The sequence below is a fragment of the Siphateles boraxobius genome, unplaced genomic scaffold (assembly GCF_051911475.1).
Source record: "Siphateles boraxobius isolate OS27281-9 unplaced genomic scaffold, OSU_SipBor_1 3, whole genome shotgun sequence".
In the NCBI taxonomy this organism is placed as follows: Eukaryota; Metazoa; Chordata; class Actinopteri; order Cypriniformes; family Leuciscidae; genus Siphateles; species Siphateles boraxobius.
In genome coordinates, this window is record NW_027508919.1 from 7648177 (window position 1) to 7936534 (window position 288358).

General features: G+C 39.7%; 4 protein-coding genes across 30 annotated transcripts; 2 read left to right on the top strand and 2 right to left on the bottom strand.

The window, feature by feature from the left end:
• The first annotated feature begins 605 nt into the window (after nt 1-605).
• etfdh (electron transfer flavoprotein dehydrogenase) lies at nt 606-11275 on the top strand. The gene is made up of 13 exons (XM_077247703.1): nt 606-798; nt 1535-1681; nt 3576-3805; nt 4059-4140; nt 4333-4451; nt 5225-5302; nt 5629-5775; nt 7051-7191; nt 8219-8362; nt 8442-8610; nt 8714-8896; nt 9249-9470; nt 9630-11275. The coding sequence occupies exons 1-13, from the start codon at nt 768-770 to the stop codon at nt 9791-9793; spliced, it is 1857 nt and encodes a 618-aa protein (XP_077103818.1). The 5' UTR covers nt 606-767; the 3' UTR covers nt 9794-11275.
• ppid (peptidylprolyl isomerase D) lies at nt 9794-16758 on the bottom strand. Its single transcript, XM_077247711.1, has 10 exons — nt 16569-16758; nt 15664-15804; nt 15306-15412; nt 13957-14145; nt 13474-13596; nt 13140-13246; nt 12706-12850; nt 11679-11765; nt 10797-10839; nt 9794-10693 (listed from the first exon to the last, which is right to left on the bottom strand). Exons 1-10 carry the CDS (start codon nt 16651-16653, stop codon nt 10605-10607), a joined length of 1116 nt encoding a protein of 371 aa, XP_077103826.1. The 5' UTR covers nt 16654-16758; the 3' UTR covers nt 9794-10604.
• A 2064-nt stretch (nt 16759-18822) lies between these two features.
• On the bottom strand, nt 18823-20571 carry spmip2 (sperm microtubule inner protein 2). Its single transcript, XM_077248075.1, has 3 exons — nt 20381-20571; nt 20045-20277; nt 18823-18954 (listed from the first exon to the last, which is right to left on the bottom strand). Exons 1-3 carry the CDS (start codon nt 20445-20447, stop codon nt 18883-18885), a joined length of 372 nt encoding a protein of 123 aa, XP_077104190.1. The 5' UTR covers nt 20448-20571; the 3' UTR covers nt 18823-18882.
• A 2510-nt stretch (nt 20572-23081) lies between these two features.
• On the top strand, nt 23082-140239 carry rapgef2b (Rap guanine nucleotide exchange factor 2b). 27 transcript variants are annotated; one of them, XM_077247661.1, is made up of 32 exons: nt 23091-23697; nt 58664-58734; nt 60118-60174; nt 67809-67892; nt 78362-78437; nt 81141-81308; nt 85957-85974; nt 104815-104946; nt 106132-106167; nt 111133-111310; nt 114690-114826; nt 115509-115667; nt 115995-116147; nt 119575-119739; nt 119821-119928; nt 120029-120232; nt 121006-121114; nt 121401-121677; nt 121757-121914; nt 122664-122904; nt 123049-123435; nt 123531-123742; nt 124710-124833; nt 125242-125265; nt 126206-126429; nt 126856-127026; nt 127120-127269; nt 127735-127800; nt 129199-129400; nt 133537-133988; nt 134746-135094; nt 137923-140239. In XM_077247661.1, exons 1-31 carry the CDS (start codon nt 23629-23631, stop codon nt 135066-135068), a joined length of 4935 nt encoding a protein of 1644 aa, XP_077103776.1. In that variant the 5' UTR covers nt 23091-23628; the 3' UTR covers nt 135069-135094; nt 137923-140239. The 27 variants fall into 27 exon arrangements, with proteins under 27 accessions (XP_077103793.1, XP_077103800.1, XP_077103776.1 ...); XM_077247666.1 differs by having other exon boundaries at nt 134746-134994; XM_077247679.1 differs by lacking the exon at nt 134746-135094.
• Nucleotides 140240-288358: the final 148119 nt, after the last annotated feature.

The following is a 288358-nucleotide window of genomic DNA, read 5'->3' on the forward strand; positions in this document are numbered from 1 at the left end:
GAATAAGCGGAAATAAGGTGGATTTCACAGTGAATAAAGTGGAAACAAAACTCCACTGACTGCCAACTTGATGATTATGAGTGATTCTTAAATAAAACCTGTTAAGAACATTACATGTGATACACAATCAAATGAAAGAAAGTGCGATTTTTTTTTCTTTCCCATTGAAACGCATATCTGCAAGGAGGACGATGATGACATGATTTTAAATTTATTTATTTTTTACTTATGATGTGCACGGATAAATCATTTATAATAAATATATATTTTTTAAATAAACACTACAATATTCAATAGAAACAAGGTAAGGTTCATTTTCATTAAAGTATTTGGTCACAATGCAAAAAACAAAAACAAATCTGTAATGGTCCCCAAAATAGGGGAACCTATTTTTTTATTTTTTTTTTTATTTTTTTTATTATTTGTTCCACTCTTTCTGATATCAGATTGTAGAGCGCCTCCTGCGGTCGAAATTAAATATTTGCTTGAAAGCTAAACAGAAATACAGTAATTTCACGCTATCCTGAACACGTTGTAACTCTTATCCATATGAGCTCTTGATCAGCAGTCATTCCCGTTTTTTTTTCCGGCGCGTTTTTTCTGACGTCATTCTGACCTGCGCAAGAGACGCGCTGCTCAACTTACGTTTGTTATGACACCTATTTTGTAACAGCGTAAACAGGGTTGATATTTGTTTGTCCACATTTAGCCTGGAAAAGCACGGGAAGCACTTGTCCAGAGCCACAGCTGCACTTTCAGCTGCGTAAATGTTTCCAGCCTGTAGATATTCCCTCCAAGGTAACGTTATTGTTACACTTACCCTAACAGTTACCATGTAGCCTGAACGCTAGCTGAGCTTTGTAAACCTTTTGATTCTGTAAACCCGAAAACATGTTTACTGTCTTGTTAAGTTGTTATTCCCCATGCATGAACGGGGCATGACATGTTTCGTGTTTTAAACTATAGGTTTATTCGTCTAGCTAGCTAAAACAACCCTGTTCGGTACACAGGGAAAGTAGGGCAAAGGTCACTCGAATATTGGTCAGATATGTGTCCTTGTGTTTGAAGTGAACCGTTTGATATCGCGGTCCTGCATTAAACATATGCATGAAACAGAATTTTGTGAGCAAAAAAAATACAGCTTACAAATCTGTCTGCTTCTTTTAGATGAGTAAGTTACCTTAGTTGGCCTGTTACTTAAGAGTGGATTTTGTAACAGCTTATCCTGTTATACAAAGTTTATCCATTTATTTTGAATGGGCAATATACAGTATACACAGTGTGTTTGTAAAACTATACCATGGTGTAATTCAATATGTAAAGTCACCATGAAATCAAAATTGAATTTTTTTTATGGAATATTGCAGTATTTATTATAAATGATTTATCCGTGCACATTTTCACATGCCCTTGTAATCTTTAGTGAAAATAACTAACTCCCTCTCTCAGCGACATGTCTTCTCCTCTGATGACGTGTTTATTGGCGTGAGGGCAGAACAATATGTCACAGAACAACCTGTTTTTTTCTTTGCAGCACGGAGGTGTATACATGCACTAAAGGCGGTTCAAGCGGAGCATGTCGCGCCTCATTTGTACTCCTTACGGTGTTCCTCCTCATCTGTGCCACGAATTACCACTCATTACACTGTCTACCCCAGAGATAAGGACCCACGATGGGAAGGTCAGTTCTGTGATATGTTATCTCATCAATGTATGACCCCCTTTAGAGGTGAGAGTGAACACAGAGGCTGGAGAAGTTTTGAATTATTTTTGGATGGATCATAAAGAAATTCAGAATGCATTTTATGTACTTGTCGGAAAAACCTTGGAATTTATGAGAGAATTAAAACATTGGTCACTGTATATTAGGTGACCTTAACTACTATGTGCTAATATTAAATACCTAAAAGACTATGAATTTAAATTCCCACATTTACTGCTGAGTTTGAGGTATGTTTAGGGTAAGGATTAGGGGTAGATTTATTTAGGGTAGAATTAGGCTCAGGGGTAAGGGTTTGGGTTACGGTTAGGGCTAAAGTTTACAATGTAAGTACACATATTAATTAAATGAAAGTATTTTAAATGTAATTACAATGCACCAACATAATGTACTTAATATGTATATTGTATCAAATGGTAAGTGCATATTAGTTAACCCCACCTAATGTAAAGTGTTACCAAAACGTTTTTAGGCCTTCACACCGTATTCACACCAATTCACACCGTACCGACAGACGGCAACAGACACTTTGTCTGGTTATGTCGGATCAGTGTGTTACCCCCTGTCAGAGTCTGTTGCCGTCTTGTCGGAGCTGGGTTTCGCCGATTAAACATGCTGATTTGGGAATTGAATGTTGGAGTAGTGACGTGCTGTGATCTGGTGACTCTCTGTGTTGTCTGTGTCTGTCGTGTCGGTGCAGTGTGAATTGTCCTTAAAAGACAGAAATAAATGGCATAAAAAGATTTTCATTATATAGTTATAGATAGTTATTGGTATTTGTGAGTCATTGTGTAAAGTAAAATTGCCCACAAGCCGGCATTATATCAGTTAAAGGACAATTCCGGCCAAAAATGAACCTAGGGGTAAATAACACATGGGTACCAAGTCGACCGTTCTCTTGGATTCGTTTTCATGATAATTGAATGTACCCAGTTTTATCGTTAGTTTTAGTTTTACCACAGATTACCTTATAATGCTAGTATATAGGGCATAGAATAAGTAATAATAAAAATCGCTAGTTAATACAACTAACAAAGCTCAAAATAGCCCCACACTAACACACGATAGCGTAATTAGGGTCTCTACCGCCAAACTGAAGCATTTAGAACTTTGTAAGTGTACAGACAGTTTAATAAGGAGATACTTTATAAAGACAGTACACTTCACGTATACAAGCAGGATCCATCTTTGAAAAACAGTCTCGACCAGTCGAACCACGAACGCCGTGCTACGTGAGCTGAACTGTGACTATCGACCAGCACGTAGCACGGCGTTTGTGGTTCGACTGGTCGAGACTGTTTTCGGCCGGAATTGTCCTTTAAGTGCCAAACTTAAGACATTTCTAAACTATAATATTTTAATACAATTACTTTGTACTTAACACAGTGTCTACACCAGATGCAAGAGGTGCAACAAAAACAAACAGAGCCCATCATAATCCATTATAATCAGTGATGCTGTCTACACTGGATGCGGCGCCCCGTTCTATTTCTGATTTACTTCAAGCACCTGTGCTACCTCTGATACAAAAGACAAATTTGCAATAGTCGCTTTGTTCGTGTCCGGTGTGAACAGCTTCTAGCTGTTGTGGCACGACGGTGAGGTGTTGCGGTGAGGCCGGTGTAGATACGGTGTAATAATAAGCTTTTGACAGTAAAGAATCTTTACTAGAATTCGTGACTTAATGCATACACACTGATAAAATAAAGTTTTTTGCCTTGGAAGTCAGTATGAGAGTAATAATATTGAGTATATAGTAAATAATAAACAATTCTCTATGTGAGTTTTGTATTAAAAAGAGGCTCAGATGATTGTGATTGACACTGTGATTGTCTGTTTGTTTTCATATTTACAGGGGTGGAAATGGAACGGTTTGCTGATGAAGCAGACGTTGTCATTGTTGGTGGTGGTCCAGCAGGCCTGTCAGCAGCCATTCGGCTGAAGCAGCTGGCCAATCAGCATGAGAAAGAGCTGCGGGTTTGTGTAGTGGAGAAGGCATCTCAGCTTGGAGCGCACACGTTGTCTGGAGCCTGTCTAGAGGTCACTTCACTCAATGAGCTTATTCCAGACTGGAAGGAGAGAGGGGTAAAAACAAACACATACATACTGTCCCAATTGGGATCTGTTAACTTAACACAAAGAATTGTAAATGCTATATTGCTTTTTTAAATGAAAAATAAACAAGTTTTAAAATTACTTTCTTAAAATATGGAAAATATGTTGGCATTCTGGTTTACTATGATGTATTATGTGTTTTTATATGCATTTTCTGATTCTCTTGACACAAAAAATAATGTCCATGAAGGCCAAGACACTGATTTTGATTCATGTCTAACAGGCGCCACTGAACACTCCAGTTACAGAAGACAAATTTTCCATTTTGACAGAAAAATACCGCATTCCTGTTCCAATATTACCAGGTAGGAGATTGCCATTCTTGCATCTGGCCCAATTTAGAGAGTTATACAACTTCACTCAATGAGACTTTCAAAATGTCAAAACTAATATATAAATGTTCTTCATGTGTCACAGTCTCCTAAATGGTAAACTATTAGAGCTTTTAGTAGTGGTTCAGTCATATGGATGCAATTAAATGCAATTTGTGAATGCAGGACTTCCAATGAATAACCATGGAAACTACTTAGTTCGTCTGGGGCATTTTGTACGCTGGCTTGGGGAGCAGGCAGAGGAGCTGGGAGTGGAGCTGTATCCAGGCTATGCGGCATCTGAGGTCAGAATGCCTTCCTTATCTGAATGCTAATTTGTATTGTGAGTTATGTGCTTTACTTTTTAAAGATCTGGATTGGTAATTGAAATTTTGTAGGTTTAAACCCCACAAGATGATCCATTCACTATAATCACTAGCCCTGGAATACGTTACTTAACTTCAGTACTGTTGTTCCTGTATTAAGCAGGTTTTCCATGGTCATGGAAAACTTGGAATTATCAGGAAATTTTAAAATGGTGGTTTACAAATGTCATGGAAAAGTCTGTGACGTACATTTGTGTAGTTATTCTCAGATTGTCTTGAAATACACTCTGTGACTGCAGTCTCTCATAAATATAGGACGTTTATTAGTTAAAAGCAGAGGTAACACTTAACAGGGGTTCTGTAAGTTGCTGTAGATAAAAGTAATGATTTAAAACAATGTTTTCGCTGCTGCACAATAAAAAAGATGAAAAAAAGATAGTCACTGTGGGACAGAAAGTCTCTGAGATATTTGCAGTTATGAGATATGAAGTCAAATTGTGAGAGATTAAAATTCTCATTGAGAGATCAAAAGTTGCATTGTAAGACAAAGTTATGATAGTCACATTATGCCATATAAAGTTGCATCTGTGAGTTATAGTCACTATTATAATTAATAAAATCAGAATTACCTTTTTATCCATTTTACCCGGAGGTGGGAACGTTTATAGAAAACGCTAAACAAGTGAATTGATTTCTTATTGTAACATCCTGTTGACTTCTGTAAACTCTTGTAAATTTATCTTTTACACCAGGTGCTGTTTCATGAGGATGGAAGTGTGAAAGGAATTGCAACCAATGATGTTGGCATTTCTAAAGATGGGTCTCCAAAGGTTTGTCATCATCCCCATAAGGTTATATATATATCAATATACCTTCCAGAAGAATATGCAATGGAAGATGGATGAAACTGTTTCTTTTTTTCCTAAATACACATTTCAAACAAACCTTTTTGATTTATGTGATTTATATTCATAAGAAAAATGCTATAAAAGTCTTCTGAATGTCCACGTCAAGGGTAAATTACTTTCTGAACCACAGCGGAAGATGCAGTGTAAGAAAAAATAAAAGGGTAATTCTGGTTAAAGTGATTCTGATGTGCAAGTAGCATATTCGTGTGCTATTACCACCCCATTTTACGCTCTGTTGAACTCTCCAGGATGTGTTTGAGAGAGGCATGGAGCTCCACGCTAAGGTCACTCTGTTTGGGGAAGGCTGCCACGGGCACCTGGCCAAGCAACTCTACAAGCAGTTCAATCTCAGGGAGAACTGTGAGCCGCAGACATACGCTATTGGACTCAAAGAGGTACAAGAACTTGCTTGCTTGGGTGATGCTTTAAACTTGCATACGGTACATAATGTCCCCTTTCACTGACAATTGTAGTGATATCAGCTAGTTAATATTTGCACAAGGGGTCATTGCTTTCATTTGAAAGCTTGATCTCATAAGTCTCATCAGCATGTAGTGTTAATATTATTAATATTTTGTATAGATATATAATACAGGGTTACGTTATAGGGATGCACTGATGTATTGACCAATAATCAGTATTGGTTAATAAAAGCAATTATTTTTACAATTGGCCATCGTACGATTGATTAAAAACAGCCGATGATCCTGTCAATCAAAAAGGGGTGGAAAAACACCTTAGACTACAACTTTGGCTCTATTTGACCCTATTTGCTAGGTCTGTGGTTTCTCACTACACCAAACTTTATTTGTAGCGTCCCTCCGATTCAATGATCACAAAGAGCTTTGTGCTTTATTTCTGATTAAAGTCTCAGCTTTCAAATTCTTTCAATTTCAAAAAATAAATGGCGTTTCGGTCTTAAATGCGACTGGACAGATCTCAGTGAGCGCAACTTATAGCACAAAAAAAGCATGAATGAACATCAGAAGGTATGTTGAAAGATTTAGTACAACTTACAGAAATGTATCATGTCTTATGTAATCGCTCAATCAGTTTTTAACCGCAGAAAGATGTATGTCAATAAAACAGCTTGTGAACAATGTCACTTAAAGTTGCATTTAATTAAAGAAAGCTATCCAATGTTCACAGTTTGTTAGTTAGCTATAAAAACACTATAGAGGAGCATATGTACTGTTAATTATATGTATTATTGAATAAATTTTTCATGGAGACAATTGTTAATTAAAACTAACTTATGTGCAACTGAGTTGTATACAATATTTCAGTTTTTATTTGAATGTAATGTTTAAGTCTGAAAATAAATAGCAGTTGAATATAAAAGTTTGGGCTTTGTTGTTAATTTGAACCTCTAGTATTATAGTAATGTACCAACTGAGATAGTTATCTGTGTAGTTTACAGCATTAGTTGGGAGTGTTTTTTTCTTTCTTTAAGAAAATCAAACTATCGATATCGTCAGATATAATTTTGAGTAATCGGCTCTCGCTATTGGCCTATAAACTTAGTACTGGTGCATCTCTATTATGTTATTATATTTAAATTGTTAATATGAAATAATATCATCAATATAATAATAGTAATAAATACATTTTGGTTAATATATTATACACATTAAATACATAATTAAAATCAACACCACTGCTTTTTCTAGCTTTGGGTTATCGATGAGAAGAAGTGGCACCCAGGACGGACGGAGCACACGGTTGGCTGGCCTCTGAACAGGAACACATATGGAGGCTCCTTCCTGTACCACCTCAATGAGGGAGAACCACTGGTGGCCCTGGGCTTTGTTGTAAGTCATCTTGTTCTTGAACCTTATGGGTCAAACCCTGATTGAAGTATTTCAATGGACTTGCAAGTGTCCTCTTTGAAGCCTTAATCTGAAAACTAAATGTTCTGGATTGATGTCTTTGTCAGAATGCATTGATCTGTAGATATATTATTGACCTCATTCATCATGTTCTTTCATGAGCTAAAATGATGCGCAAGAGTGTGAAAGGCTTTGAAGTTTGAAATTGTTCCTGGTTATGAGGACATTTCCTCATCCTGCTGATAATATAGCATATCAAAATGACTTTATTTTTTTCAATCGCTTTTTAAAGAGGCATTTCATGGAATGCTTGTGATTCATAGAAACTAGTCTCAATTCCAGAAGTCTTGAGGAGTTCTGCAGTGATGACGGATACTCAGGATAGTACTAGTCTGATTGGTCACAGTTGTCTGGAGATACAGTTCAGCGTTTGATTGACAGAACTGTCAAATCTCATGATTGCTCTGAATTATTTTCCCTTAAGTATATTTCGCTTGCTGAGCTGTTAGTAGTACTAGAGCAGTTTTGAGATATAACGTGTTGAAGATACACTACCGTTCAGAAGTCTGTGATTAGTAGTTTATATTTATTTTTATTAATAATTGTATTAATCAAGGATGCATTCAATTGATCACCACTGGCAAAAAGATATTCATAATTTTGCATATTTCAATTTCAAACTGCTGTACTGTAAGTTTCCATAAGCTTGATAATAAAAGGAAATGTTTTAAATTAAAATATTTTAATTGATTTAAATTGTAATAAAATTGTACTATTTTTACTGTATTTACTATCAAATAAATTCAGCTAGTGAGCATAAGACTTTCAAAAACAGTGGTGTGTATGTTAGTCGATATTTAATTGTGCATTCTCACTTCAGTTTTTAATATTGCTGTAACCTCAAAGCCCGTTGTCCAGCTGCAACTGTAACCGAGGTGTGCGGAGTTTTTGAAGGGTCAGTGCAGTTATTCTGCTATGGTAAACTGCAAATGTTTGTTTGTCTCCTCAGGTAGGTTTGGACTACACTAATCCCTACCTGAGCCCGTTCAGGGAATTCCAGCGTTGGAAACATCACCCCTGGATAATGTCTACCCTGGAGGGTGGCAACAGGATAGCATATGGAGCCAGAGCCCTTAATGAAGGAGGTTTCCAGGCATGTCGGCGACTTGAAATTCTCAATATAAATTCTTCTTCTTTTGTTTAACTTCTCACATCCATGATCTCCCCTCCAGTCGATTCCTAAACTGACCTTCCCAGGCGGCATGCTGATAGGGTGCAGTCCGGGCTTCATGAACGTCCCCAAGATCAAAGGCACACACACGGCCATGAAGAGTGGCATGTTGGCAGCCGAGACAGCCTTCAGGAAAATCACAGATGAGAATCTGCAGTCGGAAACAGCAGGTAGCCAACCCAGACATCGTTTCAAATTAGCTGAGGTGTAACTCAGAATATTAAAGGTGTTCTAGAACTAGAGTATTTTTGTGTGTACATTTTTCTCTGCTAGGTCTCTATATTCCTGAATATGAAGAAGCTCTTAAAAAGTCCTGGATCTGGAAGGAGTTGTATTCTGTGAGGAACATCAGACCGTCTTTCCATAATTACTTTGGACTCTACGGAGGGATGGTATACACCGGAATCTTCTACTGGATTTTTAGAGGAAAAGAACCATGGACTCTGAAGCATAATGGTAAGAACTGAGAAGCTGGTTGTAAACTGGTTGCTTGTTGATAACAAAAGCTTTTCCTTCAGATCACTGTATCAAAGACAACATTGCAAATAGATGCAAATCCAGTATTCTGAGCTATAAGGTCATTGAACAAAAGATTACGGTAAAAAAATAAATTTCGAAAAGTTTAATTATGAACTAATTATTTTGCTAATCATTGAATGGAATTATGGATATGAATGTGTTTGCATTATTAATGTAAACTATGTAAATGTGAATGTATTTGTTTAAGTTAACTGATTGTATATATTTGTGCACAAAGTGGGGAAAAGTGCATTTTATTTCTAATGGTCAACTAATGATTGTCCTGTAGGTCTGGATTGTGCACAGCTGAAGCCGGCGAAGAACTGTACACCCATTGAGTACCCAAAGCCTGATGGGAAGATCAGCTTTGATCTGTTGTCATCTGTAGCTTTGAGTGGGACTAATCATGAGCATGACCAGCCAGCCCATCTGACGCTCAAAGACGACAGTGTTCCTGTGGCCCAAAATCTTGCGATTTACGACGGTCCTGAGCAAAGGTTCTGTCCGGCTGGTATGTAACTGTTTCTAGAACACTTAGCAATGGAAACTAAATGATAACCTCCTTTTTTGACTTTTGGTTGCACACAATAATACAATATCAACATGCTCCACAAGTTGATGGAAACATCTGGTGAACAAGCTGCCACATTTTATCCCTCCTGTTTCACAGGTGTGTACGAGTATGTTCCTCTTGAGACGGGCGATGGCATGAGATTACAGATTAACGCACAGAACTGTGTCCACTGCAAGACCTGTGATATAAAAGACCCAAGCCAGAACATCAACTGGGTTGTGCCTGAGGGCAGTGGGGGACCAGCATACAATGGCATGTGATTTCAGCATTACATATTTTTATTATTATCATCTGGGGAACATTGCACAGGTTCATAATCAGTGCTTGTAAAGACTCGAGTCCTTCTGATGTGCCTAAGGGAAAGAATGTCCTAATATCTTGTGATATGAGCTTGAAGTGTAATTACATAAAGTGGCTTTGCGTATTTTAGGTTTTATCAAATTGTATGAATTGAAAGAATTTTACATATAACATCTTTCTAAGGAATGTGTCATAAACGTCAAAGGATCGTGTTAGATTGACAACCAGTGGACGTTTTAGCTCACCATGATGCGGTTAACTGTAAATTGACAGTTTTGTATATATTGTCAAAGTTGGAAAACTAACTGGTAGTAATAAATTTGTCACAATCTGTTGATTTGTTTTCTATAACTACAAACACAAAAATCTTAAACGAATCTTTGAACATATTAATTGTTTTAATCCACACAACTAACATGGCTAATTCCTATTTCACAAATAAACAAATGTTTCTGTTTTAGTCAGTGATCTATAGAATGAATGAACAGCAGTTAAGACAAATGAACCCAGGAAGTTTTCTTTTTGCAAAGTCACTCTTTAGGGTCAGCAATCTTGGTCGGCTCACTAAAAATGCACTGAAACATTGTTTCTTAACTCATCTCACACACGGTACAGATCATATGAAGCTCTTTCCAAACCTTTTATTTTTTTTACCTTAAATTAGAGACTTCAATGCTTTTTTTTACCCATCTATACACTTACTAAGACAAGTGCAACGTAAGTGAACATATGCAGGTAGGACTGTGTGGAGTGAGGTCACTGCAGTTTCCTTTACGCAAACATTTTGGCATAAATCTTCTTTTCTTTCTCCTTCTCTTCTTTCACTTGCTGCTTCACTTTCAGCATTTCATTTCCAATTGCTAGAATTGGGAAAAGGAAAATGTTAAAAAAAGAAAACTATTCACACATCATAATCGAAGTTATTTTTAAAAACTAAATTTGACAAATAGATTTGTAAAGAACCTTTGTCATCTGGTGCAATTTCCTGTGCTTTCTTCAGATCGATCTGCGTTTAAAAAGACAAAAGATAAGTGCTTTGAAAGTCTTTACCCAGAAACAAATTGTCATGTAAATGAGAGCAATTTTCAAATATTGAAAGACTGATTATACAGTACTTATTAAAACGTTCTGACATTTGACCTCGGGTCTTTGTGCTGAGTTGAGTAATTGGAGTGATTCTGTCTAACAGAATGTTATATTAGTATCATTGTGCTACTATTATAGTTTTTACTAATAGTTTGAAATGGTTTTTATTTCTAAGGTTGTTTGTAATGCCTGTAGTTATTAATCATTTTTGTTTTAGTCATCATTTTAGTACATCAAGTTTAACTGAATTAAAATGAGAAATGTTTCCTTGGTAATTAGCTGAATTAGTCTTTCCTATTGAATTTTCTGATTAACAAGTCCTGTTTACTAGTTCTAAATAAAACTGTCAAAGATAACTAATAATGCATAATTTTTTGAAGCCTGAAAGCTCCAATCTATTTTCCACCTGCATGGATAGAAAGAAATACCACATCCTTCATAATTTCTTCTTTTATGTTCCATGGAAGAAAGTCATACATGGTTTGGAACGACATGAGGGTGAGTAAGTGATGCCAGAATTTCATTGTTTTCTTTAAGGTTATTTGGATAGTGGTTCTCAAACTATATATCAGAGAAGTCAAATAAAATAACTCTAATTGACCAAAAGCACCAAGATCCATAAACCAAAGAGCACTAGAACTGTAAGAAACTATTTCCCCAGATTTGCGATCTATTCATTTTTTTGCTTGCCACCCTAAAAAGTTTGAGAACCACCGATTTAGAGTGAAATGTGTATTTCACTCAGTGTAATGTTTGTACCATGGCCTTGTTGAATTCTTTAAGCCCCTGCCAGGCCTGAGCTCTCCTGAACAACGCTTTAGTGTTTGACTGGTTCAGCTCCAGAGCCTGAGGAAAAGAAATATTACCATGTTATAATAAAACATCACGATCACAACACAAACCAGTAGAATAGAGTCTTCTCACACTTTGCAGGTTTGGTTTGATTAAAACAAATGCTGGGTGTGATCCCTCTTTTATTTCAGTTCATTTGAAGTGTAAATAGAATTGTGAACGCAGTTTTCCAACCCTTTTCAATGGGACTTGGCCCGCTTCCAAACCAACTCTGGTGCGGTCCGACTGAAATAGGAACGCAACACGTACCAAAGACATCTAAATGAACCAAAAACAGGATGTAATGTCACAAGATGTGACCCTTAAAAGGACCTGGTTCTTCTTGTCATAGGATCTACACTGCCCACTACAGTTCAGAACAGGTGCCATAACCGTGGTCTCCTTGCAGCATATCTTTGGTGTGTGACTCCTTTACACATTTTATAAGTTCTCAGCTAGTAAATATACCACCATATGCTTTTACACATACAACAAGCGCATTTAACCCAGAACACAGCATTATTTTAAATGTTCGGTCTTTAAAATATACATCTAAAAGCTGTTCAATTAACTTGTAACCTTATTTTTCTACCTTTTATTCTGTATCTTTAGATTCTGTGTTAAAACAGTGTTAACGCTAAGCGAACCAGGACAAAATGTGTTTTTCTTTTCAGGTCCAGACCTAAAGAACTGAACTACAAGTGTGAACACACCCTTACAGGCCCTTTCGAGAAATTAGTCAACTTATTCCATTTCAACTGTTCCCTAAATAGAGAGACAGCGCATCTGGTGATCTAAAAATGTCAGCGACCATGACAGGGTTATTTCTAGTATGGTGAATGGCTGAGATGTGTTGTTATAAAAAATCTCGAGGTCCTTTGCTTCTTATATCCTCTAAACCCAATGCAACTGGACACCGTTCAGACGGCTCAAATGTCAGAAGATCCCATGTTACCTCATCACAGCTCTCGAGTGCTTCTTGCCAGAGTTTGAGTTTGAGTTTGCAGGCGGCCGTGTTGAGAATGCAGCTCAGGGCCGTGGGCTCCAGCTTCTTTTGGGCACTGTCATCGTCTAAGATGTTGCCACAAAACTCTAGATACCTGTGGACCAAAGTAACCTTTAGTGACACTGTTGGTTTACAATGATGCATGCATACAGACATGTCACATTCACAAATGTTATAAGCAACGTTTACATAAGATTAAACAGTGAGAGATCTTACATATCAAGCAGGTACTTACAGGAATGTCATCATGACATGAGAGTAAATTTGAGAAAAGAAAACTCCGCTATAACAGCATTTTTTAAAAGGTTTGACGCATTGAAATCAAGTCTAGAAAGCTGGATGTAATGAAATAATGGAGCTTAATGGCAGACTCGAGTGTTTACCTGAGAGCTTTTGAATATTTCAATATGGCTGACTGCCAGTTTTGAGCCTTGAAGAAATTATTCCCGATGTTTTTCACATCCTCTGCCACAGAAAAGACTTTGTTTGTCTAGAAAGAGAACAGATTAAGTTGATTGATTGATTGATTTGACAAATGTATTTTTTTAGCATGTGAAATTTCAGCTTTTATACTGGGTAATACAAGATATATATATATAGTGTGTGTGATACTTTGAGTTGCAAATCGCAAAGGGCCATGCCTACAAACACAATATTAACTTGTCATTTAAAGTTTATAAGTTTGTATATGCATATTTTGAAATATAATATATATACATCTTTAAAGTCCACGTCCGAGTCCTCAGGGAAGTCTGGGTATGCATCTCCTGAGCCGTCGTTAGGTGCGATGCCCCAGTCATCTCCCGCTTTATGTTCTCCACATTCAGCAATGACGCAGGGCTGAGAGAGAAACCGCACAATCAATCTAAATATTCATATTCAATTGCTCACTGGAAAAAGGAAAATGCATTTTCGGTTTCCTTCCTTACTGGAGAGAGAAATGGTCACACACAATGTCAACTCCTTTCAAAAAGCTAATTTATCACACTAGCTAGTTCACCTGTGCAGAACAGGTGACGGACTAAATTTCAAGACAATTAAATCTTGATAATGGTGACTAAATGCCTGTAAAAGATCTCAGACACACCTGTCCTTCAGGACCAGTAAAGATCTCGGTCACGTCATATTTCTAAGCATGGTAGCAGATGTCACAATGCGTTTAAAGAGTAAAAAATGTTTGCATGCATTTAACATGGTCACCTTCACAGGATTGTCTTCCTTTGTTTCCAGCCCCTCCAGCTTCTTCACCACCCCCATTCCTTTCACCACCTGGCCAAAGACAACATGTTTGTCGTCCAGATGCGGCGTGGGAACCGTGGTTATAAAGAACTGTGAGCCGTTGGTGTTGGGGCCGGCGTTGGCCATGCTGAGCAGCCCCTCTCGGTCATGCTGGGGGGAGAGACAACCATATTAATGAAGCACCACTTAATTTAAGAGAAACACAAGGTGTGTCTACTGCATGTCTCATTTATTCCTCAGAGCAGACACCAGGAAATTAGCGGATGCCTCAGGGAGATGAATCAAGTGCTGTGTTTGGTATATTTAATCTCAGAGCAATTACGCAGACTGATGGATTTGGTTAATTAAGCGAAAGGTCCACTAAAAATAAAAATTCTGTCACTGAATATGTGCATCGAACAAGGTTCGATGTTCATTAGAGATGGGTTGGTGGTGGGACTAGAATCCTATATCATGATTTCCACTGTGAACATTCTGCTAAACTACTTCTGTGTTACAGCATATGAACAGCATGAGGGTGAGTAAACGAAAATACTTTTTATTCTTTGTAGCAAAGGTCAGCCGGAACCAGGCCCACTTCTCATAACAGCTGATGTACTCGTTATATCATAAGAAGAATGGCAGGTACACTAATATTAGTCTCTGTTTATCTGGAGGTTTACCGTACTCAGCCTGATCCGGTCCGTATCCAGATCAGATGAAGGACCTGCGCCTAGACACGACCACAACACAGCCTTGTCAGCAGAGACCGTGTCAACTAGACTATCCCCTGCGAAGGCCTCAGACACGAAACAGTTCGTTTTTTTTATGACAAAAGTTTCCTCTGTACAGATGAAAACTTTATCAAAACGATCAAAATGACACGCGCATCTGCGGAAACGACTTAAAACGCTGTATTATGCATCCCAGACAAGTAATTGGCAATGTCACTTTGTAAAGAAAGACTACGCGCCCACACACAAACGCATTCAAACGCGCATGCCTACAGAATAAACAGTAAACACATATGTGCATGCCATTTTCAAAAACTTGCACTTTGAAACCTACTTCGAAGTTTTCATTCTTTAAAAGTTTGCATTAAAAGTTCTGTTTTCAGTTGAAATTTCTGTCTAATTTGTAGTTATCGATTTTTACAACGGAAATGAATCAATTAAAAACGTACTTAAGCTAGACAATGACTTTCTTCTAGAGCTGCTGTACAAAAACTTTGTAACAATAATTTCCGATTATCACTGTAAAGCTGCTTTGAAACTATCTGTATTGTAAAAAGAATTATATAAAGCTGACTTGACAAAGCAGCTCGGTGGTACCTTGTAGTGAAAGTTTTCATCCTCAAACTTGTCCCCGTAGATGCTCTCTCCTCCAGTTCCATTCAGATTAGAAAAATCTCCACCCTGGACCATAAACTTTTTGATGACTGAAGGGTACAATAAGAAATACAAAGTTGAATAATTGTTTTATAGAGGGTCAATTTTCAGGTTATCCTTTTAAATGATCATACTTAATATATAAATGTGACTAATAAGACTATTTTGCAAGAATGACATGAGCAATTTACAAAAAAAAAAGCTTATTCACAATAGTAATTTTCATGACTTTCACAGGCCTAACCCTGCACATTAGATCATTATACTAGTCTCCATGGAAACGGGAGGTCAGGACACTCACTGCGGTGGAATGGACAGCCCTTGAAGTGCAGTGGTTTTCCGGTGCTTTTACCGATCCCTTTCTCACCGGTACAAAGAGCACGGAAATTCTCTGCCGTTTTAGGGACCACATCTGCAAAGACCTCAAACACTATACGGCCAACTGCAAACAGAAACAAAAACATCAGGAATGATCTTTAGTCATCAGGTGATATGTGGCTACATATTATGACCACTATTATTTATTTTTTAAGCATTTTATCTGATTATATTGAATTTGCTTTACAGATATCAATAAACCTCAAAATCTACAGTTTACCTTCCCAAAGAGTTACTCACTACAACTGAAGAGTAGAAATGAGAAGTGCTGTCATCTTTTCTTCTTATTTAGTTATATATATATATATATATATATATATATATATATATATATATATATATATAATATATATATAAATATATATTATTTTTTTATTTATTTATTTAATACTACTACTGATAAAAATAGTAATTTTGCAAAACATTTTGGTTTGAGAAAGAGGGAAAATTAATCTTCATATGTTAAAAAGAAAATCATCCATATCTACACTCAATTGTGATATCATAATACACAATTAGAATCTTTAAAAGTGCGGCTTTAATATCGTATCCCATATATTACGATATATGAGGAAGAGGACATAAATGTACTGCACAACAGCAATGACTCGTGTATATAATAGAGAAAACACTCACTAACATAGTTCAATGGCAACGGGAAAATTCATGCTGCTTTTCTAAATAGTAGTGTCCCTGGTTGAGTTCAGTGCATTTATTTCTTAATTCCCTTTCTTTCTTTCTTCTAAGCAGCAGTTAAGAGGCATGTGGCAGCAGACAGAGGCATGGAGTCATTCAGCTTCTTTCTAAAGAAAAACAAAAGATTCTGACCTCTTTCACCATCGATATCTACGTCAAAGAATACCAGAGGGTTGTCTGCGTTTCCAGGCTTGGCATCAGGAGTTGGGTTTGACATGTTCTTGGATTTTTATAGGGAAAAGGATCCAACTCTGACTGGACGGTGTAACTGGAATATTCTGTGAAAAGGAAGCACTGGTGAGCTTGTAACTGAAGCATAAATGAGCGTGTAGCGCCCTCTGCTGCTCCGGAGTCTACGCGCAGAGGCGCTGTTGCTACTGCTTTATTTGAATGAGCCTACTGCCTACTCTACAACTACCGTAATGATTCTTGACACATGAAACAAAACGCATAGGCCTCCTATCCAACAACTTTACATGCCATTAGTTTTTAAAATAGCAAAAGTTTGCTTTGAATTTAATCAAGAGATGATTACTAGGAAGTTCTTAAAGGGGTTCACAAGATGTAAAATAGGCCTACATCTCTGACATCCCCAGGTTGTGTTCAAAATGTCACTTTTTAAGGGTGAGCAAAACGCACCGTTTTATGTAAATTTGAGGGTTCATCAGGAATGTCATGTAATACTCACCAGCCGTTTGTTTTAGTCCTTAAAAAGTGGTTTCTGTAAAAGTAATATCTCCCTTTACCTTTGAACTTTGAGCGTTGTAACTTTGCAGATGTTGTTTATGCTCAAACAGCAACATCACACACTAACTAAAGTTAGAAAAGTGAAATCAACCACCCCTTTGATACAACTGTAACATTGATAGTCACTTTTTAATAAAAATTACCTTTATAATATGCCATAACAGAAGGATGAAAGTTTATTTGTTTCAAATAAACTTTTTATATAGGGGTTTATAGTCACAATCAGAAATTTATGAAAACATTTTCAAAATCAGGCAAACGAGTCAACCTTTTTTAAAGTCATCTTTCCATATTTCATCTGTGTCTTACTTCGGCAACATCACAGTATCTGGTGCATTTTATAGTTTTATAAACAAGCACAAATGCTTTATATCATTAGTTAAACTAAATGAAAATGTGAACTGATGTCTTGGCATAGGCTACCTGAAAAAATAAGTTCATTTTTAAATACGTTTATAAGTTAACTTTATTTCAGTTCATGTTTAATTTAAGTGACATGGTTTTTGTTTTAGTTAACTAATAACCCTAGCAAATTTTAAAAAAACATAACAAAATTGCTTCTGAGAACCCCCCCCCCCCCCTTATGCAAAGGCCTAGTCTCATAACAAATTAATCAATTTATGCCACAATATATATATATATATCTTCTTTTTTTTTTTTTTTTTTTTTACAAAATAGTAACCAAATATGGAACCTTAAGTCTCAGACCTTTCCGACGATGTGTTTTTTTTTAAGATTAGAAAAAAATGTTTGATTATAATAAAATTAGTAATATGAAGACAAGCCCATAAGGGGAGGAGCCCGCTAAAAGGATTTAAAGTAGGCTACTAGTCCATTCCCAACGCAGTGTCCGATTTCAAAACGGTTTTCACAGGATGAATTTTGGGTTTTTAAGCTTTCAAATGAAATCCAATTTATGATGATTGCTAAAATATGTAAAAGGGGGAAAAAAGACAATAAAAAAAAAAAGAGCGAAGCCAAGCGTCCTACTGGGACAGTGACAGTTAGAAGGGGCTGATTTTTCTGTTTAGAAAAGCCTCATCTGGCAATGACACTATTGTACCTAATCATTTCCGAAACACTGGGCACTTTAGCTCAAACCACACAATCTAAAAAAATATTGCTGACATGAAATGAAAAAGTGAGAAAAACAATACTAATGTCACGTATAAAAGCCCTTGCAAAATAATACAATATAAAATAACAATCATAGAAATGGCATGTCTCCATATCTGATATCTGACCTACAGTATGTTTGAAAAAGAAAAATATGATCTCTACTTTGTGAAATCACAGAAATGTAGGCTACTTTACCATTTCATATCAGGTATAATGAACCAAGACGTGAACAGCACAGCAAAGAAAGATGCATTTAATGTGGTTTTACAATAGAGTTGAGTAAATAAATTATTCAATGATCACTTTCAAGAATCATTCGCCATATGTCAATTTAGAGAAAAAGTAATGCGTCTGCTTTCTCCGTATGCATTGACTGTCTTTACTGCAGTCCTGAAAGAAGAACAATAAGAGAATGATTAGTAAAGTACTTTGAGATTCAGACACAAAATTTCAGTTTATTCTTAATATAACAATGGGCAACCCAGCAGTGGGTTTATACAGGGTGCAGAGAGTGTATCATTATCTCTTATTTCTCACTTCATTAAGCGGGAACTGTTCTTTGTCATCCTTGCTGTAAGAATCATGTGCGCTGTGGTTTCATGCAAGCCTCCTGCAGGTTGTTTGCTTGTCCCGAAACCAGGGCTGAGTGTGCCTGTGTGCAAGCATTGAATTATTGATTACCAGAGGAGAACAGCTTCCTCTCATCCACTCTACCCATTTCCTGCCAGTGAAACCCATCACCGTCTAGAGTCTAATAAGGGGAGCTGGAGGTAATCTAACCCTTTCCTACGTGGTTACTGGTGTGTGTTTAGCTCACCATGGCACCGTCCTGCACAGATGATTAAAAGTATTGTATTTATTTACACACATACAGTAAGGCAATACTATCGATACTAGTCTTTAGATTTGTTATAAAAAATTTGTTAAAAAATACATACAAATCTGTATAATGTAAAATCTGATTCTGAGAGACAACGAGATATGATGTTTATACGCAGCAAGTTCTATTTTTGAGGCAGGTTAGTTAACGGTAACTATAGTTATTTACTATAATTATTTACACTACTGTTCAAATGTTTGGGGTGAATAAGATTTTTTTGTGTTTTTGAAATAAGTCACTTATGCTTGCAGGCTTCATTTATGTGATAAAAAAAAGTATCAAAACAGCAATATTGTGAAATATTATGACAATTTTAAAAACATGTTTTTTAATGTAATATATTTTAAAATATAATTTATTCCTGTGATGCAGAGCTGAATCCAGTCTTTAGTGTCACGTGATCCTTCAGAAATCATTTATTATCAATGCTGGAAACAGTTGTGCTGCTTACCATTTTTTTAGGAATCCGCGATAAAAAAAAAAGCAGGATTCTTTGAAAGTTTAAAATAACTTTTCTTTAACAACATACAAGTTTTAATGCTTTAATTTAATTCAATTACATTTTTTTTCAAACCTCAAACAATAACATCAAAATTTTACTGACCCCAAACTTTTGAAAGGTAGGCTATAGTGTTTATTTTTATATTTACATGTTTAGAAATGGTGCTAGTTGTCTCACTTTTTATGCCAATGTTTCTCAGGTTTACTTAGAAAGTCAATTTCTATGTTTTCGCTGCCCATGCAAGGAAAAATATGCAATTAAATGAACACACACTGGCCAAAAAAATTAAAATATAATACAATATAATATAAGCTAATATACTATACTATAAAATAATATAGGCTAATATAATATAATAACCTGATATAGTTTGTGGTTGATGACAGTAGTCCGCCTGTTGAGTACAGTGCAGTACTGTAGACCCCAGCCCACTTCTCCGGTGCAGCGGTGTTTCGGTAACGGCGGGGCCGCGTGCACTGCAGGCCGGAAGAGGTAGTTGAGGTCACTCGTGGCATCTGGAGATAACGGGCCAATTCCAATGCAGCGGGGGAAATAGTCCAATTTGGGACGGAAATCTCCAATGCCGTCTGGTCCTTGATGACAACAAAAGTAACACTTGATTCAAACTCGTGAACTTACTAATGATTAAATAAAGTGTCATACTAAAAATAAATTCATAAATAGGCCTATATTTACCTGTGAACAGTATTCTCTGTCCAGACCCTGCATTAGAAGGTGTCGTGTCCTGTTGTACACTCTTCATCCCCCTTACTTTGTTTACTTTTTGTATTAAAACTGCTGCCAGATCTTTGAAATAGCAGTAAGTGCATCTGAGTGACTGTAAACTAAGCCCTGGGCAGGAGGTCACTGACTCACTCACTCACTCGCTCACTCACTCACTCACTCACTCGCGCGCTGTTGACACGGAGCGTTTGGTCTCCACGGAACCTGTGTTTAGTCGTGATGCATTAAACTTATGGATTATTTATTAAAAAAGCATCCAACACTAAAATAAGCCCACACTGATTGTGCATTGTGCATGCAGTACACCGTAACTTACACTTGCTGTATATGTATTTCTTGACATAAACAATAAACAAATTGATAATATGAAATAGGCCTAAATATTGGCAAACAAAAATAAATGAATAGGCTAAATTGCTTATTTAAATGAATAAATAAAATTGACAATAAAAAATAGCCTACAGACAAAGAAACAAACATAATAATGCTTGATTGAATTAATAAATGATTACATTTGAAATCTATAGGCTAATTGACATTGAGAAAATGGCTCATAGGTCATGGCTCATGGTTCAATTCCTTCAATAGGCATACCTTCAATGCAAGTCACTTTGGATAAAAGTGTCTGCAAAGAGCATAAATCTGACCCTGGATCACAAAACCAGTCTTAAGTAGCACGGGTATATTTGTGGGAATAGCCAACAATACATTGTATGGGTCAAAATTATCAAATTTTATTTTATGCCAAAAATCATTAGGATATTAAGTAAAGATCATGTTCCATGAAGATATTTTGTAAATTTCCTACCGTAAATGTATAAAAAGTTTATATTTGTGAGTGAATGCAGCACAATTGTTTAAGGAAAACTGTTTTCTCATAGTTTGCTAATTGAATCTTTGATATTCAAACACGGTCTTTAAACCGGTTTGCTTTTGTTGATATAATAATAAGGCTTCACTTTAGTGTCAGATAACTGATTTCCAGCATCATGGGTTGTCTTGACAAAATCTCATTATGAGGTTTGTTTACTGAAATTATTTCTGAAACAGAAAGGCACTATTTTTCCTCAGTGCTGACTGTTCTTTTGTTCCATCCAAACCCGCAACTAACCGGCATCAATCCCACTGGTGACATCTGATGTGTTAAGGGTCTAAAGGAATTGTTGGTTTATTGTTATTATGCTATTTATATGAGCCGTCAACAGTGCAGAATGTCTTGATATCATATTACATGGCTGGTATAGTCACATGATCAGAGGTGTTGAATTCCAAGGTGCCCATCTGTGTCAAACCTGTCAGTTAGGCCTATACTCATGTCCTCCTGGAACCCGTGAATAGACCTTTGTTCACTGTAGTGGACATTATATTTTAGTGAATTTCTCTGACACCATACGTGGTTTTAGGGCTGGATGTCCTGTAAAGAGCACATTTGGGGCTTTTCAGAGATACCAAATGTTTGGAGGTTTCACAATGACAGCAACTTCTGCTTGGTCTTTAAAAATGACTGACATTAATTTAGTGATCAAGTATAGCACTCTTATGGAAATATATATAATACAATAATAATAAAAGATAATATTTGTAATTATCATTTAAATATGACTAATTTTCAAATTGTTTGTCATAAATCAACATGCCAATGTTATGGGGTTTTTAATCAAAATATGACTTTATCTGTTACAAAACAGGGCATTGATTTCATAGATGTCCACTGTAGAGGATACCAAATCATGTTTATCAGGCATTTTGAGAGACACAACATTTGAATGGGGAAAGAAATATTCCTATGAAATATTCGATATTATTACGAAAATGTTGCCACTTATTACTCCCGTTATTATGTTATTACTCCCGTCTTTTTTATTACATGTTGCCCCAAGAACACATTAAAATGCAAATTAGATATAGATACATTGTATTGAATGGCAGTACTCATTTATGGCCATTTTACCCACATTGTATAAATTAAAATGGCATATAAATTAATTTAATTAGATCTTTCATAACATAATTAAGAAAATAATCTTTATACAAAGTTTGGTTTAAAAAAATCCTGAAACCTAAATATGTATTGGTAAATTAAAAAAACAACAAGTCCCATTGTTTTGCCAATACAATCTTTTTATGAGTCTTGGTGTCTTTATCTTTTTTCAAAAATGTGTTTTCCATTTGTTTCTTATGCTCTAAACAATGTAATGACATACAAATATTAAATTCAAAAATATTTTTTTTTCTGGGTCTGGGGAAGATATTTGGTGCATCTAATTTGATCAGTTTTAACTATGAAGATTACTCTATATCAATCATAATCACGTGTAGGCCTAAACATGAAAGTGGGCATATTTTTCCCAGAGGGAAGACACACTCGTATATTTTTTATATAAGAAACAGATTCACGTTATAAAATCGAACTTTTAAAAATAATGATGTATTAAATTAAAGAATATAAACGTTAAAAGAAATATAAGTTTCATTTTGGAATCATTATCATTGGCTTTCCCCCTGCGCTCCCCACCCTTACCTGAAAATTTGTGGCGTACGATTAAAAGCTTGTAATTCTTCCTTCAGCCAGTGGGTGGCGACAGAGTACTGTACGTTCTTCGCATTGGATTGTTCTGTGGGCGCATTATTGTGCTGAATGGACTCGCCCATCAACCCTCTTGAGGCTGTCGGTCACCATGGTGGTGGCTTACAACAGCGAGCCCAGACGGCAGACCCTCCGTCGCGTTTAGCCATTAAAACACTATTTATAAATGCTGCCTTTGACCCTCCGCTGCTTTGCAAATGGCTTAAAATGGACAATCACCAAACGCACGGATTGCACGTTGTTTTCAAGATGGAAAACTGAAGAAGATGGAATAGCGAACAGGGGACAAACGGAATGGTGAAAATGCACTCGTCTGCGTAAAGCATAGACGTACCGCTTCCCTGCAAAAACCTTTCATTAAAACGAAAATCTCCTGTCAACTCACAACCGAAGCTCCAGCGGCTGGAATAGTAAAAACAGACTGTCTGGTCTTGTTGGATCGGGACGTGGGACAGTAAGAAAGATCCTGGCTTAGGCTGTGGCCTGGGGACAGGCTCTCCTCGGAAGCTGCTGCTATATAAAAACGTTATTGTAACTTACCGTTTAAAAACTACTTGTGAGATTCGCGTTGGAATATTTGACTTAATTGATTCGCGCGATTGTTTTGAAAACCATGGCGTCTTACGTGGATAACAGTTTTCGGCAGGCGGTGATGGTGAATCCTTCAGACAGGACGCAACAGGTCAGAAGACATGTCTTTTAAATCATTTATTATGTGCACTAGTGGATGTTAAATGTTACAGTATGCTGCATTTCTGCAGTTACTAGTATCACGTGCATGAACTGTTTCTTTTATGACAACGCAACAATGTTGTTAGTTTAAATAGAAAGTGCAATGAAATGAAATGGCATGAATTGATGTCAAGTCACCTTCATTTGTATAGCGCTTTTTACAATACAGATAGTTTCAAAGCAGCTTTACAGTGATAAAAGATTGTTTTGGCTACAGGCTACAGCAGCTCTAGAAGAAAGTCATTTAAGTAAGATAGCTTAACATATAGGCCTGCATACAATTGTCCCCAATCTTCTTAAAATGCAGGCACGTGGATTTTGTCTTTCACTGTTCACTGCAGTCCATTGCATAAACATAAAGCAAACGTTTGTAAACTTTAAGTCTTTCACCTCTACACAACCCTTGTCAGCTCAGCTTTGCGTCGGAAACAGTTTAACATTATAGCTACGCAATGGTTTTGTGTGATGTGAGACCGAATTACGTTTCGTTATAGGCTTTATGTGAAAATATTGACCTGTTATGCTTGCAAGGACTTGTGATGACATTTAGCTTGCTTGGCTCGTTGTATATCTGCAGCCTTTTACGTGGCCACCGAAAAAAAATCATACTTTTTACGTGGCCACCGAAAAAAAATGCATTATTAATTTTCAGCAGGGCTGTCGATGTATGTAAAAGTGTATTTGCAGTTTTTGTAATTTTCCTTTAGAAGTGCTTTGGTCGTCTTTAGTGATTTGGACAAACTACGAATAAGAACCGATACCGTCGAGTTGGGCACTTAAAGTGACAGGGTGCTTTTTCAGACATAAAATAAACCATAGTCTTCTACCGCACATGCACATCTGTTTAATTTGATTTTGCCCTCTGTTTTATCTTAGGTTACAATAATTGTTATACTGATTTTGTTTTTTATTTATTTATTTACTGGGGGGAAAAATCAACCGTGGACGTTGTTCTTGAATGAATGGGTGTTTGAATGAATCATTCAAGTAAACGAGACATTAAGGCTTTTACATCAGACTGAGCCCCAAGACGTAACAAACTAATTGGGAAATAACTGATTTTGTTCACTGGGGAAAAATCACATGTTCATGAACCGATTTGTTTGTACCTGGATTTAAGCATTACAGACAATAGAGGCACTTCAGGGTCAGTATGGTTTTCATTAGCGAATGCAATTCTGTACAGCTGCACTTCCTAGAGATTACGTGATATTCCATGTCTGCTCTCATTGAGTGATCTTTCTCAGAGTTGGCCTTTATTCAGCAATCGCAGTATTTCGGCCTGAGTGATCAGCACGTGTGTGGGTTGGGGAATACTGACCCAAAAATCAGAACGCATCACACCTCAAGTTCACAGCTGAGGTGGTCGCTTGTTGCAATAGAATCAAGGTCCATGTGAAATCCATGATGTAATCTCGGTCATGTCATGTGGGCTAAAAAAGGCTGTTCCGTGAAATGGGCTTTAAGACACCCTTAATGTGTAAAGACTTCTTTTTAGGGAATGACACATAAGCTCATTATGGCTTTACAGCAACAACCTCAGCGCTTTGCATCAACATGCTGAATGTATGGCCTGTACAGGCTTTGGTACACTATTTTCGATAGCAGACGGGTATTTCCGATTCCGATTTCCGCCAAACGATTCCGGAGTTGCGGAGAATGGGATCCGGTTTCCGGATCCCATTCAATAAAAAATATTAAAACAACTAAAAAAAATAGTAGTAAGGGGAAAATGCACAATGAGTTTTGTGTTTATTTCTTATACTTGTCAAATGAGTTTAAAAGACTGGTAATGTCAACAAATGCAACATATTATTTTGCAATTTTTCTGAAGGAAAATAAACATTTCTGTATTCTCTAGGATAATTTGGGACCTCTCCTATAGCTTATTGTATCTCCAGCAGTGGAGAATACCCTCTCAGAAGGGGTAGAATATGCTTGGACACATATGTAAGATCCAGACAGGTGAAACATTGTATTTTTAAAATCAGTTTGAATGATTGATTCATAAAGACTTCACTTGTTTCATTACTGGATGAATCAGCGCTCTAGCCAAATGACATGCACTGTTTGGAACAGTAGCCTACAAATATTTTGAGTGTCCCTAATTCTGCACATCGCACCAGAACCGTTTTCCGGTTCCGGTATTTTTCAGAAACACTGATTTTCGGTTCCCAACCCTAATGCAGGGGTCAAAGAGACCATAAAAAGGCTGATGGTACTTTGTGCTTTGACCTCTGTGAGTCAGTAGATCAAAGTGCAAGAGGGCACACCTCTTTGGCTGCTTTCACATCTGTATGTTCGGTTCATTTGGTCCGGACCAAGGGCGAAAAATTATACTAGCATTTTTCAGGCATTTTGGTTCCTTTTCACATCACACTGATTGCTCTGGTCCGAATCAGTTGATGAGTTGATGAAACGAACCAAAATGCAGTCACGTGACAACCACACCACTCTTTGCCCCGATGTGTCTTGATCGTATTTCCATCAGAATGGTCACCTCTTTGAGGAGGTCTCGGTACACTTGTTTGGTCCGCTTTTGGTGCGCACCCGAGTGCGATTGCTGCTTTGACACCTGCCCAAACAAACCGCACCAATGGGGACAACGAACTCTAGTGCGATTCAACCAAACTAAATGAGGCAGGTGTGAAAGCACCCTTATTTTTCCTAAGAGGTGCATCTTGAGTATTAGGTAATTGAACAAGCTAAATCCTCTGTATCTCTGTATTCGTCAGAATACAATATTTGGCTGTTGTTTTTGTGTTTTTTTTTTTTTTTGGATGCCCACAGAGATATGAGCCTGGTCATCCTGGACTGATGGTTTCCTTCCAAGCAGCTTCCTTCCTTTCTTTCACAGTGAGAGGAAGTGCATCAGAGGGGTGTCAGAGATTGACACATCTTAAGAAAGCCCTTTTCTTGCTTGTCTTAAAAAATCCTTCATTTTTTTTATGCTTCACTGATGAAGCTTTGTTTACACTCATATGCCAGTCAGTGAGATGCAGGAGACATCTGAATTTTTAAGAGCTGTGGCATATGGATGAATCTGACAAAATCTGTCAAGAAATTGTCTGTTGGATTTCAGCTATAAAATAAATAAATATATGAATTGAAAGAAAATTAAGCCTTTAAAAAAAACACTCTCATACTGTAATGCCAAAGTTATGATGTAATATTTAAACTTTATGAATGCATAATTCCATATTATAGTATTTTATTGTACTGTTTTATGCTGATTTAAATTTAAAAAATCATTGTGTTAAGGTCTGTTCAGTGTTAAGATAACTATATTAGTGTCCACACCAGCAGATGATATTGTTCTGTTTATTCTAAGCACGTGCCTGCCTGGTGCTTTGAATACTCGAGCTTGTTACAGCCGGTTGTATTCTGATTGGCTGTAAATGTTTTTATCATTCATCAGCTGGATAAAATCGTTCTGAACGTGATTCCAATGATATCGTTTCTCTGTGCCATTATCGTTATAGCTCTGGTGTGAACTCTGCTGTTCTTTAATAATGAGAAAGATTTTTAGAACTGTCTTCATCATTATCTTTATAGTTATCGCCCTTGGTCTAGGGCTGCACGATTTGGGGAAAATGTCATATTGCGATTATTGAGGTCAATATTGCGATTGCGATTGAGATATAATAAACAAATGGTTCTATGAGTCAACTTGCTTGGTTCTGAAGCTAAATGCACACACAGATTAGTGATCATTCTGAAATGTGTATTTCTCAACTCAAACTATACAACAACTAAATGATTGATACCACTTATAATGATCAATAAGCCAATGATGTCTGGATAAAAATGACCCCCTCTCCCCCATTTTAAACATTAATTTGAGCCATCCAACATTAAAGTGATTCCGTCATTAAAATTAAAAACTATACATTTTGTAAACATTTATTAGGCTTCAAAAAATATAACGGCTTTTAATTTAAGTGAACTTAAAACAATCCTCACATAAACCCATAATAAATGTCATATTTACCTGTGCCCTTCCTGTCTAGCAGGTAGGACATACAGAAATTTGAATAGAAATTGAAGTTATCAAACAGTCTGCACTGCATAAATTATAAATTATATATAGACTATTCCTCATTAAACACAAGTTCTTTAGTCAAGAGCAGTGAGTATTTTTCTCTGTTCCTTTGGTTATTTGATTAACTTTACTGACAGAAAGTTTTATTGGCTGCTTGCCCTTTAAGAGCAGCCGTTGCTGACAGAGACCATCATCATAAGACTGCTCTTATGAAGATACTCGACAAACGACATTTTGGCATAATTGTGTGTGTTTTTGTTCGTTCAAGCGCGAAAGAGAACTGTATTCTGGCGCACAGTCTGTGCATGTGCATGATACTGGCGCGCATCTTTCTGTGAGTCACAGTCAGAACATTCACAGGCAGCGCTCTCTTTTGACTTGTCGTGCATTAATGGTTTAAACTAGCATTCGCACGAATAAGAACGGGATCATGGAACACTAGCCAAAGGATGACAAAAAATAACAGATGCCACGTTATTCGTTAACAGCCCTAAATTGTTTATTTCATATAAAATCGCAGCATTTTGCGTCATATAATCGCATAGGCTTGACATCGTGATTGCGATATGATTGATCGTGCAGCACTAGTGTGAACAGGTCTTTAGTCATTTTTACAGTATACTGTACTGCAGAAATGTGAATCTTTTGAAATTTAAATGTGAATCTTAATAAGCATTAACAAAAACATATTTAGGCAGTAAGAATGGCCAGGCAACCGTCTACAGATTCGGAATGGGTTGAATCATGTTTAACAAATTTTTATGTAAAAAAACAAAAAAAAAACTAAAATTTTTATGGGTGTGATAAAATGTCTTTTTTATACTGTATTGATGTTTTATATATTTTTTTGTATTATATGTTAGATCTTTCTTTTTATTTTGGAATGAAATGTGACTTGGATATGTTTTACCACACCCATAAATCATACAAATGTTAGGCTAGTTTTTTTTTATTTATTTTTTTTATAAAATTTTTTTAGAAACATGATTCAACCCATTCCAAATCTGTAGACGGTTGTCTGGCCATTCTTACTGTCTAAACATGTTTTTGTTGTTAATGCTTAAACTACTAGCAGTAAGAACTGCTATTCTTATGGCGTCTGGAAAAATCTGAATTTTTACATAGTTGTCTTGTTCTTAGTCTTTCTGCCAAGTGAAGTCACGTTATGAATGGCAGTCATTGCCTTGACTGAAATGGTTGGACACATACTGTACACACAAGCGTGCGTGAAGAAAGAGCGGTTTCAATGACAGCTCCCATCTCAGTTTACACAGGAAGAATAGACTGACCGGTTGGAGAACATAAACAAATGATGACAACTGTCGCGTTAATACCAGAACATGTGGCACTTCTTTTAATTATAAGATATTATTCTTTCATAGCCTGTAATGGACACCAAACCCTGCCTGTCGAAATGATTATAGAATTGCATTGGTCTCATTGGGCTATTTTCAATATGAGGTCATTTGACTTTTTGGTTTCATGTCAAATGGTGCTTTGTGAATGTTATAGTTGACCAGCCACAGGTTTCATTTGTTTATTTAAAAGCAAAAGTTGAGGAATGGCTAATGACCCAAAAGGTATTTCACTAGGATTTGGAAGGTAAATTGAATGATTTTTTTTGGGCATTCCAATCCAGTTATTGCCGGACCAACAGCATTTGATTGTTCATCTGTTTTACTTTTGGTAGTATAATTTAATAAGTTCATCCAATGAAGTGGAATGCAATATTTGAATGCACCAGTGATCATCACATGCTTAATTTACTCACAAACTTGGTCACATTACTGTGTATTTTACCTGCTGTGCACAAGTGTTCTGCTTATAGATAAATCTAGTAGTGCTGGGCGGTTTGACCAAAAATTTATATCACGTTTTTTTCCAAAATTATGCCGGTTTCCGGTTTATGACAGGTTTTTTTTTCATGCATAGTCAGGTGTTCAATGCATTTTTTTACTGGTTGAGAGAGGAATTACTGCAGTAAATTGACTTAGGATGGTCTATTTTACTGTCATTAGTGAATATTGTAGAATAATTCCACACTAGTAATAAAGGTTTGCATGGCCCCAGAAAATTATGCTGTTGTTTACAAATAAGGGCCATTCATGATTCTAATGAAGTGAGGAATCAGAATGCAAAGACAATTGCAGTCAAAATACAGAACTTTTATTTTAAACAACACAATTAGAACAACTTGGAATACTTTTGCTAGTTCAAGTACAAGTCCAGGAACATTACGTGCATTCAAGTAAATATAAAAAGAAAACTTAAACTTATCTTGCATTGCTTTTGAGGTCTATAAAAAAAATAGTAAAACAAAATTATGCAACTTGCATTAGTTATTCCTTCAAAAGTATTGCTTCGAAACCAGAACAAACATAAAATAAATATAAAGTGCAACTTGGCACACAGGATTATCCTGTATAATGGATGTTTGTGTTGCCGCCTTTGGCGAGAATTTTAGCCCGACAGCACTTACATAAAATGGTTGTTTGGTCGATGTCGGATGTTTGGAAACCAAAAAACCTCCAAACAACAGACATGGCTCCTCTTTTTGGCACAAGTTGTTCTTCTGTGTCATGTTCAACTAATTCTTTAGCATCCATCGTCCATGTAACGAAGAGCACTGCTGTTTGTTTACCCTCACTCGTCGCTGCTTAGAAGTGCAACATTGTAAAGGGTCCATCTGAAACAGTGTCGCGCAGCGTGACGTTTGTTCCGGACGTTGTGTAATTAAACACACTGGTATGGCGGTTTATTCAAAATCAATATCGTGACGAAAATATAAACCGGTTTTCGGTTTGAACCGGTTTACCGCCCAGCACTAAAATCCAACGATAGCTTTCTAAAATTCTACCATTCAAAGGTAAGAGTAACTTCTGCTTATGCTTCAAGGATTTTGCAGAGAAAAATAGATTTAGCCTATAACATGACCATTAGCGCTTGTGGAATATTGATACTTAATGCTGTAACATTATTTTGTTTTCCTAGTACGGATGGGAATCAAAGAATTGTTTCAATTCTGATTCTAATGATTCTAGTTTCTCAACATTACACATTTAACATGTATGCATTTAGAAGATGCTTCTATCCAAAAAGACTTCCAAGAGAGGAACAAAGTAATTTGACAATTAGCCAATGTTATATAATATACCATTCCATTAACAGTTTTGGTTCATTTCTGGCTGAAGAACAGCTCTGACTGGATAGCATTGAATTTCTGGACAGATTCAAACTAATAACTTGTGTTCAAAGAATGATTGAGTCATTTTGACTGATTCATTAAAATAACCAATTTATTAGATCCATTAGTGTGTGATTCTGTATGTTTGTTGTTGTGTGCAATCAGCAAGGACAATGGTTTTCCTCTCTCATCAAATCCAAGTCATACTGCAAGCTCACAACTTAAACAAAACTAAATCTTTGGCGTTAATTCAGTAGAGGCATAGGAATAACAGTGCAGGAAAACACATGTTAACAGTAGAATGCAGATGTTTAAGAACTGTTAAAATCATATCATGAAGACTGTTCCAGAGTCCTGTTTTTTTTTAATATGTGAAAAAACAGTTTCTCCAACCCTATTTCTAACACCCTTAATACAAGCTCATCAAAACAAGAGTGAAATGGGGTCATCACTGAATATGAATGGGTGTCTTGGGGTGAAGGGACTGATAAATATGCTAGTTGGGCATCAGTATTTGGCGGCCCATGTCGCTTCCGGTGCTTCTTTTGATCCTCGCATTGGGCTGCTTGTCAGAGGAGACTCATCCTCATCCTCGCTTTGATCTGAAGCTCTGTGCTCTGCTGATCCATTTGTTTCCATTTTTCTCTGTGATCTTCCTCTAAAGGGAAACTTCTCGCTCAGAAGCTACAGACAAAATGCACAGAGATGTCTGAAGCATGATATAGCTTTTCCCAAAGCATGATTATGCAGATTGTGCTTTAGTTAGGTGTTAGTTAAGTATGATTATTGCTCAAACTTGAGTTAAGGGTTTTTCCAAACTCTTAATTTTTAAACTTATCTCAAGTGCTTGTACACGGTCAACGGAATGTTTTTAGTTGTAAGCTGGTTGTAATATTTTTGAGCTTCTCTGAGGTATGGCAGTTCATAATGCTCAGTGAGGCGGTGGTCGTGCATTGTGTTTTTCCATTGCTTGTTTCCGGCCCAAACAAACCTTCAGTTGCATTACAGAAATGTCAAAGCTGCAGAAATGTAAGCGCATCTGAATTCATCTCTCCGACACACAACAGCAGAGGAGCTAAAAGACATTCTTTCTGACGGAAAGAAGAAAAACATGCAGACAGATTTCTGCAAGTTCTCTGATGGTACAGTGCCACGATTTATTAAAATAGCTGCTCTGCTCTGGCTAGAAGTGGCCTGATCGCAACTAATCTGGGACTGGCTCCTCTAAATGAAATCCTGGCGATGGGTATTAGGGGAGAAACTCCAAAACTGGTCTGAGGTCAGTATTTAAAGGTAGTGTTAACTGTAGTAATCCCGCCTGTACCTTACCATGTTAGCGTCTGTGAGACCAGCGCATTAGCTGATTAATTATCTGATTATCTGCAGTGGGTTAAGGATTGTTTACAAAAGCTTCCTTCATTCCTTCCTTCATATTAGGGGTGTAATGGTTCACATTGCACAGTTTTTTTTGTCACTGTTTCGGTACGGTTCGGTATGTGCTATGTTCAAAGAAAAAAGGACTACTGCCAAATAACAATAAAGAAAATAAGAACAAATAAGCAAACTAAAAGCAACAGCACAAATAAATAAAATAGAGAAAAGATACAAATAAAATAAACAGTGCTTTTCTGGTTATTTGGGTATCTAACAGTAGTTTTCAGGTACCAAAATATAAAGAAATTAATTGTAAAACAACATTGCATATAATCTTCACTATGAATTAGATAAAGATCAATCATTATTAAAGTTACAAAATCTATTCATTCAAGAGCAGTGAGTGATTTATTTGTCTTTTGTTATTTGATTAATATTAAAAACACATACTGACAGCAGACTATTAGGCTGCTGTCACTCTAAGACAATGGATTAATCCAGTACACTTGATACAGAACACGTGTTCTTTCTCGATGGTTTACGTTCACTTTCTTAAGAACCTACTATGTTTGGTAGAATACTCGCCAAGACAGGTATATTGACCTAAGCGACATAAGCACAAGACTTGAAAGATAACTCAATATTTGCCGCTGCGCATGAGTGCACAAATCTTCTCACACACCCTGCACGAGTTCTCTTTCACATATTCTTGCTCTCGAATGTTTAAATTGCCAATGCTTAAATGAGTTTTGTTTAAACACAGTTAGCAACTTGTGCTGTTCAGGTGCTACCTGACTGATCATGTTCGAGCATACAGCACTTGCATTGAACAAAGGTTTGGGGAAGCCAGAATGCGTATCCATCAACAAAACATATGCCTAATTCTGTCTGTCTGTTTTATTTTTTTTAACAAACCATATTATAGACACGTAGGCCTATGCGTCATCAGATTTGAGATGAACCGCGTTACAAGTGCGTGCTGAACTGTGGGTGGAGAACGGCACAATGCAAATTTTTTTTTTACCGAGAACAAATACACCCCTAGTGTATATATGGGTGTAACGGTTCTCTAAAATGACCTGGAGTTGTTCTTGACAGATTTGTGATATTTACCCTTATGGTCTCTCTTTCTTTTAATACTTTATCTTAATAAAGTAAGCAGACATTATTTGTGAAAGCCAGTACAAATTTTATGATTACACTTGAATGGTCTTTAAATGTTTTCCCCTACAATACGTCTGTGTTTGTGTACACTTGGCTCTGTGAAGGAGCAGCTCAGACACATGAGCCTGGTATTGTATTCCCCCTCGATCATGAACAATGGCATGTCTCCATAGAAAGCTCTAGTCATGAGGTCATATTCCCTACTGCTCTTTATGGCTACATAGACCCCTTCACATTACCATGTTTATGAGGGTTCAGCACAGGTTTTATAATAATGAGGATTTAGGTCAGGTGATACCCTGGTCTAAAAAGTCTCTCTTAGCCCAGACTGATGCCTCGTACTCTTGCCCTTATTGTTGTGAAAAAGCATGTCAGTAGTGCAAAGGCAAATGTTCATAATTATACAAAAACGGTCTATTGCAAAACATAATGAGCTACCTTGTCTCAATGCGTAATACAAATAGTCTACTGATATATCGCAATGGCCAATATTATAAGCTGATATTTTTTAATTTTCTGCATTGACTGATATGTTTTTCTGCTTGGCCATTAAGTGTCGTGAGCGGAACTTTTATTTTGACAGCGCTGAGAACCCAGCGCCTGTGCAGACACGCCACTTTTATTTTATGGCCTTTGTTTAAATGTTCTGTCTAATATTTGAAATGCAAATTATATACTTTTTGTCATATACTGTTAGCAATCCTGGCATTGAGTAAATGCACATTTTAAACAAGTCTTTAAATATCTTATAAACATTTAATGCTATAAACCTCACAAACTTAGAGAAATCCAGCTGTTAGCATCTTGTGTGCATAGCCTGCATAAAAAACGTGTACTCTCTGTGTGACAGTTCGAGTTCGTCCCTAAAGGAAATATTAACTAAAATAAATATATATTTGATTGCTGAAATTGCAAGTGTTATTAACTATATTTAAATTCAATTAGTGTGATATCATATAGGGATCTCCCAGTCACGTGACCCCTAGCCGCGTGTCAGCCATTTTGACGGAATACATCCGTCAGCTACTCAGTGGCAATGGATCTATTATTAGGGGCAAAGAGTATAGAAGTTGTTCTTCTATACTCTTTGTTAGGGGTGGGCCATCCCTATTAATAGATCCATTGCCGTGGGTAATATATATTATTAGTATATTATTATACTAATGATATAATTACATAAAAACGTTTTGACATTGGGCTACTGTGTGTTAGGTAAATGCATTTACCAGTAACGTTACTGACTCTGAAGCCAACTGAGCAGTTCCACGGCTCTCTTCTCTACTCTTTACTACTACTTTAATACTGTTTCTAGTCAATGTTGTTATTTTTTTTTTCACTGCTACAATTTTTTTTTTAGAAAAATGTAGTCAACCCATACACAGTTAGAACCGTGAAAAAATGCACAATAGTTCTATCATAAAGGGCGATAGCTAAACGTTTGATTAACAAATGATTTTCTGTTTAAAACAACATCAAAAAATGTATATATATATATATATATATATATATATATATATATATATATTATCGTCGCTGCCAGATGAAACTCACGTATGTCCAAAACCGTTACTTTTCAGGATGTGAAAAAAAAAACACTGTATTTTCAAAAGCAGTTAAACGTAGCGTTGCATACTTGGTACGTCATCTTTACATGTAACCATATTCTTGCCAGTGTAATGATATAATCCACATTTGACCAAAATCGAGTTTAAATGGACATACGCTCAATAGCCTACGTCTCAGTTTATTAAATACGCTCAGTTTATTAAATGTCTCTTGCAAACTATGAAGGGACAATGAATCAATACACTGACGTGGCAATGCTAGACTGATACTTTGTTTGCACAGTCCTATCGTAATTTTGTGAATATATAATAAACTTGAGAACAGTTGTCAAAAACAAACGTTTGCTGATACTTTACCTCACAGTGTTATTCGGCTATCCAATGCTGAGCTTCCAGAGTTATTCGGCTATCCAATGCTGGGCTTCCAAATGAAACTTCACAAAACCGGCGAGATGCCTCCACAGGGTGGGAGATACGCGGCGTGATTGACAGCTTTGACGCTCTAGCGGCAGGTACACAGCACCAGAGAGTAACCTTGATGGCAATGGCAAGAAAATGGATAAGCAGGCTACATAATCAAATTCACAAATATTACTCCATTTAAACATTATTCAAATACAGAGGCTACTGAGTTGCTAAAACAATCTTTGTAAAATAATACACTTGTTTGTTCACAGTTTGAACGTTCTTGTTTCCATTTGTTTAATTTCAAGATCTGAGGTGAATTATCCATTGTTGCTTTTACAGCTACAAAGCTGGGAGCACTAAATTATATTCAGTCACATTACACGCTTTTAACATTAAATAAAGCACATAAGCAGTACCTGAGATTATCATTGTCACACTTTGTGTTCGTTGTTCCAGCGCGACGTCGCAGAAAAACGTTTCTAAAATAGAATCGTCGCACACAAACTCTGATTAACATGGAAAAGATACCTTTTATCGCGTCACGGCGTCCCGGCGCTAGGGGTGGAACGGTACATGTATTCGTATTGAACCGAATCGGTACGGGCGTCACGGTTTGGTGCACGAATTTACACGTAGAATACACGGTATAAAAATAAATAAAACTCTAAATAGCGATAAAATTCGCTCAATTTGTGTTTGGTCTTAACGCAGCATATTGAACAGACTGCGATGTCAATATTGCAATGCTGGACTGTGTGTGTACACGCGCGAGAGAGGGAAAGGCGCGATCGAACTGTGTGTGTGTGTGTGTGTGTGCGCGCGCGCGCGCGAGAGAGAGAGAGAGAGATAGAGAGAGAGAGAGGGGGGCGCGATTGAACAGTGGAAACAAAAACATACTCCGTAAACATATAATTCAAACTGCAAAGTGTTTACATTTGTGTACACTCGGAATAAAATACAACATTGTGCTTTTGTCACACTCTCTTGTCAAACTGTAACCTACAACTATCACCCAACCAAAATCGCACCCACGGACACACACACACACACACACACACACACACACACACACACACACACACACACACACACACACACACACACACACACACACACACACACAGTAGTACTTTTAAATTACACATTCTACATTGATTAAAAAAAGAAAATCAAATGTGGTTTTTAATGGTAGCCTAGTATTATTTTATACGGAAATCAATTATTTATAAATCAGATGAGAATAAAGTTAGGGTTAATTAAAATTAAGAAAAACAAATATATTGATCTGAAATATGGCAAATTAATTTTAAATTCATTCAAACATACCAAACATATCGCAAGGTCTTTGTCTTTTTCTTAATTTAATTAATAAACTAATTAAATTATATAAAACTATTGTCAGTGCACTACAAATAAACTGGTTCTATGCCTTTATTAATAAAACTTATTAAAAAAATACAAGGCTTAAGACATTTATAAAAATGCCTTCTGCATTTTTGTTTTGCTTTTCACACCATTGTACCGAAATCGTACCGAACCGTGGTGTCTGAACCGAGGTATGAACCGAACCGTGACTTCTGTGTACCGTTCCACCCCTACCCGGCGCGTGTAGTTAGGACAACGTGTAAAACTGAAAAATCCATTGCAGTCGACAACTAGAGATAGCAGTTCGCCGGTTGCTAATGCTAAGCTAGTGATATTTGTAATAAGCCTGAAAATGCACAGCACAAATTGTATAATAGAGACGATAATAATTTGTTTATATAACGTTTCATTAAGTTTTTGACTATTTTGTACTGGCCTATTTAGAACATTATAAATCTTATAATGAGCTTTTTCTTTCCCCTCCCTTTTTCTGAACTGATCTGTATTGCATGTGTTGGGTAACCATCTCAATCTCTATTTTCTCGCTTGACTGAAATGTGGCTAGTTACATTTTCAGTGTCTTTACAAGTGCCAAGAACTAACAATAACACACCAGTGGTGCTTACTAATCCAGACTAATCGAATTCACACTGGAATTTCTGACAGTTTGACTTTTGTTCTGCTCTCCTACTTTTGCACAAGGATGGAAGAGCTTTGTTGTCCTCCGGGAGAGCGTTAACCTGGGCTGAACCTACGGATTGATACCCCATGCCATTCTGCTAGTATCCAGATTAGACCGGCTGCTCTTTCCAGATGTATCTCTTAGATTGGTGAAATAAAGCCTCACCTCAGTTTACCAGGTTTAGAGAGGCTTCCTCTCAGTCCTGCTCTCCATTTCTGTGAGCTGAGGTAATGTGTACTTTTGTCTGCCTCATGGACACTGATGGCAGAATCTGTTACAGATGAGTTTCAAACAGTTCAACAATCTCAGTGAAACAGTACAGTATTCACCTTTGACCTTCACTAATGGGAAACAATTGAAACATCCTTTGCCATTACGTTAATGAAATATCATTACAAAAAATTGAGTTTGTACTGTATTTAGGTGTAGTTCACATTGCTCAACCTCAACATTTGGCAAAAAGTTAGTGTTTTCTATTATCGTTCTAATTTTCTCAGTATACATTTACAGTACAGTATTTGGGTAAGGCTTTTTTTAAGTGTGGCTATTGTCCAAAAGACACAAATTTCTAGACTTTTCTACTGAGGAAAAATTTGGTCTCAGATCTTGTTTGGTAAGCTTTGCCCTGTCACACTAAGCACAATTGTGTGACTATTTTTGTCCTAATCCCCAATGTCTAATAAAACCAATTAGCTTAAGCCTGTCTTCACTGGCCTGTTTGTATTTGATTAGTAGAAGGCTTTGAACTAGGTTAGGAACAGGTGAACAGGAAAGCCCTCCTGTTGGCCTGATCACATACCTCTTGCTGTGTACGTAACCCAGATTTTCTTTTACAATAGTGGCTCATAATAATTATCCATACAGTGACAAGGTCCACTGCAAATTTCAGAAACACTTTTATGATACTTCAAAGCCTTCAGTAGCAGCTGATAAATCCCTGAAATTAGTGTTTATGGCATGTGGTTAAGTAGTAAAGTCTCAATGATTGTTAAAAGAAGTAGCTTCATTTGTTTGTTTAATTCATGCGGTCCGTAATATCATCTTGCGCTATTATATTACATATCTGTGATTATCTTGTGATTGTCTTTTCTGCACATGACGGCCATCTCTGCTTCTTGATACCTGGGGGTCCGAGTGCAATTGTCTCACTGCGGTTTTGTGTCAAGAACATATTGTTCATTAGCATAATTACCAGTGATGTCTAATGGTTAGCTTTTATAATCTGCATCACCAGTGTCCGTTTAGCATTATGCAAATGAGAGCGGCATATGTGATTGTAGTAAGAGCGAATGAGGGCAGCCATTCATCAGGATGGACCCCTCTTCACGTGGGCCCCTTCAGCTTTGTGTCACCAGTGTGGTCTCAGTACAGTGGACCCCTGTGGAAATCAACCAGCACTTGTAACAAATAATCAGCATCACTCTAATTATTCTGTCATGTAGAGGAGTCACTAACTCCATTGGACTCGTTCAGTCGGTAAAATGAAAATTTAATTTTTAATTTTGCTATTTTTTTTTTTTTAGCTTGGCAATCCCTGGTCGTGGTGTTTTCATTGTGTGGTTGGAATTAAGGCTGCACTATATATATATATATATATATATATATATATATATATATTGTGATGTGATATGATGATATACATATATATATATATATATATATATATATATATATATATATATATATATATATTGTGATATGATAACAATTGATCTTCCAAAAAATGTATCATTCTAGAAAGATTGGGGTGATTCTGTATGGAAGTGAATCTGCATAGAAAATAAATTAATTGCAATCATAGATAAATACAATAGAACAAAGATACAAGTGAAATAAACAGTGCTTTAGCCTATGTTTTTCAGGTAAGTTTAACAGTATTGGGAAACTGAATAATCATACGTAAAATAAAGCTGCATAGGATTAATGTAATTAATCTTTGTTAAAGCTACAAAAGTAATTGTCTTTGTAATTTGTTGTTTGATTAACATTAATTACTCAGACAGCAGCAGGAATATTAGGCTGCTCTCACTTTAAGAGCTAATGCACGAATCTAATATAATGATACACATCCATTTTTCTTTCTTAATTGTTTGTTCATTTAAACCATAAGCAAAACATTTTTTAACATAATTTTGTGTCTATGTGTCTGTTCAAGCTCAAATAGATGTGAATTTGGTGTCTGTGCGCAACAAAAAACAGCACACTAGTTCAGAATCTCTTTTGCGCCTTTGTGAGCTCAAATGGATTAAAATCGTTTGAATGTGTGAACTGACAGGACCTAAATTGGTTGCAAATGAAAATCTTTCACTCTATGATGGTTAAAGTATGCAATTAATCCGAGAATCGCATGCGTTTCGAACTGTGGCGCCTGGTCTGTGTGGATCACAGTATCAACTAGTTGACGTTGCATATTCTGCGATGTGTTTATCGTGGATGCGCACATCGCAATATCAATGCTAAAATGATATATCTTGCAGCCCTAGTTGGAATAAATAGTGTGAATGTCCTTCAAAATTTCTCCTATAGTGTTACATTAAAGAGAATGGTCCTACACAATTGAAAGAACATGAGTAAATTTGTGAGCGAACTCCTTTAAATGTTAGTGATTTATTAATTAGCATATTGATCAACAATAAATATTGGTTTTATACCTTGACTGTTCCCATAACCCAGACATGTCTTTAAAAAAAGCTCCAGAGAAACTCTGACATCAGCTTCCTTTTTTTAATTCAATTGTGGGCCAACATCCTGAGGATGGAGCCCGAAATAGCATGATGATTTCTTCTGAAGCCTTCATTGCGAGCTTTCAGGGTGGTATCACACAATTACTATGTAAACAGGAAAGTGAGCACTGCGTTGACCAATTAGGTGAACAATTGGAAATGGTAGAAACGACTCTCTCTCAACAACAACCTTTGTTTTGCTCAGTTCTTCGAAACAGTTTTATGTAGTAAATGGTCTTGGACAAGGACACGATTACAAATTACAATTCCTAATGTAGTTCATGAGTTGATACTAAAAACTGAAATAAAAGAAGTAGTCAATGTGCATTAGAAATTATACTGCTTAAGAAGTAAATCAATAGGACAATTCAGAATTATTTTAATGAATCAATTCATCTATAAATTGTTGTATCCCTACTTTTTATTTTTATGTTGTGGAAAGATATTTAAACACTGTTGTAAATAATTTTGTATTCAAACATTGCGTCATGTGTTCTCTGTTAGATTCCAGTTAGATTCCAGTAGATTCCAGATTTTAGCTTTAGATTCAACCAAATTATACCATTTTAAAAACACTTTTGTGAGTTGGTTTGATTTAAAAACAATTCATCTCTTCATTTGAGTCGGTTCATAGAAATACTTATTTTACATTACTCCTTTATTTAGTGATGTATTTAGTTGAACTGTCATTTATCACTATGCATTCAAATGTTGCTTAGATTTTGTCCGATTTTTTCCAATAGAGTTGGGTTTTTAACACCCAATTTTAACTGAATTAGCAAAAAGATTAATTTTAGAAAACAATGTTTGTGAATCGTACATCATATACATAAGAGGTGAATGCAAATGTCCCATTGTTATAACATCTGGCAGTACCACCACAGGCTTGTTTTACACAAAAATAAAATAGCCATACCTCATAAGCTAATTTTTCTCATAGACTGGACAAGGCTAGTTGACCCAAGCTAAATGTATTAGCTGTATGAACTGTGATCTATTTGAATGCAGGCATTCCTGTAAATGTCTGCGCACTGCTTTTTTAGGATACACTATACCAGGGCCAGGGTTTTCCTTTGCAAATATTCCTCATCCAATTTATATTCTGTGCCTCACATTGTCTTCAAAGGAGGAGCACTATGGACCCCACAGGCCTAAAATATGCAGCCAAATACTCTGAATGCTCCGAAAAGAAGCTCTTTGTCTTGGAGTTCCCTAGCAACCAAGTGAACTAGAATGGCTGGAATAGAATCGCCCTACAGAGGGAGAGACTTCAATTGATCCGCTATTGTCACTCGCCTAAACACCGGCCAGTAGCGGTGGAGGTGTTTTTTCTTCTTCTTTTCTTTGAGAGGTTGAGGGAGTAGGGTGGGGGGAAAAGATTGGCTCAGACACGGGCTGCAGACGCAACACTGTATGTAGCCCTTGGCTTTTAACTAAGACTCGCTCCCCCTCCGCTGACCGGGATATGCGACATCATCACAACTCAGCCAAGTAACGTTATTCCGCCTGTGTCAGCATCGGTGGTTGTTCATTTAATTGTCGGGGGAGAGAAAGAACAGTGTGCCCTTCCGTATCTCAAGCTTGTTTTATCCAATTAGTCCATCTGCTATTTGTTGATGAAGTTATGTGTCAGAAGAGCACAGCGATGATGGTGTCTGAAACGAAGGACCTTACAGCGCCCTTCCTGTTGTGGTTTATTTTGTGCCAAATCTTATTCTTTAGGGTCATGTTGATTGTTGTAGGATTGTAGAATTGCAGGATTGTTTTGCTGACATCTTAAGAGCTAGTGGACTATAGGAATAGCCAAAATTGAAAATGTTATGTCATTTAGGCCTACTCGCACTCATTTTGCTCCCAGTGTTGTTATCGTTAACAAAAAAATAAATAAAAAAGAGTTTTCAATAATTGAAATGAATCTGAAATAAAAAATACATTTGAAAAAAATATATATATATATATTTTAAAAATAAAATACGTATATACTAGCAAAGCTCCAAAAATGCTAGAAATAATTCATAACAGTAATTAAAATAGTTCATATGACTCGCACAAAGCTATTGAATTCATACAATAGCTTTATGTGAAGAAGCATTATCAGTGAATACCGGCTTAAAATTTGCTCTTTTTCTCAAACAAAGCTATGAGATAACATGGAAAATAGTCATATAGATTGCTTTTATGGTACTTTTATATTATTTTATTGTCTTCTTTGGAGCTTGGATACATTTAATGCACTCTAGAAAGAAAATGATACGGGGTCAGAACAACATAAGGGTTCTTTGGGTTCAAAAATGGTTTTTCTTCGCTGAATGTTTGAGTACCATTATGTAATACAACAGGGATCGGAACAGAAATTTTTGAGTTTGACACTGAGAGAGCATGTGCAATTCTGCCTGGATGTTTGGCACTGATCCCAGTCAAGGCGTGCTTTTCATGTGGTTGAGTGTTGGTTTTTAGAGGACATCGTTGTTTAAACTATTATGGACCATCTATCCGTGTGGTTTCAGGGTGATTTGTGGTTTCGGGCCATTGGGAAATATCTCACTTTGTATTGCAGTGCCTTATCACTGATGAAAGAGCATAGATAAAGTCTGTCTTGCGTTATCTGGTCACAAGTTTTCCAGCATCAATTCAATCCTTGTATTGCAGCAGAGAAATAAGTGTCTGCTTTAGTGAACAGAAATGTGACCTCATGACGTTTTCATTGTCATGACATTTGATTGCCCATCGAACAGCTAACACACAACACAGAACAAGGCTAAAGTTATCTTAACATATCGGACTGTGACATCAATTTTAAGTTTTCTTTTTATTCTTATACCAGGTTTGTGTGCTGAAACGGTTTCTTCTCTCACTGCATGACATTTATTAAAATATCCTCATTTAATTATTCTCTTCATCTTTCGCATTTCATCTGATACAGCAATGCTCCTGGAAACCGTGAAATAATGATGAAGGCAGCTAACCACTGATGTAGTTCAAAAGAATGCTGGAAGCAGGAAGGATTGTTTTTGGAAGGAACTGTTTTAACGGCTCATCTCGTCCTCGTTGGCTGCCGCCTCCTTGTTCTGCATTATTTAACACGCATGTTCTGCTGTGTGATGATGGTGATGCTCACAGATGTCGGGCCTGTTAATGAGACACTTTCTCTGCTGTTCTGTCAAAGTTCAATATGGTTTTGGTAGTTTATTGGCAGAGGAACACTTTCATTGTTTTTTAAAAATTCAACAACTAATGGTTTACATTTGAATAACCATGTGGTAGTGCATATTTTAGTTGAATCAATGAATTAAATGTTTTTTTTAGTGGAAGTTACTTTTGAATTACATTATTTTCTCTCTCATTCGTAACTCTAAGGCCTTACAAACCAAAATGATTAGTTATAATAAGGCATGAATGGTAAGTTTTTCAGTCAGGGACTAAAATGGTTGCAAATGTGGAGAAAAAAGACATTGCAACAACAAATTAAAATCAAGTTGTCAATGGTGAGAGTTAGCTAAATATCCCAGAGGTTGTTGGAATGGTTTACTCAAACTAAAACTTTTAAAAAGTATGTTTGTTTGTTGAAATAAAGCTGAACATTAAATGAAAACTTAACTTAAAACAAATGAAAATTAAAAATGTGTACATGGCAACTTGGCAAGTTTAAGTTGAAGTAGTAAAACTACTAACTGAAATAAAACAAACTAAATTAAAAATAAATGTAAATTACTTAGGTTTTTTCAATTATGCAAATCTCATATGACTAATATGAGTAGTAAAATTACTAACTTTAGAGTAAATTCTTCTTTTTGTTGAAATTTCAGTTGCATAGCGCTCACTGCAGTGCATGTCCAATTTGATCAAATGACTCTTATGAACTGGTTCTTTTTAATGAGTCAGATAAAAAAGATTCACAAAACGGTCTATAACTTGCTTGCTCATGTTTTGAAGCAGACTGCTGTGACTTGTACACCAATTTAACTCCGTATTAATGCGTTAAGTACATTCCCTTCTTGTTATACCTTTAAACAAGTTCTCCTTTATCTTGACTTGTTTGGGTCACATCCTGCTCTGTATTTTTCCTTTAACCCATTTTTTATTTGCAGCTTTCACATGCATGTGTAATATAAAACAGCCTCATGTGCAGTGATTGAAAAACGTTCTGTCTACAAGCTGATTCGCCTGTCCTTTGTGTGTCGTCTTACAGAGGCGGGTTGATTAAGCTCACTGAGGTTTACAATTTTGGACACTGATTCCATAATTTCTTCCCTTTGCAGCTACATCTGTATGAATAATGCTGAAGCATGACTGACCGTGTTTCATCACAGCTGTACAATAGTGAGGCGTCTCAGAATAGTGTTTTTTTTAGCAGAAATAGCATCTAGAGATTGCAGCTGCTTCAACTCTATCTCAGATCAACTCTTGACTCGACAACAGTGAAGTGTTGTTAATTATTCACACTTATTTGCAGCATGAATAATGCAGCCTCTGGCAGGAATAAGGGCTCCAGTCGCTAGCTCTGCACTAACAGCGCGTGAACAAACAGCTCGAAAGGTGTTGACTCGACAGCAGGAGGTGTTGGAGTAGAACTGAGACCCAGAATCGTCTGCCTTGTCATCACTTCCTGTTTTTGTCTTTCTAATTGGTCCTTCGCGAATAAATTGGCTTCTTCGATTTAGTTTTTCTATTTGCTTTCAATAATTAGTGCATGCTTCCAAAAGAATCATGTCCTACCGGTAACGGCTATTTACATCTAATGTAAGGGGATGGATGCAAGCTAGATGAGTTACAGCATGTGATGTGTCAGTGTGCCAGCTGCTCGGCTGTCAGAAAAAAGGCCTGTAGACTGCTGCAAAAGCACCTGCAGTTTAATCACACATGCTACTCAGGAAAGATGGTCTGTTGGCTGGTCTCCTGCTGATTTACTTTCACATTGACTGACAAGACTGGTGGGTTTATTCCCCTGTGAATTACACATTGGGACACAGATGAGAATAGTTGTAAGTTAAAGGGTATTTCTACATGAAATAGGATAGAGTGTGCAGTGGATCTTTTGAAATTATAATTTTTTTTGACTACTCCTCGATGTGCCAACTCTATCTCACGACCAATTCGTACGAATTTGTACGAGGGATTAAAAAGTGGCTAATTTGTACGACCTCACTCATACGAATTTGTACGATTTGTCTAAACCCACGTGATGGGTAGGTTTAGGAGCAGGGTCAGGGGTAGGTCATTCGTACAAATTCATACGAATTGGGCAAAAATCGTACTAATTCTTACGAGTGAGGTCATATGAATTCGTATGAATTAGCCACCTCGTAAAATTCGCACGAATTGCCGTGAAATCGGGCTGGATGTGCTGTGAAGGCAATTTTCATAAAATGTGTTTTTTTATACTGTTGCATAGAAACTGCTAATTTTGGTCTGAAAATGTAAATTATAAATAGTGGTTCTCAACCAAGTCTTAAAATGATGATTTGCAACATTAAACTAACATAATGTTTTTGAGTTTATTACATACCAGAGGTACATATTGTAATGAGGTATGATGTTATGGCAAGAAGGAGGAATTATTAATAAAATAAATAAACACAAAACGAAAGTAAAGGTGGCAGCCCCTCACGGATTTACTGACATTTGTTAGGAAATCCGTTTCAAACATTACAATGGAAATGCTAACTTTTGTTAACTCCACAATAAGTAAATACACCAGCTTATTACTCCTCAACAGCGATGCTCAAAAAATTTGTCATTGAATCATTCATTCAAACTGATTTTTTAAAAGTTATTCATTCAAATTAATTAAACATTTTTAAATAGACTTCAGCAATTAACATTTTGTCAGAACCTCTAGTAAAGTACATGTTATTTTGTTTAGTTGTCTGTTCAGAATCGTGTTTCTCAATTTATCCAATTGTGCAGCTCTAATGAATAGGCATGCTAACTGATAATGTTCTACAACTATTATTGAGCCCCTTGGACTGAACAATTTACACACATCTCCTAAGGGGTGAACCTCTGGCGGTTTGGTTGTTTTAAGCGTATTTTATCCACACCAATGAACACGAATCATTAGACCTCTCCAAACTTAAGCTTTACAGTTTTGCCACTTTAAAGCTGAAGTCATTCATCATAACAATCTGTCTTTAAGGCAGCAGGGGAGTCTGGCGTGCGTCCATCTTTTTTTGTGCGCTTGATGCGACTCTCTGTGCTTTTGTTCTTATAGGATTAGAGCTGCTAGTTAAAGACATGATGCTAAGCCATTCACATGCTCCAAGCCTTCCTTTTTCTGAGCTGCGTTTGACTACATGCATTTATGTTGGGCTATTACAATAACAATTTAAGCTGTTTGGCATCGGATGCACTCTGGGGACCGTATTGAGGAAATATTAAATGTCACCGGATCAATGAACCGTTGCCTGGCTCAAGCATTCTTGAATAAAAAAAAAAAAGCAGTACAATAGGTTTGTTGACACCGTTACGAAGTGCTTCATACAGTCTTAATGTTTTTATATTTTGAAAGTTTAGCTGACAGTGGGCCCTAACTGTTTCCAATACTGTTGGGACTGAGCCGGCTGTCGACGACTGTGTATTCAGTTGCTAATGCTAGTGAGTGACCTTGTTTTTCTTTGCAAAGACTCCACCTGGTGCTATGTGCTGTTCTATGGATAAAAATACCCTTAAGGGCCGCACTGTCAATAGGGTCTCAAGGACAGTGCGGAGAGAGCACAGTTGGCACGAGGAACACAATGACACGCGCTTTTAAATGCCACAGTGAGTGATCTATAGATTGGCACGTGCCCTTGTGGTAGTTATACTGCTGACCTGGCTTAACAATGCATGCTGGAGACCTTACATTAACATAGCCGTCTGATCATGAAGATGTGCCACATACTGTATGCAGTACCTTTGTTCTAATTCTTTGTGGTATATTTTTGCAATGCTGACCAATTATTTCTCTTTTGGATGCAGTACAGGGAATGTTGGCACACTTCTTGAGATAGACGAATAGCAGTAACACACCCTCTTTAGAGAGCCATGCATGACCTCACGGGTCTCTTTGGCTGTCGAGTTGACGAATCACTTGAGGCTAATTAAAATGTGCAGACACCTTTTTTTGTGGTCTGCCTGAATTTGTTTGCTTCTCTTGCTAATTGTTTGGCATTTTTGTCTCGGTGTGCTTCAATTCACCCGTATAAGCTTTTATTTATTTATTTATTTAAACACATTTTGTACTTTAACATAATTTTCTAAAATGGAAAGGTTGCAATAAGGAATGTATGCGGTTCCTTTGCTTAAAAAAATATCTATCTATCTATCTATCTATCTATCTATCTATCTATCTATCTATCTATCTATCTATCTATCTATCTATCTATCTATCTATCTATCTATACACTGACATATTTATCTATCTATCTAAAATGTGTGTGTGTGTGTGTGTGTGTGTGAGAGAGAGAGAGAGGGAGAGATAAAATATGGTTTACAATAATTTAATAATGAATACATGCAATTTATTTAAATAATTAAGCAACACTGCAGACAGGGTATTAAAATAAATAATATTAAATATTTTACGATTATAATGTGAATATTTAAACAATAAACACATACTATAATTTCTTGAATAATATTAATAACAATAACAAATAAATATAATTTAGTCAAATAGATAATATAATTTTTATATATGATAAATAGTGCTGAGTGATCATCTTTTATCTATAGATAAATAAATATATTTTGCTTTCATAAGACAGACCCTCAATTCATCATGTGTGTATAATTCCAGGAATCTCGATCACTCCTCACGGCCACAAGCTCTGTCATGGGATCTGTGTCCAATGGGCACCACTGCCTCCATTTACTAGATCCATGACAGAAAGAGGTCAGTTTTAGTGCTCAGCACGGGTCAAGGCTGACCTTCAGGACAGGCACCATGTGTCCTCCTTAAACTGTATGTGCATTGTTGAAGTGATTGTTAAACACCTCATGTCATGGCACATGAAAATAGCTGATCTCCTTAAAGGGCCGGTTACAGAGCTGACAACAGAAGAGCAACGTGTAGGGTGAGCAGATTGGTTTGCTGACAGAAAAGCCCATTTCTGTGTCTCATGTTGCATTATATGGACAAATCCATGTTATTTATACAGGAAGTTACATGTATAATTTGCTGCAATAAGCTGGCTTTGCAACCTGTTTTCCAACAACACTAATGGGATGGGATGTAATGTGACTTGGAAATCTATAAATAAAATGGTTGTTTTTTCTTGACTGTTTTCAACATTGATAATGGTAATAATGTGAATTGAGTATATTAGAATGATTTCTGAAGGATCACGTGACACTGAAGTCTGGAGTAATGATGCTGATAATTCAACTTTGCCATCACAGGAATAAATAACATTTTAAAATATATTCAAAAAGGGGAAAACAATTATTCAGGGTTCCCACGGGTCCTTGAAATACTTGAAAGTTTGTGAATATGAAAAAAAGATTTCAAGGCCCTGGAAAGTTTTTGAAAATAAACAGACATAGATTCAGGTCCTTGAAGGTGCTTGAATTTATTTTGTGCAAGAGGTTTTCTGTAAAATATTCCATATTATTCCCTCCGGTCCGCTAATGTGTTATCTCGTCAACACTTCATGGCTTATGCTTACTAGCTTGCTTGATTTACATTAGTTTTTAACGCATTTACGCGTTACCTTAAGTGTTTCCTGCGTGAGGTACTTTCTGTTGTACGTTGCCATGACGTTGACGCACGCAAAACTGTAGCAATGTATCTTACAAGGTAACACAATGTAACCTTGCTCTCACGTGAAATGTGTCCCCACATTAAGTCCTTGAATTTGAGGGTATTGGACCTGGAAAGTCCTTGAAAGGTCCTTGAATTTGAAGTTTACCAAGGTGTGGGAACCTTGATTATTGTAAATTGTAATAATACTTCACTATTACTGTTTTACTGTATTTTTGATCAAATAAATGAAGCCCTGGTGAGCAGAAGAGACTCTTTTCGAAACTTCAAGCTCCCTGATAAAGCTGATGTGTCATTTCTTGTGTTTTAAATGTCTTTTAAGCACATTTTTACATTTATCGAGGAAACAACCAAACACACTGGCTGTGTTTCAAAACGTATGTACATAGATAGAATTTGAAGACATCGTAGGCGTGCTTCTGACACGAAGACTGTTCCAAAATGTAGGCGGCATAGATGCCCTCTTTTCCTCAAAATCTAAGGCAGAGAAGGCAATACCAGAATGTTCTATAGCAAACTGAGTGAAAAAAACCCAAGTTGGCTGACAAATCGAGAGAAATGTGGATTATAAATGTTAAATTCATCACTATAAAGTGTTGATAAAAACAAATCTGTCTAATTAAAAATACACTAATTGTCCAGTATTTGAGTGTGCTGCATTTTTATGCACATTAGAGTATTTGTACACAAATGTTTTTTTTTTTTTTTTAAATAAGCCTCTTCTACTCTCTAAGGCTGCATTTATATGATCAAAATACAGTGAAACAATAATATTGTGAAATGTTATTACAATTTAAAATAACTGTTTTCTATTTGAGTATATTTTAAAATGTGATTTTTTTTTTCTTATTTAGCATTCAGTCGTCAGTTTCACAGGATCCTTCAGAAATCATTCTGATATGCTGATTTGATGCTCAAGAAACATTTCTCAGTATCATCAATGTTGAAAACAGTTGAGCTGCTTAATATTTTTGTGGAAACAGTGCTACTTTTTTCAGGATTCTTTGATGAATAGAAAGTTCAAGAGAACAGCAATAATTGGAAATAGAAATCTTTTGTAACATAAGTGTCATTACTGTGACTTCTGATCAATTTAATGGATTGTTGATTAATAAATATATACATTTTTGATTAAACAAATTCATGCCGACCCCACGTATTTGAACGGTAGTTTGTCATTTTAAGGTATAGATCATTGTGTTCGCTTAGAAACATGCTAATAGCAAACTCATTTTTAGTTGTTATGAGGTGATGTTATTTTAAAATCAATTATCATGCAGTTTTAAAAGTGTCTTGTGCATTTTAGGATTTATATCAATATAGGCTTTTTGTCGACAACACCACTGTGATGGACCAATACTCCATTTAAGTGTCCATATTTATGGTCATTATACATGAAGGACATTGCATTAAGAAGACGCTGATTATGTCTGCATGGTCACTCCTCTCTCTTTGGCTGTGGTGTCTAGATTTTGATTGAACCATTGAGATACTCGACAAACCACTTTTCTGCTCTGTTTGGGGACTCTTAAGGCTAGTTACCCTGCCAACAGTGCAATTCAGCCTAAAGTTGGGATGACTGTCCTCCTCGGACTGATGGTTTTTAGATACCACCTGCTCAGACAGCTGTTTCCAGCACGGTTTATTGCTATAGAGGGAAATCATTGGCTCTGATCATGTAGATACTTGTACTATAGTTGCCATGGTCACAGTGATGCCTTCAGTGGAATGTGAAGAGCCTCTTGACCCATTCAAGATGCATCGTAATGGGTTTCATTCAAGATGTTGGGCTACAAAGCTGAGAAGAGGCATTTTATATAGCAAAAGCTGCAAAACACTTCAGTTTATTTCTGCAGTCACTGTCTTGAAAAGCCAGCATACAGGCTATAACAGAATATATGTACAAAGTACAAACATCTGCATCAGATCGCACATGTAAAATATTACCAATACCATATTAAAATAAAACTGTGCTTTTTTACAGGGAGTTCCTTATATAATTTGCTGCGTTTAGCTGGTTTTGCTGATCTCTTGATTTTCACTTGGAACATTAAAAAAGTAGTTCACCCAAAAATGGAAATGATTTAATCATTATTGTCGTGTTGTTATATATTCATGTTGTTCCAAACCAGCAAGACTTTCTTCCAAAAACAGAAATGTTGAATAATGTGATGATTTTCTGAAGCAATATATATATATATATATATATATATATATATATATATATATATATATATATATATGTATATATATGTGTACAGTGCTTGAAGTGGGGGGAAAAAGGTGCCGGTACTCTCTTGCACTGGCAAATCATAACATTTTTCTACAGTGAAAAACAAAACTTGGAGATATTGCTGGTACAACAACAATTTATTGTTATTTATTAACATAAATGTATTTAAACAAGTGTGTGTGTGTGTGTGTGTGTGTGTGTGTGTGTGTGTGTGTGTGTGTGTGTGTGTGTGTGTGTGTGTGTGTGTGTGTGTGTGTGTGTGTGTGTGTGTGTGTGTGTGTGTGTGTGTGTGTGTGCGTGCGTGCGTTTGCGCGCGTGTGTGTCTGTGTGTCTGTGTGTGCGTGCGTTTGCGCGCGTGTGTGTCTATGTGTCTATGTGTCTGTGTGTCTGTGTGTCTGTGTGTGTGTGTGTGTGTGTGTGTGTGTGTGTGTGTGTGTGTGTGTGTGTGTGTGTGTGTTTGTGTGTGAGAAAACGGAACTCCTTCAAGTATGCAAGTCCAAAAATACATTTATGGTGAGATACTATACATTTTATTTAATTAAATGCATTTATGGTAAGATTATTATATTTTCATGTCAATCTGTGTTCATTTTGACCACGAACCATGCGCTGTAACTTTAATTCAGCACGTGCAGCACAGCAGACCCGGTGTGGAAACGATCTCTGCACTGCTGTATAGGCTACACACCGCTCCTGGAACGGATCGCCGGAGCGCATCCGCGTGCAGTGTGAACGCTCTAACCTGTTAATACGGGTGCGGAAAAAATATGCACCACATACGCACTGCAACAGTGTATATGTGAAACGGGCTTGACACTGACGCTTTTTCTGTTAGTGGTAGAGTACCGGCTACATGCGAGAAGTAGCGGTACGCAAGAAAAAGTGCAGGTACGCTTAAGAGTAAAATGTAGAAGTGCCGGTACTGCGTACCGGTGAGTACCGCCCCACTTCGAGCCCTGTATGTATATATATATAAATAAATAAAATATTTTTTTCTTCTTCTGAAGTTATACAGTATAATTTACTATACTTGATTTATTGGCATTTTCTCTTTTATATTAATACATTAATGCAATAATTAAATTTTTATAAATAATACAAATATTTTTTTTTATAAAATTTACATTCTTATTTTGTCATTGTGGTCTTCATTCACCAGTTTTCAGTCTAATGAAAAAGAGTGGCCAGGATATTCTTCAAAAATAGTTTTGTCATACAGTTTTTGAATGACATTAAATGTGTATTATATATATATATATATATATATATATATATATATATATATATATATATATATTAACATGTTTCCAGTGCAAGAAAACATAAAAAAAAAATTTCCACCCTAAAAGTAAAAATGACCCTAAGCAACCAATCAGAATATATGATAATTAATAAAGAATTATATCAAGTGTTATATTGAAGCAATTATTTTGGTTGGACTATCCAGACAGACAAAATGTCCTGTCGATTGTCATGGTCGGAAAGGGCAAAACTCTTATGGAAAAGCTATACGCTCTCTAGGCTACGTTAACATTGTCATTTTTTTTTATATATTGACAAGCGCATTAACTCACAGGTGTGTGTCTCGAAATGTCCCGTTCAAAACAGCAACTTTCAGTAGCGTCTCAAAATCCGTCTGTATGAACATGCAACAGGAGTCAAGCCTGTTTTCTCTTAATTAGCAACAGTGACCTAAGTAATATCAAAGATGGCAGACACCCGCAACGCAATGCAGAAGCAGCTCCGGTGGAGAACAGTGACTGGATGTAAAACCTTCAGATTATGTGCAGTTAATTTCTCCGTCACTGTAAATGACCTAAAGCAAAACCCCACGTAACACGGTAGAGCAGAGCGGCTCTCTCGCACTGTTTGTCGTAAAAGAGAAAAGGCTGACCAGTCTGGTTACGTTTACACAGCTTGGGTTTTCCGAGAATGTGGTTGTGAGTCCTGAAAATGTACTGGTGTGTGTTCGGTTACAGAATGCGGTTGTCACTCAAGCAAATAACTGAACTGTGTGTACGTAACTGTATTAAGGACTCAAATACAGGACCGACAACTGTAATCTCCTGCTGTGAACAAGGCCATAATCTTTCTTTTGTAGTCTCTTTTGTTGTACATCTCAAATTTGCTGTATCATAGCTGAGCTTCTTTTGTGGAGTGTGCAGAACACTTTTTAAATAGGCTGCCGCTGTACAGGTACAGTCTCATGGCTTTGTTCATTGAGTTTCACTAAGGCTTTAGTCAAGGCTGCTGTTAAATAACTACTGTTGTTTGCTTAACTTGCCAGTTTCATCATTAATACTGTACCTGGTCTCAGCGGTGTTTGTCGCTCAGCTTGTTACCACGGCACCCACTGACTCCCACGAGAGTTGCGCAACCAGCGAAGGCTGAGTGCCCTGCGCTTCACATATTGTGTTTGACCAATCACAAAACACAATGGTCCCTTTGTCACTAAGTACTCTGGGAGGAAGCAGTCACAATGCAGAAAGAGAGTACAAAGTGAGCGTGCAAACCTATTGGCGTTTTACTGTGAACCTGGCATCTGTTGGAAAACAGTGCCAGAGGCTCAGCCTTTTGTAAAATGAAAACATTTTTTTTTTTAAATAAGTGGTGGTTATTGTAGTAGTAATTTCTTCAGATTCACCCTTTTTCTTTGTGTAAACAGTGCCCACGATGTGTTAATGATTCAGACCCAGAATCAAGATGGTTTGATTATTATGGCAATAGTGAAATTTATGCTTTTTTTTTCATGTCAATATTGTTTGAGCTAACTAATAAAATTCATAATCGTTAAAATATGATGCAACTGAAAAATAACCACAAGCATTTGACTTTTTAATGTTTTTTATAATGTTTTACAAACTCCCATTTTTTTGAATGTAAAACTCATAAAATACCAATGTTATATTAGTATTATTTAAATACTATTATAGTGTTTCTAAATATTTTAAATTGGGTTTTATTTTAACATTTTCAATTTAGATTTTAGCTTGCCTTTTTTGTGCTTTTACATTTTTAATTTTTTACTTAAACTTATTTTAGCAACATTTTTAATTTTCATTTCAGATAGAAAGTTGATGGTAGCCATTGGCTTCCATAGTACTTATGTAAACTCATACAGGTTTTGGAACCACATGATGATGAGTAAATGATATCAACATTTTATTTTATTTTTTTGGTTGAACTATCCCTTTAACAATAAAGACAGTAAAATAATTTTCATTCAGAAATCAGTTGCAGCAGTCAGGTGTTATAAGTCCGAGCTTGTAAGTCGTTTACGGTAATTATTTTTGTCATGTTATATGTTGTTTAATGGTGTGTTCACACCGAACGCGAATAGAGCGTCAAATACGTGTCTATTGCGTCTAGTTGTAGACGTTTGAACATTTGCTCGAGTTCGAAATTTTCAACTTGCACGGAAGACGTTCGCGGCAAACGCGTCGCACAATTCACGTCATTCGCGTCTTTGCACTGACTTTGTATGTAATCTACTCTCGCAAATAATTAAATTCGCGTTCGGTGTGAACACACCATAAAGGTCCTTTCACACTGGACGTGATTTTGACGCACGAATAATTTGTGCGATGGTTTTATTTTTTGATCAGCTGTTTGTGTAACAACAGAACGCCACGCCAAACGCGAATGCTGCGGCGAATAAACGACTTTTACTTTTTTATTCGCTTCGATGTCTATTTTTTTCTTATTTTTACATTTGCGGCGACAGAAAAGGCTTCAGCCAATCACATAAAAGGAAACAAAGCTGACATCACAGCAACAATGACGGATCTTCTGATTGCTTGTGTGTCGACGAATCCCGTTTTGTTTGAGAAACTAACAAAAACTACAACGATTTGAAAGACAATGTGTGGCGTAGCATTGCCAACCAGCTCGGTTATCACTACTGTGAGTATGTGTGAAAAAAATTAAGTTTTAGCTCCTGTGCAAGATTAGCATACTCCCCTTCATACTCTTCATACTCTTCTTTAGATTGGGGGCACCCAAAACCTTCTTTTCTGTCTTTTAAAGAAAAGGAAAAGCTCGTCTTCACTGGATGATGATGATGAAGTGTCCATGTTTTCTCAGCTGTCGGCGCGAAAGTTTTGGAATTGAAGCTCTGAACGTCACAGACGTCGCAAATTCACGTCACGGCTGATGTCAATGGTTTTGACGTGAACTATTTGCATTTTCGTTACGCGTCCAGTGTGAAAGGGCCTTAAAGGCTGATTTATACTTCTGGGTCGGACCTACGCCGGAACCTCTACGCTATAGACTACGTGTAGGTTTTCATTTATACTTCTCTGTCGTTGTGCGCGTTGACGCGCAATTACACATGTAGAGGGAACATGTGAAACCCGAGGGAGGGGTTCTAGCAGACCAATCACAGCGATTGCGTCCGCATAGAATTGACGCGTTGTTACATTTTTGGAGAGGTGCACGTCAGGGTACCCTGAAGGGTACGCGCGCTACACAAAGCCTACGACGTAGCTACGCCATGAGTTCGACGCAGAAGTATAAATTGGGCTTAAGACATGAGTTAATTTAACGCCGTCTCTCGTGATGCTTTGCCGACTCTGCTGTGTGTTTATGTGTTTAGAAGGAGGCGTGGCTTTGGAGACGCTCTGAAGGGAGGGTGGGATCTTAAGGCTGATTTATACTTCTGCGTCGGACCTATGCCGGAGCCTCTACGCCGTAGACTACGCATTGGTTTTAATTCATACTTCTGCGTCATTGTCCGCGTTGACGCACGCAGATGGAGCATGTGAAACCCGAGGGAGCGGTTTGAGCAGACCAATCACAGCATTTGCGTCCGCGTAGAATTGACGCGTTGTTACATTTTTGGAGAGGTGCACGTCAGGGTACGCCGAAGGGTACGCGCGCTACACACAGCCTACGACGTAGTTCGACGCAGAAGTATAAATTGGGCTTTATGCTTTCAAAGCTAGCTTTCTATTGCTAGCCTCTCCGAAATTACCTACCCTACAATACATTTAACTTACAGTATTGTTCTTTCAGTTTTTGAGTAAACTTAACTAAATGATTATTTCAGCTAAATTTTTATAAGTGACCAAAAATAGTAAAGATCTGCTTTGTCAAAGCTCATCGTTTCAACACTGTTCATTCTCAGTGTGTGTTTAGAGCAAAGTTGTAGTGGACTCATTATGAACTTCTGGCAGAGTGATAAATAAAGGAGTGAAAACTCCTCATGAGGACACTGGGGCTGAAAAAATGGGGTTCTGCACATTCTTTCCATGTTGAATTTAGAAGTAATATTTGAGGGGGGGAAAGAAATCCACAGTGTTCTGGTAGAGCTTCATTCCAGCCAGTTGTGGCGCTGCCGCTGAGAGGTGCAGAAAGAGCTGGACATGAGTCAGTGAAATCTTACACCGGTATGACATCTAGTGGAGGATTTGTGTAGTGCACACCAGCTAAAAGGTCCTTTGTCATTGTCTCAGCCTTATTGTTCTTTTTTTTGCTTGCTAAAGCAAGCATCATTGTTCCTATTGCTCATATTTTGGTTTATAGGTTTGAACAAACCTCTAGGCATTAAATCGTATGTGTAACGTCCCACACTGTTTGTGCTTCTGCTTAGATGCCTCCAGTCATTTGGCTTGTTAAAGTGAGGTGAGGTGTGCCCATTTTTCCAAGCAATCGGACTTAGTGCACCCCAGCAGTCACCCAGATGACCTATAGTGTGCTTGAATCCACTCACAAAACCTTAGCAACCATAACACCGCATAAAAAAATTAAGGTAAAAAAAAAAAACAGGCACTAAAATGAAAATAAAATGACTAAATCAATTCAACAAATCTAGCAAGCATGGTAGTGCTTTTATTTTTTTTTACTTTCTTAAATTGCATTCTTATTTTATATAGCCTTATAATACTTTAATATGCGATTGTGAATTGTGGAAAATTATAAATTGACTATTTAAAAAAAATATGTCCTTTGTTTTTTTGTTATTTGTTTGTGTTTTATTTTATTTTGTTTATTACTTTTTATTGTTTTTCCTGTTAATATACCCTTTCCCAGTACCATGCAATGTACTGCTAGTAACAGCAGGGGGTGACAAATAATCACTTAATCGATTTTCTTATCATCAGCCTCTTTTGACACTGCAAAAGATGGAGGTTACCATTATATTCCAGTACAGTTTGTCCATGTGACCTTGCATAACCCTTGTATAAGAGTAAATTTACCTCCCACAAACATAGGGCCAACAAGATGGAATTTAAAAGGATAGTTCACCAAAAAAAGAAGATTCTGTAATTTTTTTTACTCACCCTTCAAGTTTTTCTAAACCTGTATGAGATTCTTTATTCTGTTGCAGACAAAAAAAGAATATATATATATATATATATATATATATATATATATATATATATATATATTGAAGGATGTGGGTAATTAAATAGTTGAACTTCCATATAATAACAAAAGAATACTGATAAACTCAATGGGGACCAGCAACTGTTTTGTTATCCCTTTAAGATGCCTTGTGGTTTATCCTTATGGCCAGTAGTCCGTTTTCATCTTGTCTGAAACCTCACCCCCTGTATCTCGTCATATTTAAAAACAAATGACCAATAAAAAACATCTTTCCTTTTCTGGCCCACAGTCTCACCTGACCAGTACAGTTTTCTCTTATTCTTTCTTATTTATCTATCAATCACATAAGTCTTAATAGAAAAACAAGGGGGCGGAGGTTTACTTGTGCTATATCAGAAGGCAAATGTTTGGTGAGCTGTGTGTTTGCATTTGTGTTCTATGTCATACAGGGTCTCTCAGTTCATAATCAAGTGAGTCTATGTGCGAGCACAGAACCTCTTTTGTCCTCTTTGCTATCCTAGCATGCCTTTGTGAGCACAAAGGCGGCCCAGTTCTGGCGTCAGTGCTCTTTTGCATGTGGAAGGGGACAGGACGCGCTGTGTGCTCAGCTACATGGACACTGTGACCAATTTGTCTGAAGAGCCACTTGTAGATATAGCAAGACTCTCTCTAGTGAAAGGACCTGTTTAGGGACCCGAGACTATTTGTTTAGAAGTGTTTGCACTGTACACCTATAAATGAGATTTAGTTGATATCAAAAACAGAATGAGCTTCAGAATGAGCCATAGAAACGAATACATTAAATGTTAAACTGATGAGATTACTCTAATCACAAATGAGTGTTAACTACTGACAATTTGAGATTGAGATAGGAGAGATTGGCTTCATGTCATTTATTTTTACAATCACTGTGACTAATCTATATTTTTGTAGAGAAATGTCATGTTGTGTAGCTGCATTTCTCCATGTGTTTTAAGGCCATTTTCTCTACCACACATTTCCTATTGAAATAAATATGCTCTTCCCGTGCTGAGAATTCTGGGACAGTGTGTGCTTTTACAGATGAATAGACTTTGATCTTTTCTCTTTCTCTCTCAATTTACCTGCAGGACCTGGAGATTGTTTATTCCTACTTGCATGGAATGGAGGCGCTGTCCAATCTCCGGGAGCACCAACTGAGGTAAAACTGAAGGAAGGATTTGATAAATGGGTTGGAGAAAAATGCACAAATGTTTTTTCAGGTCAAGCAGGTGGTGGATGGTGAGTTATAAATACAGATGTGTAAATGATAGACAGATGTGCTGTGAGATTATATGTATGTATGTGTGTGTATAGTCAAGTCAAGTCACCTTTATTTATATAGCGCTTTTTACAATACAGATTGTATCAAAGCAGCTTCACAGTGATAACATGAAAATAATATAACAGAGTTTGTTTCTAAAAGAAAATTGCGTCAACGTCCACCTTAAGTAAGGCAGATCAATAATATTATTGAATATTAAATGTCCCCAACTAAGCAAGCCAAAAGCCAAGGCAACAGCAGCAAGGAACCAAAACTCCATCAGGTGACAGAATGGAGAAAAAAACCTATCAAAAAAACATATGAGAAAAACATATATATATATATATATATATATATATATATATATATATATATATATATATATGTATATGTATATGTATATGTATGTATGTATGTATATATATATATATATATATATATATATATATATATATATATATATAAAAAATTTTCAACAAAAAACTACAATTACAAACCAAATTAAGTCTGAAGTGTTCTCTTAATCTCTTTAATTACTATTTAAGTATATTTGTTATTCAGCAATGTTAGCTTTTCAATAACAGTTTTGGACTATATTCGATTTAGCTAACTTATATGTCAGCAACTGCTGCTGGGCAGTTTTCTTGTATTGTTGTCTGAACTCTTAAATTGCTTTAACTACCTTCCAGCTTCTCACGTATGCACAAGTGGACATACATATTTTGGGGTAAAATACTTTGCTACGTGACCATGCAGTTCTAGAACATTCCTAACCCTACCTGACACCACCAACACCCCTTCAGGGGTCCGTACACATCTTCGGGAATGTGTCAGATGGACTTGGTTGACTTTCTACTCTCCAACTGAGCTGAACTTTATGGAATATCTTTTGAAGAATGTTTTTGTCCTCTGGAATGTTTTGCTCTGTGGCAATACATCCGAGTTTGCTTAAACAGCACTCCTAGCATAAACCAACATCGAAATATGTCATTCACAAACAAAGTATGTTTTTGTCCTTGCACTGTTCTTAACACAAGGCAGCCTGTTTGTTTTTCTTTTCAAACACAATGCCAACCATTCCTGAATACCCACAAGGGTTTTGGTCCTAAAATCCATTTCGATTTTGGTTTCACAACATGAACTGAGGGATTTTTCATAATCGCAGACAAAAATATGAGGGTACATTTGTTTCTTTTGGAGCTGTGTTGTTTGGATATGTCACTGATTACATGTTTCTCTCTCTCCCATCCCTTTTTTTCTGTTTTTTTATTTTATTTTTAGGATAATGTGTGAAACCGTACGCTACGAAAGACACGAAGCCAACGAAGTGCTCTATTAGTGAGTAACAACCTTGTTTTCCATCCAATTCCTTTGTTTAAAGCCATTATGTTTCTGTAAGCCTTTGTAGGATGTGCAATGCATTACCACAAATAGTCTTCAAAAATCGTCACTCCAGAAGCGGTGATAAATATAACCCGCTTTTCAAAAGTCTTATCAAATTACATAGGTGAGATGTGAAAGCGCTGAAGCAAAAGTGTTATATTCAGTGCTGCATGAGCCTTCTGTCATGTTATAATGAGTATCCTAGTAGCTGAAAATGGCATTTTGAGGAATACAGGGTTTCTGGGTGATACACAAACGGCTATTGATCTACAACATCTAAGATACTGACCCACTTTAGATTCGCCCTTCATCTGAAGAGCATGGCATGTGTGTTTTTAAAAAAGTCCCCACTTGTATCCTCTCAGCACCGTTTGAAGTTAGTGTTGGCATTGTCTGACACCCATCGCTTCTTGCTTTTTTGGTCCTGGAGTCCAACACACATAAACGCACACGCCCAAACACATATATATATTCCCTCGGGTGGATCCAGACACTCCCCTCCAATTTCACACTTCATTTTTCTTTTCTCTTGAAGGAGGATGAAGTGTGGGCGCTTCCTTCCGCGGGGTCACTACCCCCTGTTCATAAAGGGGAACATCTCATTTACTCATCATCTCTGATAGCATCTTGTCTATTGTGCCTGTGTAAGAGTGGAAAGTTGCTGCACTGAACTGTTAATTACTGCTGCTGAATTAGGTATTCTCAGGTCAATTGATTACATGTAATATGTGCTTCTGTTCAATAGATTTGGGCATATCAGATTAAATAGTCCCGTCCAGCCCCAAAAGACCCAAGTTAATTCTGTAAAAAAAAAAAAAAACACATGACAAAACATATCCTATATTTTAACAAAATAAATTATACAATAATAATAATAAATAATATAATAAAATATATGTATTTAATAAAATAAAATATATATTCTGCATTTTGCAGAATATTCTAGCTGTTGTTTTTTCAAATAATAAAAATGAAAAGGTCAAATGCTGTTTAGCACTAAAATGACCAAAAAGGATTAATAAATTAGTTTATTATACATTATTTTATTCCAGGTTTTCTAAAGCCACATGACTGTATGAGGACTACAAATTTAAGTTATTATTCACTGAATTTTTTTCTGTCTCAAATATGGCAACATTATATGTTTTAGCAATTTTGACACCAGTGTCAACAAATGACGTTTCATGCATGTTTTATGACGTCTGACGTCAAACCTTATACTTGAATGAAAAAAAAAAAAAATTAATGTACACCCGGGCAAGAATATACAGTTAAAAAACATAAATGACCTCTTTAATGTTAAATTTTTTTTGAGATCAGAGTGATATTGCAGCAGGTTTCTCTGTGTGACTTAAGTGTTGCTGTGTATGGGTTTGTGTCTTGAATTAGACAGCAATTTGGCAAAACAAATGCAGATTACATGTTCATTTTGAAGGCTGTATCTGATTGGCTGTAGCAAGTTGCACACAACTAAAAGTGTGTGAGTGTTTGGAAACAACAGGAGTCAGACTTTGTCCGACATCCTGCTGTTTATTGTCTGCAGGGTGTAGATGACATAAAAACTTTCTTTCGGAATGCTTGTCTAGAAGGCAAATGCATATAATGCAGCATATATTTTTGGTTCATCTTTAAGTTGTGGGTTTGTATAACAATGTGAGTCAGTCCTCTGTTTAATGTGGTTGTTTTCATCCACACACTCTCAAAACTCCCAGTGGCAGACTATTTAAGTTCTAACACTCCACTGTGGCTGTTACACCAGCCTTGACGCTGTACCTCAGCGACTCACTCCACTGTTTTTTTATTAGACAGCTCACAGCTTTAAAGCTACGCACTAATAATAATCTTCAGACTTGTGTGTGCTGCTGCTGATTTCCCTCAGGAACAAACCACTCCCACCGAAACAGCCTCTGAACCGCTAGTGCCAAATACACAAACACGCTTTCCGAGATGCTGCTGCTTATACTTTATTTTTGAGCGGGTTGGGACGGGAGGACAATAATATCACTCTAGGGCTTCTAAAAATATTTGTGATAAAAGTTTTAATGTCGTTACTGAGGCATATTGATTTCTGCTTTTTGTAAATAATGTTTAAGCAATGTTTAAATTTGTTAAACAAACCTCAGGGGGATTTGCTCTGACACTTTTTGCCTATTCATGCTAATTATGCTCTTAAATAAAGTCATTTTTTACATCATAAATGAATTAGTCTATTTTAGTCAACAATTGATATAGATTTTTCCGTGAGTGATCAATTTATAGTACCAATTTTGTCTTTTTAAAAAAAATACAATACTTTTTTTTTTATTATTACAAATTAGATAAAACCACAGATTGTGTGAAAGACCAGAAATTTCTGGTTAGCATTAGGACTATCTCACAATAAAATACACAATTGCGATACATATGTTATCATACATTATAGTATAATTGGATTGAATTGAAATCTTACCTTTTGTACAAAGGAGTTCACATGCTTGGAGTCACAAATTAAATTTGGTACTTAGTACACAATCTTAAAGGAATAGTTCACCCAAAAATAAAAATTCTGTCATTAATTAATCACCCTCATGTCTTTCCAAACCCGTAAGACTTTCGTTCATCTTTGGAACACAAATGAAGATCTTTTTGATAAAATCTGAGCAATTTCTGTCCCTCCTCCATTGGCAGCTATGCACTTTGACGCTTAAAGTTAATTAAGAGATCCTAATACGAATCCATTTGAATTGAGCGGTTTAGTCCATATTTTCTGAAGAGACAAGATCACTTTATGATGAACAGAACAATTTAGGCTTTTATTTACATATAAACATTTATCAACGCACACATCAGTTGTGGTAAACAGAAGCTCAAGCATGTTTGCTTGACGTGAGAGAACCATTGAGGTTCATTCTCGCGTGTTACGCAGCACATTTCAGCTTCTGCAAGAACCAAGGAGGTTCATTCTCACGCGTCAAGCAGGTTTGTATAAAATATATGTCTAAATTTGGGTTTTTAAATTAAATTAAATTTTTGATTTTAAAAAGAGGGGAAAAAAAGGTTCCATTTAACTAATGTTTCTTGTTGTAGAATTGCAAAGTGGCAGTGAGACTTATTGTAGAATCACTTTGAGCTCCTCTGTGCTGTCACACTCCAGTAAGCTGCCATCATCCTGCCATCTTTGCACTGAGGAGCCTCAATAGAAATAAAACCAAACAAAAGCCTTTATGTGTAAGAATAGCTGTTGACTTTGAGTACTCATGCAGCATTCACACAAAACTGTGTCTGTATGTGATCTGTGAGTGTGTGCATGCAGGAGTGGTGCTCTGGAGTGGCATGGGTGATCCATCTTTCTGTACCAGCACCCCCCCCCCCCCCCCCCACCCCCCCAGTCATGGCCACCAGCTGGTGTAGAGAAGGTTTCCCTCTCCCCATCACTCTCTCTTTATTCCTGCTGGGAATCCCATCAGCCCAAGAGCCGACGCTGGGTACAAACGCACAGCTCTGACAAGAAATATGGGCACATCGACACAGATTATAAACACACTTTTGTCTATACTTGATTTGAATGTGCATTTAAGTCAATTATTTTATTTTGGTAATCTTTTACAATAACACTTTTATAATGTCACTGGTTAAATACTACAGGAGTTAATGTAATGATAACAGTAACTTATGCCTGCTATAGACTGTTCGATTTCGGCAATCCTATAAGGTAATTACAAATCACACTGTACGACATGGATCTAATAAACTTGGGTACAACATGTATAGACTACGATGATGAATCTACAGTTCGATTTTTTGAATTGTAGGCTATGACACTATAATACAGAAGAATAAAATGTCATCAGTATGCGCTAGTGGTAAGCTAATAGAGCAAGATCAAAGTGCATTAATTGTGGTTTTTATGTCAGCTGAAAACAAAAGGAGGAAGCGAAAGAGGAGAATATGGATTCGGTCATGACCTGGCATGCCAATTTTGTAAGTTGAGCTTGAGGTAAATAGTTTTAAGTTTTAGCACCATGTCGTGTTGATCGATACGCCATTTCATGTTGCAGTTTTATTGGCTAGTCAGTAGACGTGGCAGCAAACAAACTGTGAGATGATCATGTTAAATTTCTGACACTGTCAGAAAATGATCGCAGGCTGTCTTTGGTCGCATGGGTGGGACAATGCCGTCTTTTGAACCTCTCTCACTGAACGACGTAGGACCACATTTGGGAGTCACGACCACAGAAATCACCACGATTGGTCATCTTTCCTCTGGGACAGCCCAAAATCATACAATGTACCAGGCATTAGTTACTTACTCTAAAATAGTATAGACAACTTAAAGTGAACTAGTGTTAGAATATATTTATGGCTTTCAAAGTTAACTGATTTAATTTAAATGTTTTACTTTTCTTCTTAATTTATATTTAAAGAAGTTGGTTGTAAAGGTTTACAACTTTTTAATATACTGAGAATCAATTTCATTTTGGTATTTTTTTTTGTATAGTTAGCTTTTTATAGTTTTCCAGTTAACTAGACATTTTCATTGACATTTCCTTTTCATTTTTTGCTAATATCTAGTGACACCCTCACAAACTTTACCACGGTAACCAAAAATGTTTTATTAAAATGCCAGTAATAACCGCTGCTGCCATTATTGTTTGTTCTGTAAAATTTTAATAAATCAACATTGACATTGTTCCAGTTTTACTATAGCAGTAATACCTGGAGAAACTAATACATTAAAATGTGGGTTGCTATGATACAGATTTGTAAAGGCGTGAACACTTCGTCAACAATATTAATTGTTCGTCAGCACTGTTTTTGTCTGTGGATGTTAACCTTTAAATAAGAATTTCTTTTTTTAGGTGTACTGAAGATTAGCAGATAAATAACCCTTAAGGATGAATGCATGAAGTCCATATTCCTCCAACCATTGCCTGACTTCCTGCTCTGGTTTCTGCTGCTCCCCAGTCGTTCCTGAGGGGCTGAGGCTGTGTGCTTGATGAGCATTTGATGAGCGCTGGAAGAGTGTTTCAGTGAACCAGTTCAGTCAGCGCTGCTCCGTTGATGGTGCAGAACATCCTCACGCTCTCCGTCTCTCGCCCTCCATCATTCCCGCTCTCTCCTTCTCCCTCTTTGCATTCTGCTGATTAATAATTGAGTGCTTCATTTTTGTCTGCGCGCGCTCGGGAAAAACGATTAAAAGAGGGAGCAGAAGCTGCAATGATAAAGGGAGCGATGCATAATGAGAACGAAAAAAGCAATCCGTGCTCGTGCTGCGTTTTAGAGCAGTCAGGAGCTGCCTCATTAGTCCTATAGAGATGCTGGAGCGAGTATTTATGCGCGCGCGTGTGTGTGTGTGTGTGTGTGTGTGTGTGTGTTTGTTTAGGATTTTCGTTTAAAGACAAACATCAAGAAGTTTGGAGAACTGTTTGTTGTACTCAAAGTTAAGGAAAGCATTCTGTTGATCGATATGGACTTTTCAATGGGTGAAATAATCAAATAAGGGATCGTGTACGTGGCTACTTACTAAATACATAAATACAAGGATGGGAAATATTAATTTCATTTGAGTTCAAATTATCTTAAAGTTTTACCTGTATATTATTGTGAAGCTTTTGCTAAAAAAATGTGCATTACAACATACTGAAAGGTTGACGGCACAACAAGACAAACACTGCAACAATTATAGAAATATTAATACTGAAGTTCTTGGATGTTATTTTTACTGCAGCCAATTACAGAGACACAGGATGATGCTGGTTGCATTTGTATGAAATGAAAGTATGCATTTGTATGAAATGAAAGACATAAATAACTCTTCTTTAAAGAGTTATATGCAATGAACCAAACCAATCATATACAAAGAGAATAAAAACATTACAAACTTTGATTTGAAGAAAAAAGCTATATGAAAATAGGACAAAAATGAATGACAAAACCATTGATTTCAAGTTGTTGATTGTGAAAATTAATAGTTTGAGAATGTAGGGAGGTTGAATCTATTGACCCTATTTGATTGATGTCATTTGCTGAGCTTCATGGGAGTGGGTGAGCAGCACTTATGAGTTTTTTTGGTGCTATTTGGCTTTTTCCATTCTCTTGATTGGTGGACATTTTTTGCATAATCCTGGTTGATGTTGCTTCCTTCAGGAATTCCATTGTTAACCATAATTATAAAATAGGGTTGTGGACTGATGCTCACTGTAGGTCTATATTCTATAAGTTATTGTTAAAAATTCATTCCTCTATGATGGAAAGTTATAGGGTTTTTACTTCCTGGACCCAACTGTTGTACTCTATATGACTGACCATAAATGGTGCGTTCAAGTCCTCCTGGGAAACTTGTATTTATGAGGTGGGAAGTCATGTTTACAATGTCACTTTCACCAGAGCAAGATGGCTGTTTACCATTTCTTAATTAACTACACAAAAATACAGCAAGGTTTTAAATTCTACTTCCAGAAAATGGAGAACAAAGAACGTGCATCAGGTGTGTTTTGCTTTTTAATGTTTTTAAATATTTTTTTGAAGCCACTGTGAAATTTATTGTTACATATTATATTGTTATATTACAATGTCATTATATTTTGTGCAGGGAATTAGCTTATTTTGTTCTAAATAAAAAAGCCTGGCAATGTCACTGCTAAAAATACCTATACATATTGTGGTATTCCGTCACGTTTCTCACAGACTCGCCCCCAAACTCATTAACATCGGGGCTTAAAAAGAAAATCCCGAGCTTTCCACTCGTATTTACAACTTTGTGGTGCCGTTCATACGCGTTCAGCTTGTAAATGCAGTCTTCGCAACATAACTTGAATGCACCATTAGAACCGAGAATTCCTGTGAACATGATAAGATGAAGATATACAAGGAATTTCATCACAGACAAAACATATTAAATCACATAAAAAACCAAGTCATATTAAAATATGCAATAATAAAGAGTGCAGTGTAGCATGAAAGCTGGATTATTTGCTTCATGTTTGGACTGTCTATCAGCTCATAAACCCCAGCACTGCTTTGGGCATGTTACACACTGGAGTGTGTATGTGCTGTTTTGACTCAGTGATCAAGATGTCCGCTGCTCATTGGATTGTTCATCTTCTCACATTCCCACTTTTAACACTTACTGGAGATGCAGACATGGAGCGGTGCTCGCCGGGAGCTGGAAGGATGTCTCTGGCGTCGACCCAGCATGCCTCAGAAGATGTCTAACGTTCCTGACTGCTCTGTGACCTGAAAAAAAAGGAGTGGGGATTGTGTGTCAGTGTGTTATTTCCTACACACACATAAATCAAGCAGTCATATTTCACTGGCATCACTTACAGGAGGAAGAAAGATGGTTTGTTGGCCGTTTGATAGCTCTGTTCACGGTTTTCCTCTGGGAATCTCCTAATGTCATCTTTTGTCTGCACACAGGAGTGTATCACAGGACAAGAATGATGACAGTGTTTACATTAGGCATTGATGTTATGTGTGTCTGTGTCAGCTGCTTTTTCTCTAACCATACAGCAAACCAGACCATATGTTAGACACAAGCATGTTATGTTTCCTGTTAGACTCTAAATTACACTTTTTTCCGTCTTTCTCTCTTTTTCTCTCTCTTTCAGTCCCGATGACATTGGCACATGCTGGTACATTCTGCTCTCTGGATCCGTCTTCATCAAAGAGTCCATGTTCTTGCCTCGCTCAAGGTATGTCCCCGAATGTCATCAAAACATTCACACTTCATCACAAAAAAAAACCCCAAATACCCTTTCCATTAACCTCTCATGCATATTAACCTTGTACCTTCCTTCTCCCTTTCTTTAAAAGTTCTAAAATTTAATCGGGACAAATAAATGTGAAGCATTCTGAATAAACAAAATATGTAAAGCTTAAAAAGAGTAAATATGTTTCCCAGTTTGCCACTGAAATGGCCCGTGGAGGAGTGTACATCAAAATGTGACTGTGACCAGATTAGTAAAATTAAATTAGCATTTAATGAAAATACCTTTAAAAAGAGACTTTATCTCTATCAGGCTCCCAATTTTTTCTTGGGCATTTTTACATTTCTCGTATTTTTTTATTACATAGAAATGCTGTCATAGTTTGACAAATACTTTAAAACTTATCAATTCATTAAATAATTAGATTAGTGAGAGGAGTTTTAAAATTTTAAGAAATAAGTTACAAATAATAAAAATAATCTGTAAAAAAACAAATATATATCAGGTTACAACTATTTTTTTTTTTGTAAATTCATTATGGGAATGTTTTTTTTTTTTGTCTCGACTTCTAAATATCTGTGGCATTTTGGTCACTTTTGGTGTTTTTTTTTTCTTGTGTAAATGAATAGTTAACCAAAAATTTAAATTTTCAACATTTACTCAAACAAATCATGTTGTTCTTATAATTTTCTTTCTTCTGTGAAACATAAAAGGAGACATTTGGAAAGTTCTTAGTTGTTGTTTTCAGTAGTAGTAGTAATGGGTATTGTCTACAAGCTTCAAAAAGTACCATAAACATTTTTTTTTGTCTTGCTTCAGAAGATTCGAATATATGGCACAAATCACATGGGCTACTTTTATTATGTTTATGCTGCTCTTTTAATCAGAACATCTCCTTTTGTGTTCCACTGGAGGATGTCATGCAGGTTTGGAATAAATTAAGGGTGAGTAAATGATGACAGAATTCTGGGTGTCCTATTTTTTAATTTCTGACCCTGACATTTAATCAGTAACCTAATCCAAACATCATAACTTAGCATAATATGACTACTTTAGAAAGGCCACATATGCAAATAAAGACTGAGCATTATCAAGAATCAGCATTTTGTTTGGTGCAATATAACCTAGCTCTAGCATAAAACTTGATATGACAGAAATGAAGCAGCGAGCTGTAGCAAGGACATGCATAAAGAAACATTTTGACTGGGTGTAATTTAAAAGCATAGCAAGCTTTACAAAAGCACTTGACAGAGATGCTTTAGATTTGGCTTGCAGTGGGAATATGTCATTTTATCACCATGACAACGAAAGAAGCTGGTCTCTCCCTCCCTTGCTGTTTCATTTGGCTTCACGGAGAGAGCTGTGATGTGTTTCTCCTGTAATAGACTGTGACTCAGGCATCCAGTGAATGAAAACCAACAGGACAGCGGTGCACTTCTTAAACAATGTCTTGATAGCACTTACAAACAGCCCCTTCAAGAGAATTCACCGCTACCTTGTGTACCAATTCTTGTCTGAGACCGACCAGATCTGAAATAACATCTTATCAGCTTCCTTTAGCACATGACGTGCGTCATTTTTTCCCCATTTCTTTGTTTTCTTCAAACAAAATCACTCTCTTTTTAAAAAAAAAAGCAATTTGCGTAACACTTCTGTTTCATTGCACCTGGAACTCTCACTTACTGCAAATGCTGCATGCAAGTGTTTAATTGCACCGCGATTGCCATCATTAAAAGCCTAATGGTGTGCAAAGTTCTGGCAGAAGTCAGATTTGAGTTTGAGGTGGCATTTGAAAATGTCAGCGCCGGTACCACCTGGTACTCATGCCAGTGCTTATGCAACAAGTCTGAGCCCTTATTGCAGGCTTAACCATCAACAAGAGTTTCTATTGTTATAAACTCTGTTAAATCTGATCCTTCAGTACGTCCATTGTTTTCTTACCTATTCCTGACCACAAGACTTAGAAAACATTGTTAACTACAGTTTCCTTGAAATATGGCTTTTATCCTTACAAAAAAGTACTGTGGTTTTGCCATGGTACAGATATGTTGTTAGGAAGTAGTACTATGATTCTTTGATAGGTTCCATGGTACCGAATGTTTATCATACTCATGTACCAAGGTATTTACATGTGCTTCAAGGTGCAAGGTGCTTCAAATTATTTTATTTGCTCTGTGGCTAAACAAAACCAATAATTGTATATATAATGTTTCCATTCCTATAGTGTTTGGGATGTACTTAGAAGTTATGGTTGCAACGTCCCTGCATTTTGGTAAAAAAAGTTTAAAATGGTTGTTGTAGTTAAAATGGCAACTAAGATACTGATACTAAGTACATTTGCACTCTATACAGTGTTCCTTTGCTTTGTGCTATTTCATCTCTTATACAAGCAACATAACTTTTGATTACATCAGGCTTTCCCAAACTGGGGTTATGTGAGGAACTGGGTTTGTGAGTTGATGAAAAGCTAATAATTATTTAAATTTATAGAAATGTAAAAATAAAATAATGTTGAATTAAAAAATCACAATTAAACACTAAATAAAATATTTAATTTGTTTACCTGCATGGTCAGACAACTGTGAACTTGCAAATGTGTTTTTTAAATTATCAAAATATTCACTTAAAATATTCACTTTGTAACCAGATGTTTAGAATCATTTTAAATTCAGTTTGAATTTAGTAACATGCTCAGATTGTCCATAGCTATTTTTATTTTTATTCATCAACAGATAAAACAAGTTACTAAAAAAAGTACTTAAAGGCAAGTTTTTAAATTCTTAGTTTCAGTAAGATTTTTACTTTTATTACATCTACCTCTTATGTTTGTATGTTCACCACATGCAAACAAACTCTAGGTTGAGTTTCCCATGGAAGTGCTTTCAGAGCTTTACCATTCTTCCCTGAAATGATATGCATTTACTTCATGAGAATATTATCTGTGACATCTGATAGCTTCCCTGCATGCATCAACATGCCTCATTTGTTGTTCAGCCACAATATCTAAACTTTGCATACCAATCCCCAGCTACAGTCCCCTAGCTGCACAAACCAAGTTTGGTTTGTAGTTGGTGGCTTGTTTGTGCAGTTTAGCTTTTTGTCATTATTTATAAGTTTTTGGATTATGAATAGTCCTTTTTGTTTGGTTTACCTATACAAATTTCAGTATGAACCCAAATTTCTTTTCCTTTACAATCTCCCAGGTAGTGTTGGGAATTGAAAATCGATTCCAATTCTGGAATCGGATACTTGTATAAAATTTATTTCGATTCCTCTTATCAATTAATTGTGTACATTTTCATATGATTTCAAACCATTCAAGGGCATGAAGACTCACACACTGTTTTCTGTGTTGCACACACACCCAAAACGGGCGCACAGAAAGCCACCTCTCATAATACGCAATGCTGAACTGCACTATAATGGACAAATATACACAAAAATGTCAAAATATCCTCGTAAACATAGTCGGTTATGTTAAAGTGAACGAACGCAGATGACAAAGAAAAAGCAAAACAATATATTAGATCTGTGTGTTTTTTTAAAGTGACAACAGCCTATTTCTGATGCTGTCTCTATAATAACCTTAATCAAACAACAAAAGACACAGAGAAAATTCTCTTGTTGTTCTTGACTGAATAATTTTTTTAACTATAGCCTATTTGTAATGTATATTTTATTAATAAAGTGCAGGGTTATTTTACATTTGAATACAGTTTCTGTACCTGAAAATCTTAAAACAGTGTTTATTTCCATCTTTGTTCAGTTGTATTTATTTGTGCAATTGCAATTGCAATTTTTTTTTTTATTACCGAGTGTTTACTTGTCTTTAATAATGCTTGAAATGTATATTAGTTAGGTTAATATCCCTCTGGGGTCGACAATTGTGTCGGCACGTTTTGCTGGATTTTCTTCACATAGCAGCAAAATAGACTTAAAATACTCCATCATTTATGGTCATACAAGCATAAGAAATATGAAAAAATTAACTGTAAAATGTCTACGATTTTATGTGTCAACTTACAATTGAAACAAAACAGTGTGCTTTTGTAAAATAAAGTAAATAAACAGGGTATGCTTTCTGCCTCTCCGTCTCCGTGAACTTTTTTTCTGGACCACGTCTCTAAACTTAAACATTTATGTGAATGAGTAGGCAAGATGATTTTCAGATCATTTTGAAGCAACAACCATCAGTCAAATGTCAGGGCATGTATAAACATCTCAAGGACCTCAAAAACACGTTGGACCCCTAAGGGTTAATTGTTTTTGCTATGGTGTTTTTAAACCATGGACAAAAGTTCCTGGTGTAAGTGTTCTTTGACCTGTTGATTTTTGTTCATGGTATTCAGCTAAAATGAAACGTTTTGCAACAAGACTTAGAATAAATGTGAATGATATCCAAGTTTTTTTTTTTTACTTTATTGGAAATGAAATTAGGTATCGATAAGAATCAAAATCCATTAGCAGAATTGGAATCGGAATCATTAAAATTCAAACAATACCCAACTCTTTTTCCCAGGTTGCCTTTGATTTGTAGTCTCACAAGTCTTATAAGTCGCTACAGGTTTTGAGTTTAGGTTGAGAGGTCATGATGTTTGTGGGTAGAGGTCAACCACTCCCTCTTGGCTCCACAGGAAGTAAGAGGCAGGCAGGAATGTTGGCTTCAGTCGATCACCACTAACTCTCTCAAGAGCGCACATTCCCCAACACACACGCTCTTGTAAGATGAAGGCGGTAGACGGAGCTGTCAGAACAGAGTTCTCGCAGCGCAGCATATGTGAAGTTGGATTATCATGTGGCGCTCACGAAATCACATTTGTGTTTAGTGTGGTAGCAGTGTATGTGTTTGGATATTAAGCAAGAACATTAAAACACATTTGAGGTAGAAGTATGGGATTGAATGCATGATTTTAAAGTAGTCTGGATTGTTTATGGATTTCATTGGACCTATTTTGTAACAGCTCTCTCATCTTCAGGTACAGTACAGTTTTTTTTTTTACATATTGTGCTTTATGCTGTATATTAAATGCATTATTAGATCACTTAAATACATGTCTGTAAATATGTTCTATAAACCTACTTTCCATCAAATAATATTTCTAAAGGAATGTTTTATTAAATTGCATGCTGTTTTCTATTTATGTTGTTTAATTTTTGTTTATATTTTATTGAATTTTTAAATTGATTTTATTATAGTTTATTTTATTTTTACTAATGCAAAATGCAAGGAATCATGCCTCAAGTGTCAAACTTTGCTAATCATGCCTCAAGTGTTTCGGTCCCAGAATTGTTCAGGGTTGCTCGTGAAATGCTGTGTTTGCACTGCTTTATGTTGCCATGTGTCTGCAAGCGCAGATCTGAGAGGCGGCACAGCTGTTTAGCACTCACTGAAGCGTTGCAGTAGAATCCTGTTATTGAATTATCCATTCTACTGTACTTCAGCAGTCCTTAAACCTTCCAATGTACCCCCTTCTCCCCGCTTACTTGCCCACTGACAGCACTTGGATAACAGCTCTTTAATCTTTGCTCGGCTTAATATGGAAAGATGAAAAAGGGGCTTATTTACTTTGGAGACCCCTATGTTCTTTGCTGGGTGTGAGTGCCTGCCGCGTTCGTCACAATCACATTCCAGACACCCGGAATGTTGTGTAATATGGAGTGTAGGGGCCGACTGGGTGGGCATCACGTCTCACCATGAGTTAAATTCCCAAAGAATGTGGCATGAAGGCTGACGTTAATGATTTATTAACAAATGTTTGGTGTTTGTCTTTTTTTGGCTTCTGAGAATAATGATTTATTTTAGAATTTGGAATTTTACAAGTCAGAGTTTTTTTCCACCCTTCCCCTTTCATATGGTTCTGCTCAAGGCAAATATTTTTCCTATATTTATCTAGAAACATCTAGAAATGCTTCTGTATTCCATTTTTCTGTTCATGTCGTATTTTGCGGTTTAAGTTAGACTTGGAATCCCTGAATCTCTCTGTGGTTTCAGATTATAGCCACTGTATATCATGAACAATGAATGAAAACACCAAATCTTGAGGTTTTGTATTTGGATAGGAGCCTGCAAGGGAAGTCAAACAGCATTACAACACAGAGGGCTCATTGTGTGTGGTCTTAAGCTAAGAAACAATGAATGTAAAGGGAATCCCACCTGTTAGTCAAACTATATTAGCTAGTTACTATATCTGCCAGCTGCACCTCTACAGTAACCAGTATACAATTAGCTATTCAACAGTAAGTGTAGTGCATTACCCAAAGGCTTCTTGTGACATAAATGCTGGTTCAAGTGTTCACATGTGTTGAAATTTTGACATAATTAATTAAATGTAATTATAATGTGTCATGCTGTTCACCCGGTTCTGTTCAGTCATTTTAAACACATTTAACTTTTAACCATTTAAATACAAAACATGGTCTTGATACGATAAGTCTAAGTGGTTGAATAAAAAGGCAAAATTTAATCGACCCTTGTAAATACATCAGACTACAAAACAGACTCTACTAAATACATAGTCAAATAAAATCAACTAATCAGGCACAATACAGAACACATCCGAAAATGAATGATGCTATAACACATGGCATTGTTGTTGTTTTAAATTGTCAATAAAAATCTGATTTATTTAAGTGGTGTTCACTGCAGAGCCATTTGACATCCAGCTCCACCTGTCTGGGCGGCATGGGTTAAGGGATAGAGTCAAGGGTAAGGTTAGGGTGTGATTGGACCTTCTAGCTCCAACCATTATGCCCAAATTATATCCTGATAGCAACACATTTATACTGTAAGTGCCGTATTGCAGTATGGAGTAGTGGAATACTATAGAAAATATTGAGTGAGTGCTGTGTTTGATTATACTATAAACAGATTTAAAGGAACATACACATTGTCTTTGTAAGGTTTTATAATTCATATAGTGGAGTGTTCCCACAGTAAAATCAGCCTTGCTTTGTCAGTCACAGTTTTCTGAAGTATATGTAGAGGTTTTGCTGACCTCTTACACAGCTGAACCGCTGTTTCTCTTTCTACTATGTTTATGTGTAAGTGTGTGTCAGCTTTGGACCAGAGTGTCACCTGGCAGCTCATTCAGCTGCAAAAAGTGTCTCGCAAGCAGCATTGATGTTAAATTAACAAACCACATGAAAGGTGGAGTATGTAATAGAACAAACAGCATCTAACAGAATTGAAAATATATATATATAGTGTATATAGATTTCAAGTATCCCACCTGTCTTCTATTGTTTAGCCAAAAAGCTTGACCCATCCTATGGGATGTGAGTTTTTTTTTTTTTTTTTTAATTACCTTTCATGTAGTGTGCAATATAGCTGTTTGTAAAATGTAAAGGTCTGCAACGTTTTAAAGATCTAAGTGCACGATAAATAAAGTCTCTTTAAAGAAATAATGGATTCTGACCTGCCAAGATGAGTTTTCTGCAATTTCAGTCTCACTTCCTGTTACATACCTATGTAACAATGTAATATTTGCATAAAGCTAGCCTATGATCTTCATTGGCTGCCTGCGAAAAACTTCTACTTTTACCCCTCCCCTCAAACACTGTAGTTGCAGCCGAGGCCTAGAAGTGTTTGGTTCGTGTTGTCGACATGTCTTCAGCAGTGCAAATCCACATTGCATGAACTTTAAAAGGATGATGACTTGCACTGGACTTGATAAGTGTATCAAGTGCTGAGGAAGCCTCCGGTGCTGAAATTCAAATATGTTAAAAGACATTTCGTTTCCGATGCGCTGTAAGCAGTTGACCAAACAGACTGAGCCATTATCACCAATCAGAGCAGAGTAGGCTCTCAAAAAGGAGGGGTTTAGGGAGACTAAAGGGGTTTGAGTCATTAATTATCAGTTTCTAACCTGACAAAAGTATATTTATTCAATGTTATCCACATTATATTTCATCTACAACAGCATTGTAAACTTTTGTAAAGATATGTTTGTTAAATAACTTTTAAATGCATCATTATGTAAATTAGGAGTCTCAGCACGAAAGACCCACGACTGGCAGATCAACGTGCTACTATATTTTTCTCAGAGCTTTCTGTTAAAGACGCAATTATGATGAAGTAGTATGTCCCAAAGCTTGCCTGCTATTCTGCTACACACTCTAAAGCAGGTGTCGGCAAGTAAGTTGGGCATCGGACCAAAAATTATTTTCCCACTAGATGGCGGGCCAGAAAAATCCAACTAGAATTGCCTGTGTCAGACTGTTACAGTGTCTATTGTAACTGGTAGTGAGCTGTTACTCTGTGCTAAATCCTGTAGTAGGACAGTCATTAACAAAAAGCCACATTTGTGTTGTGGTGTGCGGGTTTTACACTGGATAAATTAATAAAGCAGTAGTGACTAGGGATGAGTCACGATTTTCGATTAGTTGATTTAATTATAGAATATCGAATAGGTTGTGCGATTATTGTCTAAAAAAATCCCCATGTTTACGGTGCTGATTCGGTGTGTTCATGTAACCAGAGGGTAACGCTGCCAATAATGCAAAAGCTGTCACAAGGAACCAGCAAAAGTAATGATTGTGAATGTTTAAAATTAGACATTTCAAGCTTTCTATATATATATAGTCTGTGAGGCAGCTTAAACGCTGAGTTTCGGTTCACGAGCAATGCAATTGCGCCACTGCCTCAATGTCCTGATTATATTGTCTGCTATATTTACTTCTTATTTATTAAATCCAGGCAATTGGTTGATGAAACATTGATTAAAATTAAGATACAATTGATACAAAACAAAATTCACTTTTTATAACTTTTTCTCCAAAACAAAACTTAATGAAGTGGACAAAATCATGTCTGACCCACATGTCTCCCGATATATTGCGGCATCTTGCGACACATCCCGCCTTGCTAAAACACACGTGGGATGCGGAATGGATAAAAATAACTAAAAAAATGAAAGAGGACTTGAATAAGCCCATTAATGGCATTTTTGAGTCATGCTCTTAACAAAATATGTTTTATTTCCTCTTTCCAAATTGCGACTAATAAATGTGTATCGTTTTAATTTGCTTGTTACACAATGGAGCCTAACTTATTGTAATAATTATTTGACGTAGCCTACTTTTAAATTTAGGATTATTCCTTGGCATTATCAAAATTATCCTTGGCAGAGAAAATGGCATTATCAAAGAGTCTAAAGAGGAAAGGTGACAGCAAAAATAGAAAAAGAAGAATGAAAAGACAATTATGCATTCATCCTAGCTAGTTTTGTAAACCCAAAGCCGGTGTGTCTTATCTGCAACGAAGTTGTCATTTCATGGCGGCTATTTTAGGGGTGCGGCTAGCGATCCACAGACTCTTTTGAATGTCTTTTCAAATTATTATTACAGAAATTTTCAAATTAAAAGCTCTTAATTCATCTCAAAATAAAACATTGCTGCATAAACTTTCTCGTACTTTTATTTTGAAGGCAAAATCATTAAAGACAAAGTGAGTGTGAGTAACTCTTGCTGTCATGACAGATCTGTTTCAGAACCAGCCGCTATCAAAATAATCTGGCTGTGGCGCGGCCAGATATTATTGCTGGCGGGCCAGTTTTGGCCCGCGGGCCGCCTATTGCCAACCCCTGCTCTAAAGTATGTACTTTGTCTTGACAAAAACAGTACATACTTTTAGGGCATTGTATAAATCGAAATGGGATGCAGCGTGAATCTTGGAAAGAACCGCTTTCTAAGAAATGAGGTCATGTGCCGTGCATATTATGAGATAATTTAGTTTTTTGATGTTGGATGCATGTAAACCTGTTGTTGGAGACCTCCAAAACAAAACCTTTAAATGGCATAATAGGGGCACTTTAAACAAACAGATTAGTTTTGTTTGGTGCCACTAGTGGCACGTTACCTTCATTAAATTTTACAAATTATTAATTTAACCTAATAAAACATTTTTTTGTTGCCTTTTTCCTATTTATTTTAGTTTTGCTTTCCCCCCCTATTTATTCTATTTTTTTTTTTTAAATAATTTTTGCCTTTTTTCATAATTTAGTGTATTGATGAGAGGAAATTATTCTGTGAAGAAGAGGGATAGGGAAATTTTACTCTCTGAATTTGCATTTTAACCCAACAGAGGTTCAGTGCAGATGATTTAAAAAAATCTGCGTATTTACCTTTATCCTGCATGGAACTCCACCTCACGTTTCCATGGTCCCCTTCTTAAATTTTCAATAGAGTTTTTTGTGTTGCTACTCACACACTCCATCACTTTGCACTGTACTTCTTTTATTTGGCCATGATGTCATCCTGTGGACTTTTCCAGTTTGGTCGTACTTTCTTTCCCAGTGGAGTCTCACTGCCTAGGCCAGGAACACTGCCACAAGTGTTTGGATATGTGTTCCTCTGGCTCGGATTCTAAGCACGCTTTCATTCCCACAGAATCTTAGGATTCCATAATTGGTTGAGCGGTATATAAACTTTCTGTCTCTCCTGTTCTTCTCCTCTAGCTTTGGGAAGAGGTCTGCTGGGAGTTTACGTCGTGGATGCGAGTGCATTGTGCTGGAGCCATCCGAGATGATTGTGGTGAGTAATCATGGACCAGATAATCATCTTAACCTAATACTCTTACTAATCACACTGTATAATTGCAGTTTTGTGGTGCAGTTTCATTCCTCTTCCCCAGTGGTTCACACAGTGTGCTACGCTTACCCCCAGGGGTACATACAAGGTCAGATTTGACATTACACAGGCTGATAACAATTGGCTAAAAACAATTTTCCAAAGAAAATGTGCTGGTTCTAATTAGGAATGGGTCACAATGGTCGACCAGCTGTCCAAGATGGTCTCTTTTTTTGATGCTAGATATTTTTAGGATGTTGACACTTTAATTAGCATATTGCTTGATCTTTGAGACAGATTGCACACTAAAACATTCTGAAAACATTCTTGTGTATGTGTCCCCTTCAAGGGATAGGTTAACCTAAAATTAGACTGATTTCACAAGGTTTTGTGACAATAAGTACTTTAATTCAGTGTATTTTGTCATCATTAGCTATAAATATTATTTACACTATTAATGAATTCAAATTCTTAGTATTCAATATTTAAAGTTTGGGGAAAATAAAATGGCTGTCTGACACAAGCTACAACTCTTAGTGTAGACTTTTTAGGGACAACTATGTTATACAGTATTTGTTTATATATAATATTTGTATAAGGGGAGCAATTTAGTTTTGTGTGGTCTAGTTTTATTTTGCATCAGGTGAGTCGAATTAAGGATAAGTTTGGGAACCACTGCTCTAATCAGAAATGTCATATACAAGTTGGTTGGTTTGAATTTGGCATTTGGTTTACATTTTACCATAAGCAAATTGCCCACTTCAGATAATTTTCAACATGGCCTCCATTTGATGCTCTTGCCATGCCAAAAAAATTAGAATATTTAGGAACCCGAGCACTTCCATGCACTCTAATATATTCCATATTCACATCATGATGTAGGTTCACAAGTACAAAAAGACCCTCTTTATCTGCATTTGCAGCCTCGGATTTGGTTAAGCTCATGGAAATGCGCCTACATGTGACTACAACTCAATAGGCTTCTGTGTGTTTCTTCATGTTGAGTGCACTACTGTTCAAAAGTTTGGAGTCAGTAAGATTTTTTTAAAGAAATTAATACTTTAATTTAGCAAAGATGCATTCATTTGATCAAAAGGGGACAGTAAAGACATTGATAATGCTGTTCTCTTGAACTTTCTTTCATCAAAGAATCCCAAAAATAGTATCACAATATTTTTCCAGACAGCACGCGAACACCTATTTTGTTCTCCTCCGCGTCTATTTGTGCTTGAATGGAAACATACACACCAAAATTATGTCAAAATGCCCACCTCGGTGACTATACTCATAAACACAGTTGCTTATGTGAATGTAAACAATTGAGAAAGAAAATGGATTGTATGATCATATTGGATCTGTGCATTCTGTCTTAAAGTGACAGCAGCCTAATATTCCTGCTGCTATCTGTGTCATTAATCTTAATTAAAAAACAAAATACAAAGAGAAAATCACTTTTGTAGCTTTAACAAAGATTAATTAAATTTAATTTATACAGTGAAGACTATGCAGCGTTATTTTCTGTGCCTTACTGTTAGAATTACCTAAAAATGTAAGGCACTGTTTATTTCATTTTTATCTTTGTTCCATTGTATTTACCCATGATTGTAATTTGTTTATTATTTTCTATGCAGCGTCACTCCCCTGCAAAATCACCCCAATCATTCTAGAATGATGCTTTCCAAATAGAGCTATTCAAGTCATCTGGTGAAATTGTATTTATATCGCAGAAAAACAAAACATTTTTTCAATATCGTGCAGCCCTAGTAGAGTGTGTATATATGTAGCTCAACCCATAGACCATGATGGTAGCAACATCAAGGTCACAGGTTACATTCCCAGGGATTGCATGTACTGTAGACGTTTAAAAGCATCTGCCAAATGCATAAGCATAAACTTCAGTTTGGGCGATGGCAACTGTCCTCGACAGTTGATTGTGCCCTCGTTGGGTATCTCATCTGTTATTACCGGCCAATGCTGCCCTGTAATTACGGGCTGAGGCAGGATATAGATACTGCACTCTCACTTGCTCACACCGCCCAATATATTCCCACTGCTTCGCGCTCTCCGGCAGTTGCCATAGCAGCGGTTGGTACGGTAGCGAGAGATTTGATGTGTAATCCCAAAGGCAGAGTGGGTGTGAAATCTGAGGCTGCAGCAAAATAAGGCAGAGGGATAATCATGTCACTTTTCATGGCATAATGTCACAGTGGCTGGCCAGTTTTACATGCAACTTATATCCTTAATGTGTATGGTGATGCCACACTCATTTACTGTCGTTCAAAGACCTGCCATGGACAGTTTACACCCCTTCTATGACATTTCCTGGTGCCACAGCAAAGAAGGTGAATAAACAGTGATCCGGAATATGCATTGTTTAATTATTGCCATTTGAACTAATTTCTAGTTTAATGCCATAGAAAACGCATAACATGCACAATTCACCACTGAAAGACCCTTGCAAGCTGCTGCTTTGAAACTACATCTCCCTTTTTCTACCTTTCTGTCTGTTGTACGCCTCTCTTTGACGTGGGCGTTTGAGGCTCAGCCCACACATACACACACACCCACTGCTATTTTTACACAGCGCCAGTAAGAGGGGCGGGAGGGGATGGGGGGGGTGGGGGGAGGAGAGAGAGAGTCTCACTCAAATCTCTCTTCCGTTTGCAGGTGGACTATATGGATGAGAATGAGGAGTATTTCCAGCGGCAGGCATCGCACCGACAGTCCCGCCGAAGGTTTCGCAAGATCAACCAGAAGGGCGAGCGACAGACCATCATTGACACTGTAGACCCCTATCCTGCCGGCAAGCCGCCCGTAGCACGGGGATACCATACGGTCAGTCGTAAGCTTTAACTTTACCTGTACAGCCTCTACTTTGCCCCTCCCCCTGTATGACTGTTGGCGTTCCTGTTCCTCTCCTGTCTGACTTAGCTTTCGTGTTTGTTTACATGCTGGTAAATGTGTCATTACAAACGCTTGTTTTTTCTCCATACATAGGGATGGGCGGTATAATCAAAATCAGTTTCAATATCAGTGATTTTAGATTGTGGTAATGGTATATATCTATATCTATATATAATGGCATATGGTTTTTTTGTTGTTGAAAAAAATGGTTTATATTTATTAAGTAATTATGCTGTCATGCTTTTTTTTCTTCTTTTTTTTTTAATAATCCAGTGAATTAAGTTTTATGGGAAAAAAGTGTTTTTATTGGGATGCAGACAATCACAAGTGCTTATGAACTACATTTCAAAACTAATATTATCAAACATACATTTTACAGTCTCAATTATGGCTGATTGAGTCACATTCGAAGCTGTAAAATAGCTGATTTGTGTATGTTCATCTTTTTTTGTGAAATAATGCAAATATGCTAATATATATATATATATATATATATATATATATATATATATATATATATATATATGGTGCTGGATAATCTCTACTGTATACCACACGCTCTATACCATAGCCAGTTCAGTGCGTCAGGTACACACCAATGTTCCTCTCACAAAAGTAACACTACAGGGATATTATGTAAAGCTTTAGGTTTTTGGTAACAATAACCACTTCTCTTTCCTCATATTACAAATGTGGAAGTAGCAAGGTTTATGTCTCCTTCCAATGAACTTCTCTCTGCTAATATATTTGCATTTGATCTGCTGTTACTGTAAGAATCTGTTAATTTAGCTAGAGCTGCTGCCCCATCCTCATGGGGTTGTTAAATTATTTGTTTTATCTTCTGCCTTAAAGAAATATTTTGGGTTAAAAACAACTTAAGTTCTATGACAGTTTTACCACCCTCAGTTTGCAAAAAGGAACGGATAATGTTTTTACTTGCAATGCACTTACAATGGAAGCTAACAAGTGTGCAGAACTGATATTACTCTTTTCACATGGTGTTTATTACCATATACACTTGGCATAGTATGCATTTCGGATGCAGCCAATGACAGGCTCTAAACTGGTTTACCAGAAACTCTCTCGTCTGCCATTATTTGGTCAAACTCATAGCTCCACCCCCAGAACATTGGTTGAGCCAATGTTGCTGTGTTAGACTGGTCAGGATTCTCAAACAAACAGTGTAACAGAGACAAAGTAATATTTATACTTTTCTGGGAAAATAACCTATAAACGGCTTACATATAGTTGCCTATACATACAGTATTAGGCAGTGAAGGAGAAGTTATTGTAGCATAGAGAAAATGAATGCTTAAAACCAAAGCTAAAGCAAACTCGTACATTATCTTAAGAGGCCATGGTGAGAGGCTAGTTTCAGATCGAATAAACAGAGTTCAGGTTTAAAATGGGTGCTAGCTCATTATAACGTAAAAATAGGCAGTGCAATTTCCAGAAGCTTTCTTCTGCTCATTACTGCTGCTTTGAGCTGTAAAATAGGAATAGCATCTTTCTTCAAATGTGTTTTAAATCTCACCTTTCTATTCTCTCTTACTTTTGGACCATTCCCTCCCTTTCTTAAATGTTTTTTGCAGCAACTCACATTGTTTGTGCCTGTATGTGCAAGATGCTTTACTTTTTTTGTAGTTTCCATTATAATCTCTAATTTTACGTGTGCCGTTGTGGCTGTTATATGGTCTCTCTGTAGGTGTTCTGCCTATGTGTCCACTGTCAGTATGTTTGTGTTGGCTTAAGATGTGCTGGTGTTTTATGCTCTCAATCCCCACTGTGCTCTGGGCAGACTGAAGTGAGAATCCACTGCACTGCTACCATCTGGATGTGTGATATACAACATCATCAAGCCCCAGCCGAGTAGAGGAAAGAGAAAGCGCAGAGAGAAAGGGGGAAAAAAATGTATATACTGTATATGTATTTACATTTGTTTAGATCAGATATCCAATAAATTGTTGTCAACTGTAATGGGTCTTTCAGTAGATGAATCTTAAAATGATCACATATGCAAGATTATGGAGAACAAATGTAACTACATCTTTGGCTGGCACACATTTGTGAGGCTTTTTTTAAGCAGAAGGACAGGTTTACCCTCAAAAGCATGTCATTATATATCAATGCTACCACTTCTTTTTGCAAATTTATCATTATTTGCTGTTACATTACATTAATCAGCATTACATTAAATATTGGCAATATATTTTGCTTTATATTATTTTATTTTGATGACATGACAGATTACAAAGGCGTACATGTATTCTATTTAAAATGTTATATTCATTTATTTATTCATTAATTATTTTTTTTCTTTCGAGTAATATAGGAAGTTATTCAGGTCAGTTTTGGTTTCGTGGTCATTTTAAAGGATGGATGCCACGTCGATAGCAGGTTTTAAGGAGAACAGGGCATTTTTTTAATGTCTTTTCTTCGGCACCCTAAAGAGGGTTGTATTTTATTCTACTAAATCTCCAGCAGATTTGAGAGTAACGCTCTGCTTTCATAACGCTTTGGGTATTAATCTTGGGAATTTTTGACACCGATGTTTCATGGAGGTTCAAAGCTGGACCATCACGTAGAAACATTCCTGATTTCTCTCCCCCAATTCTGCTGCAGTTCATTCCCAGCATTCCTCCAATTCCCCTAGGAGAGAAGCCAGTGTTCCCTCAGCTTGTTTGAAAATTCTTGTTTTGTTTGGTACAACAAAATACGTCAAGCATCATTGAGCTACATTGTTTTTCCCTTGAGATGCATTAGAACGGGACACCAAAATGATTCCCACCATTGTATCTACTCAGCTGCACAGTTTTCCCCAAACAGCTCACTTTTTGTTGTTATGGTCCGTGGGAAGAGATTTGGACCGTGTTTTTGTTCTCAGATCAGTGGTAGCAGGCTAAGAAAGTTCACAGTAGTCTTCAAGAAGGACCACAATCCATGGGATGTTAAGCTGACGGGTGTTCCAGCTAATCTGTGAGTTTTTGAGAGTGCCTCCACAGTGGGATTTCCATACTCAGACATAGCCGAAGGTGAAAATTCACTTCCCAAACATTACATCATGCATCAGCTTTGAGTATCTCACATAACCTTGTAGAGACTCTCTGACTGGCATTAATTTGATTCAATTTCTGGTACCAGAGTGAAATAATTGTACTCTGTGCTGCCCGCCTCACACAGTTGAACTCGTCTCTAAGATTCTCTGCCCTAGACATAATTCAGATTTGTCATACTGTATTTGGAGGCATCTTGTAGATGCGTAATTATTCCAAAACTGGTTGGAGCCGCATGATGAGGTACAGTTCATTGATCTCAGTGATGTTAGTGGACGTACCACACTCCTTCTCCAGTTATTTAAGCAACATCATCATTAGTCTATTCCACACCTAAACTGGAAAGTCGCTGATGTTTAAGATGTTTTTTACTATTAAACTATATAATATACACTATTATAATATAGCTTATTAAACAGTCCCAATTAAAATTTGCATTGCATTGCATTTCGTTTTTCATAATTTATTGTAGTGATGATAATGATTTCATGAAAAAGAGGGATTGATAAATGTAATTTGATCTTTTTTTGCTAAAGTAGTATTTGTGGCATTTTTGTGTTGTTTTGCCGTGAGAACCCAGCTATACGTAAGCAATTGTGAATTATTATTATTATTATTATTATTATTATTTTTGCAGAAAATCACAGGTTATCACAAATACTGAGGGAATTTATTGTATTTACTCTTGTATCACACTTACATTTGTGTTGTAAAAAAACACCCCATGAAATCGAAATTGTAGTTTAAGCTTTTAGTTCACAGTTTTGAGATGTAAAAAAAAAAAAGTAGTGTCTTTCTATTTCCATGAAGTGTAGCAAGTACTAAAAGAAGGTTCAAAACTGTGATGAAAACTAATGCTTATTTGCTTTTTTTATGGACCCCCCCCCCCCTTCCCCCCACCACCCAATTTTCCTTTTCCAATAGGGGAAAAAAACTTCTCTTGTCAAGCCATTTCATTCAATCTTTAAATAAAATTAGATTGTCTGTCAATAGTGACTTTAAGACTAGCGAACAGTGAATGCCTTGTTTTTGGCTCACACTGGGTACCATTTTGTTTCTCTATAAATCTGTCTTTTTCCCTTCCTCTCCAGTACTGTGGGGCAGCTGGTCTTTAATGATCATGAGACCCTTGTTCAGTAAATGAATACCAGGTTTTTCCTTTTTTTTCCGTCTCTTAGTTTGCTGATCACTGCATTTCAGTTGTTCAATAACTAAATGACCTCCCATCTTTTGTATTTGGTTGCATAATTATCAGTGTCCACGTTCCTTATTTTAGCTTTGTGGCTTTTTATTTCAGCATCCACCTCATGTTTCTCGGCTGTGTGTGTATGTGTGTGTGCACTACCCTCTATTGTTTTTTGATAGCGTCTGAGCTTTTATAAAGGATTTGTCCCTCTCTTCTTCCCGTAGTATGACTTGCAAAGTGCTTAACAGGGTTTCTCTGAGCCTGCTCTGTTCCTCAATAACCCAGGCTGGTAATAACTCTCCTCTTCTCTGCTTCTCTCCTCATACTGGCTCCTCCACAGGAATGCGTTAAGGCTCAGGTATCGTACTTATTCACTGTTTCTGTTTCTCTGTGTGTCACTTCCTGCAGCTGTGATTTATATGTATGTGTGGGTTATATACTGTATGTGTGTGTGATGAGAGTTTATGACCTTGTGACCGCAGCAAAAAGGCTTATTTGTGTAGATGTGTCTTGTGTGTGTATTTATGTTGCCAAATGAATGTTTGGTCCAACAATGATTTAAAGTGGGTGAATCTATACTGCAAGCTTCCAGGTTGCACACTGAGATTGCCATAACAATTTAGATTTTTTATGTTTTACGTTTTTTGAGTGCCAGTTGCTGCTGGTGTTCCTGAGGCATTGCTATGCTATCCTGTAAATGTGTTAAACAGTGGCAAGGGTGTTCTGATTGACTGCTTGGTGGTTGCTTACTGGACCAAGTCAAAAGTCTCTGTAATCTTCTGGTTTCTAGATATGGTTTGGGTACCTCATTGTTTTCTTTTTTTTTTAATAATAATTTTATTAATTTAAGCCTGTAATGGTATACCTTTCCCCAATAAGCTGCACAGTTTAAAGTATCATTCATGTAGCACAAATGGTGCTGGATGAGTTATGTATGGTTTAGGGTAACTCTTTCACAACCATCATGTTATATTAGTTTTAACTAGTTTTGCTTGAAGACGCTGATTATACATTGGACATCAAGCAGCGACCCAGAACAGTAACTAAACTAAATTTTATATATATTTTGGAAACAAATTCTTTAAAATCAAACATTGAAATGATTGTATAATAATTATTTATAACATAATATAATAAATAAGGTATATCATCCACAGCTAACAACGTGGAGGCAAAGAACTGCCCGACGTGAAGCACAGGGTGGTTGTCTTCTCAGAGTGCATTCAAATTGCAATATATGACTGGAAGGGTAAAATCGACAGTTATTTACACAGTTACGGCTTATTAGATCTAGCATTCTGAACGCTTTGAATCAGACAGAGATAAAGTAGTGCGTATAAGATTACATTTATTTGAATGAATTATAGCATTTATTTGAATGAATTATTGAGAGAGAGATGAGAGATTCGTACCTGCACCTGTTTAGCGTCTCTCTGTCTATTAACAATAAAGCTGTGAGTTTAATTACTTCAAAATAGCAATGTAGCGATTCAGTAGCGAAGCTTTTACTAAAAGTTGCGGGGCTGTGTTGAAAACAAGTTTCTGTGCTCCTGAATGTTTGTTGTGTGCGCACAGTGCGATCTCCGCTTTCTGTGTGCGATTCAAAGAAAACTGCTCATTAATATAGAACGATGATTAAACTGACTTGGAGCTACCTGTGCATTAAAAGGTTTTATTGAAAACCTTCCACCGAATCAGAATCGAGTATTCAGACAGACCATAATGTAATATAATATAATGTAAAAATGTATATAATATAAACATTTATATAAATGTATTTATTAATAATAGGCCCAAGAATATGCAAAATAAATAATAATAACATGACATAGTCTGAATTGGACACTGACTGTTTTGTGAAAAACAACAACAGATGCATGAAGTACCAAGTACTGATTAAACAAACTCTGGGCCAAATATTGTATTGGTTTTTAGCTATATTACTGTTTTACCATTTAAATTATTAGCCATATGCCAAAAAATCATGCTTTTGACATCAATAACCAAAGATTAGTTTGAACCATTTGATTCTGATTTGATTTACTTTGCTATCCTAACTATGCACAATTAAATGTTTTATAATTTTTTATTATTTGCCTTCTCTGTCCCATTATATATGTAAAACTACAACAGCAATGTAGGATTTAGTAGCTAGGCTTGTTTTGCTGCACTAGCAGACTCAGCCTTTTTATAGCACAAGCAAGGGTGCATGTAAGATATTTGTGTGTTAATGTGTTTTAGCGTGTTATTTGACGCCCTAGGCCTGATGAGGGCTGCTGTTCGGTAGATTTTGCTGCAGCTGAGCTGATACTTGTTTTGCCGTAATTAAATTCAGTGATGAGTGAAACAAAGCGACTGGGAGATGGAAAGTGTGATCGTGTGCGTTAGAGAGTGGAAAGGAGTGCGAGAGGGAGTCTTGTCAGGTGTTCTTGTGAAGAGTCGGCTCTATTTTTAGAGCTGTCCTCAGTGATGGCTGCTGCTGCAGTATACGGCATCACAGAGACAAAAGACCTGCACTTAAAAAAGATTTATACCACTGTAAACTCACAGACACATTCAAAGCTATCGTATGGCTTCAGAAGACTTGAAATAAAGTGCACACGTCATATCTGTTATGGCCCTCGGGGTTTTATACTGTCACACATGTATTGCATTGCTGTGGAGAAATATCACTGAACATGCTTTGTTTTCTTCATATTTGCAGCACAACACTGTAGAAAGAAAATGATCTGTATTTCTGTCCTGCTGAACTTCTCATTAGCATAAAAGACAGTTGACTGTTATGACACCAGCTCCGCCGTTGCTGTTATGACAGTTATGATAGAGATGATGGTTTAAGCCACACGGACGTTTCGAATGATAACAGTGGGTCGTCGGGTCCAGATGGACGGCCATCAGCCAGGAGCAGTGTACCTTGCAGAAACCTTGCTTTTTTTAAATCAATTCTTTGATCTTGCTGTCTTTTTATCCCTCTATTTTCTCATGCTCATATTCAGTCTTCAGCAGTTTTGTTGTAGATTACCATGCATACATGTTAATAGAGGTTGACCGTTAAACCAGTGTCCCATCCAGTGACCTTTCGGGTTTGCGCTTTAACTTTTACACCTGGAACTTTCTCCAGAGCAAACAGCTTCAACTTTGCCCTGTTATGACTAAGAGTTGTGAATCAAGAATCATATTTAGAATCATACAGGTCATTTTTTTAAGTGCTGGAGGCAATTGTTTTTTGTGATGTTCTGGTCTGTTAAAGGGTCTTGAATTTTTTACCTTTTCTTTTTTTCTAGCATTGTCCTCACCATTTGCCCGCAACAATCATGCAACACGACCATTGTAGTCAGATTAGTCGTCAAATTCGTTTTTTTAATTTTTTATGAATTCATCAAAAAGGCTCATAAATTATTCTCAAATTCATGAGTTATCGGTTTGAACCAGTCTATAAGACTCACTTAATCGTAGTGATTCTTTACCTACTAACTGAACTGCACATCATGGCTTTCATCATTTTTAACTAGAATTTATTTGAGACTTGTTACTGTGCTTTGTGTATGTAAGTTTGTAAGACTAAAACCAGCATTACTGACTGGTTGTTCATATAGGAAACTTAGAGTTAAAGATATATGTTTTTGAACTGAGTTTTGTTTTCATAAAGGATATTTAGTGGTATTGTTTATTATCTAGCAAGGTCCAATTTTGGCAGGCAAGGGAAGGGACTAAAAACATTAACTGAATCAAATCTAAACCAGAATCTTTAATTCCTTATGATTCCTATACCTAATTATGACATTTTTGCTTTCTTTTAATGTTGGCACATGCTTACAATAATTTATTATTTTGATAAGCCCAGATTCTCCCGGTGTTTAATTTAAAATTGACTCATTATACAGGACATATGAATAATTTATATGTGTACCATAGTTTTGATGTGTGCATGTTTTAGTAATATCTCATCAGAATTCAGTTGCTCTACTTCTGGAAGATGGAAAAACACACTTCCTTCTTTGGGTACTGTTACATTGACCCTTCATGCCCTTCACAATTACCAGAACGCCACATCTCACTTCACCATTGTTTTTAGACCAGCAACTCCTGCCTTCTTTCACTTCAGCACTCTCGCTCTAGTAGGAAATCCTCTTCCTGCATTTGTGTTTAGACAGGAAGTGTGCAGGATTGGAAGTGCGCTCGTGGATTCTTTGAACCTTGACAGGCGTTGTGAGAATCAAGCATCTCTTATGAGCAAGCCGAGGCACTTTCTCTTCCTCCACAGGATTGAACACCTATGTTGTCTATAGCATTGATCTTTAATTAGTCCCATGTTAAACACATTATCGCCCCAAGACATATCAGTTCTGCTTAGTCACATGCTAAGAGAGAAAAAACACTGCTTTTTTGGCCAATAAGCTACACATGACTATAATTGGGATGCAACGACTTGTAAAAGCGTTTTAATGTTTTTAGACTTTTATGAGTTTGAACAATTGAAAAATAACTAGCCATTTCACCTACTAGGAGAACCCTAATCATAATATTCATATTATAAAGCAAATTCTAGGTTATGTTCTTTAAAAGGTTCATTCATAATCTAAATAAAGCCGTAAGCCAGAGTTGCATTTATTAATATTAACAAAATTCTTCCACCAAGTAATAGTTCATTAGCCTAACGGTAAGCTGTTTATGGGTGCCAAGCAACAGAGGTACTTAAATATGGAATCTGTGCATTTATCTGCATTTTACAACAACTTTGAACACTGCTCAACGCTTCACTATATACTATACTATATAAATGTTTGAATCATTTTTAATAGCTGATATACATCATAATTTAAATACATTGTGCTGTTTAGCAAAAAAGCAACTATAAACGACATGCAGTAGCAGGCTATTAAATTGCATTACTGAAATGAAGAGTTGTATATTGTGAAAATTAATGTTAATTAATCTAATTATTAATTGTTCATAATGCTGTTTGGAACCACTTTGTCCTGCTTAGCCAACCCCCTTTTAGCCCATTGTTAATGCATGGCAAGACTTGGTTTATTTCTTTAATAACGTATAGGTCATTTGAAGTTGTTCTCCTCGTAATATAAATGCAGTGGCCCTTATTGTTATGCATGCAATGTTCTCTGTCTACGATCTTAACCAGCCCTAACACTGCATGTTAATTACTGTGCAAGTCATTTAGATGATTACTCCTACATTACTATAGACATTTAAATGTAATGAAACAGGTTAATTGATGTATTAGTTGGACTGCGTCTTATATCACAGTATAATTAATTTTATATCATGAAAATAATATATATGTCACAATATTATTATTGAGTTTATATTGGCCTATTTTTGGTTTTGGATAATCCTGTAAATTAAATAGTTTACGGAGGGTATTTCATCTAATTAGATTTGTTTGGGGGCAATTTAATGGACACAGATCAAAACCAGATTCTCTTCTAAAGAATAGCAAGTTCTACCTCGTCTTTACTTGTACGGAACACATTTTGCCTTGTATTTTTCTTTGCTCCATGTTTATTCGCCATGCTCGTGTGTGTATATATAATATCTACAACAGTATAAACAAAACGTTTTTACCACCGGTCCAAGGTCCAAATGACAGTTTCAGTGCAGCTTCAAATGGCTTTAAACGACACCAGACGATTCATAAGGGTCTTATCGATCGAAACGATCGGTCATTTAAAAAAAATAATAAAAAAGTTTAAGTTTTATAAGCACAAATGCTCGCCTTGCTCTGTTCTGTGATGCACGTTCTTGACTCTCCTGTTCGAACTCGTTCATCAAAATGAACAAATCTTTTTTCGAGTCATTTCGTTCGTTCGATGAACGAAATGACTCGAAAAAAGACTCGTTCAAAATTAACAAATCTTTTTTCGAGTCATTTCGTTCGTTGAATGAACGAAATGTCTCGAAAAAACACTTGTTCATTCTGATGAACGAGTTCAAACAGGAGAGTCACGAACGTGCATCACAGAACAGAGCAAGGCGAGCATTTGTGCTTCTAAAACTTAAACTTTTTTATTTATTTTTGAAATGGCCGATCGTTTCGCAAGATAATTGAGCTTAACCAATGAAGTCCATTATATGGAGAAAAATCCTAGAATGTTTTCATCAAAAACCTTAATTTCTTTTCGACTGAAGAAAGAAAGACATGGACATCTTGGATGACATGGGGGTGAGTAAATTATCAGCAAATGTTTTTTAAAAAGTGAACTACTCCTTTAACTATATTAGATTTCAGTACAAAATCAGTGTTTGTACTTGCTTGTCACAGTTGCAAGAAGCTTTCTTCATTGTCACATTGTAGCTGTGGCCCATGAGTGCAGTCTAGTCCTTATGTACTCAAATTTTGAAAAAGTTTGGCGTGAATGGAATGATCCGGAAGAGCTTCAGTCGATGTTAATCATATCTCTCTCACTGTCTCTCTCTCTCACTCTCTCTCTCTCTCTCTCTCTCTCTCTCTCTCTCTCTCTCTCTCTCTCTCTCTCTCTCTCTCTCTCTCTCACACTCTCTCTCTCTCTCTCTCTCTCTCTCTCTCTCTCTCTCCCACTTCCTCTCATTTCCTCTGCATCCGACTCCCTTGAGTATAGGCTGAAGAGGGATCTTTGACAGTTGTGCTGTTTTCAGCAGTATAGGGATAACAGTAGCTTTTCAAAAGAAACTAATATCTCAATTTGTATTCTGAAATGCCTCTCAGAGCTTTGTAAGATGCATGACATATTTTGCCTACATCATCATCTTCTCTTAACTGCTTGGTTTTCCTTTTTTATGGATTGATTAGTTGATCAAAACCTTCATCGATAACGTCAATAAACCACAATTTCATATTATTGCGTGTCTTAATGTACTGCGGTTTGATTGGCCTTGTGCTATAAACTATATAAACTATAACTGATGTCGTTTGAAGGAACTTGGATGGCATAACTAGTGATAGCCAATAAATCAGCAGATATTTGGTTATGTTAAAATGATCAGCATCAGATTGTTAATGGATAAATACTTTTTACACACACACACACACACACACACACACACACACACACACACACACACACACACACACACACACACACACACACACACACACACACACACACACATATATCATGTATATATATATTTATATGTAGTGAATTTTAAGTCGTATTATGTTTTAAGAATTGTAAGTGATGTTCTATTTTCAGGGGTTTTTTTTACTAAATTTTAATTATTTAATTATTTTAATATTATATAATATGTGTGTGTGTATATATATATATGTGTGCGTGTATATGTAGGGAATTTTGAGTAGTATTATGTTTTTTGCAGTTTGCAAATGCTCTATTTTCAGGTATTTTTGCTGAATTTTAATTATTATTATTATTATTATTATTTGTATAATACAGTTTAAACAAATGTCTAATATTGTGCACCAATTTGATCCCTAGACATCTGTATATGTGGCAGCCTTTAAAACAAAAACACATCCGTTTTGTTCACTAAACTTAACAGCTGGATTGTAATGTACAATAATCTATTTGTACCTATCTAACCTATTTGCTCACTCACTTCTTCAAACAGATTTCTTGTGTCTTCATGGACTTGGACTGTCTTTGTTGTTTCACATGAAGAAGAGGCTGCTTGACCCAATCTCAACCTTTTCCGTATTGAGAATCTATTGTTCCTGAAATGTTCTTTGGGTGATGCTGAGCCGTCCCTTGACGTGACCCTGTTACCGCGGTGACGTAATGACGCTCGGTTTTCCTATGACGATTGGTGGTTACTCTAACGACGGGATGTGGCAACACCTGAGCTTGTTTTTTTCAGGCATTACATCATCGGGGATGATGTCATCAGGGGGTTGTTTTGGTCCCTGTGCTTATCTGGAAGCCGTCCAAAATTTCACTCACTAATGCCTATCTGTATCTTCACGCCCACACCCACACCCACACCGCTTTTGTAAGCACAGACGATAAACATGCAAGCTGGCTGTTTCTATTTGATACGGTAGCTAAATGCTTACTGTATGTCTAAGGATAAATGCTAAAAGCCTTCACAATGTTTTTAACATACAATTGGCATTTCATTGCATTACATTGACATGAAGCCTTTGATGCAACCATTAACAACACACATTTTCATGAACATTTTTGCCAATATTTTATGGATTTATAAAGATTGTTTTTATTTACTATTATTTGTTTTTATTTACATCGTATTGCCTTTCGGTCAGTCAGACTTATGTAGTTATACATAGTAGATTTATGATATAAAATGTGTCAGACATTAGCAAATTGAAATTTGCATAAGTCATTTGATTGGCTGTGTGTTGGCCTGCTGCCCTGCTTGCATGCATTGTTCGTATTTTTCTTTGTTATTCAAATTCTAATTATCATATAGTGTCAGTCCAGGGCACAGCTAGATATCACAGCTCACCTCTCGGCGGAACAATAAGCGCTTTATATCAAATGGACTGATGACTGATTGATCGAATGATAACATTTATTGTATGTCTTTATTTTGACTGACAGAAAAAGAGATGGACCTTTAGGGAAGTGTGTGTTTGTGTGAGTGTGTGTGTGAGGGGTGAGCTCACTTCAGTCATCACAAAGCAAAAGAGTCGTGTGTGGGCGGGGCAGTCAGTCGCCCAGAGGGTTAACTGGAGCGTGTGTGTGTTTGGTGGGGGGTGGGGAGTGAATTGGCAGCGTTGTCATAGTAACAAGGAGGATGTCAGAGAGCCATGTGCTCTGTGCTTCTGTCGTCTGCTACAGTCTTCCATCTCTCTGTCTATTTTTCTTCCTCCAGCCTTCTCTCACACTCTCCCGCCCAAACCGACCAGGAAATGGCTCTCCTCCGTGGTTGCCATGCCAACTGCCTGCAGCCCTGGTGGTGAGCGGAGGGGAGCGTGATAATGACATTACTCTCGCTGGGCTAACTGTGCTCATCCTTCATTTCTCTTGTCTTTCCGTCCCTCTCTTCCACCGTTCAACTCTCCCTTATCCTCTCTTATTTCCATATCTGCTCCTCACCCGTTGCATGCTCTTTTATTCTAATTTTCTCATTAGTGCCGTTAGTCTTGCAGTGTCTGTGCGAGTGTATGCATGTATATATACGGGTAATTCACATTAAATACTTTCGAGAACTTTACATGTCCTGTGCGACGTTATTGGTTCCATTTCAAACTATTTTAAATGGTGTTTAAATTGGCTGTAGTTCATGGTGCTAGAAACACCAAGCTCGTGGGTTTGATTCTCAGGGAATATAAATAAAGGTAATGTTTAAAATGTATACTGTTATACTCACAAAATAAATTTACATTTGTTTTTTTGGCATGCATGTGTCCAATTTATGTTATGTTATATTATATATAATATATAATAAAGTTATATTAATATTCTCTCTCACTCTCTTGTATACAAACACACGCTTATATATTTGCAAACTTTCATGTTAGATGCGATTTAATTGATTTGACAGCATGAATATATATATATATATATATATTAATGAAATCTGCAGATGCATTTGACCAATTTATAATATAGTATATTATATACGTATGTTACTGTAAATATTAATGCAATATTTTAACTAAAAATTTGAATATTATATTATAATAATTATATGAAAAAAAACGTTATACATCTTATGAATGCCCTTATAATGGCTATATAGATGTGATTTGATTACATGGGGTGTTTAAAATGAACTAGTAAAGGCAAAAATAATTATAAAAAATTAATAAAAAAAGTGAGTATTTACAGAACCTAAATTATAAACATTCCCTTTTACATTCATGCAAATGTTAACCTTTATGATGATTAACCACATTATGCATCAACTCCGCATATATGTGTTGGAGTATATGTGTGTAGTAAGCGGCACCAGCAGCGAATGAGGGAGGGAGGAGGTTCCTATTCAAAGCCCCCTCTCTTTCTCCCCCTACACACACACACAACACAGTCTCTTACACACTCACACACCCCCTGCTTTGGACACAAATGAACCGGGAGTGTTTAACAAAGACAGCTTGGATGCGTGAGGTTGGTTCCCTGGTCACAGTCTCGGCTAATGGTGCATAAAGCAGTGCGCGTGGAGACGAGAGAGACAGAGGAAGAGGATGGGGAGGGAGTGAAAGTGCTGTCAGCCATTTTTGCTTTTTTTCCCTTCATTTTTTACAACACTTTCGATCGGCATTGCTTGTCACTGGTAGGAGAGGCTCACCCAATTACCTGAAACCGAGGATTCGTTCTTTTGCTCATCCCTGCCTTGATTTCTCATCCTTTTGCACTGCGTTTCTCCTTTTTAATTTTCATTTTTTCTTCCTTCATCTCCTCCTTTTCATGGACCCAGTGGACAGACAGATGGCATGTGCACCTGACAGGGAAAAACGTTGATTTTTTTGGAGGGGGAACCGTGTCAATTCCAGCGCATCATCTCCGGCGAACATACTCTCTCCCCCTCCTTTCCCGGGAAAGATTCTCCTCTTCTCCCCTGCAGGAGGGGGGAGAAAAGAAGGGAGACAGGGGAAGACTCACTGGAGGGGGGAGAGAGGGGAAGATTAGTGGGAACCAGCAGGATGCTTAAATTTCGCCCTGGATCTGCACCTCCATTATGAAGCCATTAGTTAGTGGTGGCGGCCATGGAGTCTCCAGCCAGGCTGATAAAAGCCCTGTAAGTATCGACCCTACATTTCTAGCTCCCTCGCCTCAAAATACTACCAGCATTCGCTCATCAGATTAACCTGATGTGCCGAACATGATCAGGATGGACAGATGGCGTAAGATGCATTACAAATCTAATGTCAGTTTTATTGCAGAGAGATAAATGAGTTGTATGTGGGTTTTAAATGGCGTATTTCTGTCTCTAACGTTTCTGTGAATTTTTAGCTTGTTTTTGATACGCAGCTGCTCAAAGGGTTAATTGCATGTATGCATTTCTGTTTTAATTGACATTTCACGTAGGTCAAGCTTACCGCTGCGTTTTATCGCTCGACCCCGTGGATTCTTGTTTTACGAGAGGCTGTCGAGTGCCACGACCTCATTCATCCGCTGCTAGTGTAATGTGTGTCAGTGTGTGAAGGCGGCCATGTGCATGCCGCCCCCCGTCACCCCTGCACACATGCTCAGATGTGTGTGTACTGGATGATGAAATGGCCAAGATTGTGTCGTGTTTGTCACAGTAATCAGTAAAAAGTTAAGTTTAAATGGCTTTATGATGACTGTGTGTGTGCGTTTGAGTGTGGGAGGAGTTATGACATCGCTGAACGATGCTGTCAGCTCAATATCTGTTGCGTGATCAAATGCATTTTTGATTGCTTTTCCGCGTACGTGTGTACATGCGAGTGAGTGATCACGCTCTTCTGTGTTTGCACATGGGTGGCATCGGAAAGCGATCAGCGGAGTGGAATGATGAGCTCTTTTAGCTGTAAATTAATTGATTTTCTGTCAGCCATAATGTGCGCTAGTGTTCGCTTGGCCTTGACGTGCCGTGTTCGAACGCCTTCATAGACTATACCATAGTCCCTGACATAACAGAGCATTGCTATGCAACAAATATAACAAGTGTCTGTGGAAGTTGCAGTGATATGGTGAACAGGTGTTTTACCTCAGAGCTGTTAGTATATTGTGGGTTTTAGCACAACTACAACGCTGTGTTGACCAATCATAAGTCAGAACTGAAATGTTTTTATAATATCATTTTCCCTTTGTGAATGCAATTTCACTCGGTGGCCATCTTAGTAACCATTGGGCAGGTATTATTTTGAATTCTCGTATGCTCACCAAAGCTTATATTGATTTTATCAAAAATACAGAAAAACAGTAAGTGTGAAATATTATTACAATTTAAAATAACTGGTTTCTATTTGAATATATTTAAAACTGTAATGTATTGCTGTGATGGCAAAGCTGCATTTTCAGCAGCAATTACTCTTCAGTGTCACTTTGGTGATCCTTCAAAAATCATTCTGATATGCTGATTTGGTGCTCAAACAACTTGATAAATGCTTAATATCGTATAAATGCTTGTGCATTTGTGAGATTTTTATCCAAAGGTAGAGTGCATTCAAGCTACTTATGTATATATTTTTAATATCAGGATGTGAGATCTGAGAATAAACAACCTTGGTGTTGCAATATAATCTACCTGTTGAGCAACCGGAACACAGTTACACAAAGTGACAACTTTTGCTGTCTGTAACTGCAGTACACATGTTTTTCTCATTTTGCAAGACTTGGGCTTGCAACCTGCTCCAATGAGAATGTGAATACAGAGCTATTTGAAGACCTGTAGGACTTATGCTGTTTAGGAAACCAATGCATGTAGAGATTAATTGTGGACACTCTTTCATTGAATATCAGGAAGTGGTAATTTTCCCTTAGCTTTATTCCCTACATTAGCGTAGTAAATATATTGACCTGTGTTTGTGAGAATATCGGTCCTGTTTAATCTGACACCAAGCCGAAGCTCTTTAATCTTTTGATCCTCTCAGCTCAGGAAAGCGAGAGGCCCCTATATAGAGCGATGCTGAGGCTTATGGGATACGTTTGGAGCTTTGAGTCCTCAAGCGTCAGCCCTTTTTTTTTTAATAATGTCACACCTTTCGCTTTGACAGACATGAGCTCATCACACAGATGTAGCAACAGCAGGTAGGAACAAGCATGTTAGAAACAAGTATGGATGAAGTTGTACTTAAAATAAGCTTTCCTAACTGCATGAAGCCTTTTTTGGACTTTGGTTGTATTTTGTCTAGTTATGTAGGTCATTAAGACTGCAGTATCTAATTTGGATTTTAGAAACAGCTTGTGACCCACAGACGTTTCAGAGAGCAAGGATCCGGTAAATCTCTGACCCTATAGCATTTATTAACTTCACATTCACATTTGGGTGTAAAAGGGCAATGTAGCCATAAGCTTATTCATTTATTTACAAACTCCCCCAGAGGCATCACAAGAGGGATATGTGGGACCCCTGTGAGTGTAGCGTGCTGTCTGTGACCTCTGCGCTGTTGGACTAAAAGCCTCTTGGGTTAATTGACGGAGGCCTGCCCTAAATTGTGTGGTAAGAGAGTTAAGTCATTATTATGTGCAACAGTGACATGAAAAGGGCACTTAAAGGACAGGAGTGGACCCCTGGGTGGGCACGGGAGGCAGGCAGGATATTGCTATTGACACATGTATATCGACTTCTGTCGCTGCCAACAATTTGTACAAATTATGTCTTTGCATACCAAAGATGTATGTAGAGTCAAAATAAGTTGGGCTGTTGCTAATAAAAGATACTTTTATGGTAATTATGACCAAAGCAGATTATACTACCATTAATCCCATGCTGGTTTGAAATGAACACCTGCCAACCAATTTTCAATGTGGGTGAAAATCCCACATATCAACACACTAGTCAATTTGGCAGGTTATGATTCATAAATTGTGCTCTATCACTTTAAAGACATTTTAATGTGTGGCACACATTGAGAAACGCTGTGCAGCGCCACATCTTTAAAATTTTCTATGAGCGTACACACACCGCCGGTATCCGACTACGACTCCGGCTTTTTTAAATCTTGCTGCACCACAGCATCACTCACATAGTTTCCATAGTTCCATAAAAACATAGTTTTTAAAATACAATGATTTTGGACATATATGTACATTACTGACCTTTTCAGTAACAGGTTTGTTTTTGTAGCCTGAATAAATATGCTACGTTTAGCGAAATAATATAGATTGCACTTTCTCTTTCCATTTTTACTGTTTTTTTTACCTTAATTCAAACTCATTGACGCCACTTTGTCGATTTTTGAAGGGAGCTTTTGCCTATATTCATACTTTGCACGTGATGTCACAAGTACTGGCTGGCGGGCAAGAATGTCGTTCTCTAGCAACGAAACCCAGTAAACGAATCAAGGATCTTGCCAGGACGTCGCTGGTTTTAATATACAAAAGTTGGTGTTTTGAGGTGTAAACGACATGCCAGATAGTTGTTGTGCGATTGGATGCACTATTATTCAGCATAATCGGGTTAAGAACGTGCATGTAAACGCGCTCATTCCCCGAAAGTGAAAGTAGAAACGGACTGAGCTTTCTGCATCTGTCGCTGCATTAACGCCGTGTTCTCTCAGAGACGACGATATAATGGTATAGCGACGACTATCTTAATTTACTGACTTAATATTTCTCTTGTGGACCTACATTAATGACAGTAAAAAATTAGAAGAATATTTATTTTTAAACAAGTTTTTGAAGCTGCTTTTGATTTTCACAGATGGCAGAGTTGTGCTGTTCGTGAACTAAAGACTGTTTTTAGTCCTATCACTTTAGTGATATTATTCATATTTAGTAATTGTATTGTTTTTAGTGTTATTAGTGTCATTAAACATTTTGTTAATGTGCTATGGAGACAACATAGCCTCACTATACAATTGATTGTAGTATTGGCGTTTGTATCAGCGTTTGTTGCCCGCCAGGTATCCATGGTAGTCACGTGACTGCAAAGTATGAATTGTGATTAGGTTCACTGTTTTGGACTGCCGCCTTGAACTTGAGAACGTGAGTGTGACGTGACCGGTGTGCGATAAGCCTGCCTGGGAGATGTCCACTTCCCTTCTGCTGTGCGACCGAGCCTTAGGAGACGATTAAGTGGCCACTTTTTCCAACCCATTCTCATAAATGCCAGATGTCCAAAACTTTTGGGCAAAAAGCACCCTAGCGTCTTTTACTGCTACGTGCAGGTAAACTCATGGCAATTATAAGAGAAGTCACAGTGAATTTTGTTTTTATTTCCATTTAATTTAATTTTAATGGTATCCGCAAACAGTGATTGACTGTCGTAAAGTCAAAATAATATATATATATTTTTTTTTAAAGTTTTTAGAACACTTGTGTATATTGCAATGAAACTTGCTTCCTTTCAAGAAGGCATCCCTAAAAGTACTGATAACCGGCAGTTCAGTTAACCAGTCAGATGTTAATTCATTGGTTGGTGAAGTGAATCTTCAGACTGAATAAAACCGGTGACCTGAATCTTTTTGAATAGTTCATTTGAAGAACTGGTTCATTTGATGTAGAGTAACTGAGGTAAAAGATGTTGTCTTGCCATTATTTTGCAGCACACAGTCTTATTACATTCAGTTCAGCTGACAAACTCACATTCACAAATATATGGGTAAAATATGATTTTATGATTGCAGTTTTAAATGGAAAAACAAAAGATCTTCACTCGCTTGTCTTCCTTTTTAAATTACAAAAAAAAAGTTTATTGTGGAACAAAGCACGTCTGAATCATTCATTCCAAAACTTTTGTCAATAAGCCTTCATGAGTGAATCATACGATACTTTCTCCAGAAATCTTTAAAAGAGTGTAAGTCCAGTGATCGCCAGGTGGAGACTCTCGCCTCAGGTGTTTCTCATTACAAGCGTTTCCAAACTCAATCACCAAATTACAATCAAATGAGTCCTAACAACAAGGTCAACATCAGAAAAACACCCAAAAATATATACAAATACAATAGCATATACAAAGTAAACAACATGCATCAATATATAAACAAAATATTCAACACATCAATTGCAACACATACAAAAATCATTACTTTATAGCATGACCTAAAATACAAAATTATTAAAAAAAACCTTCAATCCCAAAAAATATATAAATGTGTTGATGTGTTGAATATTTTGTGGTTTTGTTGAAAAAAAAAACGGTTGAGAGCAGTGATTATTTTTTGATGAATACAGTTATATCATAACTATATCGTGCCTGATATAAGTATATCGCCCATGTATATCCAGCTCAGAGAATAAACTTCATCAGTCTCCAAAGTTAAATTTCTTGTAAATGCCTATTTGTGTGTAGCTTGTGGCAGTGAGATTTATAAAAAAAATATATATAAAAAGGAAAGTATTTTAGGAGAAGATCAGACAAGGTTTCGGGGAGATACATTGAACGCCATAGACAATTTATGTAATATTCGGGAGGTTTAGGGAACTGGAACACATAAGCTGACCCACAGACAAATCTAGAGATTTCTGCAGAATTGGAACAGCCGTTTTTGTTCATGAAGTTCCATATATCCTCTACTAACTGTTGTGGCTAATTTGATAATATTCTCAGTACAGATTAACATTTTACCATGTTTAAATCCATTTGGCAGATTTTCCAGCTGAGAAAACAAGATGTTGTGCCTAAAACGATGTGTTCTTTCACAATTCTCTTCGGTCTGTCACAATCCTTCTCCTTCACCTAAAAAACATTTAAAAATATCAATGACAATTCACTTTAAGCAAAAAATACTTAAGTCTTTTCTTAAATAGTGTACATTTATTTCTCTAGAAAGTTCTTGTCACCGTAATGAAGATGCTGTTAAAACATCCCTGTACTGTTGAAACTCTTGTGGGAAGAATCATGAGCAAATCACCCTCATTTACAAACAAAAAGACTCCTTGAAAAATGGCTTCGCTCATTGCTCTCCGCTCAGTGAAAGCTAGTAACTGCTTCAATGTCCCCTGCTCATTTCTTTGACAGCCGCGAGGAAAGCCCTTGTACACTCCTGAGAAGTGAATGTACTGGCATGGTGGAGGTTTTGATGGCTTCTTTCTGCAGTGGAAACGTGAGGAGAGGTGATGTGTGTATCATAGCTGACAGCTCTGTGGCCATCCAGGACTGCTCAGGGAATAGCCTTGAGGAACACGACCGAAGGGATGAGGAGGGAGGATTGAGGCACTTTGCTGCTTTCACAGCACCTTTATTTTAACTGCTGAATGCACCCACTGACCTAATAGTGTGGACTGAAGCACATCACTGTGAGTGTGTACTGGTGCTTCCAGAACCCTAATTAAATACACTTTTTCTTTTCTTTACCTTTCTTTCATTCTTTTCCATTTGTTTGTTTTTTTCATACTGTCTTGCATTTTTTTCTTTCCTTTATTTATTTGATCTTTTTGCTTGCTTGTTCTTTCGATTTTTTTGTTCTTTCGATTTTTTTGTTCTTTCATTCTGTTCCATTTGTTCGATTTTTCTGTTGTCTTCATTTAATTCCCCCTCTTTCTTTTGTTTGTTTTCACTGTATTGTTTTTTAGTTCTGTTTCTCATTTTGTCCATTCATTCAATCATTCATTCAATCAATCTGTGCTTGCTTTCTGTTTTAAATATTTAGCTTTTCTTCTGTTGTTCTATTCATTGTGTCACTCTGTTTTAGTTCTGTATTCCTTTAGTTTTTATTTAATTTATCGTCATCCAATCTGTTGTTCACTCTCATTTGTTCATTTTTTTTATATAGTTTCGTTTAATCTTTGCATTTCATAGTTTTTGTTAGATCTTTCATTGTTCGCCTTTATTTGTCTGCTTTGTCTTTTTTGTTAGTTCTCATTTGTCCCACATTTTGTTATTTCTGTTGTACATTTTTTCTTTCTTTCTTTTTTTCTTTCTTTTTTTCTTTCTTTCTTTCTTTCTTTCTTTCTTTCTTTCTTTCTTTCTTTCTTTCTTTCTTTCTTTCTTTCTTTCTTTCTTTCTTTCTTTCTTTCTTTCTTTCTTTCTTTCTTTCTTTCTTTCTTTCTTTCTTTCTTTCTTTCTTTCTTTCTTTCTTTCTTTCTTTCTTTCTGCTTTTAGGTGTAAATAGCCTCAATTAATATGAATGAACTGCCATGGCAATAGATTCAAATAATGAATTTGTGCATATGAGGAGGAATATTCATCAACACATTAGTGTGTTAAAACACATTTAGCCTCATAGCACACCAAACAGCAGGAATCTACCTCCTTTCCCCTCTGTTACTGCACCTGTATCACTGCAGATACTGTGCAAATATATCATTTTCCTTATCTGCTTCTACTCCATCTATAAGGTTGTTTTCTCTCTGTTCAAGCTCTCCGTCTCCCGGGAGAATTGGCTGCATTTCCGGCATGTATATGATTATGGGAGTGGAAATTAGGTCAGATGCATTTTGTATGAAAGCTATACTCAGCCACAGCTGGCTGAAGACATCCAATAGCCCCCCCCAAAAGCAATTTCACTCGTGAACACACATACACACACGAGCACACACACTGACACAATCGGTAGCCGATTGAATGGGCTTTATCGGAATGTGGCCGTGTGTGTGTGGGATTTGTGTTCTCCAATATTAGCTGAAATTGGTTCTTAGCTCCTTATCTGAGTGCTGTTGTCAGAGCCTTTCCTCTTGCAAAAGCACCCCCCCCCCCCCACACACACACACACACACTTCACTCTTGCAGCCGCACCCCTTCAAATATGTACAGACCGTCGTCACAAAAGAGCTGCTCGCTCACACTGAACCAGAGGAAGAATCATGCCACATGCATCTTTTAGTCTTCAACTATAAAGCGTCTTTCTTTCATTAATTATGAATTTTTACTTGTTTTCCAAGTGGTTGTTTTTATATAAAAATGAACCAGCCTTGTTCTTGCTGTAATTCAAGATGGTACTCCAATGCCAAGGCTCTCTTGCATTAGAAATATAATTTTCTCTAAAGCATCAGTCCAAATTTGGCTTCAGGGAATCAATGTATATGCAGGCTTAATAGCAGACTTGTGGAAAATATGCAGGATTCTGGAAAATATGAGTCTTTAGTTGTCCATACGGCTTATGCACTATATGCCAAGTCTTTTGAGGTCATAGAATAGTTGTGTGTGCAAAACCGCTTGTCAACAACCATTAGCATTAGCAAGGGAGCTGTGCTATTCTGTTAAATCAAACTAGCAAACCCCCACATTAAATGTAACTGACCTGGCTGACATTTTGTTGCATTTGGCAGAACTATGGATGCTGTGGAGGGGAAACTTGCCCCTATTTAAGATACTGTCTGGTCTTGTTTCAGCTCGAATAAAACATTAAATGTGTCTGAGGGTTAGTTTCACCAAAAATCCTTGAGAAGTCATATCAGAAACATCAGACTGCAGGTGTGATGAATAAATGATAGCATAGTGGACTGCAGCTTTCCACAAAACTGACATTACTTTGAACTTTAGGGAAAAAGACACACTGCATTCTTTGACATTTTAAAAGTCCAATGAAATCAAGATCAGAACTTTGTTGCTTTAAGTCTATATCTATTCGCTATCTTGGATGAATGTCAATGAACAGATTGGCTGAATGGCTGTCATGGTTATTAGATGCTTTGCGGGATGTATATGGATTATGGACTTATGGTCAGTCAGTTGTACATCCTGACACTCTGTTTGTTTCCATGTGCAGCTGCCGGCAGACTTCAGCAGATTACACCTGGCAGACGGGATTCACCCGCAGGTGACACACGTTTCCTCCAGCCACTCAGGATGTAGCATCACCAGTGATTCTGGGAGCAGCAGCCTGTCGGACATTTACCAGGTGACAACACCATTCCTTGCTAGACACCTTGTCTTTGGGTAACGTAGGAATAGCAGCTTTGTGACAAATGCCATCAAAATGTGACATACACTTCATGTTCTGAACTGACAGCAGTCGACACTTTTTACTGGTTAATTCCTCAGTGACTAATGCAGCTAGGACTTAAAGGAATAGTTTACCAACAAATAAAACATGTCTTGGCTCTCATGTTGTTCCGTGTCACCTGAAAGGAGAACATTTTGGAGGAAATATTTTAATAGAATTCTATTATGCTCTCAAAAGCTGCATTTATTTGATCAAAAATACAGTAAATGGTAATATTGTGAGATATAATTGCAATTTAAAATAACTGCTAAACTGTTTTCAATTTTAATGTATTTTATTCCTGTACTGTCGAAGCTGAATTTACAGCATCATTACTCCAGGCTTCAGTTTCACATGATCTACTGATTTGGTATTCAAGAAACATTTCTTATTATTTTCAATGTTGAAACAGTTGTGTACACATTTTTTCAGGATTATTTGATAAATGGCAAGTTCAAAAGAACAGCATTTATCTGAAATAAAAAGCTTTTGTTACATGATACTCTACTGTTCAAAAGTTGTGTCAGTAAGATTTTTTAAAAATACTTTAATACTTCAAATTAATACTTTTATTCAGCAAGGATGCATTAAATTGATCAAAAGTTACAGCAAAGACATTAATGATGTAACAATAGATTTCTATTTTAAATAAAGGCTGTTCTTTTGAACTTTCAATTCATCAAAGAATCCAGAAAACAATTGTACACAACGTTTTTCAACATTTTTAATAATAATAAATGTTTCTTGAGCACCTAATCAGTATATTAGAATGATTTTTGAAGCATGTGACACTGAGTACTGGAGTAATGTCAGCTTGAAAAATTCAGCTTTGTCATCACAGGAATAAATCACATTTTAAAATATATTCAGATAGAAAAGCTATTTTAAATGGAATAATATTTCGCCATATTACTGTTTTAACTGTATTTTGGATCAAATAAATGAAGACTTGGTGAGCATAAGAGACTACTTTTAAAAACATTTAAAAAAAATCTTACTGATTCCAAACATTTGACCAATTTTGAACTATTTCTTTAATGTGCATGCGATTTTTATCCCTCTTTATTAATTTCAACCATTTCCATTTTATTCATTTGGCAGATGCTTTTATCCAAATCTTCTTACAGTGTATTCAAGGTACATATTTTATCAGTATGCATGTCCCCTGGTAAACATTTGCCACTGGACATTTGTCACTATTACTAAACCTGAGCCAATGACCTGTGAAACTGAGCCAATGAGATTAAAACAGAAGAGCCCCATTTCCCTTTTACATATTTGTGTCGGTCTTTAAAATGTCTTTGTTTTCCTCCATTAATCTTATTAATTGTGTTTGGCTTGGTATTTGCTTGGCTGTTTTATTGATTTCCTTGCGTGATGTGTTTGCGGATGTTTTGCGGCAGCATGTGTGCAAAGGTGTATGGGAGATAGTTCAGTTTATGCAGTGTCCTTGATCCTGGCCTGATGTCCATCTGTTAAAGGCTCATTAACACCTGGACTCTGTCCTCATGAAAAGAGGTTGTGATCTCCCTGCTCTACACCATGCTTTACTACAATGCTCCTCACCTCTCCTTGCGGTCCACGTCCCATAAAACAAGAGCAGGCTGAATGAAATGTTGTCAATATAAAATGGATGGTTTCAACTCTAAATTCTGATTTGATGAGTAGCGCTTGAAGCTAAAATTGTACATTCTTTTATTCATGTGTCAGCCTGGCAACCATAAACAGCCTACAGTAAAGCTAATTAATTGCTGTTTATCACTATATTGCTTAATGCAAAACTGTTAATTATAATTAATACTTTTTATAATTTATTGAACATCAGGGTCTTTTATCATATTGCCATTTTACAAAAGCAATAAACCACAAAAGGTTGTTCATTATGCCTAAGAGCATCACATACCAGTGGCAAAATTACTGCAATGCGTAGGCTCTTGTGACTTGTTGCTTAAAATCTGAATTAGTTACAGTTAGTGTTTGTTTTGTAGTTTTTGAACACTGGGTGAAAGAAAATGTTGCCGTCTCATAAAACTTAATTGAACATAACTAGCCTTTCATTGACCCCTGACCTCTGCACCAACCCATACTGTACTGTACAACATATCAATAAGCCTGTTGAAGTGCATTAACAGAGGAAGTAATTTTACGTTTATTTATTCAAACCTAACACAATGTTTGCCTGTTGTACTGTAGGTACAGTAGGTTCCAAAAGTTTGATATGGCATTGAAATTAAAACAATTTGGCGTCGGTACGATTTTTTTAAAAGATGCATTTCATCAAAAATACACTGAAAACAGTAATACTGTTAAACATTACTACAAAATAATATAACGTTTTTCTATTTTAATATAATTAAAATGTAAGGTATTCTTGTTGTATTTCTGTATTTCTTATTTTTTTTAAATGTTGAAAACAATTGTGCTTCTTAGGGGTGTGCCATATCATACCGTCCACGATAATACCGGTATACATTTTTACATGATAAAAAAAAGTGTCATATCGCGATATCAATGATATAGCGACGCGATGACGTATGGCGCATTTACGTTACCTAGCACGCACAACAACAACACCTGTCTGAGCGCGAGAGCAGCCTGTCAGCCTCCGATGACGATTTAGCAATTTCACAAACAGCTTGAGTGTTCAGCGGGGCGGATTATATCGCTTTAATGGGGGGAAAAACGCAAATTTGTGTAAAATTTCCGGTCTTGGTAAGTATACTCATAAACACAGAGTCGGTTATGTATAAAACGCATGTGACAGTGTGACAGACAGTATAATGAAAACAGCAATGGATCCATGCACTAGCTGTAAAAGTGACAGCAGCCATAGTCTATGCGTCTGTCATTAATGTTGTCGTCAAAACAACAAAAGATAGCTTTAATTGTAATGAATGAGAATGATTAGCCTATGTATTTAATTTAATCAGGAAACAGAACTAAAAGACTGTGTTATTTTACATTTGATTCCTTTATTATGTTTCTGTAGTATTTCTGAATACTGGTGTTAGACCTACACACATTTAACATTTAATTCAAAGATTGAAATCAAGCTTCCTTGTGTTGTGTAAACTCTTAACAACAAGATTACCACATTGCAAAAACGCAATGAGTGAGCAAACATTTAGCCGAGGTAAACATAATAAGAAAATTTTCAACAACAACAAAAAAAATGTCTATATCGTCATAAATATCATTATCGCAAATATTCTTGAAATATCGTGATAGAATTTTGAGGATATATCACCGACCCCTAGTGCTTCTTAATATTTTTGTGGCAACCATGATACTTATCAGGATTCTTTGATTAATAGAAAGTTCAAAAGAACATTTATTGTAAATGGACATTTTTTGTAACATTATGAATGTCTTTACATTCACTTTTTGATCAATTTAATGCATCCTCCCTGAATAAAAGTATTAATTTGTTTTAAAAATCCTCCTAACCTGAACATTTTGAATGATAGTGTATATAATTTAATCTTAAAGTTTTGATGTAAAAAATAATTCAGTCTCACTTTTTTAAATTTATGCTAATTTTCTAATTTAACATTTACCTCAATTTTAATTTAAAAAAAAAAAATTTTTTTATCAAACCACATAAAATAATACACAATAGATGCATTTTACTAGGGGCGAGACTTTTGGGCTCCAGGTATCTTACAGTACTTCAGGCCTCTATTGTCAAGATTAATGGCCCATATCCTCAATGTGACTGTCAAACAGTCACTTTTTTAAACATTTGAATAAATAATGATGCAGGTTCTTCAGGGAGGCTTGAAAGCATTGATCCAAGAATAGCCCTGCTAAAAAATGAATGTTCCCTTCACGCTCATCTTAGCCGCCCAAACAGAGCTATGGATCGCACCACATGGCAGTTTGAAAGACAAATTGGTCGTTTCATCAACTACAACGTATTAACAGCCCCTATGTTTGTCTTTCATGATTAGCTCGTAAACGGTTTTCATAAGAGAAGCCAGCTCTACTCCTGCTCAGCCTGCATTAGTGGTGGTGTTTGATTTGCATCTCCTCAAAGTACGAAGGGGAAACTGATTTGAGGACCCCGACGTGGCGTTTGTCAAGATGTGTCTTGAGTGCGTTCGTTTTCTTCAAGGCTTAATGAGCTGAAGCGAGTCATCAACCTAACCATGTCTGGATGAAGATGTGATGTAATGTAAATCCCAAAAGGTTCAGCTAATGGGTGACTGCTTAGTGTATTGATTTTAAGATCTTGAAACCGCATTAATCAACAGTCATTGATACCTTTCTTCAACAAGATTGTTGTTGTTTAAGCACATAGATATCCAGTCGCCGTGCACCAGTAGCTTACTGCCTAGAGAATGCATATTTAATTCACAGTCGAGAGTAGGGAATTACTGGGGTTTCCTGCGAATTGATGGATATAGCATTTGAGATTGTCTGTCATTGTACTTTTGTAAATACTGCTCATTCATAGATCTGTGTTCATGTTTTAACTCCAGTCTGAGCTCCTGGAGCATCTGTGAGCTCATGGAGGTTTTCATGAGGACCTTAAAGAAACAGTTCTCCCTGTATTCGTTTACTCACTGGCATCATGTCATTCCAGATCTGTATGACCTTGTTACATTGAACACACAAGGAGAAATTATCTTTTTTTATTCAATTACATTGAGCCATTAAGCTTCAAAAAAGGATGTAAACAACCATTAAATTGGTTCCTATGACCTGAGCATCTCTGAGGCCATACAGTAGTTGTTTTGTTTTTTCAAGAACAGATTGAAATTTAAGTTATTATTTTAGTTGATAATGAGCTGTTAACCGCTGTGACAAGATCATTGAGTCAGATCATTAATTTGGACTTGAAAACCATATCAGTCCAGTATGGAAAGTAATATGATTCATTAAAAAAATCTGATTGAGAGGAATCATTTACTTAAGAAGAGGACACTTCTCTTATGAACAGATGTCAAGATTTTTAATGAAAAACAATTTAAATTGTGGTCAGTTTCTCACAGAAAGCATGTTGTTGTTGTTGTTTTTAAACCTGAAACTGTGCACAAGTTTTTATGTTTTTTATTATATTGTATCTTTGCTTAAAATGTAAAAGCTCCAGTCGACATTATTGTAATCACATGGAAAACACTCTTAGGCATTTCTCCTTTTGTTTTCTGGGGAATAAAGAAAGTCATACAGGTTTGGAACAGCATTGTTATTTTTAGGTGATCTATTCCCACAAGTTGTGTTGACCATCTTAAAAGGGATGCTATGTGATAGACAGCCCTCTCTTTTTTATATCAGTGCATTTTGCCACCTGTCACCGCCATCCTCCCCCACTCCCCTGTCTCCACCCTAAAGAAGAGCCCAGCCTCACATCGCCCCGCCCCAGTCGCCCTCTGACTGGCTGCTTTCAGCACCGTCTGAATATTTGATGAGTAATGCAGGTCATTTAAGTCAAAATGACATGCGCTTGTGTGAGCCCAGTTCGAGAGGTTTAAAAAATTAAAAGTGGCTGGAAGCCTGAGCTCTAAAAATGCGGTTGGGACCCGGCTTCTACAAGCAGTTGGTGAAGGCGACATTGTGGGCAGTTACAGGGAGGAATAGAGTGTCGCTGGCGCTCCTCGGTCAGGTGAGAGAATCAGGGTTGGTTGGGACAGGATATTGTGGCGTAAATGACGGGATGGGTCTTTCTTTTGTTGCCTACCTTCTAAGGTTAGGCCATGTGCCGGGGAAGTATTGAGTTGTTTTCAAACATCTATCTCTGTATTTTATTAATCAGAAAATATTGCTGTTGTTACCTGTGCTTGGTTATTTGGTTTGTTTGTTGCCTTAGAATGTTTTTTTTTATTATTTTTTTTTATGTCTCTGGGGTTGCTGGTTGATCTTTTGACATTTTCTTTTAATTCTTTTGATTTAATGGAAAGGACTTGGTTTTCTTTAGCCTTAATCTCTTTTTTGGGGTCTGTGCTTTATATACTTTTGAAATCTGTTTAATTACTGATGTTTGGTCAGTGATCAGTTTCAGGGTTCAGGATAAACGTATTAATTTAGCAGAAACTCCACAGACTTACAAATCTAAAACAAAAATGTTCAAAATACTTCTGACTGAGGTTTTCTTACTCATAGGCCACCGAGAGTGAGCCCGGCGACATGGACCTCAGTGGCCTGCCCGAGACGGCCGTTGACTCCGAGGAGGATGACGATGAGGAAGATATTGAACGAGCCTCAGATCCCCTCATGAGTCGAGATATCGTCCGGGACTGTCTGGAAAAAGACCCCATGGACCGAACGGATGATGACATAGGTGAGTGACTCCCATATAACCCTGAATAGCATTGGCAATTGTACATAATGAACATAATGCAAACACTAGAATTTCCTGGAGGAAGAAAGTGGAGATTCTCGAAAGCAATGAAATAATTTGCCAGGAAAAGGTGGCAACAAAAGATCAGGGAGACTACAAAAGAAAAGCATGTGGGGGGAGACGTGTTGTTTTTTTGTAGGTCACCCTCTCAGCCGAGTCTCTCGAAGCGCATTAAAATTTGATCGACTGAGCTGCTTCCACAGCTACGCTTCATTGGTGCCGTGCCAGGCACAGGTCATCGAGTACCTAGACTGGCCATGAGCAAAATCCAAAATCTCTTGTCTTGTCTTTACTTTACTTCTTGATCTCAATTGAATTACTCAGGGCTTTTGGGCAGTCCCCTGTCACACTAGCTAAAACCAAATACTTGATTTAGTTGGTCTGTCAAGCATGGAAAGAATAACATTTAACTTGCTATAGAAAAAATATTATATTGCTGGTCAGTTCCAGTCATTCATATTGATTGTAAAATAATGATCATGTTGGAACGAATGGGTGAGAGGTTTCAGGGCTCCAGACCAACTTTCTCAGTTGGTCGCACCAGCATATGATTTGGTCGCAACTTTTTTTTTTTTTTTTTTTTTGCTACATGCCATGGGATTAATCAATGCATGCTGATGAATAGTGGTTTTAATTGACCAAGGCTAGCAAAGGCTTTCTGGGTTGCAGCAGAAATACCTGTAATATATTAATTATCATTGCCAAATTTCAGGATTTTCATGGATTTTGGATAGTAATTTTAATCTGTAATTTTAAGCATTTTACATTTGAATTATATACAATCTATCTATTTACATTTGAATCATATTCTATCTATCTATCTGTCTATTATCATCTTTATATCTTTTAAAAATCATTAAACATTCAAATGTATGCATTACATTTTAAAAGATTAGAGTATTATAATAAACTGATACAGATTTTTCGTTATCCAAGTTTATAGTTGTAACAAAAAGCAGAAATCTCACACTCCTTCCCTTCTGCATTTTATAATAATTTCCCTTTCCTCTGTCGAGCGATCAAGACAGTAATCGCTCGACAGAGGAAAATATAACCGCTGAAAAGACGTAGGAGGAAGGGGCTCTGTGTTTCGTGAGACCATTTTTATCAGTTTTATATGCCTTAATTCGTGAATTCGTAATTGGCGCGTTTTACCATCAGTGTGCAATGCACGTGACGTCTACGTTCGTCAATAAATAAACTGCACGTGTCTTGCGGAAGAACATAGACGGAACTTCTCTCCGTTAACGGTAGAGATCCACTTTTGCGACACGTCTGAAGCGCGGTGTCGCACGCCTCTCCACATTTGTAAGTTGATGGACGTTCCTCAAGTTTACCGCTATGGGCGTGGTTTTGACCCAGCGGCCAGTCTAGAACAAAGGCCTCTCGAGAGACTACTTCTATTGGATAGACGCGTCGCGTTTGACGGATTCATTTGCATAAAGATGGGCATCGGCCATCTTTTTGACGCGCAGCATTTTTCCAAATGAAGCGCCGCCTTCCCGGGATGCTTTGCGGGCGCGTTAAAGTCGCGTGACGTCACCCATAGGAATAAGGCGGAGTGCGGCGCGACTGAAGTGTCGCACGGACAAGTGGATCAGTACCGTAAGCCCTGTTCACACTACACTCGACCAAGCGACGCGATACCATTCATTTCAATGGTGAGCGGGCGACTTCCGGCGACACGCGCGACAGCGACCGTTGGCGACCGGATGGGGCGTGTCTGGCGACGCAACAAAGTTGAGATCTGTTTAACTTTATGCAAATGAAGAGCGACTTTCGGGAGCGACAACCAATAGGAGTGGAGCGCGCATGATCCTTCTCCACATCATTGGATGTCATTCATAAAGGCAACCAGTAGTGGGAACGCCCACTAGCGACCTCATCGCCAGCCACTGGCGACATGCAGGGACAAAGTCGCTTGTAGTGTGAACGGGGCTTTAATGTCTATGGTGAGTCACGCAGGCACTGGGCTAACGTTACTCAGCAGCCGAGACGACCCCGGGATAAAATAGTCCGAATATAAACACTTATTATAGGCGTACCGTAGTGATTCAGAATAAGTCAAAAACACTGTTTGGAAAATGGATTCATGATGTAGCCTACTCGTTCATTTTGAACATAAGTTACGGACTGCAGCAGCTGATATAACGGCGTTCTGTTGCTCAAGCGTCCACTCGCACGCTTTAGCTCGCACATTCTCAAAAAATGGTCGCATATACGACCAATTTGGTCGCAGTCTGAAACCCTGGGTTTAACGTTCCGTGTTCTGTACAACAAAATGACAAACACACTGGATAGACTAGGCTTGGCTAGGCTGTCAAAATGAGACAGGCAATCTTGCCAAAAATATGGAAATGGGTGTGTCACTAAGTACTTTTGGCACTGTTGACTGTAAGACAATTAAACACACATTTCACATTATCACTAACTGATTTAAAATGTCCACTAACCACAATGTCCACAATGTTCATCAGTGTATACTGTATATGTACATCACAGGAAAATTGTCATTTTTCTGAAGGTCATTATTTCCATCACAGTGTCATTTCTGCCACATCAAATGACGTGTTGTATTTAATAACATTTTGTGGTGAAAATCACATTAAGCATTATTAAAATAAAAAGACAAACTCCACTTTATTCTTAATACACACTTAATTATCTTGTTTTATTTTCACATTGCATGTCCTAAATTTTATCTTGAGCCCTTCACTGAAACTGTTATCAACTAGATCAACTTTTGATAAAACTGTAATGGAAATGACAGCAACTGAGGGACAATGACAATTGATAATTAAAGAAATAATTTTCATGCTCTAAATATTCAAATGGTTTATCATCATACTGTAGTTTAAAAAAATCAATGCTATTTTTATTACAAATTTTCAAAGTTTAAGACGGCTTTATTTTGACATCCATATAATAAAAAGAAAAAAACAAAACATTGTTTGTTGTAAAAATCTGTTATTTTTAATAAAAATCAACCCCTTAGAAAGTATTTTTTTCAACTATAGACACTTCCGTATAGTTCTCTGTCACGGTGGAAATGGATTTTGACTTGTATAATATGTCCTGTATATTGCATAGCAGGATTAGCCGATTGTCAGAAATAGCTTCGTATTAATAATGCATTCATTGCTTGGTTGCTGTTATTTTTATATCCGGGGAAAGAATGTTTTCCGTTCTCCATGTGAGAAAAACAAACTGCATCTGATAGAAAGAACAAATAACAATGAGAGACTTTCAAAGACTCTCATATATCTCACTTAGTCTTAAATGTATCTATCACTTCTTTTTTCTCACTCTGTTTCTTCAGAGCAACTGTTGGAGTTCATGCACCAGCTACCGGCCTTTGCCAACATGACCATGTCCGTCAGGAGGGAGCTTTGTGCTGTCATGGTGTTTGCTGTGGTGGAACGGGCCGGCACAGTCGTCCTTAATGATGGCGAAGAGGTCGGTCAGACTTACCGTGGCATGGCATTAGCTTTTCTGCACTTACTTGAAGCCTCAATTTAACCTTTAACCTATATGTGTGGCCTAGTACGTATAGTACATACCCAGCACTTTTCCCTACATTGATAGCTATTAGCCTAGCTTTTCACAGTGACCCAATTTTAGTTTTTTCTTTAACCCTAATATTTTTGAAGTTATGTCATTGACCTTTAATATTTCACCAGCTTTCACTTCAGTCTTGTGCTGATTCTGTGGAATTGCCTACATGTACTGCATCCCCCCCCCCTCGTCACATCCAATCAGCCATTCAGCTTCTGCACTGTTAAACCTCAGTGAATGCCAGCATTCAGCATCTTGAGATTACAAGATGCCCGGAGTACAGCGGGAATCACTTATCTCCTTATCTCAGTATTGGCATACCAAAAAGAGCCATTTTCTCCCCTAATGCATCCATATAATTGAAAGCAGGACAGAGCTTGAGGCGCATGCAGTTCACTGTGATGACAAGTTCTTTGCTCAAAAAAAAAAGGAGCAGCACATACCCAAGTCCCTGTGGACAAGTTTTGTATTTTACCACAAAGGTTTATATTACGTATTGCATCCTGAAAATGATTTAAATTGTAATATAACATAAAAAATATTTGTGTCTTACTGTTAACTTTTGATCATTCCTTTGTTGTAGCTGGACTCATGGTCTGTGATTCTGAACGGCTCAGTGGAGGTGACGCACCCAGATGGCCGGACGGAAATCCTGTGCATGGGCAACAGCTTCGGTGTGTCCCCCACTATGGAGAAAGAGTACATGAAGGGGGTGATGAAGACCAAGGTGGATGACTGCCAGGTGAGTCAAACAATACTTTATGGATTTAAATATTTTTGTAGATAAAAAAACAAAAACAAGAAGAATCTCTTATCCCCACCCAACCTATTTTAGCTGTTTGTAATGACTCATTTACTGCTGAAGTGATGAGGCTCTGCCCATTCATTAAGCATGAGAATAATGGGGGTGATTAGTGAAAAATTAGCAATAAGGAAATCTTGTCTCTGTTTGGTCGCACTGGTGTAATTATCATGGGGAAATCATTTGAGTATACTGCTGCATCATAAAACTGATTTACTTTCGCCTCACAGTTTGTATTGTCTTGCTCACTCTTGCTTTCTCTGTCAGTTTGTTTGCATAGCACAGCAAGATTACTGCTGTATCCTTAACCAAGTTGAGAAAAATATGCAGAAGGTGGAAGAGGAGGGTGAGATTGTGATGGTGAAGGAACATCGTGAGCTTGACCGCACAGGCACCAGAAAAGGACACATTGTCATCAAGGTAAGAACCCAACTCAGAACGAGTGTGAAAAGTTTTCACACCCAGAGCTCAAGAAATGTAGCTGAAATGACAAAAAGGCTTTCCTAACTAGAGACTTGTAATTTTTCCATAAATCATATACCAAGAAAGGATGTTACCTGTCATGAGGTCCATTTATAGCTCACTTAAGCTTAAGGATTTAATACTTACACCAGTGTTTCCTGCACCTCTATTTTGTGGCAAAGAGAAATTATATTTTATTCCAGTTGTGAGTTTGCAGACTGAATTGACCTATGGCTAAGCCACACCCCCAAACGCGATGAGCCAATCACAGTGCGCATAGCTAACCCAATACACTCGGACATTCTCTGCTTCCTTGTCCGTTGAAATGCATTGCAGTTAGTAAGTTTTCATTCGTTTTTATTTGTTTTTTCTTGTCATTTTAAGTTTAAAATGGTCAAACGGTGTGCATGGGGTACATGCAACTCCAACACTAGGTATCCCGAGAGGCTGGGCGACAGTCTGTATTTTTTACCCTTTCCCAAGCCACATCTCAACTGAGATAAGTGTCTGGATTAAGTTATGCGGTAGACCACAACACCAACTAAACATGGATAAATTAAACAAGGATGTCTACATCTGTTCTAAGATAAGTCAACAACGTATTTGAACGTTATCGCTAACGTAACGTTAGCCTAGCATTAGAAAACGCAGGGTTCGTACAAGGTGCTTAAAGTGCTTGAAGTACTTGAATTTGACTTTTTGAAATTTAAGTCCTGGAAAACCCTTGAAAACAGCCATATTTTTGAAGAGGTACTTGAAAAGTGCTTGAATTATTAAAAATAGGGATGCACCGATACTGAGCTGATGTAAAAATGCTCCGATACCAACAACCGATAGGCCTCCCAGGCAGCGTGTGTATATAACACACAGCTGTGGTGCGCGCGCTGATAAGAGGAAACCGCACAGTGGATTGAGCACGCAGCCGCACAGACGCGCGAGCTGGGCGAGCGCATCCCTTTAAACATAAGGAAGTTTTGAAGGAAATCAGTGGAAGGTTTGTAGTTCAGTCGGACGTCAATGGCAAAGACAATAAAACGAGGCATGTAGCTTATTATTAACGTTAACTGACGAGAGAGAGAGAGAGAGAGAGCGCAGTTCTGTTGAATGCTCTTGATTGCTCTTGATTGCTGATCGTTCACTCAGCACGTATTATTTGGATGAAAACTAAATCATATATGTAATTAAAGTAAAACATGAACTGTTACCTGATTTATGTATAACGAGTGGTTCTCTACATTATTACTGGACGTTTGCAGTCAAGAAGTTCCATGAACGCAAACATCAGCGCGCGCCCCGCAAACCGGCGAATACTGAACGTCTTGCGGTTGTACGGACGAATTCACACACAATTATGTAAAAACGTACATCTTGGCGAGTATCCTAGTAAACAAAGTCAGTTATATCTCAAGTGAAGTAGCCATGTTCAAATGCGTCCGTGCGTTCGGTCTTAAAGGGGCAGTTTAACAAACCCACTGCTGTTTAAATGTTAATTAAACAATGGACAACTAAATTACTCACTGCTCTTGACTAAATAGGCTACCCTTTTCAACTTTACAAAAAGATCCATCTATATTTAATTCATCCAGTAATGAATATGCAATTTTTTTCACATTTTATTACTTTATTCAAATTTCTGTATCTGTTAGATCTACCCGAAAAACTCTAAAAACACTGTTTTATTTCATTTGTAGCCTTTCTTTGTTCTATTGTATTTATTTGTAAGTTGATTATTAGTTCTTATATTGTTGCTGACTGCTTACCTTTAATAATGTTTTAAATTCACATTAATTAGGCAGGAAGTTTTTGTTGAAGTATCAAAATTGGATTAAATAATTGATATTTCACTGACCCAATCCTCAGCACTGACCCTGCTGGAGCTGCTCTAGTGTAAATATGTGCTGTGCTATTCAATGAAAGATACAATATGATATTGCAATAGAATGCTCAGTAACAGAAGCTCATACAATGTATTTTAGCAGGCTTAATTAAGCATAAAAATAATTGAAAGAAATATATGTTTGATGAACAAATGAAGCCAACTAATATGATTTATATTCTCTTGGTTTATCTACTAATACATTTAAAAATTACAAATGCAGTGAAAATTCAGGGATCGGTTACGGTATCGGTATCTCGTTCTGCAAAAAGTAGTATCGGTGCATCCCTAATTCAAAATATTGTGGTGTTTTTTTGTTGAAAAAATAAAATGTTCACGCTAAATCAACGCTGCAGCCCATCTGAGATATAGAGCTATTTCTCATGATATTAATATATAAAGCATGATATTAGGTATTTAATACAACTTTCATTCTTCAGGTCAATCATATATATTGGAATATATAATGGAAAAAATTCAGTTTCAATATCCTTTCAATGGTTAAGGGGATTTTCCATCCCTGACAGCGCTGGTCAATGGATTGACCTCTATGAAGTGAAACATCAGATACCATATGTTTAATTTGAGTAAAAAAATAAAATGAAATAAATACAAATAATAATAAAGATATTGTTTGATAAGTGCCGATTGAAGTCCTTGAAATCCAAAAAAGTAGTGCTTGAAAAGTCCTTGAAAGTCCTGGAATTTCATTTCACAGAGTCTGTACGAACCCTGAAAACGTTAACGTTAGCTTCTAGTTGTGTTGTACATCATGTCACTTAGCTTCATTAACGTATCTGTAAATAACCGAGATAACAAATGTTAGCAATGTTGTGCTGAATGATTCATGTAAATACTGAAGCACCAAACTAACGGAGAGGTACTCTTGGTAAAGATGGTAAAAAGGCTTGTCCTGGAAACGTATGCAACTTAGACCTGTACATATTTAATTTGATCTTGAACCATTAATTACATATTGAAGCACAACATTTTAGACAACTTTCTACCAAAATATAATCTATATAATCTTTCTGTCTCTAAAAATCATCAATTGCCTCCTGTGAAATGTCTCCTACTGTGACAGCTGCCATAGCGCCTGTCACCGAATGTTGACTGTTTGTCCGAGTGAGTGGAGGGGGCGTGGCTTAGCCATAGGTCGATTGATCCCAATGAGATAACGAGTTGCCACGCTGCAAAAACAATAGGAAATGTTGATTTGCACTCTCGATTGACATGACTTTTGCCCTGATTTACACGGATCCATTGAACATAGCCTTTTATTGATTCCTAAACATGGAAATATGCTTAGCACAGTAGAAGCATATATGGACTGAATATCAAATATATTTTACAAGTCCAATAGCTTAACGATTGGAGCTGAGGAAACTTTGCCCAACAACTGACTCATAGTTCTACTGGTCAACCACACATCAGAGAGTTACAGGCCAAAATTGGAGTAACAATGCTTTGCTTCGGCATCCTTTTAAAGACCATATTTGTTTTTTACAGGGCACGCCAGAGCGTCTTACCATGCACCTTGTAGAAGAGCACTCGGTGGTGGACCCCACCTACATCGAGGACTTCCTGCTTACCTACCGCACCTTCCTGCCAAGCCCCATGGTGGTGGGCAAGAAACTGTTGGAGTGGTTCCATGACCCCAGCCTCAGGGACAAGGTACATAGACACACTTATGCAAGCATTTAAACTAATCAGTTCTCGATGAGATGTACGATTGGTAACCTCACATTTCATCAGGTTACACGGGTAGTCTTGCTGTGGGTAAACAATCACTTCAACGACTTTGAGGGTGACCTCGCAATGACACATTTTCTTGAGGAGTTCGAGTACAATCTGGAGAGAGAGGTCAGTTGTGTGCAATAAAACCTTAAATTCCTTGGTGATCTTCAGCTTTGTGGCTGAGTTGACTGCAAAAAATCTCATGTAATGCCTTTCTTTGTAACAGAAAATGTGTGGGCACCTAAGACTGTTAAACATAGCATGTGCTGCCAAAGCTAAACTGCGGGTGGTTACCCTGACAAAACCCTCGAGGGAAGCCCCCCTGGCCTTCACCCTGCTGGGGGGTTCAGAGAAGGGCTTTCGCATTTTCATTGACAGCGTGGAGCCAGGCAGCAAAGCTGCAGAGGCCGGCCTTAAAAGAGGAGATCAGGTAATGTCACACCAGCACCATGCAGGATCTGATGTAGGCTACAGAAATAGTTGTTAAATTGACACTGTAATAGCAACTTGCTGTGGCATTAGCAGCAGTAATAGTGCTGTGGGACTGGAAGTGGGAAATATTGTGTTAGAGCATTTGTAATTGGCATTGTCAACCGGTGAAAGCGGAGTTAGAAACCACACTGAAAGCATACTACTAAATCATAAAGAAAAAGAGCAAAAATTATTTTGTTTCCATTTATTCTGACTTTCAAACATAAAAGTACATATATTTCAGCCTCTTAACTTGTTCTGTAGTCTAAATATGTCTTCACACAAGCGGAAAATAAGATTTCAGATTAATTAAGTGTCACACTGTTTCTTTTGCCCTTCACTCAGTGAAGTATTTGGCTCATAAAGCGGTTTAATGAGTTGCTATCTATTTGCCCTCCGAACCACAAGAGGATTGTTGATTGTTTTGAATGCTAATCAGCTGATACATAGCTGTTTTTAAGATTATTGACAATAACTGTGTCTGCTTAGCCAATTAAAAAACGTGGTAGTACCCCCTTGTATCATTCAACAGCCTTGGATAAATGGATAAACAAGAGGCTTGTAAACTGACGTCCATGGTCACCATTTTACAAAAAAAACTTTCTATGACAAAATCAACAATTTTGCATGTTCAAAAACTAAAAAGTTGGCAGAACATTGTCTTATGTGTATTTATCAACAGGCCCAGCTGCAATGTTGATTGAGACCTTGGTTTTCCATCTTTTTTTTCAGATACTAGAGGTAAATGGGCAAAACTTTGAAAATGTGCCGCTATCCAAAGTCAACGAGATTCTCAAAAACAACACGCACCTGTCCATTACTGTGAAAACCAATCTCTTAGGTAAGTTACACTGGGTGAAATTACCACAGCTTCACAGACAGTCATTTATACCTAACACAACGCTTAAAGGGATAGTTCACCCCAAATGTGGGTGATGCGTGTGACATACAACAACAGAAGCTTACGCCATTACACTAGTGAACTGACTGGACTGACTCTAAAAATTGCAAGCCGAGCTCTCCTCTTGCAGTAGGGGAAAATGTAGTTGCTTTTGAAATACTATTTGCTCTTTGCCTAAAATGTCAGATGGCATTGTTAAAACTCTTTCTCTGTTCTCTTCTCTTAGTGTTTAAGGAGCTACTGGCCAGGCCTGACCAGGACCAGGAGCAAGAACAGGAGGAGGAGCCAGACAGGAAAAACGGGGCACCTCACATCCCTAAAATTGGGGACATTAAGAAAGCCAGTCGTTACTCCATCCCTGACCTGGCTGTGGATGTTGAGCAGGTCATGGGTCTTGAGAAGGCTAGTAAAAAAGCCAAGGCCAACACCGTAGGTGGCAGAAACAAGCTGAAGAAGATCTTCGACAAGACACTGACCAGTATTCTTCCACCCAAACCTTACAAGTAAGATTAGCTTGATGTAAGAAAGCTCTATTGGCGATTTGGTTCACTGCAGATTATAACTCTTCTGGTTTCTTCACAGTGACGTTGGGGTGGGACAGTCTCAGGATGACAGTATTGTAGGGCTAAAGCAGTCAAAGCAGATCCCTCCTGCTCTTCCTGTCAGTGGAAACCTTTCATCAAGCAACCCTGATCTGCTGCAGTCACACCATCGCATACTCGACTTCAACAACCAACCTGGTAAGATGCTTAATCTAACTTTCTGTCGGGGCATCTACAGAACCTTTCACAGAAGTTTAATCTTAATACATGCATATTTTATAAGATGTTCATGCTGTCCTGAATGTCCTCTTTCAGAAGCAGTGCCTATAAGCAAGTATTTGATCTTGTCCCGTCAGAGGTTCCTTAACTACTCTAATTTTTCTAATCACAATCATCTTCAGGGCATTGTCTACTAAATTTTAACATTGAGTTTGCTATCTAAAGTTGCTATCTAGCACCGTTTGTTGCGACTCTATCAGGTCTTCTTAATCTGTGAACACTTTGCATTTGGTGAGATTCATCAAAATTCTTTAGTTAATTGATTCTTATTCACTGATTCATGTCGCTTATTGTTGCAGAATGGGATTGATTGACATTGAAAGTTGATTTGTTTGCTTGCTGTGAAGGTGTCTTCTGAATATGTATATGCACCAAGAAGCTTCCGGTGATGGGTTAATGTTGAACACAGTGGGGCAAGTGGTTAATGTACAGATAATGCATAAATTGATTACATTGATCAATAACTGGTCCAGAAGTGGATCAGTTCAGATTTGGACTTACTCTAAGTGTGAAAGTAACAAATGGTCATAAGTCATGTAAAATGATCATGGGGAACACATAATAAGTGGACTTCCACCCAGATAAAGATTGATACTTGGATCTTGATTATTGAAATAGATAAGTGTGTTGGCCTGAGTCCTTTCCTCTGTTTTTTTTTTTTTTTTAAGACATGTCAGACCAGGTATTGCGAGTGTTCAAGGCAGACCAGCAAAGTCGATACATCATGATTGGGAAGGACACCACAGCAAAAGAAGTTGTAGCTCAGGCCATTCGAGAGTTTGCCTTGACTGCTGCCGCTGAAGCCTATTCGTTGTGTGAGGTGTCGGTCACTCCTGAGGGCGTTATCAAGCAGCGGCGACTTCCTGAACAACTCTCCAAACTGGCCGACAGGATCCAGCTGAGTGGCAGGTGCTGCCTTAGAGCCCTTGTGGCCATTTTGTGTAGTATTCTGTGTAGTATTCAATTTCTGAAGTATTTCCTTTTCAGAGGAAAATCACTTAAAACACCTGTTGATCTCTCCTCTCATTGGCCTATTCTCCATTTAACTTGTAGGTACTACCTGAAAAGCAACATGGAGACAGAGACACTGTGCTCGGATGAAGATGCCCAGGAACTGCTACGAGAGAGCCATATCAGCCTGTTGCAGCTCAGCACGGTGGAAGTGGCGACCCAGCTGTCCATGCGCGCCTTTGAGTTGTTCTGTGCCATTGAGCCCACAGAGTACATTGATGACCTGTTTAAGCTGAAAACTCGCCTTACTGGGCCCCCCAGCCTCAAGCTCTTTGAGGAAGCCATCAATCGGGAGACCTTCTGGGTGGCCACGGAAGTGGTGCGTGAACCCAACCAGCTCAAACGCATGAAGATCATCAAGCACTTCATTAAAATTGCACTTCATTGCCGCGAGTGCAAGAACTTCAACTCCATGTTTGCCATTATCAGGTAAAATGAGTCTTGAGTTCAAGAGTAAATGTAGGGTTAAATTGAATACCCTTTTTAGTGTCTTAAATAACAATGGCGTTGTGCGTCTTTTCCAGTGGTCTGAATTTGGCACCGGTGTCCAGGCTGAGAGGCACATGGGAGAAGTTGCCCAGTAAATATGAGAAGCTGTTTAGTGATCTTCAAGACCTATTTGATCCCTCCAGGAACATGGCAAAGTACCGGAACCTTCTTAACAGCCAGAACCTGCAACCACCCATTATCCCTCTCTTCCCTGTAATCAAGAAGGATCTCACCTTCCTGCATGAAGGTAAGATAGTTCTCACTGATGTAGGTTATGACATGTATAGTATCCATGTTAGTTTATTATTGAACATCACTTAGTTTTGGTTTTGAGAATTTGCCAGTAATAGTAAAATAGAAGAGATTGTGTCAGATAGATAGAATAGATTTATATTCCATGAAAAGCACCTACAACTCTGCATAGCCTCTAAAGTTTGTTTCTAATTAGGACAGTCAGTCAAGTCATCCTCATTTATATAGCGCTTTTAACAATGTAGATTGTTTCAAAGCAGCTTTACAGAGATAAAGATATAATTTAAGGTAACAGAGATTGGTTTGGTTTTATATTGGCTCTTGAAAAATGTTTTTTCCAGCTAAAGTTAGTTTTGATTGATTCACTTCCGTCTAAATGATCATTTGTTATTAAATTAGGGGCCGCTAAGACGACACCGTTCTCTCTAAACAGACTTTAAACGTGAACCTGTGATAGACGCTGATGGCGTTCACATGCGCATTAAGAATTGATTCTATAGTTATGTTCGTTTGAATATATGTGCGCAGGTTTGTAATTCCTTACAAACCATGCCTAAACAAACTACTTGTCTATAAATTTTGATGCAGAATTTTTATTTTATCTTATCACTTTGGGTAGGTACGCGAACCGAAAAATTGGTGACTACTGTATTTTGTATCACAGTGACTACTGTATGTCTGTCTGATCTTAATAGTTCGTGCGGTGCATTGGATTTAAGGTTTACAAAGAGACTGTTACTGAAGGATGCTTATTTCACATACAAAGGGTGCTTGTTTATTTGTTAGGGGTTAAAGACGCAGTGCATACAGTATTCTGATATACACAGACACAGCGATAGTAGTACAAGAGTGTAAAATATGGTCATGTCCTATAATATGACTTCAACATTATAAGTTTACCTGAGGGAAAAAAAGTTATTATAAAAACTGCATATGAGCCCTTTCTTTATTGCTATCTCTAGGAAATGACTCGAAGGTGGACGGTTTGGTGAACTTTGAGAAGCTGCGGATGATTGCTAAAGAAATCAGACACGTAGGCCGGATGGCAGCTGTGAACATGGACCCAGCTCTGATGTTCAGAACCAGGTGAGTGCCTTCCTGATCTGACTGCTATAATGACTTGTTTTCCTTTCTTCCAGACTGGACTTCTCACACCACTGAGTAGCTTTTAGTGCCGACTCACTGCGATGTGTACAGCTCTCACCTCACGCTTCCACACACAGGCTTTTTACTAAGGATTTTTGAAGTCTTTGTGATGTTTACGTACAGGAGAGTTAAACCATTGTTTATGTTACTCTTTGTCTGCATTATTGTCAGAGAAGTTATTGTCTCTCTTTTGGTCTCTGGTGCACCTCACCTTGGTACCCTTGGTCTGTTTCTCCTCATCTAAGTGTGTCTCCCTCTCTTTCTCTCAATGGCTTTCTCTCTTCCCCATTCCTCTTTTCGTCCACCCTCTCTGCCCCACGCTTCACTATTCATGGCTCTCCCTTACAGGAAGAAGAAATGGAGGAGTTTAGGGTGAGTATGGTGAACTCTCACCTTTGGCCTCATGTGTGCCCCCTCCTTTAATTTGGGCTGGCTCCTCACCATCCTTTATTTTTATTTTTCTGGTTCATTTGAGAATGCTTCTGCTCTGACGGATCCCATCCAAGCATTTGACCACAATCACTTTTGCTATTCAGGGTCATTGAATAAACTCACCTCATTCTAAAATACATCCTAATGTTTCTGTTGTTTTACCACCGTAGATGTTTAATCTTTCACAAACATGACCCCACCAGTATGCATGAATTTATTTACAGTTGTTTGGTTCCTGCTCATTTAATATTTTGATGTCCCATGATCCATTTTTAGCAAAAGTGATTTAACATGCCCCTTCCAGCTAAACTACTTACCATAGCTGCACGTCTTTTACTAAGTATTTGCAGTGTTGTGAGTTTTTTTTTGTTTGATTTATTAATTGCTTTTTATTATTTTCTTTAGTCATTATTTAAAAAATAATTATTAGTTTCAACTAAGATTGTGTATGGATGCAAACCCTGCCTTTTATAAGACCTTTTTTGAGTTTTAAGTGTGTTAAATCCTTTTTCCTGTTTTAGCTTAATATACAAAGATTTTAATTATGCTAGAGGTGCAGAAACCATTAAGCATAAAATAAATGGTTAAAAGATTTTTCAATGCTTTTGCTCAGAAATTTTAAAATATATGTATTTGACCAAAAATAATGGAAATCATCCATTTGAGTTTTAGTACAATAGTTCTGTTGTTTATATAACATTTTAACTGCCTGATTGGCTGGGATGTGAAATGCATGGAGTGTTTGGATGGACTAAAGCTGCAAGGGATGCAACTTACTGCATGTCAGAAAGACTGAGATCTGATCCTGCATCAGCATACTACACACTATTAAAGTCCGACTGCATCTCAAACTCTAATATGTGTGTGTGCGTGTGTTTAGGTCACTCAGCCAGGGCAGTGCCAATGCAGCCATCCTGGATGTAACCCAGACAGGCGGGCACAAGAAGCGGGTCAGACGGAGTTCCTTTCTTAATGCCAAGAAGCTGTACGAGGATGCACAGATGGCACGCAAGGTCAAACAATACCTTTCCAACCTCACCCTGGAGACAAACGAGGAGAGCCTGCAGACACTTTCAATGCAGTGTGAGCCCTCAATCAACACATGTGAGTAGCAAGCACACACACACAAGCACACAAACACACACACACACACACACACACACACACACACACAACACAAATACCAAAAGGAGAAAAATAATAGCATGTGAAGAAGAACACATATCTGACATTTTTATCTCACATTAAAAAGCTGCATACCCCACAGCTTGTTGGTTATAAGTGCAATTTTTTTAAATCAAATTATAATGCAGCACAGAGTGGCCAGTAAGAAGTATTTACATTTTTCAGGAGTACATATTTCCACCATTCGTTCACCATTAGTAGTTTAAGCAAAAAGTTATTTTGGACATTACTGTTTTTTTATTATTTTTTTAATTACTTGGTATATTGTTATTATTTAATATTTCCTCATTATTCAGATATATAATTCAGCTTGTTGTTTACAAATAGATTCTTTCTATTTCACAGTGCCGAAGAGTTCCGGGGACCGGAAGAGACCTGACACGTCGCCCGTGGTCGCACGGGCCGCCATCCACCAGCGCCAGCAGCTTCAGAAAGCCAACCAGGCGCTTCAAGTGCCTGCCGTTGCCCTCTACCCATCTCGCAAGAAAGTGCCGGTCAAAGACCTACCGCCATTTGGTAAGATCACGTAATTCTGATACTTAAACACAATCAGGTCCTCCGATATATATTTATGGTTATCATAAGGCTCTGTCTTTTGTGTTTGCACAGGCACAAGCTCACCGCAGTCTCTAAAGAAGATACTGTCCCTTTCAGAGGAGGCAGTAGAGAGACACAAGAAACAGACAGAGGACAGTGTGTCCAACAACTCCTCACAGCTGTCATCTCCTCCTACGTCTCCTCACAGCTCACCTAAGAAAGGTAAGGATACACACAGACAGAGTCAGACACACTATGGCATTCGATATATGTTGTTTTTCTCCAACCTTTTGCACACTCAATTTACTCTCCCCCATTGACTTATCGGTGAACTGTGGAATCAGAGCTCTATGGTGGGCATGCAGTGAAATATATTGTAAGACAGCATGTTCCCTGACCAATGGCATGCAGTTCATTTTTCTGATAGCTGGCATCCCTCAGTGCCAACATGTTTTCATAGCTTATTTAATATGTTGATACTGCCATCTTGTGGTAAAAAGATCACGCATGCAATATTCTGCCAAGGTTGACATGTTCTAGTGCTGTTATACAAAATATCTTGGAACACTGCTTGTCTCTGATTTCAGAGTTACAGATGCACAACTTTCCATTTTTCCTTTTGAAATTTTATCATTTCACATAACATTTCTGTCTCTCATTACTCACCTGTTTTGCCCCTATATTCAGCCATCACAGCTATAAGATGCCATGGTATGAAGGGTTTTTCCTCCTTCTGTAGAAAATCACCAACAGGTAACAGGGCCTAGATGCAGATTTAGCCTTAGAGAGTTCACACAAACATCATTATTGCAGTGTCTCAAAATGTAGTGAACTACCTACTAACTCATCAATTAATAGAGGTACACTACTGTTCAAAAGTTTAGTGTCTGTAAGATTTTTTTTATTTATTTTTTATTCTTTTGAAATAATTTTCTTATGCTCGCCACCATTTATTTGATCAAAAATTCAGTAATTTTGAGTGATGTTCTGAAGTATTATTACAAATTAAAATAACGGTTTTCAATTTTAATATATTTTAAAATGTTATTTATTTCTTGTGACTGCAAAGCTGAATTTTCAGCAGTCGTTACTCAAGTCCTCAGTGTCACATGATCCTTTAGAAATTTGGTGCTCAAGAAACATTTATTTTATATTCCTTTCTTTTTATAATGTTGTGCTGCTTAATACTTTTGTGGAAACCATTTTATTCTGAAATTTGATTAATAGAAAGTGAAACAGCATTCATTTAAAATAAAAATCTTTATACAACTATCAATTTGAATGCTTGCGGAATAAAAGTACTAATTTCATTTACTGACCCCAGATTTTAAAACAGTAGTGTATGTTTGACTTGAACGATTCAGAACCTGTCCACAAATGTTGTCTAGTTTGGCAGCTCGCTTAGTATTGATACACAGCCAATGAGATGTTTTGTTTTCAGTTCAGACTTTACCTAAGATATTCCAGTGATGTGATTGGCATAATCAGTAACATTTGTGTTCAAACTTTAAGTAGCAATATCAAATATTATTGTGTTATATAGTACAGTGTCATTTGGAGGTTTGTACTTCTAAAGGTTTTATACATTTAAAAATATCAGAAATATCATCATTTCTGATTCTAACATTCGAGTGATCTCTCTCACCAAGTCTATACAGTGTTTCTGCTTTTCTTTTTTCTTTTTTTTGCTCCTAGCTGACAGAAAAAGGCTAGTGCTGTAACTGTGTGTGTGTACTGTAGAGCCCAAGCTGCCCTGCTACTGAAGTAACTGCCTGGTTTTGATTATTTAGGGAAAATAGCCTTAGATGCTGACATGGCATTAAATAAAACAATCTATTTATCTATCTATTGTTTAGCTAGGTTAAGAAATGGGAGTTTTGGCGTCATTTGAAATTGGAGTCAGAAGAGTTTTACTTTTTACTCAATATTTTTGTGTGCTATTGTTGTAGTGTTGTACACGTGTTAACATCAAACTCATAATCAGTTTTCTTACAAATCAGCTGTACATGGTTTGCAGGAAGGTTGATCTGTAGAGTTTGGAACAAAACCTATTATTGTGAAAAGAGGGAGTTATAGACTGGAGTACCCCAGGGGTCTGTATTAGGGCCAAACTGTTTCCTGATCATTTTTTTCTGTGTACGCATTCGCCAGGTTATGGACGAGCTGGTGATTACCTGTCAGACTCTGGCCACAGTGAGATCTCCTCACGCTCCAGTCTGGTGAGCACATCCTCTCTGGACATGGGGCAAGATGAACGCAGGCAGCGCTATGGAGGAATAGCTGTAGAGGGCCATGTTAGTGGTCACCGGCTAGAGCGCAGGGCGACAGCTGACCCTGATCAGTACAGCTTGGGGTAAACAACACTCTTTACTTTCTCAACTAATTGGTGTGCTGCATGAATGCATGTTAATTAATTGGTCTTTAGGAACCCTGGGTCAGTTAGGTTTTGAGCTCATCTGACCCCAATCAGACTACTTTCTCAGACAATTTACAGTATTTATAGATATGTTCTTGTTTAAAACCAGGTTGTCAGATCACAGTAGAATGGATGGTTCTTGATAAAAAAAAAATGCTGCATAGTATTAAAAGTGCTACTCTTGTGGTGGGTAAACCAAAAGAGGGAAACCAATGCAGGGCTCCAGACTAACTTTTTTTACTAGGAGCGCTGTAGCCCGTGACTGAAAATTTAGGGGCACACCTTAAATCAGCTTGCAATGCAATTATTCAAATTTCCCCCAAAATAACTGTAATACTGACAAATTCTTTAATAATAGACTTAACGTACAGATATTACAATGTGCAGTTTTATTTTAAGTTCACAGGGCTCCAGACTAACATCTGAGGGCAGCAGCACCGGAGACACTGAGTTCTACAACACATATCTGGTAGCAATGGGGCTGACAAAAAAACACTGAGCTTATTTAGGGTGTAGAAGAAATTAACTTTAATTATTATCATTCATAATGTCTTAATATAAATTAAAAAGCAAAGCAAGTAAATACATTTTATATGGGAGAGAAAATATCCAATAAGCATCCTACTGTTTACAATGGTAATTTATTTTTATTTTAAATAAGTGTTTAAATAAGAGTTTTCCTAAATCTTAACAAGCACTGTTTGATCTGATATCTATGGTTTATAACAGAGAACTCTGCGCCGAATCGGAGTGTTTCTCACTGGATCTCGCAGCGATGATGTTATTAATTCTGAGGCGAAGTCAATGGATTTCTTCACTGGATCTCCTAGAAACGGTGTCGCCTGATCGAGATCGCCCCGTTACTGGCAAGTTCGGGGTGCTGCGCTCTCTATTATTGGTCCGAACTAATAAACGGTCCGTGAAATGAGTAGCGCATTTTCGTTCCGCTTTCATTTTGTTTGCATTCGCTGCTCGGCAACGTCTAAATAAATATTTGGTCGCATCGGCAGGAAAAATGGTAGCAAAATGCGACCAATTGGTCGCAGTCTGGAGCCCTTCAATGCAATGGTGCAGACCATCTGAATGTAGAGATGCACCGAATACAATTTTCTAAGCCGATTCCGATTTCCGATTTTTCATGAGTTTGACCTACATATACCGATTTTAGCCGATTCCGATTTCATTTTTTCTAACCACTTTACAGCAAACACAAATATTTATTTTCTATCTTTTCTTTAATAGAACATTTTACATAGCCGCTGGATTTTCAGCGCCGCTACAAAATCTTTCAATGATCAGCAATATCACGACATTCACTTCATTGACTTACCTAAAAACACTGTCATGGCGACCGGAGGCGCTGCATGCGGTGGCTCTGAATCCCCTTTTTAACAAGGAGGAAAGAGCCACATATGGAAATATTTTCGATTAGACTAATGTCACTTTGCCATAAGGGGCCGTTCACATAGCACGTTTTTTGCGGGTGCAAATTCATTATTTCAGATGCGGCCGGCGCGCTCGTTTTTTCAAGCGCACCTCTGTTCATGGTTGCATAGCAACGACAGACGCCACGGGAGAGCAAGCGCTTGTGGAAAGGAGAAAGCGGTATGAACTGCGCTCTCCATGAAGACGAGGAAGTATCACCTACTGCTCATAGTCCTGATAGTTAAAGTTAAATCATATTTAATTTTTCAGATGAGTCTACTAAACTTGTTGGTGTCCTTCAGAAATCGTTCTAATATGATGATACGTGATGCTCTTTTTTTTTTTTTTTTTTTTAGATTCTTTGATTAATAAAAAGTTAAAAAGAACATCATGTAATAATATTTCACTATATTAGGCTATTGTTTTTTCTGTATTTTTGATTAAATAAATGCAGGCTAGATGAGCATAAGACTTCTTGCAAAAACAAAAAAATACCCCCACAATATCATTCAATTACCAAAGAGCCTTAGAGATCTTCTATAAAAAGCCCAGAAAAATTAAGTGCTCACAGATTGGGTGTGGCCTTTCCCATTACGATAAAATTTTCAATAAATTGTAAATAATCTTTTTCTGGGTTGTGCCGTTTCATTTTTCCCCTAAACAATTTCTACAATGAAAAAAATTTGGAGTAGGATTTATTTGAAAAAAGCTAGGCAACTTTTTCCACTCAGAAAATGCTAGTAAATTTACAAAGATTTGCCAAGTAAAAACCTAAACATATTTATCAGTAGATTTAATTACAAATCTTTAATTTAAAATTTACTTGGAATATGGAATTAAGTAAACTTTACTTAACCTAGTTAAGTGAAAGTAACAAAGAAAATAAGTAATTTTAACTTGGCTAGTAAAAGGTTGCTAAATATCAATTTAGTTGAAATTTCCTTTACATTACATTTCATTCAAACAATTTTATTGAATTATACCAGTCATTTATAGTATGTGTTTTACTTAGAGTATTTAAGTAATTTATACTTCATCATGTCAGATGTTAAGCATAATGTGAATGCAAATACCTCAATACTTGGTAGACAATACACAATGACGGTAACATTTGATGGATCGTTTTTGTGTTTGAATGTGTCATTTTGAGCAGAAAATTTACTCGAAATGCCACAAAATGGCAAGTTACTAAATCCTGACAACAAAACCAATGATAAAACAGTGTAAATACTGCTGGAAACCAGTGAAAAATGAACCTCATTAATTATTCAAGGTCCAGTGCATAATGGGAACCCCAGTGTCAGAAAAGTTGAGTAATTTTTACTTAATTTTATTGAGTTGATATTTACGCTTTCATTTCTACTCGCATGAATTAAGTACTGATATAGAATTTACTTAGTTTTTTTTATTCTTGCCTGAACTAACTTTTTCTTGTAAATTACATTGTTTTTTTCAGTAGTATTTACCTTACTAAAAATCATTTTTTACAGTGTACCAAGCTGAAAATGAACACAAAAGAAAACATGAACAATCCTGTCTAAAATTATAAAATGAAGGTTTCTGTTTGTGACTGCAGTTCAAGGTACGTGCTGCAATAATCATGCCTTGAATCAGTTGATGGTATGTCATATTTGTTTTTCTCAAAATGTCCATTTCTATCCACAAAACTTGCCAGAAGTCATGGTTTAAGGGGTTATTTTAAAAAAAAAAATCTTCCAGGGTGCATGCCCCCGGACCCCACCACGCGCGTCTTGGTAACAACCTCGGGCACATAACAGCACCGCTGCTGGAAAAATTTCTAGGGGAAACACTGTATAGCCTTGCAGTATAAAGATGTTTCTCAAAACACACACACACAGCCTATTGCAATCACTTGTACATCAATGGCAAGTTTTATTTCGCAAACAGTTCTTCTCTCGTCTGCCACATGTCCAGCCAGGCTAAACAATCACTTTAATTGAGCGCGAGCAGCAAAAATAGACTCTGCGCCGAAACCCCGCTTCACTGCTGCTCACGCAACGCTCCTGCTCGACGCTCACGCGCTGCTCCTGCTCTCGGTGTGAATGCACTCATTGATTAACATGCACGCCGGGGGAAAAAAAACCCTGCGCTGCTCACGCTTGCGGTGTGAAACGACCATAATTCACGAGGTTTCCTACATGTGCGTACTGTGTGCACGTGTGATGCTAATTTTGCGCGATGTTAATCATGCGGCGCCCGAGTGCATTTGACCGGCAAAAAAAATGATCGCCGATCACATGAAAATCGGCCGATTCCGATCACCAGCCGATCAATCGGTGCATCTCTATCTGAATGTGTATTAAAAAGGATTACTTTTCCAGAGGGTTTTATTATACACACTGGAAATACCAATACCACATAAAAATATCAAAGAAAAAGTCCAGATCAGGGCTTGCGGAGTTGCAGAGATTTGCTTCAGCCTAGTTAAATGTGTTGGAGCAGGGTTGGAACTGAACTCTGCAGGACTGTGGCCCTCCAGGAGCTGTGTTTAGAACCCCTGGTCTAGATTAAGTCATCAACCTTACTAATCGGCAAGTCTCTTATTGGACAACTGGTTGACCATCATGACCTGGCAATGTATTCTCACTATTAAACCCTTCTGGATCCTTCTACCTTTCTTTTTTCAGGTCCTACTCATCCATGCAGGACTGTCGGGGTCTGTATGCGGGCGCCACCGTGCTGTCTTCTCCCAGCTCAGAGGAGCTTACCCAGGACCAGGGTGACCGGGTGTCTCTCGACGCTGCTGATTCTGGTCGTGGCAGCTGGACTTCATGTTCCAGCGGCTCCCATGACAACATTCAGACAATGCAACAGGGGCGTAGCTGGGAGGCGTTGGCAGAGGGCGCGGGGCTGTGGGGAAGCAGGGGGAGCTGGGCGTCCGCCTGCTCCTCTTCATCCTCAGCGGCATGTTGGGGCGAGGACTCTGAGGGCGACACAGGTACCATCAAGCGAAGAGGAGGGAGGGATGTGACCACAGACCCAGAGACCAGCAGCATCACCTCCACTGGTTCAGAAGAGTCCAGGCAGCACAGCAGACGCCCCTCGCCCATCACCGCAGGAAACAGCAAGCCTGTGATCAGTAAGAATCGCCACGTGAACCTGATTTAAACGGATAGTTCACCCAAAAATGACAGTTATCTTAAAAATTTACTCACCCTCATGTTGATCCAAGGCCATGCTCTTATTTTTTTTCCCATAGAACGCAACATGAGAAGCATCACACACACTTTTTGTCCATTTAATACCATTTAGCTTCATAATGGACAAAAAAAACTTCCATAAAATTAGTCCATACGGCCTGTGGTCTAAGCCGTACGAAGCCATACAATAACCTTCTGTGAGGAACAGACAATTTTCACATTTCAATCTGAAAATCAAATATGGTGCCTTTCATGCCAGGTTGTATATCAAAGTTTAAACTCAACCTTTATGTGTGGTGCCATATTTGACTGAAAGATTTTTCATTTTTGGGTAACTATTGTTTTGAGAGTAACTACACCAAGTTCTATATCCTCTCCGATGTGTTGTGTGTTTCGATGCTTTAAAAGCTGAAGTCGTGATCTTTGCATGAAAAGGCTGAAACAATATTCCCAATGATCAAACATACATCTGATAATGAAACGTGCTACAGGTTGAGAAATATATGAACCATAAGCATACACAAACTCACTTAAATTCCTTAATTATCATGTTGAACGCTACAAGGTGGAACAACACAGACCACCTACAAAAACAATCCTTCCTGAATCTAGTGCATGTCTGCATGTGTCCATCCGCGTGTGTGAGAAGCGTTACGGGTATTAAACGGAACTGTGGTGTCCGTCTCCTCCCCCCAGCACGGAAGGACGGCCGTTACCGGGACCCTCCACCCACGCCGCCGGGATACACGGCTCTGACCATCACAGACGTAACCGAGGGCACGGCTCACTCAGGCAGGAGACCCCCGGACTACACCACCGCCTTGCAGCGCTCCCGTCTTGTCACACATTCCCCCGACTCCCAGCAGCCCCTGGCTGCGGGAAAACCCATCCACTCGCCGGACCCCCGGGGCCGAGAGGAGGAGGCAGAGGAGGTGGAAGAGGAGGGTGAGTGCTTGTCTCCCAAACTCAGAGCTCAGAGGAGGAGAGGTCCACACACAGCAGTTCCCCCCAGGCCATGAGTTATATACACCACCCCAGCAGGAAGGTAAAACATCCCAAACTCCAGTTACTTCCACTCTCACACACACTCTCACTCTCTACGCACACGAGACACGGTCTCTGCATGCCAGGAGGCCAGCTCCTTCACCTGCCCACCATCACCAACCACCAACGCATCTCACACAGTGCATGCGTCGCCACGGAGACAGCCTGCCCCCCCGTCGCCGTGGCAACATCCCAGTCATTGCTCCCCGCTCTGCCGTGTGTATTGGCTCTCACCCATCAGTGCTCACAGGAAAATCACTAGATCTGCCATCATAAACGCTTGAACACATGATAGAACCTGAAGTGATGTTTTTGTTGTCAGGTAGCACATGAAATAATGTTAGTACTTATCAGCACAAAGATCCTGAATTGAGATGTCATTTTATTAATTTTCACAATAGTAGTATTTTTTTGTTTGTTTTAAAATAAGTATTTCCTGTCCTGTTATGTTTGTCTTTGGTATAGTAATGCCAGAGCATTTAGTTTAGTTGTCTGTCTATGACTTTGTTCCAAACCCAAGTGTGTTTCCTATAGACAGCATTTTTAGACATTCTCAAAGATTATGCTGCCTTACATTTTACATACTTATAATTTACAAGTATGTAAGTACGATCTTTGTAGGCAAGGTAATCCCAGAATGCATGTGAAATCTTTCTTCCAAGATGGTGTAGTTAAGCAAATCATAGATTGTTAATTTATAGATATAGTGTAGATTGTGTGTATTGTAAGTACAATATATACGCAATCTTGGAAGAAAAATTATAGTTATTTAAATTAATTATATAACTATAAATTTTCTTCCAAGATTGCGTATATAGGAGTCATTTGTAAGTAGACATGTGCCGGTATTCGGTAATGCGATAAATCGCGGTAATGAATATGCACGATATTGTTATCGCGGGGACTTCGAAATACCGTGAAAAATAATAGATCCGAATTTAGATTTTTAGAACGCGCATCAGCTTATTTTCCATCAACCGCTTAAAAAACAATGCGTATATGCTGCGCAAAACACATGTGCACTTTGATGTAAACAATCCCCACATCACATGTATAAGCACTGTGTGCATGCAGTGCGCACTCTAGTCTAATGTAAACAATCCTCACATGGAGAAGAAGCACGGCGGAAGGAGGAACGCTGCCGACTATTTATCCCCCGCATGGCTGCCAACTCTCACGCATTCAGCTTGAGACTCACGCATTTGACACTTTCACACGGTCTCGCGCCACACATCCATTTTCTCACGCAGAGAAAAATCGCGGAGCAAAGAGGACACTGACACCGACAGACTAGACAGAGCAGGTTACTTTTGATATGAAAAAAATATCAGCTCTCAGGTTTTATAACGAAATACAGACAATAAATACTGTTTTGGTGCTTGTAAATGTGACGTGACAGATCGCGCGCCTCAGATCAAGTAAACCGATCATCTGTTACTTTTTATTAAAGATACAGTAAAACCTACCGAAAGGTACGTACTTTCGATCAATCAGTGTTTTTCAACCACGGAAAGAGGTCAATAACACTGCAGGAGAACAATTATGTCACAGAACGTTACATTTACCTCAGGAAAGCCATTTAATGTTAGTTGACTATAAGAAAATAGCTATAGAGAGGAGTATTTTGCTAAATATGTGCACTATATTATTTTAATATATGTTTACTTGTCATTATATAATTGTTATTATAATGAAAATTACGGCATATTACATTTTTATATTTATATTATTATTATATTTATATTGTATGCATTATATTTAATTTCTCTCTGTATGTTTACAGCATTATGTGAGATATATTTTTTCTTGAGAAACATTTAAATGCAGGCTATCTACTGTAGCCTACCTAATATTTATCCAAATGAGTCAATATTGAATCAAGATTGAAATTAAATCCAAGAATTTAATTGAAATCATGAAAATTGTGTTAAGCAATAATACAAACAGTAGCCTCAGTAACCATGTAAACATTATACTGTATGTTTACAGCATTATGTGAGATATATTTTTTCTTGAGAAACATTTAAATGCAGGCTATCTACTGTAGCCTACCTAATATTTATCCAAATGAGTCAATATTGAATCAAGATTGAAATTAAATCCAAGAATTTAATTGAAATCATGAAAATTGTGTTAAGCAATAATACAAACAGTAGCCTCAGTAACCATGTAAACATTATAACATGTTGTCACTAAAAAATAAAATTAATGTTTTGACAATTACACATTGTGATGCAAGTTTTTTTTTAGATACCCCCAATCCGTCTGTTTCTCTTGTGCAATTAAAATATCGTGATAATACCGTATACCGTGATAAAAGCTCGATCAATTAATCGCAGCATGAAAATTTGATACCGGCACATGCCTATTTGTAAGTGATGTTAATATGTTGGCACTGTTAAACATCTCAAATTCTGAACCCCAAATCCAGTTTACTTGCCCTACTGTTTTTTTTTTTTTTTTAGTATTCCCTTCTCTAGTTACAAACCATGGCTTGCTTATGTCCTTAACATAAGTATCCTTGTGTGTACTAGTGGCCGCGTTTTGCCACGTCGAATTTCAGGAGAAGACGAGAGTTTTATTCCCATTCTTGTACTTTTGCTTATACTTCCAAAATTGAACATGCACAGAACTGCATTTGCATCTGTTTCCTACGAATGCAATGCAAGAAATGCAAAGTATGCGACACTGAAGGTAGTTTCTGTGGAGATAATGAGAAATAACATTGTGTCATCAATAATGGTTCACTTCCACATGTTACTTGGGTTTGGAACAGAGCCTATGTGTAAGAGACATGATGCTCACAGAGTTTCTCTCTTCTCCCTCCAGAGGATGAACAGGTGTCCGCTGTTTGAAAGGGGATGACACTGGCTTTTATACGGATGCTGCATTGACTGATGGGCCATATCAGGCCTTCACAGGTCAGACAGACAGACAGACAGACCATCCAGTCTACATCTTGCCGGCACTGCCTCTCTCCCTCCTCAATGATGGATTCTTCTCCCTGCCCTGCCTTAATGCAATGGGGGGTTTGATGCCCTGCATGCTAAAAATACTGTGAAGAAAGGAGGCGAGCAAAAAAATAACTTATTTGGCACTTTGGAGAATGGAAATACAAACTGAACTGAAACTCGAAAACAGCGCTTCGACATTCACACATAAAAAAAACAAACTACTGTTAACAGTTGTCTTCAGACAATTGACTTTTTCCTTCTGCTTAAAGGTCACACTAACGTGTTTAGTAGTTCCCCTCAGCACTTTTTAAACTGTTTTTAAGGTGTAAACGGATGCACACAATCAACGTGTCAGTCTCCCGATTCTGGACATGCAGTTTGGATGGCTAAGAAGGCTTGACTATAACTTATCAACCCACCTGTTCACATCAGTCCCGACAACAACTCTCATATCTGTGTGGTTTAGCATTACAGTATTATATTCGCAGGAGCACGGCTTGAAGGACACCTCTTCTACTGGCGGACTACATCATGATGGAGTTCACATTGATCATTGACATACGTAGCACACCGATTTAATAAGGATGGCGCTTTGTGAGAGGAAACGATGCTAAGTAAAGCCTTAGAGGGTGGTTTTATTGGTTCTTGGCCTTAGTGAGTTTCAAAGCCGTAAGAAAGTATGAATGAAAAAAGCTCATAACAAACGTGATACAGAAATAACAGACTGAACAAATCTACATCTGGCCGCCAAAGTCCATTAAAAGTGAACCAGTTCAGTTGCAGGAAGCTTTTAGTGGTGGAGAGGAAATGTACACATTCATCTTCGATGCAGTTTTACCAGTTCAGCGCCTCTAAAAAGTGAAATTGAAGCAGAATTCTATAGTTGCGTCACAACATCAAGCGCCCCTTGTTGGTGAAGGTGAGAACTGAAGGTTACTCAGGCAAATAGGGTCATCCTATTCGGGTGCTACTTCCTTCCTCTCATTAAGTGATGCCATTAAGGAGGTGTGTGAAAAACTGGTTTTGGTGTTGTTTTTCTTTGAGGACTCAAGTTGTGCATGTTTCTCCTGGAGTGGGTCTTGATCTAAATACCACTGCTGCACAACAACTTCCACAATCACTCACAGGAACTGAACTGAAACATGCTTTTGAGACTCCGGTGGGCCGGGAACACGCAAACCCACCTGAAGTCTGCCTGCCAGATCAGAACTGAACCGGTGGGAGCTGGTCACTTTCATTATTTTATTTTAATCACTGAGTTAAACTGATCACATTGATCAGTAGTTAGAAACAATTGATTTGAGAAGAAGAAAAAAGAAGTTTGCAGTGGTTTCCACTGCACCCCGTAACATCTCTACTTCAGTGTTTCTTTCTCTAGTTGCCTGTTTGTTCGTTTGTAGGTTTTTGTGTGTTTGTTTTTGTTTTTTGACCCCCAAACATTTGTTTTGTTTTGTTTTTGTTTTTTGTAATGGTTGCGGATACAGTTGTTAATAACAACACATTTGTAACAGTAAATATATCGACCATCTGCTTCCACTTAATTTTTTTCTTTTAGTAAACATTCACGTTTTGGCAAGCCAAAATGAGTCGCTTGTTTTGCAAAATAAGTTGCACAAATTGTACAAGCATAAATAAACAAGGTAAATAGTAGTAGGTAGCTGTTCTGCTACTCTGTTCGATATGTGATGTCAAGTGAGACGTGTACATTTAGCTGGTGAAGATTCACTCTTTTTTTGACTACTTTTACCTGTACGTCTTTTACAAAGACAATTGGTGGAGTATGTATTTGTTCTTATTTTTTCTTGTCTTTTTGTTTTGTATTTTTAATACAATAATTGTAAATATTGGTTATATTTTTGTTGAATTGTAGAAATGTATGATGTTTATGCCTCAACATCCAGTTTATATGAAGCTGGGAATCATTAAATTCGACAAAAAATGAATCAACTTAATTTCTAAATGCACATTATTATTATTATTATTATTATTATTATTATTATTATTATTATTGCTCTTTTTTTGTTTCGTTGGTCCTGCATTAAGGTTTTTTGTTTTCAAACATTGTTTTAAGTGACCTCTGGCACCATCTAGTGTTTGCACAAGAGAAAACATGGAAGTAACTTGAAATGTGTATCTCATACTTTTCTAACTGACAAATGTATGTTGGGGTTAATAAAAGACATCCATATCTATCTGGGGCCCGTTCTTCTTACGTTGCTTAAAACATCCGAGATCAAACGACACATCCAAGATAATATCATCGTGCTCATCATGATCCGGCTAATTAGGTTCTTCGAACACTCCTGCCGGTTATGATTAGTATAGCTGGATTGAGTTATCTGAGATAATTGCGCGTTCATGCGCTGGGTTAAAAGGGGATATGTATCGATAGTAGAAACATTGATCAGCAACGCTGCTATTGGCTGCTCACCGTGGCCAAAGAACGCCCTCGGGTTTTTTTCTCCACAGAAGAGCAAGAGTTACTGCTTGAAGGATATGCAGAATTTGAAAACTTAATTAAAACGCCAGGGAACACCTCAAAGTGTGCAAAAGCCAAGAGAGAGGGCTGGCAAAACGTAGCAGACAAATTAAGTTTGTAGTTAGATGTTTTTATCACTTATTAAAGTATATATTTTGATATTTTAATAATTTCTAAATAATTAATAACTTTGTTCATTGTAATGTCAGAGTCACCACCCACTACTAGAACATGGGAACAAGTAAAAGTGAAGTACTAGAATATTCTACATAATAGTAATTTTTACTAACTAATCTCTTTTAAAAAGGCAATGTTAATAAATGTTTGCCTGTTTATAAAAGCAACCAAGAAAAAGGCTGAGAAAAAGAAAAACAAACAGGTGGTGGTCCTGCACCCCCACATTATACCCAGGCAGAAGAGCTGACCCTTGGGTTGAGTGTGAACCTTGTGGAGGGCATCCCTGGGTTCAGCTCTTCCTCAGACCCACAGCCAGAGGCCAGGAGCAGAACACCTTCACTGCTGGTAAATGAACTTTAAATGATCCTAGTACACTGTAAAATAATTTGTTGCTGCATTAAATTAAGTAGGCCTATAATCCAATGTGTTGTCCAGTCATATCAGCTGTTAAACCTTGAGTAGCAATGAATTGATTTGACTTGTGAAAGTCTACATGTGTGACTGTGAAACTACATAGTTAATGTAAAAAAAAATATGTTGCCATGAGTTATTGATCACATTTCCCCCCAGTGTACTTCATTGTAATGAAATTGTGTTTTCCTCTTTTGTGCAGTATTAAACAATACACCAACACTTTTATGTGTTCCCAAGCAAGTGGCTGAAGCATGTGCAGTAAGTGGACTTTTTCTAATGTTACATCAAAAGGGAAGAAAGTAGCTGCAACACTTTGTAATGCCCATTCCCCCCCCCCCCCCCCCCCCCCCCAATGCACAGGACAGTGAAGAAACCCTCTCAGGTATCTTTAAGTGCATAAATAACTTTACTTAATTTACACTTGAGTAACTATTATTTCTAATATGAGTTGCAGGAGTCCACATCTACAGAAGAGTCTGCACAAAGCAGTGATGCAGAGGTGGGCAGTGTTGTACTTTTCCTTTTAATTTTTGATGCATAAGCCATGTGTTTGACAGGTTTACACCTACCCCTAGAAAACAGAGTATTTTGAAAATACTTAACAACTTAAAGAGAAAAAAAAACTGGCACTAGAGATAGAGTTGCTTCATAGGAACTTCAGAGTAAGTGCTAATACATTATTTCACACAGAGTATAATATATATTATTTGCAGGCAAAAGATGACTTGATCACTGGCTTTTCTTTTCAAAGAACAATAAAAATAAAAATCAAGGAACTAAGCATATTTGTCTTGTCTTTTATTAAACATTAATGAAATGTTTTATATTTTTCTGATGGTGCAATGTTGTGTAATATGGCCCATGCAATGTCACAGGCACTGTCAGGTGCAACCCTCAGACTTTTCAGATACTTTAGTTGGCTAAAGTTCACTTCATTGTGTGTCCTTGTCCTGGCTAGAGCTGGATTGTAACTGGTTTGGGTCAGGGAATGGGGTCATAAAACATCTGTCTCCAAGCAGGATCCTGTTGTAATCACCTTTGGAATGATGGAAAAATGGAAAAATTCAGTTCTGTTAGGATAAACATACATGTATGTAATACAGTGAGCTTGGTATTTATATTTTTCCTTACCACGTTCAAATAATGTGCAGAAATCTCTGAAAATTCTTGAGTCATGCACAGATCCTGGCCATATTTGTGATATGGAACATAGTCACACACCATCTAAGAGATATTAGTCTGTCAACTGCCTTTTTAAAATTTGATATAATACTAATCTGGATAAGAATCCCAATAGTAACTTGCCTGCACTGTTATTAAAGCCCGACTCTGACGAGTCGAGAAGAACCAAACAATCCAAGATCATGCCAAATCGCCGACAACAATCAAATCCACCTAACTGAGTTAGCGACGTACGAAGAACAGGCCCCAGGTAAGGTAAGATGTTTACAAATGGTGTGGGGTGCATAACATTTTAAGTATGTCATCTAGTTTCAGTATATTTAGTTTGAAAAAGTATTGACAGTGAGTTGCACTTACCCTAGATTTTACATTTTTTTAGTCTGATTATTCATCTAAATAATATTGCTTTAAAATATTTTCTCATTCTGTGCTGTAATTTAAAATGTAATAATACCATTATTAATGTCAAATAGAAAGAGAATGTGTGTAGACCAAAATATCTGTTTAATGCTCATATAAATCAGAGTAATAAAACTACCAAATTCTTCATATAGTTAGCTTTGAAAGTCGTTAGTCTGCTTATGGATGTAGGAGTCACCCCTCTGACCAGTTGACACTAAGAAATATGGCTGAAGAAATCAATAATCTGCAAGGGCTTCAATCAAGTCCCTGTCTGACATGGGTTACCATGCTACTTTTCAGAGTATTTGGCTTCTGTCATTTGCAATATTTGGTGGCATTGTCATAAATTTAATCTAATCAGGGTGAATCTTACAAGGAATCATTTGACGACAACCTCATCTCCTTGTTCTTAAAGGGATAGTTCACCCAAAAATGAAAATTCTGTCAGTATTTACTCACCCTCATGTTGTTCCAACCCTGTAAGACCTTCGTTCATCTTCGGAACACGAATTAAGATATTTTTGATGAAATCTGAGAGCTGGATCCCTCCTCCATACTTGCCCATAAGCTTCTTCAGGGATTGAAACTTGCCAGCCCCGAAAAGTTATTAAAGACATCTTTAAAATAGTCCAAGTGACTACAGTGGCTCAATCTTAAGTTTATCAAGCGACGAGAATACTTTTTGTGCGCAAAAACAAACAAAAATAACAACTTTATTTCAAATATTCATTTCCTTCTCTGTGGGCCTCGAGTCAGTTCACGTAGTATGATTGCGTAGAGCTACGTCACACGTAGGCTCACTATTGGCCGACGCTGGTCATGTGGGTGATGCGTGTGACGCACACCGACAGAAGCTTACGCTATTCGTTCGGTTCACATGATGTCACTGTAACTTTGCGCCGCCATCTGGACGACCGACGGTCTCAGCAATGCCTGCAATATGTTGTGCAGTTTGCTGCAACAACAGCCGAAAGAGGAACCCCGAACGGGTATTTTATTCTATACCAAAAGAAAAGGAAAGAAGAAATGTCTCATATTGTATGAATGTCTCCTATTGTATCATGTCTCATCTTTCTGTGCGCACACACCCTACCCGAAGCGTGCAGCCATAGAGCCCTATACAGTGTGCGAGTAATGAATTGAGCTCTGTTTCGTGTCTGAATGGCCAAATACACACAACATTGTTTAAATGTCCGTTTTCACGTAAAATATGTCGGTAATGTCTTAAACAGAGTTGTCATCCAGTCTCTTTGGTAGAGGGAGAGGAGAGAGAGAGAGAGAGAGAGAGAGAGAGAGAGAGAGAGAGAGAGAGAGAGAGAGAGAGAGAGAGAGAGAGAGAGAGAGAGAGAGAGAGAGAGAGAGAGAGAGAGAGAGAGAGAGAGAGAGAGACGAGGAAAACAAAGCATGCAAATGGAAATTATCGCAGCCGGAAAAATTATCGGGCTATTTTTTTTATCGTGCGATTAATTGATTAATTGATTTATTGACTATCGCGACAGGCCTAATCCAGATTATTGACAGCTAGCCGTGAGCCGTGGCTAACAGCTGGCAAGCTACCAGCTGAGCAACCAAGTCAGAGCAAACTACCACCAAAATCATACATTTGAATTTATTTTATAATACCAACATTTCCCATGATTAAATATAAATCCTTGGTGGCCAGGTGCCGCACTTTTACGTCTTTTACCCATATCCAGCAACAGCATATCAAGCGATCCCCACTGTATGGGGAGGGGTCATGCACAAGATAAATATATATATCATGGAAGTCAAATTGGGGCAAGTCTGGGGCAGATAATAAAGGACAAAAGAAAACTGGGGGTAACAAATAAGGATCGGAGCCTAAAATTAAAATTTTATCCATGAATCTCTGTCTTTCTCTCTCATTCAAATGGGCAGTTTGGGCGGCCATACCGGGCGAGATCGGTCGTCAATATGGCGGCGTTCTACAACCCGAATTCCGGAAAAGTTGGGACATTTTTTAAATTTGAATAAAATGAAAATTATACGACTTTCAAATCACATGAGCCAACATTTTATTCACAATAGAACATAGATAACATAACAAATGTTTAAACTGAGAAAATTTACACTTTTATCCAATAAATGAGCCCATTTCAAATTTGATGCCTGCTACAGGTCTCAAAATAGTTGGGACGGGGGCTCGTTTACCATGGTGTAACATCTCCTCTTCTTTTCAAAACAGTTTGAAGATGTCTGGGCATCGAGTTTATGAGTGTCTGGAGTTTTGGTGTTGGATCCCATTCTTGCCTTATATAGGTTTCCAGCTGCTGAAGTGGTCGTCTTTGACGCATTTTTCGTTTAATGATGCGCCAAATGTTCTCTATAGGTGAAAGATCTGGACTGCAGGCAGGCCAATTCAACACCCCGGACTCTTCTACGATGTAGCCATGCAGTTGTAATAGCTGCAGTATGTGGTTTTGCATTGTCCTGCTGAAATACACAAGGCCTTCCCTGAAATAGACGTCGTCTGGAGGGAAGCATATGTTGCTCTAAAACCTTTATATAGCTTTCAGCATTCATAGTGCCTTCCAAAACATGCAAGCTGCCCATACCGTATGCACTTATGCACCCCCATACCATCAGAGATGCTTGCTTTTGAACTGAACGCTGATAACACGATGGAAGGTCTCCCTCTTCTTTTGCCCGGAGGACACGGCGTCCGTGATTTCCAACAAGAATGTCAAATTTGGACTCATCGGACCATAGAATACTTTTCCACTTTGAAATAGTCCATTTTAAATGAGCCTTGGCCCACAGGACAAGACAGCGCTTCTGGACCATGTTCACATATGGCTTCCTTTTTGCATGATAGAGCTTTAGTTGGCATCTGCAGATTGCACGGCGGATTGTGTTTACCGACAGTGGTTTCTGGAAGTATTCCTGGGCCCATTTAGTAATGTCATTCACACAATCATGCCGATGAGTGATGCAGTGTCGTCTGAGGGCCCGAAGACCACGGGCATCCAATAAAGGTCTTCGACCTTGTCCCTTACGCACAGAGATTTCTCCAGTTTCTCTGAATCTTTTGATGATGTTGTGCACTGTAGATGATGAGATTTGCAAAGCCTTTGCAATTTGACGTTGAGGACACATTGTTTTTAAAGTGTTCCACAATCTTTTTACGCACTCTTTTACAGATTGGAGAGCCTCGGCCCATCTTTACTTCTGAGAGACTCTACCTCTCTAAGACATCCCTTTTATAGCTAATCATGTTACAGACATGATATAAATGAACTTAATTAGTTGCTAGATGTTCTCCCACCTGAATCCTTTCTAATTTTTTTTGCTTTTTCAACCATTTGTTGCCCCCGTCCCAACTATTTTGAGACCTGTAGCAGGCATCAAATTTGAAATGAGCTCATTTAGTGGATAAAAGTGTAAAATTTCTCAGTTTAAACATTTGTTATGTTATCTATGTTCTATTGTGAATAAAATATTGGCTCATGTGATTTGAAAGTCTTATTGTTTTCATTTTATTCAAATTTAAAAAATGTCCCAACTTTTCCGGAATTCGGGTTGTATTTCTAGTGACGTAGGTGGCATCTATGAATTACACTAGTGAACTGACTCGAGGCCCACAGAGAAGGAAATGAATAGTTGAAATAAAGTCATTATTTTTGGGGGGTTTTGCGCACAAAAAGTATTCTCATCGTTTGATAAACTTAAGATTGAGCCACTGTAGTCACTTGGACTATTGTAATGATGTCTTTAATAACTTTTCGGGGCTGGCAAGTTTCAATCCCTGAAGAAGCTTATGGACAAGTATGGAGGAGGGATCCAGCTCTCAGATTTCATCAAAAATATCTTAATTCGTGTTCCGAAGATGAATTAAGGTCTTATGAGGCTGGAACAACATGAGGGTGAGTAAATACTGACAGAATTTTCATTTATGGGTGAACTATCCCTTTAATGAACTTAGGACAATTCAGTCTGACTTCCGGGCAAACCACAGCACAGAAACAGAAACCTTGCTTAAACGGAAAATTCGCTGTAATGTACTGTCCTTACCCTCAGGCCATACAAAATGTTAAAATGCGTCAGGAAGCTCGTGTTCCACACTGTTTCTTGCACAAACCGATCGTTTCTTTTCATTAGTGTGTGTCTGTGCGTCCGATTCGGCATGTCTTGCACTTCCCTGGTCTTTTGCGTCATAGTCTTATTGGTTGACTGTTTTGAAAGTTTTTAAGCAATCAGTACTTTTGTCCGTGCCGGTGTTTATGACGGTTTGTCCTTGACCATGCCGGAGTTTTCGTGACCGTGCCGGTGTGTCCGTGCCAGTAGACTTCCATAGTCTTATGTGTCATATTCTTATTGGTTGATTGTCTTTCTTGACTGTCCTTTCATTTTTAATAGAAGAAAGAAACTTATTTGGGGTTAAAACAACTTGAGAGAGTAAATGATGACAAATTTCATTTTGGGGGGAACTATCCCTTTAATGTTAATAAAACAACAAAAAACTGAGAAAATCACTCACTTTCTTGAATGCTTCTGTTCAATACACCTACTGTAGCTGAAAAAAATAAACCACTGTTTATTTCATTTGTATATTATAAGTTGTGTATATGTAATGTGTATCTTTGTCCTTATCTTTTAATAACAAAGAAAATAATGACAGATTTTTACCTTTGCCATTATGGCCTAGATGTCTGCCATTCTTTTTTATACTATATTTTGTTACCTTGTAAGGCTTTGTTTTTAATATAGGGACATTAGTTTGGCTGTAATGCTCAGTCACTTGCAATAAAGTAAAACCAACATGAAAAAGAATCGTGATAAAATCGTGAATTATCACTATTTTTCCTGAAAAAAATGGTGAAATGATATTTTTGCCATACCACCCCCACCCCTACATTAAACCATTTAGGGCCTTTTAGGTCAGTAGCAATACTTTGTAATCAATATGGAACTTAATAGGTAACTAGTGTAGAGATTATAAAATTGGGGTTATATTATTATTTTCTCGAGCTGGTAATAACTCTACCAGCTGCATTTTAGACTAATTGTAACGACTAATTGAGGATGCAGGATAACCAACTAAAAATGCATTACAATAATCCAGTCTAGAGTTCATAAATGCATGAACTCACTTTTCTGCATCAGAAAGAGATAACATGTTCCGTAGCTTAGCCATATTTCTGAGGTGGAAGAAGGCCGTTTTTGAAATATGATTTTCGAAAGACAAGTTGCTGTCTAATATAACACCCAGGTCTTTAACTGTAGAGGATGAAGTAGCAATACATCCTTCTAGAACAGGGGTAGGCAAGTTCGGTCCTAGAGAGCCGCTGTCCTGCAGAATTTAGTTCCAACCCTAATCAAACACACCTGAACAAGCTAATCAATGTCTTCAGGATTACTAAGGCTATAGGCAGGTGAGGTTTTTTTCAGTTTTGGAATCAAACTCTGCAGGACAGCGGCTCTCTAGGACCGAACTTGCCTACCCCTGTTCTAGAAGCAAATTTTATTTTAAGAGATTCTGTGTATACAGGTTTTTGGTCCAATAAGCAAAAGGTCTTATTTAATAGAAGAAAATCACTGATCATCCATGTATAAAAGGCTCAGACGTTTTTTTGATGCCTGCCGCTTTAAGACTCTTCTTCTGTGGTTACGGTGAAGGAAGTGCGTAGTGTGTGTTAGCTATAGTGGGAACGAAAACAAGTTCAAGTTTAACAGTTATAGTTTAGCCCACGTACATGGGTTGATTAGCCTCTTTAGTTCATCCTGAGAAATCCAGTTTTCAATATTCCATGTGTTGAGTGAATGAAGAAAAGTAAGTGATTGTTATTTTTGTTGTGTTTATGTTTCTATATCGTAGATTCACCGTGTATTAACGTGCCCAGCGTGATGAGTGATATTTCTAGTGTAAGAACAATGTTCATGCTGTAAACACTGCAGGAAATAATAAGTTAAATTTTGTGAGTTTTCTGATGTCTAAGTTACGTAGTGACATTTATAACATTGAGTTAAGATTTAATATCGTGCTCAGGAGACCATGTGCGGACGCTATTGTGTAGTAGCCCTGTCTGGCCTGAGGGTGTCGCCATTGCTCCGTCTGTTAACCCTTTTAATACAGTTTGAAATGTAAACTGGTCAGTGAGATAGGTGAAGCTCCTTATATCTATCCAAAGAGGGATATCCTCATTTATGTAATTGTAGATTATGTTTAAAGGGGCATAGCAATGTTTATTGAGATATTTATGTTTGATGATCCTGATTTGTATTATGTGTGTGGATTTATTATTCATGTTGCATAATAATTTAAGTACTGGAACTGTTTAAAATGACAGTACCTAATTGTGATTTATTTTGTTTTTATTTGACCATAATGACCATGGATATTGGAATGTTCTGATGAGTACTGCTGGAGCTCAATACAGCTAAAGGAAGAAATTACATCTCCTCGTCTTAATTCCTGTGTCCTGACCGATACACCATCCTGTTTACTGGCTGAAACCCTTAATGAACTAGCCCTACTTGATTACCTCACTAACAAATGGTCCTTCGAGCCGGATAGCAGTATTCAGGATGGAGTCAGATGAAGAGATGTATCCTGATATGAGACCTAAACGTCAAATACGTCGACCTGCCAGACTTCAGGACTTCGAAGTGGACTATATGGGATATAGTAAACGAGATCAGTCACAATGGGGCTTGACATCCCCTGCCTTGGATAGGAGGGTGTTCTTCACTCGGGAGGGTCCAGACCAGATGATTCCCTTCCAAACAGCCCACCCTCACTCTAGTGGCTTCCCTGGGAATGCTGCTCACCCTGAGATTCCTCAGCTAGCCCTAGACCACAGCGAGAGGAGAGATTTGGATGGGTTTATCCAGCCTGCGCGAACACCCTCATCCCATCAGAGCCCATATCTGGATTCTCGTTTCCCGGAGGAAATCAGAGCTATACGAGAGGAGAATACTAAGCTGCTCCAAACACAACAGGCCTTCCAGACTGGCATACAGGAACTCAATGAAGCACGGCGCGAGATGAAAGAGCTACTGGAAGTAGCCCGCTCACTGAGAGCAGACCTGGCCCAAGTTAATAGCACCACCTCAAACTACAGTAACCCCAGATCTCCACAAGCTGGTGCTGTAGCCTCAAGGAGTTTCATTGTTGCAGCACACTCAAAGGAAATGGAGCAGGAGGACTGGCCTGATCCTCCACCCTGGCCTGAACCTGACGAGAACCTGTCGAGAGGCATGGGCAATCTCAGGTTCGAGGAACAAGGGCTAGACAGTAGCCAACTCAACTTTCCCCCTGAAGCTAGAGTATATATGCCTTGTAAGCCTCCACTGCCTCCTCAGCATCCTGCTCCTGCTTCTGATAAAGGGATGTCACCATACCTTTCTACACGACCCTCTCAGCTGCTCACACACCCTGCCCCAGCCCATGCACCTTTAATGCAATCAGCCCCTGCCCGAGCCTACCATCCCTTAGCAGCTACTGGAGCGGTACATGGCATGCCGCCACCTAAACAGTTTATGCAGCCACCGGTGAATGAACAAGTGTATCGAGGGCCCCAACCCACAATCCCAAAGTTTATTCACCCGGATCCCAGTGAGTTTGCACGGCTTCGCATAGCTCTATAAAACCTACTCCCATCTAATGCTACAGAACTCTTCAAGTATCAAATACTTGTGGATCATTTAAAGCTGGAGGAAGCTAAGCTTATAGCTGATGCCTATCTAAACTCACCAACCCCCTATAGTGACACTATGTCAGCCCTCCATGATAAATTTGGTCAGCCTCATCAACTTGCCTTAAAGAAGATAGCAAGTGTTCTAGAAACCCCCGAAGTAAAGCGTGGTGATACTATGGCATTCCAGAAGTTCTCTCTCCAGATACAATCTTTAGTTGGCTTGTTGCAGACTCTGGGTCCTGAAGGGGAAATCGAACTCAACTGTGGCTCACATGTTGCTCGTCTGCTGAGTAAGCTCCCTCCAGAACAGCGAGCTGATTTCCGTCGACATCAGTTCAAGCAGTTAGGAGCGACCCATACTCTACGTGATTTGGCAGAATGGCTCCGGTATGAATCATGGTGTCAGGGCTTCGACAGTCAGGCTACTGGACGCAGCATAAAGGAAAGGCAGAACGTGAAGACTGATGGTCGTCCTGGAAGACAAACGGTGACCGTCCTACATGGAGCTGCTGAGTCGGCAGAGACAGCCTCTTCATACCAAAAAGAGAGTTCAACCAACAGAGGGGCCAAGAGTAAAGCCTACTGTGCCTATTGTGAGAGTACTGAGCATTATCTCAGTCAATGCAGTGCTGTCACCAAACTCTCCAAAGACCAGCTTAGAGAGTGGATACGGGTTAACAAGCGGTGCTGGCGCTGTGCACGAACTCATCAAGCAGCTCAGTGCACATTGAAGAAACCCTGCAACATCTGTCAGGGAAAACACCTACTGGCTCTTCACGAGATAAATACAAGAGCAGAGAGGGGCAATAAAGAAGTAGCTGTTAAAGAAGAGAGCTGCTTAATCAGCTCTGGGGCTGACTCGCTCTACCTGGACAGACCTGGAGCCGGGAATCGAGTCATGTTAAAGGTCGTCCCTGTGCTTGTACATTATGAGGACCGGACACTTGACACCTTTGCGATCCTCGATGATGGGTCAGAAAGGACCATGTTGTTGCCAGCAGCAGCTAAGTTTCTTGGCATAAAGGGCAGTCCTGAAGCTCTTCCTCTGCGTACAGTTCGTCAGGACATCCAGATCCTCCATGGCCACACAGTGTCTTTCCATGTCTCACCAGCTGCAAACCCTCACACTAGCTATAAGATCAATGGTGCCTTCACAGCTGGCCGCCTCAGCCTAGCACAGCATACTTACCCTATTGACCGCCTGCAGAGGAAATACAAACACCTAAATGGCATTCCCCTGCCTGCCTTAAGAGATGCTCAGCCAACACTCCTTGTAGGCTCCGACAACCCTCAACTGATAATACCTGTCGAGCCAGTCAGACTTGGTCCACCAGGTGGCCCAGCCGCAGTCCGCACCAGGCTTGGGTGGACTCTTCAAGGCCCTACCCCATTCATGGGGCGGCAAATCCAACCTGCACAGTGTCTTTTTACTTCATCTACGCCACCAATGGATGAGCTTTACAAGCATGTTGAGAGGCTCTGGCAAGTAGACACTGCGCCTTACCGACACGAAAGAGAGGTGACTCGGTCAAAGCAGGATCAGCAGGCCGTAGCATTGCTTGAAGCCAAGACTGTCCGTACTAATGTAGATGGAATTCTCAGGTATGCCACACCATTGCTGCGCCATGCAAGCATGCCACCTCTGCACTCTTCGAAGGAGTCAGTTATGCCCATGTTACGTAGTACTGAGAGGCGACTCTTAAAGGACCCCAAGCTAGCGGAAGCATACAAGATGGAACTGCAGAAGCTCATTGAAGCAGGTGCTGTGAGGGAAGTTACTGAGGAGACCTCTACCAAAGAAGGATGGTATATCTCACATCATCTCGTCAGCCACAACGGGAAGAACCGCCTTGTTTTCAACTGCTCTCACCAGTACCTTGGGCAGACCCTGAACCAGTACCTGCTACCTGGCCCTACCCTTGGTGCCCCCTTGCTGGGAGTCTTAGTGAGATTTCGTGAACATCCCATAGCGGTTAGTGGAGACATTAAGGGGATGTTTCATCAAGTCCGCCTTATCCCTGAAGATCGCCCTCTTCTAAGGTTCCTGTGGCGGGACCTGAGGGTGGAAGAGCCCCCAAGAACATTTGAGTGGCAAGTTTTGCCTTTCGGCGCAACCTGCAGCCCGTGCTGTGCGACATACGCCCTGCAGCGCCATGTTGTTGACCACTGCCAGCCAGACGATGACCTGAGATTCTCGGTTGAGAACTGCTTTTACGTTGATAACTGCCTGCAGAGCATGAGTACGCCAGGTGAAGCCAAACTGCTGGTGGATCGGCTCAGGGGTCTTCTGGCTTCTGCAGGCTTTGAGTTGCGTCAATGGGCTTGCAATGACCCAAGTGTCCTGAGCCACTTGCCTCAAGAGGCCAGATCTGAAAGCCTGGACCTGTGGTTTGCACAGGATAAGTCCAACCCTCTGGAGTCAACACTCGGTCTCAGCTGGAATTGGGCAACCGACTCCTTGAGCTACAAACATAGGCCTGTGACCTACGAGGTACCAACCCTGAGAAACATCTACAGAGTTCTAGCTACTCAATATGATCCCTTGGGTTACATGTTACCTTACTCCACCCGAGCAAAGCTCATCATTAGGCAGCTGTGGGATAAGAAGCGAGGTTGGGATGATTCTAACTTACCCTCCGAACTCCTGCAAGCCTGGTCAAGCTGGGAGGCTGAACTTGAGTCCTTACCTTGCCTTACCTTTCCACGAGCATATGTTCCTGCGGACGCAAACCTTGAGGGTGCCAACCGTGAGGTGCACATCTTCGCCGATGCCTCTGAGCAAGCTTATGGAGCTGTAGCCTACATGAGAACTGAGGACAAGGAAGGCCAGATCCACCTGTCTTTCATCCTTGCTCGTTCACAAGTAGCTCCAAGACGTCTGCATTCCATACCACGCCTGGAGCTTTGTGGAGCTCTGGTTGCAGCGCAGCTGCATCGTGTCCTTGAGAGGGAACTTACCTTGACAGTGGCTCGAACTGTGTTGTGGTCAGACTCCACTACAGTACTAACCTGGCTACACTCCCAGTCTTGCCGCTACAAGGTCTTCGTGGGCGCCAGAATAGCGGAGATACAGGAGTTAACAGAGAAGTGCACTTGGCGCTACGTGGACTCGGCGAACAATCCTGCTGATGATCTTACGAGAGGGAAGACCATGGAGGCCCTAATAGATCCCAACCGATGGTCTCAAGGACCTCCCTTCCTTCTCCAGAACCCAGCCACCTGGCCAGAACGACCCAGCACCGAGCCGTTTGAGGACAAAGGTGAACTCCGGAAGGCCACCTTCTGTGGAGTAACGGTTACCTCACCAATGTCGATCAGCAGGGATGACAAGGTGTACCACACTTGGCAGGAGCTCATAGATGCCACTGCTCAAGAAATCCTAGGACAAACCCCTTCCAGATCACTGCCTAATGCTGAAGAGCACCAACAGGCAGAGATGATCGTTCTCCAGCGAGCCCAGCAACAGTCATTTCCAGAGGACTATAAACTCCTTGCAGCAGGGAAACCCGTCTCACCTGGGAGTCGATTACTTACCTTGGCTCCGGAGTTAGATAAATCCACAGACCTCATAAGAGTAGGAGGTCGGCTCCGACGTTTGGAAGGTCAAGACGACTTAACATTGCACCCTGTTGTCCTGGATGCCTCACACCCAGTTACACGCTTGCTTATCCAAAGGTACGATAGCAACCTGCATCATCCTGGTCGAGAGCGAGTCTTTGCAGAGATGTGGCGGTCATTCTGGATAATCCATGGAAGGGAGGCGATTCGCAGACACCAGCGTTCTTGCGCCGAATGTCAGCGCTGGAGAGCTCAGCCTTCCATTCCCCGAATGGCGGACCTTCCCGCAGCTCGTCTCCGGTTACACAAACCAGCCTTCCACTCCACTGGTGTGGATTGTTTTGGGCCCATGTTTGTGAAGATGGGCAGACGCCAGGAGAAACGCTGGGGGATAATATTTAAGTGTTTAACAACCAGGGCGGTACACTTGGATCTCCTCAGAAATATGGATGCGGATGCTTACTTGATGGCCCTAAGACGGTTCATCGCCAGAAGAGGGACACCTGCAGAGTTGTTGTCAGATCAGGGGACCAACTTTAGAGGAGGAGAACGGGAACTTAGAGAGGCTTTTGCCAGTATGGAGCCAACCTTGCGGAAACGACTCGCGCGTCAGAGGATTAAGTTCCAGTTTAACCCGCCAGCAGCACCACACTTTGGTGGAGTGTGGGAGAGAGAGGTCCGCTCCGTCAAGTCTGCACTTTATACCTGTGTGGGAGCCCAACCTGTTCATGAAGACGTCCTTCTTACAGTTCTCCTGGAAGTTGAGGCAATTCTCAACTCTAAACCATTGGGTTATGTATCTGCCGACATTGCGGATATCGACCCTGTGACACCAAATAGTCTGCTTATGGGGCGGCCTGATGGATCCCTTCCCCAAGTGGTCTATCCGGAGACGGAGCTTCTGAGCCGCAGACGTTGGCGGCATTCACAAGTTCTCGCTGACCAATTCTGGTGCAGATTCATCAGAGAATATCTCCCTGGGCTGCAGACAAGACAGAAATGGCAATCCTCTTCTCCTGAACTACTGGCTAAGGCTGTTGTCATGCTGGTGGACCCGCAGCTACCTCGAGCCCAGTGGCCCATTGGACTTGTAACCAAGATTCACCGCAGCGACGATGGGTGCATTAGATCCGCTGATGTGGACATCAGAGGACATGTGTACACCCGACCGGTAGCTCGGTTGGTGATGTTGCCAGCTCTCCCGTCTGAGGAGGACGATGCCTCTGTGAGCCCTTCTCAGCCTGACTGATAAGCCTTTTAATGGAAACAAATGTGCTCGCACATTTGGGGGCGGCTGTATAAAAGGCTCAGACGTTTTTTTGATGCCTGCCGCTTTAAGACTCTTCTTCTGTGGTTACGGTGAAGGAAGTGCGTAGTGTGTGTTAGCTATAGTGGGAACGAAAACAAGTTCAAGTTTAACAGTTATAGTTTAGCCCACGTACATGGGTTGATTAGCCTCTTTAGTTCATCCTGAGAAATCCAGTTTTCAATATTCCATGTGTTGAGTGAATGAAGAAAAGTAAGTGATTGTTATTTTTGTTGTGTTTATGTTTCTATATCGTAGATTCACCGTGTATTAACGTGCCCAGCGTGATGAGTGATATTTCTAGTGTAAGAACAATGTTCATGCTGTAAACACTGCAGGAAATAATAAGTTAAATTTTGTGAGTTTTCTGATGTCTAAGTTACGTAGTGACATTTATAACATTGAGTTAAGATTTAATATCGTGCTCAGGAGACCATGTGCGGACGCTATTGTGTAGTAGCCCTGTCTGGCCTGAGGGTGTCGCCATTGCTCGGTCTGTTAACCCTTTTAATACAGTTTGAAATGTAAACTGGTCAGTGAGATAGGTGAAGCTCCTTATATCTATCCAAAGAGGGATATCCTCATTTATGTAATTGTAGATTATGTTTAAAGGGGCATAGCAATGTTTATTGAGATATTTATGTTTGATGATCCTGATTTGTATTATGTGTGTGGATTTATTATTCATGTTGCATAATAATTTAAGTACTGGAACTGTTTAAAATGACAGTACCTAATTGTGATTTATTTTGTTTTTATTAGACCATAATGACCATGGATATTGGAATGTTCTGATGAGTACTGCTGGAGCTCAATACAGTTAAAGGAAGAAATTACATCTCCTCGTCTTTATTCCTGTGTCCTGACCGATACACCATCCTGTTTACTGGCTGAAACCCTTAATGAACTAGCCCTACTTGATTACCTCACTAACAATCCATTTTATATCTATAACATACTCTGTCAACTTGGATAATTTAGATATTTCATCTGGTCATGATGATATAACTGAGTATCATCAGCATCACATGGAAACTAATTCCATGTTTTCTAATGGAGGGTATGCATTGACAACTGAACGGTTGAAGAAACTGCGAAAACGTGAGTAAAACAAACAATTATCAATTTAAACTAAAGGATGGACTGGATATAGTGCTCCTTACAACTTACAAGTATCCAAAGATCAATGGATATTGACATGCATCCAGGAGTCGTGTATCCTGACATTTATATGTGGCTGATTATGATGCCGGGGAAATAAAACACATTATTTTGCCTGTGAAGGCTTTATATAAATACTATATAAATGATCACTTACTTCAATGTTATATGCTGTATATTGTCATAGATATATTGTCAAGATATGATTTTTTCACAAAACTCAACATATTGGCACAAAATGATTACTGCAAATACACGTCTCACTGCCCGGAGTCCAATTATTTCTGTGAATTATTGGTCCCACTTTATATTAAGTGGCTTTAAATATTATGTACTTACAGTGAAATATATGTACAATGTACTTATTGTGTTCATGTTGTATTGTAAAACACTTTTGCTGCTATTGAGGTGTGATATGGGTTTAAGGGTGGGTTAAGATGTAAGGGAAGGGTCAACAGTGTAATTACAAATGTAATTAATTACAGCTGTAATTGCATGCAGGTATTTTTAAAATAGATGTACAATGTAAAAACTTGTATGTACACAATATGTAAGTACATAGTACTTAAAGCCACTTAATATAAAGTGAATCACTTTTCACATAATCAAGAATTATTTCTTTCGGCAGTCTGTAAAAATATACCTCAGATTTTTTTGTCAAATATATTTGTACAGTCAATCTCATAGATCTTTCCTGTTTTAGATTTGTTTTGTGTGTTTTTCGTTACATTCATGCTGAAAACCAATAGGCCTAAGTGTTTTCACAAACCAGTGGGCGTAACCGGAGTTACTCTGGCCGACGGTGATGTCACATGCAGTCCCTCGATAATATTAAGGGCAGCATGTATCTTGAAAATAGCAGAGGGCCTAAGACAGATCCATGCAGCGCTCCATTATTCATTTATTTAACTTGGATAATTCCCCGTTTAAATAAACAAAACGGTAAGGTCAGATAGGTACGATCAAAACCATCCTAATGTCCTGAATACCAGTGTAAAAAAAAAGGGCTAAAAAGAGCATAATTGAGTGGACAACTTTTTGTAGTATTTTAGACATAAAAAGAAGATTTTAAATGGGTCTGTAATTTGCCAATTCATTTGGATCTAGTTGTGGTTTCTTAATGAGAGTCTTAATAACTGCCAACTTGAACGATCTTGGAACACGACCTAGATGTGGCATAATGAGCTAGAAGCCCACTTGTCCGCATTATAGTAAGTTCTGTGACGTCATTAATCTGCGCCTGTATTTAGGCTTGAGCGCGTCTTCGGTGAGGTCTCGCCTGTTTGTTTGGTGCTGCACGCGGCTGTGACCGCTCCGAGCGCGTCTTCTGGGAACTCTCGTATGGCAAGCCAAGAGAGTCAGAATTACGCTATAGATTAATCGCGTTTACAGCCAAACGCCGTCTAATACGGCGTTTTAAACCGTATTTCGCGCGTTTTTTACGCCGTTGTAATTACAAACGCCGTAAAAAACTCGCGAAATATGTCAATGACGCCGTATTCCACGGCGTTTTAGTGTGCATGGAAAGCGCCGCTTTTTACGCCGTTCATCTCGCCATATGACGCCGTAAAAAACGCCGTTTTGGTTGAACAGAGCTCGCGTTATTTTACGGCGTTTTGCTAATAGTATAATGAGCCACGCCCACTGTTTTACACAGCCAGTGAGTTTGAACTGTTCTCTCCCAATCAATGATGAACTGAGTCAGACCAGACCAATTCAGCACGGATCATTATAGCCAAGGATCATTCGAATCTGTGAATGGTTTATTATTTTTTGTGTATAGCCTACCTACACTTACTATAAAAACAAAACATTGCTTGTATAATGAAGAAAACAAACAGCTTTCCTTTCCGTGAACTTGCTTCTCAAAAGCGATCCTTTTCACCATGAACCGAAATAAATTTCGTGTATAGATAGGCTATTTATTCCTTTTATATGATTTTATCCTGTTTTTTTCTTGTTCACAGAAGTGCTACAGGTGCATACGATGATGATTCTGTTCTTTATGCAGCTATTTGTGCATGCAGGCTAAAACTAAACCCCTGGAAAAAAATGTTTGTGTGTTTTTAATGGGTCACAGACACTTGTAAATTTTAATTTAACATAATCTTGTCGGTTAATGAATGGAGATGATCGCGTCGGTTGAAGGTCGCAGGGAAAAAAAACCTAAATGAATCCAATTTGTTGATAAAAATGAACATTTTAAAATTTTCGTTTAGTTTAAGTTTTTCAACTAATACTTATATTTTCCTTTATTTCCGGTTTATGTCGATTAGCATAAATGTTTTTAATAGTTTTAGTTTTAGTTAACTAACCCTGAACATCCACAGATCTGTAGCCTAAATTTTGCTCTTTTAAGACACTAATATTTACAAATATATATATGTTTGTCATAAAATAATTTATCAATGTATTATTTTTATAGGCTATAACCTAACCTTTTACAGTTTTGGATAAAATAGGCCTACATTTTTTGCATAATTTTTGCTTAAAAAATAAAGCATTCATAAATTATTTTATGATAAACATATTACTGTCTTAAGTGAACTCGTTTATAGTTATACACTCAAATAATAATAATAACAATAATAATAATAATTATTATTATTACATTTTAGGCTACATATTTAGAAGACACTTTTGTCCAAAACTTACAAAAAAGGAACAAACCAATTCGTCAAATGTCCGTCATAATAGAGTCACAGTCAGTCAGTCAGTTAGTCAGTCAGTCAGTCACAATGTCAGTCTAATAATTTATTAATTAGACAATAATAATAAAGGGCTAGTATTATCACAAATAACCACAAGATTTTGACGCTCATCATTCATATTAAATCGTCTATTCCAACATATTCCACCATTGTGGAGCGCGCTTACTGCATGACATGGAGGCGCCGGCGACTTGCATCACTTGCATTTTCCTATCAACAGTGGAAACAACTTAAAATACTCCCTAATTTCTGGTCATACAGAAAAGAAAAATACATCATTCGCAACTAATTCTATTTGTGTAAACTCACAATAACAAGAAAACGATGTGCTTTTGTAAAATAACTTGCATGCTCTCCGTGAACTGGAGCGCGTCTCAAATGAACTGAAAAACAGCGTAAACTAGCCTCACAGCTTGAAATGTCCACTTTTAAACGAACGAATTAGAATCGAAAGCAAATACCGTCTGATTATGTAATCCGTATGAAAGGTGCATTTCTCTCTAAAGGCGCATCCCCTTTATAGCGGAGATGGAGATATGTTAGCTGCCTGATTTAGTTTATTAATAAACAATTAAAATGCCTCGTTGTTTGTTCAGACACATTTATTATCAATAGCCTACTTTTGCCGGTGCTTTGTGGCAAGATTTATGCATGCGCTTTAGTATGGGAGGCTATATTCCTCCATGCATCCAGTATTTAAGAAGAAATTAATATAAACGTGCGATTAGTCAACTAATTACTTAAATGAATGACTATAGTCGACTAGAAAAATCTTTAGTCTATGGCAACTCTAATCAATAAGAAAAAAAGAAGTGTGAAGTCCGCACACTGAAAAAGCTGCTCCAAAGAATTTATTAGCAAGGCAACGTTTCGACCATCAGGTCTTCATCAGGCACAATAATTACTGTAGAGTAAGTTTAGCTTTAAATAGACACAGGTGATCATCATTAATTAAAATCACCTTGATTATGCACACATAAGGGATCAAATGACAGATACGTGACAAATACAAAGCACGTGACCATACCCATACATATATACATATACAAATACATATACATGCATATACATATAAACAAATATACATAAACACATATACATAATAATAATAATACTATAAAAAAGGCTTGATATCAAACTCCTCATTCAACCCTAATGGTGACAGAGTGCTTAAGGTATAAATCTAAAAGCATTCCCTCTGTAATAATTTTTTCTCATAATCTCCTCCTCTTGAGGGTTTTGTTACTTTTTCTATGCCAATATACTGCAAGGCGCTGACATTATGACCTACTTTTCTAAAATGAGCCGCTATAGGGCTGCGCATATCACCAGTCCTAATGGTACTGTGATGTTCACTAATACGGGTACGCAATTGTCTAAATGTTTTTCCCACGTATGCAAGACCGCAAGGACACCGAATTAGATAAATCACATAAGTGGAAGAACAAGTAATAGTACCACGTATCGGAATATCATGACCAGTACGTGGATGACTAAAATTCTTACATTTGTGTGTAAAAGCACACTGGGCGCAATTACCACACCTGTAATTCCCTGGGGGAAGAGTTGGAATACCATGTTTCGTGCCTGAAGGATATTCAGATTTCACAAGCAAGTCACGAAGATTATTTTGGCGTTTAAAGACTAGTTTTGGACCATTTTTAAAGACACCTGATAATTTAGGATCACTTGAAATGATATGCCAATGTTTATTTAAAATGCTACGAAACTCCGCACCCAATGCTGAGTACTTTATCGTACAAATGGGAGCATTGAGAACTTGCGTATTCTTATCGCGTTTTTTTCGCAAACACTGCATTTGAGAGGTCTCATTGATTTTCTTTTTGGCATTTTCGATCCATTCTATACGGTAACCACGATTCAAGAATCTTTTAGTTAAAACATTGGATTGGTGAGTATATGATTCATCCGTGCTACAGATTCTACGCACACGCTTAAATTGACTGATAGGTAAACTCTTAATTAAAGGTCTAGGATGGAAACTATCGCCTCTTAAAATAGTGTTGCGATCCGTTGATTTTCGGTATAGATCGGTATGGAGTTTCCCGTCATTTATATATACTCGAACATCAAGGAAACTAATGCTTACTGGATCGCATTCCATAGTGAAATTCACATGCTCAGTCCTTGAGTTAAGATAATTCAAAAACATCAACATCTCTGCAGGTGTAGCCTTAGTGATCATAAAAATGTCATCAATGTACCGCTTGTAAAGCAAAATCTTAGGAACATTAGAAACATTAAATGTGTCTGTGACCCATTAAAAACACGCAAACATTTTTTTCCAGGGGTTTAGTTTTAGCCTGCATGCACAAATAGCTGCATAAAGAACAGAATCATCATCGTATGCACCTGTAGCACTTCTGTGAACAAGAAAAAAACAGGATAAAATCATATAAAAGGAATAAATAGCCTATCTATACACGAAATTTATTTCGGTTCATGGTGAAAAGGATCGCTTTTGAGAAGCAAGTTCACGGAAAGGAAAGCTGTTTGTTTTCTTCATTATACAAGCAATGTTTTGTTTTTATAGTAAGTGTAGGTAGGCTATACACAAAAAATAATAAACCATTCACAGATTCGAATGATCCTTGGCTATAATGATCCGTGCTGAATTGGTCTGGTCTGACTCAGTTCATCATTGATTGGGAGAGAACAGTTCAAACTCACTGGCTGTGTAAAACAGTGGGCGTGGCTCATTATACTATTAGCAAAACGCCGTAAAATAACGCGCGCTCTGTTCAACCAAAACGGCGTTTTTTACGCCGTCATATGGCGAGATGAACAGCGTAAAAAGCGGCGCTTTCCATGCACACTAAAACGCCGTGGAATACGGCGTCATTGACATATTTCGCGCGTTTTTTACGGCGTTTGTAATTACAACGGCGTAAAAAACGCGCGAAATACGGTTTAAAACGCCGTATTAGACGGCGTTTGGCTGTAAACGCGATTAATCTATAGCGTAATTCTGACCCTCTTGGCTTGCCATACTCTCGCCTGTTTGTCTCGTGCCGCACGCTACTGCGACCTATTGTGTCCCACTACAAGCGTGGTTTTGGCTTCCTTTGGATGGCTGTTGTGCGGGTGTCTGCGCCCTTCAGGTACGGGTATGACGGGTTTTAATTGATTGTTGATGAAGTATAGCAGCTGGTCAAGTAGCAACTCGCCGGCGTTGTTTTTCTTTTAGTTTAAGATTCGATGTGTGAATGATGACTGCCGTGAATCATTAAAAGGATGTCCCTTTTGAGTACCTGAGCCCGTGGCTACGGTAGGTCACCATCTAACTTCTGTTAAAATATATGTGTAGATCTAGATTGACTTTTAATAATTTTTATGAATTTCAGGAGAAATACAGTTCGTGCAGTGGCACCGCTGTTTTGTTATGAGTCGTTTTTCAATGTTTGGATACGGTTGTGCTCAAATTATACCTTCATAGTCTCTGCTAACACGCACCTTGCGCTGGATCATCGGATGCTTGGCTCCCTTTAAGATTTTGAAATACCTTGTGCTTTGCCGAGTTTGTTTGGATTTGTCTTGCTTTATATTGTTTTGTTTTTGCAGAAGGATTAATTTGTTTTTTTCTGTTTCTTTCTGTGTATAAATTGTTTTTTTGTTAATATAATATTTGTACATTTTGATTTATTTCTTTTATTGTTTATTCATTTGAACTGTCTTGATTTGTGTATAACATTCAGAGATTTTCTCCTTGTTTTATTGATTTTGGTTAAAGACTACTGAATTTGGTCAATTGCATTATTTATAGTTTTCTTTATTGAATTGGGCCTATTAGGTTCATCGTCGAGGCCGGTGGGTGGACGAATTCTTTTTATACACCTGCTAGCTTGCATAACAATTTTTCTTTTTTTCTTTGTGGTATGTGTGTGGTGTGGAGACTGTGTATCTTTTAGGAGCTGTGGCCCTATTTGCGTGGGGAATTGATCGTTCCTCTCCCTGTTTGGTGGTGGTGTTTACACCGTGTGCCGTGACTGATCACTTCACTGGGGCTCTTGTGCTGTGAGTGTGTACCGTGTAGTGTGTACTGGAACGTACTATATCCATTGCGAGGGCACCTCTAAATGGAGGCCACAGCTTTCTTTTTGTGAACATTGTAATTGTAATGAGTGTTTGAGGCTTGTTGCCTTCCTGTGTCTGGGTCTTATTATAAATTAAAATAAACTTTTGTACTTTGCATAAATACCCGTGTCTCCATGTCCTTCTGTCTTTAGTGGGGAACTTGTGCGGGGATAATAATCTCTGGGTGAAATTCCCAGGGTGGCGTAGTCTAGATTAAAACATTTAGTGGTCCTTGTGATTGCCAGATAGAGATTAATGTTGAGGAAAGGCTCTTCTGTTACAGGTAACAACCCTTTCAGTAATTTAGTAGGTATTGGATCTAATAAACATATTGTTGGTTTAGAATGCAACAATAACTTTATTTAGATCTCCCTGTCCTATTGCAAAGCACTGTTATTGTTCTTGAGAGGCAGTAATTGAGGCTGAATCATAAAACACTGTCAAAGGTTGTACATTTATTGTATTTCTGATGTTTTTGATTTTCTCAGTGAATAAATAAGTCAACTAAACTGTGATGGAATATTCAGTTGTGGTGACGTCTATTCATTTGTTAATAGCCACGTAATATGGAGCGATATGGTGAATATCAGCAGTACACATAAGTGACATCACTTTGGTAGAATATCTATATCAGGAAGATTGGTTCCGTGCAATATAATTAAATTAAAGTGATGAATGGGTCAGGTGACATTTTGCTTGACCCCAAAGGAGTTTAGTAAGTCTGTAAATGAAACTCCTAAGGCGTCATTTAGTTTATCTCACGTATTATCTAATCAGCAAACTCTTTTAGAAAATCCTAGATGTCTATACACGGTAACCAGAGCAAGAGATTTCAGTGATTTTATTCCTTTAATGGATTTAACTAATAATATTTACAACTAATAATCTGGCATGTAGAGGTCACTATATGACTACATTCATGGGTGTGTGCATCAGCGACCTCAGGACCTTATATGATGTGCCAGCTGCTGCTGCTCTCCTGTTCTGCTCCACACACAGAGGTGACACAGGAACCAAGCCAGAGTCCTCCTGCTCTCTGCAGCTGTAACACACACACTCATTAATGACTAAATCACTGTCCTAATTAGCAGCACACTGTCTCATTAATCACCTTGTCTCTGCAGAGCCCATTTGTAAACACATGACTGCATGCTACATGCGTTATTAAAGACATGAACCTTGATAGTTGATATTTAAACCCATAAACCAAGTCCAACATAAGTATAGCCATATTTTTATTTATTCAAATTTACACAGATTGTAAATATTTGTTTGGTGTCTAGTTTTCCATTGTAAAGTTTATGATGATATAAAGCAGGGGTCTGAAGTCTGAGACCACGAGGGACTGCTTGGGGTCCATGAATAATTTGAAAGAAAAATACATGATCATTATTTACTTTTTAGGATGGTCAAAGTTAACATTTGATCAACAATACTTTCTTTAAACATTTTCCGATTGACATTACTAATGTTTCATTTTGCTTTCTAAAAAATCATGAGATTAATCATCATTATTTAATCATATTTGCAGCCCTGGTTTTAAACAGTAAGAAATAATAATAATAATTGTATTCTAAAGGTTTATACATAATAGTGGGTAGGTAAAAATTACAAAAATATATAATTATAATAAAATATATATAAAATTTGAATATAAAAATAATGTTTATAAAAAAAGGGAAGGGAGTCTCTCACAAGGGGACCATCATATTTTGGGGTCCTTGGCAGTTTGAAAACGTCTACGGTTACGTATGTAACCCTCGTTCCCTGAGTAGGGAACGGAGACGTTACGTCGGATGACGACGAATGGGGTTTCGCTTAGAAAGCCTATCAACTTCGAGTATTACAAAACGAGCCAATGGCAAAGAAATGCCATGGGTCTGCGGAATTTGCATGGCGTAACTCCGCCCCACCTCGTGGGTATAAAAGGAGGAAGCCGGCAGCAAGCAGATATGTTTCTTCGCTGAGGAGCCAAGACTGAGCTCAGGCGATCCCCGCGGTACAGCGGAAAGTGGCAGGCAGACGTAACGTCTCCGTTCCCTACTCAGGGAACGAGGGTTACATACGTAACCGTAGACGTTCCCTTTCGTTGTCACTCCGAGTTACGTCGGATGACGACGAATGGGGTTACCAGTCTAATCACGCCACCTTCTCAGCTGTCTTCCAGTGCCCTGCGTAAATCGAGATCCCTGTCAGCCTGGACAAAGGACTCCATATAACACAAGAATACCAAGGTACACTGGGAAGCATATCCCAAGCTAGGGGAAGTATGCAATTAATGCCAGCCCGGAGGGGGGGGACTTAGAGAATACACATATGACCCGAAGGAAGCATATGGGAAACACTGGGGTGTCCAGCCGCAGGTGGAATATTTCAACCCCAGGGGTGGCAAGGTGGCTTGCCAAGGGAAAGACACACGCTCAGAGAGGCTTACAGTGGAAATACACATGTGGGGGTCGCTCAGAGGAGGGACCATGCACACGGGAGGCACCTAGCCGACGCACAGGCAATAGACACTGGCGCCGACGTCAGGAGTGCTGGAGGAGCTCAGGGCTTTCGGAGAAGCTCACCTGAGAAAAATATCGCACGTATCCAGTCCGTGGAGTGGAATGGCGAGCAAGCGAAGACACCTGAGCGGGTCCGGTACTAGCTGGTTGAAGCGAGTACACGAGAGGACACAGGCTCCACTCGGAGATTATAGAATCTGGCGAATGTGTTAGGTGTCGCCCAGCCTGCAGCTCTGCAGATGTCTGTTAGCGAGGCGCCATGCGCTAGAGCCCAAGAGGACGCCACACTCCGAGTGGAGTGGGCAGTCACACCAAGGGGGCACGGTCGACCTTGCTGCTGGTAAGCCAAGGCAATGGTGTCCACTATCCAGTGAGACAACCTTTGCTTGGAGAGAGCCTTTCCCTTCAGCTTCCCACCATAACAGACAAAGAGCTGGTCTGAGGTCCTGAAACACTGCGTTCTGTCTACATAGGCGCGGAGAGCGCGTACTGGACAGAGCAGTGCCAAGGCTGGGTCTGCCTCCTCCGAGGGCAGCGCTTGCAGGTTCACCACCTGGTCCCGGAAGGGAGTGGTAGGAACCTTGGGCACATATCCAGGCCGGGGTCTCAGGATCACGTGAGAGTAAGCCGGCCCAAATTCCAGGCACGCTTCGTCAACGGAGAATGCGTGCAGGTCCCCAACCCTCTTGATGGAGGGCAGTGCAACCAGGAGCGCTGTCTTCATAGACAGGAACTTAAGCTCAACTGATTGCAGGGGCTCAAAGGGAGCACTCTTCAGGGCAGTTAGAACCACTGAGAGGTCCCAAGAGGGAACGAGAGGAGGACGAGGAGGATTCAGTCTCCTCGCTCCTCTCAGGAACCTGATGATCAGGTCGTGCTTCCCCACCGACTTACCTTCGATGAGGTCATGATGTGCGGCAATGGCGGCAACATAGACCTTCAGGGTGGAGGGAGACAGCCTTCGCTCCAGCCCCTGTTGAAGGAAGGAAAGCAAAACACTGATCGAGCATCTCCGGGGGTCTTCTCGGAGAGAAGAGCACCAGTTGACGAAGAGGTTCCACTTCAACGCATAGACGTGTCTCGTGGACGACGCTCTAGCGGAAGTGATGGTAGCCACCACCGCTGGTGGTAGGGTACTCAAACCTGCCTCGTCCCATCCAGGAGCCACACGTGGAGGTTCCAAAGATCGGGACGAGGGTGCCATAGGGTGCCCCGTCCCTGAGAAAGAAGGTTCTTCCTCAGAGGGATCGGCCAGGGAGGTGCTGTCGCGAGGAGTACTAGTTCGGGGAACCAGGTCCGGTTGGGCCAGTAAGGGGCAACCAGAATGACCTGCTCCTCGTCCTCCCTGACCTTGCGCAAAGTGTGCGCAAGAAGGCTCACTGGGGGAAACGCATACTTGCGGCCCTGCGGCCAGCTGTGCGCCAGAGCATCCGTGCCGAGCGTGCCCTCGGTCAGGGAATAGAACTGGGCGCAATGGGTCGAGTCGTGAGAGGCAAACAGATCTATCTGCGCGTCCCCGAACTGGTCCCAAATCAGCTGAACCGACTGGGGATGGAGTCGCCATTCTCCAGGGAGGGGCTGAAGCCGTGAGAGCTCGTCGGCTGCACAGTTCAGCGCTCCGGGAATGAAGATGGCTCGAAGCGACCTCAGATGCTTCTGACTCCATAGGAGGAGGTGGCGAGCGAGTTGTGACATACGGCGGGAGCGTAGACCACCTTGATGGTTGATGTACGCTACAGTGGCGGTATTGTCTGAGCGGACTAGTACGTGTTGACCCCTGAGCAACGCCCGGAAGCGGTGCAGGGCAAGGCGTACTGCCAACAACTCGAGGCAATTGACATGCCACAGCCGCTGGGGTCCTGTCCAGGAGCCCGCAGCAGCATGTCCATTGCACATGGCGCCCCAGCCCGTGGTGGAGGCATCTGTTGAGACAACAACATGCCGGGAAGCTCGAGCCAGGGGGACACCGGCCCTGAGAAAATCGAGGTTCGACCACGGGGTGAAGAACTGACGGCAGGTCGGAGTAACTGGTACTCGGAACGTGCCGTGTTGCCATGCCCACCTCGGGACTCGGTCGCGAAGCCAAAGCTGAAGCGGTCTCATATGAAGCAATCCGAGCGGCGTGACCGCGGCTGCAGATGCCATATGCCCCAGGAGCCTCTGAAAAAGTTTCAGTGGAACCGCACTCTTGCCCTCGAATTGTCTTAGGCAAGTCAGCAGTGACTGCGCGCGCTCGCTCGTAAGCTGCGCGGACATGGCGACCGAGTCGATGTCCATACCGAGAAAAGAGATCCTCTGCACGGGGCAAAGTTTGCTCTTCTCCCAGTTGACCCGAAGGCCCAGACGGGCTAGGTGCCGGAGCACTAGGTCCCTGTGTTCGCAAACCTGATCTCGAGAGTGAGCTAGGATCAGCCAGTCGTCGATATAACTCAGGATGCGAACCCCTTGCTCTCGAAGGGGAACAAGGGCCGCCTCGACGACCTTCGTGAAGATGCGAGGAGACAGGGCTAGCCCGAAAGGGAGAACCGCGTACTGGTATGCCTGCCCCTCGAAAGCAAACCGGAGGAACGGTCTGTGTCGAGGAAGAATGGAGACATGAAAGTAGGCGTCCTTCAGGTCGATCGCTGCAAACCAATCCTGGGGCCGTATGCATTCGAAAACGCGTTTGGCGGTGAGCATCTTGAACGGCATCCGGTGAAGGGAGCGGTTCAGCACGCGCAAGTCCAGGATTGGCCGTAACCCACCGGTTTTCTTGGGGACAATGAAGTAGGGGCTGTAGAAGCCGGACCTCATCTCGGCTGGAGGGACAGTCTCGATTGCACCCTTCGCCAGCAGGGTGGCAATCTCTGCTCTCATGATAGGGGCATTGCCACCGACCAAAGTAGAGCGGACTCCCCAGAAGCGGGGAGGAGACCGTGCGAACTGAATCGCATAGCCGAGCCTGACGGCACGCGCGATCCAGTGGGACAGACGGGGAAGCTCTAGCCAGGCTCCCAGGAACTGAACCAACGGGATCATGCGAGCCACAGGCGTCCCCCCGGAGGGGCAGCGAGGCGGAGTAACTGGCCCAGAAGTGGACGGCATAGCGGCCCGGAGAGGGGGCACAGTTAGCAACCGCACCCTGGCAGAGGGGGCCAGGGGAGGACCAGGCTGGTCGTCCCGCGGGGGCCTGCTCTGCCAGGGGTCTGGCGACAGAGGGGGACAGGGGCGAAGCGGTCCGTGGACGGCACGCCGTGTCAACCGCCTCTGGGACAGAGGGGGGCGAGGAGAGCACGGCTTGTGGGCGGCGCTCTGTGTCGCCCGAGAACTCTGTGAGCTCAGGGAAGAGGGGATTGTTTCTGTCTTTAATCACATTAGGGTGCTGCCCACCCGTGGGTGAGCATCGGGGAGTGGAGAACAAAAGATTCTCCCCCGGCCCTCCACCGGGGGAAGGAGTGGTCCTGCTACCACCTCCTGAGAAACAATCATCATCCCTGAGCAGCCCGTCTCAGGAGCGCCGCTTGGCCCGGCGTTTAGCGGGGGGCGGGGCAGGAGAGGGCTGTGGCGCCTTCTTACGGCTTCCTCCGCGACCGGCCCTGGGTGGAGGCTGCTGCGTGGTCCGGGCGGGAGGGGCGGGAGCCGCAGGAGGGCGCCCTCGGCGGGAAACAGGTCGAGGCGTCTGCCCGGCCGGCAAGGTGGAGGCAGCAGCGGGCCGGCGGGGCAGAATGTGTTTGATGGCCTCGGTCTGTTTCTGGGCAGTTGAAAACTGTTGGGCAAAGTCTTCAACTGCACCGCTGAAGAGGCCGGCCTGGGACAAGGGGGCGTTAAGCAGACGGGTCCGCTCAGCGTCCCGCATGTCAGCCAGGTTCAGCCACAGATGTCGCTCCTGGACCACAGCTGTGGACATCACCAAACCCAGGGAGCGCGCGGTAACCTTCGTCGCCCGGAGAGCAAGGTCGGTCGCGGCGCGCAGCTCATCAAAGAGCCCTGGGTTTGTCCTACCCTCGTGCATGTCTCTGAGCATCTGGGCCTGGTAGACCTGCAGAGTGGCCATAGCATGCAGTGAAGCAGCCGCCTGTCCCGCCGCTCTGTAAGACTTCGCCACCAGGGTCGACGAAAATCTACAGGCTTTGGATGGGTGCTTAGGCTCGCCCCGAGAAGAAGCACTCTGAGGACATAGTTGCATGGCAACAGAGCGTTCAACCGGGGGAAGCCCAGTGTACCCACGGGCAGCTGCCTCATCGAGGGGAGGAAAGGCGGATGAGACCAGCGAGCGGTCCCGAGAAGACAGGGGGGTCTTCCAGGACTTCGAGATCTCATCATGCACATCCGGGAAGAAAGGTATTGGGGTTTGCCGAGGACGAGGGTCGGCGGCCTTACCCAAAAACCAATCGTCCAGCCGCGAGCGCTCAGGACAGGGTGGAGGCCTCCACTCAAGTCCGATGCTCGCGGCTGCCCGGGAAAGCATGGCCGTCATCTCCGGATCAGACTCGAGCACAGCCGTATGCACACCGGAAGGTGGCAGCTGTGACGAGCCCTCACTTCCAGAAGAGTCAAACCCGCCTAGTGATGCTGCAACAGACATGGCATCTTCCTCTGTAGCTTCAACTGAAGCCCGCGGGCCACCAGAGGGTAGACCCGCGGGAATCAGCAGTTCACTAGCGGGCACCGTCATTGAAGAGGGGGGCTGGGGTCGCTGACACATAGTCGGCGCCTTGTTCCAGACCGTAACCCTCAGATCACCCTGGCCACCAGCCGCAGGACGGGGGGTGGATGAGGGGACTCTCACTCTTGCGAGTTCACGGAGTCTCGACCGTAATGACGCGATGGTCATGTTCCCACAGAGAGAACATGAGTCATCCACGAGCGCTGCTCTAGCATCATCAATGCCCAAACATACTATGCAACGCTCGTGCCCATCAGAGTCCGATACCAATCTGCCGCAACCAGAAGTACACGGGCGAGACATCTTTAAAAAGACGTGCCACGTGTAAGCTCTTTTAGTGAGAGAAAACTCAAGTGTTGAAGCACCCGGGGAGAAACGCACCGACTGGCAGACCACTGCAACAGATCAGCAGGAAGCACGCTCTCGCCGTAGATCGCCGTCACACCAACACTCGAGGTACTCGTTTGTAAAGCTGACAATTCAGAGATGGCTTGTGGAGAGAAGAATACACTTGGCTCCGAAGCGAAAACATATCTGCTTGCTGCCGGCTTCCTCCTTTTATACCCACGAGGTGGGGCGGAGTTACGCCATGCAAATTCCGCAGACCCATGGCATTTCTTTGCCATTGGCTCGTTTTGTAATACTCGAAGTTGATAGGCTTTCTAAGCGAAACCCCATTCGTCGTCATCCGACGTAACTCGGAGTGACAACGAAAGGGAACTCATGATTTTTCTAATTCAACTCTTCTCATGGCTCTTTTAAAAATGTTGCAGCAAACACAATAGACAGATAGTGGACTTTTTGTGATTGCTATCATTCACTTCTCTTATTTTTAACTCTTTGCCTGATGTGGAATCTGACCAGCTGTCCTTCCCTTGGGTGCGTTTGATGGACGGACAGAGGTAAAACTGCCTCAAAGTGAGCTGCAGGTGACAAAACAGAAACCCCTCCGAGAGTGGAAGCAGGCAGCAGTGACAAAGCTTTCAGTTGTGGTGAGATTCAACCTTTTCCTTTTGGATGTCATTAAGCTACCGCCTTCATTTTGATTTAACACACGCATAATAATAAATAAAAAAAAACATTGGAACGTGTTGACATTTCTTTCACAGAAAGTATAAATGGGACGTATCCCATTTTACAATAGTTAACAAATGAGAAACATGATGAGAAACATCACAAGCTGGAAGAGAAAGACACAACAATGTAAATGAATAAATCTGCTTACATGGTAGCCTACATGACACTATAAAAATGGACTAATACCTACTAGTTCTCCTTTTTATTTCTCAGAGTTTTTAAACATATTTTGATGAATATAAAGTCTGCTTTACTATTTCCTGCGGGTCAGTCGTGTATATCACATATCTCCCCTCTTGGTGGTGCTTCTGCTCCACTAGAAATGGAGGTGAAGTTATAAGCTAGTTACTTGAGAAGTCGGGAATGATTAATTGTTTCCAAATAAATGCAATGCTGTAAGGGGGAAAAAAAGTTGCTGGATCAAAAAGCAAGGAGTTCTTGTGCTCCCTAGATGACTCGCAGGCAGCAATGTGTTGTGTATAACGGTGTGTGTATATGCACAGTGTTTGTTTTTGACATTTTTAAAGGTTATCTACAGTAATTTTAAAGGTTATTTGTTCTGTGCAAGGACCTATCAAATGCAACTCTGCATTCAATACTTTTTAAAGTTACCTCTTAGTTACGTGTGCTTTAAGTGTTCTTTCCATGACAGTTCTTCTTAGTGACCATCTCCATGCCCTTGCATAGCAGTGACATGAAAAGAAATGAAAAATTGTAAAACGAGACATGTAAACAGGTCACCTTTAGACTTTCAAACTCGCACTGTTCAAGCATAACCAGATGACATCACATCAGATGACTTCATGCATCTTTCCAAACTAAATCTGCCGTATATCCTACAGGAAATTGAAGACTCAAGAGAGTCTTAAGTGTGATTTCAAAGGCTGCAGTTGTGAGTAAGCTGAGGACATTTCTGATAGGTGAGGAATGTCACAGTCAGGTCTCCTGAATCATGCGCCAAAGTATTTTGAAAGTATCCTTAACAAACCTATCTCAGCTTTAGTCAGTATGATCGTGGGCTTCACTCAGGACAGGGTTTAGAGGTACCCCAATTATTTAAGTGTTTTTCCATGCCAGTTTGTTAGTGTGGCATCAATTAGGCTATTTCAGGTCAACTGGATCCATTGATTGCTTTAAGAAGATTTATTTTTGTAATAAACATCATAAATGATGAACAATTAAGAGAAATCTGCGTATCATATGATACAGTACTAGGCCTCTAAATTATGATCAACAGGGAAAACAGTATATATTAGAGACCCAACCTGAGCAATAATATGCAATTTGCAGCAGTTGATTTGATTTATTTATATGGCCAAAATAATGAAATCCTGATGGCTTGTAATGTAATTCAGTTTTGTTTTATTTGTCATGGTTCTTATAGAAAAAGGCTGGAATATGCAACTTTTGCATAGATTTGCAGTCTGGATGAGTCAACACTAGTAACTTAAAAGTTTTAATTTGTCATGTTTCTGCGTGAGTTTCAGAGTGTTCAGAAAGGTCTGGTGGCATGTGGTCCTCAGTCTTTTAGTGTATATATGATGCCCAGTTTCTCTCTATATCCATTTAGAAAGTTGGCACATGAGTGTTTTAAAATCTTTTCATTTTTTAAAAAGTGGTGTAGGGTATTCCATCTTTAGGATGCGGAATGTACCAGATTTTATATTGATAATATGAAGTCTAAATTTAGCATTTCTTTGCATGCATACCAGGAGGGCACATGATGTGGCTCTCCAAACAGCACTGATTTAGATGAAGCAAACTCCATCAGATACACCTAGAAAAGAAGTTCCACTTCAAATGAGAGGTAAGTGCTTTAACAAATTTGAGCTTCCCATATCTACTTATCTACTTATTTATATAGATATATACTCTGGAATACTTTGAAACATGTCAAAATTATTTATTGTGCAATCAACTGCGTAAGTTGTATTTGACCTGGAAAATTACTACTGCAAACCTCATACAAGAAGCAGGAAAACAGAAGAACATGCAGTGCAGCTGTTTCCAGGAAGGGATTCCAGCCGTTTAAAATGAAGCATAATGTTCCATTTCTTGTGCAGTAAGAGTCACTTTTAGAGCCGTTCTCCCCTGGCCTCACGAAATTAAACCTGCTTTTCATTTAGAGTGCTGCACAGAGAATGATGTGATTCATCTTGTCAACCATTTAAAGAGCGCAGGAGAGCACGAGATAGGTGCATTAGTCAACCCTTCTCCTCCTCCAAACTGCAGCTCCTTGAGCAGATGTGCTTTCCACAGCAAGAGACATAGTTAATTCTTAATGCAGCATTGCGGACGAGAAACTGCAACATCTACAGATAAAAGAGCTTGACGTGTAAGGTCAGCAAACACAGCTATCCTTCAACTTCTTGTGTGCATGAGATAGAGACTGAGTTGCTGAAATCTCCAAGCCTTTCTCTCACCTTTACACCAGACACGTTAAATCGATAACAGCCACCGTGGATATTGATGTACACCTCTGTGAAACTATTACAGGCTGTGTTCTGTGTTTTAACCCATGAGGAAACAGCATTTACTGCAGATGCTAAAAGCAGCGCTGATGTTGTTATTCTCCTCGACAATCCATGACTAAGGAGGCTCTGTGCTGTGCTGTGGTACAAGAACTAGGGCCAGAAGGAGATGTGACAATCCTGAGCAAACAGAACTTGTGAGGGAAGCTCCATCCAGAGGGGAGCAGCAGAACTGGGCCGTGACTGAGAGAAGGTTGAAGTGGACCAGGGGGACATTAGTATTCAAATGCCTAACCCTACAGCCATCTGCTGGACCAAGGATTAGAGCACTCGCTTGTTTGTTCTGTATCATGTTTTATTAACAGCAGCACAACATTATTATTTGTTTTAAGGATTTAGAATATTGAAGATATATTTAATGCCATATATATTCTTGAGAAATCTTAAAAACTGATAATAAAGTGCTAATATCTAATATATAGAATACACAGTTTGTACACAAAAAAAAGTCTATGGAATGTTCGCTTAAAACAAAAAAAAACAACATTTTGGACGGTCCTTACTTTCTGATACCCCTTTAAAGGCTTGTTGGAGGGTCAAGACTTGGTTTTAGGGATCAGATTTATAGTTGATAGGTAGGTTTAGAGTAAGGGTTTGGGTTAGACACTTATGGCGCTTTTCCACTGCATGGTACGGCTCAGTATGTTTTGGCTCGCTTTGCTTTTCCATTGCGTGGTACAACTCAGCTCGGCGCGGCACGGCTCGGTTCGCTTTAGCTCGGTTGCTTTTCCACTGCAGTTAGTACCGCTTCAAAGGGGGTGGGATTATGACTGATCGTTATGGTTTATCCGCTCCTCGTCAACCAACGAGAGGAACGTCTGCACTTCTCGTTCACTGACCACGATGCAGCCATTTCTTTTTTGGAAGATTTTTTTCTTCAAGCAAGTCAAGAAAGTAGTTTTAAAACAGGTGCTACAGCGGTGGCTGTTACTGGCTATTTAAATCTAGCGGGTTTGATGTCTCGCAAATTCAATGACGCTGGTAGTGACAATTCTGTCTGTCTGACCAATCAGTGATCTGCAGTGTTCTCATGTCACATTTTAGTATCGGTACGGTACGCTTGGAACCACAACAGAGGTGGAACCATTTAAAGCGAGCCGAAGCGAGCCATACCGTACCATCAAGTGGAAAAGTGCCACAAGTGAGCCGTACCGAGCCGAGCCGTACCATACCATGCAGTGGAAAAGTGTCAAAGCGTGCAGTACCGCGCAGTGGAAAATCGCCATTAGTTGTGATGGGTAGGGTCAGGGTAAGGAGCTAGAGATTGCATTGTGTTAATGAATGTCCTCACAAAGTTAGATGTTCAAGAATGCGTGTGTGTGTGTGTGTGTGTGTGTGTGTGTGTGTGTGTGTGTGTGTGTGTGTGTGTGTGTGTGTGTGTGTGTGTGTGTGTGTGTGTGTGTGTGTGTGTGCTTTAAGCAAGCAACAATGCGTGTATAAGTTAAATTAGGCTTGCAGTTTAAAAGATCAAGATCTGGAATGTATTTGCAAAGAAAAGTGGGAAAATATTCCCAAGTTAAGATGTGCCAAGGTGATAGACTCAATCAAAGGTTGCTTCAACTAAGCATTAGTTCAGAGGTGTGCACATTTATACAGTTACATTGTTTGTTTATTTTCTTCCCCCCCCCCCTGAAATGTGTCACTTTGGTTTTCAGTGGCATTGCATAGGTTGTAATTTTTACATTAAATGTGCAAAGGTTCTGATATAATTTATCTTTGTTTCATTTTTAACATTACAAAAGATAATTTAAATTATCAGAGGTGTGTAGGCATATATTGTGGCAAGCAAGGCGGGGCTGAGAGCTGTGAGAACGGTGCGAGGCCAGTGGGAGGCCGGTGGAGCGATTACTAATGAGTGGTCTCGAATGTCTCGCAGAGAAGCTCCGAATTGATAAAAGGAGGAGCGATGACAGTGAAAAAAGAGAGAGGACCAGGCCTGGACATTTACGCCATGTTTTGTTTGTGTGTGTCTCCCGTGAGGGGCTGCCGCTTTTAATTTTGGATTTATTTATTTTATTATAAACGTTTGCTGGTTCCTGCCTCCTCCATCCCTGAATAACAAACCTGGCTGTATATGATTTTGCCAAGACAGACATGTTCCTGGATATTTTGATGATCCTGGAAAAATATCCTTATCCCTAATCATGCCCATAACGTATCCCTAAAATCAGAGGAGAATTATATGTGAATAACACTGATGTAGAAGCACATAACCCTGGTTTTAAGTGAACTTTAATTGTAAACTTGTCACTCAAATCTGATAAGTTGCTTGGAAGGTTGCTTGGAAACATGTTGCACTTGGTGAAAAAAAAAAAAAAAAATATATATATATATATATATATATATATATATATATATATATATATATAAAAGCAACAATGCATGCAAAGACTTGACACTAATTTCTTTGTCGTATCAGTTATTCAGACATGCAATGACTTGATAACACTTCTATGATGAACATGCAATCATTACTTAATTAATTTAATTAGTCTACCCATTTATATTTGGATAGATTGGAAAATGTTCTGTGGGGTGAAAACAAAATACGCTGATGGAATGTTTTCTCACATGTTTTTGCTTTGAAATGCATATGTGATGTCCACTGGTTAGAGCCTATATATCAAACAAGCATACTGAACAAACAGAAGCAGGTGACTCACTCTTCACACTCTTCTCTTTGTCTTGTGATCCTGGAATTGTGGCATATAGATAAACAGCAGTGTGATATGATCCTGCGTCAGAGTGTGCAGAAATAACTGGAAGGTGAGGCAAGAACTATCTTCCTAGGATTTGTCCCACATGCAAATATTGGTCTCTGAGACAAACAATATTGTGCAAACTGAACACATTTTTTGTAAAGATCAACAAGAGCCAAACTGGTTACAGTTGATCAATCCTTTAATTAAAAATGTTGAAGTTGAATGTTTAAACGATTTACAAGACTTCTGTCATTCTGATAATTATGCCATCATTTACTCACTCTCATCCCATTCAAACCTGTATAAAGTTTTTTTTCTTTGAACACAAAAATGCCTCAAAGTTGTTGTTTTTTTGTCCATTAAATGAAAGTCAAAGGTATCAAATGCTATTGTTTGGGCTCCAACACATGTTGCATGCTGCAATTGCTAATCTTGTGGCAAGATACTATAGTGGTTAGTAATTAAGATGCAGGTATTTTTGGTAAAATAATGTGCTAAAAATTCAAACTCATTATGTGTAAACTTACCCCTGTTATTATTTTATATGCAGAACTAGTTTAGCAGAACCTCCAGTGGTTTGATAAACTCACTGCTTATGTCTCTCCCTGGTGTGTGTGTGTGTTTGTGTTTGTGTGCGTGTGTGTGTGTGGCCTTGTGCTATTGATACCAGATGTGAGACTAATGAGAAAATTCTACAATAGACCGACAGAAGGCTTCACACACCAGTCCTCCTTTATCAACAGATGCACATATCACAGCACATTGTCTTACCCTCAACATCACCTTTTAAGATTTTAAGGTGTCCATTGTGCAAGATCTAAAATTGTCTTTAATTACTGAAGAAATAAAAAATAACACTGCAGATATAATTTGAAATGACTGAAGAATTTGTATGGCGGGCCAAATTTCAATTAGGGTACACTAATAGAAGAATAATTGTGAGCTTTGTGGTGTTCAGGCATCATTTTGCACACTCTTTTGTGAGCTCTGAAATGACAGTGGAGGTTTTTGGATAACTATTTTCTTTGGCTAACCTTGTTAAAATAGTGTTTGCTTTTGGGAAGTCTCAGCGGGGATTGTAGCAAAATTATTCATCAAAGAACTCTCTGTTTTAAATATATACTCACATCAAACTGATGTCATTTTTCTTTGTGGTTAATTTATATTTCATGCCATTCAGTCAAATGAATTTGCTCTGCATTTTATGATGGATTCGTGCTTTACTTACACAGCAACATTGCATAATTTGGGCATGAAATTACAGATAAAAATTACGAGCTCATAATGATTATACTACATTAGCATACACAAACAAGAAACAACATACTTGGCCATTAGCAGTTATGTCATTCAGAGTTCCTGAGGTGGAATTTATAATTCAGCATCTGCAAGCTCCATCTATCATATTTAAGACAGATGCCTTTGGTGAGCTGTACCTCATCTGAGATAAGCTCTCATTAATTTCTCACACCCTTAAGTGCTTCATATTACTGGTGACAGAACAGCCATCTGCATTTTAATGTGTCTCAAATTGCCGTCATGATGAAACATGTGAGGATCTAATTGTTCTTTTCCAGACTGACCCTGCGTAAAGAGGCAAGGAGATCAAACACAAAATAAAATCTTAAATTCTCATTCTGTAAGAAGCATTAAAAATGATATGGCATTAAAAAACTAACAAACCTTCAGTTTTCACATGACCCTGTAAATCTCTGTTCAAATGTTCTGTGCTTCAACGCACAGCATTGAGAATAACACAGAATTTCAGAGTCAAGCTAATAATTCTGATTTACACCACTTTACACCTTAATATAGCAAAGAAATAGGTCGCTATAGGTATACTCTTATAAATATTTAGAAACTATAAAAATCAGTCAAACTTTTGGCAAGCTTTTTTTGTGTGTGTGTCCTCTGACTACTTTGCATTTGTGTCTCTCTTCCTCTTCCAATTAATAAAAGAATAAAAAATGAAGAATTAGTTCAGATCTTTAAACATTATGTGGGTGCAGGTAAATGTCAGCATCACTCTTTTTTTTGGATCATTTACTCAGTTTTATCACTGCATGTTTGCCTCTGCGACAGTTGCTTTTAAATAAACACATCTCACTTTCAAAAATGTTAACTTAATGTTTTGAGCAGAGTTATTATTAAACTTCTACAGATGTCCCTCATGATCTATGCATGTTTTTTTTCTTTTCTTTTTTTCTGTGCTTTTCTAACCTGTTTCTTTTTTTAATGCAATGGTCATTGACAGGTGAGTTGGTTATCCTTCCCTGTTGTCCTGGATGCATTACCAGTGTTGGGTTACTAAGTAATTAATTTCTGTAATTAATTACTTTTCCCTTGATAAAGTCAAGTAAGGAATTACTTTATTTAATACAATTACATCAGTTAAATTACAGAAAAAAAGAAGTTACTGTATGGACTATAGAACACATGTATAAAACCATTTAACATCAGAATTTAACGTTAACCCTTAAATGCATGAATGTTTCGCCAGTAATTATGCGGGTATTTAGCAACCCGGATCTTTATCTAACAAGGATGGATCTCTGCCTCTCGCGATAATATAAAACTCTCCTGATATTAGAAGTACTATTATAGAAGAATAAAATAAAGCATATTTTGTTACCTTTTGAAGCTTGGAAGGGTTCAGTTTGAGCAGATGTTTTATACCATCATCACTGTCCTCATCAGAGCTCATTTCCTAGTACATTCAGCATCTGGCTCATATTCACAATCTCAAACACATTCTCAAAACTATCATTTTCAACATCTTCAAAATCATTATTTTGATCGCTGACAGCTTCTTCACCAGATCCACAATGAAGTGACAATGACACTAATATGTGATTTTGTTCAGTATTTGCTTTGCAGTAAATCACTGAGCCATTTCAAGTTTTGCTAATGATACTTCATATTCTTTTGTTTTCTGCCTGCTGTAACTATGAGTGAAACGTCACTTCATCATGGTGTATCAGACATTGTCACTTTGTGGATAAAGGTTAATTGCACTTGATCAGTCATCAAAGATATTTTTGTGCAGAAAAAATATACTTACTTTGTTACACACCTATACGTTAGTGACCCTATACAATTTTTTACAAAAAAATGAGAAAACAGGTATTCTTTTATAATTTAATTATTTTTTTCTTGTTATATATTTTTTGTAATAAATTGATTGAGGAATACCTAGAAGGCTGATGCCTACCTTAAAAAATTGAACAAGGAAGGTAGTGAATGATAGCCAGAGACCAGAGGAATGTGTTTAAGGGTTCAAATGTATGTTTTTAATATAACCTTCTAAATACTACAAGAATAATGATTTATTTGAAAGAATTAATAGAGCAGTTTCATGTCTATCCGTGTATTGTTCAACTGGTTGAGGTTGATATGGGATTTAGTAATGAAATACTTTTTAAAGAGAGTAATTAGTACAGTAATCTAAAGACGCAATTGTGACTATGCTACAAATGTGATGTGAACACATCTTGACTACCTCTGAATAAATCACATAAATCATTTGATTTCAAATCAATATATTATGTCCATTATTTATTTGATAGGTAGACATATATTTGTTCTGATCACCCTGTCAAGGGTTGACTTTGCAATAATGACTAGTTGGTTGTGTGTTTTCCTATACATACAAACATACATACAAAGTGCTAGCTGCTATAATACTTGACGTAATTTAAATCCCATGTTTTAATCTTGCCACCTATTCTTTAAAAAGAAAGCAAAACGATTAAGGAGCATCCCAGTTCTGGCCTCATGCATCTTCCTGACAAACGAAAAGGAGACTCTTATTGGATGGATGTGTGAATTATAAAATGGCACCTAATGATGTGCTGAGGGCATGAACATGAGTGTGAAGAGTGAGTGGTGATAGCATGTCAGAAAAGAGGCATAAACAACCCAATTCAATTAGCAGACAAAAACTCTGACTCTGAATTTGACAGTGACTGGAGGGAAAGGCAGAACTGTACAGTGTGGGGTACACAAACAGTCTTGGCCATACGAAGCTTACTGTATTGAGGTGTGCAACATAAAACAGTTCCTTTTTATTTTATCATTGAATGTGTGAAGCTGAGAGCTGTAGAGAAAACCTGTGGAGAAAAAGCAGGACCAATGCTTCGACGCTGTATAATTTTGTGCACTGTAGAAAATGTTATTAAATTTTAAAAGGAAAATAATTTCACAATGGTATAGTACATCTGTTAATTACTTACCTTACGATATTTGGTGAGAAAATTTAACGGAACAATACATGTGAACAAATAAATAGTATTCTAAGAAGTTTCTGCATGATAAATCACATTGGAATTTCATTTGATTTGAATAGTTATTTGTATCTTTTTTTAATCAGTTATCATGGATACTTTAGAGTGTTCAATGTTTTATGTCGGTTTTATGTGCAAGAGTGAGCATATTGTTTTCAAATCACAAACGCATCTAAAGAAAGGCAATAAGAAAACAAATACAGTAAAATTGCAAAAAGACCTTTCAACTTTTTTCGTTTGCCCTGTATTAAAGTGGCAAGAGGCAATTTATTATTATTTTGGAATTTCGCCACCACACAAAAGTTTGAAAACCATCCTCGCCCTGCACAATATTAGGTATGTTGGGTTTCCACATTTTATGGGGACTTACACAGATATAATGATTTTCATAGTGTACAAACTGTATATTCTATCCCCTAACCCTACCCATAAACCTACAGTACCATCACAAGCAGCTTTGTGGGAAATCCTTCATATGGAGATTTTTTTTCTCTTATCTAGCTGTGCTGCTTTTTAAAGCTATCCTAAATAACAGTTTAATTACAACACTGCTCCTTTTCAACCCTCCGTGGTGGCATGAGAGCCAAACAGAACCATTCTGATTACCCAGCAGGACCCAGAACACACAGAGACAATACACAATTAACCCAATTTACACATCAAACCCTTTCCCCAAACACCAAGACAGCAAAGTTCATGCACTGCAATGCTTGAGATTTTAAAACATCAGAAATAAAAATGAAGATAAAAAACAAACATAAATGGAGCAGAAAATGAAAAATAAGGAAAAAAACAATGAAACATTGCCCAGTTGGACTGACCCTGTAACATACTTTCATGTATGACATCACTGCTTGTGGGCAGAGCCTCGTATCATGCACCACCACATTCCTTGTACAGGTAACAGAATACTTGCAAAATGCTCGATTTAAATAATTCAAAGGCTTCTGAAACAATCTTCAATTGTGAGTATTGATTCTTCAGTTCAAAATTCCACAGAATGCCGGCCATGAAAGGCCATGCATTTGAATGGCTTTGTGTCACCCACAAAGTGTCCATGTTGTTTATTCAAAATCTATTTCACATCCTGCCCATAATCCCAACCAGATTTTTATGTTATGACCTTGGCTAACTATGTTGCACAGTATAGATTTAGCTGTTGTGTAGTATTTAATGACTCATTTGTTTTCCTAACATGTTTACCTTGGTGACACCTTTAATGCCAGGTGTTAAGAGATAAATGGATAGGACTATTTCCTCCAGTGTGCTTCTCCTATTCATCTTTAAATGTTTCAGCACTGCACTATAAACAGTCTTAATGGAGAGCACTCTCCTGACAAATGAGAGCTGTAAATTAAGTCAATTGCCCTTTGTATGAGTCAGAAAGAAGGAGAGTGTGAAACAGAGAGAATGTCTAGCCTAATTTAATAGCACTAAACACAATACACCAAAGGTCAGATATCTCATATTTAGTTTTTTTATAGAGAGGCAGAAGTCTGACTCTGTCACTGATGTTTTGTTCTACATGGCCTTGAGAGTCGGTCAGGACTTCATTAGCGTAATTCAAACCCCTTATTTGTTTCGTGTAATAAACCGACTCCTGTTTCTCCCCCTACTAACGATGTCTCTGGTCAATATCATAAGCCGTTAAATAAGCCATCTTTTTTATACCCCATAATCCTCTCAGTTTCCACACAATTGTTTGACCTGCCTCAGCATCATTATTTCTGTAAGAAGATTTAAAATAATTTCTACTAAATCTCCATTGTCAGTAGCATTGACAAAGAAAAAATAAAACAATTTTTGTTACAGTCTTCAGTATGCCATCAACAGAGGAATTTGTCAGGTATAGCATGTTTTGTTTTTTTGCTCATTTTTTTCAGAAAATATTTAGCCTAAATCTATTGCCTAATTTTTTTTCTCATTTCAATTGATAACATCTGATTTATCATAAAGTCAAACACAATAAAACGTTCACATAAGACATTTACATTCATGGAACCAATGCTGTGTACGTGTAAATGCAGTATGTAATAAACTCTATTATGTGAATTACTGTATTTAATTGTTGTATTATGTGCACTGTTAGTCAATGAAAAACCTCTTCAAAAGTTCTTGATGCATTTGAACTTAATACACATTTTTTTAAAGAGTATAAGGATCATTTAATACATCCAATAACCCCCGGCAGATTGGAAAGTAGCTGCAGTGACACCAATACTTAAATCTGGTGCTACAACAGACATGTCTAATTATAGACCTATCAGCATACTTCCAGTTATATCCAAAATAGCAGAGAACAGGGTAGTCAGGCAGTTGACGGCTCATCTGGAAAATGTCCAACCTTCACTACATCCATTACAGTTTGGTTTTCGGACCCATCACTCCACCGATAGTGCCCTGTGTGTGTTAACAGAAAACATAAAAGGTCTGCTTGACGAGACCTTGTTTCGGGGCTGTCTTCTTAGATTTGAAGAAAGCCTTTGACTCTGTTAACCATCAGATTTTAATATCCAGGTTGACTCAATTTAACATCTCTGATCAAGCACTTTTATGGTTTATATCCTACCTGTCCCACAGGAAACAGTACGTAGTAGTAGATGGTGTCTAGTCTCCTTGTTTAGATTCTGGAGTTGGTGTCCCGCAGGGGTCTGTTCTTGGGCCAGTTTTATTCTCTCTTTTTATCAATAACCTACCAAATTCATGCCCAAACGTCTTCTCGCAGATGTATGCGGATGACGCAGTAATTTACACTCAAGCAAAAACCATCCAACAAGCAGCTGTTGATCTCACAGCTGCCCTATCTTATGTGCAGGACTGGCTCAGGAATTCATGTCTCATGTTGAACACCAGAAAAACTGTGTGCATGTACTTCTCAAAACGCCATGTCGAAGTAAGTAGATCAAACGTCTTCCTGAACGGAGAGGAACTTCGCCTGGTCTCAGAGTTCAAATACCTTGGGGTAGTCCTTGATTCAACGCTTTGCTTCAAAAGTCATATAAAAAAAAGTAGCGAAGGTTGTCAAATTTAATCTTCAAAATTTTTGGCACATTCGAAATAATTTAACTATGGGTGCTGCTAAAACATATTTTTATTCGATGATTGTTTCTCATTTTGATTACTGTTTGACAACCTTGTCTCTTGCTTACCCCACTACACTTAAAACCATAGAGAGTCTATATAAAAAACCATTAAAACATTAGACAAAAAACCATTGCCCAACCACCACTGTCAAGTGCTAAAAAAACATAGATTATTAAATTTTCAAAATATGATTAATTTGAAGATGGGCTGTATGATATATAAAGTCCTTCATTCCCTCGCTCCGCCATCTCTGAAGGACTTCATTAAATCGAAAGACAATTCTCTAAGGACCACACGAGCCTCTACTAGAGGAGACTTGATAATACCTCACAGAAGTACTACATATAGCTCGTTTAAAGTTCAGCTGAAAAAATGGCTATGGGCAAATCAAAGCTGGACACACTAGTATGTAGGTTTTATCTGTTTTAATTTTGTTACTTTTGTTTTTGTTTTTGTTTTGTTTTGATGTAACGTGTATATGGATGAGTGTTTTTGTGAAGTTGAATGTAGTCTTGTGTGAATATTGTATATAGGATGTAGCTAATTTATGAATTGACTGTAGATGTAAAATTTTACTTTGCAATGTTTTGTGAGTTCTATGATCCCAACGCTATCTCACGACCAATTCGTACGAATTTGTACGAGTGATTAAAAAGTGGCTAATTCATATGAATTCGTACGACCTCACTCGTACGAATTTGTACGATTTGTCTGAACCCACGTGATGGGTAGGTTTAGGGGCGGGGTCAGGGGTAGGTCATTCGTACAAATTTATACGAATTAGGCAACTCGTAAAATATGTACGATTTTGCAAAAATCGTACTAATTCGTACGAGTGAGGTCGTATGAATTTGTACGGATTAGCTACCTCGTAAAATTCGCACGAATTGCCGTGAGATCGGGCTGAAGATCCTGGCCCGTGGGACTACGGATGGAAATTAGCCTTTGGCTAAAATCCGGCATTTTTACATACATGTACTCCATGTTATGTTCTTTAAAATGCACTGTCCCAATCAAATAAAATTTGAAAAAAAAAGAAAGAAAAAAAATAGACCTTATGCACTGCCCCATTTCAGCTCTGGGTTCGTTGGGTTCTGTCTTCCGGTTTGCATTTCCAAAGCATGAAGGTAAGGGCTGTGTCCGAATACTTATAGGCAATACTTATAACTTTGCAGGCATTGTTTGCGCACAAAGGAACCTCATGAAAATGATTTCGGACAGACTTATGAGAAAGTGTAACAGTTTAATGATCCACAGCAAAATAGAGTGACTTTTCGTGAAAACTAGGGGAGTATTTAATGACTACAATTAATTTCTAACTAGAAATGACATCAAAAGTGGAAAACGTTGGTCAAAAACGTATATTTACTCACAAACTGAACACCAACCGCAACTTTCAGACGGCTTCTTTATTTTTCTAGCTCAACTGTCTCGGAATTGATAGCACTTGATTGTGATATATCAAAGGCAGTAAATGATACATCTATGAAGCCTGCAAAAATTGATCAGATGAAGGCATCTCAGGAGACAGGAGATGAAACTAACTTTGTATTTGGAAGGGCCTTGATGCCTTCCTACATTGGAGTGCATCCTCCAAAGGCTGCATTAATCAGTTTTCGGACGCAGTCAAGATCTTAAGGATCTTGTTCCCGGTCTACTGACATTTGCTACGGAATCTGCTTCATACATTACAATGCTCATGATAACCTAATAATAACCTTATAATTATAAGTAAATCCACTTCACCAGCTAAGTAGGCTACTCTTATACACCTATGCCATAATATACAGAGCTACCACAAAAACAGAAGTTCAAAAAAAAAAAAAAAAGTCTAAAGATAGCTGTGTGTTTGTTTTACTGGTGCAAAAGGTATATACAGTATATGAGGCTTTAATAGTGACATAAGAATATTTGCAAATGCACAGAAAAATATGGAAAGTAAATATTTTCTAATAAAACCATAAAATCTACTGCACACTTTACCATATTACAGCAAATCTAAAAGGTAGAGGATTTAATTTATTGAGTATTACAATTTTTCTTGCTTTCATTTACAGTACAACAGGCCTTATCCAAAGAAAACACTTATACATCTGCTTCCGATATGCATTGCACCACACAGTAACACATTATGCAAATATGTTTTTTGGGTTTGATTTTAGCTCGTCTTGTCTATGTTTAAAAGTTAAGCTGAGTAAAAAATCCTTATGTTGAACACTGATAATTTACTCCGTTATTATGTTGTTCACATTTTTCACTGAACTCAAGTGAAGTCAAGCCTTTCAAATCCAGTCAAATGAAGCAGGACAAAGGGACAGCACTTAGGCTGTTCTACAGCCTTTTCCAGTGCTGCCGATGTGTTGTTTAAAACAATTACCAAGTGTAAGAGCTAGTTCATGCACAATGCAATACAAAATACACAGAATACAAAATGAAGTACATGAAATAAAGGTAATCAAGGGTGAGTGTCCATGTCTGTAAAATGAAACCTTGAGGTATTGGTGAAAAAAAATGAACAAACATCTATACATGCAAAGAGATATGTTGACTAAATACATGGCATGGAATTGGATTTGCCTGTCTTTGTCATATTGAAGACAGACTTCTTTCTCTAACTCATTATTGGTTGTCATGGCCGATAATAAGGTGTTAATTCTTACAGTCACAGCGATCTCTGTTATGAAATCTGTTGAACTCAATCCAGCCAGGCACACCGTAGGCCAAAGCCTAAATACCACAGAGGAGGAATGGTAATTGAGGGCTGGATACATAGATAATTATTTATTTTATTAGATTTCTTTGTTGTTGGGAAGACACTGAAAGATTTGAAAGATTTCATATGAAAGATTTACACACACACACACACACACACACACACACACACACACACACACACACACACACACACACACACACACACACACACACACACACACACACACACACACACACACACACACACACACACACACACACACACACACACACACACACACACACACACAGGGAAATATGAGACTGGTGAAACTGTAACAGAGAAATGTGAGAATATGTGAAATAAAATACAGTTAGTTATAAATACAGTTAGTATATAAATAATATGTAAATATAGTTAGAGAAATAAAAAAAAAGTGTTTTAAATATCATCCTAACTATATTTACATATTATGTGTATATTATTTACATATTCATTCAATGAACAGTAACTCTTATTCAAAAGGCAACAGCAATTATGAACAAAAAACTAAAATAACAGCAAAAGTATAATAATTGTCATTATAATAATTATTATACTTTTGCTGTTATTTTAGTTTTTTGTTCATAATTGCTGTTGCAAATTTTGAATAAGAGTTACTGTTCATTGAATTGTACAAAAAAGAAAATTTAAACCAACCAAACAAACAAAAAACTTGACAAAAATAGTCTTTGAGAATCTCTTATTATATATTAGAATCCACAACCTGGAAAAAAAACAGGCAAATATGTTCAAAACAACTAGAATTCAGAAGCCTTTCTACAGAGAGCTGTAAATCCGTTTAGTGGTTACAATATGATATTGCATGATAATTATGCTCACTACTTCCAACAGATGGCACCAATCTGATTTCAACATTTCTTTTCTATAGGCCTAGTCTCTAATTTAACCTGAAATACAGCAATAATAAATATATATATATATATATACATTTTCTATTATATTCAATGGGGAAAATGGATCATAATTATAGCATAAATATTAATTATTATCATAAAATTCTCAAAAAATTGACAAAAATAGTCTTTGAGAATCTCTTATTGTATATTAAAATCCACAACCTGAAAAAAATAGGCAAATATGTTCAAAACAACTAGAATTCACAAGCCTTTCTACAGAGAGCTGTAAATCCATCTAGTGGTTACAATTTGATATTGCATGATAATTATGCTCACTACTTCCAACAGATGGCACCAATCTGATTTCAACATTTTTGTTCTATAGGCCTAGTCTCTAATTTAACCTGAAATACAGCATTAATTAAAAAATAATAAAAATTATATAAAATATAAATTTTATATTATATTCAATGGGAAAAAATTGATCGTAATTATTGCATAAATATTAATTATTATCATAGAATTCTCTCAAAACACCAAAGAAAAAAAAGAAAAAATACTATTCACGAAGAACCCCAGAGGGATATATATATATATATATATATATATATATATATATATATATATATATATATATATATATATATGAGATTATTCATTAAAGGTGTAGTGAACTTTTTCCTTGTAGAAAAGTTAGAAGCTCAGACCAGGAGACGGAGGAAGTTTTCCAAGCAGAAGTTCTTTTATTGCTTGTCGCTGCAGTCATACCAACATCGTCTGACTTCTTGAGTCAAAAATTGTAATATATATACATTATAAGAGGGAGGGATTACATTGTGATGGTGGAAACTCATATACAGGTTTAGGAACCTGTATTAAAAGAGAGAGGGAAAAAACTTATTCAAACCCTGAGACTCCAGAACAGGAATGACAGGACTCTCTCTTGCTAAGACAAAAGCTCGCGAGAGTCTCCAAGAGTTTCACTAACATGTTTCATTTAACTTACAATAGAAAGAAAACCCGTCTGACAGCTGTATATAGAGACACAGAATAAGACAGGACTTTCGTGCTCCACAGCTGAATGCTAAATTCAATTTACAGAACTTTCTCAGTTTATATATGATAGTATTAGAAGTTAAATTAAACATTTGACAAAGTTGTATTCCTTCAATTCCCCCTTTGGGAGTTCTAAATAACTCCCACACTACATACAAATTTAAACAATTAAAAATTAATTCTTGCAACTTGTGATAGTTACAGGCACATAATGCGCTCTATGTTTGCTTTTCTGTAATTGCATGCTGACACAGAAAACAAACATGCAATCAGGGTTTGTGAAGTTCTTACGGATAATAGTCTTTTCTGGTAGGAACTGTGATTTTTTCGTGAGAGGCGTGATTCATATGTTGAATAAAACACTTGATACTGTGGACTCATAGATAGTACACCAGTAGAACAAACAACAACATAATTGCTATTTCCTTTATCCACAGTCAGGGTTTACCAATCAAGTTTCCGAACCATGAAGAATTAGCTTCAGTCATCTGGTGTAATTTTGCTGAAAGATCAAGAATGTCTTTTTGGACCATCATGTTTGTGCACAAGTGAGTCCTGGAATGCAACCATCTTCGGATGTGACCTGCAAACGTTCTTTCCAGCAAACAAGGCGTTTTTGACATATTCATCAGCTCTAATAATATGTTGTTTCTGGAGTCCGGACTTTGTGCGATTTCATGATGTGTAGTAGTATGACAATCTTGATCATGTCGATGGATGACTGAAGGTTTCGTCGTCTCTGCGTTGTGTATTTTTTTTCCTTTGGTGGTAGTTGGCTCGGAAGTGGGTCTAGTTGTTTCTTGAGGTTGTGTCTTCATAGGCGAGGAGGTCGGTGCATATGGGTCTCGGGCCATCAAGTTGTACCAGCACAGAGGAAGAGAGAAAACAAAGACAGGAGAGCAGTATTTGTTCAAGGGTTGTAACTTTTCTGAGTCTGCTAAACAGTGGAGCAGTATTGGTTCAATCACTAGGGTGGTACATTTGCTGAGTCTGCTATTGTTGTTCCTTCTTTCCCTATCTCTTAATTATGACACCTAAAGAACAGTGAGGTAAGGATGGACTAGGATAGGGCCTATGAGGGAAGTCTTCACCCCAGGGTTTACCCCCGAAGCCTGTTGCGTTCGGTTCTTCCCGGGGCTCCTCACTGGTTCCGTGTCCTAACCTATCCCTGTAGGTGGGGGAACAACTTTACAGTGTGTACAATGAGTCCAGGTTTTCCTTCCCTGACACAATACTGCAGCTGCTGTAATCAACATCACTTGATGTGGCCCATGCCACTTTGGTTCTAATGGAGGAACGTCTTTGTACAGATCAATTATTGATTCAGGAGGCATAATTGTCTTCTGCGCTGCACTACCTGAACACACTTGTACAGTTGCATAGAAACAAGGCTGTTTAGCTGCCATATCAGCAAGAGCATCACCTTTAGCTTCCGTAGTATTAGTTGTGAGATGTGCTTTCACTTTGATCACTGCTAATTTCTTTGGAAGTTTCATGGAAAACATTAGATCTTTCACTAATTCAGCATGCTTAATGGGGGATCCAGCAGAAGTTAGAAACTGTCTGGTTTGCCAAATGACACCAAAATCATGAATTACCCCAAAAGCATATCTGGAATCTGTGTAGATATTAGCAACCGATCCTGAAGCTAGCGTGCATGCTCTTGTTAGGGCTACTAGTTCTGCAGCTTGAGCTGAAAAATGATCTGGAAGACGTCCTGAAGCTAACACTTCCGTGATGGAAGTTACTGCATAACCTGCTCGTCTGTTACCTTCAATTACTTGAGCTGAACCGTCAACAAACAACTCAAATTCTGAATTCTATATGGGAGTTTCTTTTACTACACTCGTAGGTGTATATGTAAGCGTAACACAATCGTGAGTAATTTCTCCTTCATCCTCTGACAAAACTTCAGTCATAGCAGACATCATACATGAGGATGGGTTCTTGACTGGTGCACACGGTGACAGAAGTTTATTTTTCTTCATTCATCAGTGTGGACACTGCATGAGGGCATTTTACATTTACTGTCTGACCTAACACCATTATTGATGAAGGGCCTGTGCTGTAGCATAACATTTAAGGCTGTGAGTCTACATAACTAGTGTCCCCCAAAGGAAGGCTGAGACCGTCACTATCCTTTTGTTCTATTAAACAAAAAACAGTCTTTCATCTCTGTTGTAAATTACTGGGGAAATTAAGCACTCACAGCCCAAATGGTTAACACGTCAACCAGCTGCCCCAGTTTAATGATGAGGGGAGGGGCTGCTTCAGAGTAGCAAGCAGACTGAGTAGGAGCTGAGTAACATTGTTAACTTGTTTAAAGTTCTTTTTGTTTTTCCTACACTCTTTTCCCCAATGTCCATGTTTACCACAGTAATAACAACTGCTGCCCTCTCTCTTAGGACATTTGCGTTTCTGTTGATTCTCTGTGTTGACCTTAAAGGATGCTGCTGCAATTTTTACTCTTGCCTTGACATCAGAGTCTCTTTCCCAAGTAGCTAACCTGTCCAAGTTGTTTTGCAGGGTTCTAGCGGACCATGTGACTTCTAAGAAAGGCAATGCTTTTCTATGCTCTGACAACAGACCATCAAACCATGTGCGAACTAGGGGACCATTATCTTCTAGCACCTTCTCTGAAGTGTCAGCTATACCACTGTATGCTGCTGCTGACTGACAAAATCTTTGAGTGTACTCACTAACATTCTCATGTTTCTTCTGTACACAACTAGTGATCTTTGACCAGTCCATGTTTGGTCCAACAATGTTTTTCAACACTTTCAGAACTCCCTCTCTCAGTTTATCTTTTCTGGCATGTTGTAGTTCAGAAGTAACAGCAGACTCAAAACTGTTGAATTCAGATTCAGTTAGAATTTGTGACATCAGCTGTGTGACTTTTGCCAACGACATGTCGTAAAGACGCATTTTACTGATCAATGCCCTTCTAAATTCAGAAAAATCTGTGCGTACTGAAGGTAAGTTTTGGGATATTTTTTCTATATCCTTAAGTTTTAACACTTTGGCAACAGTTTGGTTTTGGACAACAGAAGAGTTGGGAGGAACACTTTCAGTTCCCTCAATTCCCTGAGATCTTCTTGCGACACAAACCTTTACGGAATCTACAGGCTTATCAGTTACTGATTGGATGTCTACATCTGTTTCAAAGAAAGCTTTTAAATCAGGATAATTGTTATCAGGCTGACTTACTTCTTCCACATCAGTTTTTCCTATAGCTTTGTTGCGGTTCAATTTCTTGGTTAAAGAGGAAACTTTAGCTCGGAGCTCATTGATCTGTTTCTCTAGCTCTGAGTTGCGTTTAGACTGTTCTGTAGCTAGTGCTAAACCAAATTCTCTGTGACAACAGATAACTGCTTCCACATTGTTCTTGCGAACACTTGCTCCTAGAACCTTTTTACACTCTTCTACAGACCAAATCTTATCTGGATGAATCTCATATTTCTGTGTTAGTTCTTGTCTAACTTTTTCAGTGACTATTAGATCCATCTGTTCTCCTAACAGTGTTTTAAATTCGCTATCTGACCACAAACGAGTAGCAAGACCACCTTTTTTAGTTGTAGAGATTAGTCTAGCACTTTTCTTAATCATTTTGTGGATTACTTTGTTACCACACAAACAAACACTAAACTTCTCTGATCACAGAGGGTACGCTTGTTAACACAAATCAACTATTGTTAAACTTCCTTGTTACCAACACATCACAAACTATTAGCCTGTTACGCTAATCTTCCCTAAAAGAAAAATGCAAAGGATCTTTCACCTTCTTAACTTTTAGAGGATAAAACAAACAAAAACACTAAATCTTCTCTGATCAAAAGAGGCTACACTCGATAACACAGTTAACCTTCCTTGCCCAGAGCAAAGGGTAACACACAAAATATTAGCACGTTACGCTAATCTTCTCTGAAAGGAAAATGCAAAGGATCTTTCACCTTCCTAACTTTTAGAGGATAAACACATCCCTGTTTGAACAGAGGTTCACCAATATTAACACGTAATGTTAACCTTTCCTAACTTTAGAGGATACCTTCTCTAGCAACGTAGTTTAAAATAAACTTTTAAAGGGTAACTTTGTTAGCCAAACACTGCAGCTGTCTGATAACTGTTCTCTGACGGCGCAGAGATTTGTACTGGTCTTCAGTGGTTCTTTGAATAGAGTGAAACTCACCAAATCGTTGTTTATACGGAAAGGATTCCGTCTGGAACTCAGTCAAAAAAAGTTTGTTCTTTGTTGAGCTTTGAAGTTTCAGAATTCAGTTCTGGAACTCAGTCTTTGTTTAGTGGAGATTTCAGTTCTGGAACTCAGTCTTTGTTGAGTGGAGATTTCAGTTCTGGATTCAGGTAAGATTCTCTCTCGAATGCAGTCAGATCTTTGAGCTTGAATTCCAATCTGGATTCAGGTGAAGTTAATTCTATCCGGGTCACAGGGCACCATCTGTAGTGAACTTTTTCCTTGTAGAAAAGTTAGAAGCTCAGACCAGGAGACGGAGGAAGTTTTCCAAGCAGAAGTTCTTTTATTGCTTGTCGCTGCAGTCATACCAACATCGTCTGACTTCTTGAGTCAAACATTGTAATATATATACATTATAAGAGGGAGGGATTACATTGTGATGGTGGAAACTCATATACAGGTTTAGGAACCTGTATTAAAAGAGAGAGGGAAAAAATCTATTCAAACCCTGAGACTCCAGAACAGGAATGACAGGACTCTCTCTTGCTAAGACAAAAGCTCGCGAGAGTCTCCAAGAGTTTCACTAACATGTTTCATTTAACTTACAATAGAAAGAAAACCCGTCTGACAGCTGTATATAGAGACACAGAATAAGACAGGACTTTCGTGCTCCACAGCTGAATGCTAAATTCAATTTACAGAACTTTCTCAGTTTATATATGATAGTATTAGAAGTTAAATTAAACATTTGACAAAGTTGTATTCCTTCAAAGGGGTGGTTCAGGATTTTGGACTTCGGACCATTCTCTCAACAGACATTTACATCGATTGTCTGGCATAATAATTTATTTGCTTTGGTGTACTGTGGAGTGGGTAAAACTGTTTTTAATGGTAGGTTAGCAGATACCGTTGACTCGCGCTAGCCAAGCACCGGCGAACTATGCAACTGGAACGACTGGATGAAATTTTTTGAAAACTGTCTCCACTGATAAATAACACCCAGGCTAACTTGGAAATGAGGTCCGATGTCCAAAATGCTGAACCACCCCTTTAAATAAGAAATACAACTTTCCAAAGCAGCTGCTATGAATACAGCAGAGCTGAATAAATACGTCAACTGAAAAAATAAATCCCTGATATTGAAGTAACTATGTATATTTCCTGCAATGTTCATTTTGCTGCATTGGGTTGGAAACAATCTATCACTCAAGTTGAACTCTTCTGAACATAGTTCTTTATCAGAGTGTTCTCTCATGCAGACAGAGTGTTCATTAAAGTCATAAGTGTGGTGGAAGAGGTTGGTCAAACGAGGCCGGGAGTTTGACTGATTTAATGAGTCTGCTGGCGAACGGTGAGATGAGGTAGAGAGAGTGAACCTGAGCTGATTCATTTAGTGCCCACCGTCACTCATTTTAATGGGGGATTAAATTAGACTGACAGACAATAGGCATCACAAGAGGATGAGAATTATGTATGGCCATCTTGTTTCTCTCACAGAAAGCTAAATTACCAATAAATGCTGGATTCAGGGGAACCGAATATATTTTCTCTAAATGTTTTTGAAAAAACAATTGGCAATTTGGGCAGATGAGACCAACATGGATCGATTATTGGCTTTAATTATTAACTTTAGTTAATTGATTATATTAACTTGATGTGATTACACCTGTGAATTATGCCCACTTCCTCTTTTTAGAATTTAAATGGACACTTGTTGTTGTAGAAAATTTTGCCTTCATGTTTTTTTTATTGAGCTCAATCACGTTACATGATTCAGTAAATAGGTTTATAGTTGTCATTTTGCAAATAAAGTTAATTTTTTTGTTTTTTAAATCCAATTTTGTAAAAAAAACAAAAAAAATGCTGTAACCTTTGAAATTTCTGAAAGAGATTAAAAATCACATCAGTAATTACTTGCATTCTATGTAAAGTAAGAGTAGTTAATTTCAATCCTCTGTTCCCATATTCATGCTGAACTGCTCCATGCTGAACATAGCCTCACTCTTAAATGTTCCCAACAGCAATTCTGAGCATTTAGTCTCTTTCTGGATTATTACACCATTCTTTTTGTATTTGGATGGATGTATTTTGGATGGATTAATCGGCTTTTGTCTGCTTAATATTATAATTTTGCCTAAACCATTTCACTAAGCCTCACACACACGGATCACACAAATGTGCACAAGCTTCAATCATTATGAAAGCTTGACGAAACACTTTAAAGTTGAGCTGAAGAAAACATGTCTCCCTACAACTAGACAAAGCTGTTGTTGAACTGCTCATGAAGTAACACTGGAAAAACACAAAGCTAGAAAAGGTGTTTTTACTTGACTAGGCATCAGTTCACAGAAAAAGTTGCGAACATTGTTTGAGGTATTAACAATTCTTCTCGCTGCTGAGTGACTGCTGTTTCATGTTCGTCTACAAACAAAGATTCAAATCCAGCATCAGCAGAAGACGGGCTAGCCTGTGGCAAAGCCCACATCTCCACACAGGCTGGCAAGTTGAGCACAGAGTGAGATGGATTCGGGAGGCAATTAGGGATGACATTCTGGGGAGACGCTCGCTTGGCATCAAAGTCTAAATCCCCAGAAGGCAGCGGTTACTTAGAGAAAGGTTAAGAACCAGCTCCTGCTTGCTCCTTCCTACCTTCCTTTCTGCTCTTCCCTGCTGTTGATGAAAACTAATCCAAATACAAAGAAAAGACCACCACTGAATTTTCACATCCAGGCAATAAGAAATCATCCACCATTAAAAAAAGGACAATTATACTACTCTGTGATTATGTGTATTTTTTACTTATCAGATGCATTTACCTATTTTATTAATGCTCCTCAGGATTTTTTTTGTCAACTTGTATATACTTGTATACACACACACATATAGCCTATAATCTTTTCAGTTCTCTTATCTTAAGCAGAGAGAAGAGAGAAAAATCTGTCCTTTAGCTGGTCTGAATTGAGTATTGAGCTCATGGCTTTGAGTGGCATGTGATGGACAGATGAAGGGACCAACGGTTTTCTCTCAAAAAGACACATTTGATCGTGTCAGTTGACAAATGGAAGCTATGGCTAAAACGTCCTGTTCTAGACATGTTATGTGCATCATTTTTAAACTGACCCTGTCTGAGTACACTGCTACAAAACAACATTTCCCCTGCCAGAAAGTCAAGCAATCATAATAATCATGCACAATAATCCTACACCAACCATTCAGCACTGGCTGAGATCAATAACAATAGCTCTAGAGGACTTGAAGATTAATAATTCAATCTGAATGAAAATATTTGATGTAAACATTTCATTTGTAAAGAAAAAAGTTTCTATTCTGGATCTATAATTTCCATCAAATTTAAAAAGCAGCTGATCTTTATCCTTTAAATGGAAGAATAATGGCCATGTAAACTTTTAAATCTTTGTGTACATCTGCAGTGTAGTGCAAGACATATTTTTAGATATGTTAGAAAGTCAAATGCAGCGGTTACACGCTGGGGTCTCACGCTGAGTTTTCTAACTTCAGTTTTCTCAGTCGCTTTCTGCGACAAGACCTCTGACAGCGCTCAAAAGTGTCTCGCTTTTATGGGAGCGTTGACACTAAATGCCGCTTTTAGCATGCACTGAGGCTCTGTTTGGAGTATATGTAATGCATTTTACCAATGTACTGTAAATATTTTCATCAGACTGCAGGGTATTTAAACAGTTTTTTTTATTTGCTATTTGACTGAATTTATTGAAAAACCTGTACAGGAAAACATAGTCATTGTAGATTAGTGATATAAGTAGAGACATTAAGACTATGAGGACCATTTTAATATGGCCATGAGACAAATGGAGGTGAAAAGACATGATTAATAGAAAAGAACAGCTGCTTGCCTTTTTCGATTTTAGTCTTTTGTAAATGTACTCTACTGCAACAGAAATGATTCAATGCAAGTTTTTCAGATAAAATAAATTCAATCAAAGAGAATAATCTTTGGAGGTAAAAAAGATGATTATGTGCAAACTGGTCAACTTACTGAGAGTTTTGTAGGATGTTGTATATAAAGACTATTTAGATCATTACAGAGGTATGCTATTAAAGAAAGCTTAGCACATAGAAAGTCATTTTCTTAATTCATTCAGGTGCAAGTGAAAAGAGAAGGATACTACATGTATTATTGAAAATATACTTGTTAAAGGTATTTGGTTTGTGAATTAATTATTCTTTTGAATATTCTGAATTTTTTTTTAATACATTGGTTGATTCAGTTCACAAAGTGAATCTGAAATATTAATTCCCAAACCATCTATTCTGGAATACCTTACATGCCTGTTTTTGGGAGTATAAAAGAAAGTCATTCAGGTTTGAGTAAATTATTATTATTATTATTATTATTATTATTATTATTATTATTATTATTTTGTTACATTTTTCGGGTGAAGTAATCCTGTAAAAACTGACATTTGCCATCATTTTAGGACCAGTTGAATTTCCCCCCACCTTGCTACACTTAAGTGATGCTAGATGAAAATAGAAATTTATATCTAAAATCCATAAATTATGTTTGTATTTAAAGACACAGGATCTTCTTGTTTTGTGCAGTTCTACAATCACCTGCAAGATTCTGAAATTAGATTCCCCTTAAAATTCACTTCTAGCTGCATCATTATAACAATAAGATGAATATGAGGACTGAATGTTAATGCGTCTTACATGACTAAACCCAAAGTGAAGCGCATTAGGATTTTTTTAATGGTTACTGAGCATGTAATAAGATGAAACCTCTGATAGCAGAAATACTCGAATTCCCCATTATTATGTAAAGGTGTATTATTTCTCACCTAATAACAATAATTCATGCCTGCACAAAACCCATACCAAAATTATGAATATAAGCACAGTGTATAATTGTCATAAATAAGGCAAATGAAATTCTGAGACTACCACAGATGTCTAAATTCCTCCCCGAAGAAAAACACTGCTAGTGAAAGCTGCAGTCTGGAGTTCGTCCTGTACTGTTAAGGGCCGTCTACGGCGTGTCACCCGTCATATTACACACTAATTAAAGCTGCATACAGGAAAATTGTATTCAGGTCCGATCTCAGATCTGGAGTTCAGTGACAGCACTGTGTTAAAAAGAGACTATTATCTCAGGAGTTCTGCTTGCCTTCTGTCTAGGTTCCCTGATCCACCGGGGATTGCTGGATACGGGAGGTGAAGAACAGAGACATGTGAGAGACAACAGAAATAAAACCCTTAACTGTTGATTTTCTATATAGGTCTTACTAATATTCCCTGCAGGTGTTCTTATATGCATAAAGTATTTCCATTTATTCAAGTCTCCTTGAATTTAAACAAAGAGGAAATGGGTGGAAGTAAGTTTAATTGCTGTGACTCTGAGCCCAGCATGGCTAAAGAGAGTGTGTGATTATTTGACTCTCCAGGAGACGATTTATAATCAGAATAATTATTCATCAAGAATTTCTTTGTACAAAAACCTACAGTTTTAAACTTGAGACGTCTACACAATAATGAATAACAAATGTGCGAATCAATGTCATATAAATAGACAATCATGTAGGCAAGGACAACCACAAATCCAACCAGGTGCAAACAATGGCTGTTCCTCAATACCTTAATTGATGTTTGTTTCCTCACTCCTTCGTCCTCCAGCCCGTGACCTGGAGATCGATCACCATGAAGGACATATCAAACTACAAAGTGCACTGCCAAGAAAAAAATAAGCTTCCATAGCTGAAAATACATAGACAAACAGGCAGAATGGTTTCATTGTTGTAAGAAAACGTAACATTTACAGGTACAAAATGTAGGTTTTTGTACAGTATGTTTGGAAAGATTCTGAAAGGTTGTGTATAGCACAACAATTTTAAAGCATGTTTTACGTTTGCAGTCTAAATAAATCATTCATGCATTTCCATTTTCAAATCAGTATTCACTTTCATTGCATAGAAATTAGCAGCTCAAACTTTTTGCAAAAGCTCACATTGTTGTCTGCATAAGACACCATAAGTCACAAAGGTTTGGAAAGGCGAGAAAATTATTAATACTTGGTGAACTATCCTAAAGGTTATCCTCTGAAATGAGCTGTAAACATCACCTGTGACATATGGTGTATGATGAAAGTGACAATAGAGTGAAGTTTTCTTGTGAGACTGTGCTGAACCGTGGTTATTTTTAAGACACTGAATCTATAGTGAGCATCTTTCTAAGAAGGCAAATCTGCTGAATTAATCATCACGAATGTGAAGTTTCTCTGTAGGCTTTTTTCAGTTTGTTCTCTCTTCAGTGTTACATGTTATTCGTTTGAATGCTTGCTAAATATTCACTATAAAAGGGTATCATGTTTCTAGCTAATCAAAACTCAGGTCTTCAGGCCCAGAGTTACACATGCAGACAACATTTACAAAAAAAATTATCAAACAACCATCTGGAATCTCATTCAATTTGACAAAATAATACAGCGTCTTGCTCATCAAAATCAATAAAGGCCATTCAAATGGCTTTGAATTTCAGAAGAATGTCAGAAAAAAAGCATAATTTCCCCAAGTAGGTCACAAGAAAGTGTATTATTAGTATTATATAGAGATATATATATATATATATATATATATATATATATATATATATATATATATATATATATATATATATATATATATATATATATATATATTATATTATTTATTTTTTATTTTTATCATTATTATTGAATAAATATATAATAATATATTATTATTATTATTATTATTATTATTATTATTATTATTATTATTATTATTATTGGGGTTATTGAATTGTTGTTCTCCTTTTCTTTTGTTTGTTTATTTGTTTGATATTTTGCATCGGGGGCTCATGAGAGTCTAAGACACATCAGCTCATTTACAATGCCATTCAGCAGGACGACTCCGAAGATGTGCTGCGTTTTCTTCCAAACTATGATTTTTTTGTCATCACACTTTGAAAGCTGATGCTTGTTATTCAAATAAAAGATTCCACATTTAATATATTTTATATCCTGAAATTGTTCCTTAAAAAAGACAAAATTACACAAAAGCTTTAGCTTTTATTGTACGTTAAACAGGTAGAAAGCATATTTCTCTATTTATAACAACAGTAGCTGTGTATTATGAAAAAAAATATTTTAACCATTGATTTTTTATAAGCAATATAATTTTTCATTTGGGATCACCAGCCGATTTCTTAAATACATATCTGACATTATAAACATCTCAAATTAAAACGAGTGTTTGTCAGGGAAAAAATTAACTGGTTTAGGGAGCTGGATGCACACTTGTTGTTGTTTTATTTTTAAATACTTGCTAAACGTCACCCTCTTTGATAAGGACAGCTTGTGCTTTTGTCACACTGGGCTTTTATTCGTATCAAATGCACAAGGGGCAGCACATTGTTAGTAAATGAGTCATGATAGCACTTTATTGTGGTTGCCATTTTCTCCATTTTTCAACTTTCATACCTATGTCATCTTCCAAAGAGCATATTTTGTCATTCGTTTGCTTACATGGAAGGAGCTTTGTATCCATAATTGCTCAGACACTGCAGGTTATTATTAGTCTGAGATCTGTCAAAAGAATCTGTCGGGCGTGATCATTGAAAACACTGTCCCAATATGTTGTGCAATTTCATGTGACAACAAGTTTGTAATCTGTTTATTAACAACGCATGTCCATTCAAGCCCCTGAATGAGTCGTCTGCTGTCCTGGCCTCATTTAAAGGGGTAATGACATGTTTTTTTTTTTATTATTATTATTATTATTTTAATTAATTCCGCAAGGTTCACTTATAATGTTAATAGTTTTTTGCAAAATAAAAATAAAAAATTCAACCCTTAGTCTGAAATGATCAATTTTTAAGGGGCGGCTCCTTTAAGCCTTGCCATTAAATGGCCACTGTTTACAGACAAAGCATTATGGAATTGTTTACTTGCAGCTTGCGATGTAGCTGCTGTCAGATCCATGAAGCCATTAAAAAATAAATCCACTTGTTCCTGATGCTTGTATTCTTCTGAAGTCTCTACAGAAATAAGCAAATTCACTGTTTAAACATGATGCATCGAAGCAAACATTCCTTTACTCTTCCATTTACTCGTCCATGTGTCCTTTTGTCGGCAGACTTAAGTATGTGGAGTTGGTCAGACAGTGAACACGCATCTGTATACTGTATTTATTTTTACAGCTTCAGTGACTATAATGGGTTCTATTTGCTTTTGACGCTACGCAATACTCACATTTATTGTAGGCAAGTATCAAGCATTAAGCGTCTGAACGCCAGCGGGCAGGGCCTATGTTGTGATTACATTTACATTTGCATTTACATTTATTCATTTAGCTGACACTTTTATCCAACTTACAATTGCTATATTTCAGAGGTCGCACGCCTCTGGAGCAACTAGGGGTTAAGTGTTTTGCTCAGGGACACATTGGTGTCTCACAGTGGATTAGAACCCGGGTCTCTCATGTGTCTTATCCACTGCGCCATCACCACCCCACACTAAATATATTTTATTTATATTTTAGTTTTAAATATATACACAAATAATTGGACTGTCAATTGAAATTTTTTGCCATCACTGGGGAAGCATGCTATATACAGTTGATTGTTTGATTGATTGATTTCATACTCTAGTATAAATACTGACAGTGCAAAAGCTGAAGTGGAAGTTTAAATGTGAAGAGCTCAAGCAAACTGCTATGAAGTTACTTGTTTATATACAGTCTTGCTTATTACGAATATTCATAACACAAGTGCCTGTCATTCTCTGGACCTGTTGTTTGTTCCCAGGAAATTAATTTCTATGGACCAGCTTTCATTTTCAGAGAGGCCATTTGTGAATGACAATGTTCTCTAACGCCACTGTTTGAGTCCTGTGCTGTTGTTTATATATAAAGCAAGGAATGATGTAAAGAACATGTAACATGTAAAGAGCTTATTCAAAACAGAGCAGATATTTATCAGGACAGCAAGTGTTGATGTGTTTGAAATCCAAATCAGGGGAATGTTCTTTGCCTATATATGAAAAGTTGTCTTGTCTTATCAGCTGGATATAAAGGGACATTGTCATAGTTTGTAATAATTGGGGTCAAAGGTGTTTTTACTTTAAAAAAATTTACAAAGAAACAATTCAGTATTACTTAGTTATGTTACCTGTAAACTAGCCTTGGATATCCAGACCTGAGGCGTCTCAAGTCCAAATTATGGTTTGGTCCCCAAATGATCAAAAAAACACCAAATTTATATGGTAACATATACAGATATGATTTCTGTACATTGCAATGCATATGACATTTAATATAAAAATATCAAAGCTTATCCATAAAGCCACCCTGATTAATTTGAAATATTTTCATTAGAGGAGAGCTTTTTTAAGCTTGTTTAATTAAGGAAAAAGCCAAGAGATTTATCTCATGTCATGGCAACAAAAAAACTGCCAACATACATTTAAGATTATCTAGATATGTGCCATGCAGACATAATTAAGCAAACACGCCTATATTCATCCAATTTTATCTTAATAAAAAAAACAAGTTCTCCTTATGAGCTCCTTACTAATTTGATTTAAAGTTTGAGTAATTTTGTTGCACTTCTGGGGTGTTATTTTGAGAATACCGAATGACATTTTAACAAAGGGATAAAGATGATGGATCTGTTTAGCTTACAGGAATCTTTAGTGCATAAACATGACAGCCAACACTTTGTCAAGTGTTAAAATATAGAGATGAACATGTTTTAACGGGAGATACGGTTTCAAACGCCACAATATATGACAGATTAGATTTGCACCTCATAATAAATCAATGCTGAGACTGAATGTGGATCATCTGGCATAACAGGGGCACATGCTTGACAAATGAGATATGAGAACAATCACTTTGAAAAATGCCAGCTGCCCCCACGGGACCTGAGGCTGCAATCGGCTTGTTTACTAAACTAAGGCAGTGTTGCAAACTACTTTTACAGAACCAGATATAACCAGCTTCACTGTCCTGACACTGTTATTGATCGGATTTGAATCAACATTGAACTGATTCAAAGTAAATAAAGACACTTTTGTCTTCTATAAATATGCTTATAGCTAAACTAATTTCATAATTGATTAACTTTACACTACACTGAACTGACTTCAGCTGATCAATGATACTTTAGTGTTTTTAGACGCATAACATCAGTTAATGGAACCGCCGTCATTTTGCAATAGTTTTTTGTCGACATTTAGAAAAAAACGCAAAAGTTTTGCGCAAATCTGTAATGGAAATGCGCCTACATTGACACCAGCCCAATGAGATTAGACATCCATTTTTGCATTAACATAGCTACAGTCTGGAGGTGACCAGAACACCTGGTGGTCCACCTGCCTCTATGATGTCAGTGAACACATGGAGAGATGGAGCATTCTAGGCATGTCATCTTACAATTACGCCAGTGACACATTTTGCATTTACCTTTACAGCTACATTACATGCTACGGTGGAGGGAACGATTATTCAGTGAATAACGACTATATCCACAGTGTCTCGTCCACAGCCTCTTGTGAAGCACATTGACATCCTCACACACTTACTATCCTTTCAAGGTGCTCTTTGTTTCGTGTTACAGATCTCTTTGATGTTTTTTGTTCAACCCCAAAAAGACAGTTTTTCTTTGACCAGACCAAGTTGTTCACTAAGGTGGTGCTTTGTAATGACCATTACAAATCTTGTCACGTTACCATACAAATGTTACACCATTTCTTCGTCCTCTGTTCATTTTCAGAGTTGGAGAAAGTGCTTTGAAACTGTAGCATCTCAATACCACAACAATCCAATCAATTTCTGATGGGAAAAAATCAAGTCCTGCTCTACATTTTTTCTTGTTCCATAAGCCATTTCACTTGAATGTGAGTCACAATGGAGAAGAAAAGACTATTGCAACTTCCATTTCATGCTGACTTTAAGCTACAGTAAAGCTAATAAAGTAGCTACCTACATTAAAGTTTTTGACATCTAACCTGTAGTTGACAGAAAGCATTAATTGATTTACTATAACTAAAATAATTCTAATCAAAAATAAATAAGTTTCAGAATTACAGAAGTTTTAAAAGATTCAGGGATCCCACTCTTTTTAATCCAGACATTTTTTGGTTTACTGGACAAAAAATAAAACAAAAACTCCCAGCTAAAAATTATCTTGATTTTTTGGTTGTTTTATCTTATTTTAAAGCTTGTTTTGTCTTATAATAATTTAAGTTTATAAGACAACTATTTATCAAAAATGAAAAAGTTTTTCCTTTGCTTTATTTGCATATTTATTTGCATTTGCTTACATTGCAAACTCGTTAATTCATCTAAATCGACAACATGTATGTTAGACCCTATACCGACTAAACTATTGAAAGAGATGCTTCCAGAAGTTATAAATCCTCTTCTCAATATCATTAATTCGTCTTTGTCTCTAGGATACGTACCAAAAACCTTTAAGCTGGCTATGATTAAACCGCTTGTTAAAAAAACGCAACTTGATCCTACAGAATTAGTCAATTACAGGCTGATCTCAAATCTACCTTTTCTGTCAAAGATACTAGAAAAGGCAGTATCCTCACAACTGTGTTCCTTTCTTGAAAGAAATGGTATCTGCGAGGATTTCCATGCAGGATTTAGACCGCCCCATAGCACTGAGACAGCTTCATTAGAGTCACAAATTATTTGCTCTTATCATCCGATCGTGGTTGTATCTCTCTATTAGTGTTATTTGATCTTAGTGCTGCATTTGACACCATTGACCACAACATTCTCTTAAATAGACTAGAAAACTATGTTGGCATTAGTGGAATTGCATTAGCATGGTTTAAATCATATTTATCTGACCGCTATCAGTTTGTAGCAGTAAATGAAGAGATGTCTTATCGATCACAAGTTCAGTATGGCGTACCACAAGGCTCAGTACTAAGACCGCTGCTGTTCACTCTGTACATGCTACCTTTAGGAGAAATCATTAGGAAATATGGAATTAGCTTTCACTGTTATGCTGATGATACTCAGCTCTATATTTCTTCCAAACCTAACGAAACTCACCAATTCACAAAATTATCGGAATGCATAGTTGATATCAAAAATTGGATGACTAGTAATTTCCTACTACTAAATTCTGAAAAAAACAGAGATTCTAATTATTGGACAAAAAACTTCCACACGTAATAACCTAGAATACCGTCTAACACTTGATGGCTGCTCTGTTAAGTCTTCGTCGTCAGTTAGGAACCTGGGTGTGCTCTTTGATACCAATCTTTCATTTGAAAGTGACGTGTCTAGTGTCTGTAAAACGTCTACGGTTACGTATGTAACCCTCGTTCCCTGAGTAGGGAACGGAGACGTTACGTCGGATGACGACGAATGGGGTTTCGCTTAGAAAGCCTATCAACTTCGAGTATTACAAAACGAGCCAATGGCAAAGAAATGCCATGGGTCTGCGGAATTTGCATGGCGTAACTCCGCCCCACCTCGTGGGTATAAAAGAAGGAAGCCGGCAGCAAGCAGATATGTTTCTTCGCTGAGGAGCCAAGACTGAGCTCAGGCGATCCCCGCGGTACAGCGGAAAGTGGCAGGCAGACGTAACGTCTCCGTTCCCTACTCAGGGAACGAGGGTTACCCCATTCGTCGTCATCCGACGTAACGTCTCCGTTCCCTACTCAGGGAACGAGGGTTACATACGTAACCGTAGACGTTCCCTTTCGTTGTCACTCCGAGTTACGTCGGATGACGACGAATGGGGTTACCAGTCTAATCACGCCACCTTCTCAGCTGTCTTCCAGTGCCCTGCGTAAATCGAGATCCCTGTCGAGACTGGACGAAGGACTCAATTTAACACAGGAATACCAAGGTACACTGGGAAGCATATCCCAAGCTAGGGGAAGTATGCAATTAATGCCAACCCGGAGGGGGGGGGGGGGGGGGGACTTAGAGAATACACATATGACCCGAAGGAAACATATGGAGAACACTGGGGTATCCAGCCGCAGGTGGAATATTTCAACCAAGGTGCAAGGTGCAAGGTGCAAGGGCAAGGTGGCTTGCCAAGGGAAAGACACATGCTCAGAGAGGCTTACAGTGGAAATACACATGTGGGGGTCGCTCAGAGGAGGGACCATGCACACGGGAGGCACCTAGCCGACGCGCAGGCAATAGACACTGGCGCCGACGTCAGGAGTGCTGGAGGAACTCAGGGCTTTCGGAGAAGCTCACCTGAGGAGTGATCGCACGTATCCAGTCCGTGGAGTGTAATGGCGAGCAAGCGCAGACACCTGAGCGGGTCCAGTACTAGCTGGTTGAAGCGAGTACATGAGAGGACACTGGCTCCACTCGGAGATTGTAGAATCTAGCGAATGTGTTAGGTGTCGCCCAGCCTGCAGCTCTGCAGATGTCTGTTAGCGAGGCGCCATGCGCTAGAGCCCAAGAGGACGCCACACTCCAGGTGGAGTGGGCAGTCACACCAAGGGGGCACGGTCGACCTTGCTGCTGGTAAGCCAAAGCAATGTCGTCCACTATCCAGTGAGACAACCTTTGCTTGGAGAGAGCCTTTCCCACCATAACAGACAGAGAGCTGGTCTGACGTCCTGAAACACTGCGTTCTGTCTACATAGGCGCGGAGAGCGAGTACTGGACAGAGCAGTGCCAAGGCTGGGTCTGCCTCCTCCAGGGGCAGCGCTTGCAGGTTCACCACCTGGTCCCGGAAGGGAGTGGTAGGAACCTTGGGCACATATCCAGGCCGGGGTCTCAGGAACACGTGAGAGTAAGCCGGCCCGAATTCCAGGCATGCTTCGTCAACAGAGAATGCATGCAGGTCCCCTACCCTCTTGATGGAGGCCAGTGCAACCAGGAGCGCTGTCTTCATAGACAGGAATTTAAGCTCGACTGATTGCAGGGGCTCAAATGGAGCACTCTTCAGGGCAGTTAGAACCACTGCAAGGTCCCAAGAGGGAACGAGAGGAGGGTGAGGCGGATTTAGTCTCCTCGCTCCTCTCAGGAACCTGATGACCAGGTCGTGCTTCCCCACCGACTTACCTTCGATGAGGTCATGGTGTGCGGCAACAGCGGCAACATAGACCTTCAGGGTGGAGGGAGACAGCCTTCGCTCCAGCCCCTGTTGAAGGAAGGAAAGCACAACGCTGATCGAGCATCTCCGGGGGTCTTCTCGGTGAGAAGAGCACCAGCTGACGAAGAGGTTCCACTTCAACGCATAGACGTGTCTTGTGGACGACGCCCTAGCAGAAGTGATGGTAGCCACCACCGCTGGTGGTAGGGTACTCAAAAACCTGCCTCGTCCCATCGAGGAGCCACACGTGGAGGTTCCAGAGATCGGGACGAGGGTGCCATAGGGTGCCCCGTCCCTGAGAAAGCAGGTTCTTCCTCAGAGGGATCGGCCAGGGAGGTGCTGTCGCGAGGAGTACTAGTTCGGGGAACCAGGTCCGGTTGGGCCAGTAAGGGGCAACCAGGATGACCTGCTCCTCGTCCTCCCTGACCTTGCGCAAGAGCTGGTCTGCGCAAGAAGGCTCACTGGGGGAATGCATATTTGCGGCCCCACGGCCAGCTGTGCGCCAGTGCATCCGTGCCGAGCATGCCCTCGGTCAGGGAATAATACAGGTCGCAATGGGTCGAGTCGTGAGAGGCAAACAGATCTATCTGTGCGTCCCTGAACTGGTCCCAAATCAGCTGAACCGACTGGGGATGGAGTCGCTATTCTCCAGGGAGGGGCTGAAGCCGTGAGAGCTCGTCGGCTGCACAGTTCAGGACTCCGGGAATGAAAATGGCTCGAAGCGACCTCAGATGCTTCTGACTCCATAAGAGGAGGTGGCGGGCGAGTTGCGACATACGGCGCAAGCGTAGACCACCTTGACGGTTGATGTACGCTACTGTGGCGGTACTGTCTGATCGGACTAGTAGGTGTTGACCCCAGAGCAACGCCCGGAAGCGGTGCAGGGCAAGGCGTACTGCCAGTAACTCGAGGCAATAGACATGCCATACTGCTCAACACTACATGCGAGAATCACTGAGCTTCAGGAGCAACCTTGCTCAACACCTAAGTGTGAAGAAATTCACTGAACTTCAGGAGCATTTCTGCTCAAGAACTGGGTGTGATAAATCTCACAGAGTTTTTCAGGAGCATTTCTGCTCAACATGAGAGTGTGACAGCATGTCCATTGCGCATGGCGCCCCAGCCCGTGGAGGCATCTGTTGAGACAACAACATGCCGGGAAGCTCGTTCCAGGGGCACTCGGGCCCGTAGAAAACTGAGGTTCGACCACGGGGTGAGTACTGACGGCAGGTCGGAGTAACTGGTACTCGGAGGGTGCCGTGTTGCCATGCCCACCTCGGGACTCGGTCGCAAAGCCAAAGCTGAAGCGGTCTCATATGAAGCAATCTGAGCGGCGTACCGCGGCTGCAGATGCCATATGACCCAGGAGCCTCTGAAAAAACTTCAGTGGAACCGCACTCTTGTGCTTGATAGTCTCAGGCAAGTCAGCAATGGCTGAGTGGAGAAGGCGACCAAGTCCAAACCGTTAAAAGAGCTCCTCTGCACGGGGCAAAGTTTACTCCTTTCCCAGTTGACCCGAAGGCCCAGACGAGCTAGGTGCCGGAGCACTGGGTCCCTGTATTCGCAAACCTGGTCTCAGGAGTGAGCTTAAGACAGCCAGTCACCGAGATAGTTCAGGATGCGAACCCCGTGTTCCCATGGAGGGAACAAGGGCTGCCTCAACAACCTTTGTGAAGGCGCGAGGAGACAGGGCTAGCCCGAATGGGAGAACAGCGTACTGATATGCGCGTGCCCTGACAGCAAACCGTAGGTCTGGTCTGAGTCGAAGGAGAACGAAGGAGAACGGAGACATAAAAGTAGGCGTCCTTCAGGTCGATCGCTGCAAACCAATCCTGTGGCCGCACACATCCAGAAATGCATTTGGCCAGCAGCATCTTGAACGGCAGCCTGTGAAGGGAGCGGTTCAGATGCGTAGGTCCAGGAACCCGGCGTTTAGCGGGGGGCGGGGCTGGAGAGGGCTGTGGCATCCCCCCTACAGTCTTCCAGAGCCAGGCCCGGGTGAACGGGCGGGGTTGGAACCGTAGGAGGGTTGGGCTGAGGGACTGAGGGATCTGAGCGGACGGCGGAGCCGTCGGGCAGAATAACCTCAATCTGCTCATGGGCGGTTGAGAACTGTTGGGCAGAAGCACGCAACCGCACCGCCGAAGAGGCCGACCTGGGAGATGGGGGTGTCGAGCAGACGTGTCCGCCCGACATCGTGCACATCAGACCGGTCAGCCCCAGAATGGTGAACATCACCTGACTCCGAGAGCGTACGGCCACTATGTCGCTCGGAGAGCAAGGTCAGTGGCGGCGCGAGCTCACTGAAGAGCCTCGGGTCAGTCCAGCCCTCCTGCATGTCCATGAGCATCTGGGTCAGGTAGACCAGCAGAACGGTCATGGGATGCAGTGAGGTGGCTGCCTGTCCTGTGGCACTATAGGATTTTGCCACAGATTAGTGTAGACGAAAAGAACTACAGGCTTGGGACGGGTGCTTAGGATTGCGCCAGGAAGCACTCTGAGGACACAGCAGCATGGCAACAGAGCGTTCAACCGGGGGGACCCCAGTGTACCCATGGGCAGCGGCCCCTGAGGGGAGGAAAGGCGGATGAGACCAACGAGCGGACCCGTGATCTCATCATGCACGTCCGGGAGGAAAGATATTGGGGTTTGCCGTGGACGCGGGTCGGCGGCCTCACCCAAAAACCAATCGTCCCGGGAAAGCATGGCCGTCATCTCCGGATCAGACTCAGGCACAGCCGTATGCGCACCAGAGGGTGGCAGCTGTGATGAGTCGTCATTTCCAGAAGAATCAAGCCCACCTAGTGATGCTTCTACAGACACAGCATCATCCTCTGTAGCTGCGAATGAAAACACACGGGCCACCCGAGGGTAGACTCATGGAATCATCAGTTCGCTAGCGGGCACCGTCATTAAAGAGGGGGGCTGGGGTCACGGACACAGAGTAGGCACCTTGTTCCAGACCAACACCCTCAGCTCACCCTGGCCACCAGCCGAAGATCGGGGGGTGGATGAGGGGACTCTCACTCTTGCGAGTTCACAGAGTCTCGACCTATATATGACGCGATGATCACGTTCCCAGAGAGAACATGAGTCATCCACGAGCGCTGTTCAAGCATGATCAAAGCCCAAAAACACACTAGACAGCGCTCGTGCCCATCAGAGTCCGATACCAGTCCGCTGCAACCAGAAATGCACGGGCGAGCCTTCTTTAAAAAGACGTGCCGCGTGCGAGCTCTTTTAAGAGAGGATAAAAAACTCTGCGATGTTGAAGCACACAGGGAGACACACACACTGGCAGATCACTGCACAGATCAGCAGGCACTGTGAGCTCGCTGCAGATCGCCATCACACCAACATCGGAGAGAGAAGCTCGTCTCGTAGAGCGGAGTCAGAGATGACTGTGGAGTGAAGAAATATTCTTGGCTCCAAAGCGAAAACATATCTGCTTGCTGCCGGCTTCCTCCTTTTATACCCACGAGGTGGGGCGGAGTTACGCCATGCAAATTCCGCAGACCCATGGCATTTCTTTGCCATTGGCTCGTTTTGTAATACTCGAAGTTGATAGGCTTTCTAAGCAAAACCCCATTCGTCGTCATCCGACGTAACTCGGAGTGACAACGAAAGGGAACCGCATTTTTCCATCTTAAAAATATATCTAAATTAAGTCATATGCTCTCATTGACAAATGTGGAACAACTAGTTGATGCGTTCATGACATCAAGGCTAGATTATTGTAATGCTCTACTGGGTGGTTGCCCTGAACGCTTAATAAACAAACTACAGCTAGTTCAAAACGCAGCCGCTAGAGTTCTTACCAGAACCAGGAGGTATGACCATATTAGCCCGGTTCTGTCAACACTGCATTGGCTCCCTATTAAACATCGTATACATAAAATATTGCTGATTACTTACAAAGCACTAAATGGTTTAGCTCCCCAGTACTTGAGCGAGCTCTTAACGCATTATAGTCCTTCACGTCTATTGCGATCTCAAAGTTCTGGCCAGTTGATAATACCTAGAATATCTAAATCGACTGCTGGCGGTAGATCCTTTTCATATTTAGCACCAAAACTTTGGAACAATCTTCCTAACATTGTCCGGGAAGCAGACACAGTCTGTCAGTTCAAAGCTAGACTAAAAACACATCTCTTTGATCTAGCATTCACATAACACTCTATAGACTTCTATAATTCAATATTAGGCTGCTTAGATTAGGTCAGCCGGAACTGGGAACACTTCCCTTAAATCCTGATGTACTCGTTACATCATAAGAAGAATTGCATCTACGCTAATTTTAGTGTCTTTGTTTATCCCGAGGTTTTCCCGCAGCCTGCCGGATCCAGGCCGTTTCCAGATCTGACAAAGGACTTTCGCCTGGACCTGATGACAATGCAGTGCTGAAGTGCCAACTAGCCTCTCACTATGGAGGATCCCTATACCACTCTACAGATAAAGCGTTGTGGAATTTTTCGGTTCGCGTACCTACCCAAAGTGATAAGATAAAATAAAATTCTGCATCAAAATGTATAGACAAGACAAGTAGTTTGTTTAGGCATGGTTTGTAATGAATTACAAACCTGCACACATATATTCAAACGCACATAACTATAGAATCAATTCTTAATGCGCATGTGAACGCCATCACAGGTTCACGTTTAAAGTCTGTTTAGAGAGAACGGTGTCGTCTTAGCGGCCCCTAATTTAATAACAAATTATCATTTAGACGGAAGTGAATCAATCAAAACTAACTAGCTGGAAAAAACATTTTTCAAGAACCACTATAAAACCAAACCAATCTCTGTTACCTTAAATTATATGTGTATCTCTGTAAAGCTGCTTTGAAACAATCTACATTGTTAAAAGCGCTATATAAATGAGGATGACTTGACTTGCCTTGACTACAGACGACACCGTCAAAACGGGGTCGGGGTCAGGGGTAGGTCATTTGTATGAATGGGGCAACTCGTAAAATATGTATAATTTAGCAAAAATCGTACGAATTCATATGAGTGAGGTCGAATGAATTCGAACGAATTAGTCACCTCATAAATTTCAAACGAATTGCTGTGAGATCGGGATGCAAATTCACATTTTTCTAGTATACGCGGAGAAAAAACTGTATCTTTTCAAAAACTTGCACTTTTGAATCCTGTTTTCAAAATTGCGTGTTTTAAGGCCCCCAAAACGCTGTTGTCGTGTAAATGAATGGCCAGACTGCATAAAAAGTTTTCTGTTTTTAGGCCCCTTAATCAGTTGGACCCCAAGTGTCACGAACACGCCAGATCCCTCAGCTTATCTCCTACGATCCCAGTCACCTAAATTCTCATTCCTAGCACCTGTAACCAAGCAATCAAGGACATTTCAAAGGTCACCCTCCCACGTTCAGATGTCTGGTCTCATTGCATACGTATAAGCAAAATACATACCTGTGTTAGCTTACCTGTATTCTGAGTTTCCCATTGCCTTCTTCAGTTCATCATCATCCTCTTCAATCCTGCTACCTGGGAAAGACAAAGAATTTTAGTTCAAGCCAAGAGCTTTATTGAATTTCATACGTTATTTTATTTTATTTATTTCATTTTATATTTTTAAACAGGAAAAGATTTAAGACAATCGGACCTGACTTTATAAAACTGATTTTCAGCAGGTTCCTGTTCTGCAGAACATAAATACCTCATACACAATATAACTCCTAGACAAGACAACAACAAATACACAAACCAAGAGAATAAGCATCAGCACGTTAACTTACTCTCCTTTGTCGCTGTCTTTTGAAGTAATCTCGATTAAAACTCTGAGTTGATTCATCATTAGTGTCTATCTTCCTTTTTACGGGACACGAGTGTTCATTTTTGAGCTGTTTTTCAGACTACAGGCCTCAAATGGGCTCTTTATCACCCTGTCAGCGTTGTTTCTACAGACATGGTGACCAGCTGAGTCCAAAGCAGGAATTACATTGTCACAAGTGCATTCAGATGGGGTCGCTTATCTACAGAGGGATGAGGGGGATAAAAGTGATAGCAGAAGAGAACAGAGAGAAGAATGAACACACCTCTGAGGTATCACTCCTGCTATGAGTAAGAAGCTGTGTCAGGAATTGAAGTTCAGATTTGTTTTTTTAGAGACTGTCTTCACCTGGATAACTGCAGTGATGTGCTGCGACACTCACAGAGGCTGTAGATGGTCACGCCTGAAAATACTTCATTCTCTTCTTGTCTGTGGAATCACGTAACCTGCTGAGAGGCTTAAACTGGATATCAACCTATCAGGATGCAGTTTGGTTGTTTGTTGATGCACAGTGAGTAAAAAAAAACTATACTATACTGAGCAGTTTATTCCCACAAGCATATATTGCATTCTGAATTGATCGATGAGCCATAAAAGTCTCTGTTTCTACAATACTAAGTGCCAAATCCATCTGAGATCAAACTTCACCCGAATAGGCAATTCCACTCCATGAAGGCCAATAGCACTAAATTATGAATGTTCTGTAAAAAAATAAATAAAAAACATATATATACTCTAGGTCAGGGCTACAAATCTTTACTGTACCAAACAGTGTTGCTCCATTGATTCCATTTCTCTGTTTGCTGATAAAGAAGGCACATCCATTTATCTCCTTGTTGTTTTGCCAGTTGGCGGCTTGTACCTGCTGGGACATTCTTTATTACGCTTTAGGGGCCTGCCTCGTGAAGGGACAGTTGTTTTATGAGTCGGCTTCGGATGTTTTAGTGCCAGGCTGTGATTACAACAAAAGTCCATTCTCATTTCACATCTCACCATCTCAGTGGGCCAAGCATCACTGTCCACTATTTCAGCCAGATACTCACAAAGAAGGCAAGAAAGAGAAAGAGCAATAATTTATTACCACTGTCCCACTGTTCAGACATAATCATAGCCACCTGTTATGTAATTTGCCAAGCCATTAAAATGACATGTTTTGGATGAGAAAACTCTCTGACATGAGTCATTAAATTTTAGAGAAATAGGACAGTGCGCACACCTGTGGACTGGACAAGTATATTCCAAACCAATATACATATTAGACCATGTAAAAGAAGAGGAAAAAAAAAAAAAAAAAAAAAAAAAATGAAAGGGGATCTATTCTGTCCTTTTACAAAGTCTTGATTTTGTATTTGGGCTCTACTAGTATGTTTTTATGCTTGAATTTATAAAAAACCTTATTCCTCAAAAAAAAATTACATTATTGCAGCACCTCTCATGTGTAATAATCAGGGCTGCTTTTCCCAAAAGCATCGTAAGCCGAAGTTGATCGAAGATCAGTTGCCTCCGAATGGTCTCAATCAAGCTTTTAGGAAATGAAGCCCTGTTTAGTTCCAGTCTCTGAACCCCGTCCTTCCAAAAACGCAATGTGCTCTGATTAGTCAGCTGGATTGATCAGCTGGTTTCGGAAATGCCACACCCTTTATCACAACCACAAGTTCCAACACATAGGTGATAAAAATTACTCAAGATAAAAGTATTTCTTTATACAGTATAACATTTTTAAAATAATTTTAGTTATGTGACACTGGACTAGTCACAAAACTAGTCACAAGTAGCTCGGGTATATTTGTGGAAATTGCCAACAATACATATAAGTCAAAATTATCGATTTTTCATTCAGTATTTCATGAAACTAATGGCAATTTGGTCAAATTTTCCCTTGCACAATTACCTACACTTTTAGTATAGCTATAGGTCTTCTGGAGAAAATTATAGCTAGGATGTTCAGGTGTGGAAAAGAGGCAATGGAGTCAACCATGACAACAGTCTGAAGGAAATACAACTTCCCATTTCCTCTCTTCCTTTTTATGCGGTGGCACATTCAATTCGAAAGGAGAATTAGTATGTCGATAAGAAGCCATTACAGCTAATAATGTGGGATTGCACCTTGCATTCAATTGTCTTGTTGGCCATTTATTTTAAGCCACATCTATCCTATGGCATCCCTAAATTCAGCTGCAGTCCCATCAGGAGAGCAATAAACTCCATAAACTTCAAGCAGAGAGAGACTACTATGGTAATCCAAAAGGAAGTCTATTGCATCAGCAGTATCCCATGGTTAACTGCTTGTGAGAGCTGTTAAATAAGCTACAGTACATTGAAAAGTTTTAGGCACTTGTGTGAAAATGCTGTAAAACAAGGATGCTTTCAAAAAATAATGTCATAAATAGATTTTATTGATCAATTAACTTCTATTAACTAAAACAAATTAATATTTGGTGAGACCAAATTTTGCGTTTAAAACAGCTTTTGTCCTAGGTACACTTATGCATAGTTTCTTGGAGACGTTGCCACTTTCTTCTGGATTTAGTCTGTCTACGTTTTTTCTGTTTCTTCATGTAATCACAGACAGACTCGAATATGGTGATAAAAGATCTCCATGTGGAGCATATATACCAGGTATTGTCAGACTCATTGTGCATACAAAAATCTCACTGGATTTTTACAATCAATGGCAAAAGGAATTTGAAAATGTAAATTGATGTTTCCTACAGACACACTACAGCAAAATATATGTGGAAGACTTTTTGTACTGTAAATATTAGCAGTCAAGTAATATTCTGTTAATATCACAGATACCGTTTCACTATTTGTATTACTCCGCTTGTTTCTGCGGATCTGTGCTTGCAGCATTTCTCACAGCGAAGAAAACTCACTATAATTTTAATACTATTTATTTGTTATTATTATCAATATGAGGTATGAATATTATCAGGTTATTATTATTGTGTCATGGAATGTAGTTTTAAGAGACTGCAAATATGCTCTTTATATATAAACATTTGATTTAATTGATGTTCAACAAATAAAAAAACAGAAATAATACAAATGAACAAATGATAAAGCTTGGGTTGCTGAATATTCAATCCCTTACTTCAAAAGCACTTATTGTTAATGATATGATTATAGACTATAACCTAGATGTGCTGTGTATGACAGAAACCTGGCTAAAACCAAACGATTACATTACTTTAAATGAGTGCACCCCACAAGATTACTGTTATAAACATGAACCTCGTCTGAAAGGCAAAGGGGGAGGTTTTGCTGTAATTTATAGTAATATTTTCAAAATTACTAAGAAGTCTAGTTTCAAATATAATTCTTTTGAAGTGTTGGTGCTTAATGTAACAATATATAGTGCAAATGATAAATCACATTTAAGATTTGTGCTGGCTACTGTATACAGGCCACCAGGGCACCCTACAGACTTTATTAAAGAATTTGCTGACTTTCTATCAGAGTAAGTACTGGCTGCAGATGATTTTGATATACATGTAGATAATAAAAAAGATACATTGGGATTGGCATTTAAAGACATTCTTAACTCTATTGGAGTTAGACAATACGTGTCAGGACCTACTCATTGTCGTAATCATACTCTAGATCTAATTATCACATGGAATCAATGTTTATGCTGTTGAAATTCTCTGCAGCAGAGCGATGACATCTTAGATCATTATCTAGTCTCGTGTAAACTTCATTTAGCCAAGGCTGAAAAGCCGACTCCATGTTATAAATATGTTAGACCTATCACTTCTGCCACTAAAAATTGCTTTATTAATAATCTTCTTGATCAGTTTCATCTTCTCAGCATCCCAGATAGCTTAGCAGAACTCGATATTGCGACAGAAACTTTTAACTATCTCTTTTCCAGGACTTTAGACACAGTTGCTCCGTTGCGCTTAAAGAAGATCAATCAAAATAGTCCTGTGCCGTGGTACAACGAGCACACTCAGGCCCTTAAGAGAGCAGCAAGAACAATGTAGCGAAACTGGAAGAAAACAAAACTAGAGGTATTTCACATTTCATGGAAGGAGAGCTCTACTGCATACAGAGAGGCCTTAAAAACTGCTAGATCTGCTTGTTTTTCAACCCTATTAGAAGAAAATACACAAAACCCTAGGTATTTATTCGAAACAGTTGCTGAACTGATGAAAAATAAAGTCTGAAGCCCAGAAGTTTGCAAGCAGCACAACAGTAATGACTTTATGACCTTCTTCACTTATAAGATTGATAATATCAGGAAAAAAATTATAACTATGCAACCGTCTACTACAGTATCGCATCAGACAGTGCATTGTAGTCTCACTGACGAAAAATTCGATTCATTCCTTGCTATAGGAGCGGAAGAATGTTCTAAACTCGTTAAATCATCTAAATTGACAACATGTATGTAAGACCCTATACCGACTAAACTATTGAAAGAGATGCTTCCAGAGGTCATAGATCCTCTTCTCAATATCATTAATTCATCTTTGTCACTAGGATATGTACCAAAAACTTTTAAGCTGGCTATGCTTAAACCACTTGTTAAAAAAACACAATTTGATCCTACAGAATTAGTCAATTACAGGCCGATCTCAAATCTACCTTTTCCGTCAAAGATACTAGAAAAGGCAGTATCCTCACAACTATGTTCCTTTTTACAAAGAAATGGCATCTGCGAGGATTTTCAGTCAGGATTTAAACCGTACCATAGTACTGAGACAGCTCTCATTAGAGTCACAAATTATTTGCTCTTATCATCTGATCGTGGTTGTATCTGGCTATTGGTGTTACTCGATCTTAGTGCTGCATTTGATACTATTGACCACAACATTCGTTTAAATAGACTCGAAAATTCTGTTGGCATTAGTGGAATTGCATTAGCATGGTTTAAATCATACTTATCTGACCGTTATCAGTTTGTAGCAGTAAATGAAGAGATGTCTTATCAATCAAAAGTTCAGTATTGCGTACCACAAGGCTCAGAACTAGGACCGTTGCTGTTTACTCTGTACATGCTACCCTTAGGAGATATTATTAGAAAGCATGGCATTAGTTTTCACTGTTATGCTGATGATACTCAGCTCTATATTTCTTCAAGCCCTGACGAAACTTACCAATTCACCAAATTAACGTAATGCATAGCTGAACGGAACCGGGAACACTTCCCATAAATCCTGATGTACTTTGTACATCATAAGAACGATGGCGTCTATGCTAATATTTGTCTCTCTGTTTAATCCGAGGGTTACTGCAGTCCGCCGGATCCAGGCCGTATCTGGATCTGATGAAGGACCTGCGCCTGGACACAACGACAACGCAGTCCTGAAGTGTCAACTAGTCTCTCCCTTGTGAAGGCCTCCTTCCCTTTACCTCTGTACTGATAAAACGTTATCGGATAATTCTGATTCAGGTGGCTAAGCGGAAGCGTTAAAAAATTCTCAGAGCCACCAGGCACTGTTTTATGCAAATGAGCGGCCGGATCGCATTAAAGAATTTTCTGTTAGAACGGTGATGTGTTAGCGACCCCTAAGTTAATAACTAATGATCGTTGCGACGGAAGTGAATCAATCAAAACTAACTTTATCTGGACAATAACTTTATTCTAGAGCTGCTGTAAAGCCAAAACATTTCGACAGTTTTGACAGCACCATTTTTCATGGACAACATTGCTAACTAAGAAAAATAGACAAGATGCAGGACGAGTCAAAAATTTTCTTTCTGGTAGAAGGGAATGAAATCTTTGCTGTAAATAACTTAACGAATCACCCTTCACTATTAATCACATGCATATTAATTAATTAATTAATTAAAGCTTCATACATAATAAAGCTTATCAGATTTTAAAAGACTTAAAAATTTACTTGAATAGCTGTGTTAACCAACTTGTAGCTACTCCCTCCCAAAAAAGGCTTTCAGGCATGGTACAAGTGACTGTGTTTATGAGCGAGTCATTGGATCATTCATTCAACCTTTTTGTTCAAAATCCTGATTCATTCAGGAATTAAACACCACTGCTGCTCAGAATCATGCAACTATGAAGTGATGTGACTTTGTATGGTGTAAATAGACAAAGTAACTGGCAATAATGAGTTTAAAATGTAATTTACTCAAATATTAACTTCTTGTTTGCTGAACTGTTGTATAAGAGCAATATCTGAATGATATTTGGACAAATAATATTCAAAACCTGTTTTCAAAATCATTGACCATATTGATATTTTGGTGAATGTTTGCAGACATTCAGTAGTTTCTTGACCCTTTGCTTCAGTTTACACAATCAAAAAGCAAACACACACACACACCCCAGACCGGCAGCGGGTGTGCTCTCCCTCGCATGTCTTATTCATGGCAACACTTTTAAATCAAGCCCTTGATCATGGAGCAGATGCAGCAGAGAGCCGTCCATCAAAAAACTGAGCTTATGAACTACAGGTTAGATGGCCAAGAGCCCCATGTAAACGTCTCGCACAGATTAAATAATGACTCATGTCCAAACTTGTAAAAACTACTAGGAAACCACCAGAGGATCTGGAACAGAATGTAATATGGCAATGTGGAGATAAAACGCTCATGAAAGATTAAAGGGTTCAAAGGCAGGTGAACACAGTTTAACTTTACTCAAGGGCTGAAGAAACCCTTGAAAATCTTTAACAAATTTAAATTCGATATGTGGTTCATCCCTTTTTACTATATTAGGCAATTCTCTCTTTTGTAAGATTGTATTTTAAAACTTTACAACCACGTTTTGGTTGTTTTAATTTTTAGTTGTTGTGTTCAGCAATAAACAAGCACAATAAACCACGTCACATTTAAGAAAACCCATTTAATGACCAAAAACTCGCTAGTCAGCAAGAAAGGTGAGCTTAGAGAGGAGCATTTTGATAAATATATGCACGATATTGCATATTCATTGTATTTTACTTAACCTGCTCTTCAATTTTTTTTTATAAATACGTTTTATGATAGCCACCATTTAAATGTTTCTAGGGATGCACCAATAGCACTTTTTCCTGAATGAGTCCGATACGATAATTTTATTTTAGTACTTGCCGATAAAGAGTACCGATACCTGCATTTTCATTGCATTTTTAATTTTGAAATTAGACAGAGAAATCAAAAGATTATGAATCAAATTAGTTAGCTTAGCCAATAGATATTTCCTTCAGTTATTTTCATGCCTAAGCCTGTTAAACTGTATTGTTTTTTCACTGTTCATATCATATTTTTTCTTTACTTTAATAGCACAGTGAAAATGTAGAGCTGCTCCAGCAGGGCTCAACCAGTCAAGAACAGTGAGTGATTTTCTCTGTCTTTTGTTGTTTGATTAATATTGAGTACGAATATAGCAGTAGGTTTATATGCTGCTGTCACTTTAAGAGCTGCACTTATCCAACATACTGTAAGACACATGCTTTCTTTTCAACTGATTAAATTTTGACATCATTTTGTGTGAATTTGTCAATTAAAGCACAAGCAGACAACTCGATTTAATGGGCTATTCGCATGCTCTCTGAGAGGCAGGTTTGTGGGTGCACGCTTCGGATGTTTGCGCATAGAAAACCTCTTGAAAACATTATGATATTACTGTACCGCCTTCCTGTAATAATGTAGGGAACCACTCATTATACGTAAATCACGTAACAGATCATGCTTTTACTTGCACATACGATTTAGTTTTAATTTAAATTATGCATCTGTGCTGAGTGAACGTTATTGTCAGTTAACGTTAGTAATATGCTCCTCATTAAACTTTCTTTGCTATTGCTATATCTGACCGAACTACAAAACTTTCCAACGATGTCTGTGAAAAAGGGATGTTTCTTTAACCCTCTATTAATTCGATACATCTTCATAGACATCCTTCTCTGATATATCCATTCTGCTCCCTGTTTGCTCTATTGTCAGTGTTTTTTTGTCGCACTGTACTGTACACACTGCGTGGTATCGGTTGTTGGTATCGGAGCATGAGTACATGAGTACACAAGCGCAGAATTGGGCCCGATACTGGTACATTTTTTGTAGAAGCATACTGTAATTATGTCATTAAAACTGCATTGTACCAACGTTATCATAAAAATTAAATTTTAACCTTTAATATTATAATGTACCAACTGGGACTCCTTCTATAGTACATCAATTACAAGGATTTATTTCGGAAACATGTCAAATTTTTCAACTCTTGTGTGTTTGTAGGTATGATATTACACTTTAAACAACTTTTTCATTGTTTGTTCATATACAGCGTTAATTTATACAGCTTGAAATTTAGGCCTATTAGTAAAAATGTTAATTAAACTTGAGTATTTAATCTTTGCTGTAAAGGTAAGGTCCAATATTCACTGTTAGTTCATGATACCTAATGCATTAACAAATCTTAACAAATTAAACTTTAGTTTTATCAATCATTTTTCAAATGAAGGAAGCTCTGGTGCGGTCTTTTAAACTTTTACTCACTGTTATGCTGTTTAAAACCTGTATGATTTTCTCTACATTTTGCATGAGTTCCATAAAAGTAGTTAATACTATTTGTTCTTAGCTTTTAGAAATACATACAATAGCTCTATGTGGGACATTTAAATAGTTATTACTTCCCCTCCACCCTAATATTGTTTAAAACACATTCCCATTTTGAAGTTAGTGATGTCACATTGGCTCTCAGGTGTTTTGTTACTAATTGCAACACACAAGTTTTAATGAATCTTTTGCACGAGATTTAAAAGTAAATCTACCAAATCTGAGCAAAAACTACCAAAACTTCAGTTCTACCAGAAGAGAGATAAATTGAATAACAAGCGTATATTTATTAACAGCCCAGCAAGCATAAATGTATAAAGTTCTTTGGCGTAGGCCCCGTCGTTAGCGAGCAATGCGAGGGTAGCCGAATCTGCATGTCCTGCCTGAAGATGAAGGCAGGGGCGCAGTTGACCCACCCTGAAGCTAAAGGAAGGAACCATCCTGGTGGTGGTTGGGGAGGATGGAGGTAATTGGCAGAGTCAGCATCTGCGAACTCAGACGAACGTAAGTACCAGTTTTTTATACTATGAGTGTCAGCACCTGATTGGCTAGAAGTGAGATAATACGTGATGCGCTGATTGAGTCTTCCTGACAGAATTTACGCTAAACCTTTCATTTTTGTTCCTCACAAAAAGCTATCATGACACACTATTTATAAATCATATAATCATACTACTATTGCTGAGCACTGCAATGCACAAGCTTTTCATTTTCTCTTTCTTTTTTCTCTCCAACTTTTCTTTGCTGTAACAGATTAATTTGAAAGGAACTCCTTCTAAAGAATTTCAATTCAGTCAAAAAGCTTTACCACCATTGGAACCTTTCCATTGTACAATGATTTCTTCATAGTGAGAAAAGTTTCTTTACATTATTAAAAATATGTCTCACACTAAGAAAAACAAGGTTCTTTGTTAGAACTGCTCGCTGAAAGGTTCTTTGGGGAGCCAAAAATGATTCTTTTATGGCATCGCTGTGAATTCCCCCTTTTGCTACCTTTATTTTTTAGATGTGCACAGCCACTAAATGCACTTTCCTCTTCTGTATCCAGCAGCTCTTACAGTTCCCATTATTTGTTAGCTACTCAGTGTGATTTTGTCACCTCCCCTTGGCTATTTCTTGCTTGGCAAAGGTCTGTGTAGTTGTGGAGGACAAGAAGGACCGGTGTACGAGACACAGATGCTTTGAAAATGCTTGTATCAAAGGTAAACTGACTGAGATCATTCAAGCTCTAAATTGAGCTGGCAATTGCCGGAGTCCCATCAGCTCTTGAATGCTACATCCGAGAGGAACTCTCACTAGGGACTTGAGGAATAAGAGCTGAATGTAAAGAACTTTATTGTGATTTTTCAGCTACCGTACTGTTATTTATTTTGGTGTTTAACATCTCTTGCAACTTTGAACAGTGATATTATGTATGAGGCATAAACATTTCGGTAAGTTGTACTGTATTTTTCAACACAGCTATTGTTCATTCGTGTTTATTTACTAACTAGTAGGCTAGTAAAGAGTAAGAGATGTTTGGTTCACGACCACGATCACGTCACATTTACAAGCGCCAAAACGCTATTGTTTGAATTCCGTTATAACATTGACAGAATCTGAGAGCTGATGATTTGTTCCATATCAAAAGTAACCTAATCTGTCTAGTCTGTCGGTGTCAGTGTCCTCTTTGCTTCGCGATTTTTCTCTGCGTGAGAAAATGGATGTGTGGCGTGAGAGCGTGTGAAAAGTGTCAATTGCGTGAGTCTCACGACGAATGAGTGAGACTTAGCAGCCCTGCTCTCTCTGCTCAGTGTCGGTTATCTTATAGCCAAAATATCGCCATATAACAGAGGTAGAATTTTTTCTGGCCAGCAGAAAGTGTCCGTCTGATCGGCGTCATCTTCCACACCTGCCTAAACTGAAACTGACTGTCCATTTTTTTACACCGCTAATAAAAATAATGTTCACACAGGCATTTATTTTGTCATATAATCGCATAGGCTTGAGATTGTGGTTGCTATATGATTAATCGTGCAGCACTAGTTATGAATAAGCATTCACCTTCAGAATATGTTTAAATATGGTTTCTATCAAAATTTTACTGTATATTTTGTGTAGGATGGCAGAGGAGAAAAAGGGCGAAAAGATGTAGCTGAGGCAACACAACTTCACAACTTTGTACCTCTGCAGGTAGGAGGGAGAGAAAGATATAGGCAGGTGGATCTGATATGGCAAAATCATTTTCTTTGTCTCTAGCATGGACTCTCTAAACCCTTGAGGGCTTTAACAGGTAAAGTAGTTTTAGTTCGGCATGACTCACCAGCTGCCAGTCTCCGTTTAGATCATCCACAGAGAAAGAGAGAGAGCAGGTGTGTGGATTAATGCGGTTTTATACAGGCCAGATATATCCTGGGCTATATGGCTTTTTTCTTGGATATGGATTGTCTTGTTGGTCTAAGCGAAAAGGTGATTAAAAAAATAAATAACTGAAAATAAATCCAAAAAACTGACTTTTACTGTCACAACAGAATTTGCTGACTTTCTATAGATGGTCAACTTCGGCCCCGGAGGGCCACTGTCCTGCAGAGTTTAGCTCCAACCCTAAACAAACACACCTGAACCAGCTAATCAATGTCGGATTACTAGAAAGCTAAATGCAGGTGAGTTTCTATCATGGCTGAAGATAAACTCTGCAGGACCTTAGTTGCCCATCCCTTCTCAATATTCTAAGGATTCATCAGTATGGAATATACGGGCTTATAACAACCGATAATCAATAGCTATAGGTTTACTTACTTTAAGTTGACCCCACTTATCGGTGGACCTGATTTATCACCTTCTCTTCCACACCTTCACCGTTGTGAGATGCCCTGCTGATTTCTGTCACGAATTCAAAAACGAATGGACGCAAAAGTACACGGATTAATGGGTGGTATCGGGACATCCCTAGTAAATACCTTGATCTGATTGCTACTATTGAAATAAGAAAATAATATGGGCACATCCAAAAACTTTAGGCAGGGGCATGATCAGATAAAGCACTTCACTAAAGAATAAACAAAAATCGTCCCACTGCCACTTCTGCTCCCAAAAACACATTTATTAAAGTATACAACCGATGTTTCAACCCGATGTTTCGTCAGGCCGATCTTTACCTATGGGGTTGAAACGTTGTATATTTTAATAAATAGATTTTTGGGAGCAGCAGTAACAGTGAATCAAATAAATACTGTTCTTTGAATAAATACTGTGATAAAAGTATCACATTTTTCCAAAAAATACTAAGACTATTTTCAACATTGATAATAAGAAATATTTCTTGAGCAACAAATCAGTAAAATAGAATGATTCAGAATTGTCATCACAAGAATAAATTACATTTTAAAATATATTTAAATAGAAAACACTTATTTAATAAAATAATTGCATATTTTAAATATTATTGTATCTTATTATTTTAAAGACTTCTTTCTTATTATTGACCCCACACCTTTGAATGCTAGAAATTATCTCACTGCTATCAAAATACAGGTGCTGGTCATAATTAGTATATCCTCAAAAAGTTGATTTATTTCATTAATTCCATTCAAAAAGTGAAATTTGGATATTATATTCATTCATTACACACAGACTGATATATTTCAAGTGTTCATTCCTTTTAATTTTGATGATTATAACTGACAACTAATGAAAACCCCAAATTGTGAAAAGGTTCAATATTGAAGACACCTGGTGCCACACTCTAATCAGCTAATTAACTCAAAACACCTGCAAAGGCCTTTAAATGGTCTCTCAGTCTAGTTCTGTAGGCTACACAAAGTTCTATAGTCACAAATCATGCTGACTTGACAGCTGTCCAAAAGACGACCACTGACATCTTGCACAAGGAGGGGAAGACACAAAAGGTCATTGCTATAGAGGCTGGCTGTTCACCGAGCTCTTTGTCCAAGCGTATTAATAGAGAGGCGAAGGGAAGGAAAAGATGTGGTAGAAAAAAGTGTACAAGCAATAGGGATAACCGCACCCTGGAGAGGATTGTGAAACAAAACCTATTAAAAAATGTGGGGGAGATTCATAAAGAGTGGACTGCAGCTGGAGTCAGTGCTTCAAGAGCCACCATGCACAGATGTATGCAAGACATGGGTTTCAGCTGTCGCATTCCTTGTGTCAAGCCTATCTTGAACAAGACACAGCGTCAGAAGCGTCTCGCCTGGGCTAAAGACAAAAAGGACTGGACTGCTGCTGAGTGGTCCAAAGTTATGTTCTCTGATGAAAGTCAATTTTGCATTTCCTTTGGAAATCAAGGTCCCAAAGTCTGGAGGAAGAGAGGAGAGGCACAAAATCCACGTTGCTTGAAGTCCAGTGTAAAGTTTCCACAGTAAGTGATGGTTTGGGGTGCCATGTCATCTTGGCACCCCAAAGATGTTTATTACTTATTTAGATGTTTATTGTTTATTATTTATTGTTGTTTCCTTTCTCTTCTACAAACTTTTCGTTGGATCTTTCTGCTTGTGAGCTCCTTTACACTATGTGTTTTCAAATCCCTACTATTACTAATATACGTAACTGAAATGTCACACGTCGGAGGCGGTACAATCCTAACAATCTCCGTACCCTTCCGGTGTCTTCTAATACTTTATTCTCTTTTCCTATCGGTCTCTGGAACTACCAGTCCGCTGTTAAAGGGGTGGTAAAACACGATTTCACTTTTCTAACTTTGGCTAGTGTGTAATGTTGCTGTTTGAGCATAAAAAAAAAACATCTGAAAAGTTACTGCGCTCAAAGTTCAAAGCAAAGGGAGATATTTGCTTTTAAAAAAATTGATTTCTAAGGACTACAGCAAACGATCGGTTTTGGACTACACAACATTCCTCGGGAGTTGCTGACGTCAGCATATCCCATTATTTACATAAACCCCTCCTCTGAGAATACTTAATAAGCGGGGCAAGGCCATTTTATATTGCTGTTTTGGAGATGAGTTGTCGCAATGCCGTCGAAACACTGCTGTTTTTTTTTTTTATTCGGATTGCAGGTCCACTTTGTTCAGCCTTCCTAGGGACGAGGGAGTTAGGGATCAATGGTTAAAATTTATTTTTAACTCGGTCCCTCATAATTATGACCCAAATCTCGCTCTCTGTGCTGCACACGGAGGAAAGCTTTTACAATCTTCGCAAGCTCAATGCAGGATTCGCACAACGGCTTGTCCTGAAAGATGGAGGAGTTCCTACTTAAAGAACAGAAGCTTTTGTTTATGAGCCACAACCTGTAAGTATGATTTGTTTTTCGTCGATCTGTTTTCCTGTAATAGTTCATATTGTTAATTGTATGTTGTAGCAAGGAAGTAAACAGATGTCAACGCTGTTTGGCTCTGCTGGTTTGTTAAATGCTCATTCATACTTAACGTTATCCGACAAACACCTAACGTTACAAACTTTTTTTAAATCTCTACAGCGAACTTGGAATTAGTGTAAATTATTCTTTGATTCGAGCTTTTATGTTTATCTACATACTTGTTTATCTACAGGCATGCTAAACATGGTTCTGTGTTTGATTTGGCAGCCGATGTTTAGTGTTCGTTTTGGGTTAGTAGTTCTGTCGACAGATATTTGTCTACAATCTTTCTAAAAATACAGAAGTAAAAGTGTCATACAGTCAGAAACGATCACTATAGATCCGCAGTCTTTACTCAAAAAAATCCCTTTGAGGACTGTAGTATAATTTGTTATAAAGATTATATGAAATTCTTGTTTATGAAGCTTATTTTTTTGTAATTCTATAATAATTAGTACAATTAAATAACAGCGTATCTAAAAAGTAATGAGAGAACAACAAAAAACAAACCTTTCTGAAATGTTGTTTAACAGCCGTTCTTGAACAGGTTCTGCTCGATCATCTTCACTAACGTTTCCCCGGGTCCGATTGGTTTATTGACGCCATTGTTTATAATACACCAAAGCACAAAGTACCGGTAAAGCCAAGTGGCGATGGCATTTCCGGGAAACGTGCACTAGACGGTTAGCGTATCACAACACACTGGGCAAGCTAAACGATCTGAGCCCATTGCATAGTTTTGAGGGACTCGCTTCATAGAACCAGGAAACCATCAGACTGTTTTTACAAAGAGGGGCAGAGCAGTGTAGAATAAAGGTAAAATATATGAAAAATAATGCAATTTTTAAAAAAAACGAAGCATGAACACATGTTACAGTGCACCCCACAAACACAATCAAGCCTTCGAAAAAATGCGTTTTACCACCCCTTTAACAAAGCTGATTTCATTACATCTTTTTCAAGTCATTCAGGTCTCAGTCTATTGGCCCTGACTGAGACCTGGATCAGAACAGAGGACACTGTCACACCTGCTGCCCTCTCCACTAATTTCACTTTCTCACACACCCCCCGTCTGACCGGAAGGGGTGGTGGTACTGGTCTGCTCATCTCAAATGACTGGAAATTTGATCCTTTACCACCTCTGTGTGACAACAGCTCATTTGAATCGCATTCAATTACCATCACTAGTCCTATTAAAATCCATTTTGTAGTTGTATATCATCCCCCAGGTCAACTTGGCAGTTTCTTGGAGGAGCTTGATGTGCTACTATCATCCTTCCCTGAAGATGGTACTCCTCTCGTAATTCTTGGAGACTTCAACATCCACCTAGAAAAACCTCAGGCTGCCGATTTCCACACCCTGCTTGCCTCATTCGACCTCAAACGAGTATCTACTGTGGCTACTCAAAAATCAGGTAACCAATTGGACCTTATCTACACGCGCTACTGCTCCACGGACAATACACTGGTCACTCCACTGCACACCTCAGATCCCTTCCTCCTCACTCTCAACCTCAACCTGCCTCAGAATGCAACCCAAACTCCTCCACAGGTCACCTTTCGACGGAACCTACGCTCACTTTCACCCTCTCACCTATCCTCTTTGGTCTCATCCACACTTCCTCCACCTGATCAGCTCTCAATACTAGATACTAACAGTGCAACTGATACTCTTTTCTCCACTTTAACATCCTGCTTGGACAACTTCTGCCCCCTTTCCTCCAGGCCAGCCCGCGTCACACCCTCTGCCCCCTGGTTATCTGATATTCTCCGCGAACATCGTACTAAACTCAGGGGTGGAGAGAGGAAGTGAAGGAGAGGCGCAAATCGAAAGTTACGACAGACCTGGGTCTTTATAAATCCCTCCTCTCTTCCTTCTCTGCTATTATCTCTACTGCTAAAATTGCTTACTATCACAACATAATTATCAATTCTTTTGACTCTCGTATGCTTTTCAAAACCTTCTCCTCTCTTCTCAACCCTCCTCCTCCTTCATCAACCCTAACAGCTGACGATTTTGCCACATTCTTCATAGATAAAACAACCACCAACAGCGGCCAATTTACCAATACGCAAACGCACACATTCTACCCTCCTTCTCTCTACTTTCAGAAGCGGAAGTCTCTAAACTCCTCCTTTCCAATCGCCCTACCACCTGTCCGCTTGATCTTATCCCCACTAATCTACTTCAAGCCATTTCTTCCTCAGTTGTACCCACAGCTCGAGTAACCCCACTGCTTAAGAAACCCAATCTAAATCCAGCACATCTAACAAGTTACAGACCGGTATCTCTTCTTTCATTTGTCACAAAAACACTTGAACGAGTTGTTTTCAACCAGATCTCCTCCTTTCTTACACAGAACAAGCTCCTGGACAACAATCAGTCTGGTTTCAAAACCGGACACTCAACTGAGACTGCCCTGCTCTAAGTAATTGAAGCTCTTAGACTGGTAAGAGCAGCTTCCAAATCCTCAGTTCTCATCCTGCTGGAATTGTCTGCTGCTTTTGACACAGTTAACCACCAGATCTTCCTGTCAATCCTAAAGATGAAGGGCATCTTGGGAACTGCACTCCAATGGTTCGAGTCTTACCTCTCAGGTAGGTCCTTTAGCGTGTCTTGGAGAGGTGTGGCATCGAAGACCCAACATCTAGCTACTGGGGTGCCTCAGGGCTCAGTGCTTGGACCACTCCTCTTCTCCATCTACATGACATTACTAGGATCTGTGATTCAGAAATATAGCTTTTCCTATCATTGCTACGCTTATGACACGCAACTCTACCTCTCATTCCAGCCTGACGATCCGACGGTCGCTGCTCGTATCTCAGCCTGCCTGACAGACATTCCTGGCTGGATGAAGGACCACCACCTTCAACTAAACCTTGCGAAGACAGAGCTACCTGTGGTCCCGGCCAACCCTACACTTCATCACAACTTCTCCATTCAGCTCAAGGTCAGCTAGGAACCTTTGGGTTGTAATTGATGATCAGTTGAACTTCACAGACCACATTGCTAGAACTGCCCGGTCCTGCAGATTTGTCTTGCACAACATTAGGAGGATCGGGCCCTTCCTTACAGAGCATGCTACACAACTCCTTGTCCAAGCACTTGTTATATCCAGACTGGACCATTGTAATGCTCTCCTGGCTGGTCTTCCAGCTTGCTCTGTCAAACCTCTACAATTGATCCAGAATGCTGCAGCCAGAGTGGTCTTTAATGAGCCGAAGAGAGCATACGTCACTCCTCTCCTCACAAAATTGCACTGGTTGCAAGTTGCCGCTCGCATTAAATTCAAGGCACTGACGTTTGCCTACAGAACAACCACTGGCACTGCTCCCTCTTACCTAAACTCATTACATCAGACTTATGTGCCATCCAGAAACTTGCGCTCTGCTAGCAAATGTCGTCTTGTGGTACCATCTCAAAGAGGCACAAAATCTCTTTCTCTGACCTTTACCATGACTGTTCCCTGTTGGTGGAATGATCTGCCTAACTCAACCAGAGCTTCTGAGTCAGTAGCCACTTTCAAGAAACTGCTGAAGACATATCTTTTTCGGCAGCACCTGATTCAGTAATACTAACACGTTCTCTTCTGTTCTATTCTACTATTTAATAAAAATAGAATGCACTAAATTAAACTGAGAGGGGTCATAGCACTTACCTATTGTTGTCCTACTGTTACTTTAACTGCTTCTATTGTTCTAACTTGTAAGTCGCTTTGGATAAAAGCGTCTGCTAAATGAGTAAATGTAAATGTAAATGTCATCTGCTGGTGTTGGTCCACTGTTCTGAGGTCCAAGGTCAACGCAGCCGTCTACCAGGAAGTTTTAGAGCACTTCATGCTTCCTGCTGCCGACCAACTTTATGGAGATGCAGATTTCATTTTCCGACTTGGCACCACACAATGCCAAAGCTACCAGTACCTGGTTTAAGGACCATGGTATCCCTGTTCTTAATTGGCCAGCAAACTCGCCTGACCTTAACCCTATAGAAAATCTATGGGGCTTTGTGAAGAGGAAGATGCGATACGCCAGACCCAACAATGCAGAAGAGCTGAAGGCCACTATCAGAGCAACCTGGGCTCTAATAACACCTGAACAGTGCCACAGACTGATCGACTCCATGCCACGCCGCATTGCTGCAGTAATTCAGGCAAAAGGAGCCCCAAATAAGTATTGAGTGCTGTACATGCTCATACTTTTCATGTTCATACTTTTCAGTTGGCCAACATTTCTAAAAATCCTTTTTTTTGTATTGGTCTTAAGTAATATTCCAATTATCTGACATACTGAATTTTGGATTTTCATTAGTTTTCAGTTTTAATCATCACAATTAAATTAAATAAACATTTGAAATATATCAGTATGTGTGTGATGAATGAATATAATATCCAAGTTTCACTTTTTGAATGGAATTACTGAAATAAATCAACTTGTTGATGATATTCTAATTATATGGCCAGCACCTGTATATGAAAAAGAAATTCCAGTTGTTTTCAAAAGGTGAGTCTGATTGTGTGTAAAGTTACTATAATATTGTTGCCTTCTGCATGTAATATTAATGAGATAAAATAATGAAAAATGGGAAGAAACTAATTACTAACTGTGAGTGTTGAGAATTACGTTATTCATGATAAATGTCAATATGCTAAGCACTCAATTTCCACTCTGAAAGGAGCCTCATTGTACTTTGATCTCTCAATAATTCATTGTCTAATTTATGGAACACAAACAATTGGCCTCTATTAAATAAAGAATTGAAGAGAATACAGTGTAAGGCAGCAGTATTCACAAGGATAGACCCAACCCGAGCAAGAAAGTCTAAATGTTTCTCTTTGATGATGATACATGTTTCTCAAAAGGACAGCGATTACAACTTGTGTGTGTGTGTGTGTGTATGTGTGTGTATATCTGTGTGTGTGTGTGTGTGTGTGTGAGAGAGACTTTTACCCCCTTTTATTTAAAACAATGAAGGGTTTAAAACAATAAACAAAATACATTTTCAAAACAATTAAACAAATAACAAACATTTTACCAACTAAAAAATAAACTTCCGTACTCACTCACAGTCACCAGTGTCTCTCTCACACCCCATCTCCATTCAAACAAAGCAACATTATCAGTGTATTTGTAATACGTATACTCAATGGTTACTCGAGATTCTATTAAAGACTTAAACATAGCTACCATATCAACTTCTTTTCCTGCATTTTTACACTGGTGGAATTTCAAAATGGCTAACTTAGCTTGGCCAATTAAAAAATTGGCAAGATCACATTGTTGTTGCCATGACCTTCTATATTTATATCCTAATATAAACACGGTTTTGTTATATGAAAACCCTAATTTTGTGATCAACTTTTCAAGTATTAAAATAAAAGACCAAGTCTTGGACATTCAAAAAACACATGAAAAACAGTATCATGAGCATTACAGAAGGGATATAATAAAACCATCTTATTCAATTTTGAAACCAAGCTATTTGACCCTATAGCACAATGGAGTACTCTCCACTGAATATCTCCACATCGCTTAGAGATAGGAAGTTTATACAATACTCTCCATGATGGGTGTACTTCTTCACAAATAGAGATCTTAGCCCTCCATTTAGTATCTGTTCCCTTTCGTAGTCACTCCGAGTTACGTCGGATGACGACGAATGGGGGTTTCGCCTAGAAAGCCAATCATCTTTGTGTATTATAAAACGAGCCAATGGCGATGAAATGCCATGGGTCTGCGGAATTTGCATAGCGTAACTCCGCCCCACCTCGTGGGTATAAAAGGAGGACGCTCGGCAACATGCAGATATGTTTTCGCTTCGGAGCCAAGAGCTTCTCTTCACTCCACAAGCAAATCCTGACTTCATCTTCTGTGACAAGCGAACTCTCCGGTGTTGGTGTGACGGCGGTACCCAGCGAGTTCACATTGCCTGCGATCTGAGCAGAGATCTGCCAGTCTGTGTGTTTCTCCCTGGTCGCCTCAGGATCGCTGAGTTTTTTCTCTAAAAGAGCTGCACGTGGCACGTCTTTTTAAAGATGTCTCGCCCGTGTTCTTCTGGGTGAGGTCGTTTCCTGTCTCCCTTTGATGGGCACAATCGCTGCTTTGCGTGTTTGGGCTTAGAACACGCTAAAGCAGCGCTTGTGGATGACTCATGTTCCTTCTGTGGGAACATGGCCATCGCAACACTGAGGTCTACACTCAATGATCTCATTCGAGAGAGAGTCCCCTCATCCACACCCCGATCTACATCCTCCACGAGAGGCTGTACTTCGGCTGGTGGACAGGGTGACTTGAGGGTCACGGTGTGGGACAATCCGACGATGCGTCCTCGGACCACGCCCCCCTCTACAGTGTTGCAACCCGCGAGTGCTGCGGTGATTCTACCGGGTTCATCCTTCGATGCCCCGCGTGTTTCATTCGGCGCTCCAGAGGAAGACTCGATGTCGATCGCGGCATCACAAGGCGGGCAAGAGTCATCGGGAAGTGACGATGCGGCTGCGTTGCCTCCTTCTGGAGCTCCAGCGTTGCCCGTATCAGATCCCGAGATGACGGCCATGCTCTACCCGGCCCGCCGCGAGCATCGGGCTTGAGTGGAACCCTCTGCCCTGCCCTGAGCGCTCGTGGTTGGATGATTGGTTTTTGGGTGCAGCTGCCGCCTCACGGCCACAGCCAACCCCAATGCCATTCTTCCCGGAGGTGCACGAGGAGTTGACGAAATCATGGAAGGCTCCTTTGTCCTCCCGTGTACGTTCGTCAGCTTTCTCCGCCTTTCCTCCCCTCGATGGGGCGGCCGCCCATGGGTACACTGGGATTCCCCCGGTTGAACGCTCTGTTGCCATGCAACTATGTCCTCAGAGTGCTTCATCTCGTGGTAATCCTAAACACCCGTCCAAGGCCTGTAGATTTTCATCCACCCTAGTGGCGAGGTCTCACAGAGCTGCAGGACAGGCGGCTGCCGCTCTGCATGCGATGAGCACCTTGCAGGTCTATCAGGCCCAGCTGCTCAGAGATATGCACGAGGCGGGGACTGACCCAGGGCTCTTCAATGAGCTGCGTGCCGCCACTGACCTCGCTCTCCGAGCGACGAAAGTGGCCTCACGCTCCCTGGGTCAGGTGATGGCCACCTCTGTGGTCCAGGAGCGTCACCTGTGGCTGAACCTGGCTGATATACGGGACGCCGAGCGAACCCGTCTGCTCGACGCCCCCATATCCCAGGCCGGCCTCTTCGGCGGAGTGGTTGAGGACTTTGCCCAGCAGTTCTCAACCGCACAGAAGCAGTCTGAGGCGATTAAACATATTCTGCCCCGACGGCCTGCTGCTGCCTCCACCCAGCCGTCGGTACAGACACCTCAGACTGCTCGCCGCCGAGGGCGCCCTCCTGTGGCTCCCTCCCCTCCCGCACGGCCCCAGCAGCAGCCTTCACCCGGGCCGAGATCGGAACTTTGCAGCCGACGAGCTGTCACGGTTTCGGCCCATCTCCGGCGAATGGCGACTCCATCCCCAGTCGGTTCAGCTGATTTGGGACCAGTTCGGGGACGCACAGATAGATCTGTTTGCCTCTCACGACTCGACCCATTGCGCCCTGTTCTATTCCCTGACCGAGGGCTCCCTCGGCACGGATGCACTGGCGCACAGCTGGCCGCGGGGCCTACGCAAATATGCGTTTCCCCCAGTGAGCCTTCTCGCACAGACCTTGTGCAAGGTCAAGGAGGACGAGGAGCAACTCATTCTGGTTGTGCCGTATTGGCCCACCCGGACCTGGTTCTCCGAACTGGTACTCCTCGCGACAGCACCTCCTTGGCCAATTCCTCTGAGGAAGGATCTCCTTTCTCAGAGACGGGGCACCCTTTGGCACCCTCGACCCGATCTCTGGAGGCTCCACGTCTGGCTCCTGGACGGGACGAGGCAGGTTTGAGTACCCTGCCACCAGCGGTGGCTGCTACCATCACTTCCGATAGAGCATCGTCCACGAGACATGTCTATGCGTTGAAGTGGAACCTCTTCGTCAACTGGTGCTCTTCTCGTCGAGAAGACCCCAGGAGATGCTCGATCTCTGTCGTGCTTTCATTCCTGCAAGATGGGTTGGAGCGAAGGCTGTCTCCCTCCACCCTGACGGTGTATGTGGCCGCTATCGCCGCATATCACGAAGCAGTTCAAGGTAAGTCTTTGGGGAAGCACGACCTGATCGTCAGGTTCCTGAGAGGAGCGAGGAGACTGAATCCTCCTCGCCCTCCTCTCGTTCCCTCTTGGGACCTCTCAGTGGTCTTAAATGCCCTGCAGAGGGCCCCCTTTGAGCCTCTGCATTCAGTTGAGCTTAAGTTTCTGTCTATGAAGACAGCGCTCCTGGTTGCTTTGGCCTCTATCAAGAGGGTAGGGGACCTGCACGCATTCTCCGTTGACGAAGCGTGCCTGGAATTCGGGCCCGGTCACTCTCACGTGATCCTGAGACCCCGGCCTGGATATGTGCCCAAGGTTCCCACCACTCCCTTCCGGGACCAGGTGGTGAACCTGCAAGCGCTGCCCCGGGAGGAGGCAGACCCAGCCTTGGCACTGCTCTGTCCAGTACGCGCTCTCCGTGCTTACGTTGACAGAACGCAGTGTTTCAGGACCTCAGACCAGCTCTTTGTCTGTTATGGTGGGAGACTGAAGGGAAAGGCTCTCTCAAAGCAGAGGTTGTCTCACTGGATAGTGGATGCCATTGCTTTGGCTTACCAACAGCAAGGCCGACCGTGCCCCCTTGGTGTGACAGCCCACTCCACCCGGAGTGTGGCTTCCTCTTGGGCTCTAGAGCATGGCGCCTCGCTGGCAGACATTTGTAGAGCTGCAGGCTGGGCGACACCCAACACATTCGCCAGATTCTATAATCTCCGAGTGGAGCCTGTGTCCTCTCGTGTACTCGCTTCAGTTAGCTAGTACTGGACCCGCTCAGGTGTTTTCGCTTGCTCGCCATTCCACTCCCCGGACTGGATACGTGCGATTATTCCTCAGATGAGCCTTCCTCTCTGAAGCCCTGAGTTCCTGCAGCACTGTTGACGCTGGCGCCAGTGTCTATTGCCTGGGCGTCGGCTAGGTGCCTCCGTGTGCATGGTTCCTCCCTGAGTAACCCCCACATGTGTATTTCCACTGTAAGCCTCCTTGAGCATGTGTCTTTCCCTTGGCAAGCCACCTTGCCCTCCTGGAGTTGAAAGTTGCCACCCCTCGGGCTGGTCACTCCAGTGTTCATCCATATGTAGCCCTCCGGCCATATGTGTTTCTTAAGTCCTCCCTACGGGTAGGCATGCTGCGGCATATCTCCTCTGAGATATGCTTCCCAGTGTACCTTGGTATTCCTGTGTTAAGTAGGACTCCTTCGTCCGTGCCAGTATCACGACAGGGGGATCAGACTTTCGCAGGGCACTGGAAGACAGCTGTGAAGGTGGCGTGATTTCACGGGGACCCCCATTCGTCGTCATCCGACGTAACTCGGAGTGACTACGAAAGGGAACGTCTCGGTTACATATGTTACCCTCGTTCCCTGAGTAGGGAACGGAGACGTTACGTCTCCCTGCCACTTCCGCTGTACCGCTGGGTAGACGCCTGAGTTCAGTCTCGGCTCCTCAGCGAAGACATATCTGCATGTTGCCGAGCGTCCTCCTTTTATACCCATGAGGTGGGGCGGAGTTACGCTATGCAAATTCCGCATACTCATGGCATTTCATCGCCATTGGCTCGTTTTATAATACACGAAGATGATTGGCTTTCTAGGCGAAACCCCCATTCGTCGTCATCCGACGTAACGTCTCCGTTCCCTACTCCGGGAACGAGGGTTACATATGTAACCGAGACGTTTTTCCTTGCAAATGTCCAACATGCACAGATTTAACCAGCCTGAGATTCCCCATGCTGCCTTGCGCAGCGTGATTTTATTCAAGCTGCTAGGCAGTCTGGATTCCATGGACCAGATTTTCACCTCAGTGAGGGGAATCACAGAACGGGGAGGGAGCAGCAAGACGATGATGACGTCTATGCGACACACCAAAGCAGTTTGTTTATACCTATGGATCCAACATGGCAGCAGACGTGAAGTTACCTTTAGATGCAGCCTATAGTCAATAGTCGCTGAACGCCATCGTGTACACATAAACCTCTGACCCATCGTCTTCTTCCTCATCTAATTTCTGTCGCTCTACATACGTCATCTGGTATAATTGAAACGATTGACTATGAGCTACGTACAGGCGGATTAGATAGACATTCGTAGCACCCAATAAACGGCTCTGGGCATAACGGCTCGTAAACCACGCCTCAAATACGAGAAAATGAACATGTGGTTCCCAGACCCACGTCTCAATGAGACGAGGTCTGACGTTAGCCAGGCTAAGATTTAATACAAATATAATAAAGATTTTTCTTCACCACATTATGAAAAACAAAATCCCCATATCCCTTCAACAATGTAGTCTGGTTTATATTACCCCCAACTCCTCCATCTTTAGGAATCACCTTCAGCTCAGGGAAGTTCTGAGGTGTAAAACCATTTACCAGGGCTGAGTTTATAAAGGTCATTAATGCATGGGGGAAAGCATCCCTAATACACTTGATTATCCTATCCACATTTCTCAGAGATTTTAATTTAACCTGTGCAGCAAGTGATAACACAGTTCACCACTGACATTGTGTCAAATCAATCAAATCCATTACTTTACTAACCCCAGCATTTAAAAAATGTGGAACAAAACAAGACAAATTAGATGGTAGTTTTATAAGGGGATTAAAAAACAAGGGTTCTGAAATCCCATAGTGCACATCTTCTGTTCTTGAAAAGTTTAAATATTTCTATGATTTAATTACTGACATGTAAAAGTTAAGGAAGAAAAAGTGTGCCTTTTCCTCAAAGGGCTTTTCCATTAAAAAGAACTTTTTATCAAGGCCTATCCCACCTAAATCTGTTAGTATAGACAACCCAAATGTAACCCATCGTAAAGGAGTAGAACAGAACAAAAGCCTCTGTAATGTCTGTAATCGCATTGCATCGCACTCTCTATGTATTAGTCCTTGACCTCCCTCAGCCACAGGAAGGTAAAGTATACCAGGAATAAGCCAATGGTAACCATTCCAAAAGAAATCCACAAAAGCTTTTTTAATGGTAATAAGTAATTCCGTAGGAGGATTTAAAACAGTTACTCTGTGCCATAGCATTGAGGCAGCCAGATTATTAATAATCAAGCACCTCCCTGTGCTGTGGGAGAAGCCATCGCCATTTCTGTAATCTGCCGATCACCTGATTTGCTAATTCCTCCCAATTATTTTCAGTGTATTGGGCTGTCCAAAAAAAACAAACAAAAAAAACACACCAAGTACTTTAAATCCATCTTGAGCCCATTTACACTGTTGTGGCAACCGAGGTGGTCCTATATCCACCCAGTCTCCCAACAGCAAGGATGCACATTTATCCCAGCTTCAGCATAACTAGCAGAGGTTCAATAGAAATAGAGTACAGAAGACCAGACAGAGGACATCCTTGTCTTATTCCCCTGGTCACAGAGAAAGGCCTAGTTAAAGACCCATTCATTCGTATCATACTGTAAATGCCACTGTACAGTAGCTTGACAAGAGAAATAAAATATCTACCAAAACCAAAAGCTTCAAGGGTCTTGAACAAATAATGATGGTCCACCCCGTCGAAAGCTTTTTCCTGATCCAAGGAGAGGAATCCAATGTCCAATTTGTGTCTTTGTGCAACTGTAATAATGTCTCTTACGAGAAAAAGATTATCAGAAATTGTATGTTTAGGGACACAAAATGACTGATCCTCATGGATTACATTTGTCATATATCTTTAAGTCTATTAGTTAATGTTTTAGATAAAACTTTAAAATCAACTCAGATCAGTGACACAGGTCGCCAGTTTTTAAGAAACGTCTCGGTTACGTATGTAACCCTAGTTCCCTGATAGGGAACAAAACGCTGCGTCAAACGCTGTGGGAACGCCCCTGCGTTGTGCGTCATGAAGCACGTATGGAATCAGCCCAATGGAGAGATCGAACGTCATAGGCGGGTGACGTCATCGACCAGGAAACTATAAAGCACCCCATAAACACAAGCGCAACAGCTTCTGATAGGCCTGAAGGAAGCGCTAGCGGGAATGCCGGGAGTATGGTGGAATGACGCAGCGTCTCGTTCCCTATCAGGGAACTAGGGTTACATACGTAACCGAGACGTTCCCTTTCAAGGGAACTCGAGCTGCGTCAAACGCTGTGGGAACGCTAATACCCACGTCGCCATAGGACCAAGTGACCGCCATGTGAGAACTAGCGCACAGAGGACGAGAGCACCTGTGCCCCAGGGGTAGAACTTAAGTCTAGGTCGTAGAACTTAATGAAAGTATGCGGTGAAGACCATCCAGTCGCATCACAAACGTCACTGAGGGAAACTCCTGACAGTAAGGCTTTAGAAGCCGCCATACTCCTGGTAGAGTGGGCTCGTACAGCCAAAGGTAAAGGCTGACCAGCCGACTCATAGGCAAGTGAGATAGCCTCGACCACCCACTTGCTCATTCTCTGTTTAGACGCGGGACACCCCTTCTTGGGTGGCCCAAAGCACACAAATAGTTGTTCTGACTTCCTCCACAGGGCAGTTCTGTGGACATAGGCGTCTAACGCCCTAATAGGGCAGAGTAAATTAAGTTTCTCCTGGTCAGACGACAGAAATGGAGGAGGATAAAAGGCCTGCAGAACTGTAGGTCTAACAACATTAGTAGGGACCTTGGGAACGTAACCTGGTCTAGGATGCAGAAAATCCTTAACCATGCCAGGCGAAAATTCCAGGCACGAGGGTGAAACCGACAGAGCCTGCAAATCTCCGATTCTCTTTAGTGAGGAGATAGCAAGAAGAAAGATAGTCTTAAACGTGAGAAACTTCTCAGGAACTTCTTCGATAGGTTCAAGAGGAGCTAGGGTAAGACCTTCTAATACGATGGCCAGATCCCAGGCCGGCACGCTCGTACGAACTGCTGGCCTCAGCCTCAGTGTGCCACGAAGGAAACGAGTTATAAGCGGGTGTCTCCCAAGAGAAACTCCACTGAAAGGGACGTGGTAAGCAGCCAGTGCCACCACATACACCTTTAGTGTGGAGGGGGATAGCCCTGTGGAGAAGCGCTCCTGTAGGAATTCCAGCACTGCACCCACTGGGCAGTTAACTGGGTCCTGCAGGTGCTCTCCACACCAAGAAGTGAAGAGTTTCCACTTCAAGGCATAAAGCTTCCTCGTGGATGGAGCTCTGGAGTGAAGAATGGTCTCAACAACCTCGGTTGAGAGACCAGAGTTCATGAGCTGGGCCCCCTCAGAGGCCAAGCCCACAAAACTGGGCGGGGTTGAAATATCATGCTGCCCGCCTGAGAGAGTAGATCCCTCCTGACCGGGAGCTCCAAGGGAGAGCCGTCCAGGAGTGAAATCAGGTCCGCAAACCATACTCGGGCCGGCCAGAACGGGGCAACTAATAGTAGGCTGACCCCGTCCCGGGCGAACCCTCTCCAGAACTCCAGGTAGCAGAGCAATCGGGGGAAAGGTGAACAGACGTGACCTCGGCCACGGCTGCACCATAGCGTCCAACCCCAGAGGGGCTGGATGGCTGATGGAAAACCACAGATGACAATGCGTGGTCTCCTTGGAAGCGAATAGGTCCACCTCGGCGCGACCGAAACTCAACCAAAGGAGCTCCACCACCTCGGGATGGAGTCTCCAATCCCCCGGCCTCGGCCCCTGTCTCGACAGGGAGTCTGCTACCACATTCAAATACCCAGGAAGATACATTGCTCTCAGAGATAGTAACCTCCCTTGGGACCACAGGAGGATCTGACGGGCCAACTTGTAAAGCCGGCGAAACCGCAGGCCCCCCTGATGATTTATATAATAGACCACCGACGTGTTGTCTGACTGAACTAACACATGATGACCTCTCAGGTCTGCTAGGAAGTGTTTCAGAGCCTGGAACACCGCCAACATCTCTAGACAATTTATAAGCCGTGATAGATGATGGTCCTGCGACAGCCCTTGGGCTGGACGACCACTCGTGACCGCCCCCCCACCCTGTGAGGGAAGCATCTGTCGTTAGCGTTACGCGACGACAAAGAGCCCCGAACACAGGCCCTTTGAATAGGAACCAAGTTTCTTTCCACATGACCAGAGCACGAAGGCAGCGCCGCGTGACTTTGACCGTGCGGAGCGGATTTCCCCTCGGGGAGAATCCCTTGGTCCTGAGCCACCACTGTAGCGATCTCATGTACAACAGGCCGCAAGGTATACCGTCGGACGCTGCTGCCATCAGACCCGAAAGTCTCTAAAACTGTTTTACAGTAAGTAGCTGGCCTAGCTTTACTTGTTTCACAGCTGAGAGAATCGAAACGATGCGGGTCGGAGCGAGTCGCGCCTGCATCGAAACCCAAACCCAAACGACACCCAGAAAAGTGGTCTTCTGAGGAGATAATACACTTTTCTTTGCATTCAGCCTCAACCCCAACTTCCTGAAATGAACGAGAACAACATCTCAATGTCGAACCGCCATCTGCTCTGTCTGAGCTAAAATCAACCAATCATTGATGTAATTGAGGACACGAACACCCTGAAGCCTCAGGGGCACTAGTGCTGCGTCCATGCATTTCGTGAAAGTGCGGGGAGATAAAGCTAGGCCAAACGGAAGAACCCTGTGCTGGTACACCTCGCCCCCGAAGGCGAATCTCAGGAACTTCCTGTGTTGTGGAAGGATGGAAATGTGGAAGTACGCGTCCCTTAGATCTATCGTAACAGACCAGTCCTCGGATCTGATTTGTGACACGATCTGCTTGATAGAGAGCATCTTGAATTTTGGCTTCCCTACCAAGCGATTCAATAGGCGCAGGTCTAAAATTGGACGTAACCCCCAATCCTATTTTGGAACGATGAAATATCGGCTGTAATAGCCTGACTCCACACTGGGAGGAGGAACCCGTTCTATAGCCTCCTTTTGAAGGAGTGCTTTCACCTCTTGTTCCATAACCAGAGCCTGCTCGGGGCCCACCACTGTAGGCAGAACCCCTCTGAATCTTGGTGGACGACACCTGAATTGGATAGCATAATCCCTTTCTATTGTCTGCAGGACCCAATGAGATATTTTTGGAAGGCTTTTCCACTCTGCCAGAAATTCTACTAAGGGTACCAGTCTCTCGAGACTGGCCTCTGGTGTAACTTGAGCAGCAAACGCAGCGCCCTGTAATGGCACACCGGCAGGGAACAACTGGTCTAACCGCTCTGAAACCCTCCTCAGAGGGAGCGAGCATCCCTCGGGAAATCGCTCGCTGGGACCGTCTGCGCCCCGGCATGAATGCGGGGTTGGCAGAACGGGCCCCTGAGGGCACCGAGGAAGAATGGGCACCGTAGAAAGAGGTGAACACCTTTCCGCCTCGGTGGGGACCACCCTCAGTGGTCACCACTTCTTCTTAGCCGAAGCCTTCTTAGCTAATATAACTGTCCTCAGATCAGTTCTATTACTGGGAGATTTCGGCTGAGAGTGCCGCGGCTGAGCCCACTGTCCAGCAGGGGGAGCACGAGACGCGACACTCTGCTTCAGCGCCTATATGATGAGCTCGCAGACGGCCGGGGCTGCTCCCGCTCAGCAGCCCCAGGGACATGAATTTTTAAAGGGAGAAATTTCTTAAAAGCTGTTGTTTGCTTTTCCCTTCTCCTGGAATTTATCGATGACAGAATTTACAGCATCGCCAAATAAACCCAGGGGGGAGAGAGGAGTGTCTAAAAGGAAAGCTTTTCCTTTTTCTTTTATATTTGTCTGATTTAACCACAGATGTCTTTCTGCGGCACCAGAGCTGCCATAGATCGACCCACTAGCTTGGCCGACTCTCTGGTTGCACGCAGGGATAAATCAGCAGCCTGACGCAGTTCGCGAACCACGTCAGCACTGACCTCCTCACTCTCACTCACGTCCCTCAGCAGGTCAGCCTGCTATGCCTGCATAATAGACATAGTATGCAGACATGACGCAGCCTGACCCGCCGCCGAATACGCTTTACCCACAAAAACCGAAATATTTCTAAGAGGCTTGGTGGGTGATGCCGGTGCCTTAACAGATGACGCAGCCTCGAGGGAGAGAAAACTCGCAAGCGTCTCTTCCACGCGAGGCATAGCCGAATAACCATATGATTTTGCCCCCACAATATTAGAATATGTTGAAGTCTGGGGACTAAACACTCTATATGACACCGTTTTTTTCCACGATTTCGACACCTCAGTGTGGAGATCGGGAAAAAACGGCAAGCACCGACGTGGAGTTTGCACTCGTGACGGCAAAAATCTCTCATCTAATTTTGATTTAGAAACAGACTCCTGTCTAGTCACTGGCCATACAATGCTGAGTTTTTCTACAGCTCTTGTTAATACCTCCACTAGCTCATCACTTTCGGGAGTGTAAGGTGGCGAATCCTCCACATCTCCCTCATTTATAACTGGTGCCTCAGCCCGAGCGGAAGAAACCGCAGCGTGTGCTTCCGAACACGGGATTGAGGCACTGGATCTCACAGGTGAAGGGAGAGATAAGGCAGAGCCCGTCTCTAACCCCGCTGAGAGATCCATCTGCGATCCCCACGATACGCGTCGTCGCTCTGCCTCGGCAAGAGCGGGACCCGAACCGCGGGGAGCGCGCACCGAACCGCTCTCCTCGAAGAGCGCCCGGCTGGAGCGGAGCGTCCTTAATGGCAGACGCTCACAATGCTCACAATCAGCTCCCTCGAGAGCTGACTGGGCATGCTGCACTCCCAAACAAACAACACAAAGAATGTGTGTATCCCCACTCGTAAAATAACGCGAGCAGGGAGGGACACACTTCCTAAACTGCTGTTCGTTCGCCATATCTCTCTTAATATATATATATATATATATATATATATATATATATATATATATATATATATATATATATATATAATTGTTTGTGTGGTGCAGAGTATGTAAAGACGGACAATATTCACACAGGGACAGATTCACATATAGCGCGACTGAAGGCACAGAAAGCTGTTGCGCTTGTGTTTATGGGGTGCTTTATAGTTTCCTGGTCGATGACGTCACCCGCCTATGACGTTCCATCTCTCCATTGGGCTGATTCCATACGTACTTCATGACGCACAACACAGGGGCGTTCCCACAGCGTTTGACGCAGCTCGAGTTCCCTTGAAAGGGAACCTAAGATCTCCTTTTTTTGGAATCAATGTTACAATTGCCCTCCGACAACTCAGTGGAAGTGTCCCTTGGTTAAAACTTTCCAGAAAGACTGCATTCAAGTCCTCTCCAATCAAATTCCAGCAGGCACGATAAAATTCCACTGAAAGACCATCCAGACCAGGTGACTTCCCAGGGTTCAGCTCCTGGACGGCAAGAGAAAGTTCAGCAAAGGATATAGGGTTCTCAATGATATGTGGATCTTCCTCCTGATAACTGTGGTAGATCACATAGAAGTTGTTCTGCTGCTGATCTATCACATGGTTCACCACAGTAGAGGTCCTTATAAAAGGAAAGTGCATAATTCCCTGCTGGTCAGTTGTCACACCAACTTGTGGTAAATTCAGTTTATGGAAATACTTATGTTCTCTTGGGGTGTTTTCAAGACTGAAGAAGAATGCAGAGGGAGCATCAATTTCATTGAGTTGAGAATATCTGGTCCTTAAGAGGGCTGTTTTTCCTTGCTCTTCCAACAAAGTCTTTTGAAGGAATTTACTCCTCTCAATGGAATCAGCAGAGTCACCATGGTTACTTTGTCTCAGAATGTGTTCTTCAAGTGATATCATTTTTTTCTTTGAGAGTTCTGGTGTTATGGGCAGTATATTGTTGGCAAAACAACTTAATATGCACTTTGCCAATGTCCCACCACTGACTTAATAAAGGAAAACTACATCTCTCCTCTCTCCAAGATTGCCAAAAAAGGCCAAAAGAGTGAACAAAAGAGTTATCCTGTAATAATCTGTTGTTAAAGTCCCAGTGTGATTTGTGAATGTTAGAAGAAAGGACAGAAACAACTACGGAGATAATGGTGGTCAGATAGAAAAGATGGTACTATTAGACTGTTATAAAAACCTACCACTATTACTCTCTTAGCAACGTAAAATCGGTCAAGTCTCGCTCCAGACAAAGAATTTGAGTTAGCTTTTAACCAGGTATACTGTTTAATCCCAGGAAAACGATCTCTCCTTAAATAAACAAAATCATGATAACCAATAACATTTTTTAAAACTTCTGCAGAACTTGAGTGAGGTTCATCATGATTTCTGTCTAAATCAGGGTTTATAGTGGTTACAGTCACCTCCTACTACCACAACATTATCCTGTGGGCACTGAGACAAGGCATCTGACAACTTTTTTAAAAATATCTTACGCTCTTATCTAACATTAAAGCATATACATTAAAAAAAGAAAACCTTAGTTGTCCAACCAAAATATCTGCTCTTAAAAGTCGACTAGGTATTATCTCAAACATAACTGGTTGATTACAGACACATAGAGAAAAAAGTATAGCAACACCAGCACTAAGATTTGTCCCGTGGTTCATTAAAATATTTCCCTTCCAATCACAATTCCACTGTGTCTGATTCTGTAAGTCAGAATGAGTCTCTGGTGGCATAATAATGTCTGCCTTTTTTAATTGTAAATAATTAAACAGAGCAAGTCTCTTTGTTGTGTCCCAACATCCATTGATGTTGAAAGATCCAATATTTATGAATGCCATGGAAAAGATAATGCTAGGGTATCCAAAGACCCCAAAAAACTATACTGACAATCATGACCCCATATATAGTCTTTAAAACGAGCTTTTAAATTTTTTTTTAACAGTGCTCATATGTTTTTTGAGCCTGTAGCGTTTAGGCTGATCAAGCTCCTCCAGTGTTGCCTTTCTTATTGCCATTGTACATGAATCAACAAAAAGTTGTAAATCTGGGAAGTATTCTTCAAGTTTTGGTCTTCGCTGGTCAAAGGTATTGTCTAGAAAATCATTAATTTTTTTGTTTTAGTTTTATTTTAAGATTGTGACTATTCTCTGCAGAGCTTCCCTGAGAATTTGCATTAAGATGTTCTGCTATATCAGAAGTTACCTAGTTTCTGCTATCAGAATCCATTGACTGAACTTCACTTCCTTCCATCAAAATACCAGCATCGCCCTGGGACAGGCTAAATCTCAGGTGATGCCTGCGAATCGACTGACTCGCCGCCAGGCATCATGAGTTCAGCCCCGCTCAACTGGTCGCTCGGGTTCACCGATTGTGCCGGCGGGATCTGCGTTAGCACGCTCTACTTCAGTACGCACTGTGCTGTCATTTACACTAACAACGGTATTCACAAAAGAATGTACCAAATCGTCAACATGCTCGTTCAGCTGGTTAGCACTTTCTCCATATTTAGAGAGAGAAGACGCTTCAATTCCCTGATCAATTCTGTCACTGTTATTTTTTTCACCTTCATTATTTACTGGAGCAGAAGGCAATTGTTCCGTAGAAGGATTAAGCTCATTCACATTAATGTTAGCCTCATCATTCATTGAACATACCAGTTTTGTATGACCGTACTTCCCACAAGTAAAACAGTGGTTGTCGCTGACGTTTTCAAAGATTGAAATTCAGCGTTCAGGATCATGAAAATCTGACATCTGGATTTTTTAATCCTAAAAGGATCATTTTAATCGGCCCCACTAGTTCCCTTTCGAGGGAACTCAACACTGCGTCGAGAATCGACTCTTTGGGGACGCTCCCTTAGCGTGCGCCTCTGAAGTATGAATGAAACTATTCCAATCCTGATTGGTGTTGCGTCATGACGTAACATGTGACGGCATAACCGGATGCATAAAAGCGACGCCGGCACACACACACACTAGCTTTTCGCTCTTCAGCAAGCGCTCTATGTTACGACTGTCTGTCTTATTTGGTGTTGTTTGTCTATCCCTATATATATTATGGCCAGCCAGCAGTTCAGAATGTGTGTGCACCCCTGTCCTCGTTTTATTACGGATGGGGACACGCATGTTTTGTGTGTGAACTGTTTGGGAGCGCAGCACGCCCAGGCAGCTCTCGAGGGAGCTGCCTGCGTACACTGTGAAGCACTACCCATGAGGGTGCTGCGCTCCCGGCTGGCGTGCTTTGATAAGCTCGGTCAGGCTCGCGTTCCCCGCGGTTCTGGTCCCGCGTCTGTTGAGGCGGTGCGGCGACTCAGATCGTGGGGTTCGCAGCGGGATCTTGCAGATGAGAATGAGACTGCTGCGGCACTTTCTCATTCTTCATCTGAAGATCCCGAAGCCCCTGTGAGTGGTGCAGAAGCCCGCGCTGCGGCTTCTTCTGCCCACGACCAGGTCCCGGTGCTTGAGCTCTCTGCTTCCGAGGAGGCAGAGGTGATCAGCATCGAGGATGACCGTGAGTCGAGCGCGCCAGTTCACGGCCAAGCTTATGAGGAGCTGTTGGAGGTTGTGACTCGTGCCGTGGCCAGACTTAACATCAGCTGGCCACAAGATGAGCAGGGAACGCAAGTCGTAAGCTAGTTAGACGAGCGTTTCCTGCGGCACAGGTCACAGCCTCAGCGCTGGGGTTTGCCGTTTTTCCCCGATCTCCATAAAGAGATCTCGAGATCGTGGGATAAACCGCATTCGTCCCGTGTCTCCCGTCCATCTGTTGTCGATTATAGCAATGTTGTGGGGGCACGGGATATGGGTTATGGGAAGATGCCTAAAGTTGAAGAAGCTCTAGCCGGTTATCTATCTCCTGAGTCGGCATCTTCCCTTAAAACCTCTGCACTGCCTAGTAAGCCCTGCAGAGATACATCTGCTTTAATAGGCAGGGCTTACATGGCGGCAGGTCGGGCTGGTTCATGTCTGCACTCTATGGCTATCTTGCAGGCATACCAGGCTGATCTCCTGAAAGATTTGGACGAGGGGGAGGGGCCAACTCCTGAAGATATTTCAGAGTTGCGCAAAGCCACAGATTTGTCTCTCCGGGCCACTAAAGAGACGGCCCGCGCTATTGGCCGCTCTATGGCAGCTATGGTGGCCACGGAGAGGCATCTGTGGCTCAATTTATCTGGTCTAAAGGAGAAAGATAAATCTGTTCTGCTGGAGGCGCCGCTTTCTCCTTCTGGCCTGTTCGGCGACGCCGTTACATCGGTCGTCGACAGGTTTCAGGAGGCGAAGAAGCAATCTGCGGCGTTCCAGCAGTTCCTCCCCCGAAAATCGAAGTCCAAATCGAGTAGGGTGGGGCAAGAACATCAGCCCCAGCCATCAACCAGCTCCTCACACCGGGCAGAGCAAAGGGAGAGCGTTTCCTCTAGAGCCCCTCCTCCGGGAGCTTGGCAACGGAGGAAACGCTCCCAGCAGAAGCCCCCCAGCAAGAAGGGCGATTTAAGGGATCTCCTTCAGGCTAGGAGGGCTTCAGGAAAGAGGTCCTAGCCAGAGTGGTGGGACCTCTGAGGGCTGTCCCCTCCGTTGTAGAACAACCGAGGTTGTTCTCACAGCGGAGCCCTCTAGGAAACGATGTGAGTTGCCCGCCGTCGGTGACGCTTCGGGCCGCATCATATTCCAGCGAACGCACTGTGGGTCATTTTTCTCGAAAAATAAAAAACGAGCATCAGTTATGGTCACGAAAACCATATCGACTACACCCTGCCGGTCTTCCGCTTCAGGGGGTCGAGAAGGGTGCTCGAAAAACACCAGAGGCCAGTCTCGAGAGGCTGGTTCCCTTAGTAGATTTTGTAGAGGCATGGTATCATCTTCCCAACATATCTGCATGGGTCCTGCATATAATAAAGTCAGGGTACAGACTGCAGTTCGGGCACCGCCCCCCCAAATGTTCTGGGGTGGTGCAGACTACAGTGGTTCCAGAGTAGGCTCAGGTGATGGAACAAGAAGTGCAATCTCTGCTGCTAAAGGAGGCCATAGAACGTGTTCCTCATTCAGACAGGGAGTCCGGATTTTACAGCCGGTACTTTATAGTTCCAAAGAAGGATGGGGGGTTGAGGCCAATTCTAGATCTCAGGGTTTTGAACCTGTCTCTGATGAAGCTCAGGTTCAAAATGCTCACTATTCCTGTCATTGTGAGTCAAATCAGATCCGAGGACTGGTTTGTCACGATAGATCTAAAAGACGCCTATTTTCACGTATCCATCCTTCCATGTCACAGGAGGTTCCTGAGGTTCGCTTTCGGGGGCGAAGCTTACCAATATCGGGTTCTTCCGTTCGGCCTAGCACTCTCTCCCCGCACATTCACCAAATGTATGGATGCAGCACTTGCTCCACTGAGACTTCAGGGCATCCGCATACTGAATTATATCGACGACTGGCTCATTCTGGCCCAGTCTCGAGAAATGGCAGTTCGGCATCGAGATGTCGTCCTTGGCCACATTCAAAAATTGGGGTTGAGACTCAACACAAAGAAGAGTGTGTTAGAACCGTCCCAGTCCACAACGTTTCTAGGCGTTGTGTGGAACTCGACTACGATGCAGGCACGCTTGTCTCCGGCGCGTATCGAGTCCATTCTGGCGATGGTGTCCAAGTTAAAGCTAGGCCAGGCCACTACTGTAAAGCAATTCCAAAGACTGCTGGGCCTCATGGCAGCGGCATCCAACATTATACCTTTGGGCCTTCAACACATGAGGCCCCTTCAGTGGTGGCTGAATGCCAAGGGGTTTTCCCCCAAGGGAAATCCATTTCGTATGATCAGAGTAACGCGCAGATGCCTTCGTTCTCTAATAATATGGAAGAAACCTTGGTTCCTGTCCCAAGGGCCAGTGTTAGGAGCGTCATGTCGCCGGAAAACCGTTTCGACAGACGCCTCCCTCACTGGCTGGGGCGCGGTCATGGACGGCCGCTTTGCCAGGGGTCTGTGGCAGGACCATCATCATTCTTGGCACATAAATTGTCTAGAGATGTTGGCTGTGTTCAGGGCTCTGAGCAGCTTCCTTCCAGACATCAAGGGTTACCATGTCCTAGTACGATCGGACAATACATCAGTGGTAGCTTATCTAAACCGACAAGGGGGACTCAGATCGCGCCCTCTGTGAAGACTGGCGCATCAGGTTATTCTCTGGTCCCAAGGGAAAATACTGTCTATCAGAGCTATGTATATTCCGGGGGTTCAGAATAAGGGAGCAGATATCCTGTCGAGGCAGGGGCTGAGGCCCAGGGAATGGAGACTTCATCCAGATGTGGTGAAGTTGATATGGGAGAGGTTTGGGCCCATGGAAGTGGATTTATTCGCGTCTCGAGAGACGTCCCACTGCCCACTTTGGTTCTCCCTCTCACATCAAGCCCCACTGGGGTTGGATGCCATGGTACAGGCCTGGCCGAGGCTTCGCCTGTACGCATTTCCCCCGATCGCTCTGCTTCCGGCAGTCCTGGAGAGGGTCCGTCAGGAGGGCATCAGTCTATTTCTGGTTGCCCCAATGTGGCCGACCCGAGTATGGTTTTCAAATATAATTTCGCTCCTGATAGCTCAGCCATGGCAGATTCCTCTGAGGAGGGATCTATTGTCTCAGGTGGAGGGCACAATCTTCCACCCTCAACCAGAGCTGTGGAAACTGTGGGCCTGGCCTCTGAGGGGGTTCAGTACCTAAACGCTGGTCTATCAGCCGGGGTGGTTGAAACCATACTTAGCTCTAGGGCTCTGTCTACTAGGAGATTATATGGCCTCAAGTGGAATGTTTTCGTTACTTGGTGTAGAGAACATAATTTAGACCCAGTTAACTGCCTGGTGGCTTCAGTTCTGGAGTTTCTTCAAGATCGTTTCTCTGCGGGTCTCTCCCCTTCCACGCTTAAGGTGTACGTGGCTGCCATTGCGGCTTTCCATGCGCCATTAAGTGATGGGCCTCTGGGGAGGCACCAGCTGGTCATTCGTTTTCTCTGTGGTACTTGGAGGATGAGACCGACAACCAGGTCCAGGGTTCCTGCCTGGGACCTGGCAGTGGTTCTGGAAGGGTTATCCCTGGCCCCCTTCGAACCTCTTCAGTCGGCTTCGCCTAAAGATCTTACCTACAAATTGGTCTTTCTCTTAGCCATCACCTCTCTTAAGAGGGTGGGAGATCTCCAAGCCCTGGCAGTGACACCCGCTTGCTTGGAGTTTGCCCCTGGCAAGGTTAAGGCCTTTTTGCACCCGAGACCGGGCTATGTGCCTAAAGTGCCTGCTAATACGGCTAGGTCTACGACCCTTCAGGCTTTCCATCCTCCACCTCATGTGTCGGCAGAAGAAGAGAAGCTTCATTTGCTCTGCCCCGTCAGAGCTTTGAGTATTTATCTCGAGAGGTCCTCTTCTTGGAAAGGGTCGGACCAACTGTTAGTGTGTTTCGGGTCACCTAGGAGAGGGCTCCCGGCATCCAAGCAAACCATTAGTAATTGGATTGTGCAGGCTATTGCCTTGGCTTATGAGGTGCGCAATTTGCCTTCACCTCTGGCCATAAGGGCTCATTCTACTAGAGGCATGGCGTCCTCTAGGGCCCTCCTCTCGGGAGTTCCCCTCCAGGAGATCTGTGAGGCAGCCGGTTGGGCTACCCCACACACTTTTATTAGGTTCTATAGTCTGCACCTCCCCAGTACGCCTGGTGCACGTGTGCTCTCGTCCTGCTGAGTGCCTGAATCAGTTTCACTCCTGGGCAGGCCTGTCTTCGGTGCGTGGCCTAGTGGGCATTCGTTCCCCAAAGAGTCGATTCTCGACGCAGTGTTGAGTTCCCTCGAAAGGGAACGTCTCGGGTTATGACTATAACCCTTGTTCCCTGAGAAGGGAACGAGACACTGCGTCATCCTGCCACGCCCCTCGAGGCCTTAGAGCGTCTTGCTTCATCGCTAGGCTAGTGTGTGTGTGTGCCGGCGTCGCTTTTATGCATCCGGTTACGCCTTCACATGTTACGTCATGACGCAACACCAATCAGGATTGGAATAGTTTCATTCATACTTCAGAGGCGTACGCTAAGCGAGCGTCCCCAAAGAGTCGATTCTCGACGCAGTGTCTCGTTCCCTTCTCAGGGAACAAGGGTTATAGTCATAACCCGAGACGTTTACCATAGCGTCCTAACAATTGCTCGAGTGAATATTTAGAAATGAATGGGGGCACATTCGAAAGGATAACCTTTTTTTAGAAGGATTCGACAACGGCAACACTGATTAAAAAAAGTATATCTAACGGATAAAGTAAATTTAGCCAAATTCTGAACCAAAGAGACTTCTCTCAAAAAGACAACAACAGCCTTGTTCATCCTTGATGCAGACACAATGGTACAAGCACTAACTTTGCTGCTGATCGCAATTAGACAGTCCTCAACTGTTTTGGACTCATCAGATAAACATTTGCACCCATGTTGAGCGGTTAAAGGAGCACAACCATCTGAATTTGTCCCCATTTTTTCCACCCTTAGGTGATCAAATATACTCTAAACCAAATATCTAAACAAAATTACTGAAAAAGGAAAAAAAGTAACAACTCACTCAAACACGCCGCAACTCACTCAGACGCTCACACACTCCTCAGACGCCCACAGAGATAGAGAGAGAGAGAGAGAGAGAGAGAGAGAGAGAGAGAGAGAGAGAGAGAGAGAGAGAGAGAGAGAGAGAGAGATCAGATTGTTATAACAACTGTTTAATTTGAAGGTCACAGAACATGGAGGGCTCTCTCTGAAGGGGGCAGTCAAAGCTCTCAGTGGGATTCAAGGCCTCAGATATACAAAGCGGATGTTGCTCTCACCAGTGGAAATCAAGATAGTACCTTCAAAGTTGAAATACCGATGAGATATTTTCCCCAAATCACAATTTCACAGACTACTCATTGACTTGCAAAGCTGATGTTTATCATGATATTACTTTGTATATTTAGCTGCTCAAACAATTTAGCATTGCTTGATAAGTAACCTCAAAGGAACAACAGGCATTATACCCATCTACTCTAGCACTTTCTGATTTCAGCATGAATAGAACACAACATCAGAAACAAGATCATAAATAATTATATTTGAAAAGCCAACATGCTGATGCTCCACTGATAAACGTATTATTCCGAGACCAGAGCGTCCTCCAAATACGATACAAATCTTCATACTGTTTTGATTTGTTGTGCTTTATCTTTTCAAATGAATCAGACTTTACTGTACATGATGATCAAAAGACTGTGATTGACCAATCAGAATCAAGCATTCCAGAGAGCCATGTAATATGTGGTTGTATGCAGCTTGTTTTTAGCACAGAATAAAACATTTTAAAAGATGAGTGCGACTTTTTATCTCACAATTATATATATAAGTGATATAAAGTCGCATTTGCATGTTATAAAGTCAGAATTGCGAGATATAAACTCACAATTGAGAGAAATAAACTATTTACTATTAATAAACAATTCTGACTTTTTAACTTGTAATTGTGATTTTATATCTCGCAATTCTGACTCATCTTTTCTCACAATTGTGAGATAAAGCTGAGTTATAAAGTCCAGTTATAAGGAAAAAATATTTTTTTTTCTCTCACAATTTTGACTTTATAACAGGCAATTGCGACTTTATATCATGCACTTCTGACTTTATATCTCCCGATTGCGTGTTATAAAGTCTGAATTGTGAGAGAAAAAGTGAGATTTCTTTATTTCTCACAACTGAGATTTTATATCTCACAATTCTGACTTTATAACACGCAATTGCGACTTTATTTCATGCAATTCTGACTATAAAACACACAATTACAACTTTATATCACACAATTCTGACTTTATAACTTTCAATTGAGACTTTATATCACGCATTTGTTTTTTATTCTGTGGTGGAAACAAGTTTCCATAGTATGTCTCTGCAGCATCTGATGTTATAAACTACAAAAAATATTTGCCAGCAATTTGCAGTGAAACACTAACAGAGCTGGTTGTCAGAACTTTTATGTTAACTACACAGTGATACTGTTTCAGGTATTAGGATCTGGCATTTGGTAGTCTCAGTCTCAGCCTCAGACGTCATGCTCACGGACCGTTGGCTGAACATCTGATGCATTTGGCACACAGAATTGGGAGTTTCAGAGTCGTCATCTGATTGGTTGAATTCTACAGGATTTCTGGGAGACTTGTGTGTCGCATTCTTTAACAGTCCACCTGGAAACAAATCTGAGGTTACGCCAAACCACCTCATGGAAAAAGAATGCCGTTATGACAATAAGCGCATGACAATTTCAGGATAAACTCAATGCTCTATTTCCAAACGTATGCTTTAAAATACATCCAAGAGTTTTACACGCCGGTCTGTTACTGTAGGGAAATTGACGTAAAATTTTCAAGGCCCTACACAAGATGCTGAACAAAACACACTTTGATTGGTTGCTTTACATGTCAGTCACATTGTCTCTGTGGTCTATGGCCAATGGAAGCTGTTATGGAGTCCAGACCTTCTGCTGTAAGTCTGACAGTCGGGCTACGCAAGACTAGGCATTAGGTAACTGTATATTTTACAATTCATTATTGTACACATCATTAAACTATATAATATTAACAAACCTACCTGAAATGTACCAATAATCACAGTGCAAATTGACTTCTAAATTTTCCGTAATTGTTAAATGAAAAGTAATTCATACATTGAACTTGCATAAAACAGATTTGTAACAGTAGTTTACAGTACATTTATTTTATAAATATACTACGATAATGTAATTGACTGAAGCATTTTTCTTGTTAAAATAACTAATATAGAAACCATTAAAAACATAGAAACCATTAGCTCTTTTTTTTTTGTTTGCTATATTTTAGTGAAGTCTTATTAAATCTAGTCTAATGAGAAATCCCACATGAACACATTTGACCCTGGTTCTGGAGCATGTCTGCTGTGGGACTGTAGCCAGAGTCTAGGTTATTGGGCAGAAATAGAGTTGCCTTCAGTTCAGAACATCCGAATTAATTTCCTGATTCACCAGTACATTTGACCAGCTGCCTAAATAGTCAGAGTCCCATTTACAATGTATTCATCATATTTATTTCCAGACCTCTTGTGTTAGTTCAAATGTTAAAACGTTGTTTATTGTTATTTCTTTAATGCAACTGTAGGACTGTTGTCTCATATCTAAGAATGATCCAAAATGAAATAGGCGGAGAAAGAGAGTTTTAATTTGGCATCAGTGGCCCCCTACCACACATCTGGCTTGGTTTAACAAGCAAATAGAGACAGAAGCTTCTCATGTCTGCAACCTACAGGCTTAGCAATATTTCCCTAATGATAAATCTCTGGCAAGGGCCAAAGTCTTCTTATGAACACAATGTCCTCTCTTCACAAAGTCACCCATTCTGTAGCATGTTCAGTAAAATTTTGAATTTAAAGGGATAGTTCACCCAAAAATGAAAATTCTGTCAGTAACTACTCACCCTCATGTTGTTCCAACCCTGTAAGACCTTCGTTCATCTTCGGAACACAAAATTAAGATATTTTTGATTAAATCTGAGAGCTGGATCACTCCTATAGATTTCTATGGGATTGAAACTTGCCGGCCCAGAAAAGTTATTAAAGACATTGTTAAAATAGTCAAAGTGACTACCGTGGCTATATTATATAGAGAATATTTTTTGTGTGCAAAAAAAAATAATACAAATAACGACTTTACTCAACTATTCGTTTTCTTCCCTGTGGGCCTGGGGTGATCCAGCTCTAAGATTTAATCAAAAATATCTTAATTCATGTTCCGAAGATGAACGAAAGTCTTACGGGGTTGGAACAACATGAGGGTGAATAATTACTGACATAATTTTCATTTTTGGGTGAACTATCCCTTTAAGAACTGGTCCTTTCTCATGAGTTGAACTTAAAAGTTTCAATTAGGCCCTTTCACACCTAAAGTGTAAATGCAAAACAAAATACAAATTCATGCTTGTACAGTAGGGGGCGCAGCTCAAACTAACCTTTCAGTTGTGCTGCCATTCTGAATTGCAGAAGAATAGGACGCAGGGGAATCTTACTTCAGGAAAAAGAAACAACACACAATTGTGATTTTTATCTAAAGTTATTTTTGCTTGTTAGTGTAGTTGAATTGGATCAGTGAAGGTCAGCAACAAATACATTGGTTAATAAAGTGAGATTAAATACATAAAGTAGTTATATTTGTTATTGCAGGGTAGCGTAATATTCTGAGTTTGCATTTGCCTGTTTTTTTCTGTTTTTCTTCATTTTTAGGAACACTGAATCTATTTTTGTGCAAGTGACTTGAGCAAATGCTCACATTTAGTCTAGAACTACAATAATAACCATCATCAATTCACACAGCGCACACAACACATCTGCACCTTTCACACGATTTCTCTCAACATGGGGACAGGAGAGCTGTCAGTCAATAAATGGGAAAACAATGTAACTGGTGTTACTTATTTGAAAAAGTAGCTCAGATATTTTGTTGTAAATTTAAAAGTAATGTTACCCCCAACACTGCTGGTAAGACCCTGTTCCAGGCAATCATGTCAAAAACTGAGATGAAAATTCTCACTGTAGGCAAAATCTAATGATACTGAATAAGTTTAATACTGTCAATAATAATAATAATAGAAATGGCGATTCACACTCAAAAATCAAATGTTTACTATTTTTGTTAATCACATGGGTCCCCATGTGTATCCCCCCAGTTAATTTATGAAATATAATTAAAATATAAATGATCTCTACACTTTCTAGGTAACATTTAAAATCTTAATACTAAACTTCATATCATGTTTCTTGATATAGCCATATGTTCAATGTTATGGATACCTGAATATGTATAACTGAAAATTTATGAAAAATGTATTATTGAAAGATTTATTATTGAAAACTATTTTATTTTTGAATTTCATTGCATTTCAATTCTATGTTCTGAAATACAAATTGCAATTCTGGATCTTGTTTACTACCTCAATTCAATTTAAATTTCCATCAAAAGGCTTTCTCAGTTCAGTTCTGAATGGTGCACCATGGTGGTCTGTAGAGACATCACTGTAGCCTGTCTCTCAAGTGATAGTGCTATTTGACAAATAGACACCATCTATCCAATCAGCATCTGAAAAATAGTGGTGGTTAATAATTTGTAACTGTGAAAGAACCCATGAAATGAACTGGGAATAGGAAAAGGCCAACAGAGGCGAGGGGTTGTCATAGAAACTGACTAACGTTAGCATAAGTCTCCAAGTCACTGATGTGACTAGCTGAACTTAGACCTAAAGGCATTCCTTTTAACCTATAAAATGTAACTACAGTATGCACTTGAAACCAGTGGGTTATTATACAGAGTTCATTTTGATTTCCATTCTAATTAAAAGGCTTTTAAGCTCATGTCCACTACACTTTAAGTGGTACTGCATTAATGAAGTGCATGCTTGCTGACTATTTAAACATTGTTTCCAATTTTAGAAAATATAGAAACTGAGGTTGCTTAGAATTTGAACATGACACTGAAAGGAAGTTTGAAAGATTTATTTAACAAAAGATATTCTTCAACCATGCAGCTCTTTGTTGCGTTACATGGCAAACAGAGACTGTTGACGTATTTACATTGGTTTTGACTGGGTTTTGACAGGCTGAGCATCTAACATGAGCTCTGCAGCTGGTAAACTTGTGTGTGTGTGTGTGTGTGTGTGTGTGTGTGTGTGTGTGTGTGTGTGTGTGTGTGTGTGTGTGTGTGTGTGTGTCTTTATTGTGTTTTCAAAACACATGCTATATCCACAGTGGTGACAGTCAGACCCATACCTACAGTCATATTCTTGCATAGGGATTTTTGTGTTTTATTTTTTAACCATGCAATATCTAGTTAATTTGCAGAAACAAAGATGACAGATTGTAACTTAATGTTATGTAAAATGTCAAATACAGATGAATGCCATTTAGTTGTCCATTAATTAAAAGACTGTAGACCAGTCATAGCTTGATTAGATTGAAATATACAAACATTATAAAATAACATAAATAATTTTAAAGCCACTCTTTGTAATATTTCTAATGTCATTGATTTTACTTATCTGCCACAAGAATGTAATGTTTAAAATCATATTTAATTATCTTTGGGAGCTTTTCTTTGCATTCTGCAAATATTGATTTATGTGATTATCTGTTGTTAATTTTATGAATAAATCAACATATCATGCAATTAATTCAATTAAAATTCTTCAAACAAGCATTACATGGTAGGAGCAGTGAAGAGAGGATGAATATTACAAACGGCGAGGATCAGAGGCCTATTAAGAGAAAACAAACCTGACATACCGTAAATGTTCAGTTCATATTCTTTAGGTTCTCCACTATCACTCAGCAATATGAAAAAAGCAAAAGAGAGAGGATCAGAACATAACTTAATAGTGAGTGGTGAGTGAGAATGCAGAGAAAAGAGCAGAGTGAACTCACAATAGGGACGGTCTTGTGTTTACAGGACAACTTCTATGGCATTTTAATGGGCAGGGCTGAATAAAAGAATAAAACAACAAAAGTGACTGGAAGGTGTTTGGCCTGTGTAATGGAGGCTACGGCTTTGGCCCAAAATGAACAAAGCCAAAATGCAATGTAAAGACTTCATTAAGAATAGAATGAATTGAAAAGTATTTATTTAAATAGTTCAGCAGTGTAGAGTAGATAGAGTGTTCCAAACTGGCCAGCTGTGAGGTTCCATTTAAACATATACAGCCGCCTATAGTAGCTAGACAGTGTTGCTAGAAAAAGAGCTAGAGAAGTAAAAAGGCTTTGTCAAAAGGTAAAAATTATAGAAGAGCCAAAGCTAAATGAAAACGTGTCTCCTTCTTAACGCATTGTGCTTAATATCTCTTATGTAGAAATGAAGAATGTTACTGTCACATGTAAGGTGGAAATTAAATAAAATAATTAGCTTGGAAAGGGCATGTAACGATACATGCAGAGAAGCTGAATATAGAAGACTCAGGTTCTCACAAAACACTAATAAGTTTAATTCTTTAATTCTGTCGGAAGATCGTATATCCACGCACACTTTAAGAGTGAGTTCACCTGAAAATCGTAAGGATGCAGTGATATACGACACGATTTTACGACCTGCCGAATTCCTAAGAAATGATATGAAGTTCCGCGGCAAAAACATAGATTCAGAGGAAGAGATTGCTTTCTTTGTAGCAGCAATAGCTTGCGAAGGAATAAAAAAGAAAAGAAAAAGGAGGGCATGGCAAAGGGTTTGGTTGAAGAGCAGAGAACAGCATGGACTTTCTGTTCTTAAAAAGCAACTTGAGGTGAGTGTATTTCTGTGTGTGCATACTCACTGATGTGGTCGTGGAAGATATGGGAAAGTATACAAGCATAGCGTGTCACGCAAGTTCGTTTTTATATTTAAAACAATTTAATTGCTGGATAGTCTATGTATTATTGTACTTATTTACATTATTACAGGCCAAATGTTTGTATTGATATACGGAACAGATCAATGTATATGCGGAACACATATATATATATATATATATATATATATATATATATATATATATATATATATTCATATATATATATATATATATATATATATATATATATATGAAGTCATAATACATGCATAATACGCGGAATGTATATTTTATTGTTGAAGCAGAACAGTGATGCAGAGTCATGATGGCTCCAGTCCTTTTGCTATATGCTTATATCACTACAATGTGAATGGACTTGCATAACATGCAATATGTGTATAAACTTATTGTACATATGAATTATATGCAGGGCTTCAGGGAGATGTTACGGGTGACGGTAGAGAATTTCTACGAAGTACTGTCCCTGGTTGAGCCTTTCATTACCAAAACAAACATAGTCATGAGGAGGATCGAGCATTAGTGCCAAAGACAGACTATCAGTGACATTGAGGTTTCTGGCCACAGGTAACTTTGTAACATGTACAAGAAGTATGTACATTTTATGTAAAACAAAAATTGTATAATTGACTCTTTATTTTCTTTAACATTATGTGTATGAAATGTGTTGTACAAATGAATCACCTTTGCTTTGCCCCATATAAAAATAAATGTTCTTTACTCCTGTTTATTTACTGTAGGAGAGTCCTTTAAGTCACTTGGCTTTCAGTTTCGGATGGGAAGCACGACCGTTGGTAGAATTGTAGCTCTTGAAGCTGATTGCACCTTGTGTCATATAGCTGATGCATTAAAGTGCAATTCGGCTGGGACAGTAAGGGCCGTGGGGTTGGTGTTGGTGTGGGTGGTGGAATGTATGTTGGATGGGGAGAATAGAAACTTCCAGAAATAGGGAAGCCTGGATGAGTTTGCATTGGATGCACTGAAATTTCACTTTCTTGTGCATCATAAATATGTGACATTATAGCTATTTTTAATCTCAATACTAGGGCAGGATTTTTAATTCGCCCAAGTTCCTCCCCAACCTGTTTTCCAAAGGAATACTCCCCTTTGTCCTCTCTATTAGAAATTTGGTCTGCAACCTTGTTGAGTATTGCAATATTTTGTAGCTCAATGATTATTTTATTTTTTTACTTCTGTACTTGGCCCGACACAAAAGGATATCCAGAGGCAGCCGGTCCAGAGGCAGGTTGGTCATTTTCACAAGGTGTGTCACAAGAACTCTGCTCTAAACCAGGTGACAGATCAGTTTCATTTTCCATATCACTGTTCTCCTCCTTGAGCAGCAGTGTCGTCTTCAAGCTGTAAAAGATGCAAAACAATTAGCCAAACAATTACAATGTAAACTACGAAAATGACAACTGCCTTTCCACTAATTTCTCCCACTTTGTCCTCCTGTTATCCTCATCTACATATATATCCCTTACTACTTTTTTTTTCCTCCCATTTTTTTTCTCTGGCACTAAATTTCCGTGTGGACGATTTTGAATATGTCGTGTTCGTTACTACTGACAAAATTAAGTGCTTTGGATGTGGTAAATCGGGCCACTTAATCCGTTCATGTCCCGATAAGAATGCAGCCTGAGGTAGTAAGGATAGTGGTTCAACTGGAGATAGGCCTACTGCTGTTAAACCGTCTGAGGTCGGTCTAGCTGAAGCAGTGCCGACCGTGGATAAACCTGCTGGGGAAGGAACATCTGCTGAGGGGCCTGCGGAAGCCGGATCGACCTCGACGGGGTCAATGAATGAAGGTAGGGACACTTCATAGACTTCTGTAGCTGCAGAAACTGGGTTGTTGAACAGTGATATAGAAAACATGAGGGAAGATGTTATGTCTGACATGGAAGCAGAGAATAGGATGTTCAAATTGCCAACAAAACGGAAAAATTTGGAAAAGATCAGTAATGCAAAGTGTTTTAAAAAAGGACAAGTGTTTGAAGATCAGAAAGAGTCAGAAAGTGAAAGTGAAATGTCTGACTCGAGTACAGTGTTGTCACAGACTAAAGGTAAGCAGAAGCTATGATGTTGATGACATAAACGGTTTCTTAATACTACAAAAGGAAAAAGAGGTTTGATTGTAAAGGAATATTTCCCTGACCTAACGCAGTTCCATGATAAAGCCAAAAGTCTAATAGCAGATGGGTGCCTTTCAAACAGGAAGGTTTATGGTTTGAAAAAGATTGTGAGGAAAGTTGGCACGGACTTAAATGAAAATGAAGACTAAGAACATTAGTAATCTGGTTTTGCTTGTTTTTTTGTTTGTTTATTTATTTTAGTATGGCTGAAGTGCGGATTTGCTCCTTGAATGTTAATGGTGCTAGAGATTATAGAAAAAGAGCTGAGCTGTATGAAATTATTAAGCAGAAAAAAATAGATGTCACTTTGATTCAGGAAACACATAGTGACGTGAACAATGTTAATGTTGCGTTGCAGCAAGGATGAAGCGGAAAGTGAATCCAATCGCAAGCACTTTAATAATCCAACAAACAGAATATCCAGGGTAAACTCAGAATAAGGCACACGGAACAAGGAAACTGGGAAAAACACACATCAAACAACAACCGACAGCCAACAACTGAAACACAGGGGTTTAAATACACAGACAAACAAGCTAAACAAGATAACAAGGGGGCGTGGTTAATGAGAAACACCTGGGGAGACTAAATAAACATGGACGAGGAACACCTGTGGACACTGAGCAACAACAAACAAAAGACAAGACACATGGCAGGATCACATGACAAACAAGGGATCACGTGATATACAAGACACAACAAAAACCCACACGTAACAGTTAAAGAAGGAATGGGAAGGCTTATCTTTTTTCAGCCACAACACCACGTTAAGTGCAGGAGTAGCAATATTATTTGCAAAGACTTTTAATCCAAGTTCATATCAAGTTAAAGAGTTTTTGAAGGGTAGACTTTTAAAAGTGACAGCACAAGTGGAGAAATTATAAAAAAAAAATTTTTTGTGTGTATGTCCCCAACATGTTGTTTTTAGATACATTATGTTCTTTTTTACAAGATGTTTCTAATGATTATTATTTATTTCTGGGAGGAGATTTTAATTGTACAGAAAATAACTGTGACAGAAATCATATTGAACCCCTTATGCCTTCAAGAAAACGTCTCATTCAAATAATAAATAAGCATGAGTTAAGTGACATGTGGAAGTTTTATCATGAGGATAAAAGACAATATACTTGGGCACATGATAATTTTTTATCTCTGGCAAGACTGGATCGATTTTATGTGTTTAAGCATCATGCTGGCATTTTTAAAAATTGTTGTATTTTTCCTGTTGGTTTTTCAGATCATTGCATGGTGCAATGTTCTTTTATTTTGAATTCTGTCAAACCTAAAAGTGCTTACTGGCATTTTAATCTAACTTTGTTAGATAATAAGGATTTTATGCACACTTTTAAATTGTTTTGGGATGATTACAGAACAAAAAAAGAATCTTTTCAATCAGTACAAAAATGGTGGGATTTTGGAAAAGTACAAATTAAACAGTATTGTCAGCAGTATGCTCACAACAGCACCAAGGTTTTAAATCAGTCAATGAAAGACTTAGATAATGACATAATTAAGATACAGGAATTGGCAGAATCAACAAAACAAAAAATTCTTTCTTTCTAAAAAAGAATCAATTGGCAGAATTATTAGGGGTTAAAACACAGGGGGCTTTGGTCCGGTCAAGATTTATAAGTCTTGATCAGATGGATGCACCTTCAAAGTATATTTTTTTAACCTTGAAAGGAAAAATGGGCAAAAAAGAATCATTCACGCTTTGCGGTCTGAGGAAGGAATTCTGTTGTCCAATCCTGTAGTGATTAGAAGGAGGGCAATTGGTTTTTATGAGAAACTGTACAGAAGTGAAGTAGGATCAGATGATATTAATGAGAGTGTCTTTTTTGAGGATTTACCAAAAGAGTCTGATGAAGCTAATGCAGAGATTTCCGGTGCGCTTAGCCTGGGCGAATTGCGAAAGGCCGTTTAGAGCATGGAGTCCGGGAGGGTGCCTGGAATTGATGGCATACCAAATAGACCTTTATAAATGTTTTTTGGGAAGTTTTAGGAGAGGATCTGTTGGAGGTACTCAATGGTAGTCTGGATAAAGGTCTTAGTTGCCGGAGAGCAGTCCTGAAAGGAGATCTCACACAGATCAAAAATTGGAGACCTGTTTCACTTCTGTGTAGTGACTACAAAATTCTTTCAAAGATTTTAGCAAACAGATTATAAAAAATTATGAATATGGTGATCCATCCGGACCAAACCTACTGTGTCCCCAAAAGGTCAATTTTTTAATAATATTTCCCTTATTAGGGATATTTATGATGTCTCGAAGTTATCAAATAGTGACATTGGATTGATATCGCTCGACCAAGAAAAAGCATTTGACCGAGTTGAACACGCATACTTATGGAAAACGTTTAAAGCTTTTGGTTTTACTAAAAGTTTTATAGATAAAATTAAAGTTTTGTACAGTGATGTTGAGAGCATACTCAAAATTAATGGTGGCTTATGCACTCCTTTTAAAGTTTTTAGAGGAGTGAGGCAGGGATGCCCGCTCTCTGGAATGCTATATTCACTAGCAATAGAACCTCTCTTACAACAGTTGAGAAAAAATGTACAAGGTTTTAAATTACCTAATTTGGGAAAAAGTATAAGAGTCTCTGCATATGCTGATGATGTTTTAGTGTTTGTTAGTCAACAGAGTGATGTACAGTTTTAATGAGTGTACTTGATGATTTTAAAAAAATGTCCTCTGCTAAAATTAATTTGGAAAAAAGTGAAGCACTGCTAATATGGGATTGGAAAAATGGTTATTTTTTCCCCTTCCTCCTGGTTTAGTATGGAAGAAAGGAGGCTTTACATATTTGGGTTTTTTTTAGGAGATGAAGCAACTGTTCAAAAAAAATTGGGAAGGAACTCTTGAAAAAGTTAAAGGTCGACTCGAAAAATTGAGGTGGTTAATCCCAAATATGTCGTATAGAGGTCGAACTTTAGTTATAAATAATTTAGTAGCTTCCTCTTTATGGCATAAGTTAACCTGCATTGATCCTCCTTTGCGTCTCTTAGCAGAAATTCAGGCGATTTTAGTTGATTTTTTCTGGGACAAGTTACATTGGGTTCCTCAGAGCGTATTGTTTTTACCTAAAGAAGAAGGAGGACAAGGATTGGTACATCTTCAAAGTAGAGCAGCAGCTTTTCGTTTAAAGTTTTTGCAAAGACTTCTTAATGGTTCAATAAGTTCAAGCTGAAAAGTAGTTGCATGTAAAATTTTACAAAGTCTTGGAAATTTGAAAATGGACAGAAATCTTTTCTTTATGGACTTGTCAAAATTGAACCTCAATGGAATGCCTATTTTTTATCGGAATGTTTTTGAAGTGTTGAACAAGTTCAAAATACAAAGAGAAGGACATTTTGAATCTCTTCACTGGCTCCTTGAAGAGCCGCTAATACAAGGAGCATGCTTTAATTTAACGCACAATGACTGTACAATTCCTGGACTCACGGAAACGTCTACGGTTATGTATGTAACCCTCGTTCCCTGAGTAGGGAACGGACACGTTACGTCGGATGACGACGAATGGGGTTTCGCTTAGAAAGCCTATCAACTTCGAGTATTACAAAACGAGCCAATGGCAAAGAAATGCCATGGGTCTGCGGAATTTGAGTTAGAGAATACACATATGACCCGAAGGAGCATATGGAGAACACTGGGGTATCCAGCCGCAGGTGGAATATTTCAACCCCAGGGGTGGCAAGGTGGCTTGCCAAGGGAAAGACACATGCTACCAGAGGCTTACAGTGGAAATACACATGTGGGGGTCGCTCAGGGGAGGGACCATGCACACGGGAGGCACCTAGCCGACGCACAGGCAATAGACACTGGCGCCAACGTCAGGAGTGCTGGAGGAACTCAGGGCTTTTGGGGAAGCTCACCTGAGGAAAATAATCACACGTATCCAGTCTGTGGAGTGGAATGGCGAGCAAGCGAAGACACCAGAGCGGGTCCAGTACTAGCTGGTTGAAGCGAGTACATGAGAGGACACTGGCTCCACTCGGAGATTGTAGAATCTGGCAAATGTGTTAGGTGTCGCCCAGCCTGCAGCTCTGCAGATGTCTGTTAGCGAGGCGCCATGTGCTAGAGCCCAAGAGGATGCCACACTCCGGGTGGAGTGAGCAGTCACACCAAGGGGGCACGGTCGACCTTGCTGCTGGTATGCCAAAGCAATGGCGTTCAATATCCAGTGAGACAACCTTTGCTTGGAGAGAGCCTTTCCCTTCAGCTTCCCACCATAACAGACAAAGAGCTGGTCTGAGGTCCTGAAACACTGCGTCCTGTCTACATAGGCGCGGAGAGTGCGTACTGGACAGAGCAGTGCCAAGGCTGGGTCTGCCTCCTCCGGGGGCAGCGCTTGCAGGTTCACCACCTGGTCCCGGAAGGGAGTGGTAGGAACCTTGGGCACATATCCAGGCCGGGGTCTCAGGATCACATGAGAGTAAGCCGGCCCGAATTCCAGGCACGCTTCGTCAACGGAGAATGCGTGCAGGTCCCCTACCCTCTTGATGGAGGCCAGAGCAACCAGGAGTGCTGTCTTCATAGACAGGAATTTAAGCTCGACTGATTGCAGTGGCTCAAAAGGAGCACTCTTCAGGGCAGTTAGAACCACTGAGAGGTCCCAAGAGGGAACGAGAGGAGGGCGAGGCGGATTTAGTCTCCTCGCTCCTCTCAGGAAACTGATGACCAGGTCGTGCTTCCCCACCGACTTACCTTCGATGAGGTCATGGTGTGCGGCAATAGCGGAAACATAGACCTTCAGGGTGGAGGGAGACAGCCTTCGCTCCAGCCCCTGTTGAAGGAAGGAAAGCACAACGCTGATCGAGCATCTCCGGGGGTCTTCTCGGTGAGAAGAGCACCAGCTGACGAAGAGGTTCCACTTCAACGCATAGACGTGTCTCGTGGACGACACCCTAGCGGAAGTGATGGTAGCCACCACCGCTGGTGGTAGGGAACTCAAACCATACCACCAGGTGCCATAGGGTGCCCCGTCCCTGAGAAAGAAGGTTCTTCCTCAGAGGGATCGGCCAGGGAGATGCTGTGCGAGGAGTACTAGTTCGGGGAACCATGTCCGGTTGGGCCAGTAAGGGGCAACCAGGATGACCTGCTCCTCGTCCTCCCTGACCTTGCGCAAGGTCTGCGCAAGAAGGCTCACTGGGGGAAACGCATACTTGCGGCCCTGCGGCCAGCTGTGCGCTAGAGCATCCGTGCCGAGCGTGCCCTCGGTCAGGGAATAAAACTGGGCGCAATGGGTCGAATCGTGGGAGGCAAACAGATCTATCTGTGCGTCCCCGAACTGGTCCCAAATCAGCTGGACCGACTAGGGATTGAGTAGCCATTCTCCAGGGAGTGGCTGAAGCTGTGAGAGCTCGTCGGCTGCACAGTTCAGCGCTCCGGGAATGAAAATGGCTCGAAGCGACCTCAGATGCTTCTGACTCCATAGGAGGAGGTGGCGGGCAAGTTGTGACATACGGCGCGAGCGTAGACCACCTTGACGGTTGATGTACGCTACTGTGGTGGTATTGTCTGATTGGACTAGTACGTGTTGACCCCTGAGCAGCACCCGGAAGCAGTGCAGGGCAAGGCGTACTGCCAATAACTCGAGGCAATTGACATGCCATAGCCGCTGGGGTCCTGTCCAGGAGCCCGCAGCAGCATGTCCATTGCACATGGCGCCCCAGCCCGTGGTGGAGGCATCTGTTGAGACAACAACATGCTGGGAAGCTCGTTCCAGGGGGACACCTGCCCTGAGAAAACTGAGGTTCGACCACGGGGTGAAGAACTAACGGCAGGTCGGAGTAACTGGTACTCGGAGCGTGCCGTGTTGCCATGCCCACCTCGGGACTCGGTCGCGAAGCCAAAGCTGAAGCGGTCTCATATCAAGCAATCCGAGCGGCGTGACCGTGGCTGCAGATGCCATATGCCCCAGGAGCCTCTGAAAGAGTTTCAGTGGAACCGCACTCCTGCCCTTGAATTGTCTCAGGCAAATCAGCAGTGACTGCGCGCGCTCGCTCGTAAGCTGCGCGGACATGGCGACCGAGTCGATGTCCATACCGAGAAAAGAGATCCTCTGCACTGGGCAAAGTTTGCTCTTCTCCCAGTTGACCCGAAGGCCCAGACGAGCTAGGTGCCGAAGCACTAGGTCCCTGTGTTCGCAAACCTGATCTCGAGAGTGAGCTAGGATCAGCCAGTCGTCGATATAACTCAGGATGCGAACCCCGTGTTCCCGAAGGGGAACAAGGGCAGCCTCGACGACCTTCGTGAAGATGCGAGGAGACAGGGCTAGCCCGAAAGGGAGAACCGCGTACTGGTATGCCTGCCCCTCGAAAGCAAACCGGAGGAACGGTCTGTGTCGAGGAAGAATGGAGACATGAAAGTAGGCGTCCTTCAGGTCGATCGCTGCAAACCAATCCTGGGGCCGTATGCATTCGAAAACGCGTTTGGCGGTGAGCATCTTGAACGGCATCCTGTGAAGGGAGCGGTTCAGCACGCGCAAGTCCAGGATTGGCCGTAACCCACCGGTTTTCTTGGGGACAATGAAGTAGGGGCTGTAGAAGCCGGACCTCATCTCGGCTGGAGGTACAGTCTCGATTGCACCCTTCGCCAGCAGGGTGGCAATCTCTGCTCTCATGATGGGGGCATTGCCACCGACCAAAGTGGAGCGGACTCCCCTGAAGCGGGGAGGAGACCGTGCGAACTGAATAGCATAGCCGAGCCTGATGGTCCGCGCGATCCAGCGGGACAGACGGGGAAGCTCTAACCAGGCTCCCAGGAACTGAACCAGCGGGACCATGCGAACCACAGGCGTCCCCCCGGAGGGGTAGCGAAGCGGAGTAACTGGCCCAGACGTGGACGGCATAGCGGCCCGGTGTGGGGGCACAGTTAGCAACCGCGCCCTGGCAGAGGGGGCCAGGGGAGGACCAGGCTGGTCGTCCCGCGGGGGCCTGCTCTGCCAGGGGTCTGGCGACAGAGGGGGACAAGGGCGAAGCGGTCCGTGGACGGCATGCCGTGTCAACCGCCTCTGGGACAGAAGGGGGCGAGGAGAGCACGGCTTGTGGGCGGCGCTCTGTGTCGCCCGAGAACTCTGTGAGCTCAGGGAAGAGGGGATTGTTTCTGTCTTTAACCACATTAGGGTGCTGCCCACCCGTGGGTGAGCAGCGGGGAGTGGAGAACAAAAGATTCTCCCCCGGCCCTCCACCGGGGGAAGGAGTGGTCCTGCTACCACCTCCTGAGAAACAACCATCATCCTCAAACAACCATCATCCTCAACGTCTCAGGAGCGCCGCTTGGCCCGGCATTTAGCGGGGGGCGGGGCAGGAGAGGGCTGAGGCGCCTTCTTGCGGCTTCCTCCGCGACCGGCCCTGGGTGGAGGCTGCTGCGTGGTCCGGGCGGGAGCCGCAGGAGGGCGCCCTCGGCGGGAAACAGGTCGAGGCGTCTGCCCGGCCGGCTGGGTGGAGGCAGCAGCGGGCCGGCGGGGCAGAATGTGTTTGATGGCCTCGGTCTGTTTCTGGGCAGTTGAAAACTGTTGGGCAAAATCTTAAACTGCACCGCCGAAGAGGCCGGCCTGGGACAAGGGGGCGTTAAGCAGATGGGTCGGCTCCGCGTCCCGCATGTCAGCCAGGTTCAGCCACAGATGTCTCTCCTGGACCACAGCTGTGGACATCACCAGACCCTGGAAGCGCGCGGTAACCTTTGTCGCCCGGAGAGCAAGGTTGGTAGCGGCGCGCAGCTCGTCAAAGAGCCCTGGGTCTGTCCTACCCTCGTGCATGTCTCTGAGCATCTGGGCCTGGTAGACCTGCAGAGTGGCCATAGCATGCAGTGAAGCAGCCGCCTGTCCCGCCGCTCTGTAAGACTTCGCCACCAGGGTCGACGAAAATCTACAGGCTTTGGATGGGTGCTTAGGCTCGCCCCGAGAAGAAGCACTCTGAGGACATAGTTGCATGGCAACAGAGCGTTCAACCGGGGGAAGCCCAGTGTACCCACGGGCAGCTGCCTCATCGAGGGGAGGAAAGGCGTATGAGACCAGCGAGCGGTCCCGAGAAGACAGGGGGGTCTTCCAGGACTTCGAGATCTCATCATGCACATCCGGGAAGAAAGGTATTGGGGTTTGCCGAGAACGAGGGTCGGCGGCCTTACCCAAAAACCAATCGTCCAGCCGCGAGCGCTCAGGACAGGGTGGAGGCCTCCACTCAAGTCCGATGCTCGCGGCTGCCCGGGAAAGCATGGCCGTCATCTCTGGATCAGACTCGAGCACAGCCGTATGTACACCGGAAGGTGGCAGCTGTGACGAGCCCTCACTTCCAGAAGACTCAAACCCGCCTAGTGATGCTGCAACAGACATGGCATCTTCCTCTGTAGCTTCAACTGAAACACGCGGGCCACCAGAGGGTAGACCCGCGGGAATCAGCAGTTCGCTAGCGGGTACCGTCATTAAAGAGAGGGCTGGGGTCGCGGACACAGAGTCGGCCCCTTGTTCCAGACCGTAACCCTCAGGTCACCCTGGCCACCAGCCGCAGGGCGGGGGGTGGAAGAGGGGACTCTCACCCTTGCGAGTTCACGGAGTCTAGACCGTAATGACGCGATGGTCATGTTCCCACAGAGAGAACATGAGTCATCCACGAGCGCTGCTCTAGCATGATCAATGCCCAAACATACTATGCAACGCTCGTGCCCATCAGAGTCCGATACCAATCTGCCGCAACCAGAAGTACACGGGCGAGACATCTTTAAAAAGACGTGCCACGTGTAAGCTCTTTTTGTGAGAGAAAACTCAAGTGTTGAAGCACCCGGGGAGAAACGCACCGACTGGCAGACCACTGCAACAGATCAGCAGGAAGCACGCTCTCGCCGTAGATCGCCGTCACACCAACACTCGAGGTACTCGTTTGTAAAGCTGACAATTCAGAGATGGCTTGTGGAGAGAAGAATACACTTGGCTCAGAAGCGAAAACATATCTGCTTGCTGCCGGCTTCCTCCTTTTATACCCACGAGGTGGGGCGGAGTTACGCCATGCAAATTCCGCAGACCCATGGCATTTCTTTGCCATTCTAAGCGAAACCCCATTCGTCGTCATCCGACATAACTCGGAGTGACAACGAAAGGGAACACTTGTGGCTTCCAAAATATGTACAATGGGGAGTGTAGTTAACTTGACACGATCAGACTTTGGGAATATGGAAGAAGTTGCTTTGAGTCTGAAAATTAAGTCAAGACGATTTGTTTTTCATTTATTGGAAAAATGGAAACAAAGACTCACTTCTGATGAACTGAAACTCCTATCAGACTACTGTGAAAACAAAAATGTTCCTAATGATAAAGATGCATTATCTGAGTTTTTTATTTTTCCTGTGTTAGATGATGTTTCAGGAATGTTTTTAAACTTTGGAAAATCCCTATGTCTTAATTTTTTTTCAAGTACTGGTAAATCTTTTTATGAAACCTGTGTTTTTGTTTTTAATAAAAAAGTGCTTGATAAGAGGGTTGATACACCATGGCGCAATGTTTTAAAACTATGTGATGAGGATAAACCATCATAGAGATCGTTGTATTAGCCACCTTTAAGTAAAAGAGTTGGGGACATACAATGGAGACTTTTACATGGTGCAATAGCAGTTAATGCTTTTATTTCAGTTTTAAATCCTGAAGTCACTACAGAATGCCTTTTTTGTTTAAAGAGAGAAACAGTTTTTCATGCTTATATGGAGTGTTTTAGACTGAAAAGGTTGTTTAGTTTATTACATAATTTATTTTATAGTTTTAATGAATCTTTTTCTATAGACATATTTATTGTTGGTTTTATATATGTTAGAAGAAAAAGGTTTATTTGTCAGTGTTAAAATTTTCTTATAGGTCAAGCAAAGTTGGCAATCTATATGAGAAGAAAAAACAAGATAGAAATGGGTGCAGATCAAGATATTAATATTCTGTTTTTAGCCACAGTTAAATACAGAATACTCATTGATTTTCGTGTTTTATAGTACCGTGGATGATATTACATTTGAAATGAAATGGTGTAAGAATGAGGCTCTGTGCTCTGTTATTGATGGGAAAATATTTTTTTCTCTTCTACTAATGTAGAAAAAGTTTTATTTTTGGAATTCTTTGTGGTATAAAAGGTAAATGTTAAATGGTAAATGTTGATTTGGTGAAAAAATGTTTCATGTAAAAAAATTGTAATAAAGTCGTCTTTCAAAATTCAAATTCTCTGTCACATATCTGAACAATACACTTTTAATGCTAATCTTTCTGATTGGCTGGACTGGTACACCATCACGTAATCTGTCAGTGTAGCCTTGGTAACAACCACCAGTGCTTAGCTAATTAGATATTTATTTAGTTAGCTGGCTAGCTCTATCAAAATGGATAGATTTTTAAAAAAGGAAAATCTATCCAAACCTCAGATTTAAAAAATTTTAGAAAATCTCTCTCTCTCTCTCTCTCTCTCTCTCTCTCTCTCTCTCTCTCTCTCTCTCTCTCTCTCTCTCTCTCTCTCTCTCTCTCTCTCTCTCTCTCTCTCTCTCTCTCTCATACTGCATATAAATGATTGATACAAGCTGTGACTGTTTTGCTACACATGCAGGCTCGTTTTCAGCACCGGGAAACAGGGATGTCTGGTCACCCTTTTGTGTGTGTGTGTGTGTGTGAATGAGTTAAAAAGCCTAGTTACACACTATAGCTAGCTATAGTTAACAATAGATAACTACCTATACGTATTAAATCTCACCTGTTAACTGTAGCTCTTGGGCGATCCGCTGTAAAATATCATCTCGGACAACCCTGTCATGGTACACACTGCATGACATACAGCGCTGACTGTTCCTGCCAGAGTTCAGCGAGTTTATCTTCTTTTCAATAGTCCAAATTCGTTGTGAAGCTGCCATCTTCGTCTTTCTTCTTCTGTGGTTTTCCTCAGCTCCTGATTGTTGCTCCTGAACTTTTTCGACATGCTTAAAAATGGGAGGTCGAGAGGTGCTTGTAATGCCGAGTTCACACTACACAACTTTAAACGTCGGCAGATCGCTGTGCTGTTCAGACTACATGACTTGCTCTGGAGTCTTGAAGTCGTTGTGGTGTTCACACTACGTGACACTACGTAAATGATCTGCAACAGGTACACACTACAAGAGCTGACAACAACTCTGTCACAACAACTCTGTCACCCAACGACTCGATCCGGTCCCCAAACCACGTTTTGTCACGAAAACACACCCGAGAAGTGGAATGGGAAATGAAGCGGAACAGGAGTTGTCTATTTGAAAACTTTTCTTGAAGCCATTGCTTGTGCTGTTGCTGTTCTTTCGGTGACCTCATGCATTGCTCTCTCATTGGCTGTTGCTCGTCGCGACACGTGACAGCCCAGGCTATCGAGTCGGCCGACAGCTCCAGATATTTAGCATGCTAGATATCTGTCTGGCATCGGCGAGGCGTTGGCGAGCCGTCAACGAGCGTTTTTGATGCGTCGTTTGGTATTTCACACATAAAGATTGGCGAGTGCGGATCACCCGCAGATTTGCATGTGATTACAGCCCGACCTGTCGTTGAGTTCGTTAACTTGCAACTTGACAGTGTACTAATTCACTCTCAAGAAAACCTTTAACTCTGCCATTCTGCAAGTGCTGCAGTTCTTGTTATATTCCAGCTTTATTATAAAGGTCACACATGTCCAGAAGTCACAAAAGTTAGCATGAAATTAATCTTGCCACTATTTTTTTTTAAAGCTAGTATTTTATAATTAGGTGGGGAAAAGTCATGTAGATGCAGTTTTTTTTTTTCTTTTGCTAAAGTTATTTATAAATGGATTTCATAGTGAAATCAAAAAGCCAAAATGGTTTGCTTCAGGTCTGGAATGAGTTATTATATAAATACAAGACAAGACAGCTTGACACATATATTTGTCAAGCACATCTTCTCCATAAACAAAATCTAATTTGTGTGCACTTTAAATGAGGACAATATCTCATAACAAACCACATAATTTAACAAGAGCATGTTCAAAGTCTACAGTTAAAACAACAGGTTGAATTGACCACCTCCTTTCTCGGTTTGTGAGCAGGAATTCATGTTTCCAGAGAGAATAAATATCTTTCTTTTTCCCCTCTTTGAATTAGTGTTCCCTTAGGGGGGCATATTCAAACAAGAATAAAAGCTTAAATAAAGTTTAAAAGGCACAGTAAGGTTAAACATGAATTTATGTTCTGCTTGTCTTTCAATCAACTTGTTAGGAATTGTAAATCATTTAAATTATTTCAGAAATTAAGATTCCACGGCTTGTTAATATATACATATAAATTATTCAACGTTAATATCTATCTAAGCAGTGAATATAAAAACAGTCAGAGTTTCCACATCAAAAACACAGGTTCCTCAGTGTAAGGTGTCATTATTTTATCCCTGCCTTTATTAAAATGCTGCAGTATGTGTTTTATGTTGGGGAAAAAGTCACTCTTTTGATTATAGTTTACCTGAGTTTTGAGACTAGCTTGAACACATCATAAGATACCACAATGCACCAGTCAACATGAATCACACCACTTCACATTACATGGAAAAGTAAAGTGCATAATGTGGGTGTACTTCTAGCATTTCTATAACCCAGAAATGTCAGGTAACGATTTTCTTCCTATACTGTGAGTGTGATCCATTATGAGCAATACCCAAAGTTCTGTGCTAAAATTAAGGCCTGAATATTTATTCAGGATGTAAACATATATATTCTATCTTATAACTATATTCAGACTTATAACTATCTATTCGGATTTGCATTTATATATTCAGATTTATAACTATATATTCAGATTTAAAACAACATATTCAGGCTTATAAATATATATTCAGATTTGTATACACGATATATTCACCTGTTTGGCCCACAATTACATATATATGTATTTGTGTGTGTGTGTATAAATAAAATATTTGCAGCAGGGAAACAACAACAGTGTCATCTGTGAGATTTTAAAGCCTATGATTCATGTTGTCATAATAAGCTCTTTCTTATTTGAAATGCCTCATATGCTTTGACCAAACCTTTAGCATTGAACCGATGAGAAAATAATCATTCATGGGCCAGGCAGTAGTTTTTGTCAGGTTGTTAGATTACTTCAACATTTTCACTCCTTAACATCCACTGCCATCAATTAAATGTTTTATTCTCTGTAACATTTATTTTCCATTTCTGTCTTTGTGTATATAGGGCAAATCCACTGAGATCAATTTATTTTAATTTTTCCTTCAGGCTTTTTCAAACAAACTAAGTGGTGAACTGATTTGTGTCCAATTAGATCAGTTTCAGATCAAAAATATATTATAATACATATTTTAAACACATTATTCCTCCTTAGTTAACTTCAAATTGTACAGTCTCACAAAAACAACAACACTTGTATTAAAAAAAAGTTATATCTACAGGGAAATCACAAGTTCAAATTTCCTAGAAATCACAAGTTTAAAATTCTCTGATATATCCAGTTTGCCTATGTAGTGCAAATCCTTTCTTGAACAGAAATTATCCATTAGCTCACAGGATCTGGCTCATTACGAAACACATCCATACTGCGAGAAGAGCACGACCTTAAGTTAATAGACAGATAGCATCAGCCAATCAATACGGCTCATCATGGGGCTTATAATCCGTTCCACTGGTCTGAGGCAGACGTGCCCTGTCAACTAAACAGACAGGAATCTCGTTCTGAAGTGAATAAAAGAACATAAAACAAAAAAGATGTATGTCTGTGAGTGTGTCAAAAAAAAAAAAATCAGATTCAATCGATCCTTGTTTCAATACTTGTGTTTTATTTTTATTCTTCCTGAAAATGTGCTTCAAGTGCAAACCATCAGCCAATTTTGTTGTTGCTGTTGTTTTGTGGGGAGGGGTATATAGTGGCGCAAAAACGGGTTGCGCAGTTTATGCAGAGCATAAGGGCGCCGGTGTTGTGACGAATTTCGACCCCTGCCAAATTAATACTATAATATTAATATTTTAGGGCCCCCCTTCACATTTAATGATTTTGCCGCTCTTGTAAGCTTGCAGCAAGGATGAAAAAATGTTTTGTTTTAAACAAACATTATGTTTATTACTATAACCAGATATGTTTATGCACACGTAATAGCGTATAATATTAAAAATACTATAACAAAAACATCTGTAGGCCATTTTTAATTTAAAAACATAATCATTGCAGTATAGCCTATTAATTTGAAATGCAATCAGTATTGAAAATATCAGTATTCACACTGGTGTGTAGGGAAAAAATAATTAATATAAGCTATTACAAAATGAACGGTGTTGTTATGATGAGGTGGAAGCAAGGAGGAAGCAGGATCCAATTGCAGCACACTTTATTTAATAAACTGAAACTACATAAAGACTCTGGCTAGGGCATAAGACTCAGGAACAGAACCACCAACATCAAGGTACAACAACAAGAACTCACAAAGACTGGACTGAAACACAGGGCTTAAATACAAGGCCAAACAAGCTAAACAAGATAACAAGGGGGCGTGGTATACATGAACACAAACGAGGAGCGGGAAAACTGAACAGGACTGAACCAAAAGCACAAAGACCGGGGGAACACAGACAGACATTACAACATAGCCCCCCCTCTATGGGCGGCTCCCGACGCAGGGAACGGGACCGGGGTCTTGCGATGGCGGACCTGGGCCATGGAACATGGGCGGAGCTGGACGAACAGACTGCCAGGGCGGAGCAGGCTGTGGGCGTGTCCACGACGGAGCAGACTGAGGTCGAGGCCACGGCGGAGCAGGCTGTGGACCCTCGGGCATCCAGGGCGAAGCTGTCGGACCCTCTGGCGTCCAGGGCGGAGCTGTCGGACCCTCGGGCGTCCAGGGCGGAGCTGTCGGACCCTCGGGCGTCCAGGGCGGAGCTGTCGGACCCTCGGGCGTCCAGCGCGGAGCTGTCGGACCCTCGGGCGTCCAGCGCGGAGCTGTCGGACCCTCGGGCGTCCAGGGCGGAGCTGTCGGACCTTCGGGCGTCCAGGGCGGAGCTGTCGGACCCTCGGGCGTCCAGGGCGGAGCTGTCGGACCCTCGGGCGTCCAGGGCGGAGCAGACCCTTCGGGCGTCCAGGGCGGAGCTGTCGGACCCTCGGGCGTCCAGTGCGGTGAAGACCCCTCGGGCGGCCCCGGCGGTGAAGACCCTTCGGGCGGCCAAGGCGGTGAAGACCCTTCGGGCGGCCACGGCGGTGAAGACCCTTCGGGCGGCCACGGCGGTGAAGACCCTTCGGGCGGCCACGGCGGTGAAGACCCCTCGGGCGGCCACGGCGGTGAAGACCCTTCGGGCGGCCACGGCGGTGAAGACCCTTCGGGCGGCCACGGCGGTGAAGACCCCTCGGGCGGCCACGGCGGTGAAGACCCTTCGGGCGGCCACGGCGATGAAGACCCTTCGGGCGGCCATGCTGGAGAGGACCTTTCGGGTGGCCATGGTGGTGGCCTACTGCCCCCCCCCAAAAAATTCTTGGGGGTAGCTACGGGGTCGTAGCCTGGAGAAGGCACCGGCTCAGGAGAAAAAGGCAGAACCAGCGGTGAAGAGGGCTTTAGGCTGGGCAGGACCAGCGGTGAAGGAAACTCTGGGCTGAACAGGACTGGTGCAGGATCAGCGGGCTCTGGTGCAGGATCAGCGGGCTTTGGCGCAGGATCAGCGGGCTCTGGCGCAGGATCAGCGGGCTCTGGCGCAGGATCAGCGGGCTCTGGCGCAGGAACAGCGGGCTCTGGCGCAGGAACAGCGGGCTCTGGCGCAGGATCAGCGGGCTCTGGCGCAGGATCAGCGGACACCGGCTCAAGTGTGTGCGTAGCCCACACACACCACATGGCTGTGGCCATAATGGCCAGTGTTGCGGTCACTGAGGGCTCAGGCGGCGCATGCGTGGCGTGATCAGTCTCTGACTGGGAAGACGTGACGAGAACAGTCTCTGGCTGGACGGTCTCTGGCTGGACGGTCTCTGGCTGGACGGTCTCTGGCTGGACGGTCTCTGGCTGGACGGTCTCTGGCTGGACGGTCTCTGGCTGGACGGTCTCTGGCTGGACGGTCTCTGGCTGGACAGGCGGGACGTGGATAGGCTCCAGGGATACTGTGAACTGGCAGGGTGCTTCATCAGCCAAGCCCACCGTAGATGCCGAACCCCCCAAGTAAAGGGCCAGGTCAATATATCCCTCTAGGGTCCAACCGGTATAATCATCCGGCATCAGTTGCGCGATATCCGCATCCAGCCCGCTCCAGAACAGGTCCATGAGCTCAATGTCATTAAGCGATCCCAGATGGCAGCAGTTCAAAAAGTCCCTCACATACTTCTCGATCAGCTGGCCATCCTGAAACATAGAGGCTAGAAATCTTCTTAGTACCTGGTTGTGGACAACTGCTGGATCCATAGTTTGGTGAGTTCTTCTGTTATGATGAGGTGGAAGCAAGGAGGAAGCAGGATCCAATTGCAGCACACTTTATTTAATAAACTCAAACTACATAAAGACTCTGGCTAGGGCACAAGACTCAGGAACATAACCACCAACATCAAGGTACAACAACAAGAACTCACAAAGACTGGACTGAAACACAGGGCTTAAATACAAGGCCAAACAAGCTAAACAAGATAACAAGGGGGCGTGGTATACATGAACACAAACGAGGAGCGGGAAAACTGAACAGGACTGAACCAAAAGCACAAAGACCGGGGGAACACAGACAGACATTACAACAGGTGTCTGGGACCTCAATACCTGCATGTTATTTGTGAGGCTTTATCAATCAGTGTGAGGATTGGTGCTGGGAGTGAGTAATTTGGTCAATGCGAGGAGAGATCTTGGACAGGGCAAGACGCATATCATCCCCAAGGGTCAGTCTGGCCCTGTATTTGGTTGTTATGGCTGTCATGGCTGAAACCCCATTTTTTGGTCAGCCAGGGGATCGTGAATAAAATTAGCTATTGTAATTTGATAATTCTCCTTAAAGCTGCAGTCCGTAACGCTTGGCGCTCTAGCGATTAATAAACATGTGTTTATCAACATAATAATGCGTCTTGGGGAAGAACATTGTAGCCGGAGCTACTTCTCTCTGTTTAAGTCTATGATGAGTCATGCAGGCACTGGGCTACACTTCACCAGTACGACCCGAACCAATGTAAAATAGTCCCAATATAAACATTTATTATAGGTGTACCATAGTGACTAAGGATAAGACAAAAGCACGGTTTGGAAAATGGATTCATGATGTACTCGCTCATTATATAAATTTAGTACATTTTTGAACATTAAAAAGTTACGGACTGCTGTTTTAATGCTCACTGTTCAACACTTTTCAAAATATGACGCGACTCCACAAAGAGCTCGCCGAGGCCCCCTTGTAGGCTGAAACACCTCTGTTGGGAACCGATGACTTAGACCTTGGCCTACGGGCAGTTTAGTTTCATGTTTAAAGGTATTATTACATTTTTTCTTGTATATTTAAACATTTATTTAAAACATTAATCTCATAACATTAGGCTATTAATTGCCGTTACAATTTTACAGTGTATAGACGAAATTATTTAATTTGATAGGTAGCCCCGTTCTATTATTAGGCTATAACTGAATTTATTGATCAAATGTAGGAATTTGACATGAACGATGATGCATATATTTAATATTTAAAATCAGCACGTTTATAAATGTAAATAACACCCTGGGGTTAATATAACAAATATGCAGATTTAAGTATGTAAAAGCTGATTGTGATGAGAATATTGCTTCAGTATAGAGTACATTTTTTTGTAAATTTTATAAATATTAAAAAAAATATATAAATATTAATATTATTATGAGTATTGTTATGAAATAGCATTATAATAATTTGTTGCATATCTGAACAATAAACTTTTAACTGCTAATCTTTCTGATTGGCTGGTACACCATCACGTAATCTGTCAGTGTAGCCTTGGTAACAACCACCAGTGCTTAGCTAATTAGATATTTATTTATTTAGCTGGCTAGCTCTATCAAAATGGATAGATTTTTAAAAAAGGAAAATCTATCGAAACCTCAGATTTAAAAAAAAATAGAAAATCTCTCTCTCTCTCTCTCTCTCTCTCTCTCTCTCTCTCTCTCTCTCTCTCTCTCTCTCTATGAATAGCCTATTTTGAGACCTACCTAAAAATCTTTAAGCTGTGTTTATTAAATTGGTTTAATTTAATCGGTTTCATCTTTGTTCTATTAGATTTGTTTTGGCCTTTGCTTAATAGTAATAATATAATAGTTTTGCTGTGGTATCGAAAATGTCACTGGTAGGCCTATCCAAAATTGTGTATCTTATTTATTTGAATAAAAGGTTACATGAGTCAAAACAACAAAAGCATTAAAGTGTGTGTGTGTGTGTTTGTGTGTGTGTGTGTGTGTGTGTGTTTGTGTGTGTGTGTGTGTGTGTGTGTGTGTGTGTGTGTGTGTGTGTGTGTGTGTGTGTGTGTGTGTGTGTGTGTGTGTGTGTGTGTGTGTGTGTGTGTGTGTGTGTGTGTGTGTGTGTGTGTGTGTGTGTGTGTGTGTGCCAACACTGATCTTGCATATCCCTCAGCAAATGTGCAGTTGCGCCCCAAGTATAAGTGGAAACTGTTTTTTAAGAGAAATACAAGTAGGCCTATGCGATTAAGTATTTAAAAGAGGATGTTTTTGTATCTTCAGTACTATAGGCTGAGATATGTGATGATCCCTAAAGCTTTAAAAGTCCCATATTAGACTAGGCCACATTCTAAATCAAATCTTCTTATTAATCTTCTTCTCTTTTGGTTTAAGGAGGGTATTCCAAATACGTCTAGGTGACAAATGACATTACAACAAAATCCGTAGCCGTAAATAAAGGCACTCCCTATTAACAACAACAAATTATCTTCCTCACTTATCCACAACAACACTTCTGCTCTAGCTTTTGTATTACTCTGAATTACACTTGAAATTCAGTGTAGCGCTACTGCTAATATTATTAGCTGATAAATTGCTTGTGCTTTTCCTCATTTGTAAGTCATTTTGAATGCAAGTGTCTTCTAAATGATTAAATGTAAATGTCATTTCTGATTCATGCAAAACACCGGAGAACTTCTATCAAATTTTGATTTTTCCTAAAACCTGCATGTTCTGCTTGGTTTATTTTATCAGATGATTATTAGATTATTTTTCATGAGCTATATTGCTATGTAAAATAAAATAATAAAATAAAGACAGATATCTGTCTAAATATATCCTGAACCTTTGGACAAAAATCTGACACAAAATGAATCCTTGCAAAAAATAAATAAATAAATTAATTAATTACTCGCCTCTTATATATATATATATATATATATATGTGTGTGTGTGTGTGTGTTAGTGTGTGTGTGTGTGTGTGTGTGTGTGTGTGTGTGTGTGTGTGTGTGTGTGTGTGTGTGTGTGTGTGTGTGTGTGTGTGTGTGTGTGTGTGTGTGTGTGTGTGTGTGTGTGTGTGAAATCTGCACACATTTCATTGAATGTGAACCTGTGCGGCGAGCAGGACAAGGCCGAGGGCCGTGGGAGAACGTGCAAGGCCGGTGGCATGATTGCAAGAGGGGAAAATAGAGTGTCAATTGATTCAAAAATTGGGAGCAGGTGGAGGTCTTTCTCAGTCTAACCTGAAGTGATTGATGGTAAGGCTTATGAGAGGAAGGAAGGCTGGCTGGCTGATCACATGATACATGGAAGAGTCAAACAGTCAACAGGAGGACCATGAATGATGCAGCTGGTATTTTCTTCATTGGAGCCGTTTCAACCCGTTCAATAAAGAAGGGCTTGACCTAAACTTTTCCAGTTAGTAAAAAGGAATCCAGCCCCAGCCGACAGATCACCAAAGACAGAAAACATAAGTTCCACAAAAAATATAATTTATTTAGGTGAAAAAAGTAATGAATAATGAAGGAGCCATGGCTTCAGGGTGCCCCAAGGCCAAAATAATAAACAACATAGACTAAACATAAAACATGTATAAATTACCTAATCAGGGAAAAAACTAAATTACAAATAAACTTCCCTAACTCCCTAAAAAATAAAACAAATCACAAAGTCAATATAAATGGCAGGACACCCCAACGCTCCTAAAACATAAGAAATAACCTAATTTAATCATCACTAATAAAAGTATGAAGCCGTTAAACAAACAAACAATCAAAATAATTTTCCGGGATCTGTCGATGGGAGGAGGAATCCGGAGCTTTTCACACCACAAGGCCAACGCCAGAATGAACTCGACATCATCACCTTTTAAAGCGGCACATCAGTAGATCTGCCAATCAGGTTCCTCCGTCGGCAACCAATCCCTGCACACATATACAAAAAAAAAACACTTGAAAATTCAGTGTAGCGCTACTGCTAATATTATTAGCTGATAAATTGCTTGTGCTTTTCCTCATTTGTAAGTCATTTTGAATGCAAGTGTCTTCTAAATGATTAAATGTAAATGTCATTTCTGATTCATGCAAAACACCGGAGAACTTCTATCAAATTTTGATTTTTCCTAAAACCTGCATGTTCTGCTTGGTTTATTTTATCAGATGATTATTAGATTATTTTTCATGAGCTATATTGCTATGTAAAATAAAATAATAAAATAAAGACAGATATCTGTCTAAATATATCCTGAACCTTTGGACAAAAATCTGACACAAAATGAATCCTTGCAAAAAATAAATAAATAAATTAATTAATTACTCGCCTCTTATATATATATATATATATATATATGTGTGTGTGTGTGTGTGTTAGTGTGTGTGTGTGTGTGTGTGTGTGTGTGTGTGTGTGTGTGTGTGTGTGTGTGTGTGTGTGTGTGTGTGTGTGTGTGTGTGTGTGTGTGTGTGTGTGTGTGTGTAACAAATGTCATATCAATGATATTAAGGAATCAGAAGTGATGACTGTCTGCATAGCAATTTCCTCACTTCCAGTATTTCACTGGGATCATAATGCCTCCCGAGAGACAATATGTGTTGTCACGAGGCGTGTGGAATGTCTAAGATGAAAGTTGTAGTGTAAGTCGGTATCTCTTTGTCACAGCTGGATCAGGTGGCTAATTAGCACTTGCTAATTTGAGGTAATGAAACCAAAGCTCTAGCTGACCAAAAAACAAATGTGTGATGCATGCCAGAGCAACATTATGCATCCCAGGATGCCCAGGTGAGGACTGGCAGCATGAGTGGCACCAGCTGGCACTCAAAAGGGTGTTCACTGTGGGAGACAAATGGAAATCTCAACCGAGCACATCAGCCAGGTCATTAAATGCACTTGAGCTTGGAACGCACAGAGACGAGCCATGAAAGAGCAAAGCAATCGTGAACACAGAAAAGCATGACTGCGGGGTAATTCAGTTCTTTGAATGTTAGGAACGGAGTCACAGTTGTATCAAGCTCATTAGGATGACATAACGTGTGAGTCATTCAGATTAATGTATAGCAACTTGTGTACTCAGTGTTTACACATATATTACGTGGTTTGTTTGATTATACATGGAAAATGTGTTTATGATGCCTATGAAATCACAATCATTTAAGAATTTTAGCCAATTTTAAACGCATCCAGATGCATAGTAAATGAATAGTTTATAGGAGAGTAGATGCGGTTTATTGGCTAACCTGAATGTCCATCTGGGATCAGATGTCTGCAGTTTTCACCCTTGTTGGTGGTGACAGAGTAGCATAGATAAACGGTTTTATTTTTTCATCTGGAAAAGTATCAATAGGAGATTTTTTCTTAAAAAAGAAAAGTAAGTAAGTAAGTAAGTAAGTAAATAAATAAATAAATAAAGTCATCTATGGAACTTGTGTTCTTTATTCAAAGCAATATGATGTTGTGTGCATGTCAGACCAAATATTTATCTACTCAAGAACTGTTGTGACTTGATCATTGAGCGAGTTGACTTTTACAACCGGATCAGTGAAAGAATCATTCTTTTGAGTTGGTTCTTTTCAATAAACTGATCGGGTTCACAAATTTTACCAAATGATTTGTTCAATCAATTCAACTTTCAATCTGTTCCTCGCACAAAGCTAGCAAATAACTTCAGAAGACTTGGAATATAGATGGATGATTAGAATGAGAGTGAGAGTGAGAGTGAGAGTGAGAGAGAGAGAGAGAGAGAGAGAGAGAGAGAGAGAGAGAGAGAGAGAGAGAGAGAGAGAGAGAGAGAGAGAGAGAGAGAGAGAGAGATAGATAGATAGATAGATAGATAGATAGATAGATAGATAGATAGATAGATAGATAGATAGATAGATAGATAGATAGATAGATAGATAATCTGTGTACAGTGTTGGGCAAGCTACTTAGAAAATTTATTGAGCTAAGCTATCAGTTACTCTACATTAAATGTAGCTTCACTACACTGAAGCTACCACCCTGGGAAATGTAGTAAGCTAAGCTACATCAATATGGCAAAAGTAGTTTACTACATCTAAAGCTACTTTTTCAAATTTAATTTTTATATTGAACCAACTTAATTCCAAGTCAATGCTATCTCACTGATCAATAAAATTGTTAATCAAACATATAGGCAGGCATAATTTGTCAGTTCAATTGTTTATTCAACAACTGTTCCAAACCAATTTGGCCAAAAAAAACAAAAAAACATAACTATATAAAACCATATAACTATATAAAACTATAACAAAACCAGGTGTCAAGAGTGTGTGCATCTTTTTCCATTTCTCACGTGTCAGCCCAAGGATTGATACTGGTACGTGATGTTACACCATACGGAGCAGAAGGTGGTGGTAATGCACCAAAAAGCTGGTTTGTAGGGCCCTATGAAATCCTTTTTATTTTTCCCACATTCCAAATTCAGTTTTATTTTGTTTTCATTTTTCTGGACTCCCATTTTAATGGTTAAAAAACATTTTAGTAATCAAAAACGTGTAATTAATTGAAATCATGAAACGTATATAATTTAACAATAATTTATTAACATTTTTAAATAAATTACAGAAGAATTTAAAGAAGAAGTCACCGTCACTAACTGATCCAGCATCAGTGATTCTTATCAGTTGTATTTCCGATTTGAGCTTGAGCTTTAGAAATGCTTGGGAAAATGTAAAGTTAGCTTGTGTGGACGCTAACGCACTACTTGATCAAAAAAAGAGCTTCGCTACTGAAAAGCTATTTGATTCAGAAAACAGCGACGCTACCACCACGCTACTGAGAAATGTAGTTAAACTAGTAGCGTCACTACTTGTAGCGACGCTACTGCCCAACACTGTCTGTGTATATGATCAGATTAGGTGTGTATATGATCAGATAAGGTTTGTGTATTTATTAGCATTCAAAATCACATCCTGCAATCAATAATTTGTTAGAAAATAAAAGAGGGACAATCCATACCCTCAGGGTAATGTTCAGCTCTATATTCTTACAAGCTGAAGAAGATTTTCTTGTCTTTCCTTGAGCCTTGGGGCAGCTGAGGGCTCTTTCTTAGACCTGAAAATATCCCCTTTCCACAAATATTTACTTACTTCCCCAAATCACTTGTATTATGGATAACTTAAGAGAAAATGCCAGGCATATTTAAGAAGCTACACCTCTAGCTGCCCAAATAGATTTACATTTCACTGAAAGTACAAAAATAACTCTTACGGGCTGTACCGGCAATGTAACTAGTATACAGGAATCGTTAGTAACAACAGTTATACTGTATGTGAGTGACAGAAAGCCAACCATAGGCAAACCTGATCCCATGATGAACAAAGGGTGTAAATTATTTTAAGTCATCATAGGCCACATCCTATAGAGCAGTTCAATTACCAATTCAATTATGACAACTGGGAGTAGTTTAATCAATGCCTTGATTGGCTGATAGGCATGTAGTTTCACTGGGTAGAATTTCAGCCAGCTGACTCTCTACAGTTGTGTTTAGGGAGCAGTCATGGCCTACTGGTTAGAGAGTCAGACTGGTAACCCAAAGGTTGTGTGTTCAATTCTTAATACAAGCAGGAAATGACTGAGGTGCCCTTGAGCAAAACACCTGACCCCCAATCACTCCCTCGGCGCCACAGAAAAAAATACCCACTGCTCCAGGTGTGTGTTCACTACTCACTACTCCTAATCTGTGCACTAACTATAATGCAGAGGACAAGTTCCGGGTATATGTTACCTTACTTGACCTTCACATGTCACTTTCACTTTACACTGGCACAAAAAAAAATCAGATTTTTTTACTTGCATCTGACACAGATCAGAATTTGTTACACAAGTGTAAATATCCGATATCTGGACATCTGACCTACATCTAAACATGTACATGTATATCCGATTCCCCTTGGAATTCCAAGTCACCACAAGGCAAGGGCGACACGTTTGCCGTACAAAAATAGATTTTTAATGTCATATTATGAAGTAGACGTGCCTGTATGTGCTTGCACAAAAACTCACAGCTTTTTTTTGAGCGCTGAAACTGGGTTTCAGCCTATTCCCCATGAATTTCATAAAAAAAACAAGTTTGCTACTGAAAGCTACATTATTTCCCTGCAACAAGGTGATAACTTCACTGTTTTTGTAATTAAACTCACAAGCTGTACAATTACATAAAGACGCTGTACAGACGCACACAGGTAATTCACAGGTAATAAAATAAATGAAAATGACCATTATTTTCCAGTCTATAGTCCTCAGTTAGATTTTATGCTACATCAATGACAGTTTCTACCTTATACATGCTGGCAAATAATCATGGCCACCAACATGAATTACATAAATAAATTTAGTACGGCCATTCAAAACACGAGGGTCAACCATGTCACATGTGAGTCATGTCTAAAGTCAACACAAACAGGCAGGACAAACAAATATTGGAATATCATATCTGTGCATTAAGACTTGCAATGTAAACGCAGCCTACTTCTTCATTCTATCATTGTGCTGGTGTTAACTGTAATCATAATGAACTGTCTCATCATCACATTAATCTATCAATCCATACCCATCTGAATTTAAATTAGACAGAGGGAAACGTGAAAGTCATATCCCATGAGCAGAACGTAGGAAAAAACAGCCGCAAAGTTTTTTCAATGTTATTTCCCAGACAGCGTTTGGACTGAGGCTTGCTGTTATGGCCTGGCATTTGATTGATGTCCTAATAGAGGCCTGCTGCCTCTCTGGAGGCCGAGAGCTCACGCTCGGCATTCAAGACACAAGAGAGCCGCATAAACACTGCCATCTCATCAGTGTACACGGCTCTGATGAAACAGCGGGAAAGAGGGAAGTGCCCATTAAAGAACATGTGTAAATCTAACATCAGTTTATCAGCGAGATCTCACAAATGATACGTTGCTTTAAGGAGGGATGAAAGCGATGTCAAAAGACGTCAGGAGAAGGAGTCCAAGCAATGACAAGCATTGAAGATCAAACTGCAAACAGCAGCCACATGGGAGTTGCTGTGACTACTGTAAACATTTATGTCAACACTAATTAAATGGAGTTGAAATATTGGTCATATCATGGGAAGAGATGTTTTTTGTTTTGTATGTATACTTGCAGCAGTAGCTGAGGGGTGAGAGACAGACTGGAGCTCTTTATACATGATTTCAGGGAATTCACAGTAACATTTTAGTATAGGGACCAATTCTCTCTATTAACTAGTTGCTTATTAGCATGCATATTACTAGGATATTGTTTTTAACTATAAATGTTTTTAGTAAATATTAATGCCTTATTTTGTATGACCATATTCTACATCCGAAGTCCTACCCAATACCTAAACTTAACAACCACCTTACAAACTATAACTTAGCATTGAGGCAAAGTCGTAGTTAATTGTGAGAACTGTACCCTCATCTAAAGGTTGACCACATTCACATATATTTGCAGCAACAAAGCATCCTGAATGCATTCATTTTTAATAAGAGTATGCATTTTCCAGAAATAATATTTCAATAAATGATTATATGGAATATTATAATGATATGTTAAAAGATTTGGATATTGTTGGGGATCATTTGTACCTATTAGGAAATCCATCCACAAATTAAGGAGTCATCATATTTTACCAGGTCTTCTGACAGAGCTCAGTCTACAATATTAAGCAGTGTCAAATGAACAGATCCCATCAACTTTAGGAATTTGTTGGCGAGGCCAATTGAGGGGGAAACCTGTTATATTTTGTAGACTGAAGATTTAACAGCTCTCTTTTATGAGACAGTGCCCATGCGAGCCAAGCAACCTCCAGCTGAATTGGATGCGTCTATAGATGGAACAGGTTACTATCTGGATGACTTTGGGGGTGTTCTTGTACAAGCCAGTAAAATATATGTCCAATCCCCAGACTGGAAGGAGTTTAGTGGAAGAAACATTAAATGAGACAGCAAAGCTGGGGACAAAAGGTGACATAAGGATATACAATGTTAATGACTCATAATTATCTGCCTATCAGATAAAAGAATCTCTGAATACAACCAGTGTTCATTTACATAAATTATAGATGCTTAGAAGATATAATCACATATTAAAATGTAAATGTACTGCCTCGCTTATTAAAGTGTAAAAATACATCCCATAATATCTCAACATATTACAGACACACACATACACACTCATGTCAGTGTACACTTCTGACATGGTGAAGACCTCTTACAGATTTTCTTGCAGTGTGTTTCCAATTCCTGGTTGTTATTTTTGTGATTTGCAATGAAAAATTGTGTTTCATTTGGCCAACGTGATTATGCTTTGCAACCTGAGGAACTTATTGATTTGATTTACTCACATATAATCAATAAAAACACTGTGTAGACATTTTTTAAGCCTGCAGAGACACTCACACATATGGGTTAAACACTGACATTAACAAGCTAGCATAGTTGTTTGTAAATAAAACGTTTGGCACCACAGAGTTTAACCCTTCAGTTTACTCTTGGTCGCAATACTTCTTGCTGTTTATTTTAGAATCTTTTTCTGGCATGGTGAACCATGGGGGACACACACATTTTCACCCTGAGAACACCCAAAATGATTCATTCTTCTATGTTAACTTATTTTGAAAAAAATTAGTTATAAAAACAATGATGTGATTGTGTATGTTATGAGGAATTTCTTTCTGTGTCAATGGATTTGAAAGCAATGGATATACTACTGTACACACTGCAGTCATGTATTTTAAATATTTAACTTTTATAAAATCCTTTTATTAAAAAAATCACTTTAAAGGATTCATTAAAATCCTTCTTATAAAGTATAGTAATATTTTAGTATTATGGCATCATAAAAAATGATTAGTACAAATTTACTAATATTTAAATAAATAAAAGCCTGTGTTTGATTAATTTGATCATTTTTTTAATTAGTTTTTGATCTTTGTCACAGAGCGCTCAGCGACGCCTCCTCCTGGTTGCATCAGATCTCTCTCTCCTGGTTACTAGGACTGCATTTCCCATTATCCTTCCCTGCTCATCTCCTGATTATCCCCTCATCATTTC

Excerpts from the sequence above, each read along its gene's own strand:
- spmip2 (XM_077248075.1), bottom strand. The coding sequence starts at position 20,447 with ATGAAGAGTGTACAACAGGACACGACACCTTCTAATGCAGGGTCTGGA. Across the intron at positions 20,278-20,380 it reads ACAGAGAATACTGTTCACAG|GACCAGACGGCATTGGAGAT; the intron begins GTAAATATAGGC and ends GTTGTCATCAAG. Across the intron at positions 18,955-20,044 it reads TCAACCACAAACTATATCAG|GCACACTCAGCCCTGGTTTC; the intron begins GTTATTATATTA and ends GCTTGCACACAG.
- rapgef2b (XM_077247661.1), top strand. The coding sequence starts at position 23,629 with ATGGCGTCTTACGTGGATAACAGTTTTCGGCAGGCGGTGATGGTGAAT. Across the intron at positions 127,270-127,734 it reads TCACAGCTCACCTAAGAAAG|CCATCACAGCTATAAGATGC; the intron begins GTAAGGATACAC and ends CCCTATATTCAG. Across the intron at positions 129,401-133,536 it reads CCTGATCAGTACAGCTTGGG|GTCCTACTCATCCATGCAGG; the intron begins GTAAACAACACT and ends TTCTTTTTTCAG.
- ppid (XM_077247711.1), bottom strand. The coding sequence starts at position 16,653 with ATGTCAAACCCAACTCCTGATGCCAAGCCTGGAAACGCAGACAACCCT. Across the intron at positions 15,805-16,568 it reads AGATATCGATGGTGAAAGAG|TTGGCCGTATAGTGTTTGAG; the intron begins GTCAGAATCTTT and ends TTCTGTTTGCAG. Across the intron at positions 15,413-15,663 it reads GGGCTGTCCATTCCACCGCA|TCATCAAAAAGTTTATGGTC; the intron begins GTGAGTGTCCTG and ends TGTACCCTTCAG.
- etfdh (XM_077247703.1), top strand. The coding sequence starts at position 768 with ATGTTTCCAGCCTGTAGATATTCCCTCCAAG. Across the intron at positions 7,192-8,218 it reads TGGTGGCCCTGGGCTTTGTT|GTAGGTTTGGACTACACTAA; the intron begins GTAAGTCATCTT and ends TTGTCTCCTCAG. Across the intron at positions 8,363-8,441 it reads TTAATGAAGGAGGTTTCCAG|TCGATTCCTAAACTGACCTT; the intron begins GCATGTCGGCGA and ends TCTCCCCTCCAG.